General features: G+C 38.1%; 8 protein-coding genes, 1 long non-coding RNA gene, 1 other non-coding gene and 1 pseudogene across 18 annotated transcripts in view; 6 read left to right on the forward strand and 5 right to left on the reverse strand.

Annotated features, from left to right (window-relative positions):
• Positions 1–8,551: 8,551 nt before the first annotated feature.
• Positions 8,552–40,219, reverse strand: LOC127561325 (transcription initiation factor TFIID subunit 7-like; annotated as a pseudogene).
• On the forward strand, positions 40,146–57,826 carry KHDC4 (KH domain containing 4, pre-mRNA splicing factor). Of its 2 annotated transcripts, XM_051993840.1 has the most exons (14): positions 40,146–40,255; positions 41,485–41,701; positions 44,057–44,185; positions 44,719–44,798; positions 46,709–46,761; positions 47,005–47,168; positions 48,632–48,843; positions 49,862–49,922; positions 51,051–51,108; positions 51,367–51,620; positions 53,879–54,040; positions 54,936–55,048; positions 55,609–55,700; positions 56,488–57,826. In XM_051993840.1, exons 1-14 carry the CDS (start codon positions 40,218–40,220, stop codon positions 56,685–56,687), a joined length of 1,833 nt encoding a protein of 610 aa, XP_051849800.1. In that variant the 5' UTR covers positions 40,146–40,217; the 3' UTR covers positions 56,688–57,826. The 2 variants fall into 2 exon arrangements, with proteins under 2 accessions (XP_051849800.1, XP_051849801.1); XM_051993841.1 differs by lacking the exon at positions 56,488–57,826 and having other exon boundaries at positions 54,964–55,048; positions 55,609–55,698.
• Positions 48,151–48,279, forward strand: LOC127563645 (small Cajal body-specific RNA 4). The gene has a single exon (XR_007954084.1). It is a non-coding gene; the product is annotated as a small Cajal body-specific RNA 4 (non-coding RNA).
• Positions 57,827–61,824: 3,998 nt separating the features above from the next.
• On the forward strand, positions 61,825–70,153 carry RIT1 (Ras like without CAAX 1). Its single transcript, XM_051993843.1, has 5 exons — positions 61,825–62,729; positions 63,005–63,061; positions 66,180–66,253; positions 66,484–66,675; positions 67,667–70,153. Exons 1-5 carry the CDS (start codon positions 62,597–62,599, stop codon positions 67,895–67,897), a joined length of 687 nt encoding a protein of 228 aa, XP_051849803.1. The 5' UTR covers positions 61,825–62,596; the 3' UTR covers positions 67,898–70,153.
• An 11,272-nt stretch (positions 70,154–81,425) lies between these two features.
• Positions 81,426–114,598, reverse strand: SYT11 (synaptotagmin 11). The gene is made up of 4 exons (XM_051993844.1): positions 114,316–114,598; positions 99,874–100,697; positions 86,178–86,301; positions 81,426–85,440 (listed from the first exon to the last, which is right to left on the reverse strand). Exons 1-4 carry the CDS (start codon positions 114,347–114,349, stop codon positions 85,130–85,132), a joined length of 1,293 nt encoding a protein of 430 aa, XP_051849804.1. The 5' UTR covers positions 114,350–114,598; the 3' UTR covers positions 81,426–85,129.
• Positions 114,599–115,807: 1,209 nt separating this feature from the next.
• On the forward strand, positions 115,808–195,170 carry GON4L (gon-4 like). Of its 4 annotated transcripts, XM_051993850.1 has the most exons (33): positions 116,027–116,347; positions 118,828–119,358; positions 142,119–142,310; positions 145,222–145,412; positions 147,430–147,504; positions 149,588–149,638; positions 151,225–151,275; positions 151,509–151,604; positions 151,901–152,020; positions 152,578–152,748; positions 158,368–158,560; positions 163,833–163,934; positions 167,889–167,929; positions 168,591–168,694; positions 171,821–172,013; positions 172,756–172,842; positions 174,070–174,241; positions 175,689–175,833; positions 176,168–176,318; positions 176,931–177,047; positions 177,552–178,650; positions 178,750–179,276; positions 180,361–180,619; positions 182,566–182,747; positions 183,356–183,553; positions 184,129–184,272; positions 184,798–184,941; positions 185,042–185,161; positions 185,962–186,075; positions 192,689–192,881; positions 193,266–193,860; positions 193,937–194,039; positions 194,612–195,170. In XM_051993850.1, the coding sequence occupies exons 2-33, from the start codon at positions 118,863–118,865 to the stop codon at positions 194,759–194,761; spliced, it is 6,576 nt and encodes a 2,191-aa protein (XP_051849810.1). In that variant the 5' UTR covers positions 116,027–116,347; positions 118,828–118,862; the 3' UTR covers positions 194,762–195,170. The 4 variants fall into 4 exon arrangements, with proteins under 4 accessions (XP_051849809.1, XP_051849810.1, XP_051849807.1 ...); XM_051993849.1 differs by lacking the exon at positions 116,027–116,347 and adding an exon at positions 115,808–115,833 and having other exon boundaries at positions 177,552–179,276; XM_051993847.1 differs by having other exon boundaries at positions 177,552–179,276.
• Positions 195,171–195,186: 16 nt separating this feature from the next.
• On the reverse strand, positions 195,187–203,976 carry MSTO1 (misato mitochondrial distribution and morphology regulator 1). Of its 3 annotated transcripts, none has more exons than XM_051993853.1 (14): positions 203,747–203,976; positions 203,455–203,611; positions 198,620–198,689; positions 198,451–198,526; positions 198,018–198,072; positions 197,784–197,928; positions 197,579–197,696; positions 197,367–197,501; positions 197,076–197,228; positions 196,731–196,862; positions 196,457–196,641; positions 196,190–196,294; positions 195,746–195,858; positions 195,187–195,510 (listed from the first exon to the last, which is right to left on the reverse strand). In XM_051993853.1, the coding sequence occupies exons 1-14, from the start codon at positions 203,828–203,830 to the stop codon at positions 195,251–195,253; spliced, it is 1,788 nt and encodes a 595-aa protein (XP_051849813.1). In that variant the 5' UTR covers positions 203,831–203,976; the 3' UTR covers positions 195,187–195,250. The 3 variants fall into 3 exon arrangements, with proteins under 3 accessions (XP_051849813.1, XP_051849815.1, XP_051849814.1); XM_051993855.1 differs by having other exon boundaries at positions 195,187–195,462; positions 203,747–203,975; XM_051993854.1 differs by having other exon boundaries at positions 195,187–195,465; positions 203,747–203,973.
• Positions 203,977–234,833: 30,857 nt separating this feature from the next.
• Positions 234,834–237,037, reverse strand: LOC127559809 (60S ribosomal protein L39). Of its 2 annotated transcripts, none has more exons than XM_051993858.1 (2): positions 236,921–237,037; positions 234,834–235,207 (listed from the first exon to the last, which is right to left on the reverse strand). In XM_051993858.1, exon 2 carries the CDS (start codon positions 235,169–235,171, stop codon positions 235,016–235,018), a length of 156 nt encoding a protein of 51 aa, XP_051849818.1. In that variant the 5' UTR covers positions 235,172–235,207; positions 236,921–237,037; the 3' UTR covers positions 234,834–235,015. The 2 variants fall into 2 exon arrangements, with proteins under 2 accessions (XP_051849818.1, XP_051849819.1); XM_051993859.1 differs by lacking the exon at positions 236,921–237,037 and adding an exon at positions 236,652–236,887.
• A 157-nt stretch (positions 237,038–237,194) lies between these two features.
• On the forward strand, positions 237,195–247,687 carry LOC127559811 (uncharacterized). Its single transcript, XR_007953209.1, has 2 exons — positions 237,195–237,821; positions 246,932–247,687. It is a non-coding gene; the product is annotated as an uncharacterized LOC127559811 (long non-coding RNA).
• Positions 247,688–258,670: 10,983 nt separating this feature from the next.
• Positions 258,671–272,020, forward strand: YY1AP1 (YY1 associated protein 1). Its single transcript, XM_051993852.1, has 9 exons — positions 258,671–260,681; positions 261,114–261,200; positions 262,343–262,541; positions 265,888–266,032; positions 266,351–266,501; positions 267,070–267,186; positions 268,492–269,842; positions 269,999–270,138; positions 270,915–272,020. The coding sequence occupies exons 1-9, from the start codon at positions 260,595–260,597 to the stop codon at positions 271,095–271,097; spliced, it is 2,460 nt and encodes an 819-aa protein (XP_051849812.1). The 5' UTR covers positions 258,671–260,594; the 3' UTR covers positions 271,098–272,020.
• A 10,382-nt stretch (positions 272,021–282,402) lies between these two features.
• DAP3 (death associated protein 3) overlaps positions 282,403–288,358 on the reverse strand; it is a 15,162-nt gene continuing 9,206 nt past the window's right edge. For both annotated transcript variants that reach the window (XM_051993857.1, XM_051993856.1), the window contains one exon: positions 282,403–283,251. In XM_051993857.1, coding sequence (XP_051849817.1) covers positions 283,166–283,251 — 86 coding nt within the window. In that variant the 3' untranslated portion in view covers positions 282,403–283,165. The remainder of the gene's footprint in view (positions 283,252–288,358) is intronic.

The raw sequence follows: 288,358 nt of genomic DNA on the forward strand, positions 1-288,358 counted from the left end.
TCATGGCCAAATCTTAGGACAAATCTTCCTCTGACAGAAAGGCCCTGACACCTATTTATGGCAATTTCTTTGTGCCAGTTACTCAATATTGTGGATTACATTGATTTTCCTCTTCCTTGTCACGGGAGAAAAGGAATCGGTGATCCTTGGCACCCAGCTCACCTACATCTCATTTTTCTACCTTGTGGACTCATGGGAAAATAGTAATTCAAATAGTCAAGAGGGCAATTCATGGGCACCAGTTACACATAAACCATTTGGTCTGATAGTGAAGGAATATGTTAAATCAGTTTGCTCATTGAAGACAGTGACTGTCAGAACCACCTTGTAGAGAATGGCCCCCAAAGGGGAAATTCAGGGCATACTCAGCTGCCCAAAAAGGAAAGGTGAGTGCCAGCCTCAGATCAGCCACCTCCAAGCTGAAGCTGAAAGATTGAATTGGCTGGTAAGGAAACAGGCTGGCTTTTCCAAAGGTCTGTACCCTTGATCTTTTTCAAATACCTGTTTTCTTCCAAAATTTAAATTTATCTTGTTCTGGTTGTTGGTTTGTTTGTTTGTTTGTTTTGGTTTTTTTTGAGCTTGTTCTGCTTTTTTTGGATTTGGGGATTTTTTTGAGAAGTACTGCCACCCGCTGACTAGATTTTTGAACTGCATGCCAGACCAGAAATAAAAATGCCTTCACGTTCTAAAATAGTCATTACCTACTATGTGGGAGGTGTCGTGTTCCACACTGTAGGGGAACAAAGATGAATAAGACACACACAGTCTTTACTGTCAAGTAGTCATTTGAAGTCATGGACTTTTATTGAGACCAGATCTGAGATTTCACTGGCATTGTTCAGTCATTTTTCAGTTTTTCAGACCCTTAACGACGCCATCTGGAGTTATATTAGCAAAGAAACTGTAGTGGTTTATCATTTCCTTCTCCAGATCATTTTACAGATGAGGAAACTGAGGCAAACAGGATTAAGGGACTTGTTTGAGGTCACATATCTAGTAAGTGCAGATGCTTCCTGACTCCAGAGCGAAGTCTCTGTGCACTAGGTGCCACCCAGCTGCCCCCTTCACTGATACAGGGAAAATGTATCAAGTGGATAGACATCCATTCTTCATCTTACAGTTCTAGAAGAATTGCCTAGAGCAACGAGAAGTCAAACAGAAAGCTTGTGTCACAGACAGATCTTCCTAAGTCTCCTGTACTTCAAAGTCAGCTTACTACCTGCTCCATCATGCAGCTTTTTTTAGTGCTCAAAGTAGCCTTAGGAGACCTCCTAATCCAACATGCTCATTTTAGAGATAAGGAGCCTAAGGCACTGAGAAGGGAAATAGCTTGGTCAAAAATTGCACAACTAGTTAGTGACACAAACAAAACCAACGTAATCAAGATTAGAGGGGAAGCAGAAAGCTGGGAAACAATTTTTACAGCCAGTATTTCTGATAAAAGCCTCATTTCTCAAATATATAGAGAACTGAGTCAAATTTATAAGAATACAAATCATTCCCCAATTGATAAATTGTCAGAGGATATGGACAGTTTTCTGATGAAGAAATTAAATCTACTTATACTTATATGAAAAAGTGCTCTAAATCACTCTAAATCATTAAAACAACTCTGAGACACCACTTCACACCTCTCATTTTGGCTAAAATGACAGGAAAAGATAATAAATGTTCAAAAGGATGTGGGAAAATTTGGACACTAATACATTGTTGTGTGACCTGATCCAGTCATTGTAGAGAGCAATATGGAACTATGCCCAAAGGGCTATCAAACTGTGCATATCCTTTAATCCAGCAGTGATTCTACTGGGTCTATATCTCAAAGAGATCTTAAAGAAGGGAAAGGGACCTGTATGGGCAAAAATGTTTTGAGTAGCTGTTTTTGTGGTGGCAAGGAATTAGAAATTGAGTGGAAATTGAGTAATAGTCAAATAAGTTATAGTATATGAATGTTATGGAATATTATTGTTCTATAAGAAATGACCAGCAGGATGATTTCAGAGAAGCCTGGAGAGAATTATATGAACTGATGCTGAGTGAAGTGAGCAGAACCAGGAAAACATTATCCACAATAATAGCAAGATTATGTGATGATCAATTCTGATGGATGATCTGATGTGATGATCTCTTCTCAACAATGAGATGATTCAGGGCAATTCCAAAAGTCTTAAGATGGAACATTTCATTTGCATCCAGAGAAAAAATTATGGAGACTAAATGCAACATAAAACATAGTATTTTCACCTCTTTTGTTTGCTTTTTCTTGTGGTTTTTCCCTTTTGTTTTGATTTTTCTTTTTTAAAATTACTAATATGGAAATATGTTTAAAATGTTAAAAAATATATTTAAAAGTACATGTAGAATCTATATTTGCTGTTTTTGGGGAAGGAAAAGGTAAGGGAGAGCAGGAGAAAACTTTGGAATTCAAAACCTTACAAAAATAAATGTTGAAAACTACCTTGTAATTGGAAAAATAAAATACTATTATGGGAAAAATGATAGAGGAAAAAAGTTCTAAAAAAACAAATTAGTGGTAGAGCTAGGATGAGAAATTCATGATTCTTGTTTACTAATTCAGCACACCTTCAATTACAATATAACACCCCTCTTCTTTTTTTTCCTTCCTCCCAAGAACCTTTCCTGTTCTCAGCTGCTTGGAATGTCAAAATTCAGTGGGAAGGAAGAGTATATCACTCTTCTCAGAGAGCTCCAAGGTCCTAAGAAGGGCCATCCATCATGTTCATAGAGGGCAGCTAAGTGGTGCCATAAGACACAGAGGGCTGGGTCTGGAATCAGGAAGACTTTTTCCTGAGTTCAAGTCTGATCTCAGAAACTACTTGGCAGACCCTGGGCAGACCACTTAATCCTGTTTGCCTTGGTTTCCTCATCTGTAATTTGATCTGGAGAAAGAAATGGTAAACCACTGTAGCATCTCTGCCAAGAAAACTGCAAATGGAGTCACAAAAAATCAGACACGATTGAAAATGACTAAAATTCCCGCTTCACTCATTTTACCCATATAGAAACTGAGGCTCAGAAAAGGGAACTGGCATGCTTAAAATCATGTTTAAATTTTTGAAAGTCTAGAAGAACCCAGATTTCCCAAATCCTAACTTCATATCATATCATCTTGGTCAATCAGCATTAATTGAATGAAAACCACCTAGCAATTTGACCCACACTTCCCTTCAATTCCTGTTGTTGACTCTACACATAAATTTTGAGGTTTTAGGTTTCTGACAGGAGAGGTGCTACACTTTCTCATCTCTATGGAGGGCAGAAAGGAGAAAGAGACTAACATTTCAGCAGAAGAGGAAAAATTAGATAACATAAAGGACATCCAAAGGTAACAAGAATTGAGGTAGGAATGCATTTTTTTCTCTCAAGATTTTTAAGAAGTTAAGAAGACTTAGGTCTTGAGAGAGACCTTGAGGCAGAGATGAGGAGGAAGAAAGTTACAAGTTTGGACAAAAATCAGTGAAAAGGTATTGGGAAGAATGGTATTAAGAAATAGAAATTGTGTCCCAAGAACATAAAGAAGGTCAACATTGCCAGATCATAGAGGATAAAAAAGAGAATAAAGTGTAAGAAGACCTTGAAATAGGATTACCAGCGCACTCTTTATTGCTCAATCTACTGGCCTTCCCTCAGTCCTCATCTTCCTGACCTTTGATCATTTTCTTTTGATTTTATAAGCATCACATGAAATCTGTTTTCCTTGTTCACTTTATAAGGTGAGTACAACTCACCTTAGGTTGAATGAAGATCCATCAAAAGAAACTGAGAAGGAACCATCAGAGAAGTCGGAGAAAGAGCAGGATAGAACCCTGTCATGAAAATCTAAAGAAGTAGCAAGGTGGAAAACAATTTTATATTCAAAGGTTCTGATAAAGACCTCATTTCTAAAATACATAGAGAATTGACTCTTAATTTATAAAAATCTAAGCCATTCTTCAATTGATATATGGTCAAAGATATGACATTTTCAGACAATTTTCAGATGAAGAAACTGAAATTATTTCTAGCCATATGAAAAAGTGCACCAAATCACTACTGATCATAGAAATGCAAATTAAGACAACTCTGAGATACCACTATATACCTTTTAGATTGGCTATGATGACAGGAAAAGATAATGATGGATGTGGGAGGGGATGTGGGGAGACTGGCACACTGATACAGTGTTGTGGAATTGTGAACACATCCAGCCATTCTGGAGAACAGTTTAGAACTATGCTCAAAAAGTTATCAAACTGTACATACCCTTTGATCCAGCAGTGTTTCTACTGGGATTATATCCCAAAGAGATCTTAAAGAAGGGAAAGGGACTCACATGTACAAAAATGTTTGTGGCAATCCTCTTTGTAGTGGTCAGAAACTAGAAACTGAGTGGATGCCCATCAATTGGAGAATGGCTGAATAAATTGTGGTATATAAATGTTACGGAATATTATTGTTGTATAAGAAACGACCAGCAGAATGAATACAGCGAAGCCTGGAGAGACTTACATGAACTAATGCTAAGTGAAGTGAGTAGAACCAGAAGATCATTATACATGGCAACAAGAAGACTATATGACAGTTAATTCTGATGTCCGTGGCTCTCTTCAACATTGAGATGATTCAAACCAGTTCTAATTGTTCGGGGTTGAAGAAAGCCATCTACATCTAGAGAGCATTTTCTTTTGTTTGCTTGCATTTTATTTTTCTTCTCTCTCTTTTTTTTTTACTGATTTGATTTGATTTTTTTTGTGTGACACAATAATTGTATAAATATATATGCATATATTGGATTTAACATATATTTCTTTTTTTAATTAAAGCTTTTTATTTACAAAACATATACATGGGTAATTTTTCAGCATTGACCTTGCAAAGCCTTCTGTTCCCCCTGATATCCTTCCTTCTCCCCACTACCTCCCCTAAATGGCAAGTAGTCTAATACATGTGGATTTAACATATATTTCTACCATGTTTGACATGTATTGGACTACCTGCCATCTAGGGGAGGGTGTGGGGGAAGGGGAGGGAAATTGAAACACAAGGTTTTGCAAGGGCTAATGTTAAAGAATTGTCCATGCATATGTTTTGAAAAATAAAAAGCTTTAACAAAGAAAAAAATTTAAAAAATTTTTTTAAATTAAAATTTAAAAAAAGAAGTAGCAAGGTGAAGAGGATGATAGAGTCCAAGGTTGCAGAAAGGATAAACAAGACTATGATTCTATCTTTGCAAAACCCTTCTCTCCTCTGACACAGCCATCACTCTGGCACAAGTCCTTACATCTCTCACATACACTATTGGAATAGTCTCCTAACTGGTCTTCCTACCTTGAGAATCCCTCTACTGCAATACATCCATTGCTCAGCTACCAAAGAAATCTTCTAAAGTTAAATCTGAACACGCGATTCCTCCACTCAAAAAACTCCAGTGGCTATATAATACCTTGAGGACCAAAAATAAAGTCCTCTATTTGACATTTAAAACCCTTCACAACCTGGCTCCTTCCTCTTCTAAGGTCTTCTTACACTTTGTTCTTTTCCACGTACTCCATGATCTAGCAATATTAGCCTTCTTCATCTTGGGACACAACTTGTGTTTCCCAATATCATCCTTCCCGATACCTTTTCACTGACTGTGCTCCCAACTTTTGACTTTCTTTCTCCTCACTTCTTCCTTCTGGTTTCCCTCAAGATCTAATTTCAAATAACTATCATCTGCAAAAAACCTTTCCTGATTCCCTCCCACCCCCTCCCTCACCTTCCCTCTGAGATTGCCTCCAATTAATTCTGTATCTATCTTGTTTGTCATATCTTGACATGACTATAAATTAAAACTTACAAATCACCTGAGATGGCTGGTAATACCTGGATGAGATTGGATAGAGATTGCAGACCTTTTACCTGCCAGGGTGGCTCCCAGTTGTTTAGAAGTTTAATGCTGTATCTTTTAATTCTGATTTCATGCAGTACATTTTGTTAATTTTTAACAAGAGTGTTTTCCTTTGGGGTCATGTGAAAGGAGATAATAATCTAAAAGGGAAATGAAGCATATATTGAGCATTTTCCCAGAGTTTAAACTCTAGGTGGAGGCAAATGAGTCAAGTTATGACAAATTTATGAAATATTATATGTGAATGAGTTTACATTTTAAGTACTGGATTGAGATTTGAAGCACTAGGAAGAACCTAGGCCAGAACACTTGAAGATGGGGATTCAAAAGAATTTCTAGGTATTCCTTTTCTTCCTGCAGTGAACATATAAAGGATGGGTACTTGTACTTATCTCCCTTTGGCTTTTTTTATAAGGAAAGGTAGGCAGGACTTTTCTGAGATTAGAGAGAAAAGAACAGGATCTGGAATTATATATATATATATATATATATATATATATATTTTTTTTTTTTTTTTTTGAGGCAGTTGGGGTTAAGTGACTTGCCCAGGGTCACACAGCTAGGAAGTGTTAAGTATCTTAGATCAAATTTGAACTCAGGTCCTCCTGACTTTAAGGCTGGCACTTGATCCACTGCGCCACCTAGCTGTCCCTTATAATTTTATTGGAATAGAGAACTCTCATGTGGGGAATCTCCTATTGTCAATGTACCTTGGCATCTTCTCTGCAACATATATTCCTTGAGAGTTGCCTAGAGGATTAGGGTCATACAATCAGAATAAGAACTCAGATCTTCTTGACTCTTAGATCAGCTTTTTATCTACTATGCCTTTCATTGGCAGGTAGCCTAAGCCACCTTTCATTGTCATTATGGATAGATTAAATATCTTCATCCTGAAAGAATCTAAGAGTGAGACTGGGAGGAGGAAGGAGACAAAAGATGAAAAAAAAATCTGCACAGGTTTTTATAACATATTGTTTTTACTATGAAGAATGGGGAAGACAATACATTTGGCACATCAATATAGGGGCAAATGAACTTCAAAATAACCTTTAAAATTCAAAGAAAGACTTTAAAATGTGTTTGAAGTGAAGAAGGATGAGAAAACAGTCAGCAGATGATTGTAAGCATACAAAGGCAACAGAAGTAGCCAAATAGAATGTTTAATGCTCATCTGGTGAGGGCTATTCACACATGTATTATGGATATATCATTGTGCGGCTTGAAGCGGGGCAGAATATACATCTGTAGCCTCTTCTTCCCCAGCCCTTTTCCAAGGGAGACTTTAATTCTGATCAAAATGGGAAGGAAGAAGATTGGGTCCAGAGACAACTCTGCTCTCCTCAAAGAGAATGGATACTGACTGAGTCAAAATAATATCACTCTGCTCCCTTAAATATTGCTAGTCTAAAGGATGTAATTATTTAGTACAAGTTAACTTCTGATTGCTGTTTCATTTTTAAGGGAAGAAAGATCCCAAGCTTTTTAATCCAAAGCTTGACTCCCATCCCACTGAATAATCTTATCACAATGGACACACATAACAACTAGCAAAGAAACTCTTCTATCCAAGTTGGTAGCAAAATAGAAGTCAGAGAAAGTATATATAGGAAAATGTGTGCCAAACAATACAGAGTGAAGGAGCTTTCATTGGGAGGAAGGGGACTCAGCTTAACTAAGAGAGTCTCAGATCTTACCAAAAGGACTCAGCTTAGCTAAGAGAACCAAGGAGATACTCCCCTAAATTTCTAGTGTAGCAAGTGGGGATAGGGATAAATGGAGACTGCCAGCTCCTCTCATATAAGCTTGTCTCTAGAATCTTTTTCTTTAGCAATCTGAAATAGAATTAGCATCTTCTAACTTCTCTCTTGAAGCCAGAAGACTAAAGAGCCCTAAAGAAATTTTTTTTAAGGCAGTCAAATAATTCTTTAACATAGTTGGAAAAATCAGATCATAACATGAAGAATGAACTTGGAACCCTATTATAATAAATTCCAAGTGGGTCAAAGAGTTAAACAAAAACGTATTTAAAACCAGAAAACCGAATAGCAGTTTTATCAACCACAAAGAGGAGAAAAATATGTGGCCTTAAAACTTGCCAAACAAGGTCTATTACTCGCATGTAAAATGAAAGATTCTAACATATCATAAAAATAACCTCATTATCCACTGAATATCAACATTAATGAAGTAAAAAAATGGAGATAAATTCTCAGTAAGTTGTTACAGATATTATCTAACACTATATATAAGACTTGCAGCTCCACAGAAGGAGTTACCTAAAACAGTTAAGAAACTAAAATGTATCCCAAAGCAAGCTTTACAGCATCTATCCTCAAATATAAGTGGGTTCTTACCAAAAGGCAACAGTAAATTTTCATACTGAGAAGCAAAGCCCTGGAATCAGTGTAGGAATTGTAGAAGTTGAATTATTTAAGTCATTAATCCCAATACTCTTCTACAACCACTCTTCCCTTAACACCTTTTACTTATTAATGTAGAAGTTTATAGCAAAAAACAGTTATAGAGAAAGAAATGGGATGAATTCAAACTAGGCAAAAGAATAATGGTGAAACCAAATATCCGTATTAACAATCTATATTGGACTCAATCCAAAAGATGTCATGTAAGACAATTACCAATATGAGGACAACAGTGAATTTATAGGCAGGAGTTCTCCAGGAGTGATTCTAGCTGTTCCTGCAAGGAACTGAGCTGTTGTTTCTCTCATTCTTCCTGCTGTTTGAGCTCAACCAAAACAGCCTGAAGACGAGTCTTGAGTGCCAGATTTTCTGCTTTGATGATGAGGTCTTCTTGCTATTTTGCTCTCTCTTGGATCTCTTGGAGTTTACCTTTCTAATAAATCTGCTTCTGAATTCCCATGATCATCTGATTTGTTTACTCATTTTCTTGGCGCTGCTCATCAGATTCATCAAACTTATCTTGTTGTTGCCTCTCTAGGTCTTCTTCAGTGTCAATGATGTTTATATCTTCATCATCATGAGGATCTCTCTCATCTTCTTCTTCTTCACTACTGCTGCTAATATCATTAACTATCTCCCTAAGCTCGTCATGTCCTGAGGAACTATGGCCCTGCTTATGGCCACTGGCCTGCTAGGGAAACCTGGTTGTGTGCTTCCTTTGTTTCATCTCCTGCAGTTACCTCCCATCAGGCACCAACAGCTTCTGCATCTATACTGAGAAGCCTCTTAACTTCTTTTTCCACATCTGGTGTTTCAATCTACATCTTCTTGGCTGTTTTATGGAAACTTCTCTTTCTGACATTCTTAAGTGGCAGAGTGATACCATGGTTCCAGATGAATTTCCTCTCCCTGCCCTTGTCTTTTTTCTTACTTGCTTGCAGTAGTGGCCACTGGGTCTTCTGGAGGTGGGTAAAGATCCCTATCCACACTACACACTAGCATCTGGCAGGTATCTGCTATCTTGTAAAAAGCTTTTTTATCTATGGTTTTCAAGGATTCAGTAATGCAGCACAGGTCAACCACCTTAGCTGATAATGGGGCATGGTCTACTACAATTCCATGACGCCTATCTGCATGTAATTCAATGGTTAATTTATCTTTTAGGTTGACACTTCCAGAGATCTCACTTTCTCCTGCTCTTCCCAATCCTGTCCCACTCCTTGAATAGGTGAGGGGCCTTGATCTCCATGAGACAGTAGTCTCCTGCGATAGGTTTTGGGTAATTTTTCCACTTGGCCAAATATCTTTTTACTCTGAATTTTCCCTACATTTTTAAGAATCAGAGAAAAGTTAGAAGTAGGGAAATGAATAGGCTAATAAGACATTTAATGTAATAACAAATTCTTAAAATCATATTGGTTAAGGAGGAACATGATATCATTATTAGTAATAGGAAAGTTAAGATAAAGGTATAATTTGGAGGAAGGATGAGTTCCCTGTTAGACATTTGGAGTTTAAGATTTCTATTGGACATCTCATTGAAGATGTTATAGATGTGTTATATGCATAGGAATTAGTGGACAGCATTTCTATTTGATTCTAGATTCATTTTATCACTGAGACATATATTCTATAAAATAAAAAAAAAATAAACAATCCCTTTAACAAACCAGGAAAAGCAAAACAAATTCACACCTTGATTATGCCCCAAAACGTGTCTTGATCTGCATCTTACATCCATCATGTCTCTGTCAGGAGATGTGTAGCATGCTTCATTAGTTCTTTGAAAGTGTGGCTGTTCATTGCATTGATCAGAGTTCTTAAGTCTCAAATTTGTTTTTCTTTGTAATCTATAGTCATTCTGCTCCTGTTTTTTCTCACTATTGTTCTGTTTTTGTTAATTTCGTTCTGTATCAATTCATCTAAGTTTTTCCGGACTTCTCAGAATTAATTCCTTTTCTTATTTATTATAGCAAAATGATATTCTTTTTTTAATATAGCTTTTTATTTACAAGTTATATACATGGGTAATTTTACAGCATTGACGATTGCCAAACCTTTTGTTCCAATTTTTCGCCTCCTTCCCCCCACTCCTCCCCTAGATGGCAGGATGACCAGTACATGTTAAATATGTTAAAGTATAAATTAAATACAAAATAAGTTTACATGTCCAAACTGTTATTTTGCTGTACAAAAAGAATCGGACTCTGAAATATTGTACAATTGGCTTGTGAAGGAAAAAAAAATGCAGGCAGGCAGGCAAAAATATAGGGATTGGGAATTCAATGTAATAGTTCTTAGTCATCTTCCAGAGTTCTTTCTCTGGGTGTAGCTGGTTCAGTTCATTACTGCTCCCCTGGAACTGATTTGGTTCATCTCTTTGCTAAAGATGACCAGGTCCATCAGAATTGATCATCATATAGTATTGTTCTTGAAATATATAATGATCTCCTGGCCCTGCTCATTTCCCTCAGCATCAGTTCATGTAAGTCTCTCCAGGCCTTTCTGAAATCATCCTGTTGATCATTTCTTACCAAACAATAATATTCCCTAGTATTCATATACCACAATTTATTCAGCCATTCTCCAACTAATGGGCATCTACTCAGTTTCCAGTTTCTGGCCACTATAAAGAGACCTGCCACAAACATCCTTGCACGTACAGGTCCCTTTCCCTTCTTTAAGATCTCTTTGGGATATAAGCCCAGTAGTAACACTGCTGGAGCAAAGGGTAGCACGATAATATTCTAATGTGTTCATATAAAACAGTAACAGAATAATAATATATTAACTATGATTATTTAGATATAACTGAATGATATAATATTCCATAATAATAATATTCAATTATGTTCACATAATGGCATTGCACTTAGCACAGTGCCTACATATTGTTGGTGCTTAATACACTTGTTGACTAATATGCCATAATTTATTCTAATATTTCCCAATTAGTGGACACATACTTTGTTTTCAGTTTTTTGCTATACAAAGTAGCTCTAAATATTTATATACGTATGGGTACTTTCTTTGGTCTCTTTGGAGATTATTATAGGTTTTAATTTTTTTATTTACTTCTTCAATTAATAAAAATGTTTTTCTTTCTCTCTCACCACTTACCGTAGCCATTAAAAATATAAGCAAAACAAAATTCTTATAACAAATATGCATAGTTGATAAATGAATTTCCTCATTGTCCATGTTCAAAAAAAGTCTCATTCTGCATCTTTAATTTATCATCATTCTATCAAAGGGTGGGTAACACACTTCATTATTATTCTCTGGAATTGTCAATGGTTATTCAGATTTCTTAAATCTTTCAAGAGATGTTTATTGTTATAATATTATTATTGTAGAAATTGTTTTTCATGGTTCTGTTTATTTCATTCAACATCAGTTTGTAAAAGTCTTCCAAAATTTCTCTGAAATCATCCTTTTCATCATTTCTTACAGCATAATAGTATTTCACTATATTCCTTTGTTCAGCTATTCTCCAATTGATGGGTATTCATTTTACTTCCAGTTTTTTGCTACAATTAAAAGTTCTACTATAAATATTTTTGGTTACATATGGGTTTTTTCTATTTTTTTTATTTTCTTAGGAGTATATATGAAGGTTTCTAAGTGTCAAATACTTTATATTTTATCATGGAGATTTTATTGAGCAGGGGAGGGACATAGATCTGCATTTAAGAAAATCACTTTGGCAGCTATGTGAAGGAAAGATTAGAGTGAGGAGAAACTTGAGAAAAAGTGACTCATTAGAAAACATTGTAGTAGTCTAGGCAAGAGTGAACTAAGGTGGTATCTGTGTGAAGAGAGAAAAGGGGATGGATTTGAGAGAAGTTGTGCAGTTAGAAATAGCAATATTTGGCAATTGTTGACCATGTGAAGTGAGGGAGAATGAAGAATAGGGAAGAATGTTAAAATTAAGGACCTAGAAAAATAGAATGGTAGTGTAATCAATAGAAATAGGAAAATTTTGTAGAAGGTTGGAATTACAGGAAAAGATAATGAGTTCTGTTTTAGATATGTTGAGTTTGAAATGTCTCTGAGACATCCAAGACTGGACCCTAAAAGCTGCTTACCTGTTGAAGTGGAAAAAAAGCTATAGATAGCTTAGATCACAACCTGCTGTCATGTAGAGATATTACTTCAAGTTAACTATTCCAGTCCAGTGCCCCGTAAACACTATTCCTGCATATTCATAGTTCAGAGTTTCACTACCACATTGCCAAAGTTAAAGTACATATTTATACAATCTTGTATAATCTTGGGGTTTTTTGTTTATTTGTTTGTGTTCTACTTGGAGCAGGTAGTGGGGGAGGAGAATGTACTTTGTAAAGGAATTTACTCATTTGTTTTTTGAGAAGTATAGTAAGTATTGTATGAATGTAAAAACTTTTTTAGAAGGGAGAAGAACAATCTCAACTTGCATGGAGAAAGACAGACAGACAGAGACAGAAAGAGACATAGAGGAGAGATACACAGAGACAGAAAGACAAACAGAGACAGAGAGAGATAGGGAAAGAGGGGGAGGGATGGAAAAGGAAAGAGACAGACAGACAGACATAGACACAGAGAGAAAGAGAGGGAGGGAGGGAGGGAGAGAGAGAGAGAGAGAGAGAGAAGGATGAAGGGAGAGAGAGACAGAGAAACAGAGAGAGAAAGAGAGAGAGAGGAGGATGAAGAGAGGGAGAGACAGAGAGACAGAAACAGAGAGAAAGACAGAGAAAAAAAAGGAGGAAGAAGAAGAAGACTCATCTTTCAGAGAGAAGGTGCATATAACACTAACCACTACCCTCCCAGGGATTATCAAGATGCAAAATTCATAGAGAATATAGAGCAGGGCAAGGGTGGGGTGGGGGTGCCACTAAAATGTGCAGTCTCACATTCACTTAGAAAACCAGCATAGTAACATTATCCATGTTCTATTGTCTTTGGGGGGCAGATAAATGGCCTAGTGGATAGAAAACAGGATCTGGAATCAGGAAGATATGAATTTAAATCTTGCCTCAGACATTCACTAGCTGTGTGACCCTGAGCAAGTCACTTAACCTTGTTTGCCTCAGTTTCCTCATCTGTAAAAGAGCTGGAAAAGGAATTGGCAAATCTCTCCAATTTCTTGTCAGGAAAATCCCCAAAGGGGTCACAAACACTTGGGCATGACTGAAAAACAACTAAACAACAAAATTGTGTTTTTATTTATTTTGCTTATTATTTTCCAGTTGCATTTTATTCTGGTGAATGCTATACTTGGAGTATTACTGGCTGTGTGTTTGACACCTTTGGCCCACACAGAGTGGGAGCTGATGTAGCAGTTTGAAAAACAGTCAAGAGATATAGAGATACAGATTTCCAGCCCCTTCTTCCACCTCCAGGATATAGAGAAAGTAAGACCATATAAAAGGGGAGGGTGGTTGTCAAAGAAGCATAGACTGCTCTAATCTATGATTTCTAATCGCAAAGTGAAATATTTCTGATTTTCATTTCTTTGCCTGGGTATGACCAGTACCCACTTCTTTTTTCTTCTCTTTCTTTGTTCTTAAGGAACTCATAGTCTTTTGGTTTTTTAAATTATTTGCTCAGTTGTATTTCATTTTTCCAAATACATGTAAAGATAGTTTTCAACTTTTAGCCTTGCAGAACCTTACATGAAAAATTTTTCTCCCTTTCTTCCTCCCATCCCCTCCCCTAAGAAAACAAATAATCCAAGTTAAATATGTGCATTTCTTCTATACATATTTCCACATTTATCATGCTGCACAAGAAAAAATCAGATCAAAAAAAAAGGGGGAAAATGAGAAAGAAAACAAAATGCAAGCAAACAAAAATAAAAAAGATGAAAATACTATCATGTGATCCACACTCATTCCCCACAATCTTCTCTCTGGGTGCAGATGGCTCTCTCCATCACAAATCTATTGGAATTAGCCTGAATCATCTTGCTTTTGAAAAGAGCCATGTCTGTCAGAATTGATCATTGCATAATCTTCTTGTTGTCATGTTCATCCTGGATCTACTTACTTCACTTAGCATCAATTCATGTAAGTCTCTCCAGGCCTTTCTGAAATCATCCTGCTGGTCTCAACATTCATTTTTGTAAGACTGTGTTCCAAATTTTTCTTCTTCCCTTCCTTAATTTCCCTCCTCCCCAAGATGGCAAGCAATCTGACATATGTTAAACATGTGTAATCATTTTAAACACATTTCCATATATCTCATTTTGTGCAAGAACAATCAGACCAAAAGGGAAAAAAATTACAAGAAAAAGCAAGCAAGCCAACAAACAAAGGTGAAAATAGTATGTTTTGATCCACATTCAGTCTCCATATTTCTCTCTCTGGAGGCAGATGGCACTTTCCATTCCAAATCTATTGGAATTTTCTAGGTTCACTGTATTGCTGAGAAGAGCCAATTCCATCACAGTTGATCATTATATAATCTTGCTGTTACTATATACAGTGTTCTCCTGGTTTTGCTCCCTTCACTCAGTATCAGTTTATGTAAGTCTTTTCTGGCTTTTCTGATATCAGCCTGCTCATCATTTCTTATAGAATATAATAATCCATTACATTCATATACCATAATTTATTCAGCCATTCTCCAACTGATGAGCTTGCACTCAATTTTTTTTAAATTAAAGCTTTTTATTTTCAAAACATATGTATGGATAAATTTTCAATTATTAACCCTTGCAAAATCTTGTTTCCAAATTTTTACGCCTTTCTCCCACCCCCTCCCCTAGATGACAAGTAATCCAATATGTTTTAAACATGTGCAATTTTTCTATATATATTTCCACAATTATTAATGCCCTTAATTTCTAATTCCTTGCCATTACAAAAAGAGCTACTACAAACATTTTAGCACATGTAGGTCCTTTTCCTTCTTTTATGATCTCTTTGGGATACAGGCCCAATAGAGATACTGCTGAATCAAAAAGTATGCACAGTGTTATAACCTTTGGGGCATAGTTCACTACTCACCAGAATGGTTGGATCAGTTGACAACTCCACCAACAATGCATTAGTGTCATCCAGCCATTCTGGAGAGCAATTTGGAACTATGTTTAAAAAGTTATCAAACTGTGCATACCCTTTGATCCATCAGTATTTCTACTGGGCTTATACCCCCAAGGGATACTAAAGAAGGGAAAGGGACCTGTATGTGCCAAAATGTTTGTTGCAGCCCTGTTTGTAGTGGCTAGAAGCTGGAAAATGAATGGATGCCCATCAATTGGAGAATGGCTGAGTTAATTGTGGTATATGAATGTTATGGAATATTATTGTTCTGTAAGAAATGACCAGCAGGATGAATACAGAGAGGACTGGCGAGACTTACATGAACTGATGCTGAGTGAAATGAGCAGAACCAGGAGATCATTATATACCTCAGCAACGATACTGTTTGAGGATGTATTCTGATGGAAGTGGATCTCTTCGATAAAGAGAGCTAATTCAGTTCCAATTGATCAAAGATGGACAGAAGCAGCTACACCCAAAAAAAGGACATTGGGAAATGAATATAAACTGCTTGCATTTTTGTTTTTCTTCCCAGGTTATTTATGCCTTCTGAATCCAATTCTCTCTGTGCAACAAGAAAACTGTTTGGTTCTGCACACATATATTGTATCTAGGATATATTGTGACATATTTAACATGTAAAGGACTGCTTGCCATCTGGGGGAGGGGGTGGAGGGAGGGAGGGGAAAAATTGGAACAGAAGTGAATGCAAGAGATAATGCTGTAAAAAATTACCCTGGCATGGGTTCTGTCAATAAAAAGTTATTTTTTAAAAAAAGGTTAAATTGACTAAAAATAAAAAATAAAAAATAAAAACCCACAATGCATTAGTGTCCCAGTTTTCCCACATGCCCTCCAACATTTATTATTATCTTTTCCTGTTATCTTAGTTAATCTGATAGATATAAGGTGATACTTCAGAGTTGTTTTAATTTGCATTTCTCTGATCAATAATGATTTGGAGCATTTTTTTCATATGACTTTAGATGGCTTTAATTTCTTCATCTGAAAATTGTCTGTTCCTGTCCTGTGGACTGGTACCCATTTCTAAGCATGTTCTGTCATCCTATTATGATCTTCATTTTATAAAACTAGCTTTATTCCTTATAAACACTTGTGTTTAGCAAAACCAATCAAGACATTGGAAAACTCTCACGTTATATTCAACATTCCACATTCACAGATCCCTACTTTTGCAAAGGAGCAGAGGAAGGTTTATTCTCAAATATCTTCTTTGGAGCCAAGCTTGATCTTTATCAGTTTGAAACATTTAATTTCAATCATTTTGTTTTTGTTTTTCATACACAATGTTGTAATCATGTATATTGTTTTCCTAATTCTAATTATCTTGCATCAGTTTGTATAATTTTTTAATCCTCTATATTCATTATATTTGTTGAAACAATTTGTTGTAAGAAATAACTTACTAATATTCTATGGCATTCATATAATACAATTTGATGGTCTATTGCCCAATTGATGAGCATCTACTTTGTTTCCAGTTCTTTGCTACCACAAAATATATAAATATTTTTGCATATGTGAAACCTTTCTTTTTGTCAATGACTTTCCAGGATATATGCCTACCAGTGTAATCTCTGGGTTATTTTCCCTATTTCCATCTGGTCTTGCTGTTTCCCAGCTAAGCTTCTCCTAATGCTCCATTCTTGCTAAAGCTAGATGTCATCTTCTCTGTAACCAAATCCAATGTAGCTCCAAAAGACAGTCTTCTCTCCCAGGGTGTTATGTCACTGATCCATAGAAGCTTATAGGAGGGACCACATTAATTTTAGATAAATAATTTATCATATTTTAAATTTTTTTATATGCTTAAACATCATAAAGGTTTAATATAAATGGATGTCGCACTTTGTTATGAGCTTTTTTCTGGATCTAGTGATATAATCATGTATTGGAAGGGATTTTTCCTTTTAAAATATTATTAAATTGAATCATCCTTGTTTCCCTTCTTGGAATCTAGTGATTTTTTTAGATTGATTGTTGTAGTCATTTTTACCAGAATTCTATTTAAAGCCTTTAAATTTATATTCACTAATATTATTGTAGGCAGGTTGATAGCATAGTGAATAAAGTATCAGGTCTGAAGTTATGAAAACTTATCTTGCTGAATTCAAATCTGGCCTCAGAAACTTACTAGTTGTATGAACCTGGGCAAGTCATTTAACTCTGTTTACCTCAGTTTCTTCATTTGTAAAATAAGCTGGAGAAGGAAATGACAATTCCAATAAATTTGCCAAGAAAACCCCAAATGGGATGATAAGCATTGGACAGCAACAAAATAACAATATTATTGATTTGTATTTCTCTTTTGTCTCTTGAAAGAAATTTAATAGAGTGCTTTTAAAAAACAATTGTTGGGAATATTTGTGTAGCATAGGTATTGTCTTTTAAAAGTACAATAGAATTCTTCTTGAAATTCATCTGGACCACAGGGTTCTCTTGTCCCCCTTACCTCCAACCCTCTTTAGTAGTTCCTTTACAATTGAATCAAAAAAACCTCTTTTTTTTTTGAGATTGAATAATCTTAATTTGGCATTCTGTTAATTTAGATAATGTATGTTTTGGTAGATTTAGTGTTTTGGTAGCATTTTAATATTTTGATAGCATTTAGTGTTTTGGTAGTACTTAATGTTTTGATTCTAATTTCTCCAATAGTACTTAATATAGTTCTACAAGATTAATACCTACCATGTAATTAAAATAGAGCATATAAAGCTGGGACAAACTCAGCCAGGGTAGGACTGAGAAACAGATTCATTCTATCGTCTACCTTTGTGGTGGCTTAGAGACTGAAGCACAAGCCTTTCATCTCACACCACTATGTGGTTGGCCTCCTGCACTTCCTGCACTGAGATCAAGACCTGTCTGAAGGCTCTCCAGAAAGCTGCCCAGCCCCAGGAAAGGAGAAAATAAAGAATTTGGACTTTAACACCTAGCTATTTTCATGGTGATTACTTTGCTGAAACGAAGCCTGCTCCAAGACCTCCAGAAAACCAAACAGGAACACTACACATATTTAAAAAAAAAAATCTTATTCTACATTCTTGAGTTCTTCACTTCCCTATGAAAAGGTAAACAACATGTTTTAATCATTAGTTCTCTGGAATCATTGTCCATTATGCTGATCAGAATTTCTAATTCTTTCAAAGTTATTTATTTTTAAAATTTATTCTCCTGGCTCTGCTTACTTTACTCTGCATCACTTCATACAAGTCTTCCCAGGTTTCTCTGAAACCATTTCCTTTGTCATTTTTTGCAGTATAATAGTCTTCCGTCACATTTATATATTATAACTTGTTCACCCATTATCCAAATGATTGTAATGCCAGAGAAACTGGCAAGATAGAGATTAAAGAGTTTTTAATATTTTATTTGAGAGGGAGACATTGTTTCAGGGCAAAACAGGATCCATGTTGACCCCAGCAGACTGAATGGGATTTGAGTCTCAAAGCATTCAGTGTCAAGTGAAGAATTCCAGAGAATTTTTATAGACTCTAAACAAAGGCAACAAAGGGAAACAAAGGCAGGGGGTGGGGAGAAGAGTAGAGCACTGGTGAGCAGGAATTTCCAGGAACAGACCATAAATCTGGTTCTGACGGGAAGGATCATAAATCCCTATAAATAGGGAGTGAAGTAGGTAGTCAGGCTAGAGACAGGAAGTCTGGAAGGAGAGATAAAGGGTGCCAGCTAGGTATCTGAGATGAGCCAATGGAATGCTAATGGTCAGAGCTCCCAACCCTAATCTATATCAGTTCTAATGGTCAAGAAGTGGGGGGAGGTTCAATCAGGGGGACTGAGGCAAAACAATTTAGAGAAACTGAGGCAGAACAATTCAGGGAAACTGAGGCAGAACAGTTTAGGGAAAGTGAGGCAGAAAAATTAAAGGAAATGTGGCATAACATGATGAGTCCCTACTTGAGATTCCCATTTTTTACCCTCTCAAAAAGAGGTATAAAATTTTTGTACATCATGAGTTTATTTTGTTTATAATTAAAACTTTCCTTAATCTCTTCTCTTTCTAATTCCCCCTTCTCTTTCCTTCTATCTCCCTATTGAGTGAAAAGTATTTCTGTACCTAGCTCTATGGGTATAGATATATGTTCTCCCTTCTGTTGACCAGTTAGTTCAGAGTGAAATTCAAGTGCCAACCACTCCCTCCATCCCCCTTTCCTTATCTACATACTCTGATTATGTGATATTATTTTCTCTAACCTTCCTTTCCCTTCCCTCCTCCCAACCCCAGAAATCTCCCTCCCTCTCTTTTCATTCGTAGGATCATCAAAATGTAATGGATGCACTCTTAGGTATTGCATAATTAGACTTCCTTTGTAAACTTTGATGATAATAAGGTTTAGATGGGTGCAACCTCTTCTCATATTTAAAGTAAACAGTTTATTCATTTTTAATCTCTTATGATTGTTCAGTTGTGTTTATACTTTCATATGTCTTTTAACTCCTGTGTTTTATCAGGAATGGGTCATTAAAGACCCATTTTTTTTTTTTTTTTGCACCAAAGAGTTATACTTAGTTTTTGAGGGTAAACTATTCTCGGTTGTAAGTGCATATCCTTTACTTTCTGGAATATCATATTTCATGTTCTGTTATCTTTTATAGTGGTAGGCTACTAAATAATGTGTGATCTTGACTATAGCTCCTTGGTAACTAAATTCTAAATTCTTTGCTTCTGACTCCTTGCTATATTTTTTCTTTGATCTGGAAGCTGTGGATTTTGGCTCTAACTTTCCTGGGAAAGTAAGAATTGGGGAGGTTCTTTCAGGAGGTGATAAGTATATTCTGTTTCCACTCTGCTCTCTGGCTTTAAGAGATCTGGGCAGTTTCTCTTTAAAGTTCCTTGAAAAATGATATCTAGGCTCTTATTTTAGTCATGCCATTGAGATAGTTCAGTGATTCTTAAATTTTTCTCCTTGCTCTGTTTCTAGGTCAGTTGTGCTCTGAGATACTTTACATTTTCTTTTCTTTCTTTCTTTCTTTTTTTTTTTACTTTACATTTTTGTTTTTTGGTTTTGTTTTAATATTTCTTATTATTGTATAAAGTCTCTGGCTTCTGTTTTATCCATTGTAGTTTTTGTTGTTTGAGCAAGGTTTTATACCTTTTGGGACAAGATTTTTCAATTCTTTCTTTCATGGCTCCCATTTCTTTTCCAATTTTTTCTTTAAATTCTTTCATTCTATTTATAAAAAGTTTTTAACTCTTGCTTCATCTCTTCCAAATATTCTAGTTGAGTTCATCCCAAAACTATGTTTTACTCTGGGGCAAGGCTTGTAGAAGTTTTAGAATCATTTCCTTCTTTGTGTCTGCAGTGTGTCTGGAGTGAATTGCCTCAATTCAGTGTTGCTGTTTTTAACCCCTTTCTTCCAGGGACTTAACATTAAGACTGGACTCTATTGGAGGGAAGGTCTGGATGGGTCTTGTTGCTGCTTTATTGAATATTGTATTATTCTAGAATCTTAGGGGCAGGCTTTTACTGCTTCAGGGCAAAGTCTGATGTCTGTTCACCTGGTCTGAGCTCTGCAAGTTCCTGACCTAGGTTTGGGTCTTGAGTAAGCATAAAGTGAGCTTTATCAGTCAAATGAAGAGCTTTGCTGGTTCAGAGTAACAGAACTAGTCTGGAGTTTTCTCCTCATTCTGCTTTGCAGCTGGTTTCTGAATTTCCTCTTCCTCCCCGCTGCCCTCCTCACCCCGCCTCATATCATTCAGGGTTTTGCTGCTGAGAAATTATTATCCCATTTTGAAGGTCTCCCTTTCACTCTGCCCTGAACTTGTGATCCAGGACTGAGTGGTGGGTAACAAAATTCCCAGTTGGCTCTTGTCACCATTGAAGTACCCCTGTGTGAGTCTGTGGAAGCCTCATTATGGGTCTGAGATCTCCTCTTCCCTTGGCGTACAGTCTCTTCCTTTAGTTTTCTTTCTTGTCCAAATTTCACAGTATAAAAGAAATTTCCCATTAGATGACCAGTGCCCAACTCTCAAACTTAGACACATAGATTAAGAGCCTGAAAATACTTTACCCACAAGATAAACTCCAAGGCTAGAAATGATCCATTCTTGGTATCAAAGAACTCTGATATAAAAAAGGAATCAGAAAGGCAGAAAGCATAAAAGAACTGGAGTTTCAGAAATCCCTTCTTAAAGGTATTCCTCTGAAAGCACCCTCCTTGTTGTACTTTATTCTGGAAGTTCAAGGGAGAGAAAAATGCATAAAAAGACCATGGAAAAAATACTAAGGTTTCACAATAATCAAAACTGAAAGAGCTATGGAAAGACAAGCATACTAACACACTCTAGATAGAGTTATGAATTAGTCTAACATTTCTGGAAAGCAATTGAAATTATGATTTTTAAAAGTTACTAAAATACCATAATTTTTGACTCAGAGGTCCATTTGCTAGGTATCTTTCTCAGTGCAGTCAAAAGGGAAAAAAGTAATTCAAAACAGTTCTTTCTGTGCTAGCAAAGAGCTAGAAGTAAAGTAGATGTCTATCAATTAGGGACTGGCAAAAGAGTGTGGTTAATGAAATGTTACAATGCTATAAGGGACAGCGAGTATGTAAAATGTAGAGAAGTATGGGAAGACTTATATGAATTTGTTACTAGAGAAATAAGCAGAACCAGGAAATCAATTAATACAATGATTGCGACAATGTAAATAAAACAAAAAATAAAACTAAAGCTCATGGCATACCCTTTGATCCAGCAGAGCTGGAGCCTCTATTACAAGGAAATCATAAAGGAAGGGAAAGGACCCATATATACAAAAATGTTTGTAATAGCTCTTTTTATGGTGGCAAAGAATTAGAAAATTAGTAGATGCCCATCAGTTGATGAATGGCTGAATAAATTATGGTCATTACATGAAAGTAATGGAATATTATTGTTTTATAAAAAATGATGAACAAGCTGATTTTAGAAAGGCTTGCAAAAATGTATATGAAGTAATGCTGAGTGAAACAAATAGAACTAGGAATTCAATGCACACAGTAACAGCAAGATTGTTCCATGATCAACTATGAAAGACTTGGTTCATCTCAGCAGTTCAGTGATCCAAGGCAATCCCAATAAACTTTGAATAGAAAATGCCATCTGTATCCAGAGAGAGAAAGAGAGAACTGTGGAGAATGAATAGAAATCAACACATGTTCACTTTTTTTTCTTCTGTTCTTTTTTCTCTTGTGGTTTTTCCCTTTTGTTCTGATTTTTCTCTCCCAACATTATTCATAAAGTGTGTATTTTTAAAAAAATAGTGTACATGTATAAGCACAAAAAGAAAATAATTTTTTTAAAAAGTAAAAAAAAAAAAGCTCATGGAATTATGAAATACAACCCTAGCCTTGGAGAAAAGTTGAGAAACATATGCCTTTATTATCTCTTTGTGAGCTGAAGGATTGTAAGCGTGTAATAATTCAAATACTACCAGACAAAGCTGATATTTTGATTGGTTTGGCTGAAGTGATTTTTGTCCTTCTTGATCTTTGTTATGACTTTGTTATAATAGGAATGGAAAATATTCAGAAATGAAGGTGATGCAAAAACCAAAATAACAAAAAATTTATTTTTTTAAGAAAAGGGATAAGATGTTTTATAGCATATTCTTATACTCCATAAAATGGTGATTCCCCTGGCCAAAGTGCATCCTCTTGAATAGTCAATAAACCAATCATAGGGAAGCAGACACATTTGCTGAAGATAAACGAGTGGAGTATTAGTGCTTGAATTCCATGTGATATACTCCTCAATAAGACAATAAGCATTTATTAAGTGCTTAATATGTGCCAAGCATGTGTTAAGTTCTATCAGTACTATTTAAGGCAAAATTAGGTTCCCACCCTCAAGGAGCTCATATTTTAATACAGAAGAAAATGTCAAAAATTGCACATTAAATGACCAGCAGGATGATTTCAAAAAGGCCTGGAGAGACCTGCATGAACTGATGCTGAGTGAAATGAGCAGGACCAGGAGGTTATTATATACTTCAACAATACAATATGATGATCAATTCTGATGGACACGGCTCTCTTCAACAATGAGATGAATCACATCAGTTCTATTTGTTCACTAATGAAGAGAACCAGCTACACCAGCAAAAGAACTCTGAGAAATGAGTATGAACCACAACATAGCATTTCCACTCCCTCTGTTTTTGTCCTCTGGCATTTTTGTTTTCCTTCTCAGGTAATTTTTAACTTATGTCTAAGTCTGATTTTTCTTGTGCAGTAAAATAACTAAATGGATATGTATACATATAATGTATTTAACATATACTTTAACATATTTAACATGTATTGGTCTATCTGCCATCTGGGGGAGGGGAGCGGAGAGGAAGGAGAGAAAAGATTGGAACAGAAGGGTTTGCAAGGGTCATTGCTGAAAAATATCTTGTAAATAAAAAAGTATAATAAAAAAAATTGCACATTCAAGTGTAAATGGAAAGCCATCTCAGAGGGAAGGCATTGAGAAAAGGGAAAAGGGAATGATTAGGAAAGGTCCCTTGTAAAGGATGCCATGTAAACTGTCTTAAGAAAGCCAGGGAAGCCAGGTAGCAGAGCTGAGGATAGAAAGTATTCCAGGCATGGAGGAAAGGTAGTGAAAAGTTTGGTGTTTGAAGAATAGCAAAGCAGGCCAGAACTATATAAAGTATTGATGAGGTGTGAGAATTGAGGGTGAGAGAGCAATAGGATCCCCTTTGGCCAGTGAAGAATTTGCAAACCCCATGAAATACAGGCGTGAGATTTGTGGCATAGAATGGGTTTATTTATGCTAAGAAAATAGTATGCTAAGAAGATAGCTTTCTTAGTGGGCAAGGTCCTGTCAGGACTATTGCAAAGATAGGTTTACACTGAGAAGAAAATTTCTTCATCAGTGAACTAAGTCCAGAAAGGCATTTAGCAAAGCTTTGCGGTTCAGTTGTCTTTATTAGCCTTTTAAGGTCTGGAGCTTCTTTGGTCTTTGGTTCCCAGCAGAGGGCCAATCTCGCGATGAATCTGTGAGACTGATTTTCAATTCAATTCAATTCAAAATTGAATGAGATTACTTATTTTAGGAGTTATCTGGGAAGAGTGTGCCCTCCCAGAGGCCAGGAGGGTTTGTGAATCAGGAGCACCCTTCTCCCCAAAGGGAACACAGTTTACATCAGACCCTCCCCCCAAGATTAAAGGGGACACAATTTACATCAGTATGCATAAATAAAGTATGTCAAGGGGAGTAAAATAATGAAGCCTGGGAGGGTGGGACATATTGTGAAGGACTTTATGGGTTAAATAGGCTTTCATATTTGATCTTGAAGGTAACAGGAAACCTCTGTAATATCTCTCCAATACATCTCTCTTCTCTTCTCCAACATCATGACCACTAGTGCAGGTGCTCATGACCTCAGTCCTGGACTATTGCAATAACTGATGGTGGGTCTGCCTATGTGAAGACCGAGTTAGCACCCTGGATACCTTAGGATCAGCCAGAGTCAGGATAAGCAAAAGTCCTTGGTCTTTACCCTTGGTCTTTAGGGATAGAAATGAAGGGAATGGACACAGGATCTCCGCAACCTTCCTTTTCCACCTCCACCTCCAAAGTGACTCTGGCTTGTCTTACTTCACCCCCTAATCCTTCCCACAATTCTTTGTATTCACCAAAAGATTGAACCAGCATAGAATAGTTGGAAGGGCCATTTTCCAAGCATATGCTAATATTGTCCAATCAGTAATTAGCCTTAAGTGCTCAGTTGTCCGATCTCAGTGCATCAACTCAGAGGTTCAGCCCTTTACATCTCCTACTTTCTTTTGTTTTAGAACACAGGTCTCTCCCTGACTTCTCAGGGAGGTGAGAACCCCAAAAAGGAGGTGATCATGTCCTCCCTGACTTCTCAGGAAAGGAGGTGAAAACATCGAAAAGGAGGTGATCACTACCCCTCCCTCCGCCCCCCGACTTCTTAGGAAGGAGGTGAAAGTACTAAAAAAGAAATGATCACACCCTCCCTGACATCTCAGGAAGGGAGATGAAAAACACCAAAGGGAAGTGGGGATTGCTAGCAGGTTTCTGGGCTGAAGGGTCTTTTTTTTTTTTGAAGGGTCTTATTAGAAACATTTATGCACAAACCCATCAGCATGGGAGGTATTACACAAGCACATAGCAATAATGTACAGGCTATTAGTGATGATTCTCCCCACAGCCAGTGCAGATTCGATGTGATGTAACAAACATGAATTGTACATGCAAGTAGTGATATAACAAAGAATATGAATCAACATGGTGTTGTAAAAGATTTCCAGAAGTTCTAGAAGGAGGGTATGTAAACAACAGTCACACATACGCCTTCTTCAGCAGCCAAGAGATAGTCCAAAACCAATCTACTGTCCATTTTTGAAGTTTTTGAAGCCTTGCAACAGTCTTATCATGTCTCAGGGATTCCAGTGATTCCTGAGGGCTTTCAAGTCCTACAACAATCTTATCATGTCTCAGAGAACCCAATGATTCCTGAGGGTTTTGAAGTCCTACAACAATCTTTTCATGTCTTAGGGATTCCAATGATTCCTGAGGGTTTTGAAGTCCAACAATTTTCCTTGTCCATAAGTCAAATGCCATAACTGCCACCACTTTCAGTGGTGGGCACAGTCAGCAATGGAACCATCCAATGTTTCTTGGGTCTTCTCCTTCGTTTCAAGGGTCTGCTCTGTCTCTCTCCGATGGACAAGATGAATATGGTTCATTGGCACCCATCTGATTCCTTCTCCATCTGTGGAGATACAAGCAAACCCTCTCCCCCAAGCAGTTAATCTATCTGGTCCCTTCCATTTACCACTTTCTGGGTCTCTCCTGGCAATTATCTAAAGATAGTGGAGCTGCTCGCACCGGACACTGCCCTTCCGGTGGGTTATAAAACCTGTCTGCTGGAGCCAGTGCATCTTTGTCAAAAATCAAGAAGTTCATAGTATAAAGGGCTAGATTTAGAAGTTCTCTAGGGTTACCTGTGGCTCCCCCTTTCTTTTGTTTTTGGAGGAATGTCTTAATGTCTCTGTTTCTCTTCTCTACTATTGCCTGTCCTTGAGGATTAAAGGATATGCCAGTGGTGTGTAAAATCTTATACTGTGCACAAAAGTGTGCAAAATGTTTAGAAGTATATGCAGATCCATTATCTCTTTTTATTGCTTGTGTCACACCCATAACTGCAAAAGCTTGTAAAAGGAATTCAGTGACCACTCGGGCTGTCTCTTTTGTTGCTGGTATTGCAAAAGTGAATCCTGAAAAGGTGTCTACCACAACATGGATAAAAGACAGACAATCAAAAGATTTATAATGGGTCACATCCATTTGCCAAATTTCACTGTGTCTCAAACCACAAGAGTTCTTCCTTGAAGGCAGTGTAGGAGTTTGGAAAGGAAGGCAAGCTGTATAGGCTTTTACTATGCTCCTAGCTTCCTCTCTTGTTATTCCAAATTGTAAATGTAAAGCTCAAGCAGCCTGATGATATTTAAAATGAGATTCTTGGGCTTCTTGAAATAAAGGAGCATTGGCCAACATGGTGAGAAGTCTATCTACCTTTGAATTACCATCAAAAATAGGACCTGGAAGTCCACTATGAGAATGGACATGCAAGATATAAATCTTACTAGATGTTTTCTCACTTGCTCTAGAAGTTCCTTAAAGAGCTGATATATATTAGGGCTATAAATTTTATTTAGGCTGTGGCAATTCTTTGTACCGCACCTACTGAATAGGCCAAATCAGATATTATATTTATATCTCCTGGATAATAAGTAAGAGCTAGAATGATTGCATACAATTCATTCTGCTGAGTAGACTGAAAAGGACATCTGACTACTTTATAGTTAAGTCACAAGAGTATACAGCATAAATATTATGTTTTGATGCATCTTTAAAGATAGTTGGTCCTTTAAGAGGAACTTTAGAAACTTTTTCTTCAAGAATCCATTGCCAGTTATGTAAAAGTCTGGTTAGACTCGTGTGTAAAATTTGAAGCTGTGGCCAGTAAAATTCGCCACTCTGGGATGGTTTCACAGCATACATTAATTTGTGCATTAGTATATCTTGTCAGGTCTTATCCCAGATAATTGTACTGCTTGTTTAATGGCCTTTAATAAAATTCTAGTCACAAGCACTGGATAAGGAGTAAGGCTTTGTTCTGGTTGTACTGGGAGGTTCACCTATTCTGTCTCACTGTCTCCTTGATGAAGGACTGCTATGGGTGCCTCTTGTGTAGAAAAACTGATATTTCCAAAGGTTTTTGAGTAACTCTTTCAACCATATTGGATAAATCCAGTTCAACTTCTCTCAAAGCCTCTTGTAAGCTGGTGTGGTGAGTTTAAAGCACTGTCCCCTTAAAATGTCATATAATGGTTGCAATTGATAGGTAGTCAAGCCTAACACTGAACACTTACATTGGATATCTCCTATCAATTTCTGAAAGTCATTTAAAGTGCTTAGCTTCTCTGTTCTTAAGGAAAGTTTTTGTACTGTAAGCACCTTAAGGTATACTTCATATCCTAAATATTGAAAAGGAGCATGTCTTTGAATTTTTTATGGAGCTATGTGCAATTTGTAGTTCCTTAGTGTTTCTATGGTCTTTTGTAGACATGCTTCTAACATTTGTTCCTCAGGTGCACATCCAATATATCATCCATATAATGTAATAGCATAACTTTTGGAAATGCTTTTATTACTGGTGTAAGAGCAGCAGCAACATACATTTGACATATAGTAGGGCTGTTTTTCATTCCCTGTGCAAAACTGTCCATTCATATCTTTTATAAGGCTCAGCTAAGTTAACGCTAGGCATTGTAAAGGCAAATTGTTTCATATCCTCCTTATCTAAAGGGATAGAATAGAAACAATCCTTAATGTCTATAACCCAAAGAGGCCATTCTCTAGGCAATTGAGTAGGAGATGGAAGTCCAGGCTGAAGAGTTCCCATAGTTTCCATCTGTTCATTTATCTTTCTTAAATCAATCAACATCCTCCATTTTCCAGATTTCTTTCTTACAACAAATACTGGGGAATTCCAAGGACTTAGAGAAGGTTGTAAATGTCCTTGGTCAAGTTGCTCCAGTGCTATATCTAATAAGGCCTGAATTTTATAGCTAGCTAAGGGTCACTGTTCTATCCACACTGGTGTATCAGTTTTCCATTGCATAGGAACAGGTGAAAGTGTTGGCAGGCCTTCAACAGCAGCCCTGCCTAAAAAAACCTAAGTACTCATTTGTAATCCTAATTGTTGTAAAATGTCCCTTCCCCACAGATGGATGGGGATTTTTTCAACTATAAAAGGAGTAAAAACTCCTGTTTCACTTCAAAAGTCCATCTCAAAGGGGTAACACTAACTTCAGCTGCTATTGATCCTACTGTATGATCTGCACCAGTGTCTCCCAATCCTTTTAATGGTAGGCCATTTATATAGATCAGAAGCATAGGTCGGTCAGCTGTCACAGCTGCTGTCCAGTATATTCCTGGATTTTGTTGCTTGGCATCAGAATCTGGGCAACTATCACCAGATTGCCTCTTAGGAGTCTATATGAGTAAACCTGATGCTACTACTTCTCCTGGTTGATAAATCACACATTGTCTACCTGTATTAGTGACTGGGATATTATCTATACATTCCCCAGTTTCCCACATCAGTGTATGAATGGACACTGTTTTGTAAGTACTCTCAGGGGGTGAAATGGTCAAGCCTACTGTGCCTGGAGGCAAGGAATCCATAGGCTGGAGAAGAACAGATTTCACTTCTCCAAGGGGGTATCTCAGTTGTCCCAGCTGCATGCAACTCTATTCTCCCCGATTGTACTCCCTTTCTCCCATCAGGTTGCTTCCTGTCTGACTAATTGTATAATCTCTTTCTCCCATCAGGTTTCTTCTTGGCTGATTGGTCATGTCTGGGTACTGAACTTCTAGGCACTCTCTGGGTATAGCATCGGCTGCCATCATACCCCAAGTATTTTTTGTCTTAGGCCCTCGGGCTGGGCCCCTCATTCCATTTCCCTGAATCAGTCTACATTCTGATGCCCAATGGAAGCCTCTGTTGCATTTTGGACATGGGGTATTGGATCTTGTTCTCTCACCCTGTTTTCTCACTCTGTCTCTAAGCCAACATTGAGCTTTCAGATGTCCTACTTTACCACATTGAAAGCATTGACAAATCTCTCTGTAAGTCCCTTGCCAAAAGGGACCCTGTCTTCCTATGTTTGGATCTTGGGAAGTCTGCATCATAGCCTGGCTATAAAAGATATTTGTGCCCACTGTGGCACAGTGTCTTATGACCTCCTCTAAAGGAGCATCTTTGTGTAGTCTCAGTGTAATTCTTCTACAAACATCATTAGCATTTTCTTTAGCAAGTTGCCTTATCATAATTTCTGTTACTGCATTTTCACCATTAGTTCGTATGGCAGCTGTCTGCAAATGTCCCACAAAATCAGCAAAGGGTTAATTTGGCCCTTGTGCTATTTTTGTGAAGGCCTCTCCCTTGTCATTTTTACTGGGGAGAAAAGCCCATGCTTTGATAACAGCAGCAGCAATTTGCTCATGTGCTGCTAAAGGGTAATTAACCTGTACTGAACTTTTTGCATAAGAACCTACACCTGTTAGTTGGTCACAGGTGATTGGAGGATTAACTCCACTATGACTATTTTGTTGGGCTTGCATCCTACAGAGCTCACTATATTCAGAAAGCCATAACAAGTTTTGTCTAGGTTCTAAGCATGTCCTTGCTATAGATTTACAGTCCCTAGGGATTAAGACTTCATAAGCCAAATTCTGAAATAACATCTTAACATAAGCTGATGTAGCCCCATAAAGAATGCAAGCCTTTTTCAGGTCTTTGAGGATTTCTATATCAAAAGGAACATATCTTCTACTTTCTTGACCTGAAGAGTTTAACTGTTGAATCACAGGATACATTCCTATTTTCAAATCAGCTAAATCCTGCCCTTCTTCTGTGGCTTTAAGTAGTACCTTTTATAATCTAGTCATAGGAGGGGGTGATTGCTGGTGGGGAGGTGCTGATGGTGTCACTGCCCCTCCCACTACTCCTTCTCCCTCATCCTGGAAGGTGGAGTTGATGGGGGCATGTCAATAATCTACTCTGTAGGCAGGGTTGAAGCTGCCTTGTGAGAGCAAGAATCACCATGCCCTTGAACCTAACTTAACTCCTCATGCCCTCTGATGATATTGCCATTAATCTATATTTTGTCTTCCTCTTTTTCCTCACACTTCCTCATCTGGCTGTTCTTAAAGCTTTTCTTTTTTCTATAACTTGCAGGATTCTTTAAGGCCAATTGTATTATATTGTATATATAGAATGTTTCCTTGGAAATTGAATGAGGACCTTTATCACTGTAGTATTCACATAATTGAGCTTCTACTAGTTTCCAATTATCTAGCCCTGTATCTTCTTCCTTTAAGAACCAAGGGGACATGCATTCTAATGTACCCAAGAGTCTAGCGATCTGCTCCCAAGTTACAAGTTACCTTGTCCCTGCATCAACTTAAGTATGCTTTCTGTAGTGCCCCGTTGGGGCGGGGTAGGGGGTGGGGCTTGGGATTGGGGAGAATCTTTTCCCAATATCTGCCCCATTTGAGTTAGAAAAGGTTACTAGTTTAGCCCTTGACAAAGTAAGTTCCCTGTTTGTCTGTTAAAATACTCACCCTATTTCCTGGTCACCAGAGACTTCTTCAGTGAAGTTAGAATCCTTGGTCCATGTGTTGGGCACCAAATGTTAAGACCGAGTTAGCACCCTGGATACCTTAGGATCAGCCGGAGTCAGGATAAGCAAAAGTCCTTCGTCTTTATTCTTGTTCTTTAGGGGTAGAAGTGAAGGGAATGGACACAGATCTCCGAATCTTCCTTTTCCACCTCCACCTCCAAAGTGACTCTGGCTTGTCTTGCTCCAGCCTCTAATCCTTCCCACAATTCTCTGTATATACCAAAAGATTGAACCAACACAGAATAGTGGGAAGGGCCATTTTCCAAGCACATGCTAATAGAGTATTGTCCAGTCGGTAGTTAGCCTTAAGTGCTCAGTTGTCCGACCTCAGTGCATCAACTCAGAGTTTCAGACCTTTACATTCCTGCCTCAGATTATTTCCCCATTCCAATCCCCTTCTCCTCAGCCACCAAAGTGATTTTCCTGCAGCAAAGTGTGATCAATTGAGTACTCCCAGATTCTGGGAAGATGGTGGAGTAAGTGGGTAAATTTCTTTTTTTTTTTCCTTTCCTTTTTTTTTTTTTTTTTTTTTTTTTATAATTATAACTTTTTATTGACAGAGCCCATGCCAGGATAATTTTTTACAACATTATCCCTTGCACTCACTTCTCTTCCGATTTTTCCCCTCCCTCAGATGGCAGGCAGTCCTATACATGTTAAATATGTCACAGTATATCCTAGATACAATATATGTGTGCAGAACCGAACAGTTCTCTTGTTGCACAGGAAGAATTGGATTCAGAAGGTATAAATAACCCGGGAAGAAAAACAAAAATGCAAGCAGTTTATATTCATTTCCCAGCATTCTTTCTTTGGGTGTAGCTGCTTCTGTCCATCACTAATCAATTGAAACTGAGTTAGATCTTCTCTTTGTTGAAGAAATCCACTTCCATCAGAATACATCCTCATACAGTATCGTTGTTAAAGTACATAATGATCTCCTGGCTTTGCTCATTTCACTTAGCATCAGTTCATGTAAGTGTACGTGGGTAAATTTCAATCTCTCCAGATTTCCCCTGGAAACAGAACACATTTGCACCTAAGGGCAAACATAGACTGGTAAAAATCAAGACAACTTGGGACAGAAAAGGTGTCCTCCTAGTACAACCCAAGAGGATGTGAAGAAAGTCCCCACATGTTTAACCCATGTGAAATGCAAGTATATCCCATTAACTCTGCAGAAACACCAAATAGGGAGCGCCCTGGGAAGAGCTGGGTCTGGCTAGAGCCTCTGAAAGAACCGCAGAGATTTTCACTTACTGAACTGGTTGAGGAGTTAGGGGTCTGAGTCTGGTAAGACTGAGGAACCTCAGGGGATTAGCAACGCCAAGCTGTGCTGTGCTGCAGAGACTGAGCCCTGGGCCAGAAGGAAACAGCACACCCATTGAGTACAGAGGCAGTGAGACTGGGACACTGCTGGCTGCAGGCACTTGGAAGAAGGTGGAAGTGCTGAAGTGAAGCATTTCTCCACCCTATGATTAGAGAAGCTTGTACTAATAACTCTTATTAAAAAAAAAATTATCCAGCAAAGAAGAAAAAACCCATTCATTAGAAACTTACTATGAGAACAGGGAAAACCTGGGATTCATCTCGAGGAGCATAATGAAGTATAAAACAGCTTCCACCCTAAAGAGTAAGGTGAAATGGTTTCCTGCCCAGAGAGAATTTATAGAACTCAAAAAAGAACTTAACAATCAAATGAGAGACATTGAGTAAAAACTAAAAAACTAATTAGATAAATAAAAATCATCCAAGAAAAACAAGATTATGAAAAAAAAAGTTAACTAAAAAGGAGATATAGAGTCTCAAAGATGAAAGTAACTCTGAGTTATCAAACTGTGTATACCCTGTGATCTAGCAGTTTATCTACTGGGCTTATATCTCAAAGAGATCTTAAAGCAGGGAAAGGGACCCACATGGGCAAAAATGTTTGTGGCTGCCCTTTTTGTAATGGCAAGAAACTGAAAACTGAGTGGATATCCATCAATTGGAGAATGGCTGAATAATTATGGTATGTGAATGCCACGGAATATTATTGTTATGTAAGAAATGACCAGCAGGATGAATACAGAGAGGTTTGGAGAGTCTTACATGTACTGATGCTAAGTGAAATGAACTAAACCAGGAGACTATTATACACAACAACAAGATCATACGATGATCAATTTTGATGGATGTGGCTCTCTTCAATAATGAGATGATTGATACTATTTCCAATGATCTTGTGATGAAGAGAGCCATCTACATCCAGAGAGAAGACTGTGGGAACTGAGTGTGGTTCACAACATAACATTTTTTTCACTCTTTTTGTTGTTGTTTGCTTGCACTTTATTTTCTTACTCATTTTTCCAGTTTGATTTAATTTTTCTTATGCAACAAAATAATTGTATACATATCTATCTATATGTATATTGAATTTAACATATATTCTTACCATATGTTTAACATATATTGGACTACTTGCCATCTAGGGCAGGAGATGGGGAAAGGGGGGGATTGGAACACAAGGTTTTGCAAGGGTTAATGTTGAAGAATTATTCATGCATGTGTTTTGAAAAATAAAAAGCTTTAATTTAAAAAAAAAGAAAGAAAAAAGAAAATAACTTGTTGAAAATTAGAATTGGGCAAGGGGAAGTCAGTGAAACTATGAGAGGCCAAGAAATAACAAAACAGTTTATAAAGAATGAAAAATAGAACAGAATATGAAATGTCTTAGAAGAAAAATGACACATCTGGAGAACAGATCAAGAAGAGAAAATATAAGGATAATTGGACTTCCTGAAAGGTGCGACCAAAAAAAGAACCTTCACTATAATGCAAGAAATAATCCAAGAAAACTGTCCTGGAGTGATAGAACATGAGGGGAAAATAGAAATAGAAACAATCCACCATCATCACTTCAACAAGATCTTTTGTGGAAAACACATGGGAATATTATTGCCAAATTTCAAAACCCCCAGATTAAAGAGAAAATTTTGCAAAAAACAAGAAGAAAACAATTCAAATATGCTGGAGCTACAATTAGAATTGTACAGGACCCATCAGCAGCCATAATAAAAAACCACAAGTCCAAACATCATGTCTCCTGACAATCAAAAGAACTAGATTTGTAGCCAAAAATATCATATCCATCAAAATTATGTATAATACTGAATGACAAAAAAAAAAATTAACATTCAATGAACTTGCAGATTTTTGGAACTTGGAACTATCAACCAAACCTGAACTTAATTGAAAATTTAACATATAAGATCCAATATCAAAGATAACTTTCAAAGAACTCAACTTGGACAAATTGTTGACTTTTTTTTAGTATGGGAAATGTGTACCATATGTTTAAGATCGACATCAACAATAGGGTAGCTCCAAAGAAAGATTGGGGCAGAATTAAGGTAAAAATAATGATCATGTTATATAAGCAAGGGAAGATAGACACAGAGACATTAGAAGGGGGAGGAGAGCTTTCAGTTTTGAAAAACTACTCATATCGGGAATGGATTCAATAGGTAACTGTACATATATACCATGAAGGGTGTATATATTATATATAAAGAAATCTATAAAGAAATAAGTGGGGGAAGAATGGGTGCATGGGGAAGCAAAAGATGAAGAAAGAAGACAAGGGAGGGATCCATTGGTGGAGGAGATTAAGTAAAAGCAAGATAAGTTAAAGAGGAGAATTAAAGCAAAGGGTCAGCAAAGATAGGAAAGCTCTGTGTCCATCTATGAGGGAGGGAGGAAGTGGCTAGGGTATGTATGTATATATCTGTGTATGCATATTCTACATTTGTATACATAAAAATATCCTAGGAGAAAAAAAAGAATAAAGTAAAAAAAAAAAGTGTGCAGCAGAAAACAAAAGAATAATTTACAAGAAAGTAAAGATGGACACTCATGAATATTTCTTCTACTAATATATATGCTTTCTTGAACTGATAATTTGTAATGTATTTTGAATCCTCTCTGATCTGCTGGGAACACGACAATGTTCTATTTTCTTTGTTGTATTTTGTTTTGAAATTCCTTTTTTGTTTTTCTTGTTCTGTTTTTTAAAATAAAATAAATTAAGATTATGTCACTCCCTTAGGGACTCAGTGCAATGACTTCCTACATCCTCTCTAGTTTCAAATACACAGTGCTCAGTTTGACATTAAAAAATCTTCATTAACTATTTCTCTCTTAACTTTCCTGTCTTTTTTTGTGTCTTTCTTCCTTACTCTGATGAAGGAACCTCCTTGCTATTTCATAAGCAAGACTCTTGCTTCCAGGCATTTTTTCTGGACATCTGCCTACTGATTTCCTGGCTTTTTAAAGTTCCAACTAAAATTCCATCTTTTAAAGGAGGTCTTTCCTAATCTTTCTCAATTTTAGTGCCTTCCCTCTGTGAATTATTTCCTATAAATCTTGCATGTTGCTTGCTTTGTATTTATTTGCATGTAAGATTGTAAGCTCTTTGAAAGCAGAGACTGTTTTCTTCCTTTAGTATGCCCAAATTTAGCACAGTGACTGAAACAGAGTAAATGCTAAATAAATGTTTATTAATTGATGGATTGATAAATCAGTACCCTATATCACTCTGATTGGAGAGTGGAGCCATAAGCTTCTTCATTAAAAGAGGGGGACAAGATAGACATCTCTTCATTATTAACCCACTTGAATTAATTTTGGACTTTTTAGACTTCTTTAACTAGCAACACTCATTTTGAACTTTTTAGGTTTCTCAACACCCACTTTTCAGCTTTCTTTTGTTCATTCTCTTTCTTTTGAAGGGGAAGGTCCTAGTCTTTAAAAGCAAGGACTGTCTTTCTTTTTTATATTTGTTTATGTTTATATAATATTATGTATATAAAATGTAGTATTTGTATCTCTAGGACTTAAAATAGTAACTAGCACTTAGTAAGCACTTGATAAATGTTTATTGATTATTGATGAGAAACTACAGCTCAAAACAGATTAGAGCCAGAAATTAAATTTGGGAATCATTTGTGGAGAAACTATAATTGAACCCATGAGAACTGATGAGATCCCCAAGTGAAATATAAAGAGAAAAGTGCTTTGAAGGACCTTTAAATTAAGTGGGAGTGACCTGGCTGAAGATTCAGCAAAGCGGAATGAGGAGTGAGTAATTGAATAGATTAGAAAAAACTTTGGAAGAACAAAATTACTAAAATTTAGAAAAGAGAGAGTATCCAGGAGAAAGTGATTGATAGTGTCAAAAGTTGCTGAATCTTCAAAAAGGATAAGGATAAAGAAAAGACTATTATATTTGGCAATTAAGAAAACACTGGTAATTATAGAATTTCAGTGATGAGGTTAGAAGCCAGATTTGCTGGTGGTATTGTTGGATCAATTAAAGTTTATTAAGGATAGGGGAAATATGGCAGTAGATAAAGAGTCAAATGAGAGGGAGAAACTAAAGATTGGAGAATGAAGATGATCTAAGAGATAATCTGTTGGAAAAGACATAAAGGGATAGGTTAAAGGTGCATATTGAGAGATTTGTCTTATGGAAGCTCTTGTGAAAATGATAAAGGAGATAGTGGGAAAAACAGCATGATCTGAGATAAAATAAAGTCTTCAAGTTTATTGGGAGGAACTTGTAAATTAATCAAAGGTTTCCTGATCAACCAACACCATTATATTGTGTTGATGTTAGATTTTGGAGTGTCTTCTATGTGAACCTGTGAAATTTTTTATTTTTACTATGGAGGGAATAGGGAGAACCAAATGTTTTTTAAACAGACCATGGCTAAGATTATTTTGGCAATTGTGTGGAGAATGCATTGGAGAGGGTAGAAACTTGAAGCAGGTTGACCAACTTAGAGGCTATTACCATATTTCAGTGATAGGGTCCTAAACTAGAACAGTGACTATATGAATGGGAAGATGGGAGCTGACTGACCAAAGAAATTTTGTGGAAGTAGAAGCCATAAGACTTTTCAACTATCCATCTAACTAAAACTATTGCCTTTCACCCCTACCCTAGTGAGAAGAAAAAACTGAAAATGACTCTAAGGTTATGAACTTGGATACACACACACACACACACACACACACATATAGAGAGAAAGAGAGAGAGAGAGAGAGAGAGAGAGAGAGAGAGAGAGAAATGTTATAGAGGAGTTTGTTGAAGTCCCATGAATCTTTGAAATTCAACTCAAATACTACCTCCTCCATGAAGCTTTCCCTCATTCCAGGTCTATTAAATCCTTTCTGCTCAAATTTCATATAGAACTTAGTACCTTTTATATGCTGAGCTTGCTTATCATAAAAATAACAAGCAACATAAGCAGCATGTTGGGTGCTGGATTTACAGCAAGAAAGACTGGTGCAAATTCTACTACCAATTCTGTGACAAATCACTTAACTTCTTCAACCTTAATTTTCTTTTCTGTAAGATGGGTATAATAATAACTGTTGTACTTGTCTGCCAAGGTTGTTGTTTTTATCAAATGAGATAATCTTTGTGAAGCATTTTGCAAAACCTGAGAAGAGCTATACAAATGTTAATATAATTATATACTGCATCTATGTGAGTACTGCCCTTTTCTTCATGTGAACATTTGACTTATTGAGGAAGGAATAAAAAGTACATTTGAGAAAAAACAAAGAAAAACAACTTCAAGAGGGATATATTGCTCTGGAAGACATGTGAAAGTTGGCTCATTTTGTTGGCAAAAGTACTTATGATTGTAATGCGCTGTTTTCCAGCATCTAATTTACATCTGACTGCTTTTAAAATATGGAACTTCCCTTCCCTTCTGCGGAAATGAGTCAGAGAACTGTTGGAAAATTACAGGAAAATTGACCATTGACTGTTATATCTGAGAAATGTAGATTTGGTGTTTCTCAACCTAATACAGAGTTGGATAGCTGTCTAGGACATGTCCCTATTTTGTGGTGGGAAAGCTGATTGAAAAGCCACATGAGAAGCTGGGGAATTAGAAGGCAGAAGTCAATGAGATAAGGTATTTACAGAAGTTGAGACTTTCCAAGATAGAAGAGAAAACACAGAAGTCAACAGATAATGTCCAGTTGATTCCAGCTGACTAATGAGGCACAGGCTCTGCTGTTGATGATACAAGTTGCTGATCTGATTGGGGGCAATCTGGGATCTGATCCTGGGAACTAACAGGAGAAAGGCTGCCTTGGTCTTTACCTTGAAAATGGAGAAACTCCTTTGAGGTTTGGCTACTTTGCCCTTTATTGCTCTCAATGAATGGTTAAAGAGAGACATTACTCAAAACCAGAGAACAGACTTAAATACCTTGATAAATACTAGGCCTACAGGAACTGATTTTTTTCCCTGAAAGTTTGTAATGCTGCCTCAGCTCTCAGCAAAGAGAGCAGATCTGAAAAGCCCCTTAGAGTCTAGGATTAAGGCTAAAAAAGCTGGACACTGCAGCCTGAGAGTATTAAGGAAGCAATTTTGTCTATCAAGATGGTGGAGAGGTCTAGACAAGACCATAGAAAGTAAGAACCTTAAGAATTTTCACTCTTTTTGTTGTTGCTTGCTTTCATTTTGTTTTTTCTTATTTTTCATTTTTGATCTGATTTTTCTTGTGCAGCATATTTGTGGAAATACTCATAGAATTACACATGTTTAACATATTTTAGATTACTTGTCATTTAGGGAAGGGGCGGGGAAAGGGAGGGAAAAAATTTAGAGCACAAGATTTTGTAAGGGTGAATGTTGAAAATTATCCATGTATATATTTTGCAAATAAAAAGCTTAAAAAAAAAAAAAGAATTATAGCCTAGAGTTGTGAGTTGTTCCAGGCACAAAGATTCATTTCTCTGTTTTGCTGTTAGGTTTCTATAATGTTGTGTCTAATTTCTTCCACCTACATTCTTCTATCTACTGGGGAAGAGTATGTATGAAACAAGCTTATGGACAGTTTTGTTATTGCCACTATTGCTTTGCATTGCTTAGTAAATGTTTCATGATTAAGAGCTAATGTGTCATCTTGATTAGTTTAAATAGGAATCACACCAATGGAGACTCAGGAGGGATAGTAGTGAGCAGAAACATTTCTTTCCCTCTCTTTCCCTTCCCCAGCAGGATTTCCTCCAGGACCCTTAAAGTCTGAGTTGTAGCAATAGAGCCACTCTTTGATCTGCCATCATGAATGCAGCCATAGTGCAGGAAAAAAGAACCTTAAGGGAATTGGAGAAGAGCATCCCTAAGTGTGCTACATAAACACGAACATAGTCTATTCTTTCAGAGGGATGTGTCTTGAGGACAAGAGCACTGTAATGTTTACAATTTGTATGTCTCCCAGGCAGGAGCACGTTGGGGTTTTTTGTTTGTGTTCTTATTTTTTAAACATAGTAGGCTCTTAGTAAATGTTGAAACAGGTAAATAGTAGGAATTGTAAACAAGAATAGAATGCTCTCTCCTGTTTGTTTTCCTTTAAGCTCTCACTTTCATATTTGAATACATGTACAAAATGCCAATATAGTTCAAATAAATGGGCAAATCCTTTAATCTCTGTTTGCCTTAATCCACTGGAGAAGGAAATGATCATTAAGGTATGTTTGCTAAGAAAACCCCATCACTGTCCAAAGGCCTACAAAGGGTCAGATGGAACTAAACAACAATAAAACAAGTTAAAATAAAACACGAATGTATTTTTTTTTAAGTTTCGAGAACCGAAAGAAAAAGCTGAACTTTTGTAGGACCCTCTTTTTCACTGCCACTTTCTTCAGGATTACACACCCTTAATTCTTTGGAAGTGAGTGGCTCAATACCTCTAACGCATGCGTATCTAACTGTTCACCACCAAGCCTGCCCACGTTTCCACAGCATAACTAATCGCAGAGACCACGCCTGCCGATGAAAAGCATTTCGGCCTCCGTCCTTCTAGTGAGGACAGTCTGTGGGGGAGGAGAGTGGTGGTAGTGCGAGAAGCCGGAAGAACACATTACGCATGCCTCAAGAAACTCCCCCGCTCCCGCCATCCCTGCATCTACTTCCGCTCCACGTCCAATCCTAGGTGGTGCTTATACCGGAATTGCTTCGACTCGCGACCGGAAAGGACCGTGCGCGAAGGCGTTGGAGGCGGAAGTGACGGGAGGGGTGTTAGTGGTGTGGGGTGGTAGTTGGCGGGTGGTTGAGCTGATCCTGTCGCCATGTCCGCGGGGAGTGCGGCGCATCCCGGGGGTGGCGGGTGAGGCCTGGAGGGTGAAGGAGGTGGTGGGAGGGGATGGGAAGAGATGAAGAAAGGGCCGATGGGTCAGGGGACCGAGGTGGAAGAAGTGGAAGTGAGGCTTAGCCAGTGAAGTGGCGGTGGAGGGGACATGAGGAGGGGGAGTAAAGGAGGAGGGGGGGTCACTAAGAAGGGGTGGAGGGGAGGCTGAAGCGAGTGGGACAAAGCGGGAGGAGGAGCTTTGGGGAGGTCGCTGGGGGTTGGGGAGCCCGAGGAGAGGGAGGCCGAACGACCAATCGGGGAAAGAGGCGGGGCTGACCGAGAGGGAAGGTGACAGGGCCGCTGGGGCGGGGGCAATTAAAGGGGCTCCGGTCTTAAGAGTAGAGGAAGTGGAGTTGCACATCGATAGGAGTTAAATAAGTTTATCGAATTTGTTATTGAAATTTGGGAAATAACAGGTAATGTCTTAGTGGAGAACAGCGGACTTGTTATAGCATTTAGACCTAGAAGAGAGCTTAAGAATTATTTCTATTATATTTTAGGGATACCAAAAGAAATGATTTGCTGAAGGTCATACATCTAATAAGTAGCAAAACTCGCTTTTAACCTACGTCTTAATGACTACAAATCCATTGCTACGTCCTACTGCCTCACAGAGTCTGAGTTTATTTGGCAACTTAGTGGGGCACGATTCTACATGATTCTTTGAGATTTAATTTTTCTGAATAATAATTTGCACTGCTTATTTGCCTAATTGTGATGAAAGTGCAAAACAGGTTATACAAGTCCGAACACAGAGCATAGGGTAGCATACACCTATAGTCTGCAGCTTAGGAGGCCGGGGCTGGTGGAAAACTTGAGTTCCTAGCAGTAGTAGGCCTGAAATCAAATGGATGTCAGCTAAGAGCACTAATTGTAGTGACCCCCCTAAATTGTAGGACCACCAGCCCTTATAAGGAAGTGCTAACTGGTAGGAAAATAAGGGAATATAGATTAAAGTTTACAGGTAGATCAACATTGGAATCAACCAATGAGTGGCTTCTGTACTTTGAACCTGAACCAGTGTCAAATAAACAAAAATACATAGATACATATGGCAAAAGAGTTTTATCCCAGGTAGGGATTGAAATATTAAAAGTAGGGCCAGTTATTTGGAGGGGTAAAGGAAGAACAGAAAGTTCAAATTGTAGAGGTGAAGCCCTATTTTTTTAGGCTTTCAGAAGGTTGACATTTTTATTTCATTCCCTAAGGCGCCGAAGTAAATGGGACCAGCCAGCACCAGCCCCACTTCTCTTCCTCCCACCTGCTGCCCCTGGTGGAGAGATTCCCAACAGTGGGGGGAGTTCTGGGGGATCAGCAGCTGCTCCCTCAGGAGCCTTAGATGCAGCAGCTGCTGTGGCAGCCAAAATCAACGCTATGCTGATGGCTAAAGGAAAGCTCAAGCCCACCCAAAATGCTGTTGAAAAGGTATTTCAAGAGTAGGCTTGTCCTTTTTTTTTTTTTTTTTTAAATTTTCTTTTTAAAGACGTATGATAGTGTTAAGTTAGAGGTCAGTTCATTTTTATTTTATTTTTAATCATTTTATTTGTGAAGTATGGGGGGTACTTGTGAAGTATCGGCAACTAGATTTGAACTCGGGGTCCTCCTGACTCCAGGGCTGATGCTCTATCCACTTTTACTACCTAGTTGTGTCACATAGATCATTGTAAAATAAATTATCTTAATATATTTTAAGATTGATATGTTTTCCCAATTTCTGAATAAATGTACATTTTTTCTTAACTTTTAAAAATTTTTGTTTATTAAAGCTTTTTATTTTTCAAGACATGTATAGATAATTCTTCACTATTAACCCTTGCAAAACCTTATGTTCCAGTTTCTTTTCCCTTTCCCCCACTCCGTGCCCTAGATGGCAAGTAGTCCAATATATATTAAATGCCTTAAAAAATGTAATGAAAACTGAAGAATCTCTAGTATGTGTGGGTTTAAGAGCGATAATATTGGGTACTTTACATTTTTTGCTGAGTTTTATGTGGAATTGTAGAATCTTCAAAGGAATCATCAAAGATAACTTAGCCCAATCTTTCACTTTGAAGCAATTTTCTGTAGCATTCTTAATAGCCATCAAGCCTATGCTGGAGCACTACCTTCAGTAACAGAACTTGGTACTGTCAGAGATAGCCCTCTAATTGTTAGGTTTTTTTTTTAAAAATATATGTTAAAATGAAATGTTTTTCCTAGTAATTTATTATCATAGCAATAGGTAGAATAAAGAAGTGTTTGGGGAAAGTGTTTTTGGTAGCTCTGCCAGGCAGGCAACAAGCATGAAGGGCTTATTATGGAGTCAGGCACTGTGCTAAGCCACAAGCAAAAAGAAAACAATATTTGCCCCTCAAGGAGCTCATCTTCTAAAGCTCCGGAGTATTAGAATCAGAATGATTACTTGAGTATTCAGTTTATATGAATAATTTTGTTTAAGTATTTTAGCATGCATAAGCTTTTAATTAATATCATAAGCTGTTGTCCATTTCTTGTGATAATGGTGGGGCAAAAAATTAAATGCATAGTGATACAAAACAATCCTGTAAATAAATGTTAGCTCCTTTGATCCTTTCCCCCCTTTCATTTTTCATGGACATATGTCTCTGAAATTATAATATAACTTATTTAAAAATATGACCGCATAGTGATGTATCCACATTTTTGCTTTATGCAGAAATTTTGTATATTACCTGTTATACAAAGTAATATCAAACTTTTATTTTGCCTCAGCCATAAATCTGCTGGACATTAGAAGGAGGCATTCAAAAATGTAAAAGGGGTACTTCAGAATTTAAAAGTCATGGTAAACATATAGAACCTATATAAAATTGCTTGTCATCATAAAGGGGGGGAACGATAGGAGGAAGAGAATTTAAAACTCAAAAAAAGTGTTTAAAATAGTTTTTACATGGATTTGGGGGGATATATACTTGCATATATACATACATACATACATATATATATAAAGCTATAGCATATAACTAGAAACTGATTCTACTTTGAGTTTTGAGAAAAATGAACTAGAGATTTTTACTTTGTATTCTTTTACTGCATGTTGTATACCTCATTACAGTTGCTTAAGGGTTTAGGGATGTTAATATAATGAACTGAATAGATTCGAAGTTTGAGGAATTTGAGATAAAGACCTGCTATTAGCAATGTTGATTCTCCCATATATTTTCCTGCATACTTTCTGGAATGAATTAGACTGCAAATCATCATAATTCAGTCCTCTTTGGTGGGAACAATTAATAGTACTTTATATAGTTTTTTAGTCACAGAAATCTATACATGCATGTTAAGAGTAGTTTGGCAGGGACCTCAAAATGATGTCTTGCCCAGTTTTGGTTTTCTGTGGGAAACATATAAAAACCATCTCAGGAGTTAAGAGATCAGAGTACTAGTCACTATTAACCATTTTATCTTGAGCAAACCATTTTACATTACTGGACCGCTTTTCCCCTATTTGTAAAATAAAGGGGTTAAGTTAGATGATATCCAAGGTTACTTTTATCTAATCATTTTTCTACTTTGTTCAAGAAAGACTTGTATATGTACAAACTCTTTGAGGGTAGCAACTGCTTTTTTTTTGTTTTTTTCTTTGTATCTTCACTGCCATGTATGTAGGCAGTGCTTAATAATATTGGTAATTTTCATTGAATAAAAGAAGGCTTATAGAGATGGAGGGAAAAAGGATTGGAGGACATGGAGAGGCCAATGAATATTTGTCAACTTAATGATTTTATTGTCTTCATTTTTGATTTCTTTCTCTATTTGTAGCTTCAGGTCGCAGGCAAAGGCCTGGTCAGCAGTAAGAGTAAAGATGATCTAGTGGTTGCTGAAGTGGAAATCAATGATGTGCCCCTTACATGCAGGAACTTATTGACACGAGGACAGACTCAGGATGAGGTGTGTATGGAATTGATCTCTGCTTTTGGAATGGTAGTACATAAGAGGCATTTTGGGGGAGGGGGAGAGGATTTTTAAAATGAATGAAAAGATCTAGATGTTTGCTGTCTAGTTTTGGGATTATTATTCTTACTAGTCTCTAAAGTCGGGACTGAATTTATGTTGAAAAGTATACGTTTGAAGTTTAGAACTCAACAACATTGTGAGAATACAAAAGGTAATGAAGTCAGGGAAAAAGCAGAGGAGAAAACTTACTTGCAATTGAAATAATTGACATTTTACCAGGATGGAGTTTTAAGGCAGTAATTTTGGGTTCTTTGGCTCCAAATGATTTGTGATACAAATACAAGTCAAGCATCTAGAAAATGGAAACTGTCAAATGTTAACTTTTAAAGCACGAAGTTGTAGTTTGTTCATTCATAACTGGTTTCCTGGTTTTTTTTTTTTGGGGGGGGGGGGAATCTCATGTAATTTGCAGCCTCTGTTATTAATGGGCATGCCATTTGTTCATTGTGCTTCTTTGATCTTTTTAGATCAGCCGCCTGAGTGGAGCTGCAGTTTCCACCCGAGGGAGGTTCATGACAGCTGAGGAGAAAGCCAAAGTGGGACCTGGGTATGGATTTAATATTTTATTCCTTGGTGCAGATTTGTTAGAGTGGGAGTCACTAACTGAACTGTTCTTTCGGTGTGGTGGATCTGTTTTATTGAGATACTTTAAAGATGTTCCTATTAATTAGCAGCTTGCTATAATGACTACTTAAAAAGCCCATTTTAGTATTCCAAGGAGTTGTGTGTAACATTTATGTCCTAGATATTCAGGTAAGATTTTTGTGATATTGCCAGTTATTGAGTGTCTACATGTCAGGTATGAACTATTTAGAATCTATAGTAAAATTTTAAACTCACAAGGTCTTCTACCTGCTACTTGTCACTTTTGACCTTCCTCTTACAGCTGTCAGTTGATTTGTTTTTGGGGAGTGCAAATATTTAAAAATATTGGCATGTTCAAAACATAATTAGGAGATGAGATTTGAAATAAAAAACAGAAATCTTATGGAAATAAAGATTGTTTTTGAAGTATCTGCGTGCTAATATGGGTTTATTATTAATTATCCACATCACTGCCAACTTTTATCATGGTTAATCATTTTTTTTTTTTTTTTTAATTTTATTTAATAATAACTTTGTATTGACAGAATCCATACCAGGATAATTTTTACACAGCATTATCCCTTGCAATCACTTATGTTTCGTTTTTTCCCCTCCCTCCCTCCCCCCCCCAAGATGGCAAGCAGTCCTATATATGTTAAATATGTTGCAGTATATCCTAGATACAATACATATTTGCAGAACCGATATCATGGTTAATCTAAAGCTAATTATAGTTTTCAGACTCACAGGCCTAACTTACACCTAATATATGATTGCTGTACAATCTAGTCTTGGTTTAGCATGTGATATTAATTTTACAGAATTCATCCCTGTTGCCAGGTAGAGCTAGTAAATTCATGTTTGATTAGCCTTGGATTCCAGATGAAATGTGGTTACATATAGGGAAAATATAACCCTTCCTATAAGAACAAGTCATATGTCTTACCAAGTCAGAACTATTACAGTTTCATAATACAACCTTTTATAGCTTTTTTTCCCTTCTCACTCACTGTTCTCAAGGATTTTAGCAATTGGCAAAGCCACTGGAAACTATTGTTGATTGAACCATTTGTAGAAACATGCTTTGTACTATTGATTTTGTTAGTGGTGGTGAATAATCCATTCCTGTGATTATTTTCTCTTAGTGTATAATATTGTGATTGTTTTCCTTTTTTGTTCCTGTTAAAAAAGTAACATGTCAAGAAAGCAAATAGTCAGTGCTTTGACTAGCTCTCCTAAAACTAAGACCAAAATAAATTTCTCACACTTGTGTTTATTTGTTTGTTTAGGTTAGAGAAATTTTTTTAAAATAAATGAAAATTAGGGCAGCTGGGTAGCAAAATGCATAGAACACCAGCCTTGGAGACTTGGAGTCAAAAGGATCTGAGTTCAAAGCTTCCTGAAGCATTTACTAAGCTTTGTGACCTGGGCAAGTCACTTAACCCCTATTGTCTTTTTAAAAAATGAAAGAAAAAAAAATTAACACATCTTTGGCCAGATGGTTCAGATTAGAACTCGTCTGGCATTCTAGTGTACTTTCCTCAGGAACTGTCTTACAAATACCATTGTAGATAATATTTGTGAAATATGTGGTTTAAATCTTAAAGTCTTACTTTCTATCGGGAACTAATGTAGAGGAAAGGAACTAAACTTAGATTTGTTTTTGAAAACTAATACTCAAAATATAAATTTTAGATTCTCAGAATTTGAATATCCTTTTGCATCCAGAAGTAGAAATAAATTGCCTAGCTTTGATATCTCCATATGTGTTTTAATTTTTCCATTAAAAAATTAAAATCTTTAAGAGTAGAACATTAACATTAACAAACACTGACATAATTTGAAAGATTTGTTTTTATGTTTCTTTTCCAGGGACCGTCCATTGTATCTTCACGTTCAGGGCCAGACACGGGAGTTAGTAGACAGTAAGTAATGGTTTTGATTTACATTCAATATAGCACATGTTTATTGTACTATATTTGAAACACAAGTTGACTTTTGGGGACTGTGTAACAAGGAGGCATGTGTAAATACTTGGAGAAAGCCATAGACCTGGACAGTCCATAAAATGGGTGCATGATCTATCCTTGGGTTGTTGAGAATCGGATTTGATGTATATTGGGTCACTGGTCAATTGGTTAAGAGATTTATTTTCTTTGCCCTATTAGGAGCTGTTAACCGAATCAAAGAAATCATCACTAATGGAGTTGTGAAGGCTGCCACAGGGACCAGTCCAACTTTCAATGGAGCAACAGTCACTGTATATCATCAGCCTGCTCCTGTTGCTCAGCTATCACCAGCTATTGGTCAGAAACCTCCATTCCAGTCAGGGGTATGTAATATACCTTGACCATCTTTAGGCCAGCAGCATAGTGCCCCGAACTTAGCAGGTACACAAATATTTGAGTTTAACTTCAAGGTATTTTTGTTTAAAAGTTGAGATTTCCAAGAGCTAAATAAATTGGGAGGTGGGGTAGGGACAGGGTGAGAAACAGCTTTCAAACCAAGAACTGCAAGAAACGGTATATCAATAACTATATGAAAAATTGTTCCAGATAAATAAGAGAAATGCACATTGAAACAATTCTGAGGTTTTACCATACAGCAAATTAACGAAGATGTCAAAAAAAGGCAAAATACTTAATGTGGGACGGTCTGTGGAAAAACAGATATTAAAATATACTGTCAGTGGAAATTTGAACTGGTACAACTGTTCTACAAAGTAATTTGGAATTGTTAGAAAAGTTAGTAAAATAAATATTAATAACCTCTAACCCAGGAATTCTACTACTGGTTATTCACCCCAAAGAAGCCAACAGAAACAAAGTAGGTGCCCATCAATTGGGAAGTAGCAGAACAAACTTTTACATTAATGTAATTACTTCATTGTAAGAGAGAGATATCAAGTATGGAGAATTCAAAGAAACATGGGAAGATTTGCATGAACTGGTATGAGATGACTAGAATGAGTGCAGTAGCAATTGAAAACCAAAACAGTTGAATTCTGGCTAATTCTAATGCCTGGTTTCAGGAAACAAATTGTGATGCTTATATTAGTAGTGATGTGAGAAGCTAGATATGGAATATATATATAGTGTTGCTTACTCTGTCAGTTTTGCTTAAGTGTTTTTCTTACAGGGGATGATTCACAAGGGTGGATTTTAGGGGAAATGATTTTGTTTTTATACCGTAGTCATCAATATATTTTTAATGGTACTTTATGCCTTTGCCTGAGGGTTTAAAAAAATGAAGCTAAGGAATTATTCTTCACTTGTATGACTAGTTGATTTAGATTACTTCTGAACTTGGTAACTTCTGGAGGACTAAGAAGGCTGAGTCTGATGAAGCTAGACTCTGCTGATACAATCCTCCTACAAAAAAGGGTTGGAGAGAGCAGTCCCACTTCGAGAATAGTAGAGGACTGACTGTACTACCCAACATTATCCATTTCTTCATAAGAAGGGACTCTCTACAATAAGTTCATATTATGAAGGGATGAAGGAAGCCATCCCTCTGAGCAGTGTTTCTCTCCTCAGCAAACATTTCTTGGTATGCTGTTTAAAGTATATGGTAGGCAATGGTGAGTAATATGATGGGGTTTGCTATGAATCAGACACTTTGTAAAGTATTTGTATTATGGGTGAGAACCCAGTACATGGGGGTTTTGAGTGGCATCATGTCATATGTAATGTTTATTATTGAGAGAATTAAATGTATCTTTTGCACATGATTTCTCAAGAAATATGATTTACCTGTATGTTCTTTTCGACTGAAATGATTCTATTCTTTCTCCAGCTGCATTATGTTCAAGACAAATTATTTGTGGGTCTGGAACATGCTGTACCCACCTTTAATGTCAAGGAGAAGGTAGAAGGCCCCAGCTGCTCATACTTGCAACACATTCAGATTGAAACTGGCGCCAAAGTCTTCCTCCGGGGCAAAGGCTCAGGCTGCATAGAGCCAGCTTCAGGCCGTGAAGCTTTTGAACCAATGTATATTTACATTAGGTATGTTTGGATAGGGTTAGGGGAGGGAGGGGCAGATCCTTACCTATTTATTATTCAGAGCATTTATGTAGTGATGCAGAGTAAGTTTTAAAAAAAAAAATAGGCCTAGATTGTGCAATATAGAGGTAAAATGCCAAAAATCTCCAACATAATGTTTTAAATAAAATTTTTAAAAGTTTTCTAATCTTTTCTGGATGCCTTTATTCCCAAGGATATCTTACTTTTTCTGAGATAGTGTCATTATAATTCGGTTTTTAGGAGAGATGTATTTAAAATCAGGTTATCTGAGTTCTAGTCCTAGTTCTAAAACTTTCTAGTTATGTTGGCTGTGAATTGGTCATTTATCCTTTCTGTGCCTCATGAAACTTCATTTGTAAAATTAGAATAATAATAACTAAAACTTGTAAAACTTAATAGGATGATAAGGAGAATATATTGTAAACTGTTGAGTTCCATAGAAATATAAACTGTTTTTTACGTAAGGCATGATATCCTTTCCACTTACAGTGTTCAGTTTTGCAGTTTGTAATTCTGAAAGTTTTCTTAATCTGATGTCTATGAACTTTTAGAAAAAAGATTTTTATAGTTATTTCATTATGCATTTAACAACATATAAAACAGGATCAGTTGGCTTCATCAAATTGCCAAAGGGATCCATGACTCAAAAAAAGGTTAAGAACACCTATTATAAAAGAAATTAGATGATATATATAATTGTAACAAGTTCTTCTTGAACCTGTGATTATTTTTAATTTCTTGGAAAATTGGATGAGCCTGATGTATTTGTTTCCTTTAATTTGGCTGTATGGAACCTATGGGAGGTGGCATCTATATAAGGAAAGCTTATAAAAAATGTTTATGGCCACAATACTGAACATGCTTCAGTTACTTAAGCACATGTTTCTGTTATGTTATCTTCAGTCCTAGAATTTAAGATTTCATGAGAATTTGTATTAGGTTATAGATTATTTCTCCTCCCCCTCTCCAGCTTGAATTCCTTGTTCTTGTTTATTTGTAGTCATCCCAAACCAGAAGGCCTTGCTGCTGCCAAGAAGCTCTGTGAGAATCTCCTACAAACAGTGAGTTGTATTCTTTTTATCACTTTTGCAAGAGATTTTTGCTGCCTTTGGGGCCTGTTGTGGCTGCATTTCTCACCCTGCTACATGGATACCCATTGAGGAGGCCAGGATCATTGTGGCCTGGGTTATAGTTTTACATGCCTGGCTTCCCTTTTCCTCTTGGAATTTGGAAGTCACCACTGCATTTGTTTCATCATTTTTTATCCATTTTGGGAGTCTTTTTAGTTTCCTGTTTTTAATCCTAGATGACCTATGTTGGGTTTGGGAGTTCATGTTTGCAACATAAGCATATTTGCCAAAACCAAACTAGGTAGAGTTTAGAATATTGTCTAAATAAAATGAGTGACAATGAAGCTAGCTGCTGCTTGAATGAGTCAACTTGTTCATATGTTCAATCAGTAAGGCAATGTGGTTGATCAAAATTTATTATATAGCTATTTCTTGAGAGCCTCAATATTGGAGTTTGTGGATGACCTTCGCACCTAGTAGTTTTCTAGTGTTTATTCCAGACTCCCCTATTTCTTTTTTCTTGTCCTGGGCATTTTGCAAGTAGGTAGAGGGAGAAATCAAGGAATGTAGATTATTGTGTTAGGATTAACAGTTTTGAAATTGCCTGATTGCTGTCTGGTAAGAATTTATGAAAGTTAGGTAGCTGGGGGGGGCAGTGTTGCTTCATAGAGCTGGTCTTGCAGTTTATGGGCTTATCTTCTGTTCTGGTCACTGCCCTCTTTGAGGTAGCTGGTCCCTCTATAGGATCCTTTCTATATTTTTCTGTCCTAATGAAAAGGGTTAGTTCCTTGCTTTTTCTATTTGTATTCCAAATGGATAGAGCTTAGTTCTTAGTACATGGTAAAAATTTAATAAATGCCTTTTCATTCATCCTATCAAGATATAAATTAGATTATATTGGAATTAAATTTAGTTAATGTATGTCATGTCATTTGAAATTTAATTACACAATGGCTCCAGAATTAGAGAATTAGAAGCTTTAGAATTTCTTAAACAGGGCTTGATCTGAAAAAAAATGCCTTGACTAGACATATCAAAAATTGTGAGAAGCTTGTGCTAGTTAATAAACTATGAATCTAGGCATATTCCTTTGTTAATTTGTTCTTTTTCCCTTCTTAGGTTCATGCGGAATACTCTAGATTTGTGAATCAGATTAATACTGCCGTACCTTTACCAGGTATGTATGCTTCAATGTTCTGTTTTGGGATTGTGAATAAATTTGTCCTAAGCAATGCTTATATATACGTCATGGAAACCAAGACTAGACTTAGAGTACTCTAAACTTCCAAGTAATATTATCTTACACTTGTTTATAATTTGGAAATGCATTTTGCTTCATTTTTTTCCCTTTCCTTTTAGGTTATAAGTATAATTCAACTTGATCATCTCCTTCTGCTGCAGCTGATAATAAACACTTTTTTTCTTCCCCCTTCAGGCTATACACAACCCTCTGCTATAAATAGTGTCCCTCCTCAACCACCATATTATCCATCCAATGGCTATCAGTCTGGTTACCCTGTTGTTCCCCCTCCTCAGCAGCCAGTTCAGCCTCCCTATGGAGTACCAGGCATAGTGCCACCAGCTGTTTCATTGGCACCTGGAGTCTTGCCAACGCTACCTACTGGAGTCCCACCTGTGCCAACACAATACCCGATTTCACAAGTGCAACCTCCAGCTAATACTGGACAGGTAAGATAATAGAGACTATATGAGATGACATGGTTTTTTGGGGGAAGGGACACAGTAGTTAAGAAAAAATTACCTATTTTACACATTGAAAAAGAAAACCTGCATCCTCTGCTACTGAGAAAAACTGACTTTGTCACTTTAAAAAAAAAAATCACCTCTCAAGAGATCTTCTATATCTTTAAATTAGGAGAACTTTGACAAGTTGAAAAGATGACAGCTCATCTCAATCTATTCCTGTCATGAAAAACTGTTTTTTTTTCCTCTGGACCTTCCTTTTTCATAATCTGAAACCCTGCCAGATTCAGGTTTTCATATGTGCACATTTTACAAAGTAATGTTAAGAATAAGAGATCTTAGCTACAACTATACAGTTGGAAAGGATTGTAGTAGTTATCTAGATTGAACCCCAGATAGTATATGTACTATAAGAAGTGGTCTTTTGGCCTTTACTGGAAACCTGTAGTGTGGAGTAACCTATTGCATCTCAAAATAGCATGTTCATTCTCCTTTTGAATAAATCTTAATTGTCAAATGGACCATAACCAGTCCTGGTTTATATCTGGTCACTGGACCCAGATGGTTTTGGAGGAAAAAGTGAGGTTGGTGACTTGGCACAACCATTCCTCACTTAAATCCAACTCAGTCTCATGTTAAGGTGTCATCTCCCTAATATCATGGTTTTCTTTGAGAATGAAGAACAAACAACAGCATTGTCAAGAAATTTCTTCTCATATAAAACCAGAATTTGCCTTGGCAACTTCTATCTATTGCTTTCAGTTTTGCTCTGTGGCCAAGTAGAATAAGTTTCATTTTTGTCCTGTCTAATAATCTTTTGGGTAGTTGAAGATAATTCTCATATTCCCCTTCGAATTTTTTCAGATACTTGTTAAACACTCCCAGTTTCTCATGTAATTTGAATTCAGGCTCTTGACCATTCTGGTTAGCATCCTCTGGATGTTTTCCAACAAGTGTTCTTCCTAAATTCTGATCCCCAAAATTGAATAATAGGTCTAATCTGACAAGAACACCATCACCTTTCTGAAAATGCCACCTCTCTGGATGCAGTCTAAGATTGTCATTAGTTTTCTTGGCTGCTATAATCACACTGCTGACTCATTGAATTTGCAATCTCTTTAGTTCCCCCTCTGATCTATTTCTGACAAATTGCTATGTAGCCATACCTCCTCCATCTTGTACTTGTGAAGTTTATTCTTTAAACTCAAGTGTAAGACTTGACACATCCCTATTGCTTGCCATCTTATTTTATTAGGGCAAAGTATTCGAATTTGTTAAGATGTTTCTGAATTCTAACTTTCATTTTTGAATGAAAATCAAGTCAACAAACATTTTTTAAGCTCTTACTGTATTCCAGACACACTGTGCTAAGGTCTGGAGATACAAAAAAAAGCAATAGAAACAACTCCTTACACTCAAGAAGCTTGCGATTTAATGGGGGAGATAATACACAAATAAGATGGAGACAGGATAAATTAGAAATAATCTTAAAGAAAAAAGCACTGGCATTAAGGGATCTAAGGAGAGGTTTCTTGAAGGTGATCAGATATTTAGGTGATACCTGAATTATCTTTGTCTCTTTATCTTCCACAAGAATGATTTAAGAGACTTACTTAAATCAAATGTTAGTCTTCTATTATTGAAATTTATAATCAAATAAAGAGTAGATAGTAATCTCTCCACAACAAAGTAGGTACTATCTTGAGATTCCATAAAGTTTCATTGTCTATGTATTTCTCAAATTTGACCCAGAATTCTTTATACTTATAATGGCATCTTAAAACAATAAAAGAAAATAGTGTCAGAGGAATTTTTTTTTTTTTTTAATGACTGGGAAGTAGAAAATGGAATTTTCTTTGCAGCATACGTTGTTAGTGATTGTTGACTGAAAAAGCTATCATGCTTGATGAATGTCTTTAAATTAAAATATTGTTTGAATCATTCTAAGACCGTTTTTGTTTATAAAGAATAGGTATGATTATAATGAGTATGTTTGCCTTTTAATAAGAATAGTAATGACACATTGAATTTATAACAGGTCTTTCTTCCTGGAAAGTTCATAGTCAATGTTTAGATTATCTTCTAACTTCTTGTAGCTCTAGGAAGAAAGGAGGTAGATATTGTATTTGTTAATATTAAATAAATGTTTTAATGTCGCATAAAAATTTGTTATTCTCACTATCACCAGCTTCATGTTCTCATTTTCTCTCATTTTCCTCTTCTTGGTTTGTTCTGGCCCCCAGAGTCCGATGAGTGGTCCTTTTCTTCCTGCTGCCCCTGTCAAAACTGCCTTGCCTACTAGTCCCCAGCCTCAGCCCCAACTCCCAGCCCAGCCCCAGGGGCAGAAGAGGCGGTTCACAGAGGAACTACCAGATGAACGAGAATCTGGACTTCTGGGATACCAGGTCAAATAAAATATCCAGTCTTATTTTTCTCGGCAATTTACCTTCTTAACCTTACTCTCCCTCTAAAGAGACAGAAATTCAAACCTACATCAGCAGTCCTCTTGATAATAATATTTTATATATCTGTCACTTAGTTATTGACCCATTTATGATTTTATTCTTGGGGAACTAGTGTTCAACCCCCAGGGCTGTCCTTTATTTTTTAAGACAAAAAGGGCATAATGATGTGTTTGCCAAGCATCCCACCTAGAGAAAAAGACCCTTTAACTAGAATATAGAAGAAATTTAGTAGAAATACTCTGCTTTCTATCTAGGTACAAGATTCTGTTGCTATAAAAGTTTCATGATAGTTCTCGTTAGAAGCATTACAAGATCTAATAGTCTACAAATTTGTCTAGGATTTGTTGTTGCAGCTTGGCTTTCGATTCTCTGTTTTTCCCTCAGATGCCAAATTGGAAAGCTGCCAGAAATAGTAGCGCAGAATATACTACCTAGATACTCTGGGGTGACCTTTCCCTTACCCAGTAAAAGGGTCTTGATTCCTTTCAAGACAGGAATCATATTTGAGCTTGGCTCATTTTAATATAGTGTACAAAAATGAGTAGCTTTTCATATTATAGAATTGGGCTTGTGCTGTTCAGTTAAGTTGTGGCCAGTCTTGGAAAGAGCAGATCACATCATTTTGAATCCCTTAGCAAGATAAAACATTCTGTGTTTAAGAAAAAGAAGTTGGAATTCCTATTTTGAGCATAGTTATTAGTTGATCAAATCTCAAGGAAGTTCAGACTAGTTAACAGTTTACCTGAAAGATGGGGCACGTGACAGTTACATTAAGGAGCTAAACTAATACAGCAGTTGTAGATTTGCTAATGCCGCTGTATTTTTCTGCTCATAGCATGGACCCATTCATATGACTAATTTAGGTACAGGCTTCTCCAGTCAGAGTGAGATCGAGGGTGCGGGATCGAAGCCGGCAAGTTCCTCAGGCAAGGAGAAAGAGAGGGACAGGTAAGTTAAATGAATTGTCTAGTAGGTAGTTACTGTGACCTAAGAGATGGATCAAATAATTGCTAGCGGTCACTGGTCTTTACCAGTGTTATGAGTTTGAAATGACTATATCTAAGTCAAACAAGCTTCTGTTTGTTATAAATAATATAATAAGTGGAAAGCCATTAATTTTCTTTTTTAGAGCCTATATTAAGTAGGTGTGGTCAGCTGTAACCTTTTGAGGGCATGGTTATCCAGACCTCTTCCTTTTAATTTTTATTGTCTGCATTTTTGGCCATTGTACTGAGAACAAAAAAGAAGTGACTGAAGAGAAATTGAATTCAGCCAAATTTGTTACTTGTTAGTAAATAGCTCAGGAGATTTTTGGTTTTCTTGTCTTTTTGTAGATAAAAGCTTGAAACTAATGGTTACAATGAGTTTTAGATATTATTTATAGACATCATTTCTTTTCATTTGCCTCCTGAATTAATTACTCAAGCATTGATTGGACTTGAAGTCCCTAAATGACTCATTTGGCACTCTTAGCCAAGCTGGTTCTAAATCTCTTTGTCTTTTAACAGGCAGTTGATGCCTCCACCAGCTTTCCCAGTGACTGGAATAAAAACTGAATCTGATGAAAGAAATGGGTCTGGGGCCTTATCAGGCAGCCATGGTGAGTATGGTGTAGGTGGGAGACTCTTTTAGTCTGAGCTGTAGCTTTTAGCTTTCTTATCTGATGTTCACTTGGGTGATCCTGAATAAGCTGCTTTTCTTTATGTCCAAACATATAGCCTGTAGTCACCTAACCTTTATCTTTTAACTAGTATTGTAATTTACATGGCACATAGTATCACTTTTCATATTTAAAACCCACCAATTAAGTAGCAAATTTCAAAATTCAAAAGTAGCATTGCATGCTCTTAGGACACCAAGAGGTAACTTTCTCAAGATTAATGAAGATAATGCAAGATACTTATAGATTTATCACTGAGTTATTGCTCGCTCAATCAGAGAATCTTGCTTCTCATCCCAGAACAGTTGATCTGGACTTTAGAAGGTCCCTAGGATGTGGTACTTTTTCATACTGTGGCCTTATTAAAAAATAAAACCGAGGCAAATACATTTCTTTTATACTTAACTTCTTTCTTTTAACTCTTTAAAAGGTGAAATGTCAGTCCTTAGAAATTCACTTGCTAACTTTCCTTTTTTTTTTTTTTTTTTCTTTTTTGTGTTTCTTTTTCTTTCTCTTTTCTTACATGGTTCTGGTGGATTCACATATGCTGATGCTGGTGCTGTTTTCGTGTGATCTTCAACGGTTTTGGGTGACCATTGACCCTGTGACCTCAAAATGGTGTCCAACTAACCATTTACAATTAACATCTTTTTTTATTAACAATTTTATGGTATTATCTTTTTTTCTTGGTGGGGATGGGGGTTGGGGTTGCCTTTCTCTATTCTAGATTATCCAGCTAAGAAGATGAAAACCACGGAAAAGGGATTTGGGCTGGTAGCTTATGCTGGGGATTCATCTGATGAAGAGGAGGAGCATGGAGGCCATAAAAATGCAAGTACTTTCCCACAGGGCTGGAGTTTGGGATATCAATATCCTTCATCACAGCATCGAGCTAAACAACAAATGCCTTTCTGGATGGCCCCATAGAAGACGACAAGAGCAGATCTTTGATCATCAGTGACTCTTCTCTAGCAATAATGCATGTGTATCACATAACAGACTGTGGAGCTGGGGGAGCCATCTTTAACGTTTCCAGAAGTTAGAGGTGCCGTGTCCCCTTTCAGAGGAGTTCCATTCTTTTAAAAATGTTATTTCTGCAGCAGCATACCATCCATTAAAAGATGTTTAGAATCACAGGCTTATTTCAGGGGAAAGAGAATGTCTTGAGAGTAGATGAACTGTGCTTGCTTGATAAAAGGAGCAAAATGTTGTTTGTGGTCTGGCCCCCATGTTATTTACAAATGTAAGACCCTAGCTCTGACATGATACAAATACTATTTGTATTTCCCTGCTATTCATGGTTGATTATAAGCAGTGGCAGCCAAAATTTTAGCATTATTGGGGACATAATTTTGAGAACTTGCATTCTTTTATTATTTAATTCTTCTAAGAGACCCTTTTCCATATTCCGTTGTTGGATTACTTTTGTTTTGAAATGCTGTTTTCTCACTTGAGAATCTTGGATTTCCTGGGTGGAAAGTTGGTGTTCTTTCCTCATCTTTATTGGGATTATCTACACATCCAGCACCTTCAGCATATTTAGGTCTTAAGATATTCATTGCAACTTTATTTCATCCCTCTAAACTTTCCCTTTCTTCAGCTGGTCCAGATGAAACTCCTTGACTATGAGCAGGTCAGAGAATTTGAAGTTGTTGTATTACTACTCTCAGTCTACCAGGTTCTTTTCCCAACTGCATAGCTCATCATCATGGAAATTTATGTCTCCACAGAACTGGTTGCAGCTGTAGTAGAGAGACTTAACTGCTCTGACTAGGCTGGTGAATCATTTAGAGTGACTGAAATTGCAGCTAGTTTCTTTTTTCTTGGCATTACAAAGGTTCTGCCAAAAGAACTTTTTTTTGTATTGAGAATATTGATATGTGAATCCACTGCGAACGTCGGTGCTGGCCTGCAGAGCAGGAGTTAGTGTTTGAGATATTGGGACTGTCGTTTTTGCACACTTGAATACTTTGCAGGCTGGCTTTGTATAAAATTTCTCTGGTTTCCTATATGTTGTAAATATTTAGAACCATAATTTCATTATAAATAAATATAAATATTCTGCATTCTGCTTCTCTTTTCTTTGTATTTTACATTCTCTACCACAGAAAACTTGTGCTCTGAGTGTTAAATGCTGGCAAACATCATTTTTGTCATTTCACAAAGATAAAATGGTTACAGCAGGGAATTGTATAAATGTAATAACTTTACCAACAGTTTATGGTAGACTGTTAATGCCTGACATTGTTGCAAAATCAGGCTGATTGACTGTGTGTGTATGTGTGTGTTTGTATGTAGCGTGTATGTGCAATTAATTAACCAGGTTATAGATTGGATTTAAAGAAAGGTAACCAATCTTGGGAAAGTTAGGGAATAAGTAAAAGAAGAGGAGGGAAGATGGTTTTTCATATGTAAAATGGCTACATAAGATTCTCCAAAAATTTATCAAAATACTTTTAGTCCCAATTCTAAATGTAGTAAAAGTGATTTGGAGGCTGAATGTGTGAAAAGGTTTACCTTTTCAGGTACCTGCTTTTGCAACACAAATCAAAAAAAAAAAAAAAAAGATTGGGGATGCTTGGCTCAAGTTGGAAAGGTACCACAAGTTGTAGCCTCACTAAAAGAAGATAAGAAAGCAGCCACTTTAAATGCCTTATATCCTCCTTATCCTTGGTACACTAACTTCTTTGTGGTTAAGAATGTCATGTCAACTACATGCAGTACTGGTGGTCTAACTGGTAGTTTCAACAATGTAGGGAACTTATGCATCTTAACAACCTGTCTTATGGTATGGAGGTTAATTCACTCTTTTAATGTCACAGTCTCTTAACAGAATCTGGACCTTAGTCTTTATGAGTCCAAGGCCAGCTCTTTAATCAACTCCTCCACACCACCTCGGTTGTAATCCATAGAAGACTCATCTTCTAGTCTTTGGAGATCTGGAAGGACAGAAAGCCAAGGGGAAATGGAAGGGTGAGGTAATAAGCTTAAGACAGCTGCAACCAAGCTTTAGCCAGGATGCCCATTTTGGGAAGTGAAATATGAGTTGCATGTTTGTTCTCGTCTTTACAAGAAACACATTAAAAAAAAAAATACAAACAGCTGCTGTTTCATAGCATTGCTCTGGTTCCATTTAAGTCTAGTAGACCTCTCTCCTCTCTTCCCCCTTCAGTCCAATCCTGGAACTAGCGTTCAAATCCCTACCGCTATTATGAGGGAAGACTCTGGTTTTTAAATGCCAATCCCTCTTTGCCCTTCACTTGTATTTTTGGCAGGTTTGAATTGGGATGTTATGCATGGGTCCCTTCGTCTGATCTCTTGCTTTTGAAGGGGTCTCACTCGGATTCCAAGAGGTGAGAGAAGACAGGAATTGGAGAAGAGAAATGGTTTGTCACAGGTACAAACACTGGTGAGGAGACAGGCAGGCTCTCTCTTCTGGGATTGCTATTTATTGAGGTAGACAAAAGTAGCTGTACAGCAAAGCATAATGGAGCTAGGGAAATGTGATGATCTGGAATTTATTTATATAATAAGTATGTTAATATATATTATGTATACAATTGTAAAGAATAATATGTTATATAATCATATATATTTACAAATATATAGCATCCAGTGTGTAATAGAGTATATGTGTCTCCATGGGCAGCTGTGAGGTCAAGGGTTATCTGATTTTATAGGATGAGCCGCCTTTGGTCGATTTTATTATTCAGGAGGGATAGTGTGCCTAACAAGGAATTCTGGGGCCTGTTCTGTATGGAGGGTGAGGGTGATTACCTGTTGCTTTGTCTATATGACCCCTCTCTGAAGAAAGACTTATATCTAGGAGGTAGAACCATCATGGCGTCTCCTTTATGTGGTGTCTGTCAGTTCCTAAAGATGTTACTGTTATGAGGCTGCATGGACAAGATAGTATATGGCTAGGTGGATTAGAGTATTGCTATATGCATCAACCTTTTTTTTTTTTTTTAAATATACATTGTTTTATGAATCATGTTGGAAAAGAAAAATCAGCAAAAGGAAGAACCCATGAGAGAGAGAGAAAAAAAAAAATGTGAACATAGCATGTCTTGATTTACATTCAGTCTCCTTAGTTCTTTTTCTGGATGCAGATGGCATTTTCTGTCCAAACTCTTGGTATTGCTTTAGATCAGTGAACCACTGAGAACTAAGTCATCACATATTCATGCTGTTGTGTACAATGTATTCCTGGTTCTGCTTGTTTCATTCAGCATCAGTTCGTGTAAATCTTTTCAGGCCTTTCTAAAATCAGCTTGTTCTTCATTTTTTAATAGGACAATAATATTTCATTTTCTTCATGTACCATAACTTGTTCAGCCATTCCCCAATTGATGGACATCTACTCTTTTAAAAAGAGCTGCTACAAATATTTTTGAACATGTGGTCCTTTTTCTTCCTTTATGATTTCCTTCGGATACAGATCCAGTAGAGACACTGCTGGTATACAGCTTGATAAATGTTTGAGCATAGTTCCAAATTGCTCTCTAGAATGGTTGGATCCGTTCACAACTCCACCAACAATGCATGTGTCCTAGTTTTCCCACATCCCCTCCAACATCCGTCATTTTTTCCTGTCATCTTGGCCAATCTGAGAGGTGTGTAGTGGTATCTCAAGGTTGTTTTTTCGTTTTTCACATTACCTTTTCTAATGTCCTACCAGTTAAGCCTACCCATTGTTCCCCTATGTCCACAGGGATCTGTGTCTGTCCTAGGAGCAGGAAAGGTAATTGTAATTACCCAATGGTATATGGTCTCAGAGAGCCACCCCACCTTGTCTGTACCATGAGGGCTTTCTCAACACAAGGAGCAGTAAAGGGCACTTTTAGGGCCTCCAAAAGCCAGGAAAATCCATTCCAGATGCTAACACCCTCAGAGCACGAGTGGTTGCAGTGTTGTAGTACTGTATCATGCAGTTTGGACCATTGCATTTGTGGGAAGATGCAGATGAGGGTGGTATACCAAGAGCCCTTACTAACAAGGCAGGTAGCCTACTCCCCCAGCTGGGGAGAGGATTTCGGCTCCAGAGCCAGCACGATATACCCGTCGTCAGCATGATGAAGGTGGAGGCTCTTTCCACAATGAGGCTGGTGTGGCACAATCTCTGAGCAACAGGAAGGGGCATTTGGCACAAGCAGGGACTTTCCTCTGCTGCACCTCAGCATCAAAATGGCTAGACTGGCCATCGCGGGGCCACTTCATGGATCTGGCAGCCCACATGGGGGCTAATATAACCATTATAATGGCACTGGAACATTTCCTACCAGGAGATCCCTCACATAGTTGTGAGTATTCAGGTGCAATATAGCATTCCTCTTGGCCATTGCCTGGACTCCCTGAACCAGGCCAGCATAGGACTGCTGTTTACTCAGTCTCAAAGCCCCTCCAGCATGGTGCAGGACTTCTGCACCCCTGTGGTTACCTCACTCCTTTAGGGAATGATTAGGGTTCTCACAGCAGGCCGTTCAGGCTGCTGCTCTCCAGCCTTTGTTACAACAGGGCATAGGCTTAGGTGAGTGAGGTCAGCTTTTCCATTTCTGCTTCAGAACAGATACCATCTGCTCCAGAGTTGGAACTGCTGCTTCTCTAAGTCCACCAATGCTGCCTGGGTGTAGAGATGGTAGATGTGTTCAGTCCCTGGGGATTCATGTCCTGGTTATGCCTCATTTTTGAGTGTGATCATGGGAGGAACTTGCCCACTCAGCTCCTCATCCCCATTGAGCCTTAATGCATTAAGGCTCCGATATGCTCCTCCAGAAATACCTGTCTTGCAGTCTATAAATGGACAGTATGTCCAAAGTTGCCCGAGATAGTGGCTTTCAAGAGAAATAGCCATCCCACCTCGGCTGCAGCCACTTTCATCTTCTCCCGTCCAACCTCTGCTTTCCAAGGCCTTCAGCCGGGAAACCTCTGTCAGGCATGCCCACCACTGCCTCAGCCACTCCGCCACATGCCTCCTCGGAGTCGTGCCCAGTACGCCAATTGTCAGATCCCCTGACTTTGAAGAGGTCCCACTCAGATTCCGGGAGGGCAAAATGAGACACAAGGAGAAGGGAAACGGTTCGGCTCAGCTACAGACCCCAGGAAGGAGGCAGGCAGGTTCCCACACCCCGCCCGTGGGCTGGCCATTTATGAGTTATAGACAAAGATGGCTGTATGCCAAAGCAGAACGTAATGGGCTTCTGCAGAAAAAAGGTCACTTTTATAAGCATCATGCAATGTGCCAATCACCATCCCCAATCAATAAGGCCTATAAGCTTATGGCTTCTTTGCTTCGTTCCACATTTAGTTGTGGGGGCGTCACTGCCCAGCAACAAGGGGTGGAAGCACTAGCTCCAGCACAAGCCGGGAGGCGCGGCCCCAGGCTGACAGTGGGAGGGAAGAGGAAAGGAAAGGAGGGAGGGGGCGGAGCCTCGGCGCCGCCGCGTCACGGTCCTGAAGGCCCTTCCCCCTTCTCATCCCCCTCTCCCCCGGACGGTGGCGGCTGCAGGCGCCATTGCCATCTTCCCCTAGCCGCGGGACGGGTCACAGGTCAGGGTTCCCGGAGCACCGGGCGTGGTCGGGTCTAGGTCTCCAGCCCGAAGATAGGCGGGCTGAGAAGGCCGAGAGGACCGCGGGGAAACGGGCTGAGCGGCGGCCACGGGGCCCCAGGCCCTTCTGCCCGAGAGCCCGGGGTCTCAGTCCCTGCGTAGCCCCCGGCCCGGCTCCGGCTCGACGCCGTGGGGGCGTGCACGCCCAGGGAAGGGGCCAATTCGCAGCGCGGGACCGTGTTCCCCTCGCCGCGCCCCCGCGGGGGCCAAGCGCGTGCCCGGGGCAGGATGGAGGCGGGCGCGCGCGCGGGCTGCGGCGGGGGCTCCTCCGGAGGTTCCACGGCCGCGGCGGCGGCGGCGGCGGCGCAGTCCCGCGAATACAAGCTGGTGATGCTGGGCGCCGGGGGCGTGGGCAAGAGCGGTAGGTACCTCCTCGCGCCCGCGGGGTCGGGCTGGCTCACTCCTAGGAGAGCACTTGGCTCCGCCAGAAGCCGGTTGCATCCAGATTCCCTGGAGCCCATCCGAGCCGGCCCTAATACCCTCTCCAGGGCGCGGCACCGCGCCAGGCCAGCCGTCCTCAGTTTCCTTCCTTGTGAAAACGGGGGTGGGGACGACGACTTGCTTAGGTGGGTTTTTCCAGGTTCCTCCCAACTAAGAACCCCTAGTTCACGTAAACTCTCGTTTCCTCTTTTTTAGCGATGACCATGCAGTTTATCAGCCATCGATTCCCCGAAGATCACGACCCCACCATCGGTAAGTCGGGTTAATCCCTCCCAGAAGCTGCATCAATTTAGAAAATAAAGAACTTAAAATATTCCTTTAATAGCTTAGTAAATAAATAAAGTAAAATAGCTTAGCTCACCCCTTTTATCCCCTCCTCCGACGGCCCTCGATCCCTCTATCCTGCCTCAGCCCTTGGCTTCCCCTGTCCTTGAACTAATTATTCCACCTCTTTGCCTGAAATGTCCTTCTTAGCTGGTTCCTTCTCGAAGCCCTGAGGTCCTGTCCAGCCTCAGCCGATCCTATCTCCTTCACTGTCACTGATGAAGAAGGCACTAGGTTCCAAAAGAAACCCCTCTAGATAGGGCTTTTCGTGAACCTTTTGGGAGGGCAGATATTTTTATATAGTGACAAACTGATGGGCTGAACCACCTGCAGAATTCCTCACTCCTTGCTCACATCTAAACGTCTATAAGCTTTAGCGGCCTCACCTTTCCCCTTTAGCTTTTATGGCTGGGTAATAGAATATATTATCTTGAAAGGGGGAGGGGAAATAAAGCCGAAATGTCACCAACCTGGAGCCCTTTCTGGTTTGTCACTTCTCTGAAGGCCTGATTGGAGAGGTGCTATGTAACTATGAGTCAGCCTGTTCAAATTTCCACAAAGGGAAGCAGAAAAGCAAGTAGAGCCAGCCCACTGAACTCTCACTACCCCCAGACATAGCCGGGACTTCCTCCCCACGATCCCCTTCCTTTGCTTCCTCTTACCTGGAATTGATCATTTGGTTAGGCCTTTTCCCATAGTCTTGATTGTTGATAGCAAGACAGGTAGGAGAGGAGGAAATTGATTATTTTTTTGCTGGGGGATAGAAAAAAGTTTGTCAATCCTCTTAGATTTAAGTTTAATTTTACATTTAAATTACTGTGATTTAATGGAAAGTATTGGGTTTGGGCTTCAGTTCCAGCTTTGCCACTAGTTAGCTGTTTACCTTTTGAATTTGTACCTCTAGCACTTGCAACATTGCTTCATAAATGATTGTTAATTGATTGGGAAATTTAACCTGATTAAAACTCTTTATCATCTTTTGCAAAAAGTCAGATAATTGTACTTGATTCATCCATTTAAAAAACAATTATCAAGTGTTTACTGAGACATGAAGTGAAATAGAATCTGCCCACAGAGTTTATTTTCTATTGGGGGAACAGGAGGTACACAGATAAGTAAATACAAAATCTGCACAAAGCATTGAGCATTGGTGGAAAGGGGACAGCCCCTAATAGCTAGTGGGAATCAGTCCCTTTAAGCAATGATACCTGCCATTGGCCTTGAAGGAACCTAGCGATTCTAAGAGGCAGAAGTAAGAGAATACAGGTCAGACATAAGGGCCAGTCTGTGCAAAATGGAAAATGCAGCAGTTAGATTAATTTGACTAGAATGTAGACTACATGAATGGGAAAAGTAGGTTATAGCCAAATTATTAAGTGCTTTAAATGCCAAGCTTAGTAGTGTGCATTTTATACTGGAAGCAATAGGAAGACTGTAGCTTTTAAGCAGGAAAGTAACATTGTCTGACACATGTTTTAAGAATATCTATCACCTGGTTTCTTGAGTTCTTATGATGAAAGTTCTTTATAAAACTTAAAGCCCTTAGAGTCATTATAAAAATGTGAATGATTCATTATCATCAAATAGACTGCAAGCTCCTTGAGAATATTTATTCATCTTTTGCATTTGTATCCCCAGGCTCTAATCCAATGCCTGGCATTTAAAGAGTTATAGATTGATCAGGGCACAAAATAATATGACTATTAGCCCTAAGTTTCAAAGAATTGGGGTTGATTTACGAAGTTTACCTCATAGTACAAGAAATTTAGGGACCATTGTAGCAGCAACAACCTCCATCAAGCAAATCAGGCAAATATCTCGAATGCTAGGTCACCCACCTGAAAGAATTTCCATAGGGGGAGACTTCTAGAGCTCTTCATTCCATCTATTCTGTAAATATAAAACATTCAAGCCCATAGGCAGGCCATGTCTTTGTAATGGGGTGGATTTGGGGAAGTAGAAGCATGTTACATACACATGTCTATGCTTATATATACTGTCTCAAACTGCTAACATTTATGTTGGTGAGGTTTTACGCTTTTTAGAAATAAATTTAGTTTTGATCATAAAATCTGAGGCTCATCAGATTTAGAGCTAGGATGGACCTTGGAGATCATCTCATCCAGCTCTTCCATTTTACATAAGAAACTGCAGCATAGAATGAAGTGATTTCCCTGAAGTCTCATACACACACACACACACACACACACACACACACACACACACAAAGACTTGAAAGCCAGGGTTTGAAAGTAGAATTTCTCATTTCAAGTTTAATAGTTATTCTTACCATTATAATTAGGTTGCCATATATCCCACTATAACTAGGTGAATGGGTATTTCAGAAACACTGAAAAACTTGATAATCTTTGTGTTAATTCCTTATGAGGAATCATATTTCTGGCTTATTTTCCTTATTATCGCTTGGAAGTACTAAGATTTGATTAGAAGCTAGGGGAGCAAGGTTTTTTTCTTATGTTACAAAGACACATAAATCTATATAGTCAGTGCATGTTCTTGAATGTCAATTACTTTGTTAATACCAGCTAAAGAAAAAGGATGCTTGAAAGATCCAAGTGGGATGTAAGAAACAGTTTTGACCATAAGAATTGTCCCCAGCAAACCAAAAGCTAGTGCAGCATTTCGTTTTACTAGTTGTCTTTAAATGAAGTTATTTTCCTATTACTTAGATATTATGTAAATAACAATAATAAGTAGAATGAAAATTTTCTTAGGGTGATTTTAAAATATTTGTAAAAAATAAAAGATATCAGTAAAACCATTAAAAAACAATTTAAATGGTAAACAGAGTATGTAATGTATTTAAATGAAACAAATCTTATTTGAGGGCAGTAGATTTAAAATACTTCCCTAAGAAATTGTAGGTCCTTAGAGAACTTAGCTTGTACCTAGGTCTGCTAACTAGAAAAAGATATAATGATTAGATTAAGATCTCATGTGCCAAATTTTATTCAGTCATGTCTTTTTTAAGTTTTTCCAATGGTCTATAATACCAACTTAATTCTGCATGTCTTCCCTTTTGTAGAAGATGCATATAAAATCCGAATTCGTATTGATGACGAACCTGCTAATCTGGATATATTGGATACAGCTGGACAGGTGTGTGATTTTTGAAACCCCAAGTACCATGAATGAAAGCTTTTTCACTCTAGCAAAGATATGGGAAGTGTTTAAATAGATGAGATCACTAGCCCAATTCTGTCTTTTTCTTTTCATGCACTCTGACTCAGGATAGCAGGTAATCAATATCCTTCCTTAATCTGGGACAGCCAATTTCTATACCTGCTTCTAATTCAGACAGAACAGAATAATCAATATTTCTTTTATAGGCAGAGTTCACAGCCATGAGGGATCAGTATATGAGGGCAGGTGAAGGATTTATCATTTGTTACTCCATTACGGACCGACGAAGTTTCCATGAAGTTCGGGAATTTAAGCAACTGATCTACCGAGTTCGTCGGACAGATGACACGCCCGTGGTGCTGGTGGGCAACAAGTCTGACTTGAGACAGCTGCGCCAAGTAAGGACTGAGACAGTCCCTCTCTGGGCACTGACTGATGTCTCTCTTTATGTCCCTTTGTCTGCTTCTGTCTTGAACTGAAATGTTAATGTTTGTTTCCTCTAAGTGGGGGATACCTGAAAATCTCCCTGCTTCCAATATCATGGGAAAATTGTATTGAATGCAAACTATTACGGGGAGCATTTTATGTGAAAGAAATAAGCCATAGATTTACAAGGTAACGCAAACAAGGTAGACGAGGGAAAGGGCCCAGGCGACTTGGGTTTAAATCCCAAGCTACTTACCGTCTATGTGCTCTTGGGGAAGTCTCCCAACCATTCCACACGGGAGCTTTCTCTACTCTGAAATGAGGGCAGGAAGACGAGTTGACCTCCAAGGTCTCTTCTAGCTTTAAATCTAGGCTGCTGTGATTCTCTCTTGTGAAAGAGAATCGGGTGACAAATGGAGACCACCTTACGTAAGCACCAGCGAGACCCCGGAGGTCATCCCTTAAAACAGGTGAGTTGCAACAGGAGGAACTTAGTTCAAAGTACAAAGGTTTCACTTCCAGAAATGGTGGAAGACTTGAGGTGCAGGAGACACTCATAGTTGTTTGCAGCAGGTTCCCTTAGAGCAGCAAGAACAATGAGAGGAGATGCCCATTAACTTCCAGATTGTAGCATAAGATGGGTCTCGGGGTTTAATCACTTTATCTGCCAAAAGTATATCATCAAGATTATAGAATTTGATACATACAAGTGTTTTTCAAAAAGTTAGATTCAAGATTCAGATCGGTTGGTTTTAGCATGAGCCAATGTGTATTTCTTTATGTCATAAGACTTTAGAATTGGAAGAAAACTCAGAAGGTACCGAACCCTCTCTGCCCGTGCAGGGGTCTTTGTTGGCTCTGGGCCAGGCCTGCCCCCCTCCACCTGGGTACCTTTAAAGATATCCCTGGCAGGGAGCCATTGCTCTTTCCACAAGTCATGCCCTCTTGTGTTCTTTCGCCAAGGTCACCAAAGAAGAAGGCATGGCTTTGGCCCGGGAATTCGGTTGCCCCTTTTTTGAAACTTCAGCCGCCTACCGCTACTACATCGACGACGTGTTCCACGCCCTCGTGAGGGAGATCCGCAGGAAGGAGAAGGAGGCCGTGCTGGCCATGGAAAAGAAGTCAAAACCCAAAAGCAGCGTGTGGAAAAGACTCAAGTCACCTTTCCGAAAGAAAAAGGATTCGGTGACTTGAAGGTGCAAGTTAGAACATTTGTATCTGGGAGCTGCAGCACACAGCCAGAGCAGTCCAGTGACCCACGGAACTTGCTCCTCCTCCTGTTTGGACCATTGTTTTTGAAATAAGGCAGAGATGAAGGGCCGTCCCTACTGGGGTTTCCCAGTGAGGTGGTATTTAGAGTAATGTCTCCTAGTTTTCAGGCTTAGGAGCCCAATGGGACAGCGCCTCCATTTTTGTTTTAAATTGCCCCTTTTGAGTTTAACCCATAAGTACTCTGAACTCAGTTGCTGGTGCTAATATGTTCAGTTACACCCAGGGTGGGGTGCAGCCCTCACGGGAGCTGCCCAAACTCCCAGAGTCATTCTGCCCTGCAATCTGTATTGTCTTTCAACTTTCAGTTTCCTGGGGTTGCCCCAAAGGAGGGACCTTTGTCTTTCTTGTTCACTCTTTGCTCTCTAAAGGCAGAGCAGAAAGCTGGCCCAGCCAGGAATCTGTTCAAGTCAGTGCTAAAGGTCATCAGGTGGCTGAGAAGCTCAGAGTGGGGCTGCTGAGGCCATTAGGAGCCGGCCCTGGCTGGGCTGGGAGCGGCGAGCGGCCCTGAGAGCCCCACAACGGGCCTAGTTCCTGGGATGGGGAGCACAAACCAGACCCAGCGGGGCCTCCTCCCAGGCCTCTAATTTGCTTGGTTTGCACAGCTTTGCATTTCCTTTGTCTCACTGAGGTTAGTACTATAGGAACCATCAGAGGATTGCTGATTCCTTCATTATATAAATCCTCAGAAGCTCACCATCACCTTGGTTAAAATAATTTTTAAAAAGATTTTTTTTCCAGAGGCACATAGACCAGTCCATTGATCTGCCTTGCTGGTAACTCCTGCCTCCCTTTTTTAAAAATCCCCCCCACTGCTCGCTGAAAATACAGCAACACTGCCACGGGGAGGAGCAAGACCTAGGAAAACAATATTTTATGCCCTTCTTCACACTGTTGAGATCAGGTGAAGTTATGTGTGCCTTCTGGATATCCAGAACCACTAGGCTTGGTGCTTTAAAAACAATGACTATAACATTTAGATTTTACCAAGTTGTCGTGGGGGGAGAGAAAGGGAAGGGACATTTTAAAAATTAAATTCCTTGTTTATCATTTAATTTCCAAATGAAATGCTTAACCATGCTGAAATGCCATCAGTGATGTTGAGTTCTCTATTATCAGTATCCTTTTGACAAGAAGTTGGAATGTATAGAGATGGGATGCAAAAATGCTCAAAGTAATTCATACTTGACAGAAAAAAAGTGCCCTCTTTTCTTTGCTTTGACCTTTGAGAAGATGACTTTGTATTCATATAAGCACTTTGTTAAATAGAATTAAAATCCTTGGTTTCACCCTTCCTTACAGTACAAATACAGAAGAGGACAGGGTCAGTTTGTTTTCCCCTTATGGATTTGAAGAAAAGTGTGTTTTATTTGGTTATTGCTTCTAGATAAACCATGTGCTGCAGAATTCAAGACAAGCAAGAAAGTATGACCCAGAATTAATTGCGTTTCAGAGTCCTTTATGACTTTGGGGGTCTAAGGATAAATAAAACAGTACAATAGAGCAGCATTTCATCTTATTTTAAATGTCTTAAGAGATTAGAGAGACATTACATTGATTTTGAAGTTATTTATGTCATCCCCAAAAATAATAATTACTGTAGTCAAAAATGGTCCATCATCCCCTTCAATATCCTCCAAAGAGCTGTAAGACAAAGGGGAAGTCTGTGCCAAGAAACGGGGAAAAGTAAATAGCAGGCTTTTGTTTTTAAGATTATCACTGGGTTGTTGTTTTTTTAAATTTCTGTGGTCAGTCAGCAAATGTTTATTAAACTCCTACTCTGGGCAAGGCACTGTGCCAGGTGCTGTGAGGGCTACAAAGCCAAATAAGGCACAGTCCCATCTCTCTTCCAAAAGATTATTTTCAAGTGTTTAAATTTACAATTCAAGAATTATCCAGGTTAACTAATCCTTTCTTTATCTTGACCTTTCAGGCCTTTTAACCTATTGCTTTTAAAAGTTGAAAGTCAGAACAACCAGGCCAGACCATTAAGTTGCTATACCTGGTAGGGTTTGCTTTTTGGAAATGGGAAGGGGGCGTGTCTCGATGCGAAACAACTGGTTAAATCAACAGCATGTCCTTGTGTGATGATCAGGAAAAGAAAGATAATGCTTACTCATTTATTCACATATATGAAGACATTAATTGTATTTGACAAAATACAGAAGTTTTTTTAAAAGAGCCTTAGTATTCTTTTATTTGTTTGTTCTGTTTGTGAATGAAAGGGCTTGGAAGCATGATTTTAAAAAAAGTACATTTTAAAAAAACAATACATTAGTTAATTTGAAAATTTGTTCATGATATGTGTGTGTGTTGTTACTTTGTAAACTTGGTGACAATGTCACCAAGATTAAAAATAAATTTTCAATTGATGGATTTTTAAAACTGAAAATCCTAAATTGCAAGATAACTGCATGGGACTTTGCACTAACAAAACACAATTGATGTTTTAAACAAGCACTAGTTTAAAATATCCCTTATGAAAATTTGACACCTTGTCTGCATTACAGACAATCACTTAAACTGAGAAATGGGTGAGGGGATGAACAATTAATTATAGGAGGGTGGATTTTGGCATGTTAGAACATGTAATGGACAGTATTAGGACATCAATTCGAGCCTTTGGGTAGAGATTAGAGGATCATGTGTCTGTATGTCGGTTGTATGGATTTGGAAGTAGAAAATGGCTTCCGAGGTACCTTCCAACTTTGATCTTACTTGATCCTGTGGCTTTTCTTACACAGATGCCCCAATTACACCTTCATTTGCTCATATATCCTCTTTGCTCTCTCCTGCATTGGATTTCAAAGGAATGCCAGAGAACCAGAAGAGAGAGTCCCTGTCCTATTCCATAGATCAGACAAATATGTAAAAAATATTTGAAACCTTTAGAGTATAAACCTAAGTCCTGTGTCTGACAAACTAGCTGGGTGACTGGGGATAATGTGATTATTAACTTCTCAGTGAACCAGGCAACTCTTAGATTATAAATTACAGATGAATTATTCATGTGCATCTCTAGAGGGAGTTTTCCACACAGGGAGTTCCCCATACTCATAAAATCACATGTCCAAACAAAAACTCTGTGTGTGTGTGTGTGTGTGTGTGTGTGTGTGTGTGTGTGTGTGTGTGCATTTTAAGAGTTAGGACAGTGAATAGTACTCCCCATCTCCATTAAAAACAACACTAGAATAAATAGATATAAATAACCATGGGATTTAGGTTAGTCATTAAGCTAGTGGTTTCCAAATGATTTCTTGTTTACATACGTTTAAAAAGTATTTCTTTTTAGTTCATATGCAAATATTTTAATTTTATAACAATTTCTCCTAACCACTAAAAATAACAATGATAAAAGTATTTTTCATGTTAATAACAAATAATAAGTGACTTTAATGGGCAGGATAGGTTTTTAAAAAAACATTAAATGCTTACTTTGTGCCAGCATAAAAAGTTTCTTGATATAGCATCAGTGATATTGCTAAAAAATTCTTTTTTCAACCACTTTCCAAGAAACTGGAAGGTTTCTGTTTCACATTAAATAAGGTGGGAATGATAGTAAGATGCTTTGCTTTGTATATGTTTTACTAATTTATGTTTGTGTTGTACATACAGAGTACTCTTTATTCACCAGTAGAGGAAACATATAATTTTCAGGCCCATGCTTATTGCTCATGTTGTTACTATCACAGAATATGTCTGTTGACCATTTTTCTTCATATGCATAATACCAAATGTCTCATGTACCCATGGCAAGTGGATTTCATATCCTTATTAAGGAATATGTGGGCTTTTAAGATAAAATGAAAATTTATTTTATGGCGTTAAGTCATTAATAAGCACGTTAATATTTCTATTTGTAGGTCAGATATTTTTAAAATTGGGAAACTTTTGTCTCTAACTTTCATAATTAGTCATTTTCTCTTTCATCAGTCTGATATTCTTGTATTATTATTATTATCATTTTTTGCTGAGGTAGTTGGGGTTACGTGACTTGCCCAGGGTCCGACAGCTAGGAAGTGTTAAGTGTCTGAGACCAGATTTGAATCAGGTACTCCGGACTTCAGGGCTGGGGCTCTATCCACTGAACCACTTAGCTGCCCCTGACTCTTGTATTATTTAGAGCAGTGGTTCTCAAACTTTTGTTCTCAGTATCTTCATGTTGTTTAAAAAACTATTGAAGATCAGTTCAAAGAGTTTTTGTTCACATGGGTTATATTTAGAAATAAAAAAAAGATTTTTAATTTGTAGACCTTCTGAAAGGGTTTCAGAGACTCCAACAATCCTTTGGACTACACTTTGGGGACTACTGATTTAGAGTATTCAGTTTTTTAAAAGCATCCAGCAAATACCTAAGTTTCAGAAGGAAATTTTTACAAATACATTTATTTCATTTTTACTGTAATCCCTAAGAAAAATGGCAACATTTTGAGTCATCACCAGTAGTTTTGACTATCTTGCCACTTGACTATTTACCTCTGCCATTGAAAATCAAGAAATCAGCCTATGTGACATCATTGATCCTCTTTAGGACAAATAAGAAAAATGGTGATTATTTTTGGCTCAAATACACTTTGAAGGATGATGGCACAAGAAAAGCATATTTTGAAATGATATAGAAGTACTTTGATCCCATATTGTCACACAGTTGTGCAAGGAGCCTTCTTTTTAATGGGTTTGTTTTTTTGTAAAATTGATTGCTCTTGTAATTTGAAAAATTGTTCATCCCCTCACCCATTTCTCAGTTTAAGTGATTGTCTGTAATGCAGACAAGGTGTCAAATTTTCATAAGGGATATTTTAAACTAGTGCTTGTTTAAAACATCAATTGTGTTTCGTTAGTGCAAAGTCCCATGCAGTTATCTTGCAATTTAGGATTTTCAGTTTTAAAAATCCATCAATTGAAAATTTATTTTTAATCTTGGTGACATTGTCACCAAGTTTACAAAGTAACAACACACACACACATATCATCGAATGAACATATTTAACTGCATTGGTTGTTTCACTCGTAATATAAAAAGTGGAATATATTAGTTTAGATTTAAAAGGTTTTTGGACACATAGGCAATTCTCTCACTGTATTATTTATGTGTGGAGCTATTCAGTTTGATTCACCAAACACTGTTTCAAGCATTTCAATAGATGCAGTTAGTACCACTATTTTTCCTATTTAAATCTAGTAATTGGTAGGTGACCTGATATGATAGTTTTGTTTGATAGTTTGATAGATTTGAAATTTTGTTTTAACTCGTAGGCATCTAATTTCCCCTGGAAAAATATTCTATCTTGTCATTATATGTTACATGGAAATTTCGAAATGTTTTAATTTATTAGATTTCAAACAATTGAAATATTTATAAAGTTTATATAGGGCAAACTATCAATCTAACCTCTCCATTAATAATACTTATTAATTCCAAGGATGTTATAATGGGTTGTTTTTGTGAATGTGAGCTTTTAAATTTATATTCATTTATTTCTATTTTATTGTCTCTACTAATTTTAGCCTCTCCAGTGGGTTTTAACTTCAAACCAGTTTGGTATTTATTTAACATGAAAGGATTTTAGTTTATAAATTAGAGACCACAATTTAAGAGAAATTTAAATGATCGAAAATTTCAACCACCTATAGTCATTTTCTACTTATTTCAATTTTTTTATATTGCAGGGTTTTTTTTCCTTTAGAAACAAGATCATTATAACTGTCTCTACCAACTCACTAGACAATCAGTCTTTAGAAGTAGGCAACAAGAGGGGGAAACTTTTCTAGAAGTCCTTGTGAGCTTAAAGAGTGGGAAATTCCTAAGAACAATTTGACATTAAGATGGATTTCCACTCAACAGTGCAGTATTGCAAGATATTCCCCAATTTACTTGGCTATTTCACTAATTATTCAGCTCAGCTGTTCCCACTTTTTACCTTCTGAGTAACTAGCGCTGGAACTTTGGTCCTAGAGAACTTAAAGGGAAGAAATTCACAAACTGAACTAAGAAGTCGTAAATGTGCAACTAAAGAGATGGCTTCCCCATCCCTTGGGATCAGTCGAGTAAGAGCTTCCATGGAACAAGTTCTTTGTTTGTCTCTTCCCCGCCCTCCCCCCTGACATGACACTCCCAGAGGAAAATCCCTGAGGAGCCAGGCATTCTGTCTCATTCGATCACATGAGAAAGCGGTTGACAGCGCTTGGGCAGATTACTCAGCTTTCATCTAGTTTGTTCTGCTGAGGAGGAGAGATGGGCGCCTCTGTCGCTAATCCCCCTTGGCTGGGGGCTGGATCTCGCCTCTGTCGTTCTACCTGCTGAGCCAGTTTGCATTTTACCTCCAAGAAGGAAGCTCTCTCGCTTCTTTAGCTCTCCTCCATGGGAGGGGAAGACTTTCTTCCTCTTCAGACTGCTGAAGCCGGTGCTGAATTAATTCACCTTTGCTGCCTTTTGGAGGGAGGATATTGGAGCTGCCAAGAATCAAGGGGGTGCTAGATAGGACAAGAGGGCTATGTTGAGTCATTTCAGTCCTGTCTGGGGTTTTCTTAGCCAAGATACTGGAGTGGTTGGCCATTTCCTTCTGTAGCTCATTTTACAGATGAGGAAACTGAGGCACACAGGGTTAAGTGACTTTCCCAAAGTGTCTGAGGCTGGATTTAGTCTACCTGACTCCAGGCCCAGTAACTCTATTCACTGTGTCACTTAGTGCCCCAGAGATTTTTGGCTTTTTAGGGAAGTATGTCCAAAGAGTAGGAGTCCCTGTATGTCTACCTTAGCTTCTAGACTGTCTCTCTCATAACTCCCTGACGGTAGCCAGATCTTATAGAAAATCTGCAGCCTATTAATAATTAGAAAAAGTTGTTTATTCACCTACTAGAGACTTAGGTGAATATTAATACTGGTTTACAAAACCCTTCCCTCTCAGTCCCCTCTCCTCAGAGTGGTTCAGTGGATAGAAAGCTGAATTCAGATACAGGAATGTTTGGGTTCAGTTCCTCTCTTTGACATCAACTAACTGTGATTTTGGTCAAGTCATTTATTTAGCTTCTCAATGCCATGGACCATAAGACCCCCAGTCTATAAGTTGCAGAACAGGCATCCATTTGAGGAATTAGGCTCATTGGGAATTTTCTGTATCAGTGAAACCACAAGTTCAGTCCAAAATACAAGTGTATATGTGTATACACACACATACTCACACTCAAATATTTATATAGTTATATACATATATATTTGGATGGATAAATGCATATTTTTTTTCCTTTGTAAGAAAAGTGGGGTTAAGTGATTTGTCCAGGGTCACATAGCTAGTAAGTATTAAGTGTCTGAGGTCAGATTTGAACTCAGGTCCTCCTGACTTGTGTTTAACTCTTGTGACCCCATGGACCACAGCACACCAATTCTGTCCATGGGGTTTTCTTGGCAAAGATACTGGAGTGGTTTGCCATTTTCTTCTCCAGTCGTTTAAGGCAAACGGGTTCAGTGCCTTGCCTAAGATCACATAGCTAGTAAGTGTCCAAGGCCAGATTTGAGTACAGGTTTTCCTGACTCTAATCTCAGCACTCTGTCCACTGAGTCACCTAGCTGCTTCATAAACAAACACACCAACAAATACACACACACACACACACACACATATATATATGTATATATACGTATATATGTGTATATATATTCATACCATGGCTCTATGAACATCTTTATATATGTATTATATAATATATAGGTGGCCATGGGGAACCATGTAAGGTCTGGAGTGATATTATCAAACCTGTGATTTAGGAACCTTAATCCCCAAGTAATTACTGGGTTGGGGCAGTCAGGTGGTAGAGCAGATAGACATGGCGTCAGAAAGATGAATCATTCTGGGTTCAGAGCTTACCTCAGACTCCTTGTAGTGGTGGGAGTCTTACCCCCTTTTGCCTCAGTTTCCTCATCTGTTAAAAATGAGCTGAAGAAGGAAATGGAAAACCGCTCCAGTTTCTTTGCCAAGAAAACTCCAAATGGGATCATGAAGAGTCAAACAGGAATTGAACAACAAGAAGAAGGGGCTTGGGGAGGGAATATTTCTCTGTGTTTAAAGGATGGATTTTCATAAAAATAAGCCTGATTTTAGCTGACTGGGTTGTCTAATGTAAGAATCGAGGGGAGTGGGATTAATTTGTGAAGAGCTCTGAAAATCATGCTCTCAAATGATAAGTTAGCATTAGGATGGCATTGGCCAAGTGTTTGGAGGGTTGAGAGTAGCAGAGTACTCAGGTCACAGCAGAAGCTGTGGAAGTGGAATCGAGTTAATGGCAGGGAGCAGCTAGACAACCCCTGGGAAGGATACTGTGGTATCAGCTAATGTAGAGCATGCAAGAATTCATGTTTTGTTTTGAAATGCGGATCATATATTGTATGAGGACATATTTTGATGGAAGTGGATTTCTTTGACAAAGAGACCTGAGTTTCAATTGATAAATGACGGACAAAAGCAGCTACACCCAAAGAAAGAACACTGGGAAACGAATATGAACTATCTGCATTTTTGTTTTTCTTCCCGGGTTATTTATACCTTCTGAATCCAATTCTCCCTGTGCAACAAGAGAACTGTTCGGTTCTGCAAACATAGACTGTATCTAGGATATAGTGCAACATATCCAACATATAAAGGACTGCTTGCCATCTAAGGGAGGGAGTGGAGGGAGGGAGGGGAAACGAGTGCAAGGGATAATGTTGTAAAAAAAATTACCCTGGCATGGATTCTGTCAATATAAAGTAATTATTAAATAAAAATTAAAAAAAAAAAAAAGAAATGCGGATCATAGATTCAGACAGAGGAGTGGGAAATGGGAGGATGGCAGAGGTCATCCACTCTAATACTTTCATTTTTGTAAATGAGGAATTCAAGAAGAAAGACTGTAAGCTTAGGAAACTGGGATTTGGGTCAGTTTTCTCAACTTTGAATCTAGAACTCTCTTTTTTGCATTAAGAATTTCAGGGAGGGAAGGGTTTTGTAAACCAGTATTAATATTCACATAAGTCTCTAGTAAGTGAATAAACAACTTTTTCTAATTACTAATAGGCTGCAGATTTTCTATAAGAGAAAATCTTTTTAATCTAAACTAGTATATTCTATTTTTTATATTACGAGTGAAACAACCAATGCACTTAAATATGTTCATTCGATGATATGTGTGTATGTTGTTACTTTGTAAATTTGGTGACAATGTCGCCAAGATTAAAAACAAATCATATTCCATTATTTTTCCTCTGCAACAATAGATATGGAGCTAAAAGGGATTTTGGAGGCCATCTAATCCAACCTCCGCATTTTATCGGTAAGGAAATTGACGTACAGGGATGTTAACCAATTTATTCCAAATCCTACAGACCTTGTCATTGTTCAGTTGTGTCCCATTCTTCTAGACCCCATTTGGGGTTTTGTGGGCCGAGATACTAAAATGATTTCCTTCTTTTTCTTTTATTAAAATGGTTTTTATTTTTCCAAATACATGCAAAGATAGTTTTCAGCATTCACCTTTGCAAAACCTTGTGTTGAAAAATTTTTCCCCTTCTCCTCCCTCCCTGCCCCAGAGAGCAAGCAATGTGATGTCAATTAAACATGTGCAATTCTAACCATATTTCTATATTCATTATGCCATTTTTTTCTCCAACTCATTTTACAGATGAAGAAACTGAGGCAGACAAGGTTAATTGGCTTGCCCAGAGTCCCACAGCTAGTAAGTGTTTGAGACTGGATTTGAACTCATGAAAATGAATCTTCCTGAGTCCAGGACCAGCATTCTATCTACTGCATCACCTAGCTGCTCTAGAAAGGGACCATAAAGATCACTCAGTCCAATTCACCCCTTTTGTACAAGTATAAAGTAAGGCCCAAAAGACTGGACTGGATATGATCTGGGAAGTGCTTCATACCTTTTACAACATGGCTCTGGAGTCAGGAGGACCTTGTGTTTAAATCCAGTCTCTTACTAGCACATCACAAGCCCAAATGCCTCCAAAAAATGAGTGTGTGTGTGTGTGTGTGTGTGTGTGTGTGTGTGTGTGTACATGTCTATATACACATACATACTCATACTGGTGATGATTATTGCCACCATTATCACCGTGTGGGATTAAGAAACTTTTCATCAAGAGTTAGACTTACAGTGACCTGGAGATCCAATGCTTGGAGCGGCTGAGCTCTGGATAGCACAAATCCATAGCTTTATTTAATGATCCTAGATGAGGGATTTGAATCCGATTTTGTCTTTTCTCAGCAGTTCATGTGGCCGAGCCATTAAGTCACCCAGCTTAGTGAACAAAAGCTACAGGGGTGGAGACCAGGCTTATTTCCTGCCCTTCCCCTGCTGCCTACAGCCAAAGCAGAGTCACCCAAGGAGAACCTTTGGGAATGTCGGTGGTTATGGGTTTTGTTTTGTTCTGAAGGATGGTCTCAATTGTACTAGGTGCCTGTATGCAGGGGAGCCCCACGTTTGTATTGAAACTAAAGCCAGGCTGACCCAAGCCCCCCTTGTGTTCCACATAGAACCCCTTTCACTGGTCATCCAGCCTAGACGCGGCACTGAGCCCAAGACAGTGCCTTCTCTCAGCAAAGTGTTTGTCGGACTGAATGAGATAGAACTGGATTGTAGCCTGTTTCCATTAAGCTGTCCCACTGTCCCAGCCCTGATAGTCCAGGTTCGGCCATCCCTCCCACTTCTTTCCAGAGGGTGTGGACTCCCTGTCTGCTGCAGGTGAGCTGGGTGGGAACTAAGCAGATGAGCTGGGGGGGAGAGGAGGGATAGAGGAAAGAAAATGAACAAATAGATATCTTTAGGGCAGCAAAAATTTCATTTGTACTTGAAGGTAAATGTCTGAAGAGAAACACCTGGTATGTGTTAGTGTATGCAAATCATATTTAAATTATCTTCCTTTCCCACACACTTGTAGGGAGCCTTTAGGGAAATCCTAGTCATTCCAGCATAGGGGGGGAAAGATTGGCTCTGGTGTCAGGGAACTCCCAGGGTTACCTTTGACAAATCATAAGACCCCCCTCCATCCCTAACCACAATTTCTTCATCAGCAAAATAGGGATAATACCAGTATAAAATTTATCTCCCAGGGCAGTTAAGATTCCAAAAACATGTGCAAACTTTTAGAACATATAAATGCCCATTATTATTATTTGATGGAATTGGTTTCCTATAAATATTCAATTTAACAAATCTTTATAAAGCACCTACTATGTGCAAGGCATCATGACAAGCACAGAACAAATTTTTGCCCTTAATGTAGTTTACATCCTATGGGTTTGAAGGCACAATAATATATGTAGATAAATAAAAAGTTTATAAAGAGAGTAATTTCAAGGGGATCAGAGCATTAATCTTTAAGGAGAATCAGGATAAGCCATGAGTAGGGATGGCAGCTGACCTCTGCTTTGAAAGGAAACTGGAGATTCTAGGAGGATATGAGGATGGGCTCCATTTCTGGGAAGGGTGACTGCCTGAGCATAGACAGAAGCAGGAAATGAGTGTCTTGTGCTAGGGACAGTTAGCAGGCTAGTTTAGATTAGAAACATAAATACGGAGCCTAATTGTGACATGTTTTAAATTTCAGGCTAAGGATTTTTGGAGTTTTATCTTTATGGCAATAGGAAGCTACTGAAGACTTTTGAATAGGAGAGAGTCACAGATCTGTGTTTTAGAAATATAAATTTTGTAGTTGCATGGAAAATGAACTGGAGGAAGCTAGAAGCAGAGAGATTAATTAGAATCTGTCATAGTAATTAAGACAGAGATGATCAAGGACATTTAAAGTAAATTGCCTATCAGCTCCCAAACCCTTAAATGAAAGCCTGTCATAGCTAAATTAATTTATATCTCTCATTTTCAGTGCACCCATTTCTGTACCGATCATGGTCTCCTAAGTCCTTAAGAGCAAAGAGAGAGGCCAAGTTTGAAGGAGTTTGGATGTTGTTTGAATAGTAGCATTTGGTCCAGGAGGATATACAGAACCAAGAGTCGGTCACTTCTCTCAGAAAGTCAGTAGCTGACGGAATCCTGCCAGAAATCCCTACTGCTTCTAAAATTCTTTAAAAAGTAGAAGTACGGGGGCAGCCAGGTAGAGCAATGGATAGAGCCTCAGCCCTGAAGTCAGGAGGACCTGAGTTCAAATCTGACCTCAGACATGTAACACGTCCTGGCTGTGTGACCCTGGGCAAGTCACTTAACCCCAATTGCCTCAGCAAGAAAATTTAAAAAAGAAAGTAGAAGTACGTATAGACCTCCCTCTCCAATCCCATATCCAATATGTTCAACTGCTACTGATTGAGGAGAAGCTAGGTGGCTTCTAGTAGATGGAGCTCTGAGCTTGCGGTCAGGAAGACCTGAATTCAAATGCAGACTTATCCACTTAGTAGCTGTGTGACTCTGGGCGCGTCAGTTAGCCCTATTTGCCTCAGTTTCTCATCTGTAGAATGATCTGGAGAAAAAAAGGGCAACCTACTCCAGAATAAAAACTACCTGAATGTGGTCATGAAAAGTCAGGGCCCGAGTGAACAACCACCTATTGATCGATGATAGGACTGCAATATCTCTTCTGTTTACCTTCTCCTTTCCTTTCCATTCCCAAGGGCCCACCTTCCTATTCCAACACTCTCATCATCTCTTGCCTGGACCATTTTCATTAGCCTTCTCACCAATCACTTGTCTTCAATCACAGACTTCTCAAATTCATCCTCCACCCTGACAGATTATCTGGAACTAGGTATACTCATCCTGATCCCTGAAGGAGCATAGAGGATCTAGTAGGACTTCCATGTTACTTAGAATCCCTCAGCTTTCTCTGAAACTCAACTCTACAAGAGCCTTTCTAGATTTTTCTAGTCCTTAATGTTTTCTCTCTCCTTAAATCATTTTACATTTGTTCATTTGTTTATATATTGTATTCCCCAAGAGGTGGTAAAAAGGAGAGCTAGGAATTAACTCAAGGTTTTTGAACTGTCAAGTTCTCTTTTCCACTCTTTGTGACCCCATGCTTGACCAAAAAAAAAAAAAAAAAGACTGGCATGTTTTTGCCATTTCCTTCTCCAGTTTCTCTTACAGACGAGGAAACTGAGGTAAATAGGAATTAAATGATTTTCCCATAATCACACAGCTAGTAAGTATCTGAGGTCTGATTTGAACTCAAGAAGATGAGCCTTTCTGACTTCAGGCCTGATGCTCTATCCACTGCTGTTCTCCTTGTCCATCACATTCCTCAAAATGTTAGTCCAAGTTTAGAATTGAGAGAAAAGAACAGAACCATCACTTGGAATGGGCCATAAGGGTTTTGCCCTAGGGCTGAAAATCTAGCGAGTGCCCACAGCACTGTATTCGGGTATCTTCCTTCCCCTTCACAGAAACCTTATCAGGCTGTGGGGTAGAATTTAGAAAGGCTGCCTTTGTTTCAATTCCCTGGTTTCAGAGAGACAAGTCATACTGAATGTGAATCAGTCTTTATTCTGCACGCGCACTGTGCATTAACAAATCCAACAAACAAGATAGCGTTACATAGTGTAAGGTTAGCATCACAGCGTTATGCAATGTCACACAGTTCATGTTAGATGTTTTTCTGTTTTTTTTGTTGTTTTTTTCTATTTAAAATTTTTGACACACTTTTATTTAATTGTTTTAGACATTTCTGAGTTTCATTTTTACAAGAGAAGACACAAGGTAAAGAAAGATCACGTTGGAGAGGGATTGTGGTGAGGGCAGTGTTCCTACCTTGGTGATGGTGAGAGCCTTTCTGGACATGCGACCTGCCCTCCTCAGTCCCTCCCCTGAACAAGCTGTCTCTGTCCGGATAACCAATTGTGTCTGGATTTTGGATTGGGAGCAAGCTCTATTCCAATTCAACAGGGATATTTTTCTTGGTGGTTCCTATCAGAAAGAGCTAGAAAAAAAAGGAACCACTCTAGAAGGGGGCTTTTGATGCTGATAAAAGCTCTATTCTTCCTATAAGGGAAATGCCCAGAGGCAGGGCAGCCCTCCAAAAACAAATCTCAATTTCCCAAACCTATTCCTGACCCTTAGAGAGAGAGAGAGAAAGAGACAGAGAGAGAGAGAGAGAGAGAGAGAGAGAGAGACAAAAAGAGAAAGAAAATGAGAGAGAAAAAAACAGAGAAAAACAGAGACAGAGAAAAGAGAAGGACAGAGAGAAAGAGAGAGAGAAAAACAGAGAGAGATGAGAGAGAATGAGAGACAAAGAGAAAGACAGAAAATGAGAGAGAAAAAGAGAGAAAAACAGAAACAGAGAAAAGAGAAAGACAGAAAGAGAAAAAGTGAGAGAGAAAAACAGAGAAAGAGACAAATAGAGATAGAGTCTTGTGCAAAGAAGAAAAAAGAAAAAGAAAAAGTGAGACTGTGACTCTCTTGCCTACCAAATGATTCCTAGGAGGATTTGGTCCTCTGGCTCTGCCCTGACAGTGATCCTTGGAAGGAGAAGGCCAGAGGACCACAGCCAACTAATGAAACTTTGGGTCAACAAAGTCAAGGTCACCAATGGATCAGGCCTGAGGTAGGTAGGGAGAACCTGGTAAGCTATCCCTGTCCCCAACATTATCTTTCTCTGAGAAAGTCAGTCATGGAGGTCAGCCCTCCTCCCCCCACCCCCCCAAGTTACTGTTGACAGTTCCCCTATCCCCTCCCCACCCGTTCACTACTCGGGAGATCCAAAGGATGGGAAGAATAAAGCTACCAGGGAAGGTGGGAGAGTGAGGGGTGAATGGGAGTGGGGAAAGGGGAGAGGCAGTTTTCCCAAACTTATGTCAGGAGGAGCTATAGAGGCACACACACAGCAGGGCCAAAGCCCAGCTATCTCCACCAGTTGCTTTGCATTGTTTCTGGGAAGGAAACAGAAGTGGGGATGCTCAGGGATTTCTGATCTTTAGGCATTAAGGCGATGAAGAGGAACCATTTCCATTTCTTCCTAGACGGGCTTCAAAACGCGCCTGTTGGATTTACATTAAACTATCTCAAAGTGAGCTTTTAGAAAACCAAAAAAAAAATTATTTTTTTCTACGTATGATACAGTATTTACAATCCTTGGGGCACAGGACAGAGACTAGTTTTCTGAACACAACTTAAAGGTGGGAGGAAATGTGAGCCAGAATGCTGGAGGAAAAAGGAAAAGAATTGGGGTGAGGGATGGAAAGGGAGGACTCTTGTTATTTATTTATTTATTTTTACCTATTCAAATCTTCCAATTTTTAAGAGATGTGATTAAAAAAAACCTACAAGGGATTCTTTATTTTTGGGAAGCATGAGGTGGGAGGATTTTTTTTTTAATTGTCTGCAGAAGAACCTGGAAGGTTCAAGGCAAGATGTACATCCTTTGATAAGCCACCTGACTTCTGTAGCCCTCCTTGGAAGCAAATCGGGAAAACCTTTTTAAGTATAGTGGTACCTCACTGGTATAATGAAAGAAGATCATCAGGATCCTGGCTCAAGCTGTCACGTGGCTGATTCCTTTTGTAGGCTGAGGGATGCCCTATGTGGCAATTTGGATTCCACTAATATTCAGGCTATCCCCCAGAGGCAGTTGTCTAAATCCTCAGAAAACTAAGGAAAAGATCATTGGGCTGGAAGATAGGAGACCTGAATTATCTTCCCAGTTCAACCACTGATCAGGACTCTGGACAAGTGGCCAAATTTCTCAAGACGCCCTATTTTACCGTGTAGAAGAAACTGATTAAAATCTCTAAATCACCCCCAACTCCCCTGAAAGTTTTGAAACTCAGTGAGGTCATACATGTACTTTGTAACTTTGGGGTTTGGGGACGGCAGAAAAGGTGTTAAAGAAATCCAAGGATGATGGCAACATACTTTTTGCTGAGGGTGGCACTTTTTGACTTAGAAAGTTAGGGATTTGAGCTTTTATTATTACTCTTTACATCCTCATCACCATCATTTTCTTCCTAAGGGCAATCATTGAAACTTCAAGGAAGAGTCATTTCTAAGAATATCTTCCTTTAGGGAACAAAAGTTAACCTCCAAATAAGGCTTTAGGCCATTCCAGAAAAATTCCTTGGACAATGTTTAGAAAAACCATAGACCAGCCCATCTAACCCTTAAACCATGCAGATTTTAGTCTGGATGACTTCTGTATATAGCAGCAAAATGGGCAGGCAAATGTCCTTCTGTCCTCCCTTCCCTCACCCTTCTCAGCTGGAAAGAGGCTGAATATTTGGGGACCATTACATAAATCTCAAGACTATGGCATTCTCTTTGGGTCCTGGCCCTTTGGATTTCCCTTCCCTTCCCTCTCCCCTTTTGCCCTAAGAGATCCTCTGAACTGACACCTCCATGTTCCTTAAGGGGAAGTCTGGCTGAGTCACAACCCCAGGTTCCAGCAGATGAGGCCCATTTAAGGGACAGCATCTGTCAGCCATCCCCACAGCTCATTTAGCTAGATTTTTCTTCCTATTGGTAAACAGAACAAAAACAAACAGAATCCTTTCTCCTGCCCAGCCCTGCCTTCGTTTCTCGGTGAGGGCAGACTGTATAGCTTTTGGCTTATTCCTTGGTTAGGCAGCAGCCCGGGATCTCTCCCATTTCCTGGGGAGAGGCTGGAAAGGAGACCGAGACCAAGATGGTGGATGAGGAGATGAGGTGTTCAACGGCAAAATTTGGAATTAAAAAACCAACCAAACAAACCACAACACCCTTCAGAGAAGCCTGGTAAAGAGAGGCTAGTTTCAGGTGAACCTCAGCAAACACAATTCAGCACAGAACACGACTTTTTCATGGATTAAAAATCTGTAACTGGATATTGGAAGTTACACTAATCGATTCAGTTTGTATTAGACATGCAATTATGTGGTTACATTGTTATATATAGACTTGTATGGGGTCTTTCCCGCTTTTTTCCTCATTTTCCCCCCTTTTTCCTTTTTTTTATTTTTATTTTTTATTTTTTTGAATTTCTAGTACCTTGTAAAAAGGAAAAAAAAAAAAACCTCATTGCTAGGAGCCAAAGAATCAATCTGTTGCTGGGGTCGAGTAAGGTGTCTGTCCTTCGTGGGTTGTGTTTTGTACGAAAGTTTTTCCTATGACTAAAATGAGGTTTGAGTCCGCCTCTCTCCATCACCGCCCCTCCCTCCGATGCCCCCCCCCTCCCCGGGGTCGGGGGGCGAGGGCTCGGGATTAGTACTCGCTCAGACTGTGCCACTTGGCCACCGGCTTGCGGGGGCTCTCGCAGACCTCTCGCCAGTGCTCCGCGCCGGCCGCCGTGACGCTGTGGGCCCCCAGGATCAGCCTTCCCACCACCTCGTTCTTGGTGGTGCGGTCGAAGTCGATGACGAGGAACTCAATACTGATGTCGAGCAGCAGGTCGGTGGGGATGTCGTAGATGAAGGACTCGTTGAAGACCGGGTTCAAAGTGCACTTCTTCACGTGGGTTTTCTTCTTGGCGATGCGCTTCCTGCCGTAATAGAGGTTCATCTTGACGTAGGGATCTGCGGCCCGGGCGGCACGGGGAGACAGAAAGGGAGAGACGGACCCATGACAAAGTTCTCTCTCGCCGGCGGGGACCCACCCCGGCGCCCCCCATACGGCGGAGGGCATTGCAGCGGACCCACGGGACAGTCTAAGGGCCAATTACAGAGATTCAGCGGATGGCCGGGGCGGATCCGGGCCAAAGGTAATAGAGAAGCAAACTATACCAAGAAAAAAGGAAAAAGCTTCCAAGGGTGGTGGGTCCCCCTCCCCCCAGGCAACGAGGGTTAAGTGACTCGCTCAGGGCACACGGCCAGGACGCGAAGTGTCTGAGACCAGGTTTGAGCTCAGGTCCTCCTGACTGCAGGGCTGGCGCTCTATGCCCTGCGCCCCCTAGCTGCCCTCCAAGTGTGTTTTGAAGAAAATGGGCATTTATTCACTAAACACAGGCGTTATTCACTAAATGGGTATTGGGCGAAGGATAGAGGGAACATTTAAAATGGAAAATCCCACTGAAAGGACTCAGGGAACGGACTGAGGGCAGGGTAAGATAACCTCACCAAAGCACGGCTAAAGAAATTCCCCTCGGAGAGAGCGGGAAAGGATACAGGCTTCTGGTAGCCAGGTACCTTCTGGGTGCGAGCCCCCGTACTGGGCAAGCACAGCGCTCTGAGGGCCTTGGCCATTTGCCCCCCTCCCAAAACGTGGGAAGTGTCTGGGAGCCCCAACCCACTGGCCGATTGGAGTAAATAGCTGCTACCTGAGAGACCGGTGATATCCATCTTTGGCAAGTGTCTTGCTTTAAGGACCACCACTGTCATTCTCTGTGCCACCGGCTGGTAGGACAGGGATACCTGCAGCTCTCCTCTGCTAATACACTTCTGTAAGGGAGAGACCAAAGGTGAGGAGATGGGGGGAAGGATGTGAGGGGTGCAGAGGCTTTGGAAGAGAATCTGCATAGAAGGGAAAAATATACATTATATACATAAAATATAAAATATACACGATGAACATTATAAAATATATATACGAATAAAATAATCATATTTATAATAACCAAGAATTGGAAACAAAGCTTGTGATAATCCGTTGGAGAATAGCAAAACAAATTGTGGCATGTGCAGGGGCTGGCTCTAGAGAGCTGACTTAAGTTTTCAGTGTGCACATTTATGCCTCTGGCAAATGCTACAAATTAGGGCTGCATTGATTAGGGGTTGTTTTGTCAATTGTCTAGACTTAAGAAAGTGATGACAGAATATTAATTTTCTCAGATTAAATTTAGAAGCGTGTGGTGTATATATTTCTCTCCTCCAACCCTCCAAGAGCTGAGTGAACATTTATCAGCACACTGCTGGGTATAAAATATAATATATAATTATTGTATAAGAAATTGTGAATATGAAATATTTAAAGATACTTAGGAAGATTCTTATGAACTGACAGGACAAAATAAACAGAGTAAGATGTTATGCAAAATGACCACATAAATTCAAAAAATCAAAACTCAAGATCAGACTCCTGCAGTAAGCATTTGACTCCAGAGATATTGATAATCATACCACTCTTCTCTCAATAAGGAAATACTAGGAGATCATCATACACGGCAACAACAAGATTATAAGATGATCAATTCTGATGGACGTGGCCCTTTTCAATAATGAGATGATTCAAGCTAGTTCCGATGATCTTGTGAAGGAAGGAGCCATCTACACTCAGAGAGAGGACTGTGGGAATTGAGTTGGATCACAACATAGCATTCTCACTCTGTCTGTTGTTGTTTGCTTGCGTTTTGTTTTCTCTCATTTTTTTTCCTTTTTGATCTGATTTTTCTTGTGCAGCAAGATAATTGTATAAATATGTATGTCTGTGTTGGATTAAACATACATTTTTAACATATTAAAAAAAATCTAAGGAAATGGTAAGCTCCAGGTATAGAATAAGCTGGTTATACATAGTTATTAATGTACCAATCTATGTAACAAGGAATAGCTCTATGTTGAATGAGATGTTATTGGGAAAATGATGGAAATATTTTCCCCAATCACCAGTGAAATGTAAAGGGAAAAGGCAAGGAGTGTGAGAAAAGGAAAGGAAAAGCGAAACTGAGATGGAAGGAGGAAGGCACCAGGGTTGTGAGAGTTTATGAATTCTGTAGAGGCATTCCCTCTGTGTTTGCAGATCACAGCCCTTTCTTTAGTAGACTGCTTTGTGAGTTGCTAAGGTCCAAAAATGTCATCATCCAATAACCAAACCTCTGGTGATGATCCTTTCTGTATTGAGGCTGGTCCTCAAACAATAGATTCACCATCTGTGGCTAGAACAAACTTGACACCTTTCCAGTTGGGTAGAGTACACTAGAATTTGTGCCCTGTCAGCATGGTGTAGTAAAAGAATACTGGAGACAGAAAACCTGAGTCTGAAGCTGGGCTCTGTCGCTCACTAGCTGTGAAATTCTGGGCAGGTCACTCTTGGAGCCTCCCCTGTAAAATGGGGATAATAATAGTTGTCCTAGCTACCCCACATGATGAGAAAAGAAAGTACTATAGAATGTGAGCCTTTGAAAACCTAGAGTCGGAGCTGCAACTAGGGCTGGACTATTAGTGCTTTGCCCCAGGGTGATGAAACTCAGATGGAATAAACAGGACAAGCTCCTAGATAATTTTGTTTCTCCTTGGGCACAGGCCTTAGCATAATGCTTATTAACTGACAGTGCAACTGAAGCCATAGATTTCTTATCTTGGATCATCCCTTAATCCTTTTCAGCTCTGTCAGTCCGAGGCATTTTTGCTTTCACATATATTCTCTCATTTTGCCATTATAATGACTTCATGAATTATAGTAAAACCTATAATGATTCTGAAGGCAGCATGGTGTATCACTTGGACAAGTAATTCTCTCTCTCTGAACTTCAATTTCCTAATCTACAAAATGGAGCTAAAATTTGCCCTGCCTGTTTCTCAAGGCTATTGGAAGCATCCAATGAGGTTATAAATGTGAAAGAAAGCTCTCTCTAAATTACAAAGTACAATATACCCATAAGGGGTTATTTTTACTAGGATGAGCCAATCATCTTCTTTTTCCATGTTTAAATTCTAATGCAGGGGCAGCGAGATGATGAAGTGGATAGAGCACAGGATGAGAAGTCAAGAGCACTTGAGTTCAAATCCATCTTCAGACACTTTCTAGTTCTGTGATCCTAGGTAAGTCACTAAACAACAGCCTCAAAAAAAAAAAAAAATCTAGTCCAGCCAGCATAGTATAATAGAAACTTAATTAAATTCAACAAATATTTATCAAGTACCTATTATGTATTGGGTGCTGACACAAGGAATGAGGTAATCTGAGTTTTAATGTCAGTTCTTCCAGTAATTCACTATATGATCTTGATTATCTGACTTTAAGCAAATTACTCTGAATATGGGTTTAAGAGAAAAAAAAAAAAGGCAGGGAATGTTTTAGACTAAATGATTTCTAAGGTTCCTTTTTGTTCTTAAATGATGTAATTGATTCTAATTTATGGCCACAATGGACTTATCAGATAAAATTTGTGTTTTTTATGTTTTAAACAATGAATCTTTCTGGAATGAGCAAAAAATAACTTTTACTCAAAATTTACATATATAAATAATATAGCTAGGTGCCTCTATAGGTAAGAGTGCTGGGCTGGAGTCAGAAAGATTCGTCTTCCTGAGTTCAAATCTTACCTCAGACACCTTCTAGCTCTGTGATCTTGGGCAAGTCACTTAACTAAGTTTCTTTATCTGTAAAAAGATCTAGAAAAGGAAATGGAACTCCAGTATTGCTTCCTTGTCCTTCCTAGTTTCTTTCAAGTTCTAAATGAAACCCTACTTTTTAGAGGGAGCCTGTTCTAATCTCTCTTCATTCTATTGCCTTCTTTGTTGAAGATTTCCATCTTATCCTGCTCGTACACAGTTGTTAGCATGTTGTTTTCCCCCATTCAACTGTGAGCTCCTTGAAAATAGAAACTATTTTCTTTTTCTTTTTGATTGTTTTTGTTTTCCTTTGAATCAGTGTCTGGCACATAGTAGGCACTTAATAAAAGACCAACTGAACAGCTAACATTTAGCTGTATGGAACAGTATAAACAGGAGAATTGTGAATTTTTAAATGGTTCTTCCATGTATACACTAATGCCTATGTTCTATATCTCTGAGAAAACTAGCAGAGATTACAATCATAAACTGGTTCTCCAGTATCAAGAGAGACAAAATTGTATAGTATAAAACTGTATAGTACTGGATTCAAGGCCAAAATGATTAGCTATGTTGCCTTGACCAATGCATTTATTTGTTGGATTCTCTGTTTCTTCTTCTGTAAAACAGAGCTAAAACGACTATGTGGACTAATTATCTTATGGGGTTATTGTGAGGAAAGTACTTTCTAAGTCTTAAATGGATATCTATGTGTGTGCATGTATGCATAGATTTGCATAGATTTATGTATGGACATCAGAGTGGGTATACACACATGTATGCATATATATAGGTGCATGTTTATATACACAAGTGGGTTGTGTACATATATAAACATGTATAGACATACAAATAGGTCATATATGTGCAGATATACTTATAATGGGTATATGTATATAGTTGTGCATATATTATGCAAATACGATACATGTACATATATAGGTACAGATCAGTGGGTATATATACATGTAAGTATAAATCATGTATACATATATTACCATTATACATATACTGTATGAACCCAGACATTTATATGAATATATATTCATATGTGTATACATAAGTGCACACACATATATCTATGAGCTATTATTATTATTATTATTATTTGCTGAGGCAGTTGGGGTTAAGTGACTTGCCCAGGGTCTCACAACTAGAAAGTGTTAAGTGTCTGAGGTCAAATTTGAACTCAGGTCCTCTTGACTTCAGGGCTGGTGACTTCCAGTGTGCCACCTAGCTGCCCCTATGAGCTATTATTTATTGAGTGTCAGAGTAAGGTTTTGGACTTATGGGCAAGGAGGATCTCCAAGGAGGGTGGAAGGCCAGAGAAATTATTCGTTTATTCAAAAAGCATTTAATAAACATCTAAAGTGTGCAAGGTATTATGCTAGGTATTGGAGATGCAGGTAAAAGGAAAAATAGTCCTAGGACTCAAGAAGTTTACATTTTATAGGAGTAATACAATACATACACAGATAAGGACATAAAAGTAAATGTTTAAGTGATTGGGGGGTAGAGTGGGGCCAGACCATGCTAATAATTAGGAAAGATTAGAAAGAGTGACCTCTGAAATGAGCCTTTGAGGGAGTTGGGTATTCCTAGAAATGCACCAATGAACACCTTTTACATAAAGCTAAGATGAGAAAACTGTGGGAATGACCTCCAGAAGCTTTGAGAAATGGAGGGAACTGCCAAGGTTATACAGATAGTAATGAGCAGAGCTGGGATTTGGATGGAGGCCTGGTGCTTTGGAGGCAGTGATCATCACCCTAGCCTGAAGGTCAGCAGTGGGTGGAAGCCCATCTGTCAGGGAGCCTATAAGTCAGGGATTTATGACACTTTTTTTTTTTTTTTTAACATTATGGCAGAATCTGACAAAGCCTATGAACAGATCCTCAGTCATGTCATTCACAGGCTGCAAATGAGGCAATTGTGTTGAAACTAACATGTCATTTTCTGAAATCTATCCACAGATCCCAAGTTAGCAGCCCTTTGCTTATAGATACTTCTGTACTAAGTAGGAAACTGATATAATGATTCCTAACGTTTCTTTGCAGCTCTAAATTCTAGGATGCTATGAAATAGGATGATCACTAGTCTGTGCTAAAACCCATTATCTGAACCTAACTTTTTGGAAAACAAAATAACTAGATATATTAAATATTCAATTCAACATAGGATGTTCCAAAAGTCTTAGTGCTGTTTTAAAATTTGACGGTTTCCCTTCGCGCTAAGATTTTTTGGTTCATTTTATCCTTCATGATATAATTCACTATATTTCACAGTTCAATTCACTTTAAGCAGATTAAACTAAAAACAAACAAACAAAAAAGATTAAGTGGGGGTGACCTGCTCTCTTACTAGAACACCAAAAAGCTAATAGAGCTCTCAAAGTAAATCTGGTTTCTCTTCCTGATATTAGAGAGGAATGAACCTTAGCCATTTCAGAGTGTCTCCTATAGCTGAAGCCCACTTTGGTTTCTCCAGGTCATTCTCTGCAGTGTCTTGTGAACTCACCAAGAAATGGATCTTGATACTTGACTTACAACCTAAGCTTTCCTTTCTCATGATCAGACATGAACATTCAGGGGATCTCCTATCTCCATCTGAATCTGATATACGTTTGTGATACTCTTCATGGGGTCATTGTATCACAGTATCACAGAGAGCTGGAAGGAGCCTCCAGGATCATTTAGGCTAGTCCCTCCATTTTACAGATGAGAAATCTGACTTGAACTGATTTACCCAAAAATCACATTGTAAAGGAGAGAGCCATTATTCTAATCCATATCATCCAGGGCTATGTCCTCTGTATAGTCAGTTTGCAGCACTCACATTACCCCCTCTTTCCCCTTCATCTTATTCAGCTTCTACCTCCCTGCTCATCAAAGATCCTTTCTTTAAGCTGAATGCCCCAATTCCTTTCATGTTTGTTTTGGTCTTTGCATTGGCACTAGGCCCCATCTCACTTCCCCTAGTCTTCCCATCTGGGTGTCCAAATCTGTTGCCACACTACCACCTGAATGCCATTAGAGTCTGCATTGGAGGCCCTCAGTCCAAAGCTATTCTCTGATCCTTCATTCCCCTTCTCACACCCTTCTCCCCTTCCCCGGATTCCCATGCCAAATAGCAGCATCAATGAATGGGGCCTTTCAGAAGAAAGAGTTATTCAGGGCTGGGCGGGAGCTGCTTTTCTCAGCCCATCAGCCTATTAAAGCAAAGACCCTGGGAGACTTTCAAACAGAAGAAAAAGGGGGAGAAGGTTTTGTTCCCGCTCTAGTAAGATTGTGAGATATTTTTAGAAGAGGGCTGAGATCCCAGCCTCCTCCCTTCTCCAGCTCTCCTCCTCTTTTCAAGAGCAGAGAGAATTAGGCATAGTGATCCCAAGGGACAAACAGAGCAGTAAGAAATGCTTCAGAGAGCCATGTCCATCTATGCGTATAATTAGCAGGCAATTCACATCCTTCTTTTATAGCAATTTTCTAGTTAAAATTTCATTATTGTTCCCCAGAAGACTGGCATTTCTAACTTTTTTCTCCCACAATCTCCCATAACCATTTCTCCAGTCCTAGAGATAGAAACAAATCCTGAACCAGTAGTCAAGAATCATGTTTCCATAGGCCCCTATCTTTGTGAACTTAAATAAATCACTTTTCATCTCATGGACTCAGTTTTCTCTCTCTTTTTTTTTTTTTAAATAACTTTTTATTGACAGAACCCATGCCAGGGTAATTTTTTACAACATTATCCCTTGCACTCACTTCTGTTCCGATTTTTCCCCTCCTCCCTGGACTCAGTTTTCTCATCTCTAAAATGAGGGAGGTGGATTTTGATGCTTAACCTCTGTCAGAGTGAGCCATGTGATCAAAAGAGAGAGGGCTATCAATTGCCACTGGGATAATATTTTTCCATAAGCTACAGCTGAGAACACATTGATCTGAAGAGAAGGATTTGTATGTTAACAATAACAAAACAACAACAAATAATAACAAATTACAGTAATAATCTGCTTTCTGATTACCCTCATTTGGCTGATTTCCATTGTGAATTATCCACAATGAACTCTTTTTTATTTTTAAAATAACTTTTTATTGACAGAACCCATGCCAGGGTAATTTTTTACAACGTTATCCCTTGCACTTACTTCTGTTCCGATTTTTCCCCTCCTTCCCTCCCTCCACCCTCTCCCCCAGATGGCAAGCAGTCCTATACATATTAAATAGGTTACAGTATATTCTAGATACAATATATGTGTGCAGAACCGAACGGTTTTTTTGTTGCCCAGGGAGAATTGGATTCAGAAGGTATAAATAACCCGGGAAAAAAAACAAAAATGCAAGCAGTTTATATTCATTTCCCAGTGTTCTTTCTTTGGGTGTAGCTGCTTCTGTCCCCATCCTTGATCAATTGACACAATGAACTCTTAATTCTTCCAATTCTCCTTTGGCCTTTCCTCTCCCATTAGGGAAGGCAATAAATGGTGACTACAAGGATGACCCTAGATTTTCCACAAATTTCATTTGTACTTTCATTTACCTTCTTAGCAGGGCTAATTCAAGTATTGGTTAAGTAATGCAGCCAAACTGATACTTGTATCTTCTAAACCCAGCATTCCAGCTCTGCCTTCTTGCCTTTGCAAGGTTGTCGGCTCCCTGCCTGAAAGGTCCTCCTGACTCTAAGGCTGGTGCTCTACCCATTAGGCCATCTAGCTGTCCCCTTCCCTTCTTTTAAGCTTCATCTCAGGCACATTTTCCTAATGAGACCTTTTCTCTAATTAGTTTGCTCTTTCCTCAGATTACATATATTTGTGTAAATGGTATAATTCTCTAGTAGAATGTAATGTCCTTAAAGATAGGTACCATTTTTCTTTTTGTTTGTTTTTAATCTAAATCCTTTAGTACAGAGTCTTACACACAGTAAGTGCTTAATTAATTCTTGAATTGAATTTGATTGCTTTAACCACTGCCCAAGAGTTAATTTCATTTGTACTTTCATTTACCTTCTTAGCAGGGCTAATTAAAGTATTGGTTAAGTACCTACTATGTGGCAAACAGTCCTCCCACAGAGAGCCTGAGATCACATAGTGGAATGGAACTGAAGCCAGTACCAAACAGAACTTGCCAAGCTCTTTCCTGTTCTTGCCAGGAAGACATGACTTTCTAAAGCATTTCTTATTGTTCTGTTTGTCCTTTGAGACTACTGTTACTAATTCTCTCTACTCTTCTTGATTCTCACTGGGGTTTTCTTGGCAGAGATACTGGAGCAGTTTGCCATTTCCTTCTCCAGAACATTTTACAGATAAGGAAACTGAGGCTCCAAGGGTTAAATGATTCTCTCTATTCTTCATGACTCCTTTTGGGGTTCTTTTGGCAAAGATACTGGAGCAGTTTGCCATTTCCTTCTCCAGCTCAGTTTACAGGTGAGGAAACTAAGACAGGCAAGGTTAAGTGTCTAGTCTGTGTCTAGTCATGTCTATTAAGTGTCTGACTTAGAACTTGAACTCACATTCCTGACTTTAGGCCTGGGGCTTTATCCACTAAGCCACCATCTCACAGCCTCCTTTAGAAACAGTCTGCTTTCATCAGATCTCTTTAGCCTTATCTTGTATTCCTCTCCAATGTGTAGGCTATTATCCAGTCAAAATGAATTCTCCTGTCCCTCTACCTCTCTTCCCAAAGTCATCTCTCCAGATCTCAATCCCTTTATCAATCACATTAGGTCAGCTAATTCTAGGATGAGCAGAATCTAAGGGCGTTTTGGTGGTAGGGAGGGTGGCCACAGTGGATTGTACTTTATGATGTCTAAGGGGATCTTCAAACATCTCCTTCTATTTCTTACCTCTGTATCTTTTCTTGCCTTTCCTTCATACTGCCTTTTCAGGAGAGCCTTTCCTGATTTCTCCTTCAGACCTCATGGAAGATTCTAATGCACTTGTTGGGTAATATATTGTACCAGTTATGTTTTTGCCTCTTATTTCCTCATTTTCATTGAGCTGTAAGCTCCAGGAGGGCAGGGATTTCTAAACTCTACCTCCCGGTCAGTATCTAGTGAGTACTTAATAAATGTTTACAGAATGAATGGCTGGCTGCCTCATTGGATGAGAATGTACCTCTGTAGCCCTTGTCGTCTGGGACTTCTTTGTACAAACTCCTGTATTGTGCTGCTCTGGGGCCTTCTGGAGGGGGCTGGGGGAAGGGTGGCTCTGTTTCTCAGTCCTGGCTTATTCCTTCTGAAGAGAATTAATAAAGTGGAAAGAAATACAGCTCATGCCAAGAGCCCCTGGCTATTTAGCAAATGTCATTGACTGAGCTCCCTGCCTACTGCCCTAGCTTTGGGGCTGCTGGATTCCCAGACCAAATCTCCCCCCATTCCCCCCTCCTTTCTTTTTCCCAGCCTGTTGCTCAGCTGTGGGGAAGGACTCGGCTTTCTTCATCTCCCTCCATCACCCCAAAAGGCTGATGACGCCCTGGCTGCAGTCTGTAGGAATCTGGCTGACCACCAAGGAAAGGGTCAGGGAAGAGGGATCAATGTGGGGATGGGAAGCAAGCGGGGCCAGTCTAGGGCTCAGGAGAAGGGCAGAAGGTTAGGCTTGAAGGGAAAGGACAAGTTTAGCCAGTATGGCAGATGGAGGGTTTGTGGGGACAGCAGAGCTGGGGGGACTGAATCTGGGGGAAACTGAATCATCTCTTTCCCCACAACTCTATTCACTGTCTCTGAGCCAGATTCACCCTGCTCCCTAATCCTGGAATGACCTCTTTTTACTTGTTCAGTTGAATAGGATTCTTTAATGTCCAATCAAATACCAAGGACATCTTCCTCCATCCTCCCAAACTACCAACCGCTGCACCCCTCAGACCTTACACAGCATTTATTTTGTAATTCTGTAAAACCATTCTCATGGGATGCTGTGATTACAATAATTTAGATTGGTGTTTTATGCCTCTGCCGGACTAAAGTCCAGTAGGACCAGGATCATGTTTTATAGAAATGTTTAAATCTACCTAGGTTTCTGGCCCAGAGCTTTCTACACATAGTAGGTGTTCAATAAATGTTTATTAACAGGAGTGCTGTATCTAGAATCAGGAAGACCTGATATCCAACCTCAGATGCTTAGTTGTGTGACCCTGAGTAAATCACCTAACCCTATGTACCTGATTTCTCATTTGTAAAATGAGCTGGGGAAGGGAAGAAATTGGCAAATCAATCTTTGCTAAAAAACAAAACAAAACAAAACAAAACAAAACAAAACAAAACAAAAAAAAACCCAAAGGTGTTTGTGGAGATATTGAAACAATTGGACAACAAACATCCTCACCAGATCCTCTTTAATAAAAGACATGTTTACAAGAAAGGCTTAATACACACTATAAGTGGCCATGACTGAGAACTATTAAAGTCTTTCCTTTCCTCAGAGGACATGGCATCAGGAATCAAAGCCTTAATCCCAAATCTGTAGCTGGTAGGGACTTCAGAGGTTATTTGTCTCACCTTAACCCAAAGGATGAATTTAATCTGCAATATCACTGATAACCTGTGCTGCTTGAAATCCTTTAGTCACGGGGACACTCACTACTTCCTGTGAAGTTAAAGGAATGAAATTCTTAAGCTCAGAATTGAGAGTCAGGAGATCTATATTTTACTTCCAGAATGACCATTGAATGATTTTGACCAAGGGCACTTATTTCTCTGGGTATCATTTTCCTTGCTGGTAAAATAAGGCATCAGGTCATTTTAAAGGTCTCTTCCAGTTATGTTCTATGGCAAAATAGAAAGGATTACAGGGTAGGCTTGTGGGATAGATGGTGCAAAAACTATTTCCTAATTTCCCAAGTTTTTAGTCCTTCCTCATTTCTGATATGACTTTGCTCTGTATTAAACCACACACATATACACATATGTGTATCTATACATCTGTATATATATCTATATATCTGTGTGTATCTGTATGTGTATGTGTGTATGATATACATGCATTTATACACATATATGTATACATTTACATGTATATTTATAGATAACATATCACATTGTATATTTAAACATGTGTATGTATATATATATATATATATATATATATAAAACATCACATGATATATATATATAATGGACAGGTAGGTGGCTACTGTGGTGGTCCTGGAGTCAGGAGAACATTCACTAACTATGTGAGCCTGGGCAAGTCACTTAACCCAATTCCCCTCAGTTTTCTCATCTGTAAAATGAACTGGAGAAGGAAATGGTAAATTATTCTGGCATCTTTGCTCAGAAAACTGGGGTCATGGAGAGTTGAACACAACTGAAATGATTCAACAATAATATATATTACATATATACATACACACATATATACACATAATATATATCTATTACTTGTATGTATATATTTTATTTACTTTCTCTACCTCCTCCCCCACCCCAGCTTAGTCTCTTGACTCAGTTTACAGGGGCTGTTTCACTTTTCTTTTTTTATTCCCAAAACTTGGCACAGAAAATGATTATTAAATAAGTGTTTATTGAATTGAATTAAGAAAGAAGGGCAGTACTCATAATGTGGTTATTTCTTCCTTTATCCTTAAAACTGGTCTGCCTATGAAAAGTCAACTGTGAGCTTGGAAATGGGAACCTTCCATTTCAAACATACACAAGGTAAGAGTAGAAAAGAATAAATAGAAGCATATATAAAGTCAGCTAGTGGTATGTCAAGCTCTGATAGGAAATAAATCAGTTACAATTGTAGGTTGGCGCTGGAAAAGGAATATATTAAGAAGTTGCCATGGCTTCTGGGCTGTGAGAAATAATCCACTGGAGAGACCACACTTCACTCCAGGTTGAAAATTAGCTCCCTGGCCCTCCCATTCCCTGAATGAGTCAGTGGTTAAACTATAGAGTTAACTAGTCAGAAAGAATTCCAGGAGTAGGCATTAGTGGTAGAGAGTAGGCAGAGAGAGTGGGACACTCTTACTGGGCAGCCTGAACATGTTTTGTAGAAGAAGAAGAATGATAATTATGTCATTATTATGTCATTACTACTACTAATAATAACCTCTGTTCAAGTCCTATAATACCTCATCGTAGTGAGGGTGAGCTCTGGGTTCTTGACAGTTGTTCTAACAGGGCATAGCTCTGGCAGGTCCTGCTAAGCTGGAAATGCTTCATAAATACTAGCCAAGCAACAGAATCTGGGTCTGTCGTCCAAAGACCAACCCAGCCAATTTCTATGGGGCTCAGTCACTAGGGGATGAATTAATTTTTGGCCATCGCTATCCACAGAGATTGTTTCATAAGGCTACCAAGGAGGGGTTGCTGTCTGTGCTTGATAAAGGAAGTACCTAAACCATTGAAGTCAATTGGAAGTATTAATAATGATGATAGCAATAATAATTCCTTTATATATTGATTTATAGTTAATATATAGTATAGTTATTATATTATGTTACATATATAATATACATTACATATTAACTATATATAACATAGTTAATATAATTCTATCCATTTTTATCTATTTCCTGGCTTTCTGATTTTCTTAAATATCAGCCAAAATCATACTTCTTAGAGGAATCCTTTTCTGATTCTTTTTCATGTAAATGCCTTCTCTGTGTTGTTTCTCTTCACTAAATGGAGGTGTCCTCAGTCAAACTGAAACTTATCAAAAAAAAGACCTTAACTTAAAAAGGCCAAGGTCTCCCATTGCATCGAGGGCCACCTCCAGTCATCCTGATCTATATCTGGACTTTGGAAGGGAGAGTGAGGCAGGTGACCTTACCCAGCTCTCATTTAAATCCAACTCCTTTGAATGTCATGTCATCATCTCCCTGATGTCACGGTCCTTTCAGAGAACGAAGGACAAACAACAACAATCTCCATTTTATTCTGTATGCATCTTGTTTGTATATAGTTGTTTGCATGTTTTCTCCTCTATTAGACTATGTATGAGCTCCTTTTAGCCAGGGACTTTTAGTTTTCTTAGTATTCCCAGCCCAAGGTAAGATGTCTGATACAAAGATTCACTGACAGAATGACTACATTCATTACTTTATCTGAGCCTCTTAAAAGTTTGATGAAGTAGATAGTGTAAGTAATCTCTCCAGATGGAGAAACTGAGGTTGCCTAAGGCACAGAACTAGCAGTTGGTGAACCCAAGTTCTTAAATTCAAGTCTTCTGACTTCAAATTCAGTATTCCCTTTACTACATAGTAGTGTGCCCTCAGCATGGTACAAATGAGCAGAATTTTAGGAACTCAGCCCATGATCATAACTGCTCCTTCCTCGGTTGCTTCAGAGGCTCCGAGCAAATGCCCATTCAACCATTAATGAGGTCTTCTACAGCACTACTTCTGCTGTTTTTGTCTCTTTTCAATCTTTGGTTTTATCATAAGGATAAAACGAGATTGTATTTATTAGGACAGACACAGTATGTGCTTAATAAATGCTTGTTCCCTTCTCCATCCCTCCCACCTCCAAGAGACTAGAAAGGATGTGTGGAATCAGAACCTGGATTAAAGCCCTCTTGACCTTATTCGCTGTATGCCTTTGATCTAGGTTTTTTTTAACCACAGTCATCTGTTAAATAGCTATAGGAAATCTTATGGTATTTACTTCTACTTTACAGTAGAGGAAACTTTTACACACCTTAGAGCCTTGTATAAATGTGAATTATCATTATCATTCTTCAGCAGCTGGATGCCCTCCTCACTCCCACCCAGAGGCTCCCTTTTCCCTGCCCACTGTTGCCCATGTCACCTGGATATTTCTCTTGATGATGTCCCGGGTCAGCTGAACCTTGCCAGTGCTGGGATCCACCCCAGCCAGCGGTACCATGACCTCACCGATGACATCATCCCGGGAGAACCGGTCGAAACTGAGGACCAGAAAGTGCAGCACGAGATCCTGCAGCTGGCTGTAGGGGATGCCATAGAAAGTGAAGGTCTCATCGAACACGGGATCCAGTGTCTTGCGTAGCACCCTTGTCTTCACCCGGTGTCGCTTGTCTGGAAGAATGGTCATTTTGATGTAGGGATCAGAAGCTTGGGTCTGGTCATCCATCACTGGCAGGCCGTGGGCCTCTTGGATTGTCACTACCAGGGCTTTTTTAGGGAAATTATAGTCCACTGAGAAGGTAAGGGACCCCAGCATAACATCTTCTTCTGGGGAGGATGGGGAAGCTGTTTTGCTTCCCCCAGGAGTCAGGCTCTGAACTGGGCTTAGTTCATCACCATAGTCCACCTTGATGGGGAGCTGATCTATACAAGGGGTCGTGCTCAGTACTCCAGGACTCTTCTCTCGGGTTAGGAGACCCGATTCGGCCGCATCCACCAAGAGATTCCCTCGTCCACCTTCCCTCCCGGGGCCGCCTTTGTCTCTCCTCACACGGATGATTTTCTTCTTGTTGCTGAGAGTCTCAGGGTAAATGCTGATGCCCTTGAGCATGTGAATAAACTTGTAAGGAGGTGTCTTGTGCTTCTTCTCAGCCTGTTGGTGACAGCAGGTCCAGACAAAGACTGTCACAGACACAGACACCACCAATACGGTAGCCCCGATGAGCCCCAGCACCACGGGGGAGACATCTGAGGGAGAACAAAGCACAGTCAAGCTGGAGGACCACCTATCTCATCTCCCCTACCCCCGCCACTTTTCACACAGTCACTCGGTCAGCGTCATTGAATCTCAGTGCTAGAAAGGAACTCAGATTAGGGCTACCTAATCTAACCTATAATTAAACAGGGTCCTTCCCACCCCAAAACACCTCCCAGAGAACTTCCAGTGATAGTGATTTCACTATGTGTCAAAGCAGCCCTTTCCATTTTGAACAGTTCTAAGTGGGAGGAAATTTTTCTTATTTTGAATCAAAATTTCTCCCTTTGGGACTCCTCTCTTCTTACTCTTCCTCTGTTCCTATTGCTATCTTCTGGGGATTAAAAAAAAAAAGCAGAAAAAATGACTAGAGCTGGGAACAGAAGGCTTGAGTTTGAATTCCAACATTGTTAACTTTTTACTTAAATGACCTTTGACAATCATTCAACAATGTTTCAGACTCATTGCTAGGCACTGGAGCTACTACTTCTGATAGTACTAGTACTACTAGTTAACAGTCATATAGCACTTACTATGTTACTAAGTGCCAGGCACTGTTCTGAGGCTTATTACATGTGATCTTCACAACAACCCTATTAGATAGGTAATAATAATAATTATTATTATATTTGCTAACATTTATATAAGGGCCATGTGCTAAGGAGGATGCTGGGCATATTACAATTATTTTTACAACAACTCTATGAGATAGGTATTATCATTACCCCTATTTTATAGTTGAAGAAATTGAGGCAAACATAGTTCAGTTACTTTCCAGGGTCATATAGCTAGGGAGTATCTGAGGATGGATTTGAATTTGTGTCTTCTTGACTCCAGATCCAGCACTCTCTTATCCACTGAGCCATCTAGTTGCCTCCATTTGAGTTATTCCATTTATCAAAACTGATTTGTCCCCAAATAAGACAAAGAGAAAAAAATCTGTTTACATTCCTTTGGGAAGACAACATATACAAATATACATATACATATGTATATATTTGTATATACAAGGAGTTTACATTCTATTGGGAAGACAACATATATATATTTGTATATGTTATCTTATATGTCTATATGTATGTGTATGTATAAACACAAACACATGTATGTATATATATATTCCTATATATATACACATTCATTCATATATATATATATATACACACACACACACACACACACACACACACACACACATACACATACACACACATATGTATAAAATAAAGTGAGGGTAATTTTTTTGAGGAAAGATACCAGTAATTGAGAGGATTATGTGGATGGTGCTTGATCTGAACTTTGAATTACACTAGGGATTCAAGGAGGCAGAGGTGAGGGGGAACATTCTAGGTATAGGAGATAGCCAGAGCAAAGGTACCCAGATGGGAGAAGAATGTGTGAAGAGCAAGGTCAGTTGGGTGCTACTGGGGAGTGACATGATCTTATCCATGCTTTGGGAACATAACTTTTATTAGTTCAGTAAAAGATGGATTGGGGAGGGGAGAGACTTGAGGTAGAAACAGGAATGCCATGTTTTGTAAAAGTTCTTACTTCTCTGTGTGTGTGACCTGTTCTGCTCCTTTATACTTTCTTTCAGTGCCTCTGAAAGATGTGGTAGAGGGATTCCTGCCCAGGGAAAGATTGGATTAACTGACTTCTGAGGATCTCTCTAGCTCTGAGGTTCTGTGATTTTTCACCACATTCCCAGAGGTTCCAGTATAAGTTTCTCCATAAAAGGGCACTCAATCAATGATGAATGTGTAAGTAGGACGTTTGTAGGCAATATCACTCTAGTTACAAATCTGGAAAAGTTGTATTGTGCCAGATTTCAGATAGCATGGACTTAGACAAATCAAGTCAACAGACATTTATTAAATACCTGTCTATCAAAAGACTGGTTTTAGTCCTGGCTCTGGCACTCACTGTGAGTTTAGAGAAGAGAAGGATGAAAGAAGAAAGGAAAGAAGGAAGGAGGGAAGGAATAGAGATAGGGAGAAAGGAAAGAAGGAAGAAAAGGAAGAAGGAAAGGAGGGAGGGAGGGAGGACAGAAGGGAAGGAAACAGAAAGAGATAGATGGAAGGAAGGGAAATAGGAAGTTAGGGAAGGAGAGAGAAAGAGAAGGAAGAAGAGAAGACAGGAGGAAGGAAGGAAAAAGAAGCATTTATCTATAGGCTACCACATACCAAGCACTACTGTTCTAAGCACTTTACAAAAATTATCTCATTTGACTTACATGAACTGATGCTGAGTGAAATGAGCAGGACCAGATCATTTTATATGTCAACAACAATATTATATGATGATCAGTTCTGATGGACATGGCCCTCTTCAAGATGAGAATGAACCAAATCAGTTCAAATAGAGCAGTAATGAACTGAACCAGCTACACCCAGTGAAAGAACTCTGGAAGATGACTATGAACCATTACATGAATTCCCAATCCCTCTATTTTTGTCTGCCTGCATTTCTGATTTCCTTCACAGGCTAATTGTACACTATTTCAAAGTCCGACTCTTTTTATACAGCAAAATAACTGTTTGGACATGTATATATATATATACATATATATTGTATTTAACATATACTTTAACATATTTAACATGTATTGGTCAAGCTGCCATCTGGGGAAGGGGGTGGAGGGAAGGAGGGGGAAAAGTTGGAACAAAAGGATTTGCAACTGATTGATTCACTGATTGTGAATCAGATGAGATAATTTTTTCAACCAATTTTTGGTTTGTGTCTTAGTGTCCTTGTTTGTGAAACAAGGAGGTTGGAATAGATGCTCTCCAAACTCCTTTCAAGCTCTGACATGCTATGATTCTATGACAGGTCAATCTTCTTCCATATAAGTGCTCAGGGTAGGTGACTTTCAGTCATGCTGAAGATGTAAATGGTGTAGCCACAGACACAAGCAAATGGCCTTAGGTAGGGCTAAAGTTAAGGGGATAAGAGGAAGCTAGGAAGAATGAACAAAAGGAAGATAAGTAATTTTATATCAGAGAATTACAGAATATTAAACTTAGAAGGGAATTTAGAGATCAATTAGTCACTTTACATGGATGCCCATCAATTGGAGAATGGCTGGGTAAATTGTGGTATATGAATGTTATGGAATATTATTGTTCTGTAAGAAATGACCAGCAGGATGAATACAGAGAGGACTGGCGAGACTTACATGAACTGATGCTAAGTGAAATGAGCAGAACCAGGAGATCATTATACACTTCGACAACGATATTGTATGAGGACATATTTTGATGGAAGTGGATTTCTTTGACAAAGAGACCTGAGTTTCAAATGATAAATGACGGACAAAAGCAGCTACACCCAAAGAAAGAACACTGGGAAACGAATGTGAACTATCTGCATTTTTGTTTTTCTTCCCGGGTTATTTCTACCTTCTGAATCCAATTCTCCCTATGCAACAAGAGAACTGTTCGGTTCTGCAAACATATATTGTATCTAGGATATACTGCAACATATCCAACATATAAAGGACTGCTTGCCATCTAGGGGAGGGGGTGGAGGGAGGGAGGGAAAAAAAATCGGAACAGAAACGAGTGTCAATATAAAGTAATTATTAAATAAAATAAAAAAAAAAGAAAAGTTCTATAAAAAAAAATTAGTCACTTTACAGATGAGAGGTAAGTAATTTATATATTCAGCTAAAGAGGGATAGGATTAGAACTAGAACCCAAATATGTTAAGATTGATTCAATTATTTAAAAGAGGGCATACTGGGTATAAAAATAAGATCTGAGGACTAATTACACTGATATACACTGGGACCGGACTTTTTCTTTCCCCCTTCTCTAGCATAGCAGATATACCCATCTGGATAATTCTAGATTTTACTTGAATTTCCTAGGTAGCTAGAGCCAGAGACCTGAATGATCTAAAGAAGGAGAAATCTGGATGGGAGTGGGGTAGAATGGACAAAGGGTTAAAGAAATCACAGAATTTGAAAGTTGGAAGGAAGTTCCATAGCTAGTAACTTATAAGTAGTAATAAGTAGTAACTTATAACTAAAAAAATTCCTTACAATCTTCACTACAATATCGTCAATAAGTGGATAACTTGTCTCTTATTTTCTAATCCCCTTACTTTTCTCTTCACACTCTGTGATTCAGTGTCACTGGTCCCCTTGCTTCTCCTCAAGAAAGAGTTTGTTCTGTCAATATCGGATTACTTATTGTCTAGAGGAGGGGGGAGGTGAGGAAGGAAAAGAAAAATTTAGAACACAAGAGTTTGCAGGGATGGATGATGAGAACTATCTTTGCATGTATTTTGAAAAATAAAAAGCTAAATGGCTTTCTATTGGTTAGGGGGAGAGGAAGAGGGATGTGGAGCACAGGGTTTCACTAAGGTGAATGTTGAGGGCTATTTTTGCATGTATTTTGAGGAGTGAAAAGCTGTTATTAAAAAAAAGTTTAAAAAAAGGAAAAAGAAAATGCTATTATTTTTAAAAAGGTTTTGTTCTGGGCCTTTTCACTAGCTGTCCCGCCAAACTAGAATGTTCTCCCCCCTCATTTCTCTGTTCCCTGGTTTCCTTCAGACCTCAGTGAAAAACTCACCTTATGCAGGAAATCTTTCCTAGGCAGGCTTCATGAATCTCAGTGCCTTCCTTCCCTCTGATATTATCTACAATTTATCTTGTACATGTCTTATTTGTATATAGTTGTTTGAGTGTTGTTTCCCCCATTAAAATGTGAGCTCCTTATTATCTGGGCCTATTTTTTTTTTTTTTTTTTTGCATATCCAGTGTTAGTGCATTCCTTGGCATATAGATAGGAGCTTAATAAATACTTGTTGACTTGATTTGATCTAAGGCTTCTAATGAAGGGGAGATACTACCCTCTTTCCCCTATCCCAGGCAACACAATATACTTTTGGATAGCTCTTTGAAAGTTCTTTTTGGTGTAACACTTAATGTATTAGCACAATACCTGGCACATAGTAGGAGCTCCTACTGACCCCAAGGTTAAATTTGAATCTTTGCAACTTCTACCTATTACTCTTCCTTCAGTCCTTCTAGGCCAAACAGAACAAGCTTAGCTTGTTCCACATGCTAGCCCTTCAAATACCTGATGAGAGCCATTGGAAACCCCTCTGAATATGTATTTCTCAGGGCTAACCATCCAAATTCTTTCAATAAATCCTCCTATAACATGACTCTAGACTCTAGGTCTAGAATCAAGACTCTAGATGCCTCTCTAGATTTTTTTTTTTTTTTTTTTTTTTGCAGCTTATCAATATCCTCCCTAAAGTATAGCACCCAGTTCTGAACATAATGTTACAAAAGTAGTCTGATCAATTTGCATTATAATAGGGTTGTCTCTTTCTTATTCCTGGAAGCCACACCACTGTCAAGTAGTCTAAGATGGCACTAGCTTTTTTTGGGATGTCATAGCAATACAAGTTGACTCATGCATGGGCTCAGTAGTCTCAGAAGGGACAGATGGGAAGGCAGAGTTGGAACCAGCAATGCGAATTTTTAACAAGGATGACTATATAGTCTTTCATTCAGGTTAAAAAAAAATCACAGACTTGGTAAAATATTAAAGAAGTATCACAGAAGATGCTTGATAGCAATTCATATGAAGAAAAAAATAGCTTAGGCTGTACTGATAAAAGAATATTTAGAACAATGGAATCAACTACTATCTTAAACTTCTCAGATCTCATTGAGAGTATTGTTTTTAGCTCTAGCCAATGAGTGGCCAAGTCCTGCTGGTTCTACCTCCACAATACTTAGATCCACTTCTTTCATGGTTACCACCCTGGTTCAGGCCCTTATCACTATTGTAACAATTTCTTAACTGTTCTCCCTATATTTGGTATCTCTGTGGTATCCCATCTCCCCTCTCCACATACAATCTACACAGCTAATATTTCTTGGTGGGGGGAGAGTGATCCGAGTTAGGTGACTTGCCCAGGGTCACACACCTAAGAGTCTGAGGATTATTTGAACTCAGGTTCTCCTGACTCCAGGGTCAGTGCTCTATCCACCACACTATCCAGGTCTATCCAGCTGCTCCTAAAATTGATATCTAAACAATAGGTCTGACAATGTTACTCCTTGCTCAGTAAGCTTCCTGGCTTCCAAATGCCTTTAGGATAAAATTCAAACTTCTCTATTTGGTGTGGAAAGTCCTTCACAGCCTGACTCCCAATTTATATTTCTCAACACATTGCTAATCTTCAATGGTCTAATTGCTTTTCCCTGTACCACATTCTACATTGTTGGACTAGATGTCCTCTGAGACTCCTCTCTTATCTCCGTATCTATGGAGGACTCTCTTGCCCCTTGTCCAGGGGGTTCTATACTGGCTAGTATCAGTCAGCCAGAAATTACTTCGTATTTACTTAGTCTATACTTGTATTTATTTCATAGTACAATAGAATTTATATCCAGAAGGGACCTTAGAGTCCAATCCTCTCATTTTGTTGATGAGTAAATTGAGTCCAAACTTGCCTAAAGTCATACAAGAAGTGACCGAAGTGGGATTCAGAAATAAGTTCTTTGACTCCAAATCTTGTACTGCCTCTAGGAAAGTGTCTAATTCAAGATAGAAAGCAATTCAGAGACACAAATGATTTCTTACCTTCCAGAGCTAATATCTTTTTCTCAGTCCACATATTTCTTGACCTTTGCAGCTTTTGAGACTGTGGATCACTGTCTCCTCCTTAAAATTTCACCCTCTAGATTTTCCTGACCCCCAAAATCCAAATCCAGGAGAGTGGATTCTCTTCCTACCTAACTGATCACTCCTCTGTCTTTGCTGGATCTTTATCTAAGTCATGTCCAGTCCTTGGTGTCCTTCCAGTGATTTGTCTTGGGTCCCATTCTATTCTTCTTCTCTTCTATTTTACTTGATGATATCATCAGCTTCCATAGATTAAATTATTATTTTTAAACCAATGATTCTCAAGTCTACTTATCCAGGCCTAATCTCTCTTCTGACCTCCAGTCTTACCTCTTCAGTCACCCATTAAATATCCTGTAATAGATGTCCTGTAGACTTCTTAAACTCAACATGTCCAAAACAGATCTCTTTATGTCCCCACTTTCACCCCCTAACATCCCCTTCCTTTCTAAACAAATCTATTACTGCCGAAGGTACTATCTTCCCTATAGTCTCCTATATGACTCCCAGGCGTCATCCTCAGTTGCTTACTTATTCTCAGCCCACATATCCAATCTGTTGCCAATGACTGTGAATTTTATCTTTATGACATCCCTATCGCCTCTTTCTCTCCTCTGACAGGGCCATCACTCTGGTGCCTCCTTGGGTCACCCTTAGATTATTGCAGTAGCCTACCAGTGGATCTGCCTGCCATAAGTCTTTCTCCACTCCAGTCCATCCTCAGCTATCTAAGTAAATTTCCTAAAGTATTGATCTGACCATGTGAGCTTCCTACTCAGTAATCTCTGCTGCCTTCTTATTGCCTCTAGAATCAAATAGACAAACAAAAATAGGGAAGGAATGCTAAACTATTAAACCTTTCCCTATTAGCTGGGTGGAATTTAATGTATTGGCAATAACTGTTACAGTTGGTACTCATGAAATAGTTTTCCCTTATAAGATTATTAGCATTGATATATTTGGATCAGTTCTCTTATCACTTTCTCCAGGAGGCAATGAAAAAAACCAACCCAGAATAAAATATTACTCATAGCCAGAAAAACGTGTTAGGTTCAACAATGGCTCAATGAAAGGGTAACTTTGCAAAAATGAAAGGCATTCATAGCCCTTCATCTGTTCATAACTTGGTCCCTCCTACCTTTCTAGTCTTCTTACATCTTACACCCCCAACCACCTGCAAATATTCTGTGAGACAGTGCCACTTGTCTCCATGCTATTTAGTCACCCAGCAATGAACTCCTCCCAACACTGGGCATTTGCCTTGGCTGTCTCCCACACTTGGAATGCTGTTCTTTGCTTACCAATATTTCCTGGCTTTCTTAGTCTCCTTCAAGTCCCATCTAAACTCCCACCTTTTTCAGATAGCCTGTCTAGATCCCTTAGTTCTATTGCCTTTCCTCTGTTGATTGCTTTCTGTTGATCCTGTATATAACTTATATGTACATAATTGTTAATTGTTTACATGTTAGCTTCACCACTAGATTGTGTCAGGGACTTTTTTCTTAATCTTCAACACTTTGTATAGTACCTCACATATTATGCACTTAAATCTTTATTGACTGACAAGCAGAATATGATGTCTACAAGTCCCATAGACAATCAAACACTATCACTATTAAATATACATGTGCTAAAAATCAAAGCAACTAAATCCTTAAAAAAAGAGGAATGAAATGCACATAGCAAAATAATAAAGTGACAAAAGTAGGAAACTTTAATGGGATATGACAAATTAAAAACAAACAAGATGGATATGACAGACTTTAGAATATTTAAAAGACATTTGATAGGATAGGATGAATATAGTAAGGAATGCATTTCTTTTTTAAAAATGCGTTGTAGTTTTATAAAAGTTGAATATGATCTAGGGCATAAAGAACTTACAAATAAATGCAGAAAGATAGAAATCTTTTAATAGATTATAGAATGATAATCAACAGCCTATAGTCAGCCCTAAATGGAGGCTAAGCAATGACTTACTAAATAACGTATGGGCCAAAGACCAAATTACAGAAACAATAAACAATTATTTGAAAAATGCTAATAGTAGTATAAAATATAAAAATTTATGGGATATAGGTAAACCAATCCCTAGAATCAAATTTATGACCCTTAAATGCTTATATTAACAAAAAGAAAAATAATGAGTTGAATAGGTGGCTAATAATTAGAAAATCAACAAACACTAAGCAGCAAAAAAGAAATTATAAGATTAAAGGTAAAAAAATAAAATCAACAATAAAACAGTCAGATAAACAAAATAAAGAATTTTTTTCAAGAGATTAAAATAATTGATAAACTGTTAGCTTATCTGTGTTCATATTGTCCTAATTTTATATCAACCCACTCCATGAAAATGTAAACTTCTTGAGGGCAGAGACCAGGTGTTTTTTTTTTTTTTTAAATTCCCAGCACCTAGAACTGTGTCTGACACACATATATCAAGTATTTAATAAAATACTAATTGACAGAAAAACAATATGTGTGATCACACCAATATAAATGAAAACAACAACAAACCTGAAAGTTAATACTACATAATTACTAAGCTTGGTCCTAAAGGAGAGGTGAGGAAACACATCTCCAGTTCTTTACAAAGACAGGGGATTTTAGGTGTGGAATACTGCATGTGTTGTCATACTCAGTCAATGTGCCAATTAGTTTTCATTAACTGCTCCCCCCCTTTTTTTTCCTTTTAAAATCTTACAAGTAATAACTCATAAGTTAGGAGAAGATAGAGGGTCACATTTGGAAAGGAAAGTGATATAAAAATAAAATTAAAATGTAAAATAAAAATGCTGAATGATGTTACAAGAAAATTTCACTTAATATAAAGAAAATTTTTCTCACAATTAGAGCTATATAACAATGAAACTGGCTGTCTTGTGAAGCAATGAGTTCCCTGTCACTTCAGCTGTTCAAGCAGAAACTGGATGACTACCTAACAATAGGGCTGAGAAGAGAATGCTTAGATGGGGATGGCGGGTTAGAATAAATTATCTCTAGCTCCTATCCAATTCTAAAAGTATATGAACACTGCTATATTCCAAGGAAAAGGGAATATATTAAAAAAGACATTTTAAAAAGGAATTTTTTGTATTAGTTTCTCTATTTTATCCAAGCTACAAGTGCGGGGGCTATTTGGGAGCCCAATCCAAATATTGATGTATTGGCAAGGGAATTTTGACTTCCTCTATTTCCAGCCTAAGCCTGTTTGCCCCTTTTTGACAACCTGTGGCCCTCACTTGTGGGGGTCTACTTATATTGATGCTGAACTTAGGGTGGATCAGCCTCAACCTTCATAGTAGCTGGGATTACATGCAAGTCCTACAATACTCAACTTAAAAAAGGTAATTCTAAGGTACAAACAAGGTAAACAAGATAAATCAAAGATACCCAGAGTGGTGTATAATAGACCATAAAAGGGGAAAGGAGCTATTATATTCTATTATAGTACTAATGCACATGGCAATCTCCTAGAAGGAATAGAGAAATCATGCTTATTAATTCTTTTGTAGCACTTCTACCCAAAAAGTAGCTAATAAAATCTTATCTATAATATGTATTTTCACAGATATTTGTTGAATCAATGCATCTAGCTAGCAAAATGTAAAAGTTTCATCAAGGATGAAGGGATGCAGGTGGAAGCTTTAAACAATATATCAAATCAGAAGGAGATGCTCTCTGTAACTTTTATTCACCAATATATGTACTTTCATGAAAACTAATTTTTCCTCATTAGTGAACATAAATATTGAAGGAACTCTAGGATAGGAAAATTGGGTTAGACTATGAGAAGGTAGAACTATAGAACATTGGAATTCTACTGGTAGTCCAATCTCCATATTTGGCAGAGAAGCAAAATAAGACCAGAAGGTGTTTTTTGAGAATCATTTGAAATTGAGATTTAAGAGATGAAACACTATATGAGGGTATAACTACAAAATTCAAGTCCTATATACAGATATGTGGTGATTTACTTGACTATTACACTTCCTTCTTGTTATCATAGTTTGTGAAATTTTCACCTCCTAGAGGAGGTGTGGATAAAAAAAATACTGATTTTCCAGTTTGTGAATCAGAGGTGTCAAACTCTGAGCCCAGCTGCATGTGGCCCAAAACCTTCTTGAGTGCAGCCCAAACCAAGTTAAAATGTAACTGAGAGATATTTAACAAAATAAATAAAAATACAATAAAATAGACATAATGTTACATTTTAAAAGTAAGTCAATATGCAGCCTGTGAAGAGATCCTTATGTATGATTTAGTAGTCCCATTTCTTTTTTGTATTGGATACCATTAATAGAAATTATTTACTACTTCCCACTATGTTCTTGGTCATTATAGTATCTTATTCCATATCAAGAGACAGGGCAGGAGGTAATCACAGAAAAGGAAGGGACAGATGATCATTTAATTAAATATACTCCTAAACTTTAACACATATTTTAACATATATAACATATATTGGATTGCTTGCCATCTAAGGGGAAAGGGTGTAGGGAAAGAGGAGAGAATTTGGAACACAAGTCTATGCAAGGGTCAATGTTGAAAAATTATCCATGCATATGTTTTGAAAGTAAAAAGTCTAATAAAAATATACTACTAAATAAAAAACCCTATTATTTTTTAATACTATTTTGAATTTTTGAAAATCACATCCTATTGTCAAACATTTGATTGGGAAGGTAATTGAAACTAATGGATAAATAGAGTTTCAGGGCAATTGTAAATTACAGTGAGCTCTGGACTCTTTTGGAAAAAAACAAAAACAAAACTAACAACAGCTCAAAAAGTCTGGGTTTGAAGAATGGTTCAGTCAATAAATAGTAAGCAGTAGGTGCCAGGCACTGTGGTAAGAGCTGAGGATAACAAAAAGAGGCAAAAGATTTCTGCCCTCAAAGAATTTAAAATCTAATGGTTCTGTGTGACCTGGATAAGATACTGAGATGTTGTTTTCTCATATGCAAAAGAGGATAACTATAATGGATTTTATAATGACAAAATATTTAAGGTACTTTATATTATAGACACCCTTTGAAGTAGGTACTATTGGGAGCACTACCATTTTACAGATAGGGAAACTGACTTGGAGATGTCATGGCAGCATAGGACTTCATATCTAGTTATGAAATGACTTCAGAGGCCAACTGGTCCCATTCCTTCATTGTACAGATGAACAACTTGACATTCCATTAGGGTGCTTGCCTACCTTCCCAAAAAATCCAAAAAAGGATTCTTTCCATTTCCTTTTCCAAGACAGTTCTCACTCTTTCAATGTCCCAGGAAAGACAATCTTTCTGAATGCTTTTCCATACTGATCATTTTTATTGGGGCACTGGGACAAAAATTAAACAACCTATTATTGAAGAGGAGGTAGAGTTTAGCAGAATCGGTAGAAGGATAAAGTCAGGATCATAAGAAGAAATAACAGGGTGATAAGAACATCATTGACAACCTCAAGGGGAAATGTATTACTCCAAATAGGGAACAAGATCTGGAGATGCAGATGTGGGAGAAGGAAATAAAGTCAATGATGCAGACTTTGGGATTTCTTTGGGCAGAAGTGGTTCCAGTCAAGGAAGTTTACAAGATAGATTTTTAAAAAACAATTGTATATCTCCCTCCTTGTATCCTTTGAGCTTAGATCCACTTCCAAAGGCCTCAAACTTGGTAGTGGGGAAAGCAACCAAATCCAAGCAAGACTTTGTCCGCCCTCTGGTCATTGAAACCTTGATGACCAAGCTTCCCGGACAGATCAGGAGCAGAGAGAAGGGGACTCTCACGTGAGGAAAGACAAGCTCTCTTGATCCTGATGACTATCCCATCAGGGGGTAAACTAACAAGGAACATGGGGCATTCCTTCCTCAGGGCAGTGGAGACTGAGAAAGTTGGGGGCTTCAGGGTTTGTCCGCTAGCAGAGAGTAGAACTCTGCTCTACAGGAAAAGGGCTGTTTCCTCTCTTCCCAATCTCATCCCTCTTGGCTTCTCTTCTCCCCTCCCCCAGGGCCGTAGCTTATCCAGCAGGGGCCAAGTGGGGCTGGGCCGGGACGGGCCGCTCTGAGATGACGTAATGCTTTCTCTGGTACACAAAGCGGCCTCCCCCGGGCTCCGGTCTCTCCCGCCCCTCCTCCTCCAGCTTCGGCTCCGGCCCCGCTGGCGAGGGTTCGAATCCCCCTCCTGCCGCTCTCCAAGAGCCAGCTCGGGGGACCAGAGGAACAAAGGCCCGGGGAAGGAGGGTCTAGGCGCAGCCAGGCGGCCCAGAAATAGACATCACGTCATTCTCCCGGCCCGGCATCGCCAAACGCCATTAGGTAGCATCGTACAGATCCCACCATTACTGTGCAGAATGCAGCCTCCGAGAAAGCAGCCTGGCCCCTCAGCCCAGGAGGTCCAGCAGAGCAGCTCAGAGCTGCTCCTCTCCTGCGCCCCCTCCCCCCCGCCTCACTCCCGGGAGGCCGCCTCCCCTGGCTGCCAGCCACTCAGCCCACAATCCCCAAGCTGCCATCTTAATACCCCATCCCCAGTGCCACCTCCCTCCCCTGCAGCCTTATGATGTAGGGAGGGGAAGGGACACCGCCCTTCGTGCCTTAAGGGGGAGGGCTTGGCCTCCCCATACCTGCACTCCAAAAGAAGGGCTTCAATTATGCTGTGCACCTCTTGTTTCTCATCCTCTTGGTGCTGACAGTGACCCAGGAAAGGTTTTCAAACCTTTCTCCCACGTCTACTACTTAGCTCTGGTCTGGTGCCAGTCCTGGCTTTGCCCATTCCTGCAGTCCACATCCCCAAGGTCTGGGTTCGGTCCATTGCCGGCTGCTCGGCATTCCTGGCCTAGGTTTTCTAGGTCGGACACTGCCAGGGCCCTCGCTCGGTCAAACTCATTTCTCTGCAATTAGGTCGTAGTGTCTCTGCTATAGTTCCAACCGCCCTCTGCTTCATTTCCCCAACCCTGAACCCCACTCACCAAAGCTGGGTCGAATGTTGGTGATCTCGGCCATGGCGTAATCAGCAGCACTTGCTGTAAATGGGTTCCCAGCTTCCCGACAACTCCTGCACCCCTCTGTTAGTGCAAAGGCCGCAGCTGCAAGATGCCGATAAGGGGAACGGAGGAGGAAGACTTCTCCTGCGATGGCCTGGCCTCACCGTGCCAGCTGCGGGTCCACCTAAGATGCTCTAGGGATGCTCTGAGCTAAAGATGCAGGTGCAGCCAGACTGGTCCTGATGAGAGGTAAGCTCCGCCCTTTTCCGAACAGTCCCGGGCAGAAGACTCCGCCTCTCTCCGAACAGTCTCAGACCAGAAGTCTCTCTACTTTCCGAAACCTACCGAAGAAGAGACCACGCCTAGTTTCGAAGCTCCGGGATTGAAGACCCCGCCTTTTTACGAGTATTCTGGGAAAAGTGCAAAAACCTGGAGGCCAGAAGGAGGAGACTGGCGATTTGAATCTTTCCGTGATTATCATAGGAAATCCTATATTTTGGATCACTAGATCTTAAAATAGTAGCAGAATGTTCTAGCAGAACACAGAGAAGTGGAAAAAACAAATTTCAGACTGTTTGAATTCCATTATTGATTAGATTTTTGCTATTACGGTGCATTTCTATGTAACCACAGAATGTTTTTTATGGACCTCTTAAGAAACTCTAGTTGTTAGTGATTAAGGACCAAACCATCAAAGCTGCGCACTCAAAAATCACGTCCTTATGATTTAAAATATCCTTTCTCCAGTTATCTTTCTAGGGATCAAATGATTACATAGCTTTGCAAAACAAAAACAAAAAACCCCACTCCCAAACAAACATTCCCTCAAAAAACAGAAAAAAAACAAAACAAAACAAAAACTCCTTACACCAACTCTCAGCATCACTTTAGTTACGGAAAATTTGCTCTAAGATCCTGTTTTAAAAATCGTATGGAATTTACCAAGATTTTAAGTCAATCTTATAAGATATTTGGATGGTGTTTTATAATTTCTTCATATCCATGTAGGACTTTGGACGGAGCTAAGTCCTTGTAGGAGCTCATAAGACATAAATACATCACTATTTGATGTACTCTTGATTTAATTCAGTCCCTGAATCTCTTTCCAAGGTCCCACTGACTTTGCTCCAAGAAAGGTAACTGTATCTAGAAACCAGGTAAGTTAACACTTCTCATTTCTCCAGATTCCAAATCCTACATTTCATATACTTCATGGCAAGCAAATAGCCCTCTTCGTGCACCTCAAAATATTAGCTTTTAGTTGAGGATGGGCGAGCGAGAAGAGAAACTTCGAGGGATGGTCTCTTTAACTTTTTTGCCAATGACAAACTTGTCAGCTTTGGCTTCATTTTCCCTGATTCAAGATGTCAGCCAAAAATGAGCGCATGCTCAGTTTGGGCCCAACTTCCTGGAACGCGGTTCGGGGACGCGCACGTTCATTTCTGGCGTCGAGCGACTTCCGGTGGTGGCCTGAGCGGAGTTTCCGCGGGCTCAGGCCGGCCGGTGAGGGTGGCTTGTCGCGCGGTCCGGGCGGGAAGGAGGCAGGCGGGAGCGAGGGAAAGGGACTTCCGGGGGTAGAAATTGAGAACTATAGATTACGGAAAGAGACGAAGTAACAGAGCTGAGGATAGACGGACCCTATAGAAGGATGTGTGAGGGACGGTGGGAAGCGGGAGTTGGGGGTCAGGGGTCACTTGGTGGACTTTGGGGGTCAGCGTTCGCCTGAGGGGGCTTGTGGGAAGCTGCGGCCTGGGACTTCTGGAGGCTACCTTACCTGGGAAGGTGCTGTACGTACTAAGGGGAGAACGCCAACCTGAGGCCACTTCCCAGGAATTGGGACCCTGGGGCCTTGCTCGAGCGGGCAGTGCAGTGGCCCCCGCTGACTGTTCCTGTGAAGCCACAGTTCCAAGGGACCAGGTGACTTCTGTGGGAACGACTGACTCTGTGTATGCCATTGAGGTGCTGGCAGCTTGGCACCTGAGTCCCAGTCCAAGCTCTTTCGACAGACTAACTTTGGGCAAGTAACTATTTTGCTTTTACGGTGCTGTAAAATAGTCAACTAGGTGTCCTCGTCCCAACTTCGGTCTTCACATGGCTGAACATTTAAGTGGTTAGGTGTTTATCGCCTGTGAGTTGTTACCTAGGTGGTGTGATAGAGTCACTTAATATCTTTTAGGGCTCAGTGACCTCATGTGTAAAATAAAGGAATTGGGCCTTGGGAATAATCTTTTAAGATTGTGAATTGAGCTAAGTGTTATGGTCCAAAAGAGGGGGGGCGGTGTGTTTGTGATGAAATTAGCTCATCTGTGAGTATAAACCTATGAAGGAAACTTTCTACCTATGCAGATTGAAAACAATTCTGGAATTTACAGGCTTAGAAAACTTGAGAGATTAACTGACTTTTCTAGGAAACAGCCAGGAAGTGTCAAACTTTAATTTAGGGCTTCCTGATATAGAGAATAACTCCCTTTTCCCTTTTTATTATTTGTGTTGTCTTTCCCATATGACATTATCATTTAGAATCTTAAAAATAGATAGGACTTGGGAGGTTATTATCTTATCAAACCATCCCTGTGTAGGAGTCTTCTCAACACATATCTTACAGATGGTCATGTAAGATTATGCTTGATCTTTATGCAGTGAAGTGAATTGTTTCACAAAGCAACTCATTACATTTTTAAAAAGCTATAATTGTTTCAAAGTTCTTAAATTGAACTAGTTTGCTTTCTGTAACTTCTGCTTGGTCCATTTCTGGCCTTTGAATATGCATAAAGTATAATTAATCTTTCTTATAATAACCTTTTCTTGAAGACATCTATCCTGTTTAGTCTTAAGTATTTTTTCTAGTTTTAATAGTGCTCTTTCTCTTAATCAGTCTTTATAACAATATTTATAGTTTGTTCACCATCATAGTTGCTTTCTTCTGATCATTTTCCAACTTGTTAGTGCTCTTTTCTGAATAGTACAGTATGGCAGGACTGCTTACTCTGTCTTGTCTTATAGTTTATAGTTGTCCTAATTTAGCCTAAGTTTGTATTAGTTTTTATAATAGTCATTCTGATAAGGTCTAGATTTAGGGAACCAAAATGAGATTAGGGTTTCTAATTGTCAGGGAGTTAAATGATAAGGTCTAGTGGCAGATTAGAGGTTCAGGGAACCAAATGGAGAGTTTTGGCTCCCCTGCAACCCCTTGGGATTCTGCACAAGGGTAGGGAGTTTTGGGGACTCCCTTCTGGCGGCGCTGAGGTTCTCTGTAAAAGAATTTACAGACCCCAAAACCTAGATTGATAAAAGAACTTTAATTATAGAGAAGGTTAGAAATCCTGACAGAGGCATAAAGTCTGATTAGGAAAATAGGTGAGGATAACACTGGAAAACAATATTCTAGTGGACAGAGGCTCCTTGGCATCCCAAGCATGGCATAGCTGGCATGTTTTAGAACCTCTGCAAAGAGAGGTTTTATCTTGGCTCTTTTATATTGAGTGTCTTAGTGGGGGCTGGGACAGCCCAAGTTGGCTCATCAGCTTGGGCTGGGATTTGAATAGAATTCAATGAGTTTCTGGACTGAACTGACCCCACCTAGATGACAAGGATGAAACTGTCCCTCGTGGCTGGGTCTCTCACTGAGGCAGAGTTAAAGGAGATTTTCTCTTTCAAGGATTTTTAGAGTTTCGGAGTCCCCTCTTCAATTCCATTGAGGGGCATGTTGAGTTTTTATCCATCAAAATCACTAGATCTTTTTCATATGAACCACTAAATCATTTCCCCCATTTTGAAAGTGTTTGTATTGATACATGTGATAGTGCTTCTTCCATCTTTAAAGATCCAAGAATTATCTTCAATGTAGAGAAGATCTAATTCAATTCTAATTGATCAATGATGGACAGAATCAGCTATACCCAGAGAAGGAACACTGGAAATAAGTGTGAACTATTTACATTTTTATTTTGCTTCCCAGGTTATTTTTACCTTCTGAATCCAATTCTTCTTGTGCAACGTGAGAACTGTATGGTTCTGCACACATATTGTATCTAGGATATACTATAACATATTTAACATGTATAAGACTGCCTGCCATCTAGGGGAGGGGAATGGAAGGAAGGAAGGGAAAAGTCGGAACAGAAGTGAGTGCAAGGGATAATGTAAAAAATCACCCATGCATATGTTCTGTCAATAAAAAGTTATAATAATAATAATAAAACAAGGGGAAAAAAAGATCCAAGAATGCTTTAAAAACATGATAGAAAAGCAAATTAATATGTTCAGAATTGTGTATATATCATTATTTGTCTAGTGCTGGGATTAATTGAGAAATAGATGGGTTCTGCTTGTAGTTTTGGGAAGAGAATACTGACATGCTTTTGTTTGAGGGAATAACTTCATTTAATAGGGCTGCCCGAGTATCTAAAATGTAGTAGATTATATTTCTTTGAGGTGTTGGGATGATTATCACTAATTAGCATGAGAATGTTGAAAACTTTTTTTTTGTCTTTTCAGGATGGGGCAGAACTGGGTTTCTGCTTATCTTTAAAATGCTTCCTTGTAAGAAAAGAAGAACTACTTTGATATCATCCCCTCAGCATAAAGACAACTCGGAGGAGACCCTTTTAGATCTAGAATCAGCTACTACCCTAGAACCTGACCAAGTTACAGACTTGGAGACAGTGTCCTTACCCTGGGGGCTGAGCCATGTCAGAACATCAAGCTTGGATGTGCACCCTATGCAGGGTGATGGTGACCATGTTTGTAAGGAGGATCCATCTGCCTCCAGATTGCTTGCTCAGGACGTAGATATACCAATCCTAGAAACTATTGATGTTTCCAACACTCAGGAAATCAGCCTTTCTTCCCTGGAATCTTCTCAGCCTTGTAACATTCCTATTTCTAAAGGAAAAGTCCAGGGAACTTGTTTGAGGAGGGGGAAGAGAATTGCACTCAGGCTAGGGCCTGCTCCTCGGGATGATCATCCAAACTTGAAGGAATCTTCATCCTCCACAGAGGCATGTGAGAAGATTAACAGTGAAAGTGGTAAGATGTGAATTCTGAATGTGGTCATTAGGTTATCATTTTCCAGAAAAATGTTTTATTATAATCTGACTTAAAACTTAACCTGTTGTAGTTTAAGCCATTGTCTCTTGTTCTGTCTTTAGAGGAAGTATCTTGTAGGTACCCAGTAAGTTTTTTTTTATTGTATAGTTATCAAAATGTTTTACTGCTGCACTGCTTAATGTTTTTGATGTGATTTATAAAGTATACCCTGAATTTCTGAAGTATGGTGACAGGAATTGAATCTCTTGTGCAGGAAGAAAGTCATTTGTTACCTTCTTAGATTATTTAGATTATTTGGAATTAATATATTGGCTCACTGGCATTTATATTCTATTACATCCAAAGTTAGAATTAGAATTTCAGAATTAGAAAGGATTTTAACTCATTTTAGCCTAACTTTTATTTTACAGGTGAGGAATCTTATTATCTGTCTGATTGATTGCCACAATCTACCTTTACTGGTATATTTCTATTTCCAGACAGTTTTTTGGTAGAATGGAAAGGTTAGAATCAGTAACTCGATTATAACCAGTGTTTTTAAAACACAGATTAAATTTCCTTAACTTTATTCTAGTTTTCTAGTCATTATGAATTGTATAAATATATTTGTTTCTTGATCATAGAGTATTTAAATAAACAAAGTGCAGTGCCATGCATGCAGTCAGAGATTCAATTATTTCTTATTTTTGAAAATTCTTATTTTGGTATCTATTCCATTTATTGGGACAATTTCTTTGTTCTGTTTTGAAAGAATAATAGAATCAAAGAATATTAATAATTGAAAGATAGCTTAAAGGTCATCTAGTCCAGCTTTATTCTATAGCATTTCTAAGAAGTGGTCATTTAGTGATGAGAAAGTCATTAGTTAGCCCATTCCATTGTTAATTTAAACTGTTACCAGGCTTGTTTTTATGTTGTATTGATAGTTAACATTATATACATTGGTTCTAGTTCTGTCTTCTAAAACTAAAGAAGATAAGTCTAATCCATTTTTCACGTAATAACCCTTCAAGTATTCAAATCCTGTTCAGTCCTTTAAATCTTCAGGATAAACATCACAATTTTTTACTAGCTACGTGGTGGATTTGGGAGTCAGAAAGATCTGAGTTCAAATGTGGCTTCAGACTTTTATTAGTTATATGCCCCTGGACAAGTCACTTCCTTCCCTTAATAGAATAGTATTTTTTTTCCCCCAATTACATGTAAAGATAGTTTTCTACATTCGTTTTTGTAAGATTTTGAATTCCAAATTTTTTTCCCTGCCTTTCTTTCCCCCTCTCCAAGACAGCAAGCAATCTGACATAGATTATGTATGTATACTTAGGTTAAACATATTTTCATTTTAGTCATATTTTTTGGAGAAGAATCAAAACAAAAGGGAAAAACCATGAGAAAGAAAAAAAAGAAAAAATTTTATGTGAAAATAGTATGCTGCAATCTGCATTCAGTCCTTTCTTTGGATGTGAATGGCATTTTCCAACGTTGAATTTTTTGGAATTCTCTTGTATCACTGTATTGCTGAGAAGAAATAGATCTGTCATAGTTGATCATCACATAGTGTTGGGCAAGTCACTTTAAATTTTGTCTCAGTTTCCTTATCTATAAAATGGTGCACATAATAGTAAGCACCTCCTAGGGTTATTGTGAAGCTAAAATGAGATAACATTTGTAATGTGTGTTGCAATCTTAAAGTGTAATATACTTGTTATCTATTATTGTTACTATTTATCTGTTTGCCTTGTGACATTTATTTCATGCCCATCACCTTGATCAACCTTTGAATGAATCCACTTTACTTTGTCAATGTTCCTCTTAAAACATGCTGCCCAGAACTGAAAATGGTATTCTAGTTGTGATCTAAGCAGGTTAGAGTACAAAGGGACTAATACTTTTCTTGTTGTATAACCTGTATTTTTGGATTATGTAGTCTAAACTTTGTCTTTTTTATTTGAGCTACCAGTCAACTTAGTCTAAACAAATTTACATTTTACATTTGAATTTTTAAATTCAAGTGTAGTACTTCACATTTATTCTAATTAAATTCAGAATGTTGTATTTTGTCTATTGTTTTAGCTTGATATATTTTTGGATTTGGTATAAGCATTTCCATTTTCGTCTTCATCTAAGTCATTAATAGTTTGAGAATAGGGTCCTATGGTTTGGCACTAGAGAGACTTTTCTCAAGATTGATATTGATCCATTATTCAGCACTTTGTGGATACAGTTGTTTAAGCACTTTCAAATCCATTTAACTGTTTTAATCTGGCCTACATTTATTTATTCCTGTGTTGTTTTTTTAAAATAAGTTTAACAACTTTGTCAAATAGCTTATTGAAATTAATATAACTATTCCTATACTACAACTTTGGTGACATAGTTATAAATCACTGGGCTTGGAATCTTGTATCAGACCCTTGGCAAATCACTTAACTTTTGATTGCCTTAGCTTCCTCAACTGTAAAATGGAGATAATAGTATTTATTTCCCAGGGTTGTAGTGATGATCAAATGAAATATTTGTACTGTGCCTGGCACATAGTAGGTGCTTATTTTTCATTTAGTAATACATTTAAAAATGGAAGTGAAATTTGTTTGGTCTGACCCATTTTTAGTGACTTGATGCTATTGCATTTAGTGTGCCTGAGAAGCCCATGGTACAGTGGGAAAGGGTTTGGATTTGTAATTAAAGGACCTGGATCCACATTTCCTTTTTGTCAGTCTCTTTCTGACCTCAGAGAAGTCATTTCACCTCTCTGGGTCTCAGTTTCCTCAAATATAAAATGAAAGAGTTGTACTAAATAGCCTCTTAAGGCCCCTTTCAGCTCTAAATCTATGCTCTAGTTTAAGTGCTGGCACAAATATCTGCCTATATCTTTCTGGAATTTTCTGCAAATTGTGATTAATCTTGTTAGGTTTTACTTAGTAGAAATAATCTTTTCCCCCTTTTGAAAATTAGAAAGATATTTTACATCTCTTTCTTCCACATTTTTCCTCTTTTTCATTGTCTTCAAAAATTACTGACCGTCGCTCAGAAAACTAATTAATTACCATTAAGAAATAAGTGCTTATTGAGTCTTCATTATCTCCTAATTATTATGTTAGATACTGAATAGGGGAGTGCAAAGATGAAAAATACATATGACTGAAGAAGTTTAAAATCTGTTAGAGGAAAGAAAATGTAAGTGTATTAAAATGTAATGCAAAGTAGAGCAGGTAGGTGGTGCAGTGGATTGAGCACCAGCCCTGAAGTCAGGAGAGACGAGTTCAAATCTGGCCTCAGACACTTAACACTTCCTAGCTGTGTGACTCTGGGAAAGTCATTTAACCCCAATTGCCTCAGCAAATAAATAAATAAATAAATGAAGTTTTTGTTTTTCCCTAGTTACATGTAAAAATAATTTTAAACATTTTAAAAAAAAAAAAAACTTTGAGCTCCGGATTCTTTCTCTCTTCTCTCCCTACTCCCCACATTGAGAATACAAGTAATTCAATATAAATTATAAATGTGTAATTTTATATAAAGCATTTCTGCCAAAGTTATATGAGAGAAAACAGACCAAAAAAAAGCAAGTGAGTTCCTTCCTTCCTTCCTCCCTCCCCTCTCTCCTTTCTTCCTTCTTCTCACTCCTTTTCTCTCTCCTTTCTTTCTTCCTCTCCCTCCTTTCCTCTCTCCTCTCCCTCACAATTAGCATTAAGTGATTTGCCCAGGATCACACAGCTAGGAAGTGTTAAGTGTCTGAGACCAGATTTGAATTCAGGTCCTCCTGACTTCAGGGCTGCTTTTCTATCCCCTGTACTACCTAACTGCCCTAGTACCACATTTCAAAAGGGACATTGAAAAATTAGAGAATGCGTAGAGGAAGAAGATCAAGATAGTGAAGGATTAGACTAGAATAGGAAGGAAACCATATCTTATGAGAAATCACTTCATGAATATTAGATATTAATTTTGGGAGAGAGGAAAAAAGATGTCATTAATTTTGGGGGGACTGTCATATGGAAGTTGAATTTGTCTTTCTTCATACAATAGAAGTAGGAACAATAGCTAGAAATTGGAGGCAAATTTCAGTTTGATGAATGGAAGAACATTTTAACAGTTTGAACTGATAAAAAAAAATGGAGTAGGTTGAATTAATAGGTAGTAATTCCCTTATGAGAGTATTGATATCCAGCCATCTGTAAAGGATATAGAAGAGCTTCCTGTTTTACATAGATTAATATATAAGAGCACTATGAATTGGTAGTATTTATTAAATACTTTCTATTTTTCTGGTATCTGTAGGGCTATGACAAAGCTTATAATCTCATTCAGAGACAAATATATGAAACAACGAAAAACTATAAAGCAGAAAACTATATAAAACAACGTAATGATTCTTTATCAAAAATGTTTATAGAGGCTTCAGTAGATAGAGCATCGACCTTGGAAGTTAGGAGGGCCTGAATTCAAATCCTAACTCAGTCACTTAACACTTACTATCTGTGTAGTAGGTGAGTCACTGAACCTCAGTTGCCTTGCTAAAAAAAAAGAAAAGAGAGAGATACAGAGAAGTCTGTTTAATTAAATGGAATGAATATTGGGCTTGAAGTGAGCAAACACCTGCACTTCCAGCTCTGACCCACTTATTCTGATGGGTCACTTAAAAAAAAAAGTCACAATAAAAATTTAAAAAAGGGAAATAAAAATACTTTGAAAATTATGGGATTTCAGAATTGGAAGGCATTTTAGAGATTTTTTTTAGTCTGACCTTCTCGATTGCAGATGAGAGAACTGTGGTTCTAAGAAGTAGAAAGTGACCTGTTCAAGGTCACAAAACAAATTAGATTTAGGAGTAAAACCTACATTTGTGTTTGATGTGAGAATAAAGAGCAATTGGTTGGAGCAATTAAATAAAATTTTTTGGAAGAAATAGGATTTGGATAAAGACTTTAAATGTAGGTAGGTAAGATTTGAATATAGAGATTTGAGAGAGTTGACATTCCCTGAATAAGGAAAATTGAAGTGGAGTTTTCCTGTGAGAAAAATGCAGACATCATTTTTAACAGAGATATTGTGAGTTTGGGCCTAGACCATTGCAATAAAGTGAGGCACATGAATTTAATTTTTTTTTTTTTAGTTTGAATTTGACTGCATCTTTTTTTTTATTATTATTATTTTTCAATAAAAAGTTATTTAAAAAAAAGTTGTGTTTATAGAGTTAGTAGACTAGTCTATTAAGTGTGCAATAGTATTATGTATATACATAATTAAATTTAAAGTTACTAATTAAAAATACTAAATGGCTAGAAATTTTTAGGCATTATCTGAGCCTTTAGATAGTTATAATATTTGCTGGTGGTCTTCTCTGGATCAATATTAATGGCAGCTGACAGAGTTGCTGAAGGTTGGGGTGAATGTAACAATTTATTAAAATAAGACAGTGAAGATTGCCACATGGATTAACTCTTCCTTTCACTTGAACACTTGAGGATATTTTAGGGATATTAATTGATCTGATTTCAAAATCATTTTTGTCTCTGGGAGTAATTTGGCCTGAGAAGAGGTTTAACAATGGCGAATGGCTGATTGGCAGAGCAAGTAGAACACACACATTTATTGATTAAGTTTGCCATCTTAGTAGGTAATTTGCGGCACTCCAAAACAATTACAATTATGACATCAAAGGTGATTGATCACAGATTACCATAACAAATATAATAATAATGAAAAAGTTTGAAATATCGTGAGAATAACTAAAGTGTGACATAGAGCCATGATGTAAGCACATGTTGTTGGGCTTGCCAATAGACATTTGGATGTAGGATTGTACAGACTTTTAATTTGTAAAAGCACAATAACAGGGAAGCACAATTTAATGGGGTATACTTGTAATGGGAAATAAGACTGCATTGGTTAGATAGGACCATTAGTGGGAAGAATTGGAGGTCTTGGGCCTTTTAAGATCCAGCCTAACTTTGTGACCTTGGACATGTTGCCCAGTTTTATGTTATATTTTCCTTAATTGCAAAATAAAAGAGGACTAGATTATTTCATAGTGTCTTATATTTCTCATTGTTATAATTATGCTTCCCAGCATATAGTGATGAGGCTTTTAGCATAGAATAGTTGCAATGCAAATGAAGAAGAAAGGGTTGACTATAATAGATGCATTAGGAAAGAATTAATAGGACATGATGTTTAATATTAGGGAAGAGAAAGGAAAATCAAGTAATTTTAAGGTCTTGAACCTAGGTAGTTGGAAGAATATTAGTGCCTTTAAATGAAGTAAGGCGATGGAGAGGGGGACATGCTTTTGAGAGAGTAGATGAGTTCAGTTTTGGATCTGTTGCATTTGAGGAATACTGAGAAAAAAGCATTTATAGTATGCAGTTGGAAATATAAGATGGGAATCTGGGTAGCAAGTTAGGTTTGTAGATGTAGCTTTGGGAAACATCAACATAGAGATAATTTAAATTGAGGGAATTAGCACTCACTCCTGAAAGGAAAGAAGCTAAGGAATGAACCTTTGGAAGAATCACTGCAGAAGTAAAAGGAAAACCAGGATTAAATTGTTTTGTAAAAGCTACAGCAGGAGATAAGTGTTTTATTTTTCAATAATAATCTATCTTTTCTTATCCCTTCCTTCCCCTTTGAAAAGGAAAGAAAAGCCCAAACAAATATGTGTAGTCTGACAAAAACAAATTCTTATATTGGTTGTATCCAAAAACCACTTTCTCAGTCTGCATCATGAATTCAGCACCTCCTGTGTCTTCACATTATTGTTGGGGTAGTATAAATTGTTATGTTGATTCTGCTTATCATTCTGTCTCATTTCATACATTTCTCATGTTTCTTTGAAAGCATCCTTTATAGCACAATACTATTGCATTAAATTAGCATACCCTAATTTATTTGGTCATTATGCAGTTAATGGGCAGCCCCTTAGTTTCCAGTTTTTTGCCACCACACAAAGAACTGTTAGATAAGTAGATCCTAATTAGTGTGAATAAAGAATCTTGTTAGGTGGTCTCCTGTATTTTCATTGAGCTGGAACTAATTAGTATGTTTTACAGAATTATTTGAATTCAAATGTATACTACCACTTTAAGGAATTCTTTATTTGTCCTAATTAAAACCTACATGTAAATTTTTGTGTGTATGGGAACTTTGACTTTTTTTTTTAAATTTCTTTAAAGCATAGATCGAGTAGAGGTGTCACTAGATCAAAGGATATGTATAATATAGTTTGGGGGTATAGTTCAAAATTGTTTTTCAGAACAGACCAATTTTCAGATCCACAAGCATTGTCCCTCCAGCATTGGTCATTTTACTTTTTTGGTCAAATTGCTAATCTGATGGGTATAAGTATCACTAATTAATAGTGATTTGGAGCATTTTTTTCCTATGGCAATAGATGTCTTGGATTTTTTTTTTCCTCTGAAAATTGTCTCTTCATATCCTTTGATTATTTTTATTTGGGAAAGGCTCTCATTTTTAAAATTTTAGAATCAATTCCATATTTGTTATAAATAAATCCTCTTTAAGATAAATTTGCTGCAAAGATTTTTTTTTTGTCTAATTACCTACTTTTCTTCTTATTTTAGATGCACTGGTTTTGTACAAAAACTTCTGAATTCTTTATCATCAAAATTGTTCATTTTATCCTCTGTGATTCTTTATATCTTTTCTTTGGTTATGAATTCTTTGGTCTATAGTTTTGAAAGATATTTTCTACTTGATTTGTTTATAATATTACTTTTATGTTGTGTACCCATTTGAAGTTTATCTTGGCATACAGTACAAGATATTGGTATATGCCTAGTTATTGTCATGTTGCTTTCTAGTTTTCCCATTGATTTTTGTCAAATAGTGAGTTATTTACTCAAAAGCTGTTATATTTGTGTTTATCAAATGCCAGGTTACTATGCTCATTTGCGTCTCTATATTGTGTATATAATCTTTCCCATTAATTGACTTCACTGTTACTTAGCCTGTAATAAATTACTTTGGTGATTAATTCTGTGTAGTTTGAAATCTGGCTCTGTCAGACTGATCTCTCATATTTTTTTCATGATTACTGTTCATTATTAAGTGATCTTTTGATAGTCTCATTGGCATGTGCTAAATCAGTAAATTAATTTAGGTAATATTGTCATTTTTATTATATTGACAGGTATTTTCCTTGGTCATTTTCAGTGTTTTAGATTTTTGTATTTATATAGTTCCTATATATGTCTTGGCAGGTGTATTAAACTAAATTTAATCATGGATTAAATTCATTCTGAAGTTATTTAATTTAATTAATTTTTTTGCTGAGGCTAGAGTCCCACAGCTAGGAAGTGTTAAGTATCTGAGGCCAAATTTGAACTCAGGTCCTCCTGACTTCAGGACTGGTACTCTATCCATTGTGCCATCTAGCTGTCCCTCTGTAGTTATTTTAAAAGGAGTTTTTGTATCTTTGCATGCTGGGATTTGTTAGTGATATGCAAAAATGTTTATGACTTCTTTGGGTTTATTTTGTATCTTGCAACTTTGCTGAAATTATTAATAGTTTCAATTAATTCTTTAGTTCATTCTCTAAGGGTTTTTTGAAGATAACATCACATATCATTTGCAAAAAAGTGATCATAATGTTTCCTCTTTGCCAGTATTTATTCTCTCAATTTCTTTTTCCTATGTTACTGCTTTAGCCAGCATTTCTAGCATTGTTTAAAATAATATGATGATAATGAACAGCTTTGATTTGCCTTTTAATTTTAAAGAAAAAGCCATCTAGTTTTTCATATTACATTATGCTGGCTCTTGGCTCTTGATTTTAGATAGATACAATAGGCAATGCTCTCAAGCTTTCCCAGTCACCAAGAGAGTCAAATCAAGCTGTGTGCTTGCTCCCGTGGTTTTTAGCATGATGTTTTCAGCCATGTTATCAAATGCCTTCAATGAGGACAAACATGGAATCAAAGTCAGTTACTGTATTGTTGGTAAATTATTCAACTTCAAAAGGTTAGAAGTCAAAACTAAAGTGGAAGGAGTGTTGGTGCATGATTTTTTGTTTGAAAATGACTGTACACTCAGTGAAGACTCTGAAGCAGAGAGAGAGTAGTTCTCTACTAATTTTAGCCTAACAATTAACATCAAGAAAACACAGATCCTCCATCAGCCAAAACCACATTATCTATATGTGGTTACAGTAAATCAGTTACACTAAAATGATGAAGTTTTAATTAGTTTAAATAACTGTGGATAAGTTCACTTAACTTGGCAATATACTTTCCAGGGATATCCACATTGGATAATGAGATCGATATATCCATTGTCAGAGTTAGCTTAGTGTTTGAGAGGCACCAAAGGAAAAATTGAAGACTGATTGTCAAATTGAAAGTCTATAGAACTGTTGTGCTGACCTCATTGTTGTTTGCCTATGAAACCTGAACAATGTATCAGCACCATGCCAGGAAACTGAATTGCTTCCATTTGAACTGTCTTAAGAAGATTCTGAAGATCATCTGGCAGGATAAGATATCGGACTTGGAGGTCCTTTCTTGAACATTCCAACTCTACTATAGAGAACACGACTCTGTTGGGCCGGCCACATTGTTAGAATGTCAAATATATGCTTTCCAAAAAATATACACACACACACACATATATATATATATTTATATTTATATTTTATGGGGAACTCACATAGGGCAAAAGCTTATAAGGTGGTCAGAAAAAATGATATAAGGACACTCTCAAGGTCTCAACTTTAGAATCTATTGTATAATATGGGAGACACTGGCATAAGTGTGCCCTTATCAGTGAAGATACTGTGCTCTATGAACAAAGCAGAATTGAATTAGCCTAAATGAAATGCAAAATTAGAGAAACCATCCCAGATATTCATAGGGACTGTTGTGTCTGACCTGTGGCAGAGCATTCCTAGCTTGTATTGGTCTGATTAGCCAGCTGAACACACTGTAACTCGACTCTAACATAATGATAGCATTTTGGTCCTCTTTGAAAATGGACAACAACATATTTATGTTATTAAGGAAAGATCGATTTCTTTCTTTCTTTCTTTCTTTCTCATTTTCTTAACAAGAACGAGAATTGTATTTTCTTAAAAAGTTTTTTCTATATATAGAATAACTATATGATTTTTCTTGTTTTCCTAATATTAATCTAGTCTTGCTATAACTTTTTTGGTTATAACTCCACAGTGGTCATAATGTATATTCTTTGTGATGTATTTCTGTAAATTCTTTACTAAATGTGTGTGTGTGTGTGTGTTTCCCCTTTTTTTGTTGTTGTTGAGGCAGTTGGGGTTAAGTGACTTGCTCAGAGTCACACAGCTAGAAAGTGTTAAGTGTGGGTGGTCAGATTTGAAGTCAAGTCCTCCTGACTCCAGGGTTGGTGCTCTACTTACTGCACAATCTAGCTGCCCTCTTTCCTAATATTTTAACATTTTTATATCAATAATTATTAGAAATGTTGATCTATCGTTTTCTTTCTCTTATTCTTTCTAGCTTTAATATTAAGGCCATATTTATATCATAGAAGGAATTTGATAGTACTTTTTCCCATTTTAAATTAGATTACATAGTATTAGATTAATTGTTCTCTAAATGTTCGATAGAATTCAATCATAAACCCATTTGGTTTGAGGTTTTTTCCTCCTTTGAGATTTCATTTGTGATTTATTCAATTTCTTTTTCAGAGATAAGATGTTTTATATTTTTGTAAATGTTCATACTTTCCATTAATTATAATTAAGCAAAGTAGTTTCTAGCAATTTCATTAGTTCTTTATTTGCTATGAATTCACCCTTTTCATTTTTGATAATTAGCTTTGCATGTGATTAGTAGTTTATCTTTTATTTTTAAAACATCCTAATTTTGTTTATTCAGGTTTTTTTTTTAAAAATTCCAGCTTCATTAATCCCATTGATTTTTCAGGATTTCTGTTTGATATATAATTTGAATTTTAAAATTTATATATTTTTAATTGAATACCCAATTTATTGATCTGTTCCTTTATTGATAAAAATATTTAGAGATAAAACTTCCTCTGACTATAATGATTATCATTAAAGTTTTTATTTAAGTTCATTGTTGTCTCTGTTTTAATAAAATTATTTATTTCTATCCTTTTTTTTGACTGATCCATTTTTTTCAACCTATTTTTAAAGTTATTAAGTATCTAATTATTTTGTCAGTGATTATTTATTGAATGGAATATTTTATTATTGTAGTATGTAAAAGATTAATTTGGTATTTCTTCTTTTCTTCATCTTTTGGGGAAGTTTTATGTCCTAATATCATACACAATCTTTTTTTGTAAAGATTAGTATAGTCCTTTTAGACTGGCTAAGGTCAGTAACCTTATGTCTGTCGTATCTAACTTTTCTAAAATTCTCTTCAATTTTTAATTTCTTGTTTATTTTTTTGAATAGATTCCTTTTGTGAAAGGGGTACATTAAAGTCTGCCATTATTATATGTTTTACTGTCTCTTTCTCCCTGCAACTCATTTAGTTTTTCTTTTAAGTATTTAGATGTTATGTCCTTTGGAACATATGTGTTTAATATTAATATGAATTAATTTTCTATTATGCCTTTCAGCATAATGTAGTTTCCCTGTTCTATCTTTTTTAATCATCTAGTTTTGCTGTTGCCTTATTGCAGCTCATGATTTGCAGTGTCTGTCTTTACTATTTCAACTAAAGCCTAATAGATTTTGCTCTACCTCCTTATTTTAAATCTGGGAAATTTGGATTCTGGTCTCTAGTCTGGTCTACTATCAACCATTTTATGGGTGAATTTATACCATTCACATTAATACTTATAATAAATAATTGTGAATTTCCCTTCTGCTTTTTCTGTTTTTTTCCTTGCCTCCCTTTTTTAAAAACAAATCTATTTTTTCTTCAAATAATAGCTTTTTATTTTTAAAATAAATGCAAAATGGTGGGTTCAGCATCAGTGCCCTATATTTGCTTGTGTTCTCCTGCCCCTTTGATCTTTTCTTTGCCTAGAATCCAGTCATGAATTCTTATCCCTTCTTTCTTTGATTCTTTCTTTTTAAGTTCTTCTTCAGGGCTATTCTGTATAGTTAGAGATTTTTTGTGCACACAATTTCTTTCTGATACGAATTTCTCTACTGTTCCCACCTATCCCTTCTCTACTTTCATTCGTTTCCCTGTTGAGTGAAATGTTATTTCTGCTCTTAGTTGGGTATGTATTTTCTTCCCTACTTTGACAGTTCAGATGAAAGTGAGGTTCAAGTGTCACTGTTGTCTTTCACTCCTTGTTTGGATAGGCCTTTGTTGCCCTAGTCCATTCTAATCTTTGAGGTATCTATTATTGCTTGGAAAGATTTTTTTTCTCGTGTGCTAAGCTGTTAATTCTCTTTCTAAGGCTTTCTTCTATACTTATTTCTTTTACAGTTTTAGTGTTCTCCCTTCTAAATTAATTTTTATATATGTATATTTATCCAATTATATATTAAAATGTAACTTTAAAAAAAGTTTTGAATTCAAAATTCTCTCCTTTTCTTCCTCATTGAGACAGGAAGCAATCAGATATGTTATCCATGTGCAATTACATAAAACATTTCCATAGTATGAATTAATTTTTAACTTTAGAAAAATCTCCTTTGTATCTTCTAGGAATTCTAATTGAATTTGTGCCTAAGATGTAGGTTTTCCTTGATTTGCTTGTAAATTTGGAGTCATTTATCTTCTAAGTTTGTGTCTTTGACATCCCTGTCATCATAATAACTGTTTTGTTTTGTTTTGTTTTTCTTCATTTGTTTGTTCTTCCAGACTTACTTCCCAGCTTTGGACTAGAGATATTTCAGTGGATAGACTGCTTAGGCATATAATCAGGAAGACTTTAATTTAGATCTTGCTAGCTGATACTTATTAGCTATGTAATTCTGGGCAAGTCACTTAACTTTTGTATTGGTTTCATTCCTTTTTAAAATGGTGATAAAAATAGACTGTCCAGGTGTTTTCTGAGAATAAAATGGACTGTATAAATACATTATCTTTGTTATTCTTCTTGTTCTTGTTTATATGAATTAGGGCCAGGCTCTATACAGTTCTGAAGATAATGTATGGGCTGTGCTTGGTGCTCCTTTGGGTCTTGCTGGATGTTTTTCAAAGATAGCAAAATCAGTTCAGGCTAGTAACTTATAGGCTTACAAAGCAGCCTGATTTAGGACTGCCTTCCTGTTCTATGTTTCAGATTCTTCATCTGGGTTTGATCTGAGCACTACGTCTATGAGCTTGTTCCAGTCGACTACTGCTAAATTCAACCCTATCAGCTATTTGGAAGGTTTTGAAGTTTCAAAATTATAGTACTTCAGGCTTCCTTTTAGATTGAATTTCCTGTCCTAGTTATTCCACTGTACATTTCAGATTGGGCTAAGATTTAGATGTATGAGACTTCCTTCTGCTCTCAGGGTCAGAGATACCCAGTTGTTTTTTATGTCTATTCCTGTTTTTTTTTCCCTGTAGGTCTGTCCTTCAGTTTGCATTAGATTTTTGACTCAGTTCTGTACTATGACTGACAAAGCTGCCATTTGGCATAAAGTGTCAGCCCCTTTATGCAGGATGCAGGACTTCTTTATTTAGCTATTTCAGAAAGGCTACATAAACTTATTTCCAGTAACTTCAGATTTTCTGTCTGGCTCCCTATGCCAACCTGGGCTGGGAAAATGATTTGTTGTTAAAAAAAAAAAAAAATTTTTTTTTTCTTGAATTTCTCTGTCAGGAATTAGTCTTGTGCATTTTCCAGTCTCTGTTGAGTAGATAGAGAGAGGGTTGGATTACATTATTTCTTCTCACTCTGCCATCTCAGCAGGTTTCTAAAGCCATAAATAGACAAGAGAAAAAATTATATTATAAAGCAGCGGTTACCAAAACCATTTGGTATTGTTTAAGAAATAGACTAGTTGATCAATGGAATAGGTTAGGTTCAAAGGACAAAACAGCCAATAACCTTAATAATCTAGTGTTTGACAAACCCAAAGACCCCAGTTTTTGGGATAAGAACTCACTATTTGACAAAAATTGCTGGGAAAATTGGAAATTAGTATGGCTGAAACTAGGCATTGACCCACACTTAATGCTGTACACCAAAAGAAGGTCAAAATGGGTTCATGACCTAGGCATAAAGAATGAGATTACAAATAAATTGGAAGAGCATAGGATAGTTTACCTCTCAGAACTGTGGAAGAGGAAGGAATTTATGACCAAAGAAGAACTAGAGAACTCAGGTCCTCCTGACTTTAGGGCTGGTGCTCTATCCACTACACCAATTACTTGCCCCCAAGATGGATAGTTTTGATTATATTAAAAAGTTTTTGAATAAATAAAATCAATACAGTCAAGATTAGAAGGAAAGCAGAAAATTGCGAAACAACTTTTACAGCCAGTGTTTCTATTAAAGTCCTCATCTCTAAAATAAACAGAAAACTCATTTATTTTTTATTTTTCCCAGTTACATGTTAAAAACAGTATTTTGAGGGGTTATATATGTACATTTTTTAAAAATATATTTCCTTATGAATCATGTTGGGCAAGAAAAATCGCAACAAAAGGGAAAAAACTATTGAGAAAAAATAAAAGAAAAATGGGAAGAAAAGTGAATATAGCATATGTTGATTTTTATTCAGTCTCCATAGTTTTGTCTTTGGATGCAGATGGCATTTTCCATTCAGAATTTATTAGAATTACCTTGAATCACTGAACTGCCTTAAAGAATTAAGTCTATCATAGTTGATCATCACTCAGTCTTGCTGTTGCTTTGTACAATGTTTTCCTGGTTCTATTTGTTTTGCTCAGCTTCAGTTCTTGTAAATCTTTCTAAGCCTTTCTAAAATCAGCTTTTTTATAATATTTTATAGAACAATAATGACTCAAATTTATAAGATTACATGTCATTCCTCAGTTGATAAATGGTCAAAGGATATGAACAGTTTTCAGATGAAGAAATTAAAGCCATCTGTAGTCACATGAAAAATGCTCTAAATCACTGTTGATTAGAGAAATTAAAACAACTAAGGGATCATCTCACACTTATGAAATTGACCAATGTGACAGAAAAGGAAAATGAGAAATGTTAGAGGGGATGTAGGAAAACTGGGACATTGATACATTGTTGTGGAATTGTGAACTGCTCCACCCATTCTGAAAATTAATTTGGAACTATGCCCCAAAGGCTATAAAACTGTGCATTCCCTTGGATCCAGCAATACCTCTTAATAGGTCTGTATCCCAAAGAGATCATAACAGATACTAATGGATCCATATGTACAAAAATGTTTAGAGCAGCTCCAAAGAATTGGAAATTGAAGGAACATCCATCAATTGGGGAGTGACTGAGCAAATTGTGTTATGTGAATGAAATGGAATATTATTGTTCTATAAGAATTGATATGTACAAATTTCAGAAAAATCTAGAAAGATTTACATGAACTGATGCTGAGTGAAGTGATAAGAACCAGGAGAACATTGTACATAGTCACAATATTGTGCAGATGATCAACTTAGATAACTTCTCTTTTCAGCAATACAATATCTAAGGCAATTTCAAAAGTCTCATGATGGAAAATGCTATTCACAGAATAGAACTATGTAGTCTGAATGCAGATCAAAGCATACTATTTTCACTTTTGTTTTTTCTTTCTTGTAATTTTTCCTTTTTGTTTTTATTCTTCTCTCATAACATGACCATTGTGGCAGTATGTTTAATGTGATAACCTATATCAGATTGTTTGCCATCTTGGGGAAGAGGGAGGAGAATAAAGGAAGGAGAAAAAATGAAAATCAAAATATTGTAAATAAATGTGGAAAACTAATAAAAAAATTTTTAAAGAAGGTCACTCAGGATCTTTTGAGAAAATGGGAGTTGTTGATACTTTTTTCAAATTAAAAAAAAAATTTAGACCTGATTAATTTGTATAGGATTCCTGATAGAAATGTTTCTCCCAACATAGCTAGGTACTTGGTCAAAAATTTATAGTCTTAGGGAATTTCCAGTTGATGCTAAAACTTGCCCCACATTTGAGAGCTTGTATATATCAAGAGATCATCTCTCTTCCTTTCACTACTGATGCTTCTCAAGAATTCTTCAAGAAATTCAAGAATTTTTCTTGGGAGAATAAGAAGAATGATTGCTAGAGGATAAATGGCAGGATCAAAAGATCAGGAGAGATTCCTCCTCAGCCAGGAAATTTGTATCTGAATGGAGAGAATGGGGAAAAGGGAAAAGTTGAAGATGGCCTTAAGTGATAGTTGAGTGTGAGAACACGTTCCCTTATGCATTTGGAAAGATTAGTAGCTTGATATGGAGAAAATCACTGTGAGTTTTTGAATTCTTAAATACTGCCAACTCTTTAATCCACGTGTGGTTTATTCACATTGTGGACTATCTATTTTTAAACCTAGGCTGACTCCTAGAATGAAATTGGTACTCTTCTACTGACTCACTTAATATTAACCTAAATAAAATATAATTAGAAATCTATTGTAAAAAACAAATCAGTTAGCACTTTATTAGAAGATTAAATATAAGGGATGATTCTCACCACTTCACTTTCTTTACTAATATAGCTAATTTAAAATTGGTTCTATTTCTATTCCATTTTAGTTAGCTGAGTGTACTAATAAAATTTCCTTGTAATAATGTTTACAAGGTAGTCAAATTACTTTGTTGTAGTAAAATATTATTATAGTAAAGGTCTTACTAGATATATTCCTAGTTTTTGGAGGTGGAGATATAATAAACCTGATGCCCCGCCTTTCTAGGCAAGAGAAGATGAGCTAATAAGTCTCAGAGAGGTCCAATAAGTTCCAAGTAAATAACTTGTCCAAGGTTATAAAGTTAGCCAGTGGTGAAGCCATGACCAGAAAGTAGAGAAGATGCGTCCTCTCTTTATCTCCTCCTGATTGCTAAATTGCTAAAATTCCTAAATTATCTTATTGTTTTGTTATCTTTGACTAGTTATTTGATAGTTTAGTTTTTGTTTTTGTTTTTCTGGGAAGGATAATTAAGAGTATTTGAGGTAGGGCAGGATGAAAGTTGTTGGAAAAATAATTTGCTTGAGGATGGTAGAAAAATAGTCTTGGGATATATCTGTTCTCTTTCACCTTGGGTATTAAGGATATTTTGTCATGTAAATAGAAATGAAGAAGTATCTTGCTGTAGGATAAGAGTTCTTGACCATTTTTGTTTCATAGACCAGGCTCCATTGGCTTCAGAAGAAACTTGAGCCTGAATCCAAGCTTTGTGGCCTTGGGAAAGTCATTCAACTAATTTAGTTTCCTCATTGAAAAATTGTTCTTGAAAAACTTGTTCTGCTGCCTCACTGAGTATTGAAAGAAAAGTTCTTTATAAAGCTTAAAATGCTGTGGTAAATGTGAATAAAAAACAGAAATGTTTATAGCTATTTGATTGAACCATATGATTTTTTTTTTGGCTGTATACCATATTCTAATACATAAATACTCTTATGGAAAGAGCTATAGATACAGAATTTTATCTAGTTTCAGAGCTGTAGTTGGAGTATCATGTTAGATAAGCTGTTGATGGGCATGAACTAGAGAACATACAAAATTATTTACAAAGTAGAGATTATTTATAAATAGAACATCAAAAAAACTGGTGCTATGATTCATCTCTTGATTCGAAAGAAATTAGTGTCCATAGGACAGTTATTATGATCATAGAAACATAGCTTTGTAATTGGGTGAAATTGAGGAAGTCAAAATCTAGTTCATTGTTTTATGGTCTGGAAAACTTGACAAAACTTTAATAGTAATTGTCGTAGGCAGAATTTGACTGACTCCACAGTCAGTTCTTTCCATTCTTTAATGCTGATGTCTTTTGTTTTTATATCACATTTATATCTGATTACACCTTAACTCCTTTTTTTTAACTATTGAAAAATAGTTTTCAGTATTACTTGGCATAGTGCCTGGCACATAGTAGGCATTTAATAAATGCTAGTTTACTTACTAATAGGATTTTGCTTAAGCTATCTCGGACTTCTTAATTTATTTTACTTACCCATTTACAACTATTCTATATTAATTTATGGCATTTTGCATGCCTTCAAAGAAGAGATGGGATATATACCTACTCTATTTCTTTTGGGGGTGGGAGGTTTTCTTGTGTACATTTATAGAAATTTTCATTATGTTGATCAGTTTTGCTGATTTTTTTTTTCCTTTAAAAAGTATTATTGGCTGGGAGGGAGTGGAGATACTGGGAGAAATTTTGGTGATATGGAGACAATATAGCAACGTAGCAATGCAATGTAAAATGACAATATAGATAGTATATGACATAAAGAAAAAAAAGTATGCACTCAGAGCAAGACCAGAAAGCAACAAATACATTTACTGAAAGATCTGTTGATCTTAATGTTAATATCATTGTTCTTTATAGAGCAGCAGTGGCAAAAGCACTGGGAGAATAATCAGATGACTTAGATTGTGGAAATGGCCCTACTTCTGTTTAATTAATGTTCCTGGGAAAGTCATTTAATATTTATTCTGCTAATTAAGCTTATATATAGAAGAGTTGAGTCAGATGGTCTATTTTAATTCTAAAATTCTTTGAATTTTGAAAACTCATTTTTATCTTTTTGACATTGTGAAACAACATGGTGAAGGATCAAAGAATGAATAACTGAGTGTAAACAAATTTCACTAGGATAGGAAGTTCTGTACCAGTGCAGAGAGGCACCTGATTTGCAGCTTATGCTCTTAGAATTGCTTGGGGTGTTGAGGGTTAAATGACTTATTCAAGATCTTATAATAAGTATGTGTTAAGAGACCCAACTTGAATCCTGGCCTTCATGACTCAGAAACTCATTCTGTCTACTATGATATGCTGCTTATACTTTAAAGACATATATACCTTGTCCAAGTTGCAAAGTACGACCATATCATATTGATGGAAATGATATCTCAAAAAGGAAGAAAATCTTTCCATTTTAAGATTGCTGAGTAATTCGTGGCAACTAAATGGTGAAGTAGATAGAGGGCTGGACTCAATCAGGAAAACTTGAGTGTGAATTCTACCTCAGATACTAGCTATGTGACCTTGGGCCAATTACTTAACCTCTCTCAGTTTCAATTTCTTCCTCTGTAAGACTGAAATAATAATTTGTACCTATCTCACTGGATTGTTAGGAGGATCAATGAAACTAAATATCTTTGTATGTGTATGTGCAGAGATAGCTGGAATTTAATAGAGAGTTTTATGGTTTGCAAAACATCTTAAAATTACTATGTCATTTTATCCTTACAACCTTTAGGAGGTAGAAGCTATTCTTAACCCCATTTTACAGATGAGGAAACTGAGGCAGACAGGCTAAGAGACTTTACTGACTTTTAAAACTTTTCAGCTTTTTACATCTTTAGAAAACATAATATGAAATGCTTTCTTTTGAAGCAATCTGCTGTTTGATGATTTTACATTGAATTCACAAGACTTGGACATTAAGTTTATCTTTGTTATGACCTTGATTATAGCCCATGTGCTTTCAGTATTGTTTTAAATCGGATGAGTTTAAACATTTACTTACCCATTTACAACTATTCTATATTAATTTATGGCATTTTGCATGCCTTCAAAGAAGAGATGGGATATATACCTACTCTATTTCTTTTGGGGGTGGGAGATTTTCTTGTGTACATTTATAGAAATTTTCATTATGTTGATCAGTTTTGCTGGTTATTGAAGCATGTTTATTGTCCTCTCTTGGATAAATTTCTTAACTTTTTGTGGTATTATGGCAAAGTGAGAGCTTGGGAACTCTGGAATAGTTCTGCTTTTCTGATAAAATACCTAGATCTTACAAGCTCAGCTGGACATTTCATGCAATGATTTTTAGTATAACCTTGAATAAAAAAATTAGCTTCTTTAGTATAAATCTTCTTTTTCTAATTTTCATTTCTCTGGTTTTTGTACATTTTTGCCTGTGAGAAACATTTTTTCTTCCTAACAGGGATGAATAACTGGTTTTCCACTATTGTTCTGTCTTTGTAGTGGAGCAGGAATACTTAAACTTTTTTGTATACTGGCTCTCTTTGTTGAATCCTGAAGAATCCTTCTGAAAATAATTTCTTTGGGGAGAAAAACTCTAAGAAAATGTTAAATTTCAGAAGCGTGTGAAAATAAAGGTGTAATTATTTTCCCACCCAAATTTTCAGATCCCTTATGGGGATCTTTTTGGAGTCTGTGGATGTCAGGTTAAAAATACATGCTATAATTTGGAACTATGCCCGAAGGGTTATCAAACTGTGTTTACCCTTTGAATCAGCAGTGTTTCTATTAAGTTTATATCCCAAAGAGATCTTAAAGGAGGGAAAGGGACCCACATGTGCAAAAAAAGTTAGTGGCAAGAAACTGGAACCTGAGCTTATCAGTTGGAGATTGGCTGAATATAAGTTATGGTGTTTGAATGTTATGGAATATTATTGTTCTGTAAGGAATGATCAGCAAGATGATAATGAGAGGCCTGGAGAGATGGACATGAAGTGATGATGAGTGAAATAAACAGAGCCATGAGATCATTATACACGACAACAGCAAGATTATATGATGATAATTCTGATGGAGGTGGCTCTCTTCAACAATGAGATGATTCAAACCAATTCCAATAATCTTGATGAAAAGAGCCATCTACATCCATAGAAAGGACTGTGGGAACTGAGTGTGGTTCACAGCATATCATTTTCACTCTTTTTGTTGTTGTTTGCTTGCATTTTATTTTTGCTTTTGGTTTTTTCCTGTTTCATTTGATTTTTTTTCTTGTGCAGCAAGATAATTTTATATATATATATATCTTGGATTTAACATGTTTTTTACCATGTTTAATATATATTGGATTATTTGCCATCTAGGGAAAAGGGGAGTCGGGTTGGAACACAAAGTTTTGCAAGGGTTAATGTTGAAAATTTATCCATACATGTTTTGAAAATAAAAAGCTTAAAAAAAAAAAAAAAAAAGGAGCTATTGATATAAACACACACACACAGTTGGGGGGAATCCGGAAGCAGTAACAGCCTCATAAGATGCTTGTTTTCTGAGGATTAAATATGCTCTCTCACAGCAATGAGATAGTAGTGGTCATTTTTAAAAACCAGTTTACTTATTCTTGTAGCTATTTTGTTTTGTTACATGTTTGAATGGTTTTTAAAACACTTAACTTTCCAACAACCACCATCACTGCAATATCTAAGTGTGTATATTCTTTTAAGAGCCACAACTATTAAATTCTTCCTATTCTTAATTTTTTCTCCATTTAATAGTACTTTATTTTTTCTAATTAAATGTAAAGATAATTTTCAACATTCATTTTTGTAAGGGTTTGAGTTCCAATTTTTTTCCCCTCCTTTTCTTCCCCTCTCTCCAAGGTAGCAAACATCTGATACTAATTCTTAATTTAAAAGCACAGATAAAGAGAGCCATGTGTTTCTAGCACTCAGCTGCAAGAACTGACTAAAGTCGGGAAACAACTCAGTCTGGTTTTATCTGGCCAAGATTAGATATGCTGAGTCAGAAGTATAAGATGGGTTTCTCCAGTGCTGTCACATGACTAAACCAATTTTTGCTCACTCCAAGTAATTGGCACACTACTCTGCAGCATATATATAGTGTGGAGACATAGCATCTGATCCTCCTTGTATAAGATAGGATATTACTTTCTTCAGTCAACTTTCAGAATGAAAGCTTTCCTCCCATCTTACTAGGTTCCTGAAATCTCCAGAGGTTCCTATCTCCAGTCAGTTGATATCAGTGTTGCTCAGCTACTTTGTTTTTGTTTTTTGTCTTTTTTGTTTCTTTTATGCTGGTTTCTATGCTTTTTCCTGAACTATAGCTTGTGTAAGATAGGCTGAGCTCAGATTGTAAAAGGCTTTAAATATCAAATTGTTTTATACTAGAGGCAATGGAGAACCATTAAAGCTTCTTAATTAAAGATGTAACATGGTTCAACTTGTAGTTTAAGAATATCAGTTTGACAGATGTGTAGAGGAAAGATTAGAGAAAGGAGAGACTCAAGGATAGGAAACATATTAGAAGGATATTGCAGTTGTCTAGAGGGAGCTGATGAGGACCTGAACTAGGATAGTTGTAGTGTGTCATAGTACTGTTTTAGATATGTTAAGTTTAAGATGCCCATGGGACATCCAGGGGGAAATATCTAGCAGGTAGTTGGACATGTGTAGGAGGCTGAGAAAAAAAGTGGAGCTTGATAAGTAGATTTGGGTACATTGGCAGATTTGAATCCATGGGAGCAGATGTGACTCTTGAGAGTGTAAAGAAAGGAATAAGAGGAGACAACCAGCACAGGAACAGAATTCAAGACATGCTCCTGATCATGGGGTTAGCTACAGGGAGATTAATTTTTTCTTTCATCACCACTCATCAAGATCATCTCCTGCTCATATATAACTTGTGGTTCATTTAACATGGTGTTTGTGCCTGTTTTTATACCTGGGTCAGGTATGTGATCTATCACATACATTATTTCTGTGGCAAAACCAGATTTTTGCTTGTATAATTTTGATTTATGACAACTTTTCCAGGAGCCTGTTTAAGTTTTAGGGCCTTCTATCCACATAAGTAGTAATATATGAGTACTAATGTATAGGTATACACTGTTATCTTATTACAGATAGCCTAACTGGGAAGCTTTTTATAGGACAAAGGAGTATAAATACTGACCATATGGCATTAAACGTGTGACTTTTCTACAGGAAAACCTCAAATGCAATTTGAAGAGGAGGGGCCTTTACAGCAGTCAGGCAGCTACTCTGCAAGGCTTGGAACTCAGCCAAAGAAATCCTCTCAACCAGGAGGGCTTACTTTTCCTCAAGAAAAGTCAAGCAGGACCCCAGATCATCAGAATGAAGAAGAGATGGAGGATATTGGATTGTTTATTCCACTTGGTAGGTGTCTGGAAAATGTGATTAGCATGATCATGTTTACAAAGACCTACACATTTATTCAAGGAGTCAAATAAACGATCTTAAGTTCTCACTGGCTTTATATACTTATACTTAACACAGTGAATTTTTCATTAAGCTACTTGTTAATATAAGTCCCTGTTTATCAGGGTAGATCTTATTAGCCACTCTTTAACATTATCATCTCATTGTCTTCTCTCTGTTTTTTTTCTCAATAGTACTTTATTTTTTCCAAATACATGTAAAAATAGTTTTCAACATTCATTTTTGTTCTACTTTGTATTCCAATTTTTTTCTTCCTCTATCATTTACTTCCTCCATCCCCAAGATAGCAAGCAATCTGATATAGGTTATACATTTACAATACTTTTAAACATATTTCCATATTAATCATCTTGTGCAAGAAAAATCAGAAGGGGGGAAAATGAAAAAGAAAAAACAAAAACAGAAACCAAACCCCTTCCCCCCAAAAAAAGGGAAAACACTATGTTTCAATCCACATTCAGTCTTCATAGTTCTCTCTGGATGCAGTTGGCGTTTTGCATCCCAAGTCTGTTGGAATTATTTTGTATCGCTCAATACTTTTTCTTGAAGATCAAGAAACTTGCTTTTTTGGTCATCTTGGGACTTTTTTTTAATAAATATATGTACTCTTTTATATGAAGTGTTGGAAATCCCAGAATATTTTGAAATCTTTCCTGGAATTAACACAGATATATTTCAAAGCAAGATAAAATATAATTTAGAGATTATTAGTTCTTTAGATTTTTCTGTAATAGTTTCCTCTTGTTCATCTGGATAATTGAGATATAGCTGTATTAGAATTTCTTGTACAAATTCATGTTTCCCAAAAAACTCATCATCAATATCAAAGGAGTCAGAGTTGATTTAATTTAGCCTTTAGACACAACTATGATCATCATGATGTTCCATCAGCATCAGTTCATGGATTTGCACTTTAGTTCTGACAAAAGCCATCATGAGTGAAATGATTTTGTACTAACTCAGCAGCCTATTTCTTGGTTTATTTCTCATTGTTTTCCTCTTTGGAAAAAGCATACATTGTACCTTAATCAGTGAAGAAGACAAAGGAATGTTTTAACTCCCTGACTTCCTTAGCCTCCTTAACCATTTGTCCCCTCTATTCTCTTCAAAGGCTGCTAAACAGAACTGGAGAAAGTTACAGAACTCTGCTGACTAGATACATTATAAATCCAAATTCTTCAACATTAATTCTGGGCCTTTATTGCAGCAAGGCAGCACTTTTATTTCTCTCTTATTGGTTTTTTTATATTACTTCCTAAAGAAGCTATTCCAAATCTTCTTTTCAAGCCCTTTATGCCATCCCTTTCTCCACCTTGTCAGCTATAGACTTTATCTTGCCTGTTATTTCTGAGAAAATTGAAACCAATGGACCTGAGCTCCCTCTTCACTTCTCTTCATCTCACAACCTTTTGGTATCATCCTTCCTTCTTTCCTCTTTTCCAGTTTCTGTCAGTGAGGAGATAATCCTTCACTTAGCCAAGGCCAACCATTCTGCATGTGTACTTGATCCAATCCTTTCTCAGTTTCTCTGGTCTATTACAACTTCAGTCATCCCTTCTCTCTAATGCTCAATAAATACCATCTTATTTACTGATTTCTTCTCCTACTATTTTCAGACACATACAAGTCTTTACCATCCTTTAAAAAATATCATTAGACAATTATCAGAGTGCTTGAAATAAGTATATTTCCATTCAGTGCTTCCACTCTTGTCTCATTCAGTCATTAATTGTTCCTTTGCATTTTGGATTTTAATGCTGTTATTCAAATGAAAACCTTTCAGATTTACCAGTGAATCCTTTATTGTCAAATCTAACCTTCTTTTCTCAGTCTTTCGGACTGGAAACTTTCTTCAGTCTGAGTTTTCATGACACCTCTCTTTTTCTTCTCCTTCTACCTGTTTGATCTCAGTTTCCTATTTCTTCTATCTACATTCTATATTCTTGGTAACCTTATTAAAGGATATTCCCTTCCCTCAAAGAACTCATGAATATTGGAGACAACAATATATATATACACATGAATGTATTAAAAATATATGCAAATCAAATGTAAAGTGATTTGGGGCTGGGGATTAGCAGCTAGAGGTGTTAGAAAAGACCTCATTTAGATTAGGTCAGAATATTGAAGCCTTCATGTGGAAAGAGTGCATTTCAGTCCTGGAGGACAGACACTCTGTGTAAAGGCAAAAGAGTAATAGATGGAATTTCATGTACAGGAAGCAGCAAGTAGGTCTGTTTGGCCGGAACAAAAGGTGTGTAGAAAAGAGTATAATACAGTATTATGTCTTGGAAAGGTAGGTTGGAACTAGATTTAAAGATTTAAAAATGCTGAACAAAGGCATCTTTAATACTTTCAAAAAAGGAAATAATGTTTGGACTTGATCTTGTTGAAGCCATGGCCCTTTGTGATCACTGCTTCATTTTTACTTTCTCTCTCTTTTTTCCTGAGGCAATTGGGGTTAAGTGACTTGCCCAGGGTCACACAGTTAGGAAGTGTTAAGTATCTGAGTCCAAATTTGAACTCAGGTCCTCCTGACTTCAGGGCTGGTGTTCTATCCACTACACCACCTAGCGGCCCCTATCACTTCATTTTTAGGGTAAAGTTAATCAGAGCACTAATTCATCACCAGTGAGGAGCTAAGTAATATGCTTAAAACTGTATACAAAGACAGAAAAAAAATAGTCCTTGAAAATACGCATTTTAGGGGTATATTATAGAATTTTGCCAGATATCAAAGTCATATTTATTGAAGCCTAAAGATTTTAAAAATTTTATTGCGTCTTGTTTACAGCATAGTTGATTTCAGTGTATTTCATTGATGGTCTTCCTTATTTATTTACAAAAGAACAAGATAGTGAAGAAGGTGAGAAAAGACGGAGAAAGAAAAAGGCCACCAAGAGGAAACGAGATGGCAGAAGTCAAGAGGATGGGGCGTTAGCTTATGACCTGAAACTGGACGACATGCTTGATCGTACCTTAGAAGATGGTGCCAAACAGCATAACCTAACTGTCGTCAATGTGAGGAACATCCTTCATGTGAGTAGGCTGAAGTATTTTTGGGAGCAGAGCAGCTAGCAGGAGATAGGTGGGTAGGATAAGGAGGAAGGCCCAGAGACTTTAAAATTTATTATGCAAATCAAGCTATGTTCAATTCAACTAAACAAACTATAGTCATTAACTAAGTGTTGAGTACTGTCCCATGTATTCAGAGATTAAATAAAACACAGTCCTTGGTCAAAATTTGCTGTCAATAAGATTTGCATGAAAATGACTTTTACTACATATTAGAACATAATAAATATAAAGGAAAGGTTCAGATTGATTACAAAGGGAGAATTAAAAAGACATAGATCACTTTTACCTGGGAGTTTAGTGAAGACTTTATGGAAGACTGGCACCTGAATTGGGGTCTTAAAGAAGAAGAAGAATTTCAGCAGTTTGAAATGGAAGAGGAAAACGCCCATATTAAACATGAAGGGAGAGTATAAGCAACATAGAGATGGAAGAGAATAGGATAGGAATAGAGGGCAATGACCAGTTTAACTGAAAGAAACAAGAGTATTAAGAGGGAAAAGAAAACTAGAAAGATAAGTTGGAGTCAGAAAGCCTTGAATGCCAACTAAGTATTTTCTTTATTTAGTAGGCAGCAGGTAGCTAGTGAACATCTTTGAAACAGGGATGTTTTCAGAGTGACACTTTAGGAAGATTATGTAGGGTTGGAAAGGTGTAAAGAATTAATTGGAGTGGGAAGAAATTGGATGTAGGAATACTAGTTAGGAAACTATTGCAACAATCTGTTTAAGAGATGAAAAGCAGAGGTACCAAAATAGGAGTTTGGGGGACATCCTTTGTTAGTGAGTGTTAATTGGATGAAAATCCAGAAGAGGAGGCTGAGAAGGAACATTGAGACAAAGGGGGAGGAGAACCAGAATAGAGTTTTAAAAAACCTAAAAACTAAACAAACTAGGGAGAAGAGGGTGATTTCCTTATATATTCCTCACTTTAATTCTCTACACAGAAGTTATTTGGGTATCTTGTTTTTTACATGTGGCATATTTCTAGCCCAAAGGATTTGTAGTAGAATTAAAAAAAAAAAAAATTTTTTTTTACTAGTAAAAACTTAGATGGTATGTTCATCAAAATTTTCAGATGACACAAAAGTTAGGAGAAATACCTGATACATTGGACAATATAATCAGTATGCAAAAGCATCTTAACAGATTAGAATATTAGTCCAATCTAACATGCAGTTCACTAGTAAGTGTACATAAAACAATGTGTGTTAAAAAAAACAAAACACAAATTCCACAAAAAAAAATGAATGAATATAAAATTTTTACATGAATACAAAAAAAGTTACAAGTAGATGATAAGGGAAATATAATTAGACTAGTTACTCTGAAAAAGATCTGGGGATTTAGTGGACTGCAAGCTCAAATATGATTCAGCATTGTGATGGGGCAGCCAAAATGCTAATTAAATCTTGATCTTATATTAAGAGTTCTCAATACTATAGAAAGAGCATTGATAAATTAGAGATAATCCTGAAGAAGATAACCAGGATAGTCTGGATGATCCTGAGTTATTGAGGATTACTTTTATATATAGGCATGTTTATCCTGAAGAAGTCTTAAAAGTCTTAAAAGAGTAACATGAAAAGAGTAACTGTTTTAAATATTTGAAGAGCTGTCATATGGAGGAGACTTGTTGTATTTGACCTTAGAGAGTAAATCAGGACTAATGAGTAAAGGTTACACAGATTTAATCAATTTAGGTTTGATATCAGGAAAAAAAAATTCCTATCAATTAGAGTTGACCAGAAGTGGAATGTATTGTCTAAAAAGGCAGTTTGAGTCCTTGTTCTTGAAGATCTTCAGACAGAGAGTAGATGACCATTTGTCTGATAGGTTATAGGAATGACTTCTTTCCCATATAGATTGAACTAAATGGCCACAAGTTTCCCTTTCCAGTTCTCTGTTTCTTTGATTCTTACACCTTTAAATCAAATACACAAACTTTTGTTGCTTAAAGCAAAAATATCCTTTTTCTCCAGGAAGTGATCACAAATGAACATGTGGTAGCAATGATGAAGGCAGCCATCAGTGAAACAGAAGATTTGCCAGTTTTTGTGAGTTAACTCTTTAATATGATTGGGATTATAGAGGGGATTTAGAAATAGATTTAAGAGCTTTAGCAGTAGGATTAACTCATTAAAACTCTCTAGCCCTAATTTTGCTTTCTAATTTTTTAAATTGATCATTTTGTTTTGATAGCTTATAAACACCTAAAGTATACTTCCCCAAAAACTTGTAAGACAATAGCAGACAATATTTATCATTGAAAATATATGCAATCTTACACTTTTGTAATATACTGTTTTAAAAGAATAGAAATCTTTGTTAACTGTTACAAAGTAGTTCTTAACTTGCATTTAACTTAGGGGTTTTTTGGCCATGTATCTTTTTATCTGTAGTTGTAATCATGTATATATTCTTTTCACTTTGCTTGTTTGACTCTACATTAATTCATACAAGTTTTCCCACATTTCTATCAGTTATTCATATTCATTGTTCCTTACAGAGTAATAATATTACATCGTATTCATATTTATTTAGCTCTTCCCTTGTCTTGGACACATGACTTGTTTTAAAATTTTTTGTTGTTACAAATAGTGAATATGTAAAAATTGAATATTTTTGTATATATAGGTCTTTTCCTCCCTATCTTTAAACTCCTTGAGGGGAGAATGTTGCTAAAAGCATTATAGCAGGGCATTGGAAGTCAAAGAACATGAACAATTTTACACTTTGTATTTCATTAACTGATTCCATTTTGCTCTCTAAAATGGCCATAACAAAAGGCGGCTCCACTAGAGTGAATTAGTATACTTGTTTTTCCCCACAATTCTGCCAATATTGAATTCCTTCATGTTTGCTAATTTGGTGATTGTAAATAGTTATTTCACAGTTGTTTTAATACTCATTCTTTTGATTCTTAGCCTTAAAGCCTTTTCAAGTGGTCATTGATGATAGTTTTCAGAATTCAAATAATCTGTTCATACTTTTACCTTAAATTCATATTCTTTAGAGATACCAGCTTTTAATTTGAATCAGTTTACCTATATTTTGAATTTCTGATTTTTATCAGCAATGTTTAATGGATAAAGTTTTCATTTTACATTTCCTTTGTTTACTTTTATTTTTACAAAAGCTTTAATTCTACACAATTAAAATAACCTTTTATCTTTTATAATTTTCTATATGTGTCATTTTCATTGCTTAAAGATTTTCCCCGATCTGCAGTTATGGTGCACTCTTCATTTCTCCTAATTTTTTATGGTGTGGCTTTTTATATTTACCCATGTGTACATTTAGAATTTATCAAAGCATATGGGGTAAATACTGGTCTAAATCCATTTTCTGCAGAACTACTATCTAAAAGTCTCAGCTAATTGTGTTGAGGAATGAGGTTTCTTTCTCGATAATTTTTATTCTTAGATTTATCTGCTGATAACAAGAATACAAGTCATCACTGAAGTGATTAATATATTTTTATTAGTATCAGAACAATAAAAACCAGATAGTAATAGATTCATTTAAAAAAAAAACCCAAAATACAGCACTTATGTTAAAAATCAATAGAAAGAATAGGAATGAAAGCATCTTTCCTTAGTTATAAAAATCTCTCTTCACACCTAGCATTATTTGAAGTGGAGGGGAAAAAACTGGAAACCTTCCTAATAAAATTAGGAGTAAAGCAAGCATTTCCAGTCTCATCATCAAAAAAATTTTTTTTTTTTTTTTTTTTTTGGTTTAAAATAGGACTTAATTCATGAGTTGTTAATTCGTTTTTATTTTTTTACAACAAGGTCATTTCTGAATTTATATCCTTTTCTTCAACTTCCTCCCTCCACCACTTCCCAAATTTTTTCTCACAAGGAAAAAACAAGTAAACAAAGCCAATTGACAAAATAAAAGTATCTGACAATGTACCGCATATTCTTCCGATATAGTTCATCTTTCTACTGCAAAGGTACCTGTATCATCCCAGAAACCAAGAGTTTACCCCTGCCCTTGGTGCTATAAATGTTAGCTGTAAAAGAAAGAAGTAAACATTAATATAAAGTAAACAATATCTATTGGGGACCATAAGATTTTTCTAGAAAATAATCTAATCTTAATTTTCAATTTCTTTTTCCTTTTTTCTTTCAGGAACCTAAAATGACACGATCAAAACTAAAAGAAGTTGTAGAGAAGGGAGTGGTGAGTAGTTTTTTGCCTTTCTTTTGGATGGTTAGATTTGGTGCTTACTGGAAAGAAACATAGGAAAGAAGTGTTGGGGAATAAGCATTATATAACACTTACTGTATTCCAGGCACTGTGCTAAGCACTCTCTACACATATTTTTTCCTTTAATATTCACAACAACCATGTGAGATGATACTGTCTCATTATACAGGAGGGAAAACTGAAACTAAGAAAAATTGAATGACTTGCCCAATGACTAATAGTGTCTGGAGCGGAATTTGAACTTCAGTTTTTTTGTCTCCAATTCTAGAATTTAGAGCTGTATTTTTTATGCTACTAAACTGCGCAGTTATCCTATAACTTAAAAAAAAAAATGGAAGCATTTAGAGATGTTGTGGAAATCATATTCAGGGATCCATACATGGGCCCAGTGAACCGCTTCCAGTTAGTTAACCTTATTGTTAATGATTATCTCTGTTTTTGGCGATCATTTTTGTTTCTGGTAGAACCTCAGGAACAGGTACAACCCTTCTTTAGGTGATAATAACTTGGATTTTCCTCAAACAAGGTAAATTCTGAGAGCAGCTGTAATAATAGGATCAATAACATTGTTGGTGGAATTGTGAATGGATCCAACCATTCTGGAGAGCAATTTGGAACTATGGTCAAAGGGTTATCAAACTGTGCATACCCTTTGATCCCCCAGTGTTACTATTGGGCTTATATCCCGAAGAGATCTTAAAGGAGGGAAAGGGACCTGTATGTGCAACAAAGTTTGTGGCAGCCCTTTTTGTAGTGGCAAGAAACTGGAAAATGAATGGATGGCCCATCAATTGGAGAATGGCTGGGTAAATTGTGGTATATGAATGTTGTGGAATATTATTGTTCTGTAAGAAATGACCAGCAGGATGAATACAGAGAGGTTTGGAGAGACTTACATGAGCTGAGGCTAAGTGAAATGAGCAGAACCAGGAGATCATTATACACTTCAACAATAATACTATATGAGGATGAATTCTGATGGAAGTGGATATCTTCGGCAATGAGAAGATCCATTTCAGTTCCAATTGATCAATGATGAACAGAACCAGCTACACCCAGAGAAAAAGCACTGGGAAATGAATGTAGACTGCTTGCATTTTTGTTTTTTTCCCAGGTTATTTTTACCTTTCTGAATTTGATTTTTCTTGTGCAACAAGAGAACTGTACAAATAGGTACACATATCTTGCATTTAAGATATACTTTAACATGTTTAACATGTATGAGACTGTCTGCCATCTAGGGAGAAGGGGTGGAGGGAAGGAAGGGAAAGGTTGGAATATTGCAAAGGACAATGTTGAAAAATTATTCATGCGTATGTTCTGTCAATAAAAAGCTACAGTAAAAAAAAAAGGAAGGAAAAAAAATAGGATCAATAGATATCTAAATCCCTTACTCCTCCTTTTTTGTGCACATACACAAAACATCCTCAGACACTATCATCTATTCCCTATCCAGTATATAGCTTGTTGTGATAGTACAGAAGAAGAAAAGAAAGGAAGACTCATAAATTAATGTGTTTGTGTATAAGGGAACTTGATTTTATTAATTTTTTTGGTAGGTAATTCCAACATGGAACATTTCTCCAATTAAGAAGGCAAATGAAGTCAAGGTAAGCTATGCTCAGTGGTTAATTATGAAATTTTTGTTTACTACTCTATGGCTATTTTTAATTCCCTATTCTTTATTTACTTTGTCTATTTAATAATCTAGGACCTCTTTAACCATATTTTTTTCATCTAATTGCATTTAGGTGTGAATGTAATCTGCTTCCAGAGTTTTCTCTTGCTTCTTTCTTTTTCAAGTCTTTTTTTTTTTTTTTTTTCATTTTATTGTCTTATGCAGCCTCCTCAGTTTGTAGATATTCCTCTTGAAGAGGATGATTCTTCAGATGAAGAATATCAGCCAGAAGATGAAGAGGAAGATGAGACAGCTGAAGAGGTGAGCAGTTAACTTCCATGGCACTATTGCTTCATTGCATATCAGAGTTTGTTTCCAGAAGGCTAAGTGTCCATTTCTTTTTTGAGTTTATAAGAATACTTGTCCTGTGGGAAAAATGGAGACACAGCACTTTTGTCAGCTCATTTCCTTGCAGTTTAGATCCAGAGTTGTATGTGCTTATTTTTCACATCATCTTGACATTTTAATAGAATAGAAAATTAAAGCAAGTGAGCCCAAATTCAGTTAAGGGCAGTTGCAAAGAGTAATCACTTTGGGTTATGGACTTCCTTTTGTAGAGCTTATTGGAAAGTGATGTGGAAAGCACTGCTTCTTCTCCACGAGGATCAAAAAGATCCAGAATGAAACAGTCCTCAGAGATGAATGAGACAGATGAGGAGGGTGGAATACTCTCAGAGGTAAATAAGAAATGTCATCAGCTTTCAGTTATCTGTATGTGAATGGATTTGTATTACTCTTTTGAAAATTATCTAATGTAAGACTTTTCCTCCAGCCCAGAAGTTAATTCATTAGAAAAAGAATTGTATGTTGAGGGAGAGGAGAGAGAGAGAAGGACAAGGAATATGTCTGTGTATGTCTTCCTGTCTTTGAGCAAGTGTGTTTGTATGACTGGCAGTGCATCATTCACTACATCTATCTAATATGTTCTAGAGTCAACTTTTTTCTATAATTTATTATTTTTTTGTATGTTATGTGCTCTGCATGGCTTCATTATGTAAATAATTAATGGTTGCTTATAAACCCAAATTGTAGTCAGAAGCCCTGGCTTTTATCATTCTTTTGCTTTATATATCCAGGGTAAACTCATTGACTTACAGGATTCTGAATTTAGCAAATGTGGTAGCACCATGTGGTAGAAAATAGAATGAAAGAGTCCACTCTTGTTTGGGTGGATAGAGGTATCTCCTTTCTATTTATAAGGTCTTTGTTTAATATAATAAACTTTCTTAATCAGGCTGAGAAAATCACCATCCCTCCCATCAGACACATCAGTGCTGAGGTTGTCCCCATGGGACCTCCCCCACCTCCTAAACCCAAACAGAACAAGGATAGTACTTTTATGGAGAAACTACACGCAGTGGATGAAGAGCTGGCTTGCAGTCCAGTCTGCATGGATTCTTTCCAGGTAAACACATGGAATTCCAGGTAACTCAGGATATCAAGTAGAGTAATTTGGTGAAGTTTGATCAGAGGGAAGAATTTGAATTCTAGTACAGAAGGCAGACTGTACATAATTGATGTTCCACTTCCTTTCCTCTCATTCTCTCCATAATTTTCTACAGTCTAGTTTCTTACCTCATTACTCAGTCTTAATTGTCAAATGTAATGACCACTTCGGGTAGCTTTTTGATATTTTTCTTCACCCTCTTCTCTTTTTTAAAAATTATTATCAATAGTATTTTATTTTCCCAAATACATATGTAAAGATACTTTTCAACATTCATTTTTGTAACTTTGTGTTCTAAATTTTTCTCCCTCTCTCTCACCTCCCCTTCTCCAAAACACCAAGCATTCTAATATAGGTTAAAATTGTACAATCCTTTTAAATATATTTCCGTATTTGTCATGTTGTGTAAAAAAAAAAAAAAGTAGACCAAAAAAGAAAAAAACCTGAGAAAGAAACAAACAAAAAGGGTAAAAATATGATGCTTCAATCCACATTAAGTCTCCATAGTTCTCTCTTTGGATGCAGATGGCATTTTCCCTCCTAAATCTATTGAAATTGCCTTGAATCTCTACATTGTTGAAAAGAGCCATATCCATCAGAATTGATCATCACATAATCATGTGGTTGCTGTGTACATTGCTCTTGATTCTGCTCACTTTACTTAGCATCATCAGTTCACGTTAACGCTCTCCAGGCCTTTCAGAAATCATCCTGCTGATTTTTTCTTATAGAACAATAATATTCTATACTTATTCAGACATTTCTCCAGCTGATGGGCATCCATTCGGCTTGCAGTTTCATGCTGCTACAAAAAGGGCTGTTATAAACATTTTTGCACATGTGGGTCCTTTTCCCTTTTTTATGATCTCTTTGGGATATAGGCCCAGTAGAAACACTGCTGGATCAAAGGGTGTTATTATGTACAGTTTGGTAACCATTTGGGCATAGTTCCAAATTGCTCTCCAAAAGGGTTGAATCAGTTTACAACTCCACCAACAATGCATTAGTGTTCCAGTTTTCCCATATCCTCTCTCACATTTATCATTTTTTCCTGTCATTTACCCAGTCTGAGAAGTGTGACTCTTAGATATTCTCTTCTCTCTAGGTTTTTGTGACACTGGTCTCTTCTGGTTCTCCTTCTTGTGTAACTACTCCTTTTCAACTTTCCACAGTAACTAAAAGAAGTCCCCCAAACCTCTTGTCTTTATCCCTCTGCTTTTCTTTCACTCTAATATTTCACTTGATAATTTCATTAACTCACATGGATTCAATTATCTCTATTCATGATTCTCAGACTTGTATTTATAGCACTTATCTTATCCTGACCTCCATTCTTGTATCTCCAACTGCTTTTTGGACATCTCAAGCTGGATGTCCTATAGACATCTTTAATTCAATGTGTCTAAGACTGAATTAATTATCTTTCTCCCCAAATCTTTCTCTTTTTCTAGCTATGCTATTGATGGGATTCTAGTGTCAGTTAGAGAGTTATGGAAGTGTATTGTTGGATGAGAACTTAGCTTTGCTTAGGAAGACTGACTTCCTCAGTGGCAGAGAAATAATAAAAGGTTTTCTGCTGAGAAGAGAATGTCTTCACAGTGGGCAGGGATTCTGACAGGCAGCTATACCAAGGGACGAAGCATAGTCTTCTTTGGACATTCTGCAAAGAAATGAGTGAACAGAAACCTACTTTATGAGCAGATCTTGGCAGGAGGCTGAGGGCAGTTTGAACTGATTATCAGACCAAGATCTTTTTTGAGAATCTGGAATTTCCTGAAAAAAATAGCACCTCCAAAAGATCAATGGAGTGCTTTTGACCAAGATTTCCAATTGAATAACAATGTTTAACTTGTCTGGGGAGATATGCTTTCTCTCAGACTTTACAGAGTCTGGGAGTCCAGGAATCAAAGGGGACAGAATTTCAGAGTGTTAATTTTACAGATCAAAAGGGAACACAGTTATCCACTCCTGTCCGCTATTGTTGACACTGAAGTTTTATCACTATCCCAGGCACCCATACTCACAGCATCTCTCTCTCTCTCTCTCTCTCCGCCTCTCTCTCCGCCTCTCTCTTCCCACACACATACATCCCACACCCATATCTAATCTGTTACCAAGTCCTATTAATTCTATTTTCATATCTTTCATATGTACTCTTTTATTTATTCTTGATACTGTCATCACTGAGCCAAATCCATATCATTTCACATCTGGACTATTGCCATTATCTGCTCATGCAGTGGATCCTGCTTTCAGCTATCAGACTGAACTTCTTGAAGCACATGCTCTGGCTATATCACAATACCTTCCCCACCCTTGCTCTCCAATAACCTCCTTATTGTCTCTGGAATTGAAGCTGATTGTGGTCCCTTTAAGAAACTGTATTTCCTATTGATTTGTGATTCCTTTCTGATTCCCAGCCCCTTCTGGTTGATGCATTATCAGTTCAGGAAGCTGAGGCCTTTGATCACAAATCCTGGTCTAAAGCATCCCTTTGACTTTCAATAGGAGATCCGGGCTTGTCCCTGTCCCTATTCTGATGATCTGCTCTGGTTTCCAACCCCCACCAACACAAGCAGTATAATGAGCTTCCATCAACTAAGGTCTTTGCAGATGGACCTTGGCAGTTCCTTTTACTGCCAGGATCTTCTGCCCACTTAGAACTGCATTCTCAGTGCAAAACTCCATTTTTCCATAGATCTGTCCACTGGAATACTCTTTCCAGTGCCATTCTCTATTTACTCTCGCCTATTTCCCTAACCAGACTTTAACCTTACTTCCAATCCCCATAATAAACCTCTTTTATCAGTCTGGGTTTTCAGGTCTGTAAATTCCTTTACAGAATTTTTTGTCAGAAAGGAGTCCCCAAAACTCCCTACCCCTCTGCCAAATCCCAAGCAGTTACAGGGGAGCTCCATTTAATTCCCTGAACCCCAAACCTGCCACTAGACCTCATTTAGCTCCCTGACTACCAGAAACCCTAATTTCATTTGGATCCAAACCTCATCAGAATCATATATAAATACCTATCTTTGGTCCTTCATAATCTAACCCCTTTTTGCCTTTCCAGTAACCTTATATTTTACTACCTTCTCCTTTGCAATCCAATGACACTGGCCCCCATTTTGTTTCTCCCCAAAGATGCTCGACTTGATGAATTTTCAGTGGCTATTACCAATGACTTGAATTCTTTCTTTCTTCATCTCTGTTTCCTTGTCTTCCTTCAGATTCTAGCTAAAATCCCACCTTCTGAAAGAAGCCTTTACTTATCCTCTTCATAGTGCCTTCTTTGTTTCACTTATCTAAAATTTATCCTTTATAAATCTTGCTTGTACATAATTGTTCTTATGCAATCTCCTTATTAGACTGAATTCCTTGAAAGCCAGTGTTTGGTCTTCCTTTGGATTGCCAATTCTTAACACAATGTCTGGCGTATAATAGGCACTTAATAAATACTTGATAAGTTGGCTTGATTTTGCTTACAAATTCCCTTCAATTTAGCAAGCAATTTAACATCTCCTATTTTGCATGACATTCTATGAGGTACTGTAGTTTCTTTCTTTTTTGGTTTGCTTTTTTTGCTGAGGCAATTGAGGTTAAATGACTTGTGCAGGATCACACAGCCAGGAAGTGTTAAGTGTCTGAGGTCAAATTTGAACTCAGGTCCTCCTGACTTCAGGGCTAGTGCTCATCCACTGCAACATCTAGCTGCCCCCAGGTGCTGTAATTTCAAAAACAACCCTGAGCTTACATTGTACAAGAAAGATAAAAGATATGGAGTGAAGTCTATTAAAAGTCCAAGTATTATTATCCACATTTGCTAGATGAGAAAACTGAGGTTCAGCAAGTTATAAGGAGCTTTCTTAGTAGGAAGATAAGAAGTGGGTAAGCTGAGATTTGACCCTTTCCATGACACCATACTCATGTCTTTAATCATGACTGTTTAAAATGGCAGATGTTTCTTCTTCATATTTGCTTGAAGATTGACATGAAATGTTATATATGGCTGAATGAGACATATACTTTTGAACTTGAGCAATTATGTATGTTTGTTACAAGTTTTTGTTTGGTTTGGTTTTTCCAGTAGGGAGAGTTCGAACATGGAAGAAGGAAAAATAGATTGCTATTAAATGGGAAAAAAATTTTTTTTAATTTAAAAAATATGGCTGTAGTTATCTATTTCTGAGATAGATCTCCATGATCTCATAGTTATATGTCTATAGTGCCTTAAAACACAAATCCCTTTGTTATCTTATATTATTTTAATGTTTTTTAATGTGGTACTGTCTTTCTAAATGAAAGAATTAATGGAGAGGATTGAAAACTATTAGAATCATAAAGCTTGAGGGAAATAGACTTTACTTTTATTTTTAAGTTCATCATTTAGGAAGAGTTTCAGTTCTAGAAGTTTGGAATTTAAAGTCAGTGTCAACCCTAGATACCATCTCCTCTACCACCTGAATATTTCATAGTGAACTGTTGAGAAATGAACACATCCTCAATTGATAAATGGTCAAAGGGTATGAACAGGCTGCTTTCTGAAAAAGAAATTAAAGCTATGTTTAACTACATGGAAAAAAAAAATGCTCTATATCACTATTGATTAAAAAATGCAGATTAAAATGACTCAGGTATCACCTCACACCTATCAAAAATATCATTGCAGGAGAAGGCATGTAAAAAATAGATACACTAATGAACATTTTGGTGGAATTTAAACTGGTCTAATCGTTCTGGTGAACAATTGTGAACTTTATCCTATAAAACTGTGCTTACCTATGATCCAACAATACCACTGTTAGGTCTGTATTCCAGAGAACAAAGAATAATGTAGAGAACCTATGCATACAAAAATATTTATGGTAGCTTTTTTTTTTTTTTTTGTGGTAGAATTGGAATCAACATATGACTGAAGAAGTTGTGGTGTATGATTATGATGGAATAGTGTTGTGATAGAAGAAATTATAAAGAGGGTGGTTTCCTAAAAACATGAAAAACTTTATGTATTGATACAAAATGAAGTGAACTGAACCAGGAGATCACTGTGCACAGTAACAGCAATATTGTATTGATGATCAACTATGAAAGATTTAACTACTTTGATCACTGCAGTGATCAAAGACAATTCTGAAGGACTCTTGATGAAAAATACTATCTAATTCCAGAGAAAGAGTTGATGAACTCTTTAAGTGCAAATTGAGGAATAATTTTCTCTCTTTATATATTTATTTTTGGTGTCAAAGCTAATATGAAAATATTTTAAAATAGTTCACGTTTATAATTGATATTTTGCTTGCCTTCTCAGTGGGTGGTGGAGGAAAGATGAGAATTGGGAACTCTTTTTTTTTTTTTAAGGAATATTAAAAAATAATTTTTTTTTTGAAAAAGAAAAAAAAAGGAATATTTATGTAAACTAGGAATACATTTGGACTCCAGATACTTGCAGGAGTACAAGGTCTAAGCAAGCTCTAATTAGAGCAATATGCTGAGGAAATAGAGGAATTTGTGAGTGTGATCTGAATTCTGAAAAAATAAGTCATTTATTGATGTTATTTCATCCTTTTTACCATTGGCCAGCCATTGGATGACAGCCTCATTGCCTTCCGCACACGCTCTAAAATGCCCCTAAAAGATGTTCCTTTAGGACAGCTAGAGGCTGAGCTCCGGGCTCCAGACATCACACCCGACATGTACGACCCCAATACAGCAGATGATGAGGACTGGAAAATGTGGCTTGGGGGACTCATGAATGATGATGTGGAAAATGAAGGTAAGTGGTCTCATTGGCATCAATTTGTATTTTATTCCTAATTTTCTTTAATATTTTCAGTTTAGCTGAAAACTTAGTTTGGTTTTTCAAATAATTCAAACATTTATTATCCCCTAAGGATACAAAAAACATGGACCACATTGGTTCCAGTTCTTTTTGGAGCTCATATTATATGCTGAAATGCAGCGCGTGCGTGCGCGCGCGCGCACACACACACACACACACACACACACTTGTGCACATGTGCTTCTACAAGTCAGTTGGAGTAAGGAGAAAAAGATGATCTACTTGTTAGCATTATTAAAGGGAGAAAGTCTGACATGAGGTGAGAGGTTAGGTAATGTGATCTTGATTTCTAAAGTCCCGTTTTTCTTAAGTTTAAATATGAAACTCTCTTGTTTGAAACTTTTATGCCGAATTTTTTCTAGAATCTGTTAATATGCTTTTCTGTTTTCATATTATATAATAAAACATAATTATGTTTTTCAATTCTGCTTCACAATGATATATTAAAAATATATATCTGGCATTATGGTAGATCCTAGGCATAGAAAAACAAAAGCAAAAAAAACTCCTTTAGGAGTTTTAAGTTCTATTTTGTGGATACATCATACACTTGAATAAAAAATTACAAAATAATTTAAAGTTAAAAGGATTGGGTCACCAATAACTGTGGTAATCAAAGAATCAGCCTCTTTGATTAATGTACTTTTTTGTAATGCTATGTATAACCCATATCAGATTACTTGCTCTCTTAGGAATGGAGGAGGTGATGGAGGAAGAAAAAATTAAAAATTTAAACCAATTCCCTACTGACTCAATATGTACTAAGCTCCAAGCCAGATAGTTTTCAGGCTTGTATTCTAAGATTCCTTTCATCCTTGATTCCAGGCCCAGTACTATGTCCTAAAGCTTCTTAAACTGAGGGGGTCACTTAATTGAATGGAGAGGTCATGAAAAACATTAAACAGTAAAAAGTATCAAATATTGGACCAAGATTTAGCTATTTATGTAAAAAAAAATATAAAGAAATCATATCCATCTTATTAGTATGAAATTTGCTTCTGTCTTTAATAATAAAATTATATGTATACCAAAGATTGTTTTAAAATAAATTTCCTTATAATTGTTTATCAGTTTAAAAAAATGTTTGTATTGTTTTATTGTTCTAATTTTGAACACCACTGTTCATTGATCAGTAAGAAAAAAGTGAAAACTAGAGAGATTGAAGAATTTCGGAGTTGGAAGGAACCTTAGAAAACCATCCAGGAGTTTGAAGTTCAATACCTTTTGAATCAGTAGGGGATTGGTTTAAATTTTTAATTTCATTATATATTCTAAAACATTAAAACAATTCCTAATATGTTTTACATGATTAAACATATATAGCCTATATCAAATTACTTATTATCTTAGGGTGGGGGAATGAAGGAAAAAACTCAGAAGTCAAACCTTTCAAAAAATGAATGTCAAAAATTATCTTCATGTGCAATTGGAAAAAATAAAATATTATTAAAAATTCAGAACCTCGAGAACCAGCCCTAAAGTCAAGAGAACCTGAGTTTATATCTGGCCTCAGACACTTAACACTTCGTAGCTGTGTGAACTTAGTCAAATGGCTTAACCCCAATGGCCCTAACCCTCCCCCACCCCCCAAAAAAAAAAAAAATCCAGAATCTGTAATATATATATTTCAATACTTTAAGTAGTTGTAGATTTTGTTCATGTGGATATTACTTCTGCTGGTGTCAGTAGCAACACTTTATGACTTGGTATGTAATCTGCAAGAATTTGAAATTTTCCTTTTTTAGGTCTGCTTAGTAGAGTTAGATTTCACAACCTTGTTGTGAGGGTTGGGGTTTTTTTTTAAGAGGGTGGTTATAATAATTTGGCTCTATATCTTCAAATTGGAACTTAAAAAAAAATTCTGGTTAATTGTGTATGTCTTAATTGGTTCATGGAGCTGACATCAGTTTGTGAAAAAAGGTCAACTAATGGTTTATACATTCAGTTCCCAAACCCTAATTCTGGCTTTTTTAATTCAGAGTTTAATCACAAGCCATTGCCAAAGAGTATATTAATCTCTCCATTCCTATATTTCTTTTACATATTATACTCAGAAGGAATGGGGAGGAGTTAATAAATCAAAGATTTATTGGAGAGTATCTGTAAGTGGTTGATTACTTAGGGCTAGATCACCTTGAGTAGAAGTATGTGGGTACCCAGGTGATAGTTGAAAGAAGGGTCATTTCAGCCAACCAGATGTTTGTAAGAACTGTATTTGTACAACAGATTTTTTTTTTTCATATGATTTGCTTTATTGTATTGATCCCCTTTTCCCCCCTCAATAATATTTCATTTTTTCGAAAAATACATAATTTCCATCACTATTTGACAAAAATTGCTGGAATAATTGGGGAATTTTGGGTCAAAGAAGAACTAGGGTACATTGTGGAATGCAAAATGGATAATTTTGATTATATTAAGTTAAAGAGTTTTTGTACAAATAAAACCAATGCAAACAAGACTAAAAGGGAAGCAATAAACTGGGAAAAAGTTTTTACATCCAAGGATTCTGATAAAGGTCTCATTTCTAAAATATAGAGTTGCCTCAGATTTATAAGAATTCAAACCATTTTCCAATTGATAAATGATCAAAGGATATGAACAATTTTGAAGATGAAGAAATTAAAAACATTTATAGTCATATGAAAAAATGCTCTAAATCATTATTAATCAGAGAAATGCAAATTAAAACAACTCTGAAACTCATTATTTCTCAGATTGGCTAACAAGACAGGAAAAGATAATGATGAATGTTGGAGGGAATGTGGGAAAACAGGGACATAATGCATAGTTGGTAGAATTAAGATTCTGGAGAGCAATGTGGAATCATGCCCAAAGGACTATCAAACTGTGCCTACTATTTGTATTGTAGTGTTACTGCTGGGCTTATATCCCAAAGAGATATTAAAGAAAGGGACCCACATATGGAAAAATGTTTATGGCAGCCCTCTTTGTAGTGGCAAGAAACTAGAAACTGAGTGGATCCCCATTGGTTGGAGAATGACTGAATAAGTTATGATATATGAATGGTATGGAATAGTTATTGTTCTATAAGAAATGACCAGTAGGATGATTCCAGAGAGATCTGGAGAGACTTACATGAACTGATGCCAGGTGAAACAACCAGAACCAGGAGATCATTGTACATGGCAACAAGATTATACAGTGATCAATTCTCATGGACGTGGCTCTCTTCGACAATGAAGTAATTCCGTTCAGTTCAATGATCTTGTGATGGAGAGAGCCATCTGTATCCAGAGAGAGGACTGTGGAAACTGAGTGTGAACTACAACATAGCATTTTCATTTTTTTTTATTGTTGTTTGCTTGTATTTTGTTTTCTTTCTCATTTTTTCATTTTTGATCTAATTTTTCTTATGCACCATGATAATGATGGAAATATGTATAGAAGAATTGCACATGTTTAATATATATTGGATTGTTTGCCATTTGGGGGAGGGGGTGGAGGGAAGAAAAGAAAAAAAAAATTTGGAGCACAGGATTTTGTAGGAATAAATGTTGAGAATTATCTATGCATGTGTTTCTATTAGGCTTATATCCCAAAGAAATACTAAAGAAGGGAAAAGGACCTGTATGTGCTAAAATGTTTGTGGCAGCCCTGTTTGTAGTGGCTAGAAACTGGAAATTGAATGGATGCCCATCAATTGGAGAATGGCTGGGTAAATTGTGGTATATGAATGTTATGGAATATTATTGTTCTGTAAGAAATGACCAGCAGGATGAATAGAGAGAGGCTTGGAGAGACTTACATGAACTGATGCTAAGTGCAATGAGCAGAACCAGGAGATCACTTTACACTTCAACAACGATATTGTATGAGGATGTATTCTGATGGAAGTGGATTTCTTTGACAAAGACTCAATTTCAATTGATAAATGATGGACAGAAGCAGCTACACTCAAAGAAAGAACACTGGGAAACGAATGTGAACTATTTGCATTTTTGTTTTTCTTTTTGAGTTGTTTTTACCTTCTGAATCCAATTCTCCCTGTGCAACAAGAGAACTGCTCGGTTCTGCACACATATATTGTATCTAGGATATACTGCAACATATTTAACATATATAGGACTACTTGCCATCTAGGGGAGGGGGTGAAGGGAGGGAGGGGAAAAATCGGAACAGAAGCGAGTGCAAGGGATAATGTTGTAAAAAAAAAAAATTACCCTGGCATGGATTCTGTCAATATAAAGTTATTATAAAATAAAATAAAATATTTTTTAAAAAAATTCAACTAAAATGAAAAAAAAAAAGAGAATTATCTATGCATGTGTTTTGAAAATAAACAGCTTTAGGCAAAAAAGAGAAAAAATAATTTCCAACATTTATTTTTGTAAGATTTTGTGTTTCAGTTTTTTCACCTTCTCTCCCCCTCCCAAGACAGCAAGCAGTCTGATGTAGTCAGCAAATATATAACTATAGTACTAAAGCTAAGGGAGGCCCTTTTTAAAAGGCCATTTTTCAATATGTCTTCCAAACCATCATAGAAACTGGTGCTTTAGGGTCTGTTGACCTATCTTTGCTGCATTTGGGCAAGAGCTGTTTATAGAGGAAGGTTTGTAAACCTATATACAATTCCCTTATGCTACTGGACATTCCCCACAACTTCACTAATTGTTTAATAGGTTTTTATAGAGAGCCCGTTGTACAGAGACCTAACTACTACTAAAGAAATAAAAGAAACATGCTCAAAAAAATTGTAATTTTGTTGAAGTGTACATATACTCTAAAAGACATTATAAATAAATATAACAATTAAATTATTATGAATTATGAGTACATAAATACTTTAAAAAGACTGAAAAGAATTGAGGGGAGGATAGATAGATTGATAGAGATTGATGGAACTTTTGAAGAATGACAGGGATATATTTTTGTGAAGAGAAATGGAAGAACATCATCTTGTACAATTATTTAATACAATTGATTGTTTTTTTTCTTTTTTAACATAAATTTCAGGCTTAAGTTTGTATTTGTCCCAGATGATTTTCACCTTGTTGACTTTTGACCTTATCTTTATAAAGACCTTGGTACAGAAATGAACAAGTCGTTCTCTGGCTCTTGATGGAGTCCAGCTGATGTGCTTGACTTAGAGGAGAGTACAGAGATTCCTAAACATGGAGTTTTAGCATCAGGGACAGAGAATAGAAAGTTTCTAAAAACCATTTTCTTTTTTTTTTTTCTTTAGATGAAGCAGATGATGATGATGACCCAGAATATAACTTCCTAGAAGATCCTGATGAACCTGATACAGAGGATTTTCGCAATGACCGGGCAGTGAGAATTACTAGTAAGTCCTAATTGTGGGTGTGTCTCATCCTCAACTCTTGTCCTTTTCCCTTCTGATGTCTTTTAGTACAGAATTTGGGGGGTGGAATTTACAGGTTATCCTAGTTGGGGTACTCACATCTCTTATCAGATTAGATTTTGAAGCTCTATAGCTTTAGCTGCTCCAAAGTTGAGCCTATCTGTCCAATCAACATGATGCCAGGCTGGACTTGGAGAACAAACATTTATTAAGGACCTACCACGTGCTACCAGGGTACTAAGTCCTAGACTGAGATACCAGTATAAAAATAAGACAGTCCCTATCCTCAGGGAGCTAATAGTTTATTGAGGGGATTTAATGTCTCCACAGTTGAGTAAATAAAGAATATATACAAAAAGAATCAAGTTCAAAACTTGTCTCTGGAATTTACCCCTATGATCATAGGCATGTTATTTCACCTCTTAGGGTATGAATCTCATCATCTTTAAAATGAGGAGTTTGGATGAGGTAGCCTCTAAGCATTCATTCTATAATTTGATGATTTTGTGGGTAGAAGGCTTGTAATATCTGGGGAAGTGGGAAAAGGCCTTTTAAAGAAGGTGAAACTTGAGCCCAGATCCCTTGAGTTTGGGATTTTAGGAGGGAGAATAGTCTAAGCATAGGAGAGATGAAAGATGGAATATTATATAAGTGAACCAAATAGACTATAATTTGGCTACAGTGTAAAATATATGAGGGGAAATAATGTGAAGTCCACCTGGAAAGATAGACGGGAGTCAGATTGTGAAAGACTTTAATTGCCAAATAAAGGAATTTATATTTTATCATAGGGATTGCAATTGGCAATGAGATACAATCAGATCTGTGCTTTTGGAAAATCAATTTGGCAGTTGTTTGAAAGATACACTGTAAGAAAACAGAAAACTATTGTGGTTGTCTAGGTGAGAGCTAGGTGGTTGTGATGTGAGCAGAGATGGATAGATGTAAGAGAATTTATGAATTAGTATTTATAAAATTTGGTGATTGATTAATTATAAAGTGCTGAGCATGGTTCCTAGGTTGCAAATTTGGGCATCTGAAAGAATAATGGTGCCATGGCCAGAGGGAAATTAGGAGGAATGTCAGTAGGAATCCAGATGGAGCAAGTCAGGGAAAATTGGGATCCCTAAGGAGCTCAGGGGACAAAGAACTGGGCCTAGAGGCAGAAAGACCTGAGTTCAGACATTGGCTTAACTACTAACAAGCTCTGTGACCTGGCTGGGAAAGTCATGAAATTCTGTCTGCCTCAATTTCATCATCTGTAAGATGAGGACCATAATAGCCTCTATTGTCTAGGGTTTTGAGGATAAAATGAAATATTTGCAAAGTGCTTTGTAAACATTTAAGGACTATAAAAATGTGTGTGTGTGTGTATTTATTTATAATATGTATAAATTACATATATATATATATATATATAACAGATATATATATAAATATATAGCTGTTAGTTAAACTGTTAAGGGTGTAGGAGGCAGCTGGATGGTATAGGGAGTAGGGGTACTGGCTCTGAAGTCAGGAGAACCTGAGTTCAAATATGACCTCAGACACTTAAAACTTCCTAGCTGTGTGATCCTGGGTAAGTCATTTAATCCTAATTACCTCACCAAAAAGAAAGAAGGAAGGAAGGAATTTGTAAAAACACTGGGTAAACTTTAAAAGTCATGTCCATCTGCCAGTTGTCATAACTTACCATACTTTCAGCTCAATGACGCAGCAAATATTAAGCACTTTTTGTGTTCACAGCCCTGTGTGAACACTGGAAATAAAAAGAAAAAATAAAGCTGTCTTTTCAAAGAATTTATACTCCTTACAAGATATTGTATACATGCCATCATAAAAAAATTCAGATAGAAAAAAACATTTTTATATTTTAAAAATGAATGTTTTTCTAATTTCATGTAAAAACAATTTTTTTAAAAATTTGAATTCTAAATTCTCTCCTCCCTCTTTCCCTTTTTCCTGAGAAAGCAGGCAGTTTGATATAGATTGTACATGTGTAGTCATGTAAAATGTATTTCTATATTAGTTGTGTTGTTACACATCTCCATGGAGAGAAAAGCAGTATGCTTTGATCTGCTTTCAGATTCTATCACTTCCTTCTTTGGAGATATGTACCATTTTTGGTCATAAGCCCTTCAGATTGTCTTGGTTCTTTGTATTACTGAGAATAATTATGTTATTTACAGTTGATCATCTTATAGTATTGCTAATACTGTGTACAATGCTGGTTCTGCTCATTTCACTTTGCATCAATTTACCTAAGCCTTCCCAGGTTTTTCTGAAAGCATGCAGGAAAGAACATTGAGAGTTCTGTAGTTTAGGGAGACCAAGAGAGATTTCACTGAAGATGAGAACTAATAGAAATACTCTGAGGTCATAATGCATTACAGGCCTTTGGGATCCCCACTTGTGCAACTTCTTGGATATGGAAGATATTTCGTTAGAGAAATTTACTTATGTTTCAACCTTTATTGAAATGGAAAGTTCATGTAAGGAAGTAGTATGAAATGAGATTGTAAAGGCAAATGGGAATCAGATTCTGAAAGAATTATGTGCTAGAATAAGGCATTTATACTTTATGTTCTTAGGTCAGTATAATTTTCCTTAAAACTATGTCTGACCCTGTCATTCCCTTGCTCAATAAATTCAGTGATTTCCCATTATTTCCAGAAAAGGATTCCAAGAATCCTTTCTGGCATTTAAAGCTCACCACAGTCAGGCCCTTCTTTTGCCTTTCTAAAATTCTCCCTTTCACATACTCTGACTTAACCATTCTTCACACGTAACTTTTTTTCATGTTTGTGGCTTTGAACAGGCTTTCTCTCATTCCTGGAATGCACTTAGGAGTTCCTTCAAAACTCACTTCAAGTGTCACCTTCTATAAATAGTCTTTCCTGATCAACCCAAATGCTGGTACCTTCCCTCCCCAAATTACTTCATATTTACTTTGTATATATAATTTGTACATACTTATATATGTGCATGTTGTTTCCCCTGTTAGAATGTAAGCTTTGTGGGGGACAGGGGAAGGAGTTAGAAACTCTTCTACCTTTGCCTTTATCTGTAGCACAATTTCTGGCACATACTAGATATTTAATAAATGCACATTGTTTGGTTTGTGAGTAGAAGAGTAAGATGATTACACTTGTGCCTTCTGAAGATTGACTGCTATGTAAAGAAAGAAGATATTGGAAACAAGAAGATATATTAATGCATTTGTCCAGACCAGAGGTGATAAGGGTTTAGTCCAGAATTGTTACTTTGTGAATGGAGAAAAGAAAAAAGATATAAGCGATACGGAGGCAGAAATGACAAGGTCATGAGATTTGGCAGTTAATTGGATATGAATGTAGGCTAAAGAAAAGTCAGGATTGACTTTGGTGTAAAGAACCTGAGTGACAGGGAGTGTATTAGAGCCCTCGCAGAAGGGAATTTTGGAGGAGGGCTACGTTTGAAGAAAAGGTAGGAATTCATTTTGATATGTTTAGTTTGAGAAATCAATAGGATTTAGAAATCAGAAGGCAGCTCATGGTATAGGATTGAAGTTTAGGAGAAAGATTGGAATGTTTATCCAGATTTGAGACTCATCCACATAGAGAATATGCCTGACCACTTAGAAGTAGATAAAGACATTGCAACTAGAAGATCTCTAACAATATGCCACAGAGTTCTATCCCTGGACTTTTCCTAACCAGTATACTCAGCACTCTTGGGGAAAGTTGTTCAGCCATGAGACCTCCTAACTCTACTGCTTTTTGGGCCATCTCTCTCTTCATCTTGTCCAAGACACTGTTGTGAGTAGCTTAATCAGATGTCTGATATAAATTATGATACATTATTCCTAGCACATTCCCCTGATTTATCATTATCATAATCCTATCAGAAAAAGGAAACCTACTGGATTCACTAATAGTCTATTTGGTTTTGTTGTAGAAAAGGAAGTGAATGAGCTGATGGAAGAATTATTTGAAACTGTAAGTAACAAACTTTTAACTGGAACCTTGAATAGTAAAATTGGATGATTAATAGATGATTAAAACTATGACCCTCCTCTCCCTGCCAGGGGTCCTCTCCCACCCTCCATAGTTCTTTTCTAGAAAACTAAAATAGTCTGAAAGGGCAAATCTCTTTCCAAAACCAGAGAAGTAACGTGATTTGAGATTATTTCTGATTATTGTTAGCTCTCCATTATCCTCATATAATTATTCTTGGTAAAACTTTAGCCTCCCAAATTTTATCTGCCACATAGCAAACTATATAGATGATCTCCTGCACTGTCATTTGATATGGCCTCAGGAATTGCCTCAGCAAATATAATTAAGAAGAGTAATATACTGTTTCAAAAGGCTATAAGGAATTGTCAAATAAAATGTTAACTGTATTGGATCATCCAGAGTTAGGTATCTCATTGATATAGTTGAGAGTTGGCTTTCTTAATTAGATTTATGTGTCCCTCTCACTCCTAAAAAATCCACAACAAACTATGAGACTTAAGTGTGAGAATATTAAAACCTCAGAATAATAGTGATAGCCTCCACATGGCTCATTTTGAATGCCTTTGTCTATTTCTTATCACTAGAATGAGTTTCTTAAGCAGCAAAGCCCAGAATATTAATCCTTTCCTCTTGTACTTAGTTCCAAGATGAAATGGGCTTCTCCAACATGGAAGATGAAGGTCCAGAGGAGGAAGACAATGTGACTGAATCCCGGCCCAACTTCAATACTCCCCAAGCCTTACGGTAGGATTAACAAATTGACAGAAATCCTAGATGACACATGTACATCAAGGGTACTTTATGTAATGGGTTTAGGGAACTATGTCTTTTTCCTCAGAATTTGTGTTTTTTCTTATTTTCAAAGCTATTTCACTGTTCCCTAACAACTATCTAAGATACAAAGCCTTTTGAAGCTTTCTGGCCCCTAAGCCTGCTTGGCGTTGTGAGTACAGGAATCTGTTGTACCCAATTCCTCATTGTTTTTCTTACTTCTTCATCTTCTTTCTCTTTTGTTCCTTGCCATACATTTTAAACTAATAGCATGGATTTCTATTTACATGGTAAAAAAGACATACAGATCTAGAAAAATTCTATCAGGGTAAAATAATTAGAACTGTAGATATTAAAACAATTCACACAAAAGCTGTTTGGTCCCAAAATTGATAACACTTACCCTTTCTTAGCTCTTCAATCTACTATAGTTCCCTGGTATTATATTGGCCCACTGTGATGTTGTTCTAGTCTAGTCATCTTTCTCATAATGTTCCCTGAGGAGAATGTCTGAGAACAAGTTAAGGATAATAGAATGGATAAAATGAACATGATCTGATATGCCCAGATAAAATGGACAGATTTCATGAATGCAAGTTCTGTGGCCAGTTTAGAGTACATTTAACTTTAATAATGAATTTTTGGTTCACTGCTCATATGCATTTAAAATCACTTAATTAGAGCTATCTTCCTTCTCCCAGTTGAGAAAAATTAAGGAAATTCAAATAGCACAGTTTTCTCATCTCTCCCCCCCCAAAAAAAATTCATAATTATTCATCTTCACTCATAAATACTCTCAAAGTTCACAAAAGACAGTCCCCTTTACTTAAATCTGCTTTATTAAAAAGAAACTGGGAAGCCTCTCTGAGCAAAGAAACCAACCTTTATTAAGACAAGTAAAGATGGAGTGTGAGACCCTGAAATAGAAATTCAGTTATTTGTAGGTTTCTTCATATATGATGCAACAAAGTCCTCTAGAAGCTGATTCATGCAAGTTTGTATTTTGCAAATTATTGTGTCCTAACTAAAGATATCCTAACTTTATTTTTTCCATGATTAACAAATTAGTCCTTTACATGGCTTTCTTATTTTATCATTTTAATATGTAGGTATGATGATGATGATCACACATTTAAGATACACACTTTATAATGATGTAGTTACACTTCTAAGGTCAACTAGCACAGGAATTCCCTTAAATCTACATCATAGTTTGGTTATACACAGGTTTGTTTTTTTTTTTTTTTTACCTGGCCCTGTGTATTTAATTATAAATTTCAATTATTTCTTATCCTATTGTTTATAACAGATAAAAAAATTAGCAAGACAGTACAGAACAAAGCACTCTAGGCATTGATTATTGATCTATTTCCTTTCTATTGGGGAGGAAAAAACCCTAGATTCTTGCAGACATTGATTCTCTACAAGAATACTGAATCTAGTTAAGAACTCAATGACAGAAGAACGTGTCTCCTTTTTATGGGGCAGTGCAGCTCTAGACCAAGCTGTATCTGTTTGGGAAAGGAGCAAAAGCAACAGCTGGCATCTCTAGCATCCTCTCTAGATGAGTTGTACTTGAGAGGTGTTGAATTATGTGACCAGCTACAGATTATTTTTCAAACTATTATATGATATCTATCATGATCTTTCCTATCCTGCTTAGACTTTGCTTCTCCTTCCCCTTTTATTCATATTCATTTGGGTCAGCTTTTAAGTACTGACTACATATCCATGAGCTACTCAGCAATGCCCTGGGAGGTTGGCATAGATGTGCTTGTATTAAGTACCAGCCATGTACCAAGCCAAAACTGAATACAGAGATTATTTTACATTAACCACAGTTTTAGCTTTTCTGCTTTCTTGTGGCCTTGAATTGATACAAGTTCACTATTGCTGAAGTATCATGTAGCTTGCCTGATATTATTTGCTAGGTCCTCAGGTTTCTTTAAACTGTTGACTGAGTATTGAAAATAATGTAAAGCCAACAGAAGGAAAAATTAAAAAAAAAAATTTGACTATACAGGAGTTCTTTAAAGAAATTACCATCTTTTCATTATTGACCATCATATAGAAGGAAAATGCTAAACATAAAAACTAGTCATTGTAACAATTCAGGCAAGACCTTGTCCCTTATTCTTGTAGTGTCTTTTTAGAGCTACCACTGAAACATGGAGTCTGCTCTCACTCTTAAGAGATAGCATTGTAGATATTTAATTTCTTGGTTTATTCAGTTGAGCACCTTAGTATTTAATATATTGTTTTGTAAGACAGATCAGAGGAATAGTAGTTTGTAGTATAGTGCCAAGAGGAGAAAGATCAGTGGTAATGTTGTTAATATTAGACCAACCTCCTTATTTCTATTCATTAAAATTAGTGTGTGTTCCACAGGGCTCTTCCCCCTCATCTCTGTACATATTACTCTTCATCATACCCCTAGGGTATGCTTAAGCCAAAAGATTTTGGCTTTTCAGGAGAAAAAAACCAGTAAAACTTAGTGTAAAAAGGGGGGCAGAGATAGGATATGATAGAGGCCACATCTGAAATACAGGGATCACATAAAAGTTTCAGACCAATAGATTTTGTCTTTTTCCAAAAAAAGTCTCAGTTACTCTTAGAAGAAATATTTACTGTGACATGTCCAGGTGGTGCAAGAATGTTAGCCATCAGTTACTCAGAGACTATTTAGTGTATTTTATTTTTGTTTTATTTTGAGGCAACCAGTGTTGAGTGATTTGCCCAGTGTCACATAGATAGTAAGTATCTGGAATCAGATTTGAATTCAGATCCTCCTGACTTCAGGACAGTGCTCTATCCACCACTCACCTAGCTGCCCCTACACTTAAATGTGTCATACTAGTGCTCCTTCTCTGCTTCCTGCTGTTTGGTCATTTTCTTGCTTATCTGCATGTCATCCAGTGGGTGATCAAGGGAAAGGGTAGGTTGGAAAACATCCTATTTTGGGTCATGGCTGAGATGGAAATTAGGGATTGGAAGCCCCATTGGTAAGTTCTTGTTACTTGACCCCTTTCCTCCTTTTTTTTAGTGAAGAATGGGTTCTGGGGAACATCCAAATTTTTAAAAATCTCCTTTTGGAGACAGGTTTGAAGAACCCCTAGCAAACTTACTCAATGAGCAGCATCGTACAGTGAAGGAGCTGCTAGAGCAACTAAAGATTAAGAAGAATTCAACTAAGCAACAACCAGAGGCAGAGAGGCCCAAGCCCCAGAAGACCCAGCAAACTCTGATTTTGGATGCAGCTCAGAGGAAAAGACTTCAACAACAGATGCAGCAGGTAAGATTCCTCTTATGATGATAGTTAGCTTTCATTTGAGCAGAGATTGAGGCTTGTAGCTAATTAAAGGCTATGAAATAGCTTTCTTCTCTCAGTAGAAAACTGTATCATTTGATCATGAGGCTGAAAGAGATTTTGACATAGCCATTCTCTTGCCATGCATGATAGCCTTCAAATTTTTGTTGTTCAGTCATTTTCAATTGTGTCCAAGTCTTCATGACCTCTCTTGGGATTTTCTTGGCAAAGTTATTGGAGTGCTTTACTATTTCCTTCTCTCAGCTCATTTCACAAATGAGATGAACAGGGTTAAATGACTTACCCAGGGTCACACAGCTAGTAAATGTGAGTCTGGATTTGAACTCAAGAAGGTGAGTTCTTCCTTACTTCCAAGCCAAGAGCTCTATCCACTCTACCATCTAGGCTGCCCAAATAGCCTTCTGCAATATATTCCAGATTCTAACAATTGACATGGGACAGATAAAGTTTTTCCTTTTAGCTGATCTAAATTCTTAATGTTACAACTGATACTCATTACTTCTGGTCCTATCATTTTGATTACGAGTTACCTTTCCGGTAGATCTAAGTCAAGACAGAATTTTAAGGTTAGTCACTGTTGTCATAGGCCCCTAGAAAGAAACACATTTAAGTTAAAAGTTCCAAATACACTGGTAAAGTCTTCCTAGGTTCCTAATATGTCAGCCTCCTACATATCACTAATGTATTTTTTTTTTCTCCCTTCTAGCATGTTCAGCTCCTGACTCAGATTCACCTCTTGTCCAGTGCCAACCCAAGCCTCAGTTCGGAAGCTAATACCACCAAGATGTTTCTTGTAAGGCTTGTTTATCCCTAGAGTCTGAAAGCTAGAGTATGAAATTAGTTATTCAAATATAATTTCCAAAATTATTCATCCTTCATAAATTTATATTGATCCTTTTACATTACATTGACCAGTTTTCCTTGATTTTTATCTTAGCTATTTTCTTTATGAAAATATAGATAAATATATGTAGTCACTTTTAGGCCTACCACCTCATATTCTCTTCTCAGTTTAGTTTCATGTGAGTTCACTCTAATTTTTTTTTTCTGTTTTTACTAGAAACCATCTTTTCACAGCTATAGAGTTAACTGGTGATTTGCTAAACATATGACTGGTGAATTACAGTGTACTAACCTAATTTTGTACAAAGTAAAAAAATGACTTGTTTAAATAGTTAAGTTGAAGAAAGTAGTGGAACATTAAATCCTATAATTTGTCAATTGGAAAAGTGCCCCTGAGTTTAGTTGCAAGGGAATGATGATGTATGCTATATATATTTCTGAATATGGGCTTCTTGTGTGATAGCAAATAGCCTGTGGTCTGTTTAAGAAAGAACACACTCAGGTAGAAGATATTTTAAGAAAAAACAACATATGTTACTAATTTTGTTTTTATATCATCTTTATTTCCAAATATATATATATTTCTTTAGGAGCTATCCTTTATAGCAAAGAAATTTAAAAGAGAGGGAGAAAAATTGAAGTTCAACAAAACTAATCAACACATCATCTACAGTTTACATTATATTCGGTGTTCAACATCCGTGGTACCTTACTTCAAAGAAGGGGGGGGGGGTACTTTTGAAGATGAACATTTTTATGGAACATATAAATGAAAATAAGTGTAGTACAGATTGAACATTTAAGCATTTTTAATGTTCTAATTAAAAGTGAAAAAAGAATGAGATTAGGTTATGACTTTTTGATATAGATTTCTCTCCCCCCCCCCCCCGAGGCAATTGGAGTTAAGTGACTTGCCCGGGTCACACAGCTAGGAAGTTAAGTGTCTGAGGCCAGATTTGAACTCAGGTCCTCCGACTTCAGTGCTGGTGCTCTATCCACCGTGCCACCTAGCTGTCCCTAATGAGGATTTTTTGAAAGAAACTATACATAACAGAATTTATTTTATATTATGTATCTGTCTCCACCTTGTAGCCTTTCCTTGTTGAAAGACTTTTTTAACCATAGTCTGATCCTTACTTCCGGGACATAGATCATTTCATGTTCATTTTTTTCCCAGAGGGAGCTGGGGACCTTTGCTCAAAGTTCCGTTGTCCTTCACCATCAATTCAACCCCAAGTTTCAGACAATGTTTCAGCCGTGTAACTTGAAGGGCGCTATGCAGCTTATTGAAGACTTTCACTCACAGATCCACATTGACTGTAGCCCTCGAAAAAATGTCAAGAAGAGTGGTAAGGGATAAAATGTTCAAATTAATGTCCAGTTCTAGGTACAAGACAGTTTTGGTCCTCTAAGGAAAGCTAAAATATATAACTGGAATGGGGAAGAAAACAGGATAAACTTTGTCTAGTCTCTCCTCTTTTTCCTTTTTCTGAGGATATATATGATGTTTTAGTCCAGGAAGAATGAATGGGTGATACACAAAGTGGGAAACAGTATATATAGGGAGAAATGTCAGTTCTAGGAGTGGATGAGAAAGAGATGATACAGTAGAACTGACTCAGATGTTGCTATGGGAACATGTAGATTTATGGAAATTTTTTAAAGATCATCATATAATCTATCATCCATTCAGTTCACTTGAATTCATGCTTATTAAAAGACTCCTTGAATTTTTATAATATTTAAATTTTCAAAGCAGCCAGTTCATTCTCACAAAATTCCTGTGGGGCAAGTAAAGTATGTGGAATTTCCATTTTATCCATAGTTAAATTGGTACAAAATTTTGAGTTCCTGATGTGATCAGTTCATTGACTATTTTGGTCTTTTCTTTTAAAAAAAAAATTTTTTTTAATAGCTTTTTATTTACAAGTTATATGCATGAGTAATTTTACAGCATTGACAATTGCCAAACCTGTTGTTCCAATTTTTCCCCTCCTTCCCCCCATCCCCTCCCCCAGATGGCAGGTGACTGATACATATTAAATATGTTAAAGTATAAATTAAATACAATATAAGTATATATGTCCAAACAGTTATTTTGCTGTACAAAAAGAATTGGACTTTGAAATAGTATACTATTAGCCAGTGAAGGAAATCAAAAATGCAGGCGGACAAAAATATAGGGATTGGGAATTCTATGTAATGGTTCTTAGTCATCTCCTAGAGTTCTTTTGCTGGGTGTAGCTAGTTCAATTCATTACTGCTCTATTGGAACTGATTTGGTTCATCTCATTGCTGGAGATGGCCATGTCCAGAGGATGAGTAATTTTCTTTGGATCACAGAGTTAGTATTAGCAACCAGAACTAGAGCCCAGACCTCTTAATACCTAGTCTGCTTTTGAGGAAGTCAGATCAGATAGATTCCATTTTGGGGCAAGTTCAGCTCTAGAATGTGATAATTTTATTCTACTTCACTAGTTCTGGAAAGTAGAAAATATACAATTTTGCTTGTAGTTTACTTGGGTTCAGGAGATTTTATTTTGGTAAGTAGGGAAATTGATTTGGTTCGCTGTTCAGTAAAAAAAAAATTAAATATAATTTGATTCAAGAAGATATATGAAAAGAATATATTGTGATGTAATAGAACTTGATTTGACATAGTGAAAGCAACAAAAAATTTCAAAGAATATTATAAATAAGATTTAATGGCAATAGTGTCCAAATGACAGGAATATATACTATTTAACCCATCCCATATAGTTCAAGATTTCTGTGAACCGTAGATTCTTCTTACAGCCAATGAATTTCCTTGTCTGCCGAAGCAAGTGGCCTGGATTCTGGCCACAAGCAAAGTCTTCATGTACCCAGAGCTACTACCAATATGTTCATTGAAGGCAAAGAATCCCAGAGACAAGATATTCTTCACCAAAGCAGAGGACAAGTATGTATTCACTATCAGAAAGGGGAAAAAAAAAAAAAAAAACAGAATGAGGAGGGATTATATTCTCAACTTGTTAGGGATTGCCAATTTAACGGAGTAGATAGAACAGAAACAATAAGAAAGACATCAAAAAGAGAGAAATGAATACAGAAATCCTAGTTGGACAGAGTTGTCACCATTACCCATTAGTGGCTGGGAACAGAGAGAGAGAGATGAGAGAACTGAAGGGGACCCGGGAAAATAAATCTGAGGAGTTTGGAGAAGTACTGGGAAGGAAGAGAGACAAGACCAATTTTGAGTCTGTGCATCTTTTTTTTTTTTTTTTTTTTTTAAGTTTATTAGCTTTGGGGCTGAAACATTTTGAAGGGACTGAGTTTCCAAAGCCTCTAATCAGTAAATACCTCCTGACTGCCAAGTCTGATAACCAGCTGACTGTGAGAATCAAGAACCTCAACATCAACAGGGCTCCTGACAATATCATCAAAGTGAGCTGCTCCTTTATTCTTTATATCTCTATCCCATGCTCTCTTCCTTTTGTGGAAAAGGGGCTGTTTGATATATAGAATATACTGAATATAGAAAATAGAAAAGGGTTTGTTTGATAGAATATAGAATTGGGGACCCTAAGTTTTAAGTCAAACTTCTTTTGAAACAATGAATTAAATTTTGCCATTACGTTATGAACCTCCCTTTCTCCCTCTTTACTTGCTTCCTTGTGCTCTGGGTGAGGGGCAGTAGGGGCCCTTCTCTTGACTCTTTGCTGTCTTGTTGCAGTTCCCCCTGGAGAGTTGAGCAGAACTTAAGCAGTATGACCGTCATCTTCATTTCCTCTGTTCCTTCCCCTTCCCTCTCCTCTTCTCAGCTCTGTTTAGAGGAGAAATAAATATGACATTGGAACAAGGATAGAATCATGCAATTGAAGCATTAATTCAGCTTGAATTGCAGAAACTCCTACCTTGACCTGCATGTGATTCCTATATAGGAAAAGAAAAGGACCTTGATTTCCCCTAGATTATTCCCTTCCTTCTTCCCTTCCCCAACCCCAGCCTGGCATTATAACATGAGGATTATCATGTATGTTTATTCTTTGTTCTCAGTATTACAAGAAGACAAAGCAATTGCCAATATTGTTTAAGTGCTGTGAGGAGCTTCAGCCTGATCAATGGAAGCCACCTGTAGAAAGGGAAGAGCGACACCTTCCTTTCTGGTTAAAGGTATAGTCCTAATTGTTCCTACAGAAAACCAGAGTTATCATGGAAGACCCACTGCAAGAGACTTATTAAGAGGTCTAGTTCAAGCCTGTAATGCAGTAGTCATCAAATTGGACTGCAAGAAAGCTTAGGAAATATTCTTACTCTGAACTTCTAACTTCTAAGTGAGATTTTCTCTTGTGTTAGAAGAGGTCAGGGTCAAAAGGTATGAAGTATTGGATATAATGTTAGATTTTTTTTTTTTTTATGTTTTCACTTAAAAATTTTTTTCTCTTCCATTGTTTTAAATTTTCTTACTCTTTAAAAAAATTTTTTTGTTGTTTTTGGCTATAAGAGATGACTTTGTGAAAATGATGAGGAAAGAGACAAAACAGGAAATCTAGGTGACATAAAATTAAAAGATATAGAGAGACTCAGAAGTCCACAAAAAGAATTGTCAAGCAACATTCTTTTTTTCTCTTCAACTCTAGTAAAATAAAATAATCATGATGCTTATCTTTCCTGTAGGCCAGTTTACCATCCATCCAGGAGGAACTGCGACACTTAGCTAATGATTCTGGAGAATCGGGAAATGTATCTGAAGTAGCTGAACCCAATTCTGAGCCAGGACTTGACAAAGACAGCTTGGAGTCAAAAAATGAGAATCGATATCCCCTACTGTTGCCCAAGGGTGTGGTATTAACACTGAAACCACTTGCTAAACGATTTTCTAGGCGGGCTTGGCGCCAGAGGAGATCATCAGTCCTGAAGCCCTTCCTTATCCCTCCCAGCCCTTCTCTTCAACCTGGGCCCAATACTGGAAGAACTCCAACTAGATTAACCCCTCCTGAGGCACCTCCAAGCAAAGTGGTGGTCCGGATCCCCCGATTGATCCAACCAGCCACTGTTTTACAGTCAGTGCCAGGACCTCCACCTATTGGTGTCCCTGGGAGTGATGGATTTGAGCTTCCCATAGCTCTGCCATCAGTGGCCCCTGAGAATGGGACATGCCTTCCCCAAACTATGTCCCAAACTTTGCTTTCCCCTGCCCCAGCAGCCTTCCAGCCTAAGGTCATGTTGCCGGCACTTGTCCCTTCAAAACCACGTAAGCCAGGGACAAAACGGAGACCCCCAAAGAGAGATCGGACCAAGCCCTCTCCACTTTTAAAAGCCACTCCCATCCTTCGCCCTGCACCAGTCATTCTCACTGTCCCTGCTACCACTGTAAAGGTGGTGAGCCTTAGCAATGGCTGTAATATGATTCAGCCTCTTGGTGCAGCTGTAGCTCAGAGCCCTCAGACGATCCCTATAACGACTCTCTTAGTTAGCCCCACCTCCTTCCCCTGCCCACTGAACCAGCCTCTTGTAGCATCTTCTATACCACCCTTAATCGTCTCTGGTAATCCTGTGAATCTCCCTGTGCCACCCACCCCAGAGGATCATACACAAGTGAAATCAGACATTCCTTGTCCTCCAGCTGAAGGGAAAAGTACCTTTTCAGCCATGGAACCCAAATTGGAGCCACAAGAATTATCTGCTCTCTGCTCAACTCTCTCACCCAAAGAGGAACACAGCCCTGTGCCTCCCACATCAGGCAAGACCACCAGCCAGGAAGACCCATTTGAAGGTAATTCCCATAGCTGGACTGTTGTGAAGACAAATGAAGGGAGGGAAATCCTAGAACCATTGCCTCAGAACTCCTGGGAAACCATTACTTTTCTCCCAGGGGATTTGGTGGAAATTGTTAAAGTAGAGCCAGAAGATCCTGGGGAAGAAGTCAAACTGCCCCAAAACAAGTCTCCTGAGCAGAATGTCTGTGGCGAAATCAAAGAAGAGGTCTCTGTGGAGCTGGACACAAGTCTTTCAGGTGAGGGGGCAAATAGTACCCAAGAAGTAAAGAAAGAGGCTGTTTTACAGGAGAACGAGAACAGTGAGACTGCAGAGATATCTTCAGTTCCCCAGGAGATTCAGGGGGAAGGGAACACAAGAGAAGAGGTGAGCAAAGGGTCTCCCAAGAATATTTCCTCTCCTACTAACCCTGCTGCCCTTAGTAGTCCCATAGGGAAGCCTGAAGATTCATCCAGTGTTGATGGCCAGTCAGTGGGGACTCCAGCTGGCCCAGAAACAGGGGGTGAGAAGGATGGGCCAGAAGAAGAAGAGGAAGAAGATTTTGATGATTTCACACAAGATGAAGAAGATGAGGAAATGTCATCAGCTTCTGAGGAATCTGTGCTTTCAGTTCCTGAGCTTCAGGTAGGCATTAAGAATATTTATAATGTAGTAGTTGAAGACAAAGATAGATACATTTAATAGGTAATCATATTTAGGTTATCGGCTATAGTATGTGAAAGAGTGATAAGAATTTTTTTAAATGGAATTTCTCTATCTCTTGCTGCTAGGCTTTGTCAGTAATATATAGAAATGCTAGGGATTTGTGTGGGTTTAATTTATATACTGCAACTTTGCTAAAACTGTTGTTTCTAGTAGTTTTTTGGATGATTTTCTAGGATTCTCTAAATATATCATCATATCATCTTCAAAGAATGATAGTTTTTTTCCTCATTGCCTATTCTAAGTCCTTTAATTTCTTTTTCTTACTGCTAAAGCCAATATTTCTAGTATAATGTTTAATCGTAGTCAAAATGGGCTTCCTTATTTTGTCCCTGATTTTATTGGGAATATATCCAGCTTTTCTCCATTACAAATAATGCTTGCTGTTGATTTTAGATAGATACTGCTTATTATTTTTAAGGAGCTCTCTTTATCCCTCTGTTTTCTAATGTTTTTAATAGGAATGGGTCTATATTTTGTCAAAAGATTTTTCTGCATCTATTGAGATTATCACATGATTTCTGTTGGTTTTTTATTAATATGGTTGATTATGGTAATAAAGTTCCTGATATTGAACCAGTGCTACATTCCTGGTATAAATCCCATATGGTTGTAGTATTTTATGCTTCTGATAAATTGCTGTAAGCTCTTTGCTAATATTTTATTTAAAATTTTTGCATCAAAATTCATTAGGAAGATTGGTCTATAATTTTCTTTCTATGTTTTGGCTCTTTCTCTTTTAGGTATCAGTACTATATTTGTGTCAAAAGAAATTTGGCAGGACTCCTTTACCTATTTTTCTAAATGGTTTAAATAGTATTGGGATTAATTGTTCTTCAAACGTTTGATAGAATTCACTTGTAAATCCACCTGACATTGGAGATTTTTTCTTAGGAGATTCATTAATGGCTTATTCATTTTCTTTTTTCATTCTTTTTTAATACAAATTTGTAAAGTTGGGATAATTGACTCTCAAGTATGCATATTTATCTCAATGGTTTTATAGGAGACCATGGAGAAATTAACTTGGCTGGCTTCTGAGAGGCGCATGAGTCAAGAAGGGGATTCTGAGGAAGAGAACTCCCAGGAAGAGAACTCAGAACCTGAAGAAGAAGAGGAAGAGGAGGTTTCAGAGGGGATGGAGAACCTGCAGAAGGAAGATGAGATGATGGATGAAACAATCGGAGATCCTGTTGAAAAACCCCCTTCTACCTTTGCTTCACCTAAAGTAATCCCAGAAGTGGAGACCAGTTCGATTCCCTCAGGTAAAGCTTTCCTACTATCCGCTGCTCTTTGACAGTGATAGAATAAGAAATGGAAAAAGAGGCTGAGTAACAAACTAGCCTTTTTTTTTTAAGTGGACCCACAGGATTGCTAGAGGAATACTACTCATATTTAAAAATTTTAGGCTCTTTTATGTTCTCCAGAATATGTCATACAGAATTTAGTACCCAGTATATATTCAACAAACATTCGTTAATCATCTCATCAGTTATCATATTTACTTTGGCTCTACTAAGGATTTTTTTTTTAATATCAGTCCCTTCCCATTTTGAAAAATGTGAGACTGAGATACATATACCTGCAATAGAAATGATATTCCTAAAGTGTGGGTCTCACCATGTCATTACTCCTACACAGTAAAGTCTGGTGATTCTCTATTACTTTCAGGATCAAGTTTAAAATCCTGTTTGGTTCTGTCAATAAAAAGTTATAATAATTAAAAAATAAAAAGAAAAAAATCCTGTTTGGTGTTTAAAACCCTTTATAACCTGCCTCCCCCACTCATCCAGTCACTCCATGTACTCTTATGATCCAGTGATAGTGTTCTTATTGTTCCTTGAACAAGACACTTCATTTCCAAACTTAAGGCATTTTCACTGGCTCTTCCCCTTTATTGGTGTTCTGTATTTTCTAATCTTTGCTTTGTTTCAAGTACCAGCTAAAATCCTACCTTTTATAGGAAGTCTTTTCCAGTCCCCCTCATTCTGTTTCTTCATTCTGTTGATTACCTCCAACTTAACCTATATCTTCTATCTCTGAAAGGTAGAAGTGTGGCAACTTCTTGATCTTCCCTTTGTATCAAGAAAGAAGTTGTATATATTTATGATATTAAAAGATAAAATATGTTGATATTGTATAGTACATATATTTTATGCATTCCTGGATTTCTAAATCTTTTCTCTGTCTTCTCTTGACCTTTGCATGTCTTCAACATCGGCAAAACTTCCCCAGAAATTCTTCTTCCGACCTCGGACATCTTAAAACTCTGATGGGGAAAATCATAATATGGAAGGGATAACTGTATATAACTTGTTTGTAATTTTTTTTTTTGGTACATAATTTTTTTAATATTTTCTCCCAGGATCACCTGAGTTCCTTGAGAATAGGAAGTGTTTATTGGCTTTCTTTATTATATGCCTTGCATTTGCATAGTGTCTTCTTTAAGTACATACTTTTTTATGTTTTTTTGACTGCTTTGACAAACCTATAAAATTAACTGCTTCTGAGGTCCCACAACAAAAAGCCTGGGGCAGGGGGGAAGGGGGAGAAGAAGAGGTGGAAGAGGCAATCGTGGCCAAATGACTTGAACAAAATCACACAGCTACTAAATCTCAAGTGTCACATCTGAACTCAAGTTCTCCTGAATCTAGGGAGGGATTCTATCCATTGCACCACCTAGTTGCCTTTATTCAATTTCTCTAACAATCTACTACCTGATATTTTTTAGGCAATAGGCCCTTGCCATTTGTTACTACCACATAGGTAGAGATGGAGCTATTTTATTCTCTTTTCCTATGACAGTTGGCTTGACTAGACAAAGCAGGTTTTGAGGCTTATCACTTTTCCTCATAGCCTTTATTTAACAGGTCATTGAAGTCATCTGTTCTGGATTATCCCCAGTGGTTACATGGATGGACCCAGATTCAGGAAGACTTTTTCCTGAGTTCACATCTGTCTAAGATCCTTACTAACTGTGTGACCCTGAGCAAGTCACCTCACCCTGTTTGCCTCAGTTTCCTCATTTGTAAAAGGAGCTGGATAAGGAAGTAGCAAAATACACTAGTATCTTTGCCAAAAAAATAAAAACCCTCTAAATGGGATCACAAAGTCAGACACGACTGAATAACAATCTCAACAACATTCTAACTTTGGAATGGTAGCTATCCTGTGGGTAACCAAAGAAAAACATTTGATCCATTTTTTTTAGGAGAAAGCACCAAAGCTGTTGGAAAAGCCCGGAGTAGTCACCGTACTAGGAGCAAAAGGGGCAGAACACGGGCCAGCAAGGACACCTCCAAACTACTCTTGCTCTATGATGAAGACATCCTGGAACGAGACCCCCTAAGGGAGCAAAAGGATCTGGCATTTGCCCAGGCTTACCTGACCAGAGTAAGCAAAAGTTAGCTACTCTATCAGCCAGTCAATACCACTGAAACATCCCTTTATGCAAAGTTCTGTGTCTAGATAAGGAAGAGGCAAAGGAATCAGTCCATGCTTTCAAGGAATTTGCAGTTGAATGGAGTTGTGATTTGGCTCCTTAAAATTATAAGCATATATTTAGTGGTGTTCATGGTAGAGTCAGGAGTGGGATGCTTCATTTCAAATTCCCAGGCCAGGAATTCTGCCCTATTAAATGTTTGGTCGTTAAAATTAGACTCATGAGAATGAAAGTCTGAATGGTATTCTTGTCTATATTCCTTTTATGAAGAAGCTTAGCCATATGCTTATCAGAAAGTATTTACTTTGTCAAAGAAAAGAAATGTTTTCTTCATATTCCTATATTTCTCTGTTGACAGTTTGAAAGTCCTATACAGGTTTTAAGTTTCTTTTTGGTTTCTAAAAATGCAACGAGAGTATCCCCTGATACCATTAGGTTTCATGCTTGTAGTATCTCCCTAGGTTCCCCTTCAGATCTCTCTCAGTAGTTATTCTTTGGTCTCTTCCACTTGGTATAGGCCCAGGATGCAGGGTTCTGGTAACTGAATACTCTTCTTTAGGTACGTGAGGCCCTACGTCATGTCCCTGGCAAGTATGAGGACTTCCTTCGTGTTATTTATGAATTTGAGTCAAGCACACAGAGACGGACAGCTGTGGACTTGTACAACAGTCTGCAGACCCTTCTCCATGACTGGCCTCAACTATTGAAGGATTTTGCTGCATTCCTGCTGCCAGAGCAAGCCTTGGCCTGTGGGCTAGTAAGTGGGTAGAGAGACTAGAGTGACTTCCCATCTCTTTTGAATGATGAGCATGGACTGGGAGGGGAGGACGTGATGGGAAGATTTGGTCTTCAATAATGGATGTTTAAAAGCAGAATTAAAGGGTATCCTATCTATTTCCCAACCTCCCTGCTAAGGAGGAATGTAAACGTCAATTCCAACAATCAGTCAGTAAGTATTTATTAAGTGTTTATAGGCCTTGTTCTTTCAGCCTCATTTATTTTTATTTTATTCTCCAATTGGGATATAAAATAATTGTTCCTTTCCACTTCCCACTTCCTTAAACACATTGAATACAACCTAAATGCCCTCATTTCTATGAATCCATCATCTTTACCTCAGTTATCCAGGATGGAACAACTATAATGGTTAATCTCCAGGGGAGAGAGATCAGTGTCAAAGCTCATAATATGATTTGTATAAGTTTTTATAACTGCATTTGGAGATTGTCATCAGCTTCCCTAGATCAGGGAGTTTTATTTCTAGATGTTAAAGGGTAGGGTAGGAGTTTTAGGAAATGAGAATGATCCTCTCCTGGTACCCTTTCCTGGCAGTTTGAAGAGCAACAGGCTTTTGAGAAGAGTAGAAAGTTCCTTCGGCAGCTGGAGATTTGCTTTGCAGAAAACCCTTCCCACCATCAGAAGATCATCAAAGTCCTGCAGGGCTGTGCTGACTGTCTCCCACAGGAGATTGGTGAGGTAATACATCCCAGTTCTACCTCTTTCCATTCCCACTGTGGCCTTTCTAAAGAAGAAAAAGTAGCCTAGAGCTTTTTATGCTTCTGGGGAAAGCTGAAAAATAGAAGGGACAAGAATCTATCATTAGATCAGGAGTCTTAAGCCTCAGACTTCCCAGATCCAGAAAAGAGCACTTTTGTCTAGTGGGAGGAATGTTCTTTGCTAGCAGTTTTCTTTCTGGCTATAGACTATTTTAGGAGGAACATAGTGAAAATTATCTTCCCCTCCATCTGTTAAGAGCAAAGAGAAGGAACTGTAGGAAATGAAACATTTCCAGCAACAAAAGGAATGTTAATATTGCGTTTGAATGACCACTCCTCTGGGATCCATAAAGAGGATTACCACATGGAAGAGAGGGTGGGGTTTTATGAGCTCTATCTTATTCACTTCTTAAGATTCTGAGGTCCTGAGACTAACAGGGTTGGTTTGAAAGAGGTGAGAAGCTGTGCTTTTGAGAACTCTTATCCTTTTCTCCAATTTTTCAAGCTTAAGACTCAGATGTGGCAATTGCTTAAGGGCCATGACCATCTTCAGGATGAATTTTCAGTCTTCTTTGATCATCTTCGACCAGTGGCTAGTCGACTGGGTGACTTTGAGGAGATCAATTGGACCGAGGAGAAAGAGTATGAGGTACATATCCTGGGACTCCTGAGGGACTTAGGGGTGAGGGAAGTCAGCAGCAGAGTCCATGGGAGCAGCAGAGTCTGACATAGTTGGTGCTGTTCTTTAGTTTGATGGCTTTGAAGAAGTGGCTCTGCCAGATGTGGAAGAGGAAGAGGAGCACCCCAAAATGTCCACAGCCTCAAAAAACAAAAGGAGGAAAGAGATTGGAGGCCAGAACCATGACAAGGTTAGTCATTGCTAATGGGATTCCCCTCTCCCCCTTTTCCAGTGTCATATGGTTCTGTGTTACCTCTTTTTAATTAACTGGCTGGGGAGACTTGGGGAAGTTATGATACTTTAGAAGGGATAAAGTTGGCATAAGCTGGGGGGCGGGGGGAGAGGAGCAGTGCAGAATATCTGCATAGAATACATAGGTGGGATGAGCTCCATCTTCTATTCTCAATCTAAATTTTGGGCCCCCAAATCCAAGACATCATTGTTCATAGAAATCATCCCCTATCTTCCCTTTGTGTCTATGTTCCCTATACTAGTAGAAATGAAGAGCTAAGAACTGTTGATAACTCCCTTTATTCTTCTGAGAATCTTTATTTTTTAATGGAGAGAAATCTGGCTGAGGCCAAAGGACATTTGTCAATCAGCATCATTGAGCATTTGCTTCTGTGCCAAAGTCTTGTCTTAAGAAGAAGCAGATACAACTGCAAGTGAATACAGATCACATTGTCTTTCATTTAACCAGCAAATGACCTCTTTTGAAGTGCTAATCAAAAATAGACGAGTTACTATTTTAAACTAATAAATGCTTGAAACAAATAAGGAATGTGATCAGCCTTTCTTTCCCCCCCCCCCCCTCCTCCCCTGTACAGTGATTTTGTTTATAATGGTCCTTGATATGAGATGTAGCTGAATACTGTGAATGCTTAGATCAGGGCAATGTCATCAGAATAGAACATGAATTGTGGAGTCTGGATCTTTTTGCCTAGATCAGCCTGGTGTCCAGGCTGCCAACTGACCCTGTGTTTTTTCTAGGAAACAGAGTGGCCAGATGGCCCCAAAGATTGTGTCTGTTCCTGCCATGAAGGCAATCCAGACCCCAAGTTAAAGAAGAACAGAAGAAGAGGTTGTAGCCATTGTAGCAGCAAGGTAAGCTTGGTCAGAAAGCAAATGAGGTTGGTCACAGGTGCATCTTAGTTCAGGCCTGACTGAAGCCCTTTCATGTAATTTCCTCATCTCAAAAATTAAGTTGGATTAGATAGGCTCCAAAGTCATGTCCAGTACTAATATGCAATGTCCGTGGGGTTATGCTATCTGCCTTGTTACAGCTTTTAAAATACTTGGACTTTGGAACTGTATAAATTAATTTGCTTTAGAGTCCTGGGGACTTTCCATCTGACTTTTAGGTCGACACTTGCTATAGATGTTTTTTCCCTCTATTAGACTGTGAGCTCCTTCAAGAGTAGGATTATCTTGCTTTTCTCCTTGGATCTCTATCAATTAGTATGGTGCTTTGCACAAAGTAATTGCTTAATAAGTGCTTTCTCATTCATTTATGTAATAGCTTAATTCAGCAAAAGACTACAAGTTAAACTTTATAAATAGAATCTTATTTTGAATTAATTCATCAAGTATTAATTAAGTACTTGGATAACTTGGGAGAGGCCTCATGTTAAAGGTAGCACTTGAACTAAACCTTGAAGGAAGCTAGGGATTCTCTAAATTGGAGGTGAAAAGAGAGTACATTCCTGATGGAAGGGACAGCTTCTGGGAAGATGTGGAAGGTACAGGCATTAGGGTGTGTGGATGAAAATAATGTGTAGTGAGTCAGATTGGGAAGTGTTTTAAATGCCAAAAGAATTTGCGTGTCAAAAAGGAAAGAGGGAGCCACTAGCTTCTTGAAAGGGAGCAACATAGTCAAGCTGTGCTTTAGGAGTAGCGATTTGACAGGTGAGTGTAGAAGGTAGAGGCAATGAAGACCAAGTAGGAGACCACTGTATGTTCTACATGAAATAAGGGCCTCAATCAGATACATGAACAGAGGAAAGAGGACAGTTTGGGGAAATCTTGTAAAAATAGAAATGATGAGACATGGCAGCTGATTGGGTATGAACTGAGTGTAAAATGAGTTAAGGATGACTTTAAAGGTGTGAACTTGGAAAATGGAAGAAAGGGTGGTGGTAGCTTTGATATACACAAACAGGAAGTAAGAAGGATTTAGTGAGTTGTGTTTTGGATGTGCTAAGTTTGAGGTACCTATGGAGCAATGAATTCAAGATACTCAATAGATTGTTAGTAATATAGAAAAGGAGCTTAGAACAGAAGTGAAGGCTATATAGGGTTGAGTGAGAGTTATTTGTATAATTTGTTATAGCTGGGAATTATTGAGGTTACTGTTTAGACTAAAGAGAAAAAGGAAGACATTTAGTACAGTTAGGACTATACCTCCACTAGATAGGAGACCTGAATGAAGGTGCCACATAGGAGAAGAACCTGGAGAGAATATTAAATGAAAATTGTAAAGAGAGAGAGAATCCAAAGAGGGAATGATCAACATTGTCAAATACTGCACTGAGGTCCTAGAAGAATAAGGATTTAGAAGAGACTATTGAGTATGACATTGGAGTTTTAGAAACCTTAAAACAGTATCAGTTGATTGATGCCAGATTGCAAGGGTTTGATAAATGAATGAGATGTGGGTTCAGGAAATGTAGACAGATTTTTTAAAAAGCTTTTTATTTTCAAAATACATGCAAAGATATTTTCAATATTCACCTTTGCAGAAACCTTGTGTTCCAAATTTTTCTCCCTCTCTTCTCCCCCCCTTCCCCTAGATAGCAAATAATCCAATATAGGTTAAACATGCGATTCTTTTTTTTTTCAATTCTTTTAAATATGTTTGCACGTTTATCATGTTGCACAAGAAAAATCAGATCAAAAAGGGAAAAAATAGCAAACAAACAGCAACAAAAAAAGTTGAAAATATTATGTTGTGATCTACCTTCAATGCCCATTGGATGCAAATGGCTCTCTTCAACACAAGTCACCTCATGGTTGAAAAGAGCCACATCCATCAAAATTGATCATTATATAATCTTGTTGAGGTGTACAATGTTCTCCCGGTTCTACTTACTTCACTTAGCATCAGTTCATGTAGGTCTCTCCAGGCCTCTCTAAAATCATCCTCCTCATTGTTTCTTATAGAACAATAATATTCTATAACAAAAATATATCATAACTTATTCAGGCATTCCCTAAGTGATGAAGATCCACTTAGTTTCCAATTTCTTGCCACTATTAAAAAGGTTGCTTTAAACATTTCTCCACATGTGGGTCCTTTTTCCTCCTTTAAGATCTCTTTGGGATACAGGCCCAATAGAGACGCTGCTGGATCAAAAAATATGCACACTTTGATAACCCTGTGGGTAGAGTTTTAAATTGTTCTCCAGAATGGTTGGATCAATTCACAACTCCACCAACAATCTATTAGTGTCCTGGTTTTCCCACATCCCCTCCAACATTTATCATTATCTTATTTTAGCCAATCTGAAAGGTGTGTAGTGATACCTCAGAGTTGCCTTAATTTGCTTTAATCAACAAATCAATAATGACTTAGAGCATATGACTCTTTTCATATGACTAGAAATGACTGAATGTTATGGAATATCATTGTTCTATAAGAAGTGACCAGCAGGATGAATACAGAGAGGCTTAGAGAGATTTACATGAACTGATGCTAAGTGAAATGAGCAAAATCAGGAAAGTTATACACTTCTACAACAGTACTATATGAGGATCAATTCTGATAGAAGTGGCTCTCTGTAACAATGAGAGGATCCAAATCAGTTCCAACTAATCTGTAATGAACAGAACTAGCTATACCCAGAGAAAGAACACTGGGAAAGGAGTATGGACCACAACATAACACACTCTTTCTGTTACTGTTTGTTTGCATTTTTGTTTTTTTCTTCTCAGATTATTTTTACCTTCTTTCTAAATCCAATCTTTCCTGTGCAACAAGATAACTGTATAAATATGTATACATATATTGTATTTAACATATACTTTAACATATTTAACATGTATGGGACTACCTGCCATATAGGGGAGGGGTGGGAGAAGGAGGGGAAAAGTTGGAACAGAAGGTTTTGCAAGGGTCAGTGTTGAAAAATTGCCCATGTATATGTTTTGTATATAAAAAGCTATAATAAAAAATAAAAATAAAATAAAATTTCTTCATCTGAAAATTGTCTCTTCATATCTTTTGACCATTTATCGATTGGACAATGACTTGTATTCTTACAAATTTGAGTCAGTTCTCTATATTAGAAATGAGATCTTTATTAGAACACTTGGATGTAAAAAATTTTTTCCAGTTTTCTGCTTCCCTTTTAATCTTGACTACATTGATTTTGTTTGCACAAAGACTTTAATATAATCAAAATCATCCATTTTGTATTTTATGATCTTCTCAAGTTCTTTGATTAAATTCCTTGCAGATTTTTTTAAATTAACAAGCTTTTTTTTTTTTTTTTTTTTTCCCTTTCCTACCTTCCAAGACAGCTTTTTCTCAGTTTGGTTGTAAAAGGGAAAGTTATCATAAGATCAAATAATTTTTTTAAAGAATTGGGGAGGCATACTTGTAAGCAACAGAAAGGGAGGCAATGGATAGGAGAAAATTGCAAAATAGACAAGTTTGTTGGGATTTTGGGTTGTTGTAGCATCCCTGAAAGAATTCAATCAAGGGCATTTATTTGGGCTTTTAGAAGGATTGGGTAACACCCTGTGGGCTATTCTCCTTAAGGGAGGGAGCAGCCACCTACTGAGCAAGGCAAGAGTTTATCTGTATGGGGACAAAAATAAATAAATAAACAGGAGAATTGGCAGGAAAATTGGATAATCTCAGGTGAGATTTTGCATATGTTTGGATAATCTCAAATAAGGATGTGCTAGGGAAAGTCCCTATGACTGGCTTTATTTCAAATAAAGCATGCATGGTAAAAATCTTTTTGTTGTTCTAGTGAGGATAATTAGGGCTGGAGCAGTAGCTAAGATTCTATCAAGATGATTTTGGTGACTGGATACCAGAAATAGGAAATGAGATCAAAATCAGTCATATTGTCCTATTAAAAGGAGACACCTGTTCTGAGACTGGAACAAAAGGAGAAAGACTGGAGGACAAATATCAAAAGGTTTAGGTAATTTATAACTTTTCAAAAGGAGTCTTGCAACCCCTATTTAAAATTTATACATTCATATATTTTTTAAAAATATGTATTAACCTTTTTTTTACATTACATATATACTAATGTAAGCATCCTTGTCCCTTCCCTAGGACCCTTCCTTATGACAGAATTTTAAAAGTTCAACAAAACTAACATTTCAAAAGAAGTCTGACATTATCAAGTTTCTTGATGTTTTATTTCTACAAAGGAGACTGGGATATGATGGATGGGCAGGCAGTGCTTTCTTACCTCTCTTGTTCTGGGCCAAGCTTGGTTCTTGTAATGAGATTTTTTTCTTTTTTTTTAACTTTAATTTTTTGGGGTTACATTTTAAGTTCTTAACTGTCTTCATATGTACAAGCACACAAGGCATACATTCTATTTATCAGTTCTTTCTCTGGAGGTATATAGGATCTTCATAGGCCCTTTGTGTTATTCAGAATCAGTCTTTCACAATTATTTTATACATTCTCTTGTCTACTTATTTCACTGTAATATAATGATGGGGTGAATAAATCTACAGTAAAAGATTATCCTTTTACTGATAGCAACACATTGTCTAGGTGGGCCTCAAGGAGGGATACTAACAGGATTATCTTGTCTTAAGGGAGGGGGCCTTGTTGAATTTCTTGTATGGACAGAATTATATTAAATTGATAGTCACAGTTACTGTATACAGTCAGAAGTACAAACTATAGATGTCAGCCTTTGAGATTATTTTAAATAAACATTCCTTAATGACCAGTTGACTTTCTGAGGCTAGCAACTGGCATAGTTTGTATAAGTAAAGGACTTACTTTGAGTCCTTTCCTATAAAAAGTTCCATCTTTTCTCTTGTAAACTGGGAATACTGCTAGGGTACTTAGCCTGCCTTATGACATCATCATAAAGCTTTTTGCCTCTTAACTTGAAGATGGCCTGAGCCTGTGAATTCTTCCTAGTCAGTTCTCTACCTTCATGATTTGTTGTACCATCAATATCATGCAGATTTTCCATGTTTTTCTGAAAGCATCTTGCTCATCATTGCATAGTGCCACCACAATTTATTTAGCCATTCCCCAAAATTATGCTAACCTTGAATCTCTTGAACTTTCCAAGTATATCATATCATTTGAAAAAAGAGATAGTTTTATTACTTAAGTACCCAGTCTTATTTCTTCGGTTTCTTCTCTTATTGCTAGTATTTCTAATGTAATATTGAAAAATATTGGCGACAGTAGTGGCCATCTTTGTTTCACTCCTGATCTTACTGGAAAAGCTTCTAGCTGATCCCTGTAAATTTTTTCAAATATTTGTAAATAATGCTTACTGATGATGCTTATCATTTTAAGAAAAAAAAACACATATGCTTTTGTTTTTGAGTTTGAAAAAAACAATAAATTTTCCAGGGTCACACAGCTATTAAGTACCTGAGGCCGTATTTGAACTTAGGTCTTCCTGATTCCAAGGCAGATACTTCATCCCTATGTCAGTGCTTTCAAGTGTTTTTAATAAGACTATTGTGTTTGTCAAAAAAAAATTTTTCTGCATTGATATAATCATGATTTTTGTTAATACAACCAATTATATTAAACCATCCTTGCATTCCTAATACAAATTCCAGTTGGTCACAGTGTATAGTCGTTGAGAAACATTGTTGTAATCTCCTAGCTAGCATTTTATTTAGGATTTTTGCATATATTATATTCATTAGTGAAATTGGTTTGTAATTTTCTTTCTCTGTTTTTGCTCTTTTTCATTTAGGCATCGGCACCATATTTGTTTCACAAAAGGAGTTTAATAGGACTCCTTTGATTATTATTCCAAATAATTTATTTAATATTGGGATTGGATGATCTTTAAATGTTTGGTAGAATTCACATGCAAATCCCATCTGGTCCTGATTTTTTTTTTTTTTTTTTTTTTAAGGAAACTCACTTATGGTCTGTTCAGTTTCTTTTTCTAAAATAGATCTATTTATATATTTCTTCTTCTGTTAATCTAGAGTCCGGGGGTCCTCAAACTATAGCTCAGAGACCAGATGCAGCAGCTGAGGACGTTTATCCCCCCTCACCCAGGGCTATGAAGTTTCTTTATTTAAAGGCCCACAAAACAAAGTTTTTGTTTTTACTATAGTCTGGCCCTCCAACAGTCTTGAGGGACAGTGAACTGGCCCCCTATTTAAAAAGTTTAAGGACCTCTGATCTAGACAGTCTATTCTTTTTGAAGTATTTTTCCATTTCACTTAAATTGTTAGATTTATTGACATAATTGAGCAAAATAACTCCTAGTAATTGCTTTGATTGTACAGTTTTCTTAAAGTGAAGCAAAGGTGCATTTTTGTCAGGATGGCAAAGAGATTAATGGAAGAACATAGTAGAGTTGTTAAAACAGGATGTAAACATTTGGGTTACAGGATAACATCTTTTGCCCAATTGCTCTTTTATTTTGAGAAGGTGCTAGGCTCTAATGGAGGGGGATTAATGGTTCTGTCCTTGGGCCTTCTTCCCTCATTGAGTCCCAAAGGGGTTATTTGTGACTTAAAACCATCCCTACAGGTATGTGAAAGCAAGACCTGCAAAAACAAGGAGTCCCATGAGCTGCTGGGTACAAGCCCTCCTCCTGAGGCCAGCCCTACCCCTGATGCTAAAGAAGCTGGACGAGGCAGGGAGCCAGGGGAGGAAGAGGCCCTAGATGAGCAAGATAGCAGAGTCCTGAGAGCAGCCAGAAAAGGAGAGGGGCATGTTCCAGGTACTTCTTTCCACTCTCTATCCCTAATCCCCTTATCTCCTTGCATTGTAAAAGTTTGATGCTTCAGACTACCACTCTCACAAAAATAGACCTTAGGTTTATTTTATTGTCACTTTTGACTTCTGGTAGGCTGATTTGAACCTCCTGCCCAATTCTCCATCCTTTTTGCCTATCCCCTTGTCTTCTTATGTAAAGCCAGGAACTAGGACATACCCAGGTTTATTTGTAGGAAATTCATGGTCTTCAGATAATCTCAGAGGAGCACACTGTGACATAAAAACCCACCTCTCTCCCACACACATCCTCATCTCTGCCAGCTGACTTTATGAGGTCCTCTTTGACCTGTTTATTGTTTCCTTGTACCTGTCCTATGTTTTTGAGCAGGATTGGAAATGGGAGGAGCAGTGCTCTCTTCTGAAGAAGGAAACTCCACAGACAAAGCCCCTTTGGATGTTCCAGCACCTTGTTCACCAGAGAGCCCTCAAAGTTCCCCTAAGGCTGGACTTGTTCCCAACTCAATCAGAAGACAAACTGGAGCTGAAGGCATCAATGCCCCATCCCCAAAACTGCAAACTTTGAGTGAAGCCCAGCAGGCAGGGGCCATGGCAGGTTCTGGGAAAGCTGCAGGGTGTCTCACCACCCCTCCAAGTCCCCTGCCGTCTAACACCACAAATGTTGGGAAAGGATGGGCCTCTGAGCAAGGGAAACCAGATACTCCCAATAGCTGGCTGCATCCTGGCAGGAAATTTGACAATAAGACAACAACCAGGATTCCCACCATCCTTGAATCCCCCTCACCAGTAACTACCACTTCAGGGGCTGTTCACAGGGTCTCTGTTGGAGGTTCATCCAAAGAGGACACTGGCCTGCATGTCAAGGGGTCTGATGGAGAGCACCCCCTAAAGGCTTCAGAAGCTACAGTATGTGCCAACAACAGCAAGGTCAGCTCCACTGGTGAAAAGGTTGTCCTATGGACAAGGTAGGCATGGTAAAATATTGGGGATTGGGGAGTTGAGACCAGGTCCCTGTGGCCATCTCGGTTATCTGTGTTACAGGGAGGCTGATCGAGTGATCCTCACCATGTGCCAGGAACGAGGGGCACAGCCTCAGACTTTCAGCACCATCTCACAGCAGTTGGGCAATAAGACTCCTGGAGAGGTAAGGGGTTTGAGATGTAGATGGACATGAGGAAGCTCACACATTTTTAAGGAAACTTTGGGTAAAGCATTCAAAGTGTCTCATCATGGCAGGATGTGGGTGTGGAAAATAGGGGGACAGAATTGATTCAAATTACTACTTCCCACTTTTAGTGGGCTTTAGGTTCCCAGAACAGGAGGAATAGAAAAGCTGGGGAATGTGACAGTTCCAGAATGTACTTCTCTAAAAGGCCAATTTGGGGAGAGAAGGAAGCTGGGTTTCATCTCCATAACAGGAGGCAGGGTGAAGAGAAAACAAGACAGACTCCAAGAGTTGAGCACTGAATCCTTCTAAGGCGTGACAGCTGAGAAAACAGCAGAAGACACCTGGTCTTCAAGGCCAAATTCTGCTCCTTACTAAGGCTATGACTATCTGTGAGTCTTCACTTCCTTTAACTATTACTGTAGTAAGGATAACTATGACTACCTGCTTCCCAGAGGTTGACACAGAGCACTTCATGAACCGTGCCCGGAGCTGCTCTTAGCTGTGTTAGCTACAAAGCATACACAGATACTCCCTTGGTTTTCCCACAGGTTTCACACCGGTTCAGGGAACTGATGCAGCTCTTCCACACAGCCTGCGAGGCCAGCTCTGAGGATGAGGATGATGCTACCAGCACCAGTAACACAGATCAGCTCTCTGACCGGGGGGATCTTCTGTCTGAAGAGGAACCAGATGAGTGAAATTCCAGAGACACAGGTGGTGTTTGTACAGGACCAAACCCATCATGGCACCTTACCAGGAGAGATAGGAAAGACACACTCCCTCCCCTCTCCATTATGGTTATTTGGGGCTCAGTTTACAAGGCTGAAGTAAGCAGGGAGTCCAAGAAAAAGAAAAAGCAGGCTGGGAACTAAAGGGCCCTGGGTTTCAGCCTTCTTAATATTTGAAAGGAAGGCCTGTTATGAAGGCTGCACTGATCTGGATTTGTAATTTGTAAATTTGTAAATACTGTACCTAAGAGGGTTGATTGAGCTTTCTCCCCTCTAATCTCCATGTTACATATTTATTGTTTTGTGATCCAATTACCATCTTTCTTAAAGCAAAATAAACAAGCCCTATTGGTGTATCTGGCCAGCCCCAAGATAAAAATTGCTATACACAGCAGTCATGTTTATTGAAAACTATTTTATTTTTTTCCCTCTCTGGGCTGCGCAGTCCATGAAAGGGGCTCAGCTTATGAGGCTATCTCCATCTTTGTAACACTGAGCCAGGTTGTGCAGCTCCTGTATAGTTTCTTCCATGTCATCTTGTTCCACACCTGCTGCCAGAAAACTGGCCCAGCGTCTCAAGTCAAGGTTGGCCAGTTCCCCAGCCAAGCGGCTCAAGACCCGATGCAGCAGTGAGGTAGAGCACAGGGTAGTGAGCACAGGAATAGTCTCCACTGCTGTGGAAGGGACAGTGCAATCAGAAGTAAGAGAGACCTCATTTCCTAGAATAGGTGAAGGGGTGAGCCAACCTCAGACAAAATTGTGAAGTAAGAATTCTTTTTTTCTGTGCCCTTTTCCTACTTAATAGCTACTTCTCCCTCCCTACCCATGAAAGGGAGAATTCATTCCAATAGGATAGAGCCTTAGAATTAAAGAAACTGTTGTGGGGGGTTTGAGATGTCATGAAGCTGGGGAGAAGCAAGTCTCTTTAGGAGTTAGATCTGTCCCATTTCTTACCTGTCCCATTGTGGGTGCCATCCAGAATCAAACCCTGTTGGTTGAGCCTTGAGGAGAAGAATCGTGGGTATGGCGGTACTACCCTACATGGACTCAGCAGCAACTGGGAGGAGCTGGGAAGATATGTTTTAGAGTTTTTTTTTCTGTGCAAAAAGTTTTCCACAAACTTGTCAAAGGCAAAAAGATGATGGGGCACAGATTTAAGAGACCTGGTTTACAGGAACCTCAAAACATCATAGCTGCAAGGAATCTTAAAAGATCATCATGGCCAACTTTGTTGTATACAACACATGATATAATATACATATTATATATCTCAAGAATCTAAGGCCCAGAGAATGGAGTGACTTGGGATGTGGAACCCAATCCAAGAGGAGAAATGAGGAAGAATCTTAAAGCCAAGAAATTATTGGGGGAGGGGGAGTGTGAAAACGTTTTACATACCTCAGGACCCCAGGCTGCAACTGCTGTAAATACTGGGCCAGCACCTCCTCTCCACTAGTACAGGCATGGAGTGGGGAACTTGGTGATGTACCTGGGGAGAGCTGACTGCCCAATGAAACACAGAAGCTGTTATTATCCAGAGTAAATTAGATATGGAAAGAGGAGCCCCTGATAGCCCACAACCTAATTGGAATTTTAAAGCTCTGAAATGGTTGGAAATCAGAAGGGCATAAATGATAATAGGAAGACACACCTCCTACCCCCTACCTGGTCTGCCGTGTTTTGTCCACACCCCGAAGCACCACAGACTGTGCAAAGCATCGAGTGCCACTTTGCTCTCCACATGCAGAAAGTGGAGTCCAGGGTGTGGTTCCTCCAAATTGAGCTAAGGTATCTGGAAGGGAATGGCCAGGAGCCACTGGAAAGGGGATGGAGGCCCCAGCTGTAACTACCTAAAAGGGGAAAAGAAAAATCAGATGATGGATTTCTTGACTTTTTAGTTCTCTAATCACATCTAGATTTCCCCACTGGGTTTCCACACCTTTCTCCCAGAAAAGCTCAGCATATCAGCCAGATGCACCATGGATATTGGGGAGGAATGTAGTCGGTAGGGGACAGTGATCGTATCTAGGGCTGTAGCCAGGAGAGCACTGCTGTGGTAGGGCAGTGTGACCTAAAGAAAGAAGAAGGACTAATTAGAGAAGTGCTTGGTCATGAGTCTGGGAAGGCAATTGTCAAGTATTCTGGGTAATAGTGGTAGAGAGGAGGATAACAAATAGGGTCTGGAAGGCGCATCTTCAGCCTGTGGCCCAGGATCCCCCTTTCCCCAGGCACAAACCCAGTAAGGAACAAGCCAGTTCCCCAAACATACAAACTAGACACTTACATCATAGCGTAAATGTGGGAAGGTAACTGGGGGCTCAGGCCGAAGTCCTAGGCCACCCCCAAGGGACAATGGACAGATAAGTGAGCTGTGAGACGCGATGTTCACAAGGCCTAGGGCTGTATTGAAGAGTCGATAGAAGTTTTTCTGAGGCTCCTAGAGGAAGAAAGAAAAGAATGGCACAAACAAATTGTACCTTTCTTACCTCTCTCATGGTATCTTTTTCACCTCTCTCTTCATAGAGATCTTTCAGGGAGTATAGTAATAGTAATGCTTCCTTTTTCTATCACTTACCCCTAGAGTATAGGGGCCAGGAAGCAGACCCCAAGTCAGGATTCCCCGTCCAGCATATTCATCCTGAAGCAATTCTGTAGCTTTAGCTCCTAGGCCAGAGAAGCCATCATGCAGATCACACAGGACTTGGAAACCCTTGACAGGGAAGAAATATTAATGACTCATGGGGAAGAAATCGACCGACCCTCATACCCGCTTAGCCCCTCTGCTACCTGCAAATAGTCACATTCTTCCACATAGAAGTGCAGTCTGTCTTCGAGCTCTTCCAGATAGGTAGGCTCCCTTAAGAGGCTTTCACCTTGGCCAAAGCCCTCTAGGCGGCCTGCCTCCCTGTGGAACACAGAGCTCACAGCTTAGCAAGAGCTATTCCAGCTCTAAGTAGGGATCGACTTCCACCAACCCCTGGCGCCCTCATACCCATCATGGTTGTACTTCTGGATAATACAGATACTTCTGGGATGTAACTGCACATGAAGGAAGTCAGACCAGACTTTGATGCTCCCCTCAGGAGGAATTAGTGATTTAGAGGTGGGGGAAAAGGCTTTGGCAAGTGGTAGAAGACCTGTGGAGAAGTGGGGAGGTCAGGCTTTTGTAATCTGCTTTTAGGTCTGCTGGCCCAGTTACCTCCTCTCCCGCTGCCAAAGATCTCACCTTTACCATTGGGAAATGCTTGGACCCTCCAGACGCCATCACTACTCATCACTCCCTAAGAGAAGGAACAACATTTACACTTAACTCCATTCATCTTAGGGAAAAGTTGGCATACCAGTGAAAGTCTTAGTGTCCTTTGCCATCCAAAATTATCAAAAGGAATTAATTTATAACAAAGAAAAGACTACCCATTAAATGTAGACCACTTAACCAAAAACCCAACAATTGTCACAAAAGGCTAGACAATTGCTAAAATAATCCAAATCACTTTGGGGTGATTTCAGGATGCTTCCTATGCCCCAGACTCTATTCGGTCTTGTGCTACATGGGTTGCTGAAGTGTTTCAAACAAGAAATCGATGATACCACACTACAATGGAGGCACTGTTGTTAAAATGGGAAGCAGCAGCCTGCTCCCGGGCCTCGGGCCTCACCTCTGCACTCAGGAGGTTTTGCAGAAAGGGGTTGTTGGCTTGTAGCTCCTCTTTATGGGTTGTGAGTTTACCTTGCCTGAAATAAAGATCGGCCCCAGGGCCAATGGTCCTCAGACTCCTTTTGAGGGGTACAGTGCCCTGCCTCCACCCCCCTTTTCTCATCCCTCACCAAGCGATGGCAGCATCCAGATGTTTGTCTTGGTATAGTCCGCCTTCTTGTTTCAGGGAGTTCAGGCTGCCTACAGGGAGAGAAGGGCAAAGGTACACAGAAGCTAAGGGCAGCCCGGCTGACTTCTCCCATGTGTGCTTCACTCCAAACCCCTCTCTCACATTAAACTGCTTGAGGAATCTTTCTCAGATAGGTGCTGTAGTGGAAGGAACACTGAAGCAGGAGCAGCTCCATCTTGCCACTTGTTAGCTGTGTAATCATAAGAAGTGACCTACATCAGGTGTCTCGGGAGTAGCCAGTGAGACTGACTAATACAGGAGCCCTGAGCAGCCCAAGAGTCCGGCAGCTGGAGCTGCAGCTCAGAAGCAACTCTTGCCATACCTTACAGAAGTCATCGCACTCATCTCTACCTGCAGAGGGGCTGCTATCCGGTGTTATAGAGGAAAATCTTATGGGAAAAAATTCTTAAAGCACTGTATAGGCACCATTGTTGTAATGTAGCATACCGGGGTAGAAAGTACTCTCAGAATTAGGAATTGGAGGAATGCCCGTGATATTCCAAAATACTGGCAAGTCACTTCCCCTGTCTATCTCAGTTCACAAAAAGAGGCCTCTGATCCTTCCTGCCTCTAAATCTTTTGTCCATACTGACACTTTTTAGCTTTTGGTCAATTAACATTACCTGGCAAGTCACTCCTCTGGATTGAACATGAATGGTATACAGACAATAGCAAAGACATTTTTTTAAAAAATCCTAAAACTGGAGAGGGACCTGAACAAAAATGAGCTATGATTTCCATCACTACTACTACATTTCCACTATAGAACCAAATAGAAAAAATCTGCTCTTCCATATAACTACTTTCAAATACCTGAATGTCTATTACATTCTCTCCAACTCTGGTTTTCCTTAAACTCCCAGTTCTTTTATCTGATCCTTCAATAGCATGATCTTAAGACTTTTCACTGTCCTGGTTAATATCTTCTGGACACTGAATTAGGTTAGAGGACATGAGAACTATGACTGCTAGACCCTGTGTCTCAATTCAGCTCCAAGTCATATCTTTTTGGAATGACTAATCACTGTTAGGTCAATATTGAGCTTACGATCAAAAAAGAAAAATTAGTATAACAAAAACAAGTAGAAATCCCTGCAGCTTTCTCACTTTCCCAAATGGCAATAAATCATTAGTGACTACACTTAGCTTCGGCTCAACCAGGTTCATATTCATCTAAATGCACTATCATTTAACCTACATCTCTCTCTTTTCACAAGAATTTCATTACTATTCTGTTTTCACAAGAATAGTATTGATTTCCAAGGTATTTATCGAATACCTAAAGGCATGAGCTTTTGTTATAAGCTTTGCTAAACTCTAGCCAAACTTATCTATAGCATACCTTTGATCAATCAGATTAGAATTGAAATTAGTCTAGCAGTCTGTTTTAAGAAATACTGGCTATTTTTTTTATTTCACTTTGATGTAGTTTACAAACTTGATGATAAACAAATCAAGGACCACTAGGTACTCTCTTATTTTCTTTCCTAACTTCTCAGCTCCCTTGAATCCCTTTTTAGTCTATCGTTTTCAGACCAAAGGTCACAGGATCTTAAACTTGGAGCTGGAAGGACCCTTACAGGTAGTTTCTGGAAGAGGAAAGAAGTAAAATCAGAGTTGAACAGCATTACTTTCTCTTTGTTCTCTATAAGCATAGTCCCATCCCAAAAAGCAGTGGTCATATTCCTTCTTTGTTTTTTCCCTCTTTGTTCCAGAATTACTTTAATGTTTTTAATACCTTTTCCCCATTTAATAGCATTTTATTTTCCCCCTAATTACATGTAAAGAGTTTCCAACATTCATTTTTTATAAAATTTTTATCTTATTTTTCTCCCTCCCTCTCCAAGACAGCAAGCAAATACAGGTTATACATGTCATATTAAGCATATTTCCACATTAATTTTATTTGTGAAAAGATTCAGAACAAAAGGGAAAAACCACAAGAAAGGATAAAAACCAAAATGAAAATTGTATGCTTTAATGTGCATTCAGTCTCTTGTTCTTTCTCTGGATGTAGTCCCCCATTTCCCATTACAAGTACTGTGTACAATGTTCTGGTTCTGCTTACTACATTCAGTGGCAGTTCATATAAGTCTCTAGATTTTCTGAAATCAGCCTGCTCATTTTTTTTAATAGAACAATCGAATTTCATTTTATTCATAAATCACAACTTGTTCAGCTATTTCCCAATTGATGGGCATCTCGTCAAATTCTGATTCTTTGCCACAAAAAGCTGGTATGTTTTCTTACCTGTGGGTTTTATTCCATTTTTTATATTCTTTTTAGGATACAGACTCAGAAATGATATTACTGGATAAAAGGGTATGTACAGCTTTGTGGTCCTCTGGGCATAGTTTCAAATTGCTCTACAGAATGACTATACCAATTCACAATTTCACCAACAGTGTTCCAATTTTATTACATCTTCTCCAACAGTTGTTTTACTTTGCATTTCTCTAGTCAGTAGTGACTTAGAGCATTTTTTCATATGACTATAGAAAAGACGGGTGTTGTCTTTTTGGTGTTGGTGTAAGTAGATAGAGCACCAGCCCTGAAGTCAGGAGGACCTGACTGCAAATCTGGCCTCAGACATTTAATATGTCCCAGCTGTGTGGCCCTGAGCAAGTCACGTAACCCCAATTGTCTCAGCCAAAAGAAAAAAAGACAGCTATACTATTGAAGGTATGAATTATTACCACAATCATTGTGGAAATCAATTTAGAATTATAAAGTGACTAAAATGTCCATATCTTTTGACGCAGGCAATCCTATATGTACCAAAACATTAATAGAATATTTTGTGGCATCAAAGAACTAGAGATAAAGTGGCTATTCTTTGAAGGAATGGCAAAATAATTAAGAGTTCATTAACGTAACTTCACTCACAGTTATCACCCCACCTAGTCTTACTAATACCTATAATGGTCAAAATAGCTCCTTTGCATGAAGATTTCTAGTTGACATTTCCCCATTCTCTTCAGTCAAATTCAGTTATGTCCAACCCTTCATTATTCCTTTTGGGGTTTTCCTGGCAAAAATACTGGAGTGGTTTGCCACTTTCTTCTTCAGCTCATATTACAGATGAAGGAATTGAGAAAAGCAATTAATCTCAGAGTTCTAGAACTAGTAAGTATATGAAACTCATATTTGACCTAAGAAAAATGTGTTGTCCTGGCCCCAGGCCTACCAAGTTTATTTTTTTTCCCCTGAGGCAATTGGGGTTAAGTGACTTGCCCAGGGTCACATAGCTAGGAAGCCTTAAGTGTCTGAAACCAGATTTGAACTCGGGTCCTCCTGACTTCAAGGCTGGTGCTCTATCTGCTGCACCAACTAGCTGCCTCCTGCCCTTTGCTTTTTACCTATATTTTTTGCATTTGCATATCAACATCTGAAGCCATGGAATTTGTAGGTAGTTCCTTAGATGTTACCTTCTATCAATTCTTGTAGATATCTACTATCTTCCAACATTGTAACTTCCTGCATTATATATATCCAAGTTTTTCCCTTCCTCTTTTCGATTAAAAGTCTTAGATTGAATTGGGAAGATTCTAAACAAATACATTTTTATCACTTCTCATTAAGTACCTTTCATCTCTCCATCATTTATATTTTAGGTCTATTTTCAGACATTTTCTTAACTTCACATCCCAAATCTACTTCTCTTCAGAAGACCTTGACCTTGATTTGTAAGTCATGTTTCCAAAAAAACCTACCTCTCCGAGTGTGCTCCTAAACCGCTTTTTGCTTATAATCTTTAGCCAAGTTCCACTTGGCAATGTCCCTTAGACTTATGTGAATTATCAGTAGTGGGTCATAATTGTATGGATTTTTTAACTTTAAACATTCTCTGCCATATTCTGAATACATAACCAAGGAATAATAAACTCTTTGTATTATTGGAAAAATAAGGAGCTATCTCATCCCCTCAGAATGGATACCAATGCTACTTAATCCTGTCAACTTTCTCTGACTCTTATTGAATATTTTCATCTGTCAGCATCTGTGGTTTTAAAACTTCAGTTCCAAAAGCATCTTTCTCTTCAGATGGTCCAGTTCCTTCTTCAAGAATTTCACATGAATTATCTCCAAGTTTGTAGAAAGTTTTCTTCCCTTTTTTCTCGAGTCACATTCTTTCAGCTTTCAGTTTCTCCACACAGGTCAAGATTCTTCTCCGGAGCCTTTTCTTTGTTTTAATATTTAACTTAGTCCTCTCCCCTTCTTGGTTTGTTTTTTCTTTAAAAAGAAAGCTTCATTTTCCCTGACAGTCCACAAAATAGTTGTTCCTTAAACTCTCTTACCTTCTTTTTTAGAAAGCAGGTCAGCATTGTGAGCTTAAACAGAAACTCAAATTAAGTTCACTCTACTTAGATCACTGAAAAATTAACTGATTTTCTGAAATAAAAGATGACTGGGTGATTTAAGGAAGTCTGAACAACAAGGTGGCTGGAGGGAGGGTAGGGTCTGCACAGAAAGACATTTATGATTGGGAAAAGCTAGATTGCTAGAAAATTGGAACTAGGTTGACGTTAATCAGAGAACATGACTTGAAAAGGATCTGATAGATCACCTTATCGGGCCCATGCCTTCACTCTGCAGTTTAGAAACTGAGGCCCAAAGAAGGAAAACAATTTGCTGTCCACGTCCCACCGCTAGGTCCTGGCAAAGTACCTGGGACTACAAAGAGGCCTTCAGTGGGCCCAGGGACAGAAAAGCCTCGAAGGTCCCTTAAGGAGGGGGCCCGATTCCCACCCTCTCGCTCCGGGGGGCACGGCTCACCCTTCAGGTCCATGACGATGAGGCGGGGAGTGTAGGTCTCCTGGCCGTGCAGGGTCTGGCCTGCCCGATACAAGACATCGGGGCACAGCTCTCCTGGAAGCAGCTCCTTGATTCCGGGCACCTCCTTGGCTCCGGCCAGGCGGCCCAATGCGGCATCCTGTGGGGGACGCAGGCTGCTGGGTCCAGTGCCGGGGCAGGCCTGAGCCGGCTGGGGCAAAGGGGCCGAGAAAGTCGGAGTCTGGGGATCCCGTTAGCCGTAGGCGGGTAGGGGTCAGGAAGGGTAGGGGCTCACCTGTTGGTTCCACCAGTGTGCACCCACGAAGCCGGCGAAGTGGCCGAGCTGCAACGTGAGCACTTCCCGAGCGGCGCCTGCCATCCCGCTCCGCCCGCTCCTCCCCAGCAGCCTCCCCGGCCCACCCGCCGCTCCGCGCCGATTGGCCTGCTGTTTCCGGAGGTGGAGCTGGTCCCGCCTCGCCTCATTGGCCCACACCCCTATTCTTCCCCCTTCAAGCAACGATTCGTTGCGCTCGAGAACTGCCCACCCACAACCTGCTTCGCTGCGGGTCGGTCCCTCCCTCTTCCTGAGCGTGGTTCAATCCAGCTTCCCGAAGAATCGATTGGGAGGACGTGAGACGGAATTCCCCGCCCCCGAGGCGGAGGAGAAATGTAATGCGCAGGCGCAGTTCTGCTCGCTCTCTGCGGCACCTAATCCCGGCGTTGGGTAGCACTTCCGAGAGAGCGGAGGATGGGAGTCACCCGTGGTCTAGCGGCTGGTGCTGAAGCTGTCTCCTGCCCGAAGGCGCCGATCTGCTCTTCCACTTTCTGCCAACTTTGGAGATAATATTCTCCAGCCGGGAAACCCTCCCCTAAGCCCCTCCCCACAACCCACGCTTCTCTTTGTCTAGCGGGGAGTCTAGAGCGGCTGGAGCGAGGACTGATGCGGACGGGAGCGTGAGCTCCAGCCTTAGCTAGACCTCCTGGCTTCCTTCAGGTCCCAGCTAACTCTCAGTTCTGCAAGAAGCCTTTTCTCTTCCTCCTTAATCTCGGTGCCGTCCTCTGAGATTCTCGCCAGGCTGTCCTGCTTGCTTGAGCGTCCTTGTTTGCATGTGTTGCACTAAATACTTAGCAGCCGCTGACCTGGGTCCTTCCAATTTTACTGACATGATGGAGGATTCCTTAATTTTTCAGTTATGTCCTCCCATCGATTCTGGTTAAAGCTAATATCATCGACCAACAGCCTTTATTCATTCTTTCCCTTCAGCATCTTAATCCAAGAAAATCATAAAATCCCGAAATTAAAAAGAAATTCAGGGACCATCTAGTCCAGCCTACACAAAAAACAAACAAAAAACTCCGTTTTGACTCACGGGACAAATGTCATATAGCTTTTGGGAGAATCCACTGTTTCTCAAGGCGATTCATTCTATTTATGCATAGTTAAGATATTTTTTAAAAAAGATTTAGCCTTTATTTGTTTTTTAAATGCGCAGTGCTTTATAAATCACGTTGAAAGAGAAAAATCAGAATTAAAGGGAAAAGCCATGTGAGAGAAAAAAACACAGAAAAAAGAAGTGAACATAGCATGTGTCGATTTATATTCAATCTCCGTAGTTCTTTTTCTGGCCTTGAATCACTGAATCATCGAGAAAAACCAAGTCTTTTATAGTTGATCATCACATATTCTTACTGTTATTGTATACAATGTTTTCCTGGGTTCTGCTTGTTTTGCACATCAATTAGTGTAAATCTCTAAAATCAGCTTGTTCCGAAATGAGCAGAACTAGATCATTATATACTTCAACGACAATACTATATGATGATCAGTTCTGATGGACCTGGCCCTCTTCAACAATGAAAGGATCCAAATCAGCTCCAATTGTTAAGTAATGAAGAGAATCAGCTACACCCAGAGAGAACTATGGGAAATGAGTGTGGATCACAACATAGCATTTCCACTCTTTCTCTTATTGTTTGCTTGCATTTTTGTTTTCCTTCTCAGATTTTTTTTTTTTTTACCTTCTTTCTAGACCGGATCTTTCTTGAACATCAAGATAACTCTATAACTATGTATACATATATTGTATTTAACATATACTTTAATATATTTAACATGTATTGGTCTACCTGCCTTGTAAGGGAGGGGGTGGGGGAAAGGAGGGGAAAAGTTGGAACAGAAAGTTTTGCAAGAATCAATGCTGAAAAATTACCCATGTATATGTCTTGTAAATAAAAAGCTATAATAAAATAAAATAAAATCAGCTTGTTTATCATTTTTAATAGAAAATATTCCACTATCTTCATATACCACAACTTGTTCAGCCATTCCCCAATTGATGGGCATCTACTCATTTTCCAATTCTTTGCTACCACAAAAAGAGCTGCTACAAATATTTTTGCACATGAGTCCTTTTCCCTCCTTTATGATTTCCTTGGGATACAGACCCAGTAATGGTTGTGCTGCACGATGGGATTTTAGTCCCGACTCAAAAGCAAGGGAGTTCAGTATTTAGATCTGAGCAGGGGAACATTCCAGGCATGGAGAAAATGCCCTTAGCTGAGAGAGCATCTTGTTTGCAGAACAGCCAGTGTCATTGGATTGAAAAAAATACCTGTTGAGGAGTAAGGTGCAAGAAGAATGGAAAGGTAGTAGGGGGCTGGGTTATTTAGGACTTTCAGTGTCAGAGCATTTTGCTTTTGCTCCTGCAGGCCACAGGGAACCATTAGAGTTCACTGAGGTGGGGCGATATATTCATGACGTGCACTTTAGGAAAAATCACTTTGGTTGGAGTGGGGAGAGACGGTGAGGCAGGCAGACCCAGCAGCAAGCTTGGTAATCTCTAGGGCTGAGGTGATGAGAGCCTGCCCTAGGGCCAGGGTCAGGAGAAGGGGCATTTACCAGAGACGCTGAAAGGGGAATCAGCGGGCCATGGCAGCAGATTGGATACGGAGGGTAGGAGAGAGTGAGAAATCCAGGAAGGCTCCTAGGCTGTGAGCCCCGAGGGATGGGGGAGGACAGGGTTGCCCTCTGTATTAATAGGGAAGAGAGGAGGGAGGGAAGGTTGAGAGGAAAAGAGAAGTTCTATTTGGACATATTGAGTCTAGGAGGTCTACTGTCTGAAAGGCAGCTGGAGATGCAAGTCTGGAAGTCAGCAAAGACTGGGGCAGGATGGGCAGAGCTGAGAATCCTTGCATAGGATCATGAAATCCATGGGAGCTGAGGAGATCAGCAAGTGGAATCACCCGAGACAGAACCCCCGAGGGACACCCGCAGTTAGAAGGGGTGATCTGGAGGAGGGTCTGGCAAGGAAGACAGAGAAGGAATGGTCAGAGAGGTAGGAGGAGAACCAGGAGAGGATGGCTCCCCAGATATCAAGGAAAGGAGCCATGGGGTCCTGGCTGCGGAGAAGTGAGGAGAGAAAGTGGGGGTACCTACTGTCGATGGGCTTTTTGAGAAGTTTAGCTACAGAGGCAGAAGAGATAGGAGACAGTAATTAGCAGAGATGGAAGGATCAAGTTGGAGTTTTTCGGATAAAGGAGACATGGGCATGTTTGTAGGCAGTATGAAATAGCCCAGAGACCGGGAAACACTGAAAAGGAATGGAAGAAGGGGGAGGACAAAGGGGACAGTCCATTGGAGGGGATGGGAAGGAAGGCGAAGTTTTAGCCGTGGTGGGGAGTAAGGCAGGAACCGGGGGAAAGGGAGCACACAATAAATGTCCTTAACTTTTCCTTTAAAACGAGGCCAGGTTCTCGGCCGAGAGAGTGGGAGGAAGAGGAGTCAAGCAGGAGTGAGGGCCCAGTGGAGGTTACAAAAGATAAGTGTGTGTTGGAATTGGTCAGAACGGCCGTGATTTTCTCCACCTTCAGTTCAAAGCACTTGTGTGGAGGAGAAAGGGATGAATGGTTGGGAGTGGTCCAAGGCTGATGCTTGGCTGAGCATAACTGGCAACATGCTAAGAGGATTAGGGCTTCAAGAGAGTAGGACAGTGTCGAGTTGAACTAGCTGGAAGATATGAGTGTTTGCAGGGAGAGGGAAGGAGCCAACAGATAGATGGTAAAGATCAAGAAGAGGGAGTCAGGATGACAATTGGAGTAATCTGTATAGAAAAGCAGGGGTAGAGCTGAATTGGTTCACTAAAGAATCAATATGAGAAAAAGAAAAGAGAGTGGCTTGTGCAGGGGAGATGACCTGGGAGAGAACTGGAGGTCATGTTGTGGGTGAAGGGTAGAGTTATGTAAATAAAGGCAAAGGGAGGAGTGAAAAGCCAATAGATGATGGTCAGATAAGGGGATTTCAGAGTTCTTGAACATGGATGTAGCATATTTGTTGGTGATGGAAAGCTCAGGAGTAAGACCACTTTGTGTATAGCTGGGGTGAGTAGCTTGAAGAACTATGTGGGCAAGATATTTAAGAGAGAATCATGTTGTTGAAATTCCTTAATGTGAAACAGGAGTTAAGGGAGAAGAGAAAAATGATAAGCCAATCCGGAAGGTGTTGAGGAAAACAAAAATAGGAATCATTCTGGGATTCCTCATGATCTCTCACCTCCTCCCTTACCACCCAATCAAGCTATTGCAAGATCTGTCAATTTCATCTTTGGAATATCTCTAGAAATGGCTGAATAAGGTCTATGGATGTAATGGAATATTATTGTTCTAGGAGAAATAACGAGCAGGCTAATTTCAGAAAAGCCTGGAAAGCCTCCATGAACTAATGCTGAGTGAAGTAAGCAGAACCAGAAGAATACTGCACACGGTAACAGCAAGATTGTGTAATCAACTGGGATAGATTTAGTTCTTAGTGATCCAAGATAATTCCAATAGACTAGAGATGGAAAATGCCATCCACATTCAAAGAAAGAACTATGGAGACTGAATGCAGAATGAAATAACTATTTTCACCTTTTTTGTTGTTTTTTGCTTTTTCTTTTCCATAGTTTCTTCCCTTTTGGTCTGATTTTTTCTTGCACAACATGACAAATAAGAAAATATGTTTAAGAGGATTGTAGATATACAACCTATATCAGATTGCTTGCTGTCTTGGACAAGGGAAGTAAGGGAGAGAGAAAGAAAAAATTTGGAACTCAATATATTACAAAAATAAATGTTGAAAACTATCTTTACTTCATTTCTAATTATATGAAAAAATGCTCTAAATCACTATTGATTAGAGAAATTTGAGGTACCACTGTACACATCTCAGATTGGCTAAGATGACAGGAGAAGATAATGATAAATATTGGAGGGGATGTAGGAAAACTGGGACACTAATATACTCTTTTTGATGGAGTTCTGAATTGATCCAACCATTCTGGAGAATAATTTGGAACTATGCTCAAAGGCCTGTCAAACTGTCTCTACTGGGCCTGTATCCCAAAGAGATCATAAAGGAGGGAAAGGGACCTGTATGTGCCAAAATGTTTGTGGGAGCCCTGTTTGTAGTGGCCAGAAACTGGAAACTGAGTGAATGCCCATCAATTGGAGAATGGCTGAATAAGTTATGGTTATATGAATGTAATGGAATATTCTGTTAAAAAAAATTGATGAGCAGGCTGATTTCAGAAAAGCCTTAGAAAGACTTTCACAAACGGATACTAAGTGAAATGAGTAGAACTAAGACAACATTGTTCACAATAACAACAAGGTTGTATAATAATCAACTGTGAAGGACTTGGCTCTTTTCAACAATGAAGTGATTCAAGGTAATTTCAATAGACTTATAATAGAAAGAGCCATCTACATCCAGAGAGAGGCCTATGGGGACTGAATATGGATCAAAGAGTAGTATTTTCACTTGATACTGTTTGTTTGTGGTAGTTGTTTTTTTCTTCTTGTGTTTTTTTTTCTTTGACTTTTTGATCTAATTTTTCTTGTGCAGCATGATGAATATGAAAATATGTTTAAAAGAATTGCCCTTGTTTAACCTATATTGAATTACCTGCTGTCTATGGGAGTGGGTTGGGGGAAGGGAGGAAGAAAAATTTGGAACATAAGGTTTTGCAAAGATGAATGTTGAAAACTATCTTTGCATGTATTTGAATTTAAAAATAAATAAAAAGATAACTTTTTACATGTAAGTGGAAAAATAAAATACTACTCAGAAATTTTTTAAAAATTAAAAAAGGTACAAGGAAGAACAAAAATGTCAGCATCTTTAGTTAGTAGGGTATCTATAAGGGAGTAAAGTGTAGAAAGACTGGAAAGGTAGGAGGGGTTCAAGGAAGGAAGGAAAAGGGAAAGAAAAGGTAAAGATGAACAACGAAGGAGAGGAGTTAGGGGGAAAAGGGAGGGAAAAGATTTGAAAGCCAGAGGATTATATCCAATGACAATAATGACAACAAACTTGATAACAAATATAAGTGGACGGATTATTACTCCAAAAATTCCTAGATTAAAACAAGATATAGAGTGCTTGAAAAACTTGACATAAATGAAATAATAAGAGAGAGTAACAAAGAAGAGTCAGCAACAAGGTAGAATGGATTTAGCACAAAGACAGGTTTTTATACAATTGTGTTTAGATTATCTTCTTGTCAAAGATAAACGCAAACAAGGTTAGATGACTTGGTCAATGTCACATAATTAATGAGTGTTTGACGCCAGATTTGAACTCATGAAGATGTTTTTCTGATTCTGGGCTCAGTATTCTTTCTGTTCCTTACTACCCTGGGAACCCAACTAAGGACAGCTGAAAGGGCTGAGATTTGTCCTCCCAGGCACTACGTACCAAAATAGCAAAAGCCATGTTAAGAAATTTTAGTCAGATTGGCTAAGATGACAAGAAAAAATAATGATGAATGTTGGAGGGGATGCGGGAAAACTGGGACACTAATGCATTGTTGGTGGAGTTGTGAACGAATCCAACCATTCTGGAGAGCAATCTGGAATTATGCCCAAAAAATTATCAAATTGTGCATACCCTTTGATCCAGCAGTGTTTCTATTGGGCTTATATCCCAAAGAAATACTAAAGAAGGGAAAGGGACCTGTATGTGCCAAAATGTTTGTAGCAGCTCTATTTGTAGTGGCTAGAAACTGGAAAATGAATGGATGCCCATCAATTGGAGAATGGCTGGGTAAATTGTGGTATATGAATGTTATGGAATATTATTGTTCTGTAAGAAATGACCAGCAAGATGAATACAGAGAGGCTTGGAGAGACTTACATGAACTGATGCTAAGTGAAATGAGCAGAACCAGGAGATCATTATACACTTCGACAACGATATTGTATGAGGACATATTTTGATGGAAGTGGATTTCTTTGACAAAGAGACCTAAGTTTCAATTGATAAATGACGGACAAAAGCAGCTACACCCAAAGAAAGAACACTGGGAAACGAATGTGAACTATCTGCATTTTAGTTTTTCTTCCAGGTTATTTATACCTTCTGAATCCAATTCTCTCTATGCAACAAGAGAACTGTTCGGTTCTGCAAACATATATTGTATCTAGGATATACTGTAACCTATTTAACAAGTAAAGGACTGCTTGCCATCTAGGGGAGGTGGTGGAGGGAGGGAGGGGGGAAAAATCGGAAAAGAAAGGAGTGCAAGGAATAATGTTGTCAATATAAAGTAATCATTAAATAAAAAATAAAAATTAAAAAAAAATTAAAAAAATAAAAAGATAAATGATGGACAAAAGCAGCTACACCCAAAGAAAGAACACTGGGAAACGAATGTGATCTATCTGCATTTTTGTTTTTCTTCCTGGGTTATTTATACCTTCTGAATCCAATTCTCCCTATGCAACAAGAGAACTGTTCGGTTCTGCAAACATATATTGTATCTAGGATATACTGCAACATATCCAACATATAAAGGACTGCTTGCCATCTAGGGGAGGAGGTGGAGGGAGGGAGGAAAAAAAATCGGAACAGAAACGAGTGCAAGGGATAATGTTGTAAAAAAAAATTACCCTGGCATGGATTCTGTCAATATAAAGTTATTATTAAATAAAAATTAAAAAAAAAAAGAAATTTTGTGATGTTGAAGGACTCTAGGGAGAATTTGTCGCCATATTTCCCACAATATGCAACCTTTTAATTTTCTAGTGATGAAGAAATCATGACAAGAGAGCTTAGACTCCTCTATCTACTCCCTGAAGAGGAAGCCTTCTCCTAATGCTCTGGCAGCAGATTAAAACCACAGGGTGACAGAAGAACAGAGAGCAAGATCGGAAGCACCTACCATCTGGAGCATGCATTATCAGCCAGTCCTGTTTTGCACAGAAATGCACAGCATGGCAAAGAGTAAGAGTTTTTCCTGTGCCCTTTTCTCCATCTGAAGAATTCACTGGAGCTCACAAACATAACCTTTATTCCTCCCTCAAATCAAGGAAATAAGCATTCATTAAAAGGATGAGGGTCTTCCTCTCCTAGATTCTATTATTTATTATCTATTATTTTAAAAATAAATTATTTTTGACTAAGTAGAAGAGATTATTCTTTGCCTCAATAGCTACCTAGCCTTAATCACTGAATGGGCATTGCCTCAGGCAAACTGAGACCTGTTGAAGATCTTAGTTTAAAAATAAGCCAAGGTCTCCCTCTGCATCCAGGGACATCTCCAACCATCCTGATCTATATCTGGCCACTGGACCCAGATGGCTCTGGAGGGGAAAAGGAGGCAAGCTCCCTCACTTAAATCCAATTCGCTCTCATGTCATGACATTATATTCCTGAGGTCATGGACCTCTTCAGGAATAAAGTACAAACAACAGCTATATGCCAGGCAGTCTTAAGCATTATTAAAATAAAGACAAAAACAGAGACTTGAAGAAATTCACAGGCAAATAACTATGGACCTACAATATGTATATAGGTTAAGCTGGAGATATGGATCAGCTCAGGATACAGAAGAAAATGTTGATAGCAAGGTGGTCAAAGTCTGTATAGTTGTCGTCAGCAATATCAGACAAGCTTCATTGAAAGTTTTTAATAATAATAATAGCTAGTACTCAATAACACTTCAAGGTTTGCAAAGCACTTTTCATATATTGTCTTATCTGATTTTATTGGGTCTTCCCTCTAGTAAGACTTTAAATAAAGAGTGAAATGAGCAAAGATTCTCTCACCTGTTCTCAGCAGATCCAATGCACCTATCAAGATCATTCATGGAACCAAACCTTTAAGCCCTAATTTTTACCAGGAGATCCCCAGCAGAATCTGTATTGCACAAAAACAAACATATAGGAGAATGAGAGGAAGAACACAACATTTTTCAGCAGGTGAAGTAATATTCAGCTTTTGATTGTCTTTTAAAACATACTCTAGACATGTCATTTTGGTCAGCGTTTACAACTTTTTGCAAAAAATGATCCCTAGAACCCTTTAGAAATAAATTTAAGCTACTGAACAATTTCCTGCCACTCTCTGTGATTTAAGAGATTTTGAATATCCCTGGACTGAGAACATCATTTGTAGCCAATAGACTTTCCCCTGGAAAACCAACTGGTCCATTCAGAAACTGAACTTGTGCTGTTGCCTTCATTGATGCTGCTCTAACCCAAACTGAATTAATGGGCTAAGGTGGAAATATTCTGCTGGAGAAGCCAGAAACCAGGGATAAAGTCCAAGAATGAATAGCCAAAAAGAAAAAAAAAAGAAAAAGATAAGTGAGAACAACAGCTACTGTTACCCTGAAAATTGGGCTCTGAGGACAGTCCACGTTTTCTTGAAATTCTTGAAATAAAAAGGAACTTCTAATGAAGAAACACTAAGAGGAAACTTCCTCTAACCACTAAGAGGTGATTTGACTTCTCCAGTGTCGTCTACTTCATGTGCACCTCAGGGGAATTCTGAAATCAGAAATTCCTGGGAATGACTCTTTTCCACTAGGCCATATTAGTACATACTGGTATATTTTTCAAAAATATAAATCTCTGTGTAGCCCATACAGACATTCACACACATCAAATTTAAAAATGCAAATGATTTTCAGCTAACTTTTAGGAAGAAAAAGCAGAGGTTTATTTGTTTAAGATTTTCATAGTAATTAACTTTTTAATCATAGCTGGGTTCATAATACAATTAAATAATCTAAATTAATGTAATTGGCATGTAAACCAGGACAAACATAGGTTGGGACTGTTTTTCCTAAGAAAAAGTTGCTGATATATTTGTTTAAGCCGAGTAAATGATTGGAGCTGCTAGATGGCCCAGTGGCCTCGAAGCAGAAGGATATGAATTTAAATCTAGTCTGAAATACTTAATAGCTGTTCCCCTTATTAAGTCATTTGATCCCAACTGGCTGAAAAGAAGTAGAAGTATTTGATAAGCATGGCTTTGACTATGCCCTCATTCTTTTAAGAATATATGATTTAAATATAAGTTTATATTCAGCAAGATGATAGTATTGGCAATAAGCAATGATGAGAGTAAGCTTGTCCACAGATGTTCAGAAGTGTTATAACAATTCCCCTAAGGAAGATTGCCATGATCAAGACTATCAGAAAAAATTAATGCCTAAGAACCTCCTATGAAAGCCTTAGAATATTTTGAAATACCATATTATTGAGTCTCCCATGGGAGAGATAATTTATTCCTCATTGGAGTAAATACTGCTATCTAGCTAATCTGTCTGAGTTCTCCAAAAATGCTTCACCCATTGGCATTCAGCTTGGCTCCAGGATTCCACAGACCTTTGATCTGGACCCTCAGAACAGCCCAGAGCCTACACATCTGTCATGAAACATCTGTATTTATCCCTCACGCTTTGCTATATTTCTCATGGATTGATCATCAAGCTGACATTGCACTCACTTTTGGAAAGACAGAAGGCAGAGCCACAAAAGCCAAGCAAGAAGGAAAGGTCTACAAGGCAGCTTCTGAGAAAAAAAATCATAGAAAGCTATCACAATGGGCACAGATCCTGTGCTATGATGCAGCTTAGGGAAAGCGTCAGCATTAGGAATTGACAGCGCCAGACTGAGGGGTGTGTGAAGTCAGCTCAAGGATGGCACCAATAAGGTAATCCCTTTTACCTCCCTTTTCTGGAGAGCTGGGAACTCAAGATTTCTTATTCCTTATCTGTAGCTTTCCGTTTAGATTTAATTTGCCAAATATAAAAACTGTTGGCCAGCATAAAGGCTAAGCTGTGTCTATTTTGATATTAATATTATTGCACCTTTGTTAAGATTAAATTCTTACTTTCTGAAACTCATGTTTATTAGATCTACCCTGACCTAGGGTAGACAAACCCTTTGGTTTTCAGGTGAGCTTGGGATTCCTTGATTTTATCCCATCTGATTTTACTCACTGCCTTGAATTTCTCCATTCACACATCTGTGGAAAGGAAAGGGCCAAAGGGAAAATAATATATATTTAATCAATGTATAGTTATTCTGGAAAAGTAGAGACGAAGGACTTATTTCAGGGTAAAAAAAACTTATTTTTGAGAATTGTCAAACATTGTGACTAAAGATAGTGTAAAATAATTGCTAGTATTGCCACTAGATGGCACTATAGTACAGAAAACTCTGGGCGGTCAGTCAGGAAGAGCTGAATTCAAATTCCACCTCATTTACCAGGGGCGTGACTCTGGACAGATATTTAACCCCGTTGCTTTGGTTTTCTCATCTGTAAAATGAGCTGGAGAAGGAAATGACTAATCAGTCCAGGATCTTTACCAAGAAAAGCCCCAAAAGGATCACAAAGAATGGGACATGACTGAAATGAGTCAGCAATAAGCAATTAGAGCCCTAGATGGACTGAGTGATGAAGTAGTTGCCCAGAAATGTGAACCACACATCTGTGGCTACCAGAAACAACTCTTTCCATCTGGATACTTCTATGCTGAATGCAGAGATGCTTCAGCCATGTGACAAGATCATCTGCATGCTGCTGTTTCCATAGAAACCCCAGAGCAATCAGCAGACAAAGGGACTCCAATTAATGAGGGAGCTGAAATGCATCTTAAAAGACTCCATTCATTCCATTTCATTTTATAGTTGTGAGAAAGGTGAGGACTGAAAGCATGAAAAACATGGCTCTGCCAGGATGGGGACGTTCCTCCCACCCCTTCGTGTTCTTTATTAATTTAGGTGAAAAGACATTTTGGGGAGTAAGGAAGAAGTCAGACATGTTTTTCCATGCCAAGTTTTTCACTTTTAAGTAGGGACCACACAGCTCATTTCATTTATGAGCCACAATGCAAAGGGAAGAAGAGAACCAGAAATGTGGAGTTCCACAGCTATAATTCTCTGTCAGAGTTCACTGGGAATGGTTTGGGGGCTCTTGTTGATTCAGTTTTATTCCCTTTACTGGCAGCAGTACAGAATAGTAGAAAAGTGCTTGGCTTAGGGATGAAGGGCTTTGGGTTTATTTCTTATTGGCAGCATGTAGGCAGGCCTTCAACTCCTGGGCTTCAGTTTTCATCCCTGTAAGATGAGAACAATCTTATTTTCCATCAGTGCAACTGAAGGCAACAACAATTTATTGATTTTTGTTAATGATGTGTTCTTTCTTGTGCTAGATGCCGTGAATAGTGCAGAAGAAATTGAGAATGATTCTTGTCCCAGGGAAGGACAAAATCATGTAGCAGAAGGCAGGAATTACAAACTCTGGGATCATTGGATGACTTTAAATGGGTCTATTGAATTAAGTGGGTCCAAGTCTTTGGATTTCAGAGCATTGACAATTGCTAAACCTTTTGTTCCAATTTTTCTCCTCCTTCCCCTCACCCCCTCCCCTAGATGGCAGGTTGACCAATACATGTTAAATATGTTAAAGTACAAATTAAATACAAAATAAGTATACATATCCAAACAGTTATTTTGCTGTACAAAAAGAATTGGACTCTGAAATAGTGTATTATTAGCCTGTGAAGGAAATAAAAAATGCAGGCGGACAAAAATAGAGGGATTGTGAATTCTGTGTAATGGTTCTTAGTCATCTCCCAGAGTTTTTTTTTTAATTTTTTAATAATTTTTTATTGATAGAACGCATGCCAGGGTAATTTTTTACAGCATTATCCCTTGCATTCACTTCTATTCCGATTTTTCCCCTCCCTCCCTCCACCCCTTCCCCCAGATGGCAAGAGTCCTTTACATGTTGAATGGGTTGCAGTATATCCTAGATACAATATATGTGTGCAGAACCAAACAGTTTTCTTGTTGCACAGGGAGAATTGAATTCAGAAGGTATAAATAACCCGGGAAGAAAAACATAAATGCAAGCAGTTTATACTCATTTCCAGTGTTCTTTCTCTGGGTGTAGCTGCTTCTGTCCATCTTTGATCAATTAAGGCTCTCTTTATCAAAGAGGTCCACTTCCATCAGAATACATCCTCAAACAGTATCGTTGTTGAGGTATATAATGATCTCCTGGTTCTGCTCATTTCACTCAGCATCAGTTCATGTAAGTCTCGCCAGTCCTCTCTGTATTCATCCTGCTGGTCGTTCCTTACAGAACAATAATATTCCATAACGTTCATATACCACAATTTACTCAACCATTCTCCAATTGATGGATATCCTTTCATTTTCCAGCTTCTAGCCACTACAAACAGGGCTGCAACAAACATTTTGGCACATACAGGTCCCTTTCCTTTCTTTAGTATCTCTTTCGGGTATAAGCCCAGTAGAAACACTGCTGTATCAAAGGGTATGCACAGCTTGATAACTTTTTGAGCATAATTCCAAATTGCTCTCCAGAATGGCTGGATGTGTTCACAATTCCACCAACAATGTATCAGTGTCCCTGTTTTCCCACATCCCCTCCAACATTCCCCATTATCTTTCCCTGTCATTCTAGCCAATCTGACAGGTGTGTAGTGGTATCTCAGAGTTGTTTTAATTTGCATTTCTCTGATTAATAATGATTTGGAGCATATTTTCATATGTCTATAGTTTCAATTTCTTCGTCTGAGAATTGTCTGTTCATATCCTTTGACCATTTATCAATTGGCATCTCCCAGAGTTCTTTCACTGGGTGTAGCTGGTTCAGTTCATTACTATTCCATTGGAACGATTTGGTTCATCTCATTGCTGAAAATGGCCACATCCATCAGAATTGATCATCATACAATATTGTTGTTGAAGTATATAATGATCTCCTAGTCCTGCTCATTTCACTCAGCATCAGTTCATGTAAGTCTCTCCAGCCTTTCTGAAATCATCCTGTTGGTCATTTCTTACCAAACAATAATATTCCATTGACTCTAATTTATAAGAAATCAAGCCATTCTCCAATTGATAAATGGTCAAAGGATATGAACAGACAATTCTCAGACGAAGAAATTGAAACTATTTCTTGCCATATGAAAAGATGCTCCAAGTCATTATTAATCAGAGAAATGCAAATTAAGACAACTCTGAGATACCACTACACACCTGTCAGACTGGCTAGAGTGATAGGGAAAGATAATGTGGAATGTTGGAGGGGATGTGGGAAAACAGGGACACTGATACATTGTTGGTGGAATTGTGAACACATCCAGCCATTCTGGAGAGCAATTTGGAACTATGCTCAAAAAGTTATCAAACTGTGCATATCCTTTGATCCAGCAGTGTTTCTACTGGGCTTATACCCCAAAGAGATACTAAAGGAGGGAAGGGGACCTGTATGTGCCAAAATGTTTGTGGCAGCCCTGTTTGTAGTGGCTAGAAGCTGGAAAATGAATGGATGCCCATCAATTGGAGAATGGTTGGGTAAATTGTGGTATATGAATGTTATGGAATATTATTGTTCTGTAAGGAATGACCAGCAGGATGAATACAGAGAGGCTTGGAGAGACTTACATGAACTAATGCTAAGTGAAACGAGCAGAACCAGTAGATCATTATATACTTCAACAACGATACTGTATGAGGATGTATTCTGATGGAAGTGGATCTCTTTGACAAAGAGAAGATCTAATTCAGTTCCAATTGATCAATGATGGACAGTAGTAGCTACACCCAGAGAAGGAACACTGGGAAAGGAGTGTACACTCCTTGCATTTTTGTTTTTCTTCCCAGGTTATTTTTAGCTTCTGAACCCAATTCTCCCTGTGCAACAAGAGAACTGTTCGGTTCTGCACACAGATATTGTATCTAGGATATACTATAACATATTTATCATGTATAAGACGCCTGCCATCTAGGGGAGAGGGTGGAGGGAGGAAAGGGAAAAGTTGGGACAGCAGTGAGTGCAAGGGATAATGTTGTAAAAAATTACCCATGTATATGTACTGTCAATAAAAGGTTATAATTATTTTTTTAAAAAGATAAGCATTTGTATATAGTTTGGTAAAAACATGTGTTTATTGTTTATTCATTTTGGTCTTATCCAAATGTTCATGATCCCATTTGGAGTTTTCTTGGAAAAAAACACTGGAGTCATTTGCCATTTCCTTATCCAGCTCATTTTACAAATGAGGAAATTGAGGCACACAGGGTTAAATGCCTAGAGTCACTTTGAGGTCTCCCTGACTTCCTCATTTCACCACTTATGGACCATTGATGACAAATCCACATCCCCTAAATCTGGCAAACAGTTTACTGATGTTGTTAGGATACTAAAGTCTACTTTAATTCTAAATTTATGTAATGAATCATCAATCATAATTTAGATTGTAAATATCCTTAGACAGAACTATAAAAGAGGTCCATCCAAAAGCCTGCTCTGGGTTATAAGAAGACTTCTGTGTTCTCTTGGCTTGGAATAATTGAGTATTTAATCACTGGAGGGCAGTGTTGATTGACAAAGATTTGCTGGAATGCTGCCTCAAAGACAAACATGGCTGCATCCAAAGCAAAATGGTAACAAAGCTATGAGCACTGTGTAGGAGATACTCTTTTCTTTTCTTTTTTTCTTTCTTTTTTTTTTTTTTAAGAGTGTGGTCCACACTCAGTTCCCACAGCCCTCTCTCTGGGTGCAGATGGCTCTCATCATCACGAGATCATTGTAACTGGCCTGAATCATCTCATTGTTGAAAAGAGCCACATGGAAGAGATTTTCTTATTGGGACCTTTTGAGATCAGGCGGGCATTTATTAGTAGAGAGAGTAATGTTTGTATTGTTCAATAGTCAATAAAATTTTGTTGTATACATTAATAAACATAAATCTTATAAGTGTACTGTCTGCCCCAATAAGCATCAAAATGGTCAATGTACTTGTATTATATATCAGTTTCTTAAACTCTGGGTCATGATGCCATATGAAGTCTTGTAACTGAATGTGAAGATGGAATAATTATGCTTTATTACCAGCAAATATTTGATTTGTATATCCATTTATATACCTATATACTTGGGGTTGTGTAAAAATTTCTTGGGCAAAAAGGAGTCATGAGAGGAAAAAGTTTTAAGAATCCCTGCTATACACAGGCAAATCTAACATTTCAGCATCTGTTCCTTATCTGTAAATGGGGGTAATAATAACATCTACCCTAAAGGGTTGTTGTAGATGTAAATCAGTCTATAATTCTTAGTTTTACTATTATTATAATTGCAAGGACTCCAACTCAGTAGTTCTAGAGCTGAAAAGGTTATAGAAAACAAGCATATTATAAACTCTAGACATTGCTATCTGAAAAGAAGTTAAGTCATTGCTCTGTTAGCTCACTGAGGGTAACTCATCGACCTAGAGAAATTTTAGGGGTTCAAGAAGTGGCTCTGGATTTTCCCTCTGGAATCTGGGCATCCAGATTGAGAACGAGGCTTCGTGATTCCCTGGTGCCCAATGCATAAAGCATGCTGGTTTCAATTATAGGGAAAACGAACCAGTTGTGCTGCGGGAGCTGCCATCAGCCTTTTCCACCTGCCATAGTGTGACGTGCTGAGCTTGCAAGATGGCAAAATGTCACCACAGTAAGAATTTATGTTTACATGGATTGGGGGAAAGCTCTCCTCTTATCGGTAAGTCTTCTGCTAGTTTCCTTGAATTACCCTCACCTCCTTTGATTCATTCTAATCCATGTGCCACCATTTCAGGTTTGAGTGCTGTACCTAAATAAGCGATTCCATTAAGAATTACTTGGAAGCACAATGTAGCCCTTAAGGCCTCATTACTGGGAATATCTTATAATGCTCCTCCTACAGTGATGAACAGTGACCACAACTATGCTATTTGGAGCTTTATAGTAATTCATAATCACCTCAATTATCAGGGGATTAGTAGAATGTTCCTGGCCATTCGATATTTATAATTCTACTCCCTGCATCGATTTTCTTGCTAGCTGAGCCCTAGCATAAAGAATCTTTTATTAAAACCCCCAGTGAAGGAATGGCTGAAGCACCTTTGATCGGCTGAGAGTAGAAACACAATGGACACTGAATTTGGATTCGGAGACCTTGGGCTTGAATTGCAGCTCTGAGGTTTACTGCCTATGAGATAAGGGGCAAGTCTGTCTCTGGGACTCAATTTCTCCATCTTTGTGTAAAGGGGCTCTGGAACATGGACATATGTACCCCATCCGTCTGCTCGGCTGATGTAACTAAGTGCCCCCCCCCCCAACAGTGGAAACCCTAGGAAGTTTGCTCCTGGGAGAATGATGATTATACATGTAAAAAATAATGCTCTGAGCCCCAGGGGACAGTGAATGAACAGACTCGGGGTAAGTGAAGCAGTTTAAACTTTTAAATATACTCCTGCAGGAGCAGTGTGAAAGCTCCCTAGTTTACCCACACAGCTCACAATTATACCTTGTAATCCCTCCCTAACCCCTCCGCCTCATCTCAGAGTTTCCCTTCGAGGAGATCTTTCAGAAGTCTCACATGTCATTTCACAGCAACTACCCACACTCTACAACGTTCCTCCCCTCTGATTATACATCCCATGTTCCAAGATGGCGACTAATCCCACCTTCCAGGTGTGTCCATTAAGCCTTCGTGCTTGCAAAAAGCCTCTATCCTCTCATTGCCCCCATTAGTTTTAGCCAGTTTTAGGCCCCAGCTCCTTATCAGAAAGTTTGAGTTTAGCCAATTCCTTTCCTCACAAGGTGATTGGTTGGAGATCCCTTAATAAGACATTTTATCCCTTTATCCTGACTGTGTTCCAATGAATTCTTCCCAGACTACAAGCCCAGGCTGTCCACTGATTTGACTCTCTTCCAATTCCTTATCTTTCTATCAAGTCACAACATCGGGGAAGCAGACCTGGCTCTCCCACCACTTCTCACTATATATGAGGAAGCACCTTGCAGGAGATGGGGAGCCTGTAGGGACCGTCTGTAACCATCAGCCACAAAGGTGGTTTGAAGAGCCTTTCCCTGGGGAGTCAGAACTGTTGGCTTCTTCAAAAAGGCCTGAGTTTGCCTTTGGCTACCTCTTTCCTTTGAGTGTAGTTGAAGCTTAATGACTTTTTCTTTAAAAACATTAAATGAGATCATATTTGTAAAGCGGTATGTTCCTGGTACATAGAAGGTGCTTGATAAATGTTCCTCAGCAAAACACTGGCTCTGGAGTTAGAAAGACTTAAGTTCAAATCCAGCCTGATAAGATGTGTAACCTGAAAAAGTCACTTAATTGTCACCAATTGTCTCCCAAACAACAAAAATAAATGCTTGTTTCTGTCCATTTCCCCAGCATTTGGCGAAAAACTATGCTAAAAGGAAGAGGATCTCACAGCTAGGTAGGATTGTTGGGGCTCAAAGGGGGACCCTAAAAAGGTTGAGATTCCAAACCGGTGTCACAAGGTGTCTCAAAAGAATTTACAGGCTCGGACCCATCTCCAAGTCAAGGGGCAAGATTTATTACGCCACTAACAGTGGGCTAAATTCCAAGAGAAGTCAGCAAAGTATCAGGGGCAAGAAGATAGATTTCTAGGGAAAAATTAGAGAACCAGGTACTTCATGTTATGCTAATTTTAAGGGGGAGTTGGGAATGGTCCAGTTTGGGTGCAGGTACAATACCCATAATTCTCTGGGCAGTTGGGGGGTGGGAACCTTCTGGGAGATGTGTTTTTAAGCCTGGGTGAAGTGGCAGACACCCAGTTTTGTTCTGTGCTATGCCAACTTTAAGCACCTCATTATTGTTGCTCATTAGTCTCAAAAACTCGGTTATCACTGACCCCAGGCTGGCAATATTTGTAGCCACAGAATCCTGGACATATAAACTGGGACAGGATAATTTAGGGGAACAAATATATCATTTCCAACTACATCACTCCCAAGGTCAGGAGATTGTAGGATTATTAATACATCTCCTCCAGAGGCTGTAGCACATCATTATGGAAGCTGTACCCTGGAGTCAAGAAGATCCAAGTTCAAACATAACCTCAGGTACTTATTAACTGTGTGAACTTGGACAAGTCACTCAAATCCTCAGCTTCTTCGACTATAAAATGGGGAAAATAAAAGTACTAACCTTAAAGAGTTGTCGTGAGGATTTATGAGATTATATTTGTAAAATGCTTAGTACAGAGTTTGGCCCATAGTAGGAACTTAATAAATGTTTACTGAATGAAAGATTGATTGTTCAAATGAAGTGTTCTGGGGAGCCATGGCTGATGGAGCCTGACAAAACACTTATGAGACACAAACAATAATATCCCAACAACAGACAGCTGATGCCCATGAGCCAAAGATCCAGTTTGTGAAGCAGCTTTGTATCATTTGCCACACTAGCTTGTGACATTATTTGATCAATAACTTTGATTGGCAGATTATTATCATTTGAAAGACAAAGTCTAAAAATCAGTAGGATATTCCAATTTATGTTGACATTTTTACAAATCCTCGAAACCATCGATTATCTCTGTGATTTCATGATTACTAACAATTTGGTAAAACATAAAAGTACACACCGGAGTGAAGAGGAGGTTAAAATCTGTCCTGAATTATAGAGGTGTTATGAACTGATCCAACCACTCTGGAAAATAATTTGGAACTACGTCCAAAGGGCTAGCAAACTGTATACCCTTTGATTCAGCAGTGTCTCTACTGGGTCTGTATCCCAAAGTGATCATAAGAGAAGGAAAAGGACCTGCATTTGTAGCAGCTCTATTTGTAGTAACAAGAAACTGGAAACTGAGTGGATGCCCATCATTTGGAGAATGGTTGAATTAATTGTGGTATATGAATGTTATGGAATATTATTGTTCTATAAAAAACGATCAGCAAGAAGATTCCAGAGAGACTTACATGAACTGATTCTGAGTGAAGTAAACAGAACCGGAAGATCATTGTACACAGCAAAAAGATTATGTAATGATGAACTATGATGGATTTAGCTCTTCACAGAAATACACTGATCCAAGGTAATTCCAATAGACTTGAGATGGAAAATGCCATCTGCATCCACAGAGAACTATGGAAATTGAATGTGGATCAAAGCCTAGTATTTTCCCCTTTTTTGTTTGTTTTTTCTTTCTTGTAGTTTTCCCCTTTTATTCTGAGTTTTCTTTCACAATATTAGTGATATGGAAATATTTTTAAATGATTTTACATATACAATCCATATCAGATTATTTGTTATTTTAAGGACAGAGGAAGGAGGTAGGGGGAAAAATTTGAAATTCAAATTTTTTTTAATTTGATTTATTTAATATTTCCCCCAGTTACATTTAAAACATTTTTATATATTTTTTTAAATTTTTGAGTTCCAGATTCTCTTATCCCCACACCCAAACCTCATTAAGAAACATCTCCCCCCTTTAAAAAAAAGCCCTCAAGAAAAATAAAATCTAAAAAAAAAAAAAAAAGAGTATGATTCAATATGTATTCAATCATTTTCTGGAATTCAAAATCTTACAAAAATGAATGTTGAAAACTATCTTTATATGTAATTGGAAAAATAAAATACTATGTACAAGAACCATTTTGGATAGGTTGAGCAAACTAAGCTATGTCCTTGGGATTGCCTATAAAGTATTAAAAAATTTGAGAAAGGATTTCTTCCAGAAATTGGAGCAAGTGTGTCTTCCAGCCTAAGCCCTAGCCCAAGCCCAACCACCTGACTGGTAAGGGGTAGATTTAAGAGATTTTGAATTCATCCTTTGCCAGATCTCCTTCTTCCCTCCATCACCCTATGACAGAAGATCTCATGAATTTCAAAGAATCTGGAAGATTTTGAAGTTCTCATCTTACCATAAGGAATTTAACTTATTCTCAAATGAGCTGGGGAAAGATACATTCATATTTCATCTTCAACTCAGAATTTCTTGAGCATCTAATGAATGTGAGAAAAGGATTTCCAGCAATCAAGAACTGTATGTTATCCTGAATGTTGGCAACCTTATTCGGAACACACTTTCCTCTCTGTTTGTACTTGTGGGAGAGTTTATCGCAGAGTTCTGGGTATGTGTGTGTTATACTGACTATTTCTACTATTCTAAAGAACTACTTTAGTAGGACCTCTTTGTCCTTCACTCTGGAAGAGGACTGTGACAACAGGAAGAGGATGCCATGACATCAAGGATTGGATTTGAGGGAGGGAGCGCTGGGCAAGGTCACCTACCTTTCTTTCCCCTCCAGAGCCATCTGGATGCAGTGACAAGATACAGATCAGGAATACTGGAGATGGCTCTGGAAGCAATGGGAGATCATGGTCTTTTTAAACTAAGTTCTTCAACAGCTCTCAGTTTGAGTCAGTTTGAGTAAGTCTCACCCATTCAGTGATTAACTGTAGGTAGCAATTCAGGTAAAGCATCTTCTCTTTCACCTAGTCAAACCCCACCTCCCCAAACCCAAAAACCTAACTAAATAAATAAATCTGGGAGGAGAAGACTCTCATGGTCTCTGGCCAAAGTAAAAATGATTGCCATTTACATTCTATCTGAGTTAATCAGGACCCAAACAAATCAAATGGGGCTTGGCCTGGGACCTACTAGTGGCCAGGCAATGAGAATTAGAGTGGTTTTGGTACTTCTTTCTAAAAGCTCCTTAAGGTTGATTGACTAAAGGATTCTAGACTGAAAATGTTCTGAAGGTATTAGACCTGATGGTATTAGAGTATTGCTATTGCCTACCTCCCACCCCTTTTCCTTTTAAAGTCCTTAAGATTTGCAATTTCAGGTTCATTTTTCATTCCTAAACTCTTGTCTCCTTCTCCATCTCAGGCCTTGCTAATTTTTCCTCAGTGAAGTTTCTGTGGTTTACCCCTTCCTCTGCATTTTCAGCCATCATCTTATATTTTAAGGTTTTTAAAAATCTGAACATAGCAATCACCAAATAAAATGAACATTTTCTTATACAGAGTGAGCAGATAATGAGGATTATATCTGAAATCATGAATATTACATATAACTTCCTTTCCCTTTAAATACAGATTATATTTAGCATGTTACTATCAAAGCAGTTCTGACTCTGTTTCCTAGAGAACTTCCTTCTGTTTGCTTCAGTGTGTTTTAAAAAAAGTTCAATTCTTTTTTTATAAACACCATTGTTAGCCCCATTTACTCCTAAATTTCTAAGGGAAAAAAAGGGAGAAAAACCAAAACCTTTTAACAAATATGCATATTAATGCAAAACAAATCCAGCATTCTGGCCATCTCTGAAGATGTGTATCTTTTCCTGTATCTTGAGTCCATCATCATTCCATCAAAAAGAGGATAGCATGTTTTATCATTGGCCCTCTGAAGTGAATCATGATAGGTCATTTTGTTGAGGTTCAAAAAGGAGACCCCAAAAGGTTGGGGGGGTCACAGACTGATGTCATGAGGTATCTCAAAAGAATTTGCAGGCTTGAACTCATATCCAAGTCAAGGGGCAAAGTTTATTGTAATTGTAATGCAATTGAAGTGGGCTAAGATCCAAAAGAATTTAGCAAAGAACCAGGAGCAAGGAGACAAATTTATCCAGTTTTTCATGTCACTAATATATTTACATCACTGGTTATCATTGACCAGCAGATTATCTATCTGACAATCATCAGTGTTTGTAGGGTTATCCTAAGGCCAGAAGACTTTAGAATCAGACAGACTGTTAGAATAGAAGCTGCCTAAGTTCAGGGGACCTCAGGATTACTGATTCTAAAGCCAGAAGACTTTAGAATTCATGACAGATTGTTAGAACAGAAGCACTCTAAGGTCAGGGGGGCCTCCTCACTGATGTTTCCCTAGAAGCTGTACTACATCATTTTCCCCTTTTCAAGCAATTTGAACCCCAAATTCATTTGGAACAAAGGGACAGAGATCTCATCTTCTGAAGCTGCTTCATGCTGATAGGGGCCTAGAGCTGTCCCTAGTGGGATACAGACTGGGGAAGGGAGGTACACAACTTGAAGAGGGCAGAGACAGAGTCCAGAGGGTGCTGTCAGAATCAGGTAGCTGAGGATATTCAGGTTGAACAAGTAATTGGAAGTTCATAGCTTGAAGTCTGGAGAAAACAAATCTCAAATATAGATTTTTTTAATTAAATTTTTTTTAGCTTTTTATATATAAAATATATGCCAATTTTTCAACATTGACCAAAAGTAGATTTTTTTAAATTAACCTCCTCACAAGGGGGCAGGGGCCAAATATAAGCAAAAAAAAAAAGGAATAATTAAAAGTAGAGTTAGTATGGGGGTTACTAGGAATAGTAACCAGGAACTTCATCCAGAGGAAGACTTGGAGGGATAGATGAGGCTATCAGGAATGTCTCATATCCAGAGAGCTTATCCCAGGATAAATACCAAAGAACATTTCCCTCAAATCCTTGTTTTTGTCTTCTCAAAGGAGTAGGGATAATGGGTAGGGCAGTGGTATTATACACAGTGAAAGGAATGCTCAGGTGGCCTAAGTTGCAAGCACCATAATGACTTTTTTTTTTAAAAGCTTTTTATTTTCAAAACAAATGCATGGATAAGTTTTCAACATTAGCTCTTGCAAAATCTTGTGTTCCAATTTTCTCTCCCCTTTCCCTACCCTCTTCCCTAGAAGGCAAATAATCCAATATATGTTAAACATGATAGAAATATGTTAAATAGAAATATACATATATTTATACAATTATCTTGCTGCACAAGAAAAAACAAATCAAACCAGAAAAAATGAGAAGGAAAATAAAATGTAAGCAAACCACAACAAAAAAGAGTGAGAATGCTATGTTGTGATCCACTCAGTTCCCACAGGCCTCTGACTGTAGAAGCACCATAATGTTTAAAAGGCATTAAGCATTGGATAGAGAGGATGACATAAGGAGTGAAGATAATAAATAATCTTAAATAGGTTTGATCTCCTTTAGCAAAAACTCTGAGCCTTTTCAGTCTTACAAGGGAAGGCTTTTACCCAATCAGTAAAAGTGTCAACTAAAACCAAAAGCAGTTTGAAGCCCCTGAGAGGGGGCATATGTATAAAGTCCTTCTGCCAGTCCTCCCCGGGGTGGGTACTCCTCCTCTGGGTGGGTTTCAGGAGGGGGCGGGGCGTTAAAGCCCTTTCAAGATTTACTTGGACACAAACTGGGCAGGCCTGAGAGATCTTTTAATTGTTCCTCCCAGCTTGTGATCAACGAAAACAGGTTTTACAAGAGATTGGAGGGCACTTTTTCCTAGCCTGTGTAGGCCATGGAGAAGTTTCCACTGGCTGCCTCTGGGATTAGAAGGTGACCTGAAATATTTGAAACCATCCAGAAGGAGAATCCCTCTTTCTTTAGCAAAGGGCCTGTTCCTGGGAGTCACATGAGGGAGTGGAAGAGTCAGGGAGCTGGGGAATTAAAGGTGCATGGTCAGGGGCAAACAGGGGCAGCGTGGGCAGCTGAATCTGCAGGCCTGTTTCCCTTGGCCTGAAGTGAATCCCCCTTTATTCCTTTACAAAACATAAGGGAAACCTCTCTAGGTCCGTGGACAGCTTGCAATAGTTGTAGAATTTCCACTGCATACTTAATGGAAGAATCTATTTATTTATTTGTATTTGTTGTCAAAAGTCTCTTTTTTTTTTCATATAGCCCTATAATCGTGCAAATCATGAAAGGCATATTTGGATGTTCATTCTCATTCCTTCTCCCAATTCTAAAGCTCTAGTGAGGGCAAAAATACTCTCCACTCTGTGGGGGTTAGAACCTCCAATGGTTCTACTCCTGGGTGTGAGTAGGGGCTTCTTCAATTAGAAGGCTGTGGCAGCCAGCTCTAGGGCAGGAAGGTCAATCCAAAGACACCCAGTTTCTTTGAGAAGTCAGCAAGGGGTCTGGGATGGGGCCCAGGGACTAAGGGAGGCTCCTAGGCCCTGGCCCTGCCTTCCATCAGCGTACAGTGTAAAAGGCTTCAGGCAGGGCGGGCGGGCCAGGCCCAGGAAAGCACACAGCTGGCTCTTGGAAGAAGGTCAGGACCGGTAAGGTGGTCAGCTTCCTCTCTGTGAGTGAGTAGGAGGTGGGAGTTATTCCCCGGCCCAAATACTTATCAGAGTATAAAGGCCCTGTGGGCCTTTAGACAAGGAAAGTTCATAATCCTGGGAGGGCCTGGAGGTTGGGGGTTGCTATGGCTGCAGGAATCAAATTCAAAATGAAAAAGAATATCAGTTACAGTCCCAAGAGATTTTATCTCTAATTGCAGCTTAGGGCTAGATGTATTATTTTAAAAGTTTACCAGGATTTACACACATAGGAGATTTTGTTTAGTATATTTTATATGTTTAAACTTGTCCTGGTGCACAGGATCAATCATAACAAGCTTATAGATTCTTAGTAAACTTCCTAGTTTAGGAACTATACATCCTAAACAGGCTCAGTTCTCAGGGCTGATGACCTTGCTCACCCTGATAGTTTTAAGAAAACTGGCAAGCTTACAAATTAAGGGGAGTTGACAGAGACTCCAGAGAAGGGGCTGAGCTTGCTGTTGCCCATGACAACAGTTCTTAGTGTTTTCATGGGCTGTGCTGTTTGATATCTCCCTCCACTCTGTGAAAGGGGGGAAAAGGTATTGCACATCTCATACTTGGAGGTGAACTGATAAGGCTTGCATCTCATCCCACTTGTTCCACACACAATAATTACCAATTTTAGGTTTAACATGATTACAATAATTCCAAATAACTTAGTTAACAATTTTAGAATTTTCCTAAGTAATAGTCAAATAGTCTTAGCTGTAATTTCTAATTCCCTTAATTAAGTTTCCCTTTTGCTTTAGGAAGAAAACAAGACAATTTAAAAAAATAAGATAGAACAAATTTTTAAATTGATTTAACTTTAGTTAATGAGATTCCCTAAATTTTAACTAAATGCTCTAGACAATCTGAATTGCCATTTTGTTATTTTCCAATTCACACATTAGCTCAATATCTTGTTTTGTTGTTTGTCTAGACTTATAGTGATGGAGAAAATTTTAATAGTGAAGATTAAAATATGTCCTGAATTTTTATTGGATAATTGTTAATAATAATAAAAATCTCATGATTATAACAATAGATGGAAAAGCTTTTGACAAGTAATCCATTTCTGTTAAAAACACTAAAAAGCAAAGGATAGAAAGACCTTTCATTGACACGGCAAACCAGGAGTCCTGCAGCTTATTTAGGTGGAACAGGAAGGGGCTTTTGGTCTAGTATTAGGGCCTGTGTTGGTGGTTGCACACTCTATATGGTTGCATGGCTGCATTGGAACCCTGGTTGTGCATCTCAGAGGTGAGGGGGGCTGCAAGCATTACAGACTTGGCAGGGGACCCTGGGATCCATTTATCTTGTGGGGATAAAGGGAGAATGGAACTTAGAGTCACTGTCAGCAGGTGGGTACACTCCAAGCGGGCAAGGAAGGATGCTAGCATCCCTGTCAGGGGATGAGAGGGACTGAGAGCTGCTCCAGAGAAGCAGCATGTTAGTTTTAACCAGGTGAGATTGATCCTGAAGAGCTTCAGAGGAATCCAAGGTCTGGGGTCTGAGTAAGAGGGTGGGTTAAGATCTTAGTGATTCAAGCATAGTGGAGAGAGGGAAAGGGTCCATGTCAGTGAGTGACATACTTAGGATATTCACAAATGAGCAAGTGATGTGCATGTGATCTATATGAGCTAATCAAGTAATGTGCACTATATTTATTTATTTTTTGCTGAGGCAATTGGGATTAAGTGACTTGCCCAGGGTCACACAGCTAGGAAGTGCTAAGTGTTGGAGATCAAATTTGAACTCAAGTTCTCCTGACTTCAGGGCTGATGCTCTAACCACTATGCCTCCTAGCTGTCCCCATTTTTATTTAGTTTTAATTTTAATTAATTTTAAAACACATTGCTTTATAAATCATGTTAGGAGAGAAAAATCAGAGGAAAAGGGAAAAACCATGGGAGAGATAAAAAAAAAAAAAACAGAAAAAAGAAGTGAACATAGCATGTGTTGATTTACATTCAGTCTCCTTAGTTCTTTTTCTGGATGCAGATGGCATTTTCTATCTAAAGTCTATTGAGATTGCTTTGAAGATGTGCACTATTTTTTAAGCAACAATTAAAAAAAAAGAATCTGTTCACACTATTTCTCTGCTTTCCCAATTGAGCAAATATAATCAAAATCCCACAATACATATCTATATAATCCAGGAAAACAAATTCCAACCCTGAGCATGTTGAAAAATATAACTCTGTATTTTAATTTCATCATCTGCCAGAAGATTAAGTTCTGTGTTTCATCTTCATTCACTCACAATTTCACATTATATTGATCAGAATTCTGAAATCTTTTTAAATCTTTATAAGTTGTTTTTTGCTGTAATGTTATTGCTTTGCACATTTTTTCCTCCTATACATATTTTGCTTTATATCAGTACAGTCTTTCTCAATTTCCCCTGAAATTTTTAATATGAATAAGAATATTCCATCATTTTATTATAGAATTTTGAAAAATTTATTACAGGTTAAAAGTATTTCATCATATTCATATGCTATAGATTGCTTAATTATCCAATAACTAATATCCAATAAGGGGGCAACCCCTTACATATTTTGGTATTATGGAGCCTTTTCTTTTCATTTAAAAAATTTTTTTTTCACCATAAATATCTTTATTAAATGTGAAAATACACTGGCATAAAAATAGTGCCCCCATTGATAGACATATCTGAGACCCAGTTCATTATGTTTTAGATTCCTTTTTTCATATAAAACATTCAGAAATTTAAGATGTTTATATTAAGTTAGTCATCTCACTCAAATATCTGAACTATAGCTTTAGGGTAGGAGTAGTAGCTAACTTACAGTATGAAAATTACCAGTTTTTAATATCTGTCAATCTTTCTCAACTGGCAGAGGTTAATAAATGGAGATAAACAGATTTAAAAAAACAGATAAAAAATGTAGATAAACAAAGGCAATACAATTTTGTTACTCTAGAGCCATGCAGTGGCTAATTATCTTAAATCAGATAGCAAGCAAGAGTTCTCTGCACAAGACTGAGTTATCCTACCTACTATCATCCTGTTTAAAATATAGTAAATTTCTTATCACTAACAAGTAGTGATTAAGAGGAATGATCTGTGATTTAAAGTAAAATTATTAGTCACAGAAGAATTACAGTTGCCTTCTTCCTTCCTTTTTGAATGTTGAAAAGGAAACTATAGTCAATAAGAGCCTTTTCTTTTTAAAAAAGAAATTATTGGGGGATATAAGTGGTGCAGCTGGGTCTGAGATTATGCACAGTTTAGTAATTTTCTGAGGATAGTCCCAATTGCTTCTTAACAGCTGGATCAATTCACAGCTCCTCTAACAGGGCACTTCTGAACTTGTTTTCCCATAGCTTTTCCAACATCTCTCCCCCACTCCCCCCTCTGTCATTTGTTATCTTTACCCCCAGTTGATAATTATGAGGTGGAACTTCAGAGTTGTTTTAATGTACATTTCTCTATTAGTGATTTAGATCTCTTATATGTTGTTGATAGCTTGATTTCTCCCTTTGAAAGCTGTTAATATCTTTTAATCATGTTGGAGAATAGTTTTTAGTGTTCTAAATTTGGATAGGAGACTTTTATTAGATTCCCCTCCCCCACCTCATCACCTATATTTCTTATAATTTTTATTATATTAGATCTGTTTATGCCATGAACTTGAATTCTTCCCTTATTCATAGGTCTGAAAATAATTTCTTTCTTGAACCTCTAATTCATGATATAACCTCTAACATCTAGGATATTTATCCATGTGAAGCTTATCTTGGTATAGGATATGTGGAATTGGTCTACACTTAATTTCTGCCAGGCTGCTTTTATTTTTCCAGCATTATTTGTTAGTCTTTCCTTGAAATACTGTGGTATTTGGGTTTATCAAACACTACATTACTTTGTTTCTATTAAAATTTCTAATTTGTTTTAATGATAGGACCAAATCATTTTAATGATTATGGTTTTGTACAATTTGAGATCTAATATTGATATGTTTTCATTTATTAACCTTTATATTCTTGACCTTTTGTTCTTCCATATTGTTTTTTTCCTTAGATTTATAAAACTTTTTTTGGAATTTAATGGATACAGTGCATAATTAAATTATATTACATTATTTTTTCAAATTTATTATATATTATTTAATTTTATATGCTTGACCAACCTGAGCAAGTAATACTTCTTCAATGATTTATTTCCTCATTAAAGTGTTTTTTAAAAATTAGATTCATATAATCTCTTGCTGAATCTTGGAAGACACTCTCAAGCATTTTATAGCTTTAGGAGTTATCTTGAAAGGAATTTCTTTTCCTAGTTCTTTCTGCTGGGCTTTGTAGGAAATGTGGAGGAATGCTAATTTTTTTAGTGGATTTATCTTATATCTTGAAACTTTGCTTAACTTATTTTCTTAATGGCTTCTCTAGCAATACTATCATATCTGCAAAGTTAATTTTTTTGCCTATTCTTATTCTATTAATTTCTTCATATGGCTATAGTTGGCATTTTTAGCATTATTTTAAATAGTACTAGTGGCAATGGGTATCCTTGATTTATCACTGTTTAAAACCTAATTTTTTGTTTATGTATGTGTGAAAGTTTTTTCATGGATTTAGGTAAAATTCTTTTTACTATATTAAAGAAAGATCTATTTCTATGATTTCTAAGTGTTTTTAATAGAAATGAATGTTGGATTTTTCCAAAGGTCTTTTCTCCATCTGATATAATCATATGATTTTTATTATATATAAATATGCTTTTTCTTATTTTGTTTCCTTATGTTGAACTAACCCTACCTATATAACTAATAGTAATACTTGCTAATATTTCATTTAACATTTTTACACCAATGATCTTTAGGGATGGTGGTCTGTAGTTTCCATTCTCTGCTGTCACATGTTTTCTTAGTTTTAGACAGCAAAACCACATTTACAATGAAAAGATTTAAAGGGGAGCAGTTAGGTGATGCAGTGAATAGACCACCAGCCCTTAAGTCAGGAGTACCTGAGTTCAAATCTGACCTCAGACATTTAACACTTCCTAGCTACATGATCCTGGGCAAGTCATTTAACTCTACTTGCCTCAGCAAAAAAAATTAAAATCAGAAAAAATTTAAAGGATACCTCTTTTCTTATTGCAGTTTGTGTTGTACTGGAATTGTTCTTTGAATGTCTGAGAGATCACTTGTGACATCTCTCTGGTTCTAGAATTTTTTTTCCTTTGGTAAACTGATTTTTGGCTTGCTTAATATCTTTTTCTGATATTGGGTCATTTAATCCTTTTTTAATCTATTGCATATTTTATAAATTTTCATTCATTTCCTGTTTCGTTGGCATATAATTAGGCAAATGTTTCTTATTTCATTTCCTCTTCACTCCTCCACTGCCCACTATCACCCCCTTTATAAAATCCCCAGCTGTCAAATTGATATCCCTAAAACACAGGTCCAACAATTTCATCGCTCTTTTCAATAACATATCCTATTATCTCTAAGATAAATTGCCAACTCTTCTGTTTGACATTTAAAGCCTTTTAGAATCTGGCTCCAATTTATCTTTCCAGGATTTTACATTGCTACCCCCCCATCATCCAAATTAAAACTGGCTAGTTGATATTACCTATGCATGATATTTATATCTATGATTTTGTTGTAATTATGTTTGTCTTTTTGTGCACCCATTTATATAAAACTTACTCATTTCTTTGAAGTCTCATACTTGTCATTTCTGACCACAAATATTTTCATTACATCCACATTCCACTTGGTTTAGTCATTCTGATAGGCTCCTCTGTTTCTGGGTCTTTTATTACTATAAATAGTATTCTTTTGAATAACTGGTATATTTGGATTTTTGACCTTTGGTTATAAATACTGAGTAGAGAAACTGCTGGATCACTACATACATGATTGTATGGGGTCTTATCTAGTTCCTGTGGCAAAGGATCAACAGCAATGGAGCACCTGAGCTGTTCATAAATATTTTTGTTTCTTCACTTTTACAACTGACTGCTTTCTTTTCCAGCAAATAACCTCCCAAAATTTCTCTTGTATAGTCCTTGACCGATGATGTGTTTCAGCCTCCTTATCTAACAGGCACCTCTCCTTAACGGTAAGTCTTTGGACCTTTCTGAAAAGTGGGTTAGTTAATAACAAAGCACTTTGCAAAGTTTAAAACTTATATAAACAGCAGTTATTTTCACTTAAAATCACATTTATTACTGAACCAATAAAATAAATGAAAACAAAAGTGCAATTTTTTTTAACAAGTTTGCTTTGTTTGCAGCTTTGGAATTTGCAAAATCAGGGTGGTAACATGGCAAGGTGTTTTGGACACGAGAAAGAGTGAACGTAAGCCACCATGGTCACAGTTCTTTATAACCCCAGCTTGGTTCTTCTCCAGTGTCTCCTCTTCGAGTTGTACCTAATCTTATTGCCAGTTTTCATGCGAATCCATTGAGGGATGGGACGATTCTGCTTCTGCTTTTTAGCAAGGAACCTCTTAATTCTGAAAGTCTTGTGCGAAGACATGATGAGGTCTCAGCAGGCAGCCAAACAACAGCACAACTAGTGAGAGAATATTTTAGTATTAGTATCAGTGACCTTGAGTTTCCAGCACAGTGACTGCCACATACCAGACTGTGCATAAAATTTGGTGAACCAAGCACTGGAAACTGTTAGGTCTGGTTTTGCACTCAGCTTTGTCATCTGGAAGAGGCTGTAAACATACTAACATAGGCCACATTGCACTTACCCAAAGCTAATTTAGAGCTGACCCTATACACACACTTAACATACTAGATATTGTACTCTTGTGAAAAATGGGGTTTTGCAATCTTAATTGTTGTGCTTCCACAGATGTCCCTGAGAAAGGGTAAATACCCCACTGAACATGCTAGGGTTGCAGTTTGGGGGAGAGGGTAAAGAAAGTGGCTATTGGACAAGGAAGGATTAGGAAAGTGGAGCCGTGACCAACAGACCAAGCTCTTCTAAAGAACAAAAGAGCTGCTCTGGTCACATTTTGTTTAGAATGGGGCATGCTCTCACCCTGGAAGGATCTTTCCAGCATTCATCAGTGAGTGTGTGAGGAGTATGAAAAACTAAGTTACCAAAGATATTGTCAAAACAGGATGATGGGAGGAGTGAAATATCTTGAGTCACCTTGTGAGTCAACTTCCCTACCCCCTACCCCTTCCCCCGCAGCTAAACAAAATTTCTTACAAAGGGGCCCAGACCTAAATTGGTCCAAACAGGTTAGGGTCAATGACAGGGCACAAGCTTTTTGCAATCACTTCATTCACCAACTGATACATCCCAGGGGGAGAAAGCCGCCATTTTGGGACTGAATGGGCAGATAAGGAGAATTGTAAATCTGACCAATCAGAATCTTGAAGGAGGTATTGAATCTAATTTTAGGGTGTTGCTTGTAACTCTATTCCTGTACTAGCTAACAACTGGGGAAGCGTGGGAAGGGGCAGCTTACTTCTCAACCCTGCCGAGTTCCACGGGGTCTTTTGAAAACAGTGAAATTTTTGATAAGAAATTTTGTTTCTTATACTATACATTTTAAATATACTATATTTTCAGTATGTATTTTAAATATACATTACATTGTTCCAAGAATAACCTGGAAGGTGTAGATCAATTTGTAGTTAGAGAAGGTAAATTCTGGGCAAATAAGTGTTAGGACAAACCTTTCTCCCTCTCCCTCCCTAGGGGGTTAAGTGACTTGTCCAGGGTCACACAGACAGGAAGTGTTAAGTGCCTGAGGCCAGATTTAAACTCAGGTCCTCCAGACTTCAGGGCGGGTGCTCTAACCACTGCGCCACCTAGCTGCTCCAGTCACAATCTTTCTGTGTTTCAGTTTCCGTACCTGTAAAGCAAGGGGGTTTGGCCTCCACGGTCCTTTACTCTAAATATAACTAATATTACTCTCCTTTGGATCCAGCACCATTTCCATTAACCCCCAAGGTCTCCCAGTGCTTTCGAAATCATTAACCCTGATTCTCACCCTGGGGTGGCCCTTAGGGCCCAGCCAGGACCGTGGCCGTTTCTTCCAGCTAGGGGCGACGGGTCTCCATGGGCAACGTCCCCTCCCCACACGCTGTCCCCCGGATCCACGAGATCAGCAACAGAGAAAAGATCCGGGGCCGGCTCCTTCTCACGTGCAGGAGAGCCCGCCGCGGCCGGGTTACCCGGCACTTTCCCGCGCACAGCAAGGTCAGCTTCCCAAGCCTTAAGGCCGGCCGGGCCCTGCCTGACTCTAGAAGGCTCACTCACCCAATATTCCAGCGGCAACAAGGTCCGAATCTCACGGCAGGAAGCTGCTCAGCGTCCCCTAAATCGCTCGCAAGCCAATCAGGAAGAAGATAAAGCGATGGAAAGGCGACCGAAAGGTAGCCTTAGAGTGAGGCGACTTCCGTTCAGGCGGCGGGGATGTGTCTGTGTGTGTAGGGTTAGTCGTTTCTATATACTTCCGGGTTAAGGACGTGTTACGTGCTTTTTTTGTGCCTCCCATGTTCCTGGAGTTACGTGCTGAGGTCCAATTTGGCCTGTCGCCCCTGCACTTGGAAGCCTTGGAATTGTCCGGAGTTGAAGGCCAATCCCTTTTCCCCAAGTATCTGTAGCCGACCGGAATGGAATAATTTTTTTTTTTTCTCTCAAATCCCTCCGGCGGGGAATGGAATAATCCTATGATAAGGACCAATCTTTTTTTCCCACACACCTCCTGTTAGAGCGAATGGACTAAGTCTGTTGCTGTGCTAAATCTCTTTTGCTCATACCCGTCCACCGGGACGGAATGGAATAGTCCGGTGCTGATGACAAATCTCTTTTATCCACACACCTGCAGCAGACATGAATGTAATAGTTTCATGTTAAAGACCAGTATTTTCCCCCTGCGGAGTTGGAAATGGAATAATCCCACTGGGCGGGAGGGGTGGGGATGAGGCTGTGTGTTCTAGACGAGACGCACGCGCAATGGGAAGGCTGAGGCTGGAGGTAAGAGGAGGTTGTGGAGATTTAGGAAGCTGGGCGGGGACACTTGAAGTGGAAACTGGAATCTGGGAGGTAGCGGCTCCCTCAGCTTGTCGGGTCCCAGGCTGGGCAGATTTATCCGGCGGAAAGTTGAAGAAGAGCATCCTGTGAGCCGGCTCTGACCGGGGCCGTAGATGCGAAGCAGGTGAGCCCTAGGAGAGGCACCGCCGCGGAGTTGTGAGCAGGGATGCGGTTGCCCAGCGAGGGGGCGGGGGGCGGGGCGTGCATGAACGTGAGTGTGTGTCTGTCTGTCTGTCTGGGTCTGGGTGTATCTTTGCTCCTTCCTTACAGGAAATCTTTGCCACAGATGTGCCCTTTATCCCCCTTAACATCCCGCCTCTGGAGGGGCGGACTGGCTTTTCAGACGAGGGGGAGTGGACGTCTCATCCTTTCCCACTCTGGACAGAATTGTCCGAGGAGGAGAGAGACCCCCGAACCCGTCCCCTTCCCTGTCACCTGCTTTACTCTTTCTTAACCTCCTGGGAGCGACCTCGCGCCTTCTCTTCCCGGGGATTTAGCCCAGGGATGGGGGCGCCCAAAAGAGGCGGTGCTGGACCCGTGTAACACGCATTTATTAATGGCTCAGATCCAAAGAAAGGCAAAACCGTTGCCTCTGCCCTCAGGGAGCTGATAGTCTGAGGGAGGGCACATAGTGCAGTTACGGAGGGAATGCCCCGAGTACGCTGAGGGGAGGCCGAGTAACTGCTGACCCTTACAGGGACCAAGGGGGCCGAGGCTTGGAGGGAGTCCGGAGGCCCGGCTGAGGGGGCAGAGCATCTTTGTGCGTACGTTCGATGGGGCCTTTACTCGCAGGCTGGACCCTGTAGGTCCCTAGACTTAGAATGAATATCAGATAGTGGTAGGGGGAGGGGTGCAGCCTTGACTGACTAATCTTCCGGTGTGATCCGTGGCTAAGTTACCCTCTATGTGGAAGGAGGAGGGTGGGCTGACCTGTATATGGCCTCCACAGTGGCCATCTTGTGTATGGAGATGTGTATATAAACAAGCTATTTTTTAGATTTGAGAAGAATAGGAAGTGTCCCCCCCTGATTTACATGAATGGGGGTAGGTGTGTATAAGCTAGTAAGGAAGGGTGTATGGAATGTACTCGGTAATATGTGGGAATGATGGGGATACCATTGGCATTGGGGCATCTAGATGGTACAGTGATGGACTCAGGCTGGCCTGAAGGGCCTAGAATCAGGAAGACTTGTTTGAATTCCATGTCTGACAGTTAACTAGCTGTGTGACCCCGAGCTAGTCACTTAATCCTTTGCTGGAGTTAATTATCTGTAAAATGGGGATTATACTAGGACCTCCCTCTGGGGCTAGTACAATGCTTGGCACATAGTAAGCATTTGTACATGTTAGGTGTTGTTATGAGGGGGCCCATTTCATGGGGTGGTATATGTTGGTATAGGAATAGAAGTACCAGAATGGCCTATTTGTATTAGAACTAGTGGAATGTCTTTTATGAGTAGACCTATGCAGTTCTGATTTCTGTGACATATTGAATTGTGTCTATAAATAAGTTTTTTGGATTTGGTAAGAATAGAAATGTCCCAAGTGATTAATGTATATGGGGGTAGATGTGTATGTTTTCATACTCCCATATACATATACACATGACTTATTTTTGTTTTAGTATTGGTTTGTACCTAACAGTATGTGCTGGATGAATGTAAGGGATTAAAAATATTTTAAGATAAAATTTTATTAACATAGTTTGTTTTTTTATATTAGCCACTATTTACAGTGTTTTATTTCCCTATTTTCTTCCCATGGATTGATCCTTTAAACAAAGAATAAAAAGAAAAAATAACAGGAAAACTTAACCAATATATTGGACAAGTATATAGATATAGATTTAAATAAATCAGTATTTCATACTGCTAGTTACCCTATCTTTGCAATGAAGAGGGTGAGATGCTCTCTCATATTTCTTATTTTTTCATGATTTTGGTCAAGTTTGGCCATAATTTTGAAGCATCAAGTCTCAGTTGTGTTGTTGTCATTCTTTCTATTTATGTTGCTATAGTTATAGCATTAATTATAGTTATAAATTAATTCACATATATGTCTTCCCATGCTTCTCTGTATTTATCATATTCTTTTTTAAAAGAAAATAGCATAATATGCTGTTACATTCATGAACTGTAGCTGGCTTAAGCCTTTCCTCAACTGATGAACTTATACTTTATTTCTAATTCTTAGCTATTATAGAAAGTGTTGTTAAGAATATTTTGGTGTGTGTGGCAACTTTCTGTCATTCACCTCTGTACCTAACAATGGAATTTCTGTGTCAAAGGATAATGGATATTTTCGACCAGAACATTCTTAACAGAAAGGTCAGTGGTATATAAGAAAATGGATAACTTATTTTATGTTGATGTAATTCTATAAAAAAAGACCTAAACTTGGATGATAATTCTATATGTTTTCAAGGATAATGACAAATATATATATTTTGGCCTGTTGTTTCCTTTGCCCCTCAGAATTACTGAATTTGGGGTTGCATCCTAGCATTGTGACTGTTTAGAAAATATATATCAGTCATCCGGAAGGTGGAGAGTCAGGTGGCTCAGACAGATTTTTAGCTCTTAAGATTGCTAGAGTTCGGTCAGAAGTCTCTTATTGCCCTGAAATTTCTACTGGCCTTCATCTATGGCCAAAGCCAAGGTGATTTGAAGAATACTGCAGTATTCTAAAGGAATCCAATCCTGCCTTTCTGAGAAGGGGTAGAAGAAAGGACACAGAAGAAAAAATGTTTTTTGTTGTTTAGTAGTTGAGTTATATCCGACTCTGCATACTAACTTCTTGATAACTTCTTATTGATTGACAGTACCTGACAGATCTCCAACTAGATGTTTCATAGTTCTCAAACTCAAACTAGAATCTATTATCTTTATCCTAAACATCACCCTTTTTGTATATTTTTAAAATTTTTGTTACGGGTATTACCATCCTTCTTCCAGTCATCTAGGCCTACCACCTTAGAATCCTTTTTGGCACTTTACCACCATACCCCCTATTTATTAAGTTGCCAATTTTTTATTGACTCTCCCTGCATGTCATTTCTAATAACTTTTTTTAAATTTACGTAACCACCAGCCTACTTGAAGTTGTAGTTACTCTCACCCAATCTATTTCAGTTGACTCCTAATTGTTTTCCCTGCTACCAACCTCCCTCCTCTTCGACTCATTCTCTACACACCCATGATGTTTCCAGTGTTTAGGATGTCATCCTCACTTGGACCTCTTGGATCTTCTACTTCAAGGCTTAGCTCAAGTGTCTGCTCCTATACGATCCTTTTTCTATCTTTAGGACAGTGTCTGGCACATAGCTAAGTGCTTAACATTTGTTGAATTGACCGAGTTAACCTTACAAAATATGCTAGATTCATACTGGGGGGTTGCCTAAAATTGAGAGAGTTCATCTGTTAAGACAAGCAGGTTTGTGTAGAATTGAGTCTGGGAAACTTTGTTCTTCAAAGGTGCAGTGGGACTGTATTTAGTTCAGGTCTTCTGGGTAGGGTGTTATGGGAAAAGGTGGAGGAGAGGTTACCTGATAGAGCAGTCTTGCTGTGTGGTAGGGGAGACTTGTATTGGCCCTTGGAAGGCTGAACCTTGTAACTCACTTGAGCCTCGTCTGTATCTTCTCATAACTACTTCTAGGTCCCTCCAACATCCTTTCTTTGATTTCTCTTGAAACTAGTAGGATATGCTAGCTCTAACTGCCCGAGTATGTGATTCGTCCATAGTTTTCTGTCATACGTTTCTCTGCTGACATCCTTATGCTATTTTTAAAAAATACTTCATTTGTTAAATATTTCAGGCTGCTTATATCCACAATGCATCTCTCTCTAAATCTCTATAATAATAATATGGAATTCTTTGCAAATTCTTGTGCTCTCTGTCTCATAGCTATATGACAATACTGACAGACAAGACAGACAATATTAGAAACCTTTGTAGAATGGACAAAGCTTGAACTTTGCTGGCATGCTCCTAGAATTCAGGAAATTGTAGACTCTGACATATAATTACTGTTCCTTAAAGTCAGATGCTCATAACATGAACCCAAGGAAACTGTCACATTTCCAGTAATTAGCAACTTTGTGTTTAGGAATTAGAAATGGCTTGTTTACATACTTCTGGGAGTTGGTACTCAGTATATTTTGTTACAGGTTAGCATATTATAGTTTTGGGGATTAAACTGTCCAGCCCACAATAAGAGACTGAGGCAAATCTCTGAGCCAATGGCACTTTACCGTGGTCCCCTCTAATGAAGTGGATTCTCAATATGAGATGCAGTCTTCTTCTGGGACCTTGTTTTTATAGAACTTGATATCCAGATATGCAGAAGATACACAGGGAAATACAGAATTCTGTTGGTTGACAGACCTTGCTCTTAACGGCTAAAATGTGATTTATTAGCAGAGGGGTCATAGATTGGGTGAAGCATGGGGCATCTCCACTAACTAAGTGGTCATAAAATGGTCTAGAGATAAAAAAATAAATTGGAGAATTTCCATGTAATTGAGTCACCTCTGCCACCATGACAAAAGTGGAGGGCCTTTAGTTAACTTTTCTGTAATTAAGCAAATGAACTAGGAGCAAATTCACAACTCTGGGACCCAGCATATAGAATTTATAATCATTACCCCTATAGAATCATGTTAGATTGATTAATCCTGATTAGAATAGAGCACGGGTCCAGATGAATTATTTCTTACATAGTGAATTATCCTTCTATTACCTTGAGGAAGTTGTCCTGAGCTGATAGCACAATACTTATGAGGACACAGTTCCTTTGGTTGTGACTTGCACCATTTATACATGAATTTGCTTTAAAACATATGCAGTTGTCACCAAAACAAAAAAGATTTACACTTTAGGTGATATACTGTTTATTAAAGCATTATTTGTTATAACAAAATCTTTCTGCTTTTAAGAAGGACTGAATAACATTCATATTTGATTTGTTGTTATTCTTTCCATTTCCATTGTTGTAGTTATTATGTTTTTGTTTTTCTGATTCTGTGTATTTCACTTCATATCATATAAGTTGGTATGTGTCTTTCCATGCTTTTCTATCTATATCATTATTTCTTACTGGTAAGTAATTTTCCATTATATTCATTAGCCATTCCCTAATCATTGGGCATTTATGCTATTTTCAGTTCTTTGATGCCACCAAAGATATTGCTATATTTTGGATTTGGGACTTTTATTTCTGTCATTGACTTCTTGGGGTATATGCCTAGCAGGTTGTGGACTTTTTAGTCACTTTCTTAGCATAATGGCAAATTATTTTCTGGAATGTTTGTACAAATTCAGAGCGCCATTGACATTGTATTAGATTATCTGTCTTTTTTCAATTTCTTCAACTTTTACTTGTCTTTGATCATTGCTAGGTTTCCAAGTTTGAGGTGAAACTAGTGAGTTGCTTTGATTTCATTTTCTTCATTATTAGTGATTTGAAGCTACCTTTAATATGACTATTAATGATTTGCATTCCATTTGCTAATTATTTGTTTATGTTCTTTGATGACAGAAGGAAGGCTTTTGGGCTTATATATTTCTTTTAGTTCCTTGACATTCGTATTCCTGTTACATATTTTTGAAATAAAGATATTTTCCCTTGGCCGATCACTTTCTTTTTATGATTTCATTAATTTTGTTCATGTAAAATCTTTTCAATTTCATGTAATCAAAAATCATCAAATTATCTTTTGTGATTGTCTTTAATCTTTGTTAAGAATTTTTTCTCCAACCAAAACCCAGTCTAGATTTCTTTTAAAATTTTTTTTAACTATCTGACCATATATTGAAGTTGTATCTGTTTTGAGCTTATGATAACATATAGCATAAAATATTGGTTAAATTTGTTTTCTCCCCAAAGTGCTTTGTAGTATTCTTTTATTTTATTTTATTGAACCCTGGATTATTAGGCTTAGTTTCTTATTCTTCCTTCCTACTTTATTATACTATTTTAGTTGTCTATTTTAAAAATCATCATTTAATGGTTTTTGATCATTTTTTTCCTAGTATAATTTTATTTCTGGAAGTAATGTTCTTTTTTATTTTACTTTGTTGTTGTTATTTCCCATGAGAGCCTAGAAAGCCTTTTTTTCTCTGAATGAGTTTTCTCATTATTTTGCCTACCTCTATTAAAATATTCCTTTGTTAGTTTAATTGGTATAGTATTACATCTTAGGCTCTGCAACATAGAGGTGGCAGTGTTAGAGGAAAGAAGGGAGCATGTTTTAGAAATGTTACAAAGGTAAAATTGATAGGCAGAGGAGTGAGGAGAGATGGAGAAAATAGGGTGAGAAGAATAGTGAGGAAAAATAAGAAGGAGGAAAATACACAACAATTAATTAACATTATTTTATTATTATTTATTTATTGTTATTAAATAACATTAAAATGTGATTGAGACAAATTTGCCCATTAAATGGAAATGGATAGCAGATTAAAAATTGAAATTTAACTAAATGTTGCTTTTAGGAAACATTTTATTGTTATTTTATTTTTTTCTCCATAGTATTTGGTATTCCCAATGAACATGTAAAAATAGTTTTCAACATTCATTTTTTAAAAGATTCTTAGTTCCAAAATATTTCTCCAAGACAACAAGCAACCTGATTTAGGTAATCTATAAACAATCATTTTAAACATTATTTCCATATTTGTCATATTGTGAAAGAAAAATCAGAACAAAAGAGAAAAACCACAGGATAGAAAAAGGTGAAAATACATTTTCAATCCACTGTCAGTCTCCATAATTCTCTCTCTGGAGGTGGATGGCATTTTCCATCTATTGGAATTATCTTAGATCACTGTATTGCTGAGAAGAAGTAAGTTTATCATAATTGATCATCATATACTCTTGCTGTTACTGTGTACCATGTTCTCCTGGTCCTGCTCACTTTGCTTAATGTCAATTAATTTGTCTTTTCAGGCTTTTCTGAAATCTACCTACTCATTATTTCTTATAGAACAATAATATTCCATTACATTCATATAGCACAACTTATTCAGCCATTACCTAATTGATGGGCATCCATTCAATTTCCAATTATCAGGAAACATTTTAAAGATGAGAGGTATACACAAATATTAAATAAAGGGCAGGAGTAGAATTAATTATGTAAAAAAAGCAGGGATAGCAGTAATCATGATCTTAGACAAAGTAAAAATTTAAAAAGATTTAATCAAAAATGAAAAATAGAGAAACTAGATTGTATGTCAGCAGTGTTGTTCAGTATTGTTTTAAACTATTTAAAATACCTAGACGATGTAAAATACCTGAGCATAGGCTTGCCAAAACAGGCACAGAAACTATATGAACATAAACATAAAATACTTTTTGTACAAATAAACTCAGATCCAAATAATTGAAATAATGCTTATTGTTTGGGGGTAGTAGTATGAATGTGATCAAGGGTTCAAAACCCCTGGAAACAACAAAAAGTCTCCTAAGTGAGTAAAGGAGCGTTTATTGCCCATGTCTTTCTAGTGATGGAGTGCATGAGAACAGAAGTCAGCGTTAGATTAATCAAACCCCTCTCATGTGTCACCCAGCTTTCTCCCAGTTGTTCCTGATAGGTCAGTAGTCTGTTGACTAGCAATATTAACTTCTCTGCCATCTTTATGCCCTCCTGGATATGTTCCCTCTCCCTTGTAATGCATCTCATGTTCAAAGATGGTGGAAAACTCCTACTATTGGATGTGTGGTTAATATTCAGTTACCTTATCAATCCTGCTGATTCCCTGTTTGCATTTGTCAGGTCATTGACCCTGACTGATTTGATCAGGATGAGGGTTGTGGTAATACTGTGGTTGAAAAGGATGCAAGGACCTATTTCTGGTTGGTTGGACTCACATGTTAAGCAAGTTTGTTGATTTTTATCGTAATTCTCAGAATGCTAGCTCTCTTTAGAAAACAAGCTGTTTTCTTACTCTATCCTGGGGCCCATCTATCACAGGTAGGTAAAGCCAATATAATTTTTCAAATGACAATTATACCTAATTTATTTATTCAATGTTGTCCCAATTAAATTACTAAAAATATTTTTATTGAGTTAGAAAAAATAATAAAAAAGTTCATTTGGAAGAGCAAATGGTTGGTGACTTCCAAAAAATCAAGAAAAAAGAAGTAAAGGAAGTAGATTCAACAGTATCAGACCTTAAACTATATTATAAACAGGAGCATTGTTGAAGTATAAAAAGGATAATTTTGATTATTTTAAATTAAAATTTTTTAATGTAAATTTAACTTATGTAGCCAAAACCAGAAGGAATGCAGAAGATTAGGAAGAAACTTTCATGAACAATCACAGATAAGATGTGATTGGGTTGGAATATTGCTGTGGTATAGGAAATGATGAGCTGATTGATTTAGAAGAACATGGAACGATTTATGAAGGAAGATGCCATCTGCCTTCAGAGAAACATAATAAATGGAAATAAGCACAGTACAGTCTTACATATATGTCCGTTTACATATATATGCATATATATGTGTATTCATGTTTAATTGTAGCCTTCTTTAGGGTAGAGAAGGGAGGGAAAAAATAAAGTAAAATTCACAGAAATTCTGCTCCTTATTTTGCCTTGTTATTACTTAATTTCCTCCATCCATTCAGGGATCTGTCCCTTGTCTTCTCCCACTCTTTCCTTCTCTCTTTATTCCATTCCTATTAACCTACACATTTTGTTCCACTAGCATTATTCTACACACCTGTTTGTACCCCATCTTATCCTATTCCCTTCTACTCCTCCCCCCTTATTTATTTATAGAGTTTGGAGGTATTTAATAATTTTCTTATTATTTTTTCCTAATTATTAGCCATTTCCATTTGAATGTATATAATTGAATAATCCTAGAAAAATATTTTCCCTTCATAAAAGTACAAATTAGATTTATTTTTTTGAGCTTTTATTTTAAAGATTTTTTTAAAATAGTGCCTGTTGATGATTACTATCAAGCTGTTTATAATACCAAGATATTTCTGTATAGTGAATGTTTTGATTGATACTAATAAATATCTCAACTTTACTTCTGTTTAAAAGGAATTCCCTCCCAAATTAAGATGAGAGAAATAAAAACCAAGATCAGTGCTTATAGATATTTTCATTGAAAAAATGAGAACAGTTAGTTCTACTCTTCGATGCCCCCAAGTTGACCAGCTTTCTTCAAATGCACAAGTGAGAAATGGAGTGTTTCTTGTTATTGTTGCCCTCCAGACTACGCCCTTGTTTCCAGCACAGCCTTGGCAGACATCTTTGAGGAGAGCGACTCATACAGAGCAGGAACTTGGCTGTCCATATTGTCGCCAGCACCAGCAGGCACTGATGGGGCAGACAAATGGGATTCGCTGAAGTGCAAGCCAAGTGGCGTGTGTCAGGCAAGTCAAACCTCCTCCTCCTCTCAGAGTCCCCAGGAGGTCAGCCTCTCCCTCCTTGTCCTGGTTCTCCCTCCCACTTCCTTCCCTGCTTCCAGATCAGCCCTTTCAGATACCACTGAGGGGAGTCATCTGTGACCATCTTCTGTCCCTGAAAGCACATGGCTCACCTGCCATCCAACCACCAGTGATGGGCAGGTAAGCCTGAGGTGTGGGACAGCGGCTTTTATCAGGCCACCAGCCTTGTTTCCAAGTCAGAGTCCAGGGAAGCATCCTCTGCAAGTGTTACTGTTGACCTGGAAGAGAATCTTCTCACAAGCACAGGTCTTAGCACTGTGAAGTGGCTCAATAAGAGGAATTGATGAGATTTTATCAGTGGAAATGAGAGTCAAGAAGATACATAACTATTTGCTTTGCTGCTTGCACACATGGCTGACGTGCAGCTGTAACCTCAGATTTGTGATCTTTCTCTTGTCAGAATGTGAGCTTCTTGAGAGCAGATTCTGTTTTGTTTTTCTATTTGTATCCTCAGCTCCTAGCACATTGCTTTACACAGTTATTGCTCAATAAAATACTTTTTCATTCATTCATTCATTCATTCATAGTGGTGTATATTTTTAACGCCATGTTCATTTGATGTTCTATGACTGTGATTCACAGAATACTGTAGAATCTAAGGAGTTAAAATTAAAATCATTCAAAAGGCAGTGGAGAAGCACTTACAAGCATGCTCTTATGAAGAAGTGATGTAAAGAATGTCATTGATGAAACTCATGATTTAAAAAATATTGGATGGCCTGGTTACATAATAAGTGCAAGGAATAATGGTTGGATTGCTCATGTGTATGTACCATTGTCATCTTTGGAATATCAAAAGTACTTGGGAAAAGGTTGCCAGTATGTTGGGTAGACCTCCTGTGGTGAACTTATGGGAAAACATGGTCAAAAGTTAAGTAGGATAGAGAGACATGGATAGGCTGTCAACTGTAATGTTGGAGGGAAATTCCAAACTGGCATGAATACTTTGTGCATTGAGCAAGAGAACAGGCAGAGGTGTCAAAAGTATTTGGCTCCAGGCCCCCTGAATCAGGTTTGGACCTAATTAGGAAATGTTCAACAAAGTAATGAAAATAAAATACAAGATAGATAATGTTTATTTGTGTTTTTCTAAGCCTCGGAAATCTATTTCTGCTTGAGTTTGACACCGCTGTTCTGACAGAGTCTTCTATGCTGGTTCATAAGTGTTACCAATTCTGGGGGATCCCAGTAGTCACTAAGTACCCCGTCTGAGGTATTATGAGACTAAATATACTGAGCCATTCACACAACCCCCATACTGATATCCTGACCTGTGTGGGAACCATCCTGATTGGCTAATTGACATCAGAGTCAGTCTGGAGAACTACTTTAAAAAAAATTTTTTTAAAGGCAATATTGTTTTCTCTTAGGCTTAAAATATTTCATTTGGAAATGAACAACTCATGATAAAAGATGAAACTAAATCATTGTAAGAACTGAGTTTAGAACACTTCATATTGCATGTGGACAAGACCAGAGAGGCAATACTCAGTTACAGAGATTTATGTTTTATAATCCATTAGCATAACCATAGCAGAATGATCAATCAGGCACAACACCATAGGCATGGAAGATCAGAAATAAATGGTAATGGAAGGTACTTTTTGGGAGCATCTTATAAAATGGGATTGCCGTTTAACCATTCATCAGTTCCATATTACGATTCATCAGAAACACCCATCCTTTTTTTTTATTTTTTTAAATAACTTTTTATTGATAGAACTCATACCAGGGTAATTTTTTACAACATTATCCCTTGCATTCACTTCTGTTCCAATTTTTCCCCTCCCTCCCCTACCCCCTCCCCCCAGATGGCAAGCAATCCTTTACATGTTGAATAGGTTACAGTATATCCTGGATACAATATACGTGTGCAGAACCGAACAGTTTTCTTGTTGCACAGGGAGAGTTGAATTCAGAAGGTATAAATAATCTGGGAAAAAAAACAAAAATGCAAGCAGTTTATATTTGTTTCCCAGTGTTCTTTCTTTGGGTGTAGCTGCTTCTGCCCATCTTTGATCAATTGAAACTGAATTAGCTGTCTTTATCGAAGAGATCCACTTCCATCAGAATACATCCTCATACAGTATTGATGTTGAGGTATATAATGATCTCCTGGTTCTGCTCGTTTCACTCAGCATCAGTTCATGTAAGTCTCACCAGTCCTCTCTGTATTCATCCTGATGGTCATTCCTTACAGAACAATAATATTCCATAACATTCATATACCACAATTTACTCAACCATTCTCCAGTTGATGGGCATCCATTCATTTTCCAGCTTCTAGCCACTACAAACAGGGCTGCCACAAACATTTTGGCACATACAGGTCCCTTTCCCTTCTTTAGTATCTCTTTGGGATATAAGCCCAGTAGAAACACTGCTGGGTCAAAGGGTATGCACAGTTTGATAACTTTTTGAGCATAGTTCCAAATTGCTCTCCCGAATGGCTGGATGTGTTCACAATTCCACCAACAATGTATCAGTGTCCCTGAGAAACACCCATCCTTAAAGAAGTACTGCAGCTTTGCATCCTGCCCAGGTCAGAAGTGAAATGGGAGGCTGACCAAATTCTCTGGCTTGCCTGATGGCCTCCAGAGATGACCCGTAGAAAAAGAGATGGAGCACATGCACGGGCTAGAGAACAGAGTTCTGTTAACCAAGTCTGACTGTGCTGCCTCACTGCCCAGTACACATGACCTCCTTTGAACCCCCCATATAGAGCAAAATCCTCCAAAGGGGGCACACATTGTGGCAGATTGCTGATTTAGGGCCACTTCTGTTGTAGAGGGGAAAGGATTTACTTGGCTGCCATTGACCCATAGTCAAGATTTGACTTTACATTTCCAAACCACAGAGTAATGGCTGAAACAACTATTAGAGGATTAATAAAATGCCTTCTACATAGCTGTGATTTATAGCTTCTGTTCAAGTTACCAATAAATAGAAAGGAAGTGCAGAATAGACCTGGCAACATAGAATTGATTTTCCACATACTGTACCAGCCTCAAATAACTGGCATTATAGGATGCTGGAATGGGCAGCTAAAAAGCTCAGAACAGTTTCTAAGACAAGGTCTATGAATTTTGGGTTGGCTTATTGTAGATAGTGGTTTATGCCATGGATTAGTGACCATTTGGTTTAGTCTCTTCAGGATAAATCCATGGGTCTGGGAGTGAATGGGTTGGGGAACCAAGGGAAATAAGACAGAAACTATTAAAAAATATTTTTGTTTACCACACCAGTGCCCTTTGGGGCTTTTGGTCTAGTTATGCCCTTTACTTTGCAGTGAAGTTTAGCTATTACTTGCATTTGACACTCCATTTCCAAACTGCTGGCTTGTTCACTGGCTGTTCCTATCGCCTAGAATTCTTCCTCTTGCTCTGCTTTCTGACTTTTAAGACCTCCTTCAAGACTCAGCTCAAATTCCACTATTCTGCCAGAGGGCTTTCCTAGTCTCTTCCAGTGTGAGTGTCTTTCTTGTGAGATTACCTCCCATTTGCAGTATAAATCTCTTTTATTTACATGTCATCTTTTTTGAGAATGAGTTTCTTGTAGACAAGAGGAACCGCATTAATATCCGCCTTTGTATCCCCGGTACTTAGCAGTATCTGATACATAGTAAGTGCTTGTTGACTTGTTGCTTCTCATACCATCCATTTATGTGCCATAAGTTGTGGAATGGCCTGCAGTTTGCAGGGTTTATTTTTGTCCACTACACAGCAATGTAAAGGGGGTCAGAGGTACGTATTAAGGAGGGATAGGATCCTGATCTGGGGACTGGAATATTTACATACTATGGAGAAAAATAGTCACTGGGCCAAGAATCACAACACAGGTTCTTTAAAAAATTTAAGTGGAATTTAATGCAATACCTTAGCAGTTTTAAGAACCAGCCAGCCAGCTGAAATTCCTTTCTACATGGCACTGCATTGTGAAATGCACCTGAATCTTCCTGATGAATTGAACTCTCTTTTCAGATGCAATGGCCAGTGACAATTTTGGTGATTTCTATGGTGGGCTTATGGAATACTGTTCACATGGAACCATGAGGCTATGAAAAAGCAGAGTGGACAAGCTTTTTTTGGTGCCTTATGAGGAAATATTTGTGGGTCACAGGGGTACCTTGTATTTAGTGAAGGTCTTAGTGTTGCTATTGGGATGTGCATAACTGTAATGTGTATACTGTTGTAGAAGACATAGACAGAGAAGAAAGAGGGCTAACAAAAAGTTGTAAGTACCTAGGATGCCTATAAATGATGGAAATGTAAGGGAGCATTTGAAGAATGTCTGTACTCAGTGTAATGTACTATTAGAATTTTGAGTTTACATTGCAACTTCTAGATAGATAGATAATAATCAATTTTTAGCTGGAAGGCCATAAAGTAGTTAAATAACTTCATTTTACAGTTGAGGACTTAGGGCTCAGTTATGAAGCTAAGCTTTCTGATTCCATACCCAGCATGCTTTTCATTATGTTGCACTCTAGGACTATTGCATGCTTAATGTAATACCCAATTTTAACTCTGTATAATGTTCTTGCTTTGGGCTTCTCTATATAGTGGCAACATCTTTAGGGATGAACAACAAATCTGTATTACACTATAGTAGTAGCCCCAACTGCTGAGTTCCCCTTTCCAGCCAGTCAGCAGACACAATTTCCTCAAAGCATCAGCATTCACTTAGGTATAGTATGAAGAGGGGGTTGAATCCCTTCTCTATGCCATGGACTTGTCTCATAAATACAAGGTCTGTGTAGGGAGGAGTGGTCACAAATGTAAAGTACAGTGGTAACGAAGCACACACAAAAAGGGAATCAAGGCAGCTGATGCCCTTGCTTCTGTGGGTGGGCATTAATTTTTGCATCATCCTCATGCTGCTTCCACATGGGCTACTTTCTTAACTATGTTCCCACCTTGCCCCCCCCCCCCTTTTTTTTTTACTTTTTAAAAAAAATTTATTGAAGTTTTTTATTTTCAAAACACATGCAAGGATAATTTTTTCAGCATTGTCGAAAAACCTTGTGTTCCAATTTCCCCCCCTCCCCTAGATCCCTGTCCCCTTCTGAAGCAGGGCTCTTGCCAGCAGATCTCCCTTGTGTCTATGATTGGCTCGGTCCTTTGCACTGAAGCTTCTCCCTGCAAAGGCAGTTAATGTTTGTCCTCCATTCTTGAAGAGGACCAATGGCATCAAGAGGATGATGTCTTGGCTTGCTTGTGAATTAGATTTAAGTGAGCCAGAGCCATCTTACTCTCCTCCAGAATCCTGTGGCAAGACAAAAGTTAGATGAATGGCCCTGACCCAGGATGCAGCAGGGCCCTCCAACCTGGCTTTTGGTGACTAAGAGCTGGCTCAGTGAGTAAGAGTCAGCAAGACTCCTGCCTGCTTCAGGCATTCACGAGTTGGGTTTCTGGGCAAGTCACTTACCCCGTTTACCCCAGTTTCCCTGTCTGTAAGATAAGCTGGAGGAGGAAATGACAAACCCTGCTCCAGCATCTCTGCCTAGAAAACCCCAGTGGATACCATTGAAATGACTGAACAGCGACAGGAATTGAGACAAGAGATGGCCCGATTTATAGCTGCTGTGTTAAGGAGGAGAGAAAATCCCTTCCCTCCTCCTCTTTACCTTTCAGGGACTGTGTCTGAACCCCTATCTGGATTAATTGAAGAGTTAGCTTTCCTGAAGGAAATCAAGGTGTGGCCAATTCCCCGCTTATTGTGAAATGTGTCTCTAACTCTGGGAGTTAAGGAGAACTTTATATTCTGTAAAGGAGCAGACCTTGCTGTATTAATAACCCACCTCGTTATCTGCCCATTTGCTTTTTGTGATTATGACTATCTTTATATGTAATTTAATACCTTATTATCTGATTATATCCGGGATTGAAGAAATTAGCTTGTCAGGGACCAATTCTCATTTTCTATTTTCCTTTTATAATCCTTGATGTTTGTGATAACTGAGTGGTAAAATGTAATTGGATAGAAACTAGAATTCTAGATTGATATTGCCACATCAAGGTGTTTTTTAAATAATGTTATCATATATAATATTTGATATACATGATAAGTGAGCAATGAAATATGATTGGATAAACTAAACAGTTTTATGACATGGTTTATCACATATGTTCTATTGCTTCTATGCTTGTAAAATTAAATATCTAGTTTGTCCATTGGGGGAAAAGCCTACCTAGTCAGTTTCCTTCTTTATTGACCAGTGCACTAAAAATTTATTTAGATAATTTAGTGCACATTATCCTAATATAGATCTTTCACAAATATGGCAGAAGCAGTGTCTTAGTGCTTTGGCCAGGAAAAAAATCCTTAATCTCTGATGGGCCTATAATTGACTTCCAGAGGAAGAATGAAGTGGAATACAGAGGGATTATGTGGTATTAAGATTGAGCAAAAAGGCTACATAATAATAGCATCTGAAAATGAAAGGTATATTGTCTTTTCTTTATGGGGCAAGGAACTCAAAAGATAGAACCCAGAATATATTGTTGAAATTGATTGTTTTATGAATTGCTTTTTTTTCTCCTTTGTTATGTGTATCTGTCTGGGAAGAAGATCTCTACACTAGTATTTTCTTTCTCTGTTTGAGGGAAATAATGACATCTTGTTCTCTCTAAGGTTAATCCTTTTACAGAATCCATAATTCTACTTAGTTATTAGCCTTCTGACAGATTACCCTGACAGTCAGCTCTCCTCTCTCTTTAATCTTCATTCTCTTCCCTTCTGCCTGATATGCCCAGGTTAGTTCCACTTAGTTTTTTTTTTTTTTCCTCAGCCTTTTCCCTTAAAAAAAAAAAAAAAACACCTTTTGTATAACTCTACCATCTTTCCATCCTTTATTTTTTCTCCCTTTCGCAGCCATACTCCTAGGAAAAAATGTTTATTTTCATTGCCTTATCTTTCCTTATGGCTCTATCTTGTCCAGTCTTGCTTCTGACTTCTTTAATTGAAACTGCTTTCTCCAAAGTTAACAATCACTTTTTAAAATTTTATTTTACTAATATATTATTTTGATTTTGAATTTCAAATTATTTTCTCCTTTCCTTCTTTATCTCTCCCTTACCCCCATTAGCAAGCAATCTGACATAGTTTTACATGTATATTTATTTTTAGCACATTTCCTTATGAGTCATATTGGGAAAGAAAAATCAGAACAACAGAGAAAAAGCACAATTACTCTTGAAAACAATATGAACAAAATTTTTAAAATCCACAAAAATTTTTTAAAATTATGAAATACTTTTCTTATTTAACTCCCTACTTAGAGAGTTACCCTTTAAAGATACTGAAATCGTGAATGGGCAGTTTTTTACTTCTGTTAGAGCATTAGTACTCCATCATCATAAGACTAATTCCTTTCTAAAAAGGTTTCTTTGAATTCTTGTGTTTGGATTTTAGAATATCTGCTCGGGCCTTGTCTTTTTTTTTTTTTTTTTTAAATCAGAAATGCTTGAAATGTCTTCTCTTCTATTAAAGATCAATTTTTTCCTCTTTTCAATGTTATTCGCAAATTTTCAGGGTAAGTGAATTTTAATTGTAAGCCAATACATTTTGCATTTTGGAATATTACTTAACTTGTTTTTTTTTTAAAGATGCTTGGAGTATTTTTTTTGTCCTAGATTTTGGCTATGGCATTTCTGATACTTTTCCTTTTCAAGATTTTTTTAGGAATTAGTTAGTGGAATATATTAATTTTTTAAAAAATCTTTTGGTTCTAATAGATGTAGGCAGTTTTTGTTTATAATATCTTGAAAAAAGCTGGCCAGCCATAATATGAATAGAATCAAGACTTTAGATAAAAAGAAGGTTACTATCATATATAAAAAATGGAAAGCTATTTAAAAAAAATTGTAAGCACTTAATATGTACAAAAACTAGTGGTAGGTATTGGCTTGGTACAAAGGCAGATCAGATTATAGGTGTTGGGGACAGGAAATGAAAATAGTAGTAGTATCATTCAGCATTACCTGTGGCTGTGGATAGAAGAGAAAGTGAGGTGGAAGTAGAAGATTAATGACATAGAGGACTGGAATAAGTAGCTGAAGGTTATGGATTCATGAAGAGAGATCTAGTCAAGCTAGTAGATGGAAAGATTAAGTTTTTCACAGTAGGAAGAGAACCAGATCATAGAATTGAAGATTAATTTCATGTTCCCACTTCTTTTCTATAAATTAAATTAATTTTTTGTTACATTTTAAGTTCCAAACTATATCTTCCTTCCTTCCTTCTACTGCATTAGTAAAGGCCACCACTTGACAGAAGAAAGACATGTTTTATTCATTTCAGCCACATTTGCTGGCTGTGTGGCTTGAATTAGGACATCCAACACAAATTGATTCAAATGAGAATAGAACTCACTATTTTAGTTAAATTCTCCAACCAGCTAAACTTGTCAGTTTTGCAGATAGAAGTATTAAAGCCTAGATATTATTTGTCTTTATATAACTTACAGTCTAATAGAATAGATAATATAAACTGAAGTGTAAAAAATAAAACATGGGTCAACTCCATTACATGTATCAATACAACAACAACAAACCCCCAACATGGGATAATTGGAAATTAGTATGGCAGAAATTAGGCATGGACCCACACTTAACACCATATACCAAGATAAGATCAAAATGGGTCTATGACCTAGGCATAAAGAACGAGATTATAAATAAATTAGAGGAACATAGAATAGTTTATCTCTCAGACTTGTGGAGGAGAAAGAAATTTGTGACCAAAGATGAACTAGAGACCATTACTGATCACAGAATAGAAAATTTCGATTACATCAAATTAAAAAGCCTCTGTACAAATAAAACTAATGCAAACAAGATTAGAAGGGAAGCAACAAACTGGGAAAACATTTTCACAGTTAAAGGTTCTGATAAAGGCCTCATTTCCAAAATATATAGAGAACTGACTCAAATTTATAAGAAATCAAGCCATTCTCCAATTGATAAATGGTCAAAGGATATGAACAGACAATTTTCAGAGGATGAGATTGAAACTATTACCACTCATATGAAAGAGTGTTCCAAATCATTATTGATCAGAGAAATGCAAATTAAGACAACTCTGAGATACCACTACACACCTGTCAGATTGGCTAAGATGACAGGAAAAAATAATGATGAATGTTGGAGGGGATGCGGGAAAACTGGGACACTAATGCATTGTTGGTGGAGTTGTGAACGAATCCAACCATTCTGGAGAGCAATCTGGAATTATGCCCCAAAAATTATCAAATTGTGCATACCCTTTGATCCAGCAGTGTTTCTATTGGGCTTATATCCCAAAGAAATACTAAAGAAGGGAAAGGGACCTGTATGTGCCAAAATGTTTGTAGCAGCCCTGTTTGTAGTGGCTAGAAACTGGAAAATGAATGGATGCCCATCAATTGGAGAATGGCTGGGTAAATTGTGGTATATGAATGTTATGGAATATTATTGTTCTGTAAGAAATGACCAGCAGGATGAATACAGAGAGGACTGGCGAGACTTACATGAACTGATGCTAAGTGAAATGAGCAGAACCAGGAGATCATTATACACTTCGACAACGATGTTGTATGAGGACATATTTTGATGGAAGTGGATTTCTTTGACAAAGAGACCTAACTGAGTTTCAATTGATAAATGACGGACAAAAGCAGCTACACCCAAAGAAAGAACACTGGGAAACGAATGTAAACTATCTGCATTTTTGTTTTTCTTCCCGGGTTATTTATACCTTCTGAATCCAATTCTCCCTGTGCAACAAGAGAACTGTTCGGTTCTGCAAACATATATTGTATCTAGGATATACTGCAACATATCCAACATATAAAGGACTGCTTGCCATCTAGGGGAGGGGGTGGAGGGAGGGAGGGGAAAAAAAAAATCGGAACAGAAACGAGTGTCAATATAAAGTAATTATTAAATAAAAAATTAAAAAAAAAAAACAAACCCCCAGCATAATTGAAAAGATTCTTAAGTTCTAGCACATAATTAGTTTAAGCAATATTTGATAGGAAAAAAATTGTGGTACAACAAAAGAATTGAAATGGGACCTGGCAGGTATACTTATTAGTCAACTCTAAATTGTTCATGAATTACATAATTTGTGAATTATCTCTACCAGATTTTTAAACCCAAATTTACTTTCCTTTTAACTTCTCATTTTCCATTGTGGTCAGCTAGGAATTCTCAAATTATTAGCATAAATGAGCTATTTAGGGGATGGAAGGAATAATTATACACACCAAAAATTAAAAAATGAATGTAACATTTAAATAACTTGCCTAAATATTCTATTCTTCAAATCCCAACATCATTTTTTGCATATAGACAATTTTGCCTCATTTGCCATACATTTCCCTTTCTTTAGCCCCACTGACTTGTGATATATATCGATTAGAAGATGGTTTTAATGTTACTTGTTTGTTAGATTTTCCTATTTCTTATGCCATTGAATAGAACAGCTATTGCCTTGAAAAGGGAAAAACGTTTTGAGTTCATTCAATAAAGAAATTAACATCTTTTGCCACAAGAGGAGAATCTGAAACTGGCTAATTTAATAGCCATAATTAACAACTCAAGGACAGCCTGATCCCAAACCCCAGAGTTATCAACATGTTACTCCCAGGAAATTATCTTTTAGGTTTTTTCATTTCTTGGTGCAGGCAGGGAACATCATTTAGAGAATGGGAATATAGAATTGGGTAGGCAGAGGAATGGACCCATTACTGAACCAAGAAGAGAAAGTTTTAGGATGGTAGTGCTGTTTTATGAGGGCTATGTGAGATCCATCTTCTGCGTTCTTCCAACACAGCCAGCATGGCACAGTACTCCTGCTTTAAGAAAGAGAATGGAAGACTCAGAAAGAAAAAAGTATGGGGAAAGGACTCATTCTTTCACAGGATTGAAGAAACCAAGCCTTAAGTGCCAAAGGGGTACAGATAAGTTTAGGAACTAGGAAGTAGGATTTTTTTTTCTCTTGAAAAATCATAGTTAGAAGGAAATTTTAAGATGAGACAAAAGCATATTGTAGGAATTTCAACTCAGGAGCCAAGTTGTAGAACTATGTAAAAATACCCCTTCTTTGCTTGCTGGTGTTTGGCTAATCATTTGCTCAATCATTATTTTGGGGTCCTTGTTTCCAATTTTTTTTGATCACATACTCCATCAACCTAAATGTTTATACACATACCTCCAATACCTGTATAATCATTTATAAATTATACATATATAATAATGTACTTGTGTATATTATACCAATATAGAAATTTCAAAAGGACAAGATAAAGATGAGATAAAGTGTTTAAAATTTTTTATTTTATCATTAATGGTACATAAAATCTCTTTGCTCTCACTAAAAATGAGGACAATATAATTGAATATACTTTATTATTTTGAAAAACGTTGTTTAAAATTGCTTTCTACCTTTTTTTTTTGAAGATTGGTTCTAAGTTCATTGCAAAAGCTTTTTGAGGGAGGCCTCAGTAATTTTTAAGTGAAAGGGGGTCCTGAGATCAAAAGTTTGAGAATTGCCAATTTAAATGAACAGAATTCTTGTGATTATCCTTTCCCTCTTGGGAATTATGCTCTGATTTCCACAATCACTATCATGATGGGATTGTTCCAGGAATAGGTGGGTGAAGAGGAGGATGATAAGGATGAAAAGTATAGAAATGAGCAGGTAGTTAGTATTGGTGGTAGCATTAGAAAAAGACTGTTCATCTATATAGAAATTGTTCCCTGGATTGGCTGGGGGGAGGGAGAGAGGCTAGAAGCAAGGCTGATGCCTTGAAGTTCAAGGTCACATTTTTTAAATCTCTAGTATGTTGGGTATGCTTCCACCAAAATGTTAGGGGAGGTGATAACTGAGAAGATAGTAGGTTTGACTTATATGAAATGTACTGTCTTCTGTATTCTTCATTGCTGCTTCAGTTAGTTTGACTTGCCTGGCTGTTTGTGGTGGTTGATGTCAGGGGCTAGAAAGTTAACTTAAATTTAGACTCTCTCACCTGGTCTGTAATGGAAAATAAGTTGTTAGGATTATAACCAACCATAATTCTGGAGGTCTTAAGATAATTTTTTTTTTTGCATTGTTGCCTCACAGTGTACCAGCTGCTCATTTTTTTTTTAAATAACTTTTTATTGATAGAACTCATGCCAGGGTAATTTTTTACAGCATTATCCCTTGCACTCATTTCTGTTCCGATTTTTCCCCTCCCTTCCTCCACCCCCTCCCCCAGATGGCAAGCAATCCTTTACATGTCGAATAGGTTACAATATATATGATAAATTTTTTATTGAAATTTTGTTTCCTTCATCATCATTGTTATCCCATGTAGCCCTTTCCCCCCTGGAAAATCATTTCATATGACAAATAGGATTTTTTAATAGAGGGAAAGGAAAAAAAACTTATCCAAACTGAGTAATACATTGAAAAGGTTTAAAAATATATGCAACATATAGCTCTTGTGGACCTCCCCTCCCATCTCTCACCTCCCTTGGGTGTATCTCCTTATATCTTTTCATTTAAGAGATGATTAATCCATATAACTTTTTCATTTTTGATGTGTAATAATTCTTTCTATTTACATTATTGTAGTTACTGTGTATGTGATTTTCTTTGCTCTGCATCAGTTCATATATATCTTTCCATCTTTCTCTGTATTCCTCAAATACATCATTAATTACAGCACAGTAGTATTCCATTATGTTCATGTAACACAGTTTGTTTAGCCATTCTTCTAGGTGATGGATATCTGCTTGTTTCTAGTGCTTAGCTATCACAAAGAAAAGGCATGCTTTAAATATTTTGATGTATATGAGGATTTTTTTTCTTATCAATGAAATTTCTTGAAGCATAAGCCTAATAATGGAGTCTCTAGGTCAAATTTAAGTGACTTTGTTCACATAATTCCAAATTGCTTTTTAAAATGATTGTGCTGTTTCTTAGTTCCCCCAATATATCAGTGCCATTATTTCACAATTTCTCCAATACTATTGCCACTTTTTGTTATTTTATGCTCTGATTTCACACGTGTGATACATGATACACAGATGTGTGATACATACATCTCCCTATTTATTCATCTATCCATTTATTTATTTGTTTTTTGGGTGTGGCCAATATAGGAATTTATTTTGCTTAATTACACATGTTTATAACAGAAATTTTGTTTTGTTCTTGCGTCCTCAGTAAGCAGAAAAGAAGAAAGGTAAAAAGAAGAAAAAGGATTTTTTCAGCGAATAAATTGTTATGGAACAAAGGAAATGTCTGAAATTATTCACTTTCTGTTGGAGACAGGTTTGAAGAACTACTAACAAACTTGCCTAATGAGCAAAATCATGTCATAAATAAGTTGGTGGCACACTTAATGTTCAAGAAGTCTTTCCTAAGCAGAAGCAGGAAGCACAGAAGGCCAACCAGAGATGTCCAAGCCCCAGCGGGAGAACACCATGCCCATGATGGTTCTAGATGCAGCTCAAAAAAAGAGACTCCAGCAGCAGATGCAGCAGGTGAGACTCCACTCAGAGGAGACGAGGTCCACAGAGACTTCTTGATATTAATAAAAATTAAAATATAGCATCTTTGGGAAGGGATTTGCAAAGACCCAGGATTATGCCAAACATACCTGCAGGCTTCAGTGTCCATGGTAACAGACATCCATTTAAAATACACCCTAGAATTTAACAGCCCTCACAGAACAGAGGAAGTTTTATATCCAATTAAAGTTTTATATATAAAGTTTTATATCCACTCTACATTTCTCATGCTCATTGCTTCTGCTTTTATATCTGATAAATTCAAGTCAAGGAAGCATATTGAACCTGATCAGTATCCTCCGCAGGAAGCACACGATTTGGATTATAGTTGCAAACACTTTGGTATAATCTGTCTAAGTCCTAGATCTCTGATGTATTTTGTTTTCTCTGTTTCTCCCTCGCCAGCATGTTCAACTCCTGACTCAGATCCATCTTCTGGCCAGCACCAACCCTAGCCTCAGTTCGGAGGCCAGTACCACCAAGATGTTCCTCGTAAGCTCGTTTATACATGAGTCTGCACATTGACGTGCACAATAACGCTTGGCCAGTGGTTTTCCAAAATCACTCACCCTACCTGATTTACAGTGATCCCTTCATTTATATTCACTGGTTCTCCTTGATCCTAGCTTTTTTTACCTTTTCTTCCTTTTTCTTCTCATATTGCCTAAGAATTCATAGGCATCCACTTACTGCCTTGTTCCTCCCCCCACCAGGTTCCTATGAAAAGGCAGAGAGTATATTGTTTCCACCACCGTTCTACATTTTGTGTAGATATGCTAGGTTGTTGAGTTTTTCTTCTCCTATCTTAGCATGTGCTGTGTTTTCTAAGTTACAGTTAACCACTAGGGATTTATCTATTCCCCTTAGAGGAGTTTGCAGAATGTAAAAAATAACATGATGTATGATGTAGGGAGGGAATTAAAGGAATAGAACTTTAAATCCTAAAATTTCTTCCATTATAAAACTATCCTTGAGATTGATAACAAGGGTTTTGATGTACTGTTTCTTAGATATCATCATTTCATTGATAAGATTGCTTAGCTCTTTAGTCTTTTCTGTGATAATATTTGACTACCTGTTTTCCAAATGTTATATCCACTTCATTTGAGTCTCACAACTACCTTAAAAAAAAAGGGAGATGCTATTATTTTCCTTCTTTTATGAATGGGGAAACTGAGGCTTATGGAAATTGCCTTTTCTGCAGAGTGCTAGTGAATGTCTGAGATAGGGTTTGAATCGAAATCTTCCTGAATCTGAGTCCAGTGTTCTAGCCAGGACCTAACTCTCAACTAGCTTATGGTTTAGTTTGGTCTGATTTGGAAAAGAATACACTCATAAAAAAGACATTTTTAATGTACAGATGAAAATAAGCAAATACAGTATGAACAAGAAATGTTTATGCTTCTAGCATTTTGACTAATGGAGGAATCAGAATGGATAGAGGTTTATTAGGGAGTACTTTTCTTAAAGAGGCTCTAAATAGAATTTGTTTTACTACTGAAATACTATTTTTTCCTATCTTATATCTCTTCCCTCTAAGTAGAAAGAGTTTCTTGACTGGGTTTGTGGGTTGCATGGTATTCCTTATGTATGTCTATGACACAACTTAACTATTGTGTTTTATATTTTCCTAGAGGGAACTGGGGACCTTTGCTCAAAGCTCTATTGTCCTTCACCAGCAGTTCAACTCCAAGTTTCAGACCACATTCCAGCCTTGTAATCTGAAGGGTGCTATACAGCTTATTGAAGATTTTCATTCACACGTCAACATTGACTTGAGCCCCCAAAAAAAGGTCCAGAAGAATGATGAGGGACAAAATCCTGAATATCCAAGTAGGATTCTGAATGTGTGGTGATGTTGTTCTTTTGGGAGAACTTGTCAAATGTAATCTGGGTTGGCAAGAGACAGGATGGCACTTTATGTTCCATCCTGTTTTGTCTTACTCCTTTGGGACTCTTCCATATCCTTTACATAATTTGGATGGATTAAGCCAGGAAGAGAACATGGGTTAGGTGACAATGGAAGAAGTAATAGGGGGAAAAGTTAGTGCCAAAAGTGGAGATAGAGATAGGAATGATATTAAGTATAAGAGTTGGGGCAAGTAATAATTGGTTGTATGTGAATTTCAGAGAATTCTTCAGGTCACTATAACATATATTCTACATTAAGTTCACCTGAGTTATGCTAATAAGAATATTTATATTTCAAAGCACTCATCTTATACACATATCTTTTTGGGGCAAGTGGATTTTCATTTTGCAAACGGATAAACTGGGACACAGAAACTAAGCAATTTTGTTTGGTTTGTGTAATTAGTAATGATGGTACTAGGACTAGAGCCCAAGTTTCCCAACCCCTAATATAGGGTTCTTTCCAGTGATTCAGGTGAAAAGAAATGTGAATTCGGGTTAGATTTAGCTCTGACATTCTGTGTGACTGTTTTCATAGTGCTGTGTGATACGTCTAGACCCTGTGATTTCACTGGGGCCTTTTTTCCACCTGGGAAGATTATACCCTGTATATAACATAGTCTGAGAGAGCTATTTAAAACTAAGATGGGTTAAATAACCTGCCTCTGGATTCTCACTGGAGAGTCAGATCTAGATCTTAGCACATTATCTGAACCTTGCCATCCAGCATGTTGTCCAAAATACAAAGTAACAGGCTTAGTTCTGATTCAGTTTGATTTACGAGGTACTTTTTTTGGGTGGGCTTGGGGGAATAGAGCTTTCATTTGGCTAAAAATAAACATATACATTAAATTTGAATCAGGATCAATATGGTTTAGTCTGTACTTTTGTTTATAGTTTGATTTTGAGTCAAAGTCCTTGGCTCATTTTATTAAAATAAAGCGTGTGAAGGACTTGCACTCACCAAGATACACTTTGTAAAAGTCCTTCATTGAGATTTCACTGATGCCCATTCAAAGTTCCTACTCCTGTAATTCTAGGCACAAAATGATTTTTCCTTTGGAGACTTTGAAGCATTTTACAGAAGAAGAAATAAATTTGGCAGATCTATCCAGAATGACATTTAAAAACGGACAGACATTGAGGGACTTAATGGTTCAGGTCTTCTCAGGATTTTCTAGTTACATCTTAGAAGGGACACAGGAGAACTTGATATGACAAGTTGAACAGAACAATGGGATTTAGAAACTGTGAAAAAGAAAGGTTAGAAAAATGGAGACTTTTTATTTTGGAGAAGGTTCTAGGAAAATAGAACTAAGGAGACTGCATTTATATATGAAGGATGAGAGGGCAGATCTGTAACTTGTCCTTCAAAAATGTGATGAATAATTATTTAAATGGGCTCAATTGATTTTCATTTACAAGAAAATAAGGAGACTTGAATTGATGTCTAAGGTTGGAGGAAAGATTGGAAGGATCTAGTCAGTTACCAACTCTTTCTGTTTCTACCTTCATGACATCCTTTACAGGTGATCCCCTTTCTCTTCTCATGTGGCTACTACCCTTAATTTTGCCCCTTATCAACTTTGGCCTCTTCATTAGTCTTCCTATTTCCAGCCTCCTCTCTTTAGTCTAGCCTCCACAGAGTTGCCAAAGTCATTTTACTTAAGTGTAGATTTGATCATGTCACTCCCTTTTCTAGTAAATTCCAGTGGCTTCTTGCTGCCTCTATAATAAAATATAAACAACTCTTTTTGGTATTTTTCCTTTTCTTTTATGTAAAACCATTTATTTTCAAAACATATGCATAGATAGTTTTCAACATTTACCCTTGCAAAATGGCAAGTAATCTAATATATGTTAAACATGTGCATTTCTTTCTACACATATTTCTACAATTATGCTGCATAAGAAAAATCAAAGAGGAAAAAAATGAGAAAAAACTCAAAATGCAAGCAAATAGCATCTGTTTGGTATTTAAGGTTCTTCAAAAACTAGTTTGAACCTATCTTTCCAGCTATATTGTATTAGACCAGAGATTTTTTTTTTTAAATAACTTTTTATTGATAGAACGCATGCCAGGGTAATTTTTTTACAGCATTATCCCTTGCATTCACTTCTGTTCCGATTTTTCCCCTCCCTCCCTCCACCCCCTCTCCCAGATAACAAGCAGTCCTTTACATGTTGAATAGGTTAAAGTATATCCTAGATACAATATATGTGTGCAGAACCGAACAGTTTTCTTGTTGCACAGGGAGAATTGAATTCAGAAGGTATAAATAACCCGGGAAGAAAAACAAAAATGCAAGCAGTTTATATTCATCTCCCAGTGTTCTTTCTTTGGGTGTAGCTGCTTCTGTCCATCTTTGATCAATTGAAACTGAATTAGCTCTCTTTATCTAAGAGATCCACTTCCATCAGAATACATCCTCAAACACTATCGTTGTTGAGGTATAGAATGATCTCCTGGTTCTGCTCATTTCACTTAGCATCAGTTCATGTAAGTCTCGCCAGTCCTCTCTGTATTCATCCCTCTGTAGACCAGAGATACTTAATTTGTGGTCTACAAACTGATTTTTAAAATATTTTGGTAACGGTAAGTCAGTATTTGATTTTCCTTTGGAATCCTACATATTTTATCTTATGCATTAAAAACGTTATTCCAAGGGAGGATTAATCAAATTGCCAAATGAAATTGACACAAAAAGGTTATAACGTTTGTAATTAGATATTACTCCCTGCACTCTCTGGTCCCAGTCAAAGGGGAATATTCCTTACACAGAATCTGTCTCCTGAATCTATGTCTTTTCCTTGGTCATCTCTCATACTTGGAATATCTTCTTTTCTCATCCCCACTTCGCAGACTTCCTGTCTTTCTACTTGAAGCCTTTCCTGATGCTTTTCTCTTCCCTCCCCCAGGCTGAACATTAGTTTTCTCTCTAATAATTTTGCATTTAATGTCTTTACATTTTATTCTTTAAATATCAACATTTTCCTGCACATAATAAATGTATCTGTTGTCTCTCTTTAATGGAAATACAAGTTTCTTAAAACTTAAAAAAAAAATCATGTTCCAATGTTTAACTGTTTGGCATGTAGTAGATACTTAAATGCTTGTTCATTGATTTCTTTTTTGTCATTGCTTTTTCTAAAGACTATTGTATGTAATTGAAAGACAACTTGGGCTAAAGAATGCAAAGAGAAGTACTAGTTGATTTCTGAACCCGTATAGTTCAAGATTTCTGTGAACCGTAGATTCTTCTTACAGCCAATGAATTTCCTTGTCTGCCAAAGCAAGTGGCCTGGATTCTGGCCACAAGCAAGGTCTTCATGTATCCAGAGCTGCTCCCAATACGTTCCCTGAAGGTGAAGCATCCCAAGGATAAGATATTTTTCACCAAAGCAGAGGACAAGTAGGTATTCAATAGGAAGAAGGAAAAATAAAAGAAAAAAGGCCAGGGCGGGGAGGGGAGGGGGAAGAGAAGGAGGGGAGCAGTCGCTTTAATGGGGCAGATAGAATATAAACAATATGACAGACACCAATAACCTGAGAATTACATGCAGAAGAACAGAGTTTTAGCCATTGGTCTTTGGTGGCTGAGAACAGAGAAAAATATCATAGAACGGGGGTGAGAGGTGGGAGTTGGAAATGAGTTTGAGGAGCTAGGAGAAATATTTGGAAGGAGAGGCAAAGCCTTTTTTTGAGTCTGTGCATTTTTTTTTTTTTTTAGTTTATTAGCTTTGGGGCTGAAACATTTTGAAGGGACTGAGTTTCCAAAGCCTCTAATCAGTAAATACCTCCTGACTGCCAAGTCTGATCACCAGCTGACTGTGAGAATCAAGAACCTCAACATCAGCCGGGCTCCTGACAATATCATCAAAGTGAGCTGCTCCTTTATTCTTTATATCTCTGTCCCATGCTCTCTTCCTTTTGTGGAAAAGGGTAACTTTGCTTGATAGAATATAGAATTGAGGACCCCAAGTTTTAAGTCAAACTTTTTTTGAAGCATTGAATTACGTTATGAACCTCCCTTTCTCCCTCTTTACCTGCTTCCCTGTGCTCTGGGTGAGGGGCAGTAGGGACCCTTCTCTTGACTCTTTGCTCTTGTTGCAGTTCCCCCTGGAGAGATGAGCAGAACTTAAGTAGTGTGACTGTCATCTTCATTTCCTCTATTCCTTCCCCTTCCCTCTCCTCTCCCCAGCTCTGTCTAGAGGAGAATTAAATATGGAATATTGGAATAAGCATGGGATCATGTAATTGAAGCATTAATTCAGCCTGAAGTGCAGAAACTCCCATCTTGACCTGTGTGTGATTCCTATATCTGCTTGCATCCATAGGAAAAGAAAAGGACTTTGATTTCCCCTGGGTTACTCCCTTCCTTCTTCCCTTCCCCTATCCCAGCCTGGCATAACATGAGAATTATCGTGCATGTTTATTCTTTGTTCTCAGTATTACAAGAAGACGAAACAATTGCCAATATTGTTTAAGTGCTGTGAGGAGCTTCAGCCTGATCAATGGAAGCCTCCTGTAGAAAGGGAAGAGCGACACCTTCCTTTCTGGTTAAAGGTATAGTCCTAATTGTTCCTACAGAAAACCAGAGTTATCATGGAAGACCCACTGCAAGAGACTTATTAAGAGGTCTAGTTCAAGCCTGTAATGCAATAGTCATCAAATTGGGCTGCAAGAAAGTTTAGGAAATGTTCTTACCTACTCTGAACTTCTAACTTCTAGATGAGATTTTCTCTTGTGTTGGGAATGCCTTACAGAGATAACATAATTTCTTTTTGTTTCTAGTATAACTGGATATATAACTGGATACTTTGAAAAAAAATTTCTTTCTAAGCTTAGTAATCATAAATAAACCCCTTCAGTTATTCAAAAGAAAATAAAAATGGTAGTAGGTGAAATAGTAAACTCCAATATTTGTGGTTAAATAAAAATATTTTTCAATAGTATTTTATTTTTCCAAATATATGTAAAGATAATTTTTGATGTTTATGTTTGTAAGACTTTGTATTCTAATTTTTTTTCCCGCTTTAAATTCCCTCCTCCCTAAGAAAGCTAGCAATCTGATCTAGGTTAAATATGTGCAAAGCTTTTTAAACCTATATCCATATTTGTTATGTTGTGCAAGAAAAATCAGATCAAAAGGGAAAAAACCACAAGAAAGGAAAAAAAACAAGTAAACATACAATAGCAACAACAAAAAGATGAAAATATTATACTTCAATTCACATTCAGTCTCTATAGTTCTCTCTCTGGATGCAGATGGCACTTTCCATCCATCACAAGTCTATTGGATTTTTTTGAATCATTTCCTTGTTGAAAAGGGCCAAAATCATCACAGTTGAACACATAATTTTGTTGTTACTCTCTATGGTGTTCTCTTAGTTCTGCTCACTTCACTTAGCATCAGTTCATGTAAGTAGTTCATGTCTTTCCAGATTTCTGAAATCAGCCTGCTCATCATTCTTAGAAACAGTAGTATTCCATTACATTCATATACCGTAACTTATTTAGCTATTCTGCAACTGATGGACATCCATTCAATTTCAAGTTCATTAGAATATTATTTAAACAACATGGTAAACACATTTCCTTTTTGCTTTCAAGTTCCTTCAGAATTTGTTTTCCTCATTTTGATATAAAATTCTTGTTTTCCATGGGAAGGTTTTCAGCACTAGGGGAAGGAGAAAGTATTTAGAATATAGTCAGAATGGTTATTTAGGGAGTAGAGGTTTGTTGGGATGGGAAGGAAGAAATATATTTTAAAGAGAGACCTTTAAGTCTCACAAAGTATCGAATGCCTGAAAACTTCCTAATTTCTCTTCAACCTGATAGGAAATCACCACAAGTTTGTCTTTCCCACAGGCCAGTTTACCAGCTATCCAGGAAGAAATACAGCAGTTAGATAATGATGCTGGAGGATCAGGAGACCTGTCTGAATTAGCTGAGACAAAATGTGACCCAGATCTGGAGTCAGGGAATGAGAGCCGCTATCCCCTGCTGCTGCCCAAGGGTGTGGTGCTGACCTTGAAACCACTTGCCAAACGCTTTTCTTCGAGGAAGATTTGGAGGCAGAAGTCGGTTCTGAAACCCCTCCTCATTCGCCCTGCCCCTGCTCTCCAGCCTTGTTCTAACGACAGTGCTCGAGGCAGATTAGCCCAGTGCGAGACCCTTCCAAGGAGAGGGGAGGCCCCAGATGCCCAGCTTAGGCAGCCAGCCACCATCTTGAAGACAGGGCCAAAGCCTTCGTCCTTGGGGGGCACAGGGCGTGGTGGTGGTGGGATTCCCATGAACTTGCCTCCTCTAGCCCCCAAGAACACAGCCAGGGCCCAAGCCTTCCTTTGTCCCTTTCCTGCAGCCTTTCAGTCCAAAGTCTTGCTGCCATCAGTTGTCGCTCCCAATCGAGGTGAGCCAAGGATGAAGCCCCCAAAGAGAAAATGGGCTGAGGCCTCCCGTCTCCTGAAGCCTGCCCCTGTCCTTCCCTCTCCCCGGATGATCCTTACGGTTCCTGCCACTGCTGTGGGAGTTGTGGGTCTCAACAGCCGTTTTAATGTGATCCAGCCTCCGAGAACTATAGCTCAGAACCCTCAGACCATCCCCATAACCACTCTCTTGGTTAGCCCCACATCCTTTATCTGTCCATTAAACCAGCCCCTTATCACTTCTTCTATTCCGCCTTTACTTGTTTCTGGAAATCCTGTGAATCTCCCTGTGCCATCGACCCCTGCAGAAAACACCCAGGTGAAATCAGGCATTCCTGGTCCTCAGCCTGAAGGGGAAAGTGCCTTTCCCACTGTGGCGCCCAAGCAGGAGCCCCAGGACTCATCTCCTCCTTGTTCGAGCCCCTACCCCAAAGAAAAACACAGCCCGGGGCCTCCCCCACCAAGTGGGGACCGTCAGGGACACCTGTTTGAGAGCAGTGCTCATAGCTGGACAGTTGTGAAGATGCTAGATGGGAGGCAAGTCCTGCAGCCGCTGTCTCGTGCCTCTCAGATGGCCATCGATTGTCTGCCAGAGAATTTACTGAAGATTGTTAAAGTAGAACCTGAGGAGCTTGAGGAGGAAGCCAGCTGGCCTTGGAACAGGTTCCCTGAGCCAGACATTTGTGATGAAATTAAAAAAGAGGTCTCCATGGAGTCGGAGGTGGAACCCCCATATGAGGAGGCAGATGGTGCTCCCCAAGTGAAGCAAGAGGCCGATTTACAAGAGGAGGAAGGTGAGACAGCAGTGGGAACTCCTGGTGAAGGGAAGCCAGGAGGAAAGATGAGCAAAGGGTCTCCCAAGAATACTTCCTCTTCCACTAATCCTGATACCATACTTAGTAGTCTCTTAGGTAAGCCTGAGGACTCATCCAGTGTTGTTGGTCTGACAGTGAGGACCCATGCTGGGCCAGAAACAGGAGGTGAAAAACTTAAGCCAAAAGAGGAGGAGGAGGAGGAGGAGGATTTTGACGAAGATGAAGAAATGACATCTGACTCTGAAGATGATGTGCCATTTGTTCCAGAGCTTCAGGTGGGAGTTTGGGGTATAAACACTGTAATTGAAGACTTCAGTCTATGTTCAATGTATAATCATCTCTCGATTATCCTGAAGTGGGCGTTAGGGACAAGAGGCATGGAGAATAATACCATAGATAACTTGAAAATAATTTTATTTGGCTTTGGAATATATTGTAAGCTTTCATAATTTACTGAGTGTTAAAAATGATAAAATGTTTTAATAGAAGGGAATTGAACTTACTATGGACCAGCTGTCACAGAATGGCCTATGTAGAGATAATTGAATTTCTTGTATATCCAGTTGCACAGGAGAGTGAGTGAGCTTTGTCAAAAGAGGGAGGGACAATAATAGTTCAGGATGACAGGATCAAGAAATCATCAAGCCTGAACCCTTCATTTGTATTTGATAGAATTGAGGTTGAGTCTTGGCAAAAAGTTACACAGGTTAATAGTAAAGTAACAAAAGTAATAGTAGTGGAACTAGGATTGAAACTCAGATATTGACTCCAAAACTTGGATCCTGCCTTTTGGTTTCCTGGAGCAGATAATGCTAAAAATCTTCAGGAAAGAAAGATCATTGAATGGTCATCTTGTTTCTGCTATTCCCTCTAGGCAGCCTGGTAGCTTACCCCACACATCTCTTAATCATCCCCCTACCACCTAAATTATGAATCGTGGCCAGATAGTGGAGGTCCCCCCCCTTACTGCCTAACATCTTTTTGTGTTCCATTTGTAAATTTGGATCCTCAATGGATGGAGATATGAGCAATGATCAAAAGGGTTTTGTAGGAGACTGTGGAGAAGCCGACATGTCTGGTGTCTGGGAGGTGCGTGGGCCAGGAGAGTGATTCTAAAGAAGAGAAACCTTGGAAAGAGAATTCTTGTCCTGAGGTTGTGGTGAAACTGGAGAAAGATGATGAAATGATGGATGAAGCAGATAGAGATCCTTCCTTCCACCCTTGTTTCACCTAAAGTGGTCCCAGAAATGGGGACCAAAAGGATGCCCAACCCAGGTGAGTTTGTTATGTTCACCTTGAGAAGCTCTCCAGAAAGATGGCCATTTAGTGCTCTTCATCATCCCCCACCAAGCATTTGAGAAAGGGCTCAATTCCAAACTTGCTTGCAGGATTTCCATTGAAATACCGCCAAAAGTAAATAATGTAACATCTTTGAAGGCAAGGACCATGTCTTACATATTTTTCCCTTTCATCAGAGGGCCTAGCACAGAACTGAGAACACAATAGGTGCTTCTCAACAAATATTTATTGGCTGAATCTCATCAAATGCCCATTGTGCATTTCCTTTCCTCAGTTTCTTTTTGCTAGTCCCTTACCATCTTAAATATGAAGCTTAGAGATGTCCATCTGTTATTATAAAGTCCCCTCTCCACCAAACACAAAGAGAGATACTCGAGACCTGACCACAAAGAAGAAATTGGAGGTGATTCCATTTGTTTGAAACCTGCTGCCCAGGTCTTTAAGGAAATGTTCTTGCCAACTGGCAATGTGCTCAAGCCCAAGAACCATGAATATTGGCCAAGAGGACAGTTTTGTAGGATTGTTTCTTCTCGTATCTTTCACTGACTGACATTTGTTGATTATGCAAAAGTTCAGATGGTCTTTGGGGATGTGCATTATTATCACAGGGATTTTTTTTTGGTCCAGACGTCCGTCTTCATTAATATAAGGAATTCCTAATGAGTTATTTGCTTATTCTAGGAGAGATCAGCATATATTTGGCAATTTAGCAGCGTAAAGTCAGTATATGTAAGAGCCAGTATTTGAATCCAGAACTCCCTGAATCCAGCTTTGTACTGTTCAAACTGCCTATCAATTTCTCTTAAATGCAGTTTTTTTCTCCCTCTCATCAAATAAAGCCAAAACTTTCAACTATACTTTTAGGGGAGAGCACCAATGCTGTTGGACATCCGGAGCTAGTGAAGCCCTGTAGGGGCTAGAAGGGACACCCTAGAGCTGCTCTTCCAATGCAGTGAGTGCATCGTAGAATGGAACTCCCTGAGGGAAAAGTACGTGGTATATTGTTCCAGTGGACCTAGCTAGCGTAAGACCACAGTTGCCTATGGTACTTGCTTTGGACAGACCGTCTCTGTTTCCTGAATTGACCTACCTCTAATTCAGATGGGCGCTCACCCCACCAGTTCTCAGATTTGTTCTTGTGCCTTGATCTCACCTTTTATTCTGTGTGTGTGCGTGTGTCTGTGTATGTGTGTGTATACATCTCACAGCTGGTCCAGGTAGTCTGCAAGTGGTGCTTCACCCATCATGTGTAACTGGCTAGACTTTCTGTAGCCTGGTTAGCTTATCACTTTGTCCTTGTTGTTAAACTTTGTTTTGTTGGTTTGTTTTCATATACCTGCTAGAGCATGCCCTCATTTGAAAGATGCAGTTGAAACACCACAAAGTTATGAATTGACTGGTTCGAGCTAGAGACTTTTGCTGACTCAAGCTGGAAATTTTATAAAAGTCTGCACCAGCAGACACTTTCTCTTGTGCTTTTCAAACTGTATTGAGACCAGAGGAGAATTCCCACTGCTGGGAATTCCAAACTGAAAGAGGCAACACTCTACCAGCTGTCACTGTTACATCTTCTGTTCCTTAGACTAAGCATTCTTCCAAAGCAGGTGGTTTATAATAGCCTACCAATGTTTTGGGGTTCTTGAGGTCAGGAGTGACTCTAAGTTTCAAATGCATGTGTTTCCTCTTAAGTACTCTTGTCAATAAATTCTCTTTATCAACTTTGTAGTGAGTGTGGCTTCCTTCTTTGTCTGGAATTAGAATCCTAAATTGTCACAGGCTTGCATACCAAGAATTTGCTCAGAGTTAACAGGATCAAAATAAGCAATCACTCACCTGATGCTCCCAGCCAGTCAAATCGAGGTCCTAAATTATTTCTTACTCATGGAATCGAGCTGTGGCTACTGGAAGGAGAGCCAGAGGAAAAAACAGTCATGTATTAAGAGAACTCTCATTCTTTTTTTAAATTATTTTCAAAATATATGCAAGGATAATTTTTCAACATTGACCTTGAAAAACCTTGCGTTCCAATTTCCCTTTCTCCCTACCCTCTCTCCTAGATGGCAAGTAATCCAATATATGTTAAACATAGTGAAAATATATGTTAAATCCAATATAAGCCTACATATTTATACAGTTATCTTCCTGCACAAAAAAATTAAATCAAAAAGTAAAAAAAAAAAATGAGAAAGAAAATAAAATGCAAGCAAACAACAACAGAAAGAGAGAGTATGCTATGTTGTGAACCACACTCAGTTCCATAGTCCTCTCTCTGGGTGTAGATGGCTCTCTTCATCACTGAACAACTGGAACTGGTTTGAATCATTTCATTGTTAGAAAGAGCCACACCCACCAAAATCCATCATTATATGATCTCCTGGGAGAACTCTCATTCTAAAGGGGGATTCAACACTTATGCCACTTCAGACATGGATAACATTATCATACTGGTCAGTATCAAGGAACAGTTTGAAAACTATTGGACAGTGAGCATTTCAGTTTCTGGGAAAATTCTACAAAAATCATGGAAAAGATGGTTAGGGAACATCTAGAAAGGGAAATGACAACCACAAAAAAGCCAGCATGACTTCCAGACAGGTTGTGCCAGAATAATCTTACTTCTTTTGACAGTTATTATTAAACTGGTAGGAGGGTAATGCTAGAGATGAATTTTAACAAAGATTTTGCTAGAAATAGTATGATAATCTCATACTATTCTTATGGAGAGAGGAGAGAGAGAGATGTGGATTCACAGCTGATGAGATGGTTGGATTAAAAAAATCTAGTTATTTAGTATGAAGTGGTAGGAAGTCTCCAATGATTTCCTTATTTGTGTTTTGCCCTGTACTGTGTAAGTGTTAATGACTTGGTTAAAGGCATGGATAGCATGTTACTCAAATTTGCAGATGAAACAAAAGCTGGGTGACAGAAACACAAAATAACTTAACTTTATGGAGAAGGACAGCTAGGTGGTACAGTGGATAGAGCACCAGCTCTGAAGTCAGGAGGACCTGAGTTTAAATCTCAGACACTTAACACTTCCTAGCTGTGTGACCCTGGGCAAGTCACTTAATCCCAATTGCCTCATAAAATAATAATTTATGGAGGTGAGATACCATTCTGAAAAGGACTGTGGGGTTTAGTGGACTCTAAATTTGATATTAATCAGCTCCATGATGTGGCAGTCCCCCAGAATTAATATGATCTTGGGCTTCATTAAGAAATACTTGGGTTGATTCTGGAGAGCAATCTGGAATTATGCCCAAAAAATTATCAAATTGTGCATACCCTTTGATCCAGCAGTGTTTCTATTGGGCTTATATCCCAAAGAAATACTAAAGAAGGGAAAGGGACCTGTATGTGCCAAAATGTTTGTAGCAGCCCTGTTTGTAGTGGCTAGAAGCTGGAAATTGAATGGATGCCCATCAATTGGAGAATGGCTGGGTAAATTGTGGTATATGAATGTTATGGAATATTATTGTTCTGTAAGAAATGACCAGCTGGATGAATACAGAGAGGACTGGCGAGACTTACATGAACTGATGCTAAGTGAAATGAGCAGAACCAGGAGATCATTATACACTTCGACAACGATATTGTATGAGGACATATTTTGATGGAAGTGGATTTCTTTGACAAAGAGACCTAACTGAGTTTCAATTGATAAATGAGGACAAAAGCAGCTACACCCAAAGAAAGAACACTGGGAAACGAATGTGAACTATCTTCATTTTTGTTTTTCTTCCCGGGTTATTTATACTTTCTGAATCCAATTCTCCCTGTGCAACAAGAGAACTGTTCGGTTCTGCAAATATATATTGTATCTAGGATATACTGCAACATATCCAACATATAAAGGACTGCTTGCCATCTAGGGGAGGGGGTGGAGGGAGGGAGGGGAAACGAGTGCAAGGGATAATGTTGTAAAAAAAATTACCCTGGCATGGATTCTGTCAATATAAAGTAAATAAAAATAAAAAAAAAATACTTGGGTTGTAGGAATGAGGCGAAAATGTGACCATACTTATCAAACCATGTAAAATATTGTATTTAGTTCTGAATAGTGTAGCTATCTAGAGAAAGTTAATCAGTATGGTAAAGAAACTTGAGTCTATATTATATAGGAGCAATTTGGAGGATTTAAGGATATTTAGCAAGGAGAACAGTGGGGATAACATAATGGTCTTCAAGCATCTGAAAGGCTGTCATATTAAAAAATGATTAGACTTAACTGTTTGGCTCCTTAGAACTGATACAGGAATAGTGAGTGGAAGCTGCAAAGAGATGGTTTTAGGATAAATGGTCATTTAAAAATTCCCAGGAAATACAACTGTCCACAGATAAAATGAGCTGCCTAGAGAGGTGGAAGGTTCTGTGTTCTTAGAGGTCTTCAAGCTGAGAGTTGGGTGAGTATTTACCAATTATGTTATAGTTAGGATTTCTTTTATGTGTGGATTGTTTTGGTCTATACTTCAATTTCCCAATTCCATTATTGGTGAATACGCTTAGATTCTCTCTGGAACCACTTGTGAATCCACCAACACTCTACTTTGGTTTTCTCCTTATTTCTCCTTCTTTTTTCTCTCCCTTCTGAGGCAGGTGGGGTTAAGTGACTTGCCCAGGGTCACACAGCCAGGAAATGTTATGAATCTGAGATCAAATTAGAACTCAGGTCCTCCTGACTTCAGGACTGGTGCTCTATCCCCTGAGCCACGTAGCTGCTCCATTTCTCCATCTTTTCCACAGCAAGAGCATGGAGGGGCTGGATTCAGTGAAATACTTTGCTAAGATCATGGCAAATTACATAATATTTTTTGGAACCACAAGTCTTAACTTTCCATGAAAATAGGCAAATGGTATATCATTATACTTATCTTCTCTCCACTGGATTTAAAAAAAATGAAAAACAAAGTTATGTAACACCACCAGATATACATTTAATAATGTATATAAGGTTCTGATCAATCTCATCTCTTTGCTGTTTATATATACACACACATTATATATATATATTGTATATATATATTTCATTATCTACCGTCTAGCATCATCACTTTCAAATACTCTGAAAAGAATTTGGCTTCTTTTTAGCCATCTTTTTCCATTACATTGTTACAATAATTTAGTATATATATTCTCTTGGAAATGTTATTCTTGTTTGACTATTATCATGAGTTTTTCCAAATGTTAACTGGCCCTCCCTTTAATAGTAAATTTATAGAATTTTTGCCAAGCAATTTAGTCAAACTTGCTGTTTTACAGACAGGATCCATTTTCTCAATCCATCTTAGAAAAATACTTTCTGATTCTGTGGTTCTTTTTCCATTCTCCAAGATTCTCAGTTTGCTCAAATTTTTATGTCAGTTTAGTGCTCTTGAGATTGAATATATTTAAGTTTGGATCGAGTGACTGGATCCCTCACAGATAAAATGAGCTGGAGAAGGAAATGGTATTTTTGCTAAGAAAACTCAGATCATCCTCCTCTCGGCTCCTCTCCCTCTCCTCCCCTTCCCCCCCCAGCGTAGAAAACAAGCGGAGATCCGTTTTATCTTTCCATCACTTGTAATCCCGTTACACGCCTCTTCTTCTCCCTAACCTTTCTTGGGGGCCCGAGCTTTCCTCCTGACTGGGAGCTCAGAGCCGGAGGGAGGCGAGCCGGTCGGGCTCCCCCAATTGTTCTGATGACGGGCCGACCTGCCGGTGGCACTTTAGACCTCACACGGAATGGATGCTGCCTGACTGCTCACCCGTTAGCTTTTGGGTTGGGGGGCGCGGAGGCTTAACGAGCCACCACATTCGGTGGGCTCCCCGCGGCCGTCACCTCTTGTCCCCGCTACCGGAGGAGGTGTAGGCTTCCTGGCTGGACACTGAGGCACGGTTCTCCCGGGCTCCGGACTGGCAGCCCAGACCGCGCCGTCGGGCGGCGCTGACCGCGGGGGGTCCCAGGAGGTACAGAGGCGGCTTGCTTGGCCCGTGGACCAATCTAGAGAGCAGTCCCGAGAGCGCCTTTGCTGTCCTTGGGAGCGCTTCCCCTCCTCACCCCGCCAGCCTCTCCGCCGTCTCGCCCAGCGGGGCTGCAGCGAGCCCCGAACGGAGCCGTGTGCTCCGAGCTCGCCTGGCCCGCTTCCTGCGGTAAGGGGACACGTGTCTCCAGCTGCGGCTCCGAGCCGCGTTTCCACACTTAGTTCGCCCCTTCTTCTCTGCCTCCGGTCTCAGAAGATGATCTGAAAGGACCCATCCCACCATCACTATCTGCATCCCCGGTCTCTCTTTTGCCTGAGGGTTCCTTCCCTTCCTCCAGCCCCGCCCCATCTCTTCACTGACGTACCACCTGGAGCTACCGTAATACTGGCAGATTTGTTAGCCTGTTAGGCAGGTTCTACAGCAGTTACTCCTCGTCGCTCTCCGAGGGAAGTGAATCCCATACCTGGTGCTGGCCCACAATGGAGTCCCCGAGGCGTTCTGGAAATCCGGCCCAGTTCCTTTATGAAAATTCTGTTTCCACTTCTTTGACAAGCAGTTTCTTTAGCCTCCTGGAAGCCAGGCTTGTGTTCGCGTCTGGATGACCCTCCTCAAATGAACTCTGTGATATTTATTCTTTCATTGACCCCCTAAGTGTTGCCTTTTCCCAAGCCTCTTTTCACGGGCTCCCCTTGTGATTAAGCAACCGAAAAGGCCAGAGGTTCAAACAGTAGCCTCTAAGTGGGAATTTTCAGCTGCGTGACTTTGGACATCACTTCTTACTGTTAGATTTATAACAAGTCGATGGGAACATCTGCAATCCCTATTTCAGGGTTGTGAAGAAAACACCTTGCAATCCTTTAAAAAAAGGAATCATCTCCAAATTCATCTATAAAGTGATGAATTTTCTATAGGGTGGTTGTGAGCACAGCCCTGGTGAGTTCTGGGGTAGCTTCCCCTAAGGCTGCTGATGGATCCTCAATCTCCCAAGATTGTAAATTAGCCTTAAGTAGTTTTGTTAGGATACTTACTAGTGGTATTAAGCTCAGTTGGCACAAAGATGCCTTCTCCTTCAACCCCCACATCTGTGACATGCTCTCTCCCGATTGCATATGGAATGGGGGGGGGGGGGCGAGGGGGTAGAGGCAAGTTTAGAGAGCCCATGGGGCATTTTTAATATTTTTTCTGTTGATGTCATAATGTTACTTATAAACTCAGAAATATCTTTTCTTATTCTTCTCTGCTCACATATTTACTTGCAGAATCCTGTATTTCTTCCTCTGAAGTTTCCTATCTTAGCCATCTTAAATGGGCAGGACTTAAGTTACAAGTTACATGGGGCAGCTTCTGATTTCTCTTAACTCTCCCTTTTTCTCATTCTTGGAGTGCTCAAGTACAGTGAATTTTCATGACCTGCCCTGGGCCAGGCCCTACTGCCAGCCAATCTTAGGGTACCACTGGGAAGATGAAAAATTGTTGCCATCCCTAAGGGTTCAATGCTAGGATACCGGCAAAGACTAAGTTTCCCATCTTCCAAACCTTGCAAAGGTGGAAGGTCCTCCTCCAGTTAAAAGGGAAAGGGGAGGAGGTTGGGCTAAGGCCAAAAGGCCAGAATTTTTTATTTCCTTGTGATTCCTTCTTAGGCAATCTGGTTGAACTTCACTCCAATTTCTGGAATTTAGATGATATAAATTCTCTCTGATCCAGTCTCTCTGGTCTCTGGTCAAATTCCCACAATAAATGAAATAGGGTGGTTTCTACCTTATTATGTGAAGATAGTTGCTGAATTATGAACCCAAAGTACTTTTATCTCCTGTACAATAAGCATTTATTGAATGTTTTGTTTCAGACAAAGTTAGACGTACCAAAAAACAACCTGTTTCCACCATCAAAAGCATATACCTGACTAAATGGCCGGAGAGAGCACTAACAGCTTTGCTGTTCAGTTACGTCCTGACTCTTTGTGACACCATTTGGGATTTTCTTGGCAAAGATACTGGAGTAGTTTGCCATTTCCTTCTCCAGTTCCTTTGACAAATGAGAAACTGAGGCAATCGGAATCAAGTGACTTAAAACATATGGTGTCTGAAACTGAATTTGAACTAGAGTCCTCTTGACTTCTATCTAGCCTGGTGTTCTTACCTACTTTACCATCAAACTGCCCTAACAATTGGTGGTGGAATGTCAGAAAAACTGGGAAAAAGCTTCTTTCTTGGAGAAGTTAACAGCTGAAGTGAATTTAAATGAAATTAGGAATTCTAAAAGCTCGAAGCTCTGCACTGCAGAGAAATGTGCAAAAAGCTAGAGGAGATAGAATGTAGTTTCACAGAAATATAGTGTCCAGTGAAAGGGAATAATGTGAAATAATCATCTGGAAAAATTGACTGCAGGTAGATTATAAAGGCTTGAAACTCTCAATTGGGAAGTTTCTAACATTGTAGAGATGATAAAAGCCCAGCAGCACTAACAAGAGGAAGATTATCTTGGCAGCTGCCCGGGGGAGATAGATTGGATAGGGGAAGAGATGGAAAACCAGAAGGATAATCAGAAAGCATTTGTGATGGTCTGGGGAAGCTGTTATGGGAACTTGAACTGGAGTGCTGACTGTGAACGGAGAAGAAACTGAAAAAGAAACTCTGAAAGTAAAGCTGTTGAAAGTGACTGAATCTAGAGGATGAGGGAAAAGTTCAGAATGACTTGGGCTGTAAACTTAGCAGCTGGAAGGATCAAATTTAGAGGAGGGGGCTGAGAGAGAAGTTGTGCTGCTGAATTTGAGGTATCCAACTGGGAGTTCAGCAAGCAGTGGGAGATGTAGGAGATCTTGAGAGTCTGGGCTGGACTTTTTGAGAGTCAACTACATGGAGATAATGAACAATGGAGGTTGATGAGATCACCAAGACAGATCATAAAGCAAGCAGACTCAGGACATGGTTTTAAGGAACATCCATAATTAGAACTGTTAAACCCAATTATTTATTACCAGTATGTAAATGATTCCCAAATGTCTTTCCAGATTTGGTATAACACTTCCCAGTACTTGTTAATATATCTCTACCTGGGTGTTCTGACATTTGAATGAATATGCCAAAGTCTGCTCATTTTTAATGTTTTTTTTTTCTGTTGATGTCATAACATTACTTATAAACTCAGAAATATTTTTCTCATTCCTCTCTGCTCATATTTACTTGCAGAATCCTGTATTTCTTCCTCTGAAGTTTCCTATCTTAGACATCTTAAATGGGCAAGACTTAAGTTACAAGGTAACATCCAAAAGGAAAATAGTTCATAGTTATTTCTCCTGCCAGATTCAGACAGTGAACTTCTTCCTTCCAGGCAAATCATACCAGGGAGAAGTGTGAGAAATGATCCTGTCAGTGAAAAATATATGCATATGTGTGCTTCCTATTCCCAGGGAAAAATGGAAGCAAAACTGTCTGACCTTCACTGCTCCCCATTCTGAAATTTTTGCTCATACCTACACTCTACCCCGTGTCAACATGCAGTGATTGGTGAAAAATAAAAATCCCACATAGAATGCATAAGAGATGAATGGAAAAAAAAAAAAAAAACTTAAGCACTTACTATTTATTAGGTATAGTGCTAAATGGTGGGCATACAAAAAAAAAAAGCCCCCACAAAAAAACAAAACACAAGACTATCTGCTCACACTAAGTTTATCATTCACATGAGCATATATGCATATATTTTTTAAAGATCTGATTTTACCTCATTAGAACAACAAAAAAGATTCTATATGAAACCCTGAATCTTTAAAAATATATGTGTGTGTGTGTGTGTGTAGAGGGCTGAAACTCGAGTCTTTGCATTGAGGTCGGTTCAAGCACTTAGGGCTAATTACTGATTGGACAATACTCTATGGGCATATGCTTGGAAAATGGTCCTTCCCACTATCCTGTGCTGGCTCAATGATTGGTGTATACAGAGGATTGTAGGAGGGATTAGGGGGTGGAGTAAGACGAGCCAGGGTCACTTTGGCGGTAGATGAGGAAAAAGGAGGTCGTGGAGATTCTGCTTCCATCCAATTCAATCCTATCTCTAAAGACCAAGAATAAAAACGAAATAAGGGACTTTTGCTTATCCTTCTGGGGTGTCCTGGGTGCTAGCGTGGTCGTCACATATATGTGTGTGTGTTTATGTATATTCTCTTCAAAACTGTACTGCTTAACTTGGGCTCTTTGTGAACACCGTTCTGTGCATTAAAAAAAATTTACACAGCTGCCTTTCTTATAGCATCATCACTGCTGACTCCTCTCTTAACCAAGAAAAGGAAAAAAAACAAAACTAACAAATAGTCAAGCAAAAACGTTTCCACAAGGTGGCTGTGTCTCAAAATAAGTCTTTGCACTTTACGCCTATTAAATTTGTCAGGAGATAACATGCTTCCTCCTAATTCCTTTGGAGAAACAATCATTGAACTGGTAATTTTTCTTAAGTCTCTCAAAGTTGCTTTTCTTTACAATATTGTTGCCTTTTTAAATAAACTATTTTGCTTCTGTTTACTTTACTGTGAATTCATATTCCCCAGGATTTCCTGAAATCATCTTTTGTCATTTCTTTTGATGCAAAAATATTCCATTGCATTCACATACCACAATTTGTTCAAGCCATTCCCTGGGCATCTAAGAACAATCGAGGCACCTCACAGATTTCCATCTTCCCCACATGTTGAGGAGGAGAAAGAAGCTAAGACGACTGCCTAGCATGTGTAAGCGGGCCCAGTTGAGGTGAAGTAAGATGATAAATTCATAGTGGAAGCAGTCAATGATTTTCTCCACCTTCATTCAGAAGTGCTGCTGTGGGTGAGAACGAGATGAATGGGGGGTGTGATCCAAGGCTGAGGCTCAGCTGGGCCTCTCTGGCAAAATGTTAGGAAGGCTAGGGATTCCAGAGAGAAGAGTAGGATGATGTTGAGCTGAACTGATGGGAAGACACGAGTGTGTTTGTAAGCAGCAGGGAAGGAACCAATAGATAGGTGGTGAAGATCAGAAAGAGTTATGATGAAGAGCATGAGGATTTGACAGGGAGGCAGGACCAGCAGAACCAATGGCATCAGCTGCCTTGACCATATGTGTGCCTTCTTACCACTGTACATTTGTGTCCACTCTGTATTTATGGGGGAATGAACCCATGGCACATAGATTATTTTCTAGGGACTCTACATCCTTTACCTTACCAGTCATCTGATACCAGACCATTTTACAGAGGAGGAGACTGAGGCCCATGAATTTTAAGTGACCTGCTTAAGATACAGAGGCAGAAAGTGGGGTTTGAATCCAGGATCTTTATTCTTTCTCCAACATAGATTTGCCACCCACAGTCAAGAGGGTTATGGCTGATGTGTGCTTTTGTTCCTCAGGAAGGTCTCTTGGTTCACTTCTGAATCCTTCCCTACTCCAGTATCAATCACTAAAGTCTAAATGTAAAGTCTTTTAACTCATTTATAGTCAAGAGGAAGAAGAGCTGCTTTATTGCCTTTTTTGGTTTTTTCCCCCTCTATGTAGCAACCATTCAAATCAGATATTATAAAAACCCAAGTCATATAAGCCTAGTAAGTGAAGAAAGCAAAGGCAGAACTTGAATTAAAAAAAAAGGTAGAATTTATGCATGTGTGTATGGGGTGGGCTGACGAGGAATGGAAGTTATCTCCATCTCCTGAACTGTATTGTATACAGAAAGCACAATAATCCAGCAATTCTCTTTACTGAGAACATGTAGACACCAATACAGACTCAGCCAGAAGACTAAGGCTTAGCCAGTGTTTGTCATATCATAAACCCAATGACATTTTTCTTTTAAGAAGGATCACAGGATCCTGCTTTGGAGAACAATGCTCAATGTCCACATTCTGATACGACAACAAGACCAGGGATGGAATCTTCAGCTGCTGTAGGCACTTCCAAAGGAAGCCTGGCCAGATGTGGGGTCCAAGCCCTGAGACCTGGAGCTAGCTGCCTCTGGAGGAAGACTTTCCTTCTGATTCAGAGTGACACCTACCAAGCACCAGGCCTGATGGAGATGGGCGATTTAGAGATAAGCACAGAGCCGTTCGAGCTGCCAGGGATTCGAGTTACTAAGGAAAAGCAGCTCCTTTTTTCCTTCTTCTGTGTGTGCTAGAAAGGAAACATGCATAAGGTAAGTGGCAGGTAATCATCCCTTTACAGCTTGTTGGACAATGAGCATTATTCATCTGCTACCCACTAATGCCTATTATCTTCCTTCTTGCTGCATTACTTAATCCCTAGATACTTAAGAACAAATTATCCCATTAGCCTATGTCCTTCTCCCAAACTATACCCATTCCGATTCTGACCCTGGCCAACCCCTCCTTCCACTGTGATCTCTAGAATTCCTATTTCATAGTGAACAAATTTCACTCTTTTCTCATATTTTTCCCATTCACTCACCTTCACTGAAATCTGGATTTTACCAGAAGACCCTGCATCCCTTCACTTACACCCTGACATACAGCTTCTGGGGTGGAATTAGAGTATTAATTTTCATTGCCATTTCCAGTAGGTTGGTCGAGCTTTTACTAAGTACCGACTGGATGAGACATTGCGCCAAGTGTTGGGCTTACAAACCTTTTAAAAAGACAGTATCTGTCCTTAAAAAGTTTACAATCTGTGGCAGCTCGGTGGTGCAGTGGATAAAGCACCAGCCCTGAAGTCATGAGGACCTGAGTTTAAATCTGACCCCAGACACATTCCTAGCTGTGGGGCCCTGGGCAAGTCACTTCACCCCAATTACCTCAGGAAAAACAAACAAACAAAAAACAAGCTTAAAATCTAAGGACAAAGACAATATTCACACAAATGTATACAAAGCAAGCTATAGCTTTAGTAGACAGGAAATAACAGAGGGAAGGCAATGGAATTGGGGAAAGCTTCTTCTAAGAAGGTGTGGTTAAGAGTGGAAGAGACAGTATTCCAGGCATGGGGGACAGCCAGAGAGATATATTACTGGATTAAAAAATACCTGTTGAGGAGTAAGGCACAAGAAGAATGGAAAGGTAGAAGGGGGCTGGGTTATTTAGGACTTTCAGTGTCAGAGCATTTTGCTTTTGCTCCTGCAGGCCACAGGGAACCATTAGAGTTCACTGAGGTGGGGCGATATATTCATGACGTGCACTTTAGGAAAAATCACTTTGGTTGGAGTGGGGAGAGATGGTGAGGCAGGCAGACCCAGCAGCAAGCTTGGTAATCTCTAGGGCTGAGGTGATGAGAGCCTGCCCTAGGGCCAGGGTCAGGAGAAGGGGCATTTACCAGAGACGCTGAAAGGGGAATCAGCGGGCCATGGCAGCAGATTGGATACGGAGGGTGGGAGAGAGTGAGGAATCCAGGAAGGCTCCTAGGCTGTGAGCCCCGAGGGATGGGGGAGGACAGGGTTGCCCTCTGTATTAATAGGGAAGAGAGGAGGGAGGGAAGGTTGAGAGGAAAAGAGAAGTTCTATTTGGACATATTGAGTCTAGGAGGTCTACTGTCTGAAAGGCAGCTGGAGATGCAAGGCTGGAAGTCAGCAAAGACTGGGGCAGGATGGGCAGAGCTGAGAATCCTTGCATAGGATCATGAAATCCATGGGAGCTGAGGAGATCAGCAAGTGGAATCACCCGAGACAGAGCCCCTGAGGGACACCCGCAGTTAGAAGGGGTGATCTGGAGGAGGGTCTGGCAAGGAAGACAGAGAAGGAACGGTCAGAGAGGTAGGAGGAGAACCAGGAGAGGATGGCTCCCCAGATAGCAAGGAAGGGAGCGCGAGCCATGGGGTCCTGGCTGCGGAGAAGTGAGGAGAGAAAGTGGGGGTACCTACTGTCGATGGGCTTTTTGAAAAGTTTAGCTACAGAGGCAGAAGAGATAGGAGACAGTAATTAGCAGAGATGGAAGGATCAAGTTGGAGTTTTTCGGATAAGGGAGACATGGGCATGTTTGTAGGCAGTATGAAATAGCCCAGAGACCGGGAAACGCTGAAAAGGAATGGAAGAAGGGGGAGGACAAAGGGGACAGTCCATTGGAGGGGATGGGAAGGAAGCCGAAGTTTTAGCCGTGGTGGGGAGTAAGGCAGGAACCGGGGGAAAGGGAGCACACAATAAATGTCCTTAACTTTTCCTTTAAAACGAGGCCAGGTTCTCGGCCGAGAGAGTGGGAGGAAGAGGAGTCAAGCAGGAGTGAGGGCCCAGTGGAGGTTACAAAAGATAAGTGTGTGTTGGAATCGGTCAGAACGGCCGTGATTTTCTCCACCTTCAGTTCAAAGCACTTGTGTGGAGGAGAAAGGGATGAATGGTTGGGAGTCCAAGGCTGATGCGTGGCTGAGCATAACTGGCAACATGCTAAGAGGATTAGGGCTTCAAGAGAGTAGGACAGTGTCGAGTTGAACTAGCTGGAAGACACGAGTGTTTGCAGGGAGAGGGAAGGAGCCAATCGATAGATGGTAAAGATCAAGAAGAGGGAGTCAGGATGACAATTGGAGTAATCTGTTTAGAAAAGCAGGGGTAGAGCTGATCAAGTGTGCATGTATAAGTGTACCTGCACCAAGATTTTCTATCTTATTCAAATCATGGTGATGATTGTCTCATGGGGTTCAGCACCTGGCTCACTGTTATCTTCTCCGCAAATGTTCATTTTCTTTAAATCTCTTTATTCTTTCAGTTAAACCCAAGATCATGGCCATATCCTGGGTCTCGCCATAACCTACAGATGTTCTACTTTTTTTTTATTAAAGAAAATATGATCTTCCTTAATCTGACCTTCTTTGTCTCTTATCTACCCTCTAAACTTATTCTTTGCTCTCACTCTGACCTCTGATTCCTCTACCCCTTAGTACATCTTTAGGCCATGACTCTGGCTCTGCATTTTCCTCAACTTCAATTTCATAATGACCTGTCCAAACTGTCATTAACTCCACAGTGCTTTACCTCCTTGTCCTATCATTGATCATCCCTTGCTGAACTCTGTCCTTGGATGACTACCCACCCCCTCCTCCACTCCTACTTCTGAGATGCTGGAGGAAGCTGCCCAACTGTGCTGACTAGGTACACTAATATTATTACGTGGGACTGCCTATTGAAACAAAGCAACCATTTTATTCCTCCTTGATTGATTCCCACTATACTCCCTACAGAAATTATTCCAAATCTTTTCTTCTCAATCCTTCTATCCCCACAATCTTTCAGCTATTCTACCATATGTCTTTACTAAGAAATTTTAAGCCACTCACTATGAGCTCTCTTCATTCTCTACTTTCTTTCCTTTTCCCTTTTCTGATAATGAGGTGGATGGACCTTTTTCTGGCTACGGGCCCTTTTAGTTTCTTCCTGTCTTCCAGCCAAAGATCCCATCAAGCATTCTTTCTTGAATGTTCTACCTTTTTCCCTCTCTATAGGTTCCTCCCTACAGTATACTTAAGACATTCCTAACTTGAAAAACCTTCAGTGGACCTTATCCTCTCAAGCTACTGAACTAAGTATTTCTTCCCTTTCTCAATCAAACAATAGAAAAAGCTATCCATCTTTATTAGTCTACTTCCTTATCAATCCTTTGAAATCTGGCTTCCAATCTAACTAATCAACTAGTGCTCTCTACATAGTTAATTACCAAATCCGATAGTCTTTTTCTCCATTTCTCTTGGATGCATTTTCTACTTCTGATTCTTCCCTCTTTCTCTCTGGGTTTTTGACATTCTATAACAACCTATTTGACTACCTTTCAGTTCTCTAGATCCTAGCTTCTTAAATTGTGCTTTTTGACCATGAAATTATGATCATCAATAAATGTTTGAATTGCCTATTATACACTTGTATACTTAGGGTCATGCAAAAATTTCTTGGGTTAAAAGCGCGGCAACTAGAAAAAGTTCAAGAAGCCCTGCTCAAGATGATCAAATCTCCTATGAATTTAATTAGCATCTTGATGCAGATGTATATATTCAACTCCAGTCTCTCCTGAGCTTTTCTGCATCACCATTACCTTTTGTTTGTTTCTAAGTACATGATGTAGGGATATCTCAACCTTAACATATTCAAAATAAAATTCAACATTTAACCTTCCTCCAGCCCATTCTTCTTCCCTTTCCCCAGATTCATCATCTCAGTGTTTTCCTCATTCTCTATGTCCAATCACTTGCTAAATTCTGCCACTTCTACCTCCATATCTTTCATAGTCCCCTCATTACTTATAACCTAGATCATTACAATGCCTCCCAAATTTGTCTTCTTGCCTCCTTTACCCAATCTATTTTTCACACAGCTACCAAGTAACTTGCCTTAAATTGTGATGAAAACAAGCCATGCCTTTAATTTCAATGGTTCCCTATTACATCTAGGATGAAATATAAACTCCTTTTAGCATTTACTATTCCAACTACCCCTCTCCCCCTCACCTTGGACTTTACTTCCTTTCCTTCATTGTACAGGCCACAGCAAACAAAGCAATTTTCTCTCAGTTATGCCCCCCTCATCTCCTATCTTCATGTCTTTGCAATGGCTGCCCCAAAATGCCTAAATGAACATCTTCTTCATCTCCACGTCTAAGAATCTTAGAAACAAATACCATCTTCTACCTCAAATCTTTCCTTTTCCCAACTGCTAGAGCTTTCCCTCTAACTTAATTAGTACCTATACTCTTACACTGACATGCTTTCTCGCCCTGTAGAATGCATGCTACTTGAGTAGATGCTTTTTTTATTTGTTACATTTTTGTTTCCAGTGCTTAGCATGGTGCCTGGCACATATTAGGCATTTTAAACACTGCCTTTTCTTTTGTATAAATGCTGCTGAAACTGGCTACATTTTTATAATTAACCTTTGATAACGAATCTATAAATCTCACAGATGCACGTTCTTGATGTCCTGTTCTAGTCAAATCTCTTACCGTCTTTCTCCTTTTCACCTCTAAATCCTTCATCCAAGCATTTCTGCTTCAATCTAAAAACACCTTGTGATCTTAAAAGATCTCTTCATGGCTCTACAGATTCCATCTCAGACCCCAAAATAGATCATGTTATTCTCTTCAATCTTGAAACACCTAATTTCCCAAAAGACAAATTCCAAACTGATGGGAAAGAACATATTCAGACTTTTTTGATTTTTCTTGGCTTTCTCTAAACCTTTTCCATAAGGGTAAGGGTAAAAGTGAAAAAAAAAAAAATGAAACTGTTCCTTTTATTTGATAACAGCAAAGGGGATTGCATATCAGGGTTAATGAGAATAGTTTTGTTACTCTTACTC

Source organism: Antechinus flavipes, chromosome 4, assembly GCF_016432865.1.
Source record: "Antechinus flavipes isolate AdamAnt ecotype Samford, QLD, Australia chromosome 4, AdamAnt_v2, whole genome shotgun sequence".
Taxonomy (NCBI): Eukaryota; Metazoa; Chordata; class Mammalia; order Dasyuromorphia; family Dasyuridae; genus Antechinus; species Antechinus flavipes.

Bases quoted from the DNA above. Each gene is read 5' to 3' on its own strand.
- YY1AP1 (XM_051993852.1), top strand. From the start codon at position 260,595: ATGTCCAAGCCCCAGCGGGAGAACACCATGCCCATGATGGTTCTAGAT. The intron at 260,682-261,113 runs GTGAGACTCCAC...CTCCCTCGCCAG, and splicing joins TCCAGCAGCAGATGCAGCAG to CATGTTCAACTCCTGACTCA. The intron at 270,139-270,914 runs GTGGGAGTTTGG...AGGGTTTTGTAG, and splicing joins CATTTGTTCCAGAGCTTCAG to GAGACTGTGGAGAAGCCGAC.
- SYT11 (XM_051993844.1), bottom strand. From the start codon at position 114,349: ATGGCCGAGATCACCAACATTCGACCCAGCTTTG. The intron at 86,302-99,873 runs GTGACATGGGCA...TCTCCCTTACAG, and splicing joins TCATCAAGAGAAATATCCAG to AAGTGTATTAGCAGAGGAGA. The intron at 85,441-86,177 runs GCAGCTATTTAC...CCCGGGCCGCAG, and splicing joins TATCACCGGTCTCTCAGGTA to ATCCCTACGTCAAGATGAAC.
- MSTO1 (XM_051993853.1), bottom strand. From the start codon at position 203,830: ATGGCAGGCGCCGCTCGGGAAGTGCTCACGTTGCAGCTCGGCCACTTC. The intron at 198,690-203,454 runs GTGAGCCGTGCC...CTCTCCCTGTAG, and splicing joins CATCGTCATGGACCTGAAGG to GCAGCCTGAACTCCCTGAAA. The intron at 196,642-196,730 runs GTGTGGAAACCC...TTCCCCTTTTAG, and splicing joins TGAGCTTTTCTGGGAGAAAG to GTAGTTACAGCTGGGGCCTC.
- GON4L (XM_051993849.1), top strand. From the start codon at position 118,863: ATGCTTCCTTGTAAGAAAAGAAGAACTACTTTGATATCATCCCCTCAG. The intron at 119,359-142,118 runs GTAAGATGTGAA...ACTTTTCTACAG, and splicing joins GAAGATTAACAGTGAAAGTG to GAAAACCTCAAATGCAATTT. The intron at 147,505-149,587 runs GTGAGTTAACTC...TTTTTCTTTCAG, and splicing joins CAGAAGATTTGCCAGTTTTT to GAACCTAAAATGACACGATC.
- KHDC4 (XM_051993840.1), top strand. From the start codon at position 40,218: ATGTCCGCGGGGAGTGCGGCGCATCCCGGGGGTGGCGG. The intron at 44,186-44,718 runs GTGTGTATGGAA...TGATCTTTTTAG, and splicing joins GAGGACAGACTCAGGATGAG to ATCAGCCGCCTGAGTGGAGC. The intron at 51,109-51,366 runs GTATGTATGCTT...TTCCCCCTTCAG, and splicing joins TACTGCCGTACCTTTACCAG to GCTATACACAACCCTCTGCT.
- RIT1 (XM_051993843.1), top strand. From the start codon at position 62,597: ATGGAGGCGGGCGCGCGCGCGGGCTGCGGCGGGGGCTCCTCCGGAGGT. The intron at 62,730-63,004 runs GTAGGTACCTCC...CCTCTTTTTTAG, and splicing joins CGGGGGCGTGGGCAAGAGCG to CGATGACCATGCAGTTTATC. The intron at 66,676-67,666 runs GTAAGGACTGAG...TCTTTCGCCAAG, and splicing joins ACTTGAGACAGCTGCGCCAA to GTCACCAAAGAAGAAGGCAT.
- LOC127559809 (XM_051993858.1), bottom strand. From the start codon at position 235,171: ATGTCTTCGCACAAGACTTTCAGAATTAAGAGGTTCCTTGCTAAAAAG.